We start from the raw sequence: 288,358 nt of genomic DNA, 5'->3' as shown, positions 1-288,358 counted from the left end.
TCACCTCCAGTCCAGTGGAGAAGCAGAACACTTTGTATGCACTTTTAAACAACAGATGCCACTGTCAGATGCTGCTACACTTGCTACACTCACCGCAGCCTCATGCCGCCAGTGGTCTGCAAGTATCGCTTTGCCCCACGCGATCTTGCTCTTTTCATGTTATATGGCAACCTTGAGCGCTGGGAAAGAAGCGTGATCCATGAACGCATTGGCTCTTTTATGTACTTGATTGCGGGTCCCGATGGTTTGCAGCGCCCGCCACCAGAACGAAATTCGTATGTGTCATCTGGTCTTATCTCTTTGAGCTTGTCATTGATGTGCTAGTCAAAGATTTGAAAAAAGAGGCACCTAGGAGCATGATGTTTGCCGATGATGTTGTAATCTGTGAACCCACCCAGGAGACTGTCGGCACCGATGCAGCGCGAATATCAATAGAAGGCGCTGGTTCAAGAGCGCCTACCATGAGAGAAGCCAGAGACATACTGTCAAGCAACACGTCGCCAACGCCCTCTCAGCAGCAATAGAGGAAAGCTCTAGAGGAAAGAGGAATGAGAATTAGCAGAGTGAAAATAGAGTATATGTGTACAAAGGATGCCAAAGATCTATATATTAATGCGCAAGGAGAACACCTGACACTGGTCAAGAAATTTAAATCCCTGGGCTCTTACATGCAAAGTGATGGAGGACTGCAGGCCGAAATACAGCACAGGATAAATAGTGGATGGATGAACTGGAGAAAACTGGAGTACTTTGTGATAAGAAAGTTAGCAGAATGAAAGGAAAGCTTTACAAGTCTGTGCTGAGGCCTGTGATGCTGTATAGTGCAGAAACTGGGCCAATTACAAAAGCCTAAGAGAAAAAGATGGAAGTGGCAGAAATGAGAATGTTAAGGTGGATGAGTGGGGTGACATGAAGGGATAGACTAAGGAATGAGTACATCTGGGGAACAGTGAAAGTGGAGCCTATAGGGAAGAAGATCCAAGAAAGCAGTTTAAGATGGTATGTACATGTGCAGAGAAGAGGGGAGTACTACGTTGGGAGGAGAATTGAAGACCTAGAATCGAAGGACCCAGGAGAAGAGGAAGACCGAAACTGAGATGGAAAGATAAGGTAGCAGGGGACCTATGGGAGAAAGGATGGCTCAGAGAAGAAGCGCTGGATAGGCATTTATGGAAGAGAAGGATGCAGCAAGGCAACGCTGACCCCACATGACGTGGGAAAAGGCTGAGATGATGATGATGATGATGATTTGCACCATGATTCTGCTGCTTTTCTTCCCCCAGATTCACAGGCTCATGGGACTGCATGGTCTTTGCAGCTGCCCACTGGTGCCTCCAGGGCACCCTAGGAGGAACAGATGGATGATGCACCCCTACCCCTGCCATCCCTGCACGCTGACTGGATGGACATCGATCTGCCATTGCCATTGCCGTCATCGACTCAGGACACGCCCTCAGACCTGGATGTGTGCCCTGGCAGCAGTTTCCAGGAGGATGTTCCTAGCCTCCCTCCCCATTGTCGTACTTATCTTCTCTACACGAGTACAGTGTGGCATTTCGGTCGGGGGAGGGGGGGGGGGGTGGGATGTGGTGTGTGGCGGTGTAAGCTGTTGCCAGCACACTGTTGGCAACGATGTAGTGCGAAGATCGATAGGAAGCACTGGATCAAGTGCGCCAACCATGAGAGAGGTCAGAGACACACTGACAAGGAACAGGCCTACAACGCCCTCTCGACAGCAACTATTTAGGCCGCCGCCACTGATTGGAAGGCCTCATTGACTCACTAACTCACACTCCAATTTGGCATCTGTCAGTTAGTTGCCGTGCAGGCTCTCTTCACAGCACTGACTCACTCAGGCTACGACAGTACGTAGCGACCAGATTAGTGGGGCTAAAGTTTGTAATAGCAAGATAAGCGATATTTTTCGCAAGAGGATTATTATTGATGAGCTTGTATCACAACACACGGGCTCTTTTAAAGTTAAGTATCCTGGTCATGAAAGTAAAGAACCGTATTAATCCATGTGCGCATTTGTGTTGTAAAATGAGGATACCGGCCACCCATAACATCACTTCCTTGCTCTCAAAACTCAACAGTGGCGACAAGGATACTACAGGATCTACTGGATCAGTGTACTCTGAAAGGAAAATAATTGGTGTACAGTCTGGAGCGAAAGACTTGCTTTTATTAAGTGATTTAAGTTTCTTCACTACTACTGAGGATAAATACTTCTAAATTACTCATGCTGGCAGTCGTTCTGGATTCGAAATCTGGAATATTTACTTCTTCTTCTTTGGTGAAGGAATTTTAGAAGGCTGTGTATAGTAACTCTACTTTGACAGCACTATCATCGGTAGTATTTCCATTGCTATCACGCAGAAATGACATTGACTGTGTCTTGCCGCTAGCATACTTTACGTACGACCAGAATCTCTTTGGAATTTCTGCCTGGTTTCGAGACAAAGTAACGTCGCGGAAACTATTGTAAGCTAAATTTCGAGCTTCTGTAAAAGATCGCCAATCTTGGCGATTTTGCGTTCGTTTAAATTTGGCATGTGCTTTTCGTTGTTTCCGCAACGGTGTTCTGGCCCGTTTTGTGTACCAAGTGGGATCAATTCCGTCATTTGTTAATTTACTTGGTATAAATCTCTCAGTTACTGTCGACACTATTTCTTTGAATCCAAGCCACATCTGGTTCGCACCTACAGTATTAATTTGAAAGAAGTGGAGATTGTCTCTAAGGAAGACATCAACCGAATTTTTATCTGCTTTTTTGAATAGGTATATTTTTCCTCTATTTTTTTGAGGTTTTGGGAGTTACGGTATTCAGTCTCTCTGTGACAACCCTGTGTTCACTAATCCCTGCATCAGTTTTTATGCTCGTTATTAACTGAGGATTATTTGTTGATAAGAGGTCAAGTGTGTTCTCTCAACCGTTTACTACTCGAATGGGCTCAAAATGGCTCTGAGCACTATGGGACTCAACATCTGTGGTCATCAGTCCCGTAGAACTTAGAACTACTTAAACATAACTAACCTAAGAACATCACAAACATCCATGCCCGAGGCAGGATTCGAACCTGCGACCGTAGCAGTCCCGCGGTTCCGGACTGAATGCCTGGAACCGCTAGACCACCGCGGCCGGCTATTCGAATGGGCTCATGAATAAATGCTGAAACTAATTTTCAGAGAATGCGTTTAGCACAATTTCGGATGATCTTTTCTGTGTACCTCACGATTTAAACATGTATTTTCGCCAGCATACTGAAGGTAAGCTGAGGTCGCCACCAACCATATTTGTATGTGTTTGAAATTAGTCTCAAGTTTTCTTTGAACCTTTCTGCAATGGTACCATGTGAGTTGGCAGGTCGGTAAAAGGATTCAATTATTATTTTATTCCGTTTGTCAAGAAACTGCTTACTTCAATACCACTAAAAGTTTAACTACTTCTAACAGTAAAAAAACACTCCACCACCAACTGTGTCTAGCCTATCCTTTCTTAAGCCCATTAGGTCTTCCGCAAAAATTTCGGCTGAACTTATCTCTGGCTTTAGCCTGCTTTCATTGCCTATAACGACCTGAGCATCAGTGCTTTCAATTAGCGCTTGGAGCTCTGGTTCTTTCCCAACACAGCTACAACAATTTACAACTGTTATACCGTTGGTTCCTAGATCCAAGTTCTTTCTTTGTTCGATCTGCACTCTTTGAGACTAAGACCTTTTTCGTGCTTCCCCGAGACCCTCTAAGCTAAAAAACCGCCCAGTCCACACCACACAGCACTTGATACCTGTCAGCCTCCTCTTGCATGTAATGGACTCTTCACCAATTTAGTAGAACCTGAAATCCCACCACCCTATCGCGCAAGTCGAGGAATCTGCAGCCTATACGGTCTCAGAACTGTCTGAGCCTCTGATTTAGACCCTCCACTCGGCTCTGTTACAGAGGTCGGCAATCGGTCCTGTCGACTATGCTGCAAATATTGAGTTCTCCTTTCATCTCGCAAGCAAGGCCAACAGCCTTTACCACTTCTAATAGCCGCTAAAAACCAGAGAGAATCTCTTAAGATTCAAAGCGATACACATCACTGGCACCAATATGAGCCACTCCCCGCAGTTGGCTGCACCCTGCACTCTTCAAGGCATCCAGAAGGACCTGTTCCACATCTGGAATGACTCCACCCAGTATGCACATGGAGTGCATATTGGCTTTCTACCCATCCTTGGCAGCCATGTCCCTAAGGGGCCCCATAACATACCTAACGTTGGAGCTCCCAACTACCAGCAAACCCACCCCCCTTTGATTGCATGGATCTTGCAGGTTTCCTCTGAAACAGGACAAGCGATTGTATCCGGTTGAGGGGCAGTGTCAGCCACAGACAGTACCTGGAACCTGTCTGTCAGACTATCTGTGGAGGCATCAAGTTTGCCCCCCTGGGAAGTCTTTCTCCGCCTGCCACGCTCTGAGAGACGTCCCACTTGATCACAGGTGATAGGTCAACCTCAGTGAGAGCAATAACTGGGCCGGCCACTGGTGCAGTCCGATCGGCGGACTTATGAGTCGTGCTGGACGTCAGTTGGATTCCCACGGCTGGCCAACTATATTGATGCCCATCCACTGCAGCTTCAGGCTGTGTAACTGAAGCCATTTCAGCCTGGAACTGAGAGTGAAGCGTGCATCTGAACACAGCAATCACAGTCCCTATTCATACTAAAGACTGTGGAGAACTACACTACACTGACAAAGGACAACTCTACTGTAAAAACTCACGAAAACGCATGAACTGGGCCTAGTAAATGAGGTTAACACGTAGAGATTCAAAAACTAAACTACCAAAGTCTCAAGTGAAGCCAAATAATTCACTCCTGTTGTGAACTTGTAATATGTGACAAAATCGGTTTACTTTCCGACGCAAACGAAAACTATGTCTTTTAAATGTTAAATTAACATGCAAAAATTCAAGAAACTATATTACCAAAGCAAACAGGTGAAGCTGTATAATTCGCTCCTGGTTAGGTACTCACAAAATGTCACAAAATCAGTTACTTCCCTGTTGCTGCTTGTGTCTCCACCGTCTGCTGCTGCGTGACTGTCTGCTTCTTCTTCCCCCAGAAGATTGCACTTACTTTTGATTACGAATTGTCGCCTCTAATGTGTCTCTAATCGCTGTGCTGTCTTTTTGTGAAGGATATTCTTTCCTCTCACTTCTTGGAAATGTTGCTCATTGCCGCCCATTATTTCATTCTGGTAGTTCATTTCTTCCTGGGCAGTTCTTTTATTGGTTTTACTGCTTTCCGACTCGCCTCTATAGTTGGTGCTGGCGCCCTCTGAGTCGAAAGATTACTCATATCGTTTTGTCTTGTGATGTTGAAAACGTCTTATTTCTAGAATGCTCTATTTCCTGCAGCCGTCTTGTTCCATTTTACGTTCCTCTCGTCTTTTGGGTGTTCTGTCTTCGGTAGGTGTAGGCTGGTTGAACTTCTTCAAGTAGGTCCTGTGTAGTCCTTTGAGTATGGTTCAAATGGCTCTGAGCACTATGGGACTCAACTGCTGTGGTCATAAGTCCCCTAGAACTTAGAACTACTTAAACCTAACTAACCTAAGGACAGCACACAACACCCAGCCATCACGAGGCAGAGAAAATCCCTGACCCCGCCGGGAATCGAACCCGGGAACCCGGGCGTGGGAAGCGAGAACGCTACCGCACGACCACGAGATGCGGGCAGTCCTTTGAGTAGACTGCGCGTGGTCATCCATGTTTACAAATGGGAGGAGGGGGGGGGGGGGGGACACAGGTGACATGCTCGCGGTGACCAGTATTGGCTAAGCTGGTACTGTCCTCACAGGTTGCGGGTTGGGCCCTGGACCTGAAATTCTAGATATCCAGCTAGTCCGGATATCTCACCGATTAAGGCGTGTGTCCACTAGCAAGTAACTTCCGCAAGAAATTTCTGCAAGCGCTTGCTGAGGTGCTTATATCAGGAAAAAAACTTGTGTTAGTTCACTTCTCCACGTCGCTTCGGCATGCTAATTTCAGGAACTTACTCACAAGCACTTGCACAAGTGTTTCCACTCGATTTACGGCGTGAGATAGACAAGTGAAAGTTTCCAATGTTGTGGTTAAAAACTCAGCAGTCGCCACTGCTTCATCACTATTACTGAAAAAAACTACTAATGAAACATAAAGCTAAGAAAAAAAGAAATGTTTCGCTATAGAAGTGGATACAGAGGCGTAGATATTTAAGTTATTTAAACACATTATTTAATGAAATAAAATCAGAGGACTTCACTCAGATTAAACACTTCCTAAGATAGTCGTATGCTAGTTTCGAACGTCTCTTTTCTGTTCAAAAAATGGTTCAAATGGCTCTGAGCACTATGGGACTTAACTTCTGAGGTTATCAGTCCCCTAGAACTTAGAACTACTTAAACCTAACTAACGTAAGGACATCACACACATCCATGCCCGAGGCAGGATTCGAACCTGCGACCGTAGCGGTCAAGCGGTTCCAGACTGTAGCGCCTAGAACCGCTCGGCCACCCTGGCCGGCTCTCTTTTCTGTTGTACAAACAAATATTCCAAAATAGCATACAAAAATGCTGTCAACTATATCAATGACCTTTCCAATACTCTTCGACTTTTGCAAACAGTATTTGTCAATTTTATTACAAATGTAATGCATTTATGTTCCATGCTAACATTGAAGACGCCTGTACTGCCATTCTGATTTCCCTTCTGGTGAAGAAAAGTAAACGGCAATTTCATTTCGTATTTTCTTGTCTGCAGTAGCCAATAATACACATATTTATTTATTTATTTAATAGTGTCAGAAGCATCGTACATAAAATCAGAATGATTAACACATACGTATCAAGTATAAACAAATACAGAAAGAGTATAAAAGTATACAAATATATAAGCAGGGTCAAGTAGTTTTTTATTTTATGAAGTGTTGGACCAGAACCTGTCCACGTCCAGCGCTTCCGGGGTGGCATTCATCAAATCCTTCATGGTGCAGGTGCTTGGGCACAGCACACACTGCGTGAGGTGGGTGGTGTTTGAGTGTGTCCACAGTCACACAGCGCCGGTTCATTTGAGAGGCCCCATTTGCGCATATTCTCTTTGGATCGTGTGACACCAGAGCGCAGCCTATTAAGATATTTCCATGTCGTCCATCCTTCCATATGGCCGGGAGGGAGTTCTTCGTTTGGGACTAACCATTCCCCGAGGTGCACGTTTTCTTCTCGCCACGTTGCCAGCCTCACTTGCTGCGGTGTCCCGACGATGTTTACTGCAGTGTGCAGGAAGCTTTTTCTAGATTTTAGTCGACGGCGGGCTGGCTGGTGTTCGTACAGCGGGTGGGCAGGTGAGGTCAACGCCTTTGTCTTTTCCTTCCTGGCCGCTACTTTCCTTCTAATATCTGGTGGGGCCACGCCTGCCAGGCAGTACAATTTACCAGTCGGGGTTGGTCTCAGACAGCCTGTGATGATGCGGCAGGATTCCTTAAGCGGTATGTCCACTTGCTTGGCGTGGCTAGAATTGTACCACACTAGGCACGCGTATTCCGCTGTTGAAAGCACAAAGCAAGAGCTGTGGTTCTCACTATTCCAGGCTGTGCCCTCCATGCAGTGCCCGTTAGTTTGCGCACAATGTTGTTTCTCGCGGCTACTTTGTGTTTAGTGTTCATGCAGCGCTTTTTATAGGTGAGTGCTCTATCCAAAGTGACGCCTAAGTATTTTGGTGTTTCGCAATGTTCCAGGGGCACTCCTTTCCAGTTAAGTTGTAGCCTTTTGCAGATTGTCTGTTCTTTAGGTGGAAGACGCAGGTTTGGGTTTTCCCTGGGTTGGGTTTGAGATAGTTCCCCTTATAGTAGGTGGCAAGCTGTTCGAGGGCTTCTGACAGATTCTGTTCAACAGTTTCAAAGCTGTCTGCTTGAGCGGTAATGGTTCAAATGGCTCTGAGCACTATGGGACTCAACTGCTGTGGTCATAAGTCCCCTAGAACTTAGAACTACTTAAACCTAACTAACCTAAGGACAGCACACAACACCCAGCCATCACGAGGCAGAGAAAATCCCTGACCCCGCCGGGAATCGAACCCGGGAACCCGGGCGTGGGAAGCGAGAACGCTACCGCACGACCACGAGATGTGGGCTTGAGCGGTAATGGCGCAATCATCTGCATATATGAAGCTTTCGGTGCCTTGGGGGAGGGGTTGGTCACTAGTATATATATTAAAAAGTGTTGGGGCCAGTACGCTTCCTTGGGGGGGGGGGGGGGGGGCATTTTTCTGTATCCTCCACCGGCTTCTCTGTCCCTGAAAATAATACACTGAGGTTACGTAAGTCATGGGATAGCGATATGCACAAATACAGAAGACGACAGTACTGGATGCAGAAGGTATAAAAGGGCATTGCATTGGTGGCGCTGTCATTTGCACTGAGGTGATTCATGTGAAAATAGGTCCGACGTGATTATGGCCACACGACGAGTATTAACAGATTATGAAAGCGGAATGGTAGTTGGAGCTATACGCAAGGGGTATTCCATTTCGGAAATCGTTAGGGAGTTCAGTATTCCGAGATCCACAGTGTCAAGAGTGTGTCGAGAATACCAAATTCTCACCACAGAAAACTCAGTGGCCGTGCAGTGAAATTTAGCGTTAACGGGCTATAGCAGCAGACGACCGACGCGAGTGCTTTGCTAACACGTGACACCGCCTGCATTGTCCCCTCGGGGCTCGTAACCCAATCCGTTAGACCCTAGACGACTGGAAAACCATGGCCTGCTCAGATGAGTCTCTATTTCAGTGGGTATGAACTGATGGTAGGGCTCGAGTGTGACGCAGACCACACGAAGCCATGGACCCAAGTTGTCAACAAGGCACTGTGCAAGCCGGTTGTGGCTCCATAAAAGTGAGGACTGTGTTTACATGAAATGTGCTGATAACCTCGGTGTTGAGCGCCCGTAAGCTCCTTGCTATATGGAATTGACTGGCTGCTCTGGACGTTCGGCTACTTGGATACCATTTGCAGCCATTCATGGATTTCATTTTCCCAATCGACGGTAAAAAATTTAGGGATGACAACGCGCCATTTCACCGGGCGCGTTTGGTTTGAAGAACATTCTGGACGATTCGAGCTAATGATTTGACCACACAGAACGCCTGACATGAATACCACCGACCATTTACGGGACATAATCGAGGGCTCAGTTCGTGCCCAAAATGCTGCACTGGCAACATATTCGCAGTTATGGACGGCTATAAAGGCAGCGCGGCCGAATATCTCTCTAGGTGAATTGCACTAAGCCGGACAGAAGGAGGTACGACACGATATACGGACGTATTTCATGAGTTTCGTCACCTCAGTGTATGTGTTTAGGGATTACGACGGAACATTTGTTTCAGCCCATTTGTCTCTGCGCCATTCTCCTTTTCCACAAATACATTTTCGCACCGGTATAGAACAGACACAACGTCTGCAAGGTTGAGGGCACATTCCAGAAATTGGCAGGTTCGACAGGTACTTGCAACAATATGTAAGAAACTGTTTCCACTAACTTGCGGAAGTTACTTGTGAAAGCCGACTTGCTGGAGGTATTTCTACATTTAAAAACGTGCAGAAACAGCTTCTTCAAAGGAGTCGCGGATGTTTGATTGCTAATGGATACATGTTAGCGGCTTAAAATTTAACACGGCAAAGTTGTGCAATGAGCAGCACGATAGTTTCGAGACTGTAGCAAGGCAATTCAGCTTTGCTACATTGCAACGACAGTCGCTGCGTCGGCACCAACCATGAATACGGGGATTGTAGCACGTTTCCTTAATCTGTTACTGTGTGTAACGGTTCAGTTACATGCGTTTTCTTTATTTCTCACTAAAATATTAATTTCAAATGTATGGAGAGGATGATGAATTTTTAAACAGTTGCTGAGTCATGTGAGGAGGGCAACAAGTGAGGAAAAATCATTTTATTAACAGTTTTGGAAAAAAATTGTTTCAGGAAATCGGCACAGAACTTTTCAGCCACTGACAGCGAGGAATGCAGTGTCTCAGGAACTGATGAGAATGCGGTGCAAGCGCGGGACAGTGACTGGATTGGATTGGATTGGATTGTTTGGGTGAAGAGACCAAACAGCGAGGTCATCGGTCTCATCGGATTAGGAAAGGACGGGGAAGGAAGTCGGCCGTGCCCTTTCAAAGGAACCATCCCGGCATTTGCCTGGAGCGATTCAGGGAAATCACGGAAATCCTAAATCAGGATGACCGGGACAGTGATCTGACAGGGAAATGTCGACAACTCGACCTCATATTGTAAGGAGAATAAAGCACAGGTGAAAGACACCAGGTCCAGCAATCGATCCCGTGCGAACATTAGAGCCACAATTCTGACAGTACGCAGCTAAGACTTTCTGAATGTAAATCTTTCAAATTTCGCGCGCATCGGTTGTTTGCAGCCTAATGCCCAAATTCCAAGTAGTGTGCAGCGAAGCGACAAGCAGAGCCTACCTATTACAGGTATGTTGCAGACGAGGGAAGAAGAAGGGGGAAAAGGACAAATTTGCCAAATGCATTGCGATATCTTGTTCTAGGACACATGTTATTCTAAGTGAAAAGTAGGTAAATAACACAGGCCAAGCAAAATTCTGGGTTTTTTTCATGCCCTAAGAACTTTGTAACGACTTGCTTTAATGATACCCATGCTTCTTTCTCATTTTTTTAAAACTTTTTTTTACTTTGATAGCTGATTTTTATGAGCTGAATCCAAGTCTGGCGTTAGGTTTTTTGTATCACCCATAGTTTTAGAGCAATATGCTTTTTATTATATAGTATAAAAATCCTATGCTATACGGTAAACGGGGAAATTAATGAAACGTGTTGTTACAACATAAGCTTAGTTTGTATTTAAGTAAGCAAGTATATGTTAATAGAGGTTTCACTTGTCATATGGAATTGGTTTGTATTTTCTTTCCTTTTTTCTTCAAAGCTTCTTGTGTAGCTTTTCCTACGATGAGTCGCTTGCTAAACTTCTCGCTGAAGTGACCAACAGTAGTCCCCCATCATGTTGGTGTTCCAGCAGCCTTGGAAGTATTTTTCCATCACTTTAATGTCCTGGTGAAAACGCTCTGCTTGCTGCTCAAAAACATCTTCCATATTGTCCGGGAAGTAATCAAGGTGACTGTTAAAAAAGTGTTCTTTCAGGTTCATTAAACATCCTAAAGTTTTAAGCTTCTTTAACATTATAGCTATAACAGAAACATTTTCTGGGGTTTTTTCATGTCCTAAGAACTTTGTAACGACTTTCTTTAATGATACCCATGCTTCTCTCTCATTTAAGGTCGTTGTGGATTCAAAGTTAACACAAACATCCGTTTTCCAATGTCAGGTCCGACAAACACGCCTTCTTTTAGTTTAGCTTCTGAAAGGTGTAGAAACTTTTGGCAGAGATACTTAAAACATGGTCCATCTTTAGGCAAAGCCTTTACAATGTGTTTCATTAGGTTTAACTTTATGTCTAGAGGTGGTAGGCGTACGTTTTTTGGATCTACAAAGTTTTTGCGTAGAATGTTCTTCTCACCTGGTTTTAAAGACTCCCTCACAGGCCAGTTCTTTCTGCACCAGTGTTGATCAGTTGAGCCCTAGCCCTACTGTCCCATTCACACAAGAAACATGGAAATTTGGTAAAGCCACCTTGTTGACCAAGGAGCAGCCACATATCCTCCAACCATGAACAGAATAGCCTATTTTATTTAGCACTATTTCTAGATTTCCATAGATTTCTTTCATATGTACAGAATGTCCAACAGGTGTAGATGCGTACATGTTACCATTGTGCAATAAAACAGCCTTTAAACTAGTTTGGGATGAATCTATAAACAGCCTCCAGTCTTCCTTTTGTATTCAATACCAAACTCATTGCCGGCCGGAGTAGCCGGCCGGTTCTAGGCGCTATAGTCTGGAACCGCGCGACCGCAACGGTCGCAGGTTCGAATCCTGCCTCGGGCATGGATGTCTGTGATGTCCTTAGGTTAGTCAGGTTTAAGTAGCTCTGAGTTCTAGGGGACTGATGACCACAGGAGTTAAGTCCCATAATGCTCAGAGCCATTTGAACCAACCAAACTCATTCATCAGATCAGACTGGGAATGTCTGAGCAATACACTAAATCACTTCCTTGTCGAAAAATCTTGGAAAATTGCTGCTCTCTATTTCTATACATGTATAAGCTGGTTCCAACTGCCAATAAGTTCTTTTCTTTTAGTCCAGAGCCAAGCAATTCAGTTTTTTTCTTTAGTTAAGCCCAGATTCCTAACCAAATCATTAAGCTTGGTCTGAGTAAACAATTTGGGCTCTAGACTTTCTATATCACAATGGAATCCATCATCTTCTGGTTCATCTAAATCACATTGTACATCAGAATATATTTCTGTTGGAATAGAATTTAAATCATCTGGTGGTTCAGGAACTGGTAAAGCTATACCATGCCCTACTGGCCGGATGGCAGACGGAAGGTTAGGGTAGCTTCTTACACTCTTGTTTTTCGAATTATGACCAGTAATACCAACACTGTAAAAGTAGCAATCATCAGAATGATTTCTTGGCTCCCTCCATATCGTAAGAACAGCAAATCTAAAGGCTTTTTTTTCTCCTTTTTGGACCGTTTTGCCGAAGTGGCCGTGCGGTTAAAGGCGCTGCAGTTTGGAACCGCAAGACCGCTACGGTCGCAGATTCGAATCCTTCCTCGGGCATGGACGTTTGTGATGTCCTTAGGTTAGTTAGGTTTAACTAGTTCTAAGTTCTAGGGGACTAATGACCTCAGCAGTTGAGTCCCATAGTGCTCAGAGCCATTTGAACCATTTTTTGGACCGTTTTCTCAGATCTTCAACACACACGTAACACACCTTGTGCGGCGTCCAGGATTTATCTTAATCACAAAGTTTAGATCCAAAGTATGATAGATAAACCTTTTTCACAAAGTCTGTATTGTTTGATTGGTATTTTTTAATTACAAATTCATCACAAATATAACAAAAACTGTCAGCAGAGTTTGTACAACTACGATTAGACGTTGTACTAAGCACATGTACAGGAAACGGGAAGTGAGGTTAGGTTGACAGTAAACAAAACATCACCTGTTAACACAAAACTAGAATCGATCTTTTTTGCCAGCAAATGTTTTCAGCAGTGTTACCAACGTCATCTACATTAATTACAACTCCTTTTTAAATAATTTTAACTTTATAAGAGCTGTTAAATTCTTTAAAAAATCGCTTAACGTAATAAATTAACTGTAAAACGTGAAGAAATTTTGAATGATACAGTTTTTTTAAGTATCACATTTGGATTTCCCACCCTAAAAAACATAAGAATAAGGTATTTTCAGCAAACATTTTTTCCATCGTTGGCCTGTGTAATCTGAGTATGGTACATAATAGCATGTCAACCTCAGGGACATATACATTCAATACTATTTCACAGTATTCTCGTATTGATAGATAAGTTTTTGGATAGGGTCCGCCTATAGCTATCCAAAAACATATGTATTGTTAAAGCAAACACGGAAAAAAGAGCTTCAACCCCAAGATGATTGTCTCGTATTGATATTCTCCAGCTATACGGGATGGTCAGAAGCATTCTGAAAAGCTTACGAGGGAGTTTCAAGGTAGATTGTGCTGAAAAATAACTGTTAAGAAAAACATTCGATATGTTGGGCTGTTTACGAATTGATTAGCACTGAAGTTAGCCAATCAGGCCGTTGCGGGCATAAATTCGAGCGGTGCGCCAGAGTCGCGGTCGTCAAACGTGTGCGTCGTTTGGTTTCCTAAAACTAAACAAGAGAGCGATAGAAGAATTTGACATGGGACAGCAGTAAGGATCAAACCCGGCCCAAAGGCTGAGCAAACTCGTGCGCTATCATCTACACTGTGAGAACAACTGACACTACTTGTATCTGACTGGCCGCGTGAATTTGCGCGTGCAACGGCCTATTTTGCTCACTTCAGCCCTAATTAACTCGGAAACGGCGCAACATATCGATTTTTTTTCTTAAGAGTAATATCTCAGCACGACCTACCTCGCAAGACCCGTACAAGCCTTTCGGACTGCTTCTAACAAAGTAAAATGAGTAAACCTCAGCAACTGAAGAACTATTATGAAATGAAGTTGACGCTTTTCGATTTACAGTTTAGTCATATCACTCACGTTCTTTAAAATCTTAGCAAAATAACGCCAACTGTAGTGTTAATAATGAAACAGAGCTCTGCTACTTCTTTAACGATACACTCATTCGTTTCATTCATTTACGCTGCGTCTGTGAACCACAACATAGAAACGTTCAAAGCCAAGATATCTCTGGCACTAGCTAAAGATTAGAAACCACGCACTTTGGCACAATGAACGAAGAATGATACAAATGCTAAAACGGTGTTTCACAAACCTCTTACCCACTCCACTCTACAGTATTTCGCGCTCTAGTATTAGGCGGCCACAGTGGAGCGGAGCAAGCGACTAACAACAGGAAAGCGTGAAATTTAAAAGCCCTACATTCGGAAGGTCATAGATGCGTACTCTCAGAACAACGGTGAAAATTTTCGCGTAATGTCTTAAGCTGGGGCCAGTCGCGAACTAAGCCCACCGGAAAACGGAGGCGGCGAAACTAAGTGAAGCCCCTCGGCCTGCTTAGAAACTGATGAATTTGTAGTGCACATTTCGTAAAAAAATCAATAATATAGTTATAATGACTGACAAAAAAAGTCAAGTATTTATAGCGTGTGTCGTCTACGCTCTAGCAATTGTAATACACGCACTTAAAAATAGAGGTGAAAAACTTACAAGGAACCCCTTGAGTGCGAAGTCGCAAATTCCATCTTTAGTAAGGATCATTTGAAAGTGTCCTGTTAACAATTGTGGCAAGAAAAATGTTAGCTGCTAATGACTCACCATGTGCATCTGAAGGACGACAGAAAATGAATGTCCAGGAGGTTCATAAATCAACCTTCCATGCCCTATAGAGTGTTGTTGTTGTTGTGGTGTTCAGTCCTGAGACTGGTTTGATGCAGCTCTCCATGATACTCTATCCTGTGCAAGCTTCTTCATCTCCCAGTACCTACTGCAACCTACATTCTTCTGAATCTGCTTAGTGTATTCATCTCTTGGTCTCCCTCTACGATTTTTACCCTCCACGCTGCCCTCCAATACTAAACTGGTGATCCCTTGATGCCTCAGAACATGCGCTACCAACCGATCCCTTCTTCTAGTCAAGTTGTGCCACAAACTTCTCTTCTCCCCAACCCTATTCAATACCTCCTCATTAGTTATGTGATCTACCCATCTAATCTTCAGCATTCTTCTGTAACACCACATTTCGAAAGCTTCTATTCTCTCCTTGTCCAAACTATTTATCGTCCATGTTTCACTTCCATACATCGCTACACTCCATACAAGTACTTTCAGAAACGACTTCCTGACACTTAAATCTATACTCGATGTTAACATATTTCTCTTCTTCAGAAACGCTTTCCTTGCCATTGCCAGTCTACATTTTATATCCTCTCTACTTCGACCATCATCAGTTATTTCGCTCCCCAAATAGCAAAACTCCTTTACTACTTTAAGTGTCTCATTTCCTAATCTAATTCCCTCAGCATCACCCGACTTAATTCGACTACATTCCATTATCCTTGTTTTACTTTTGTTGATGTTCATCTTATATCCTCCTTTCAAGACGCTATCCATTCCGTTCAACTGCTCTTCCAAGTCCATTGCTGTCTCTGACAGAATTACAATGTCATCGGCGAACCTTAAAGTTTTTATTTCTTCTCCATGGATTTTAATACCTACTCCGAATTTTTCTTTTGTTTCCTTTACTGCTTGCTCAATATACAGATTGAACAACATCGGGGAGAGGCTACAACCCTGTCTCACTCCCTTCCCAACCACTGCTTCCCTTTGTGTCCCTCGACTCTTATAACTGCCATTTGGTTTCTGTACAAATTGTAAATAGCTTTTCGCTCCCTGTATTTTACCCCTGCCACCTTCAGAATTTGAAAGAGAGTATTCCAGTCAACATTGTCAAAAGCTTTCTCTAAGTCTACAAATGCTAGGAACGTAGGTTTGCCTTTCCTTAATCTAGCTTCTAAGATAAGTCGTAGGGTCAGTATTGCCTCACGTGTTCCAATATTCCTACGGAATCCAAACTGATCTTCCCCGAGGTCGGATTCTACTAGTTTTTCCATTCGTCTATAAAGAATTCGTGTTAGTATTTTGCAGCCGTGACTTATTAAACTGATAGTTCGGTAATTTTCACATCTGTCAACGCCTGCTTTCTTTGGGATTGGGATTGTTATATTCTTCTTGAAGTCTGAGGGTATTTCGCCTGTCTCATACATCTTGCTCACCAGATGGTAGAGTTTTGTCAGGACTGGCTCTCCCAAAGCCGTCAGTATTTCTAATGGCATGTTGTCTACTCCTGGGGCCTTGCTTCGACTCAGGTCTTTCAGTGCTCTGTCAAACTCTTCACGCAGTATCGTATCTCCCATTTCATCTTCATCTACATCCTCTTCCATTTCCATAATATTGTCCTCAAGAACATCGCCCTTGTATAGACCCTCTGTATACTCCTTCTACCTTTCTGCTTTCCCTTCTTTGCTTAGAACTGGGTTTCCATCTGAGCTCTTGATGTTCATACAAGTGGCTCTCTTTTCTCCAAAGGTCTCTTTAATTTTCCTGTAGGCAGTATCTATCTTACCCCTAGTGAGGTAAGCCTCTACATCCTTCCATTTGTCCTCTAGCCATCCCTGCTTAGCCGTTTTGCACTTCCTGTCGATCTCATTTTTGAGACGTTTGTATTCCTTTTTGCCTGCTTCATTTACTGAATTTTTATATTTTCTCCTTTCATCAATTAAATTCAATATTTCTTCTGTTACCCAAGGATTTCTACTAGCCCTCGTCTTTTTACCTACTTGATCCTCTGCTGCCTTCACTACTTCATCGCTCAAAGCTACCCATTCTTCTTCTACTACCTACTACGTTTCCTCCTCTCCCTTTTTCTACTGACGATTTCCAGTCACCCATGACTATTAAATTTTCATCTCCCTTCACTGCCTGAATAATTTCTTTTATTTCATCATACATTTCTTCAATTTCTTCGTCAACTGCAGAGCTAGTTGGCATATAAACTTCTACTACAGTGGTAGGCGTGGGCTTCGTATCTATCTTGGCCACAATAATGGGTTCACTATACTGTTTGTAGTAGCTTACCCGCATTCCTATTTTCCTATTCATTATTAAACCTACTCATGCATTACCCCTATTTCATTTTGTGTTTATAACCCTTTAGTCACCTGACCAAAAGTCTTGTTGCTCCTGCCACCGAACTTCACTAATTCCCACTATATCTAACTTTAACCTATCCATTTCCCTTTTTAAATTTTCTAACCTACCTGCCCGATTAAGGGATCTGACATTCCACGCTCCGATCCGTAGAACGCGTTTTCTTTCTCCTGATAACGACATCCTCTCGAGTAGTTCCCGCCCGGAGATCCGAATGGGGGACTATTTTACCTCCGGAATATTTTACCCAAGAGAACTCCATCATCATTTAACCATACAGTAAAGCTGCATGCCCTCGGGAAAAATTACGGCCGTAGTTTCCCCTTGCTTTCAGCCGTTCGCAGTACCAGCACAGCAAGGCCGTTTTGGTTAGTATTACAAGGCCAGATCACTCAATCATCCAGACTGTTGCCCCTGCAACTACTGAAAAGGCTGCTGCCCCTCTTCAGGAATGTGATGGCATGCAACCGAATGCGAAATAGTCAGTCGTGGATCTTATCGTGAAACTGGCTATCTTTTATGATGTAGTTGCAGATGGTATGATAATATGTTTCATAGGCACGAAAAAAGCAAACATCTAGAGGCTGGATTTGTTCATTGGTTCCAGGCAGTATGAACTGCAATGTACACACTTTTCAGGAGCGATAGTTCTCCCTAAAGGTGTTTAATTTTTGTACGCAAACAAAAAATCAAGCACAGCTATGTTATTTTGACCAGCTATTGGCCAAAAGCAGCGCAAATACTATTTTCCAACTCTTGCTTGCTGTAAATATTCCCTAATGCCCTGGCAAGATCATGTACACGAGAAAGAATCGAATGGAGCAGAGCACCTTCAACTTCACGCAGCACAATAGGTAACTTTCCAACCAATTTACCATCCATATTAACAGTTGATATAATTGTTTTCAAATGCGTTGAGACATTGATATTAGCTACTCTTGACACAAGTTTCTTTGTACTTCCAGTTCGCAGTGTTCATTTAATATGCACTGCCCCTTCAAGTTCTGAATGGTGGGAGTAGAAAGCAAATTACTTACAGAACGATGGGATATGTTTCCTTATCTCGTCCACAAATTTTCGGGGCGATTCCGCACTTAACTGCGCATCGTCAATTTGACGCTTTGTTTGAAATGTTGTTAAGTCTTCCAATTCCTTAATACTGTTTCATGTTCTGCAACCACCCACTGCTTCCCTTGAAATCATTGCAATCTATGTCGAGCACAATTTCAAGTGCATAACGTAGCAGGCCACTATCACGCACATCCTGTAGATTGTATCGAACATCCTTGAAACGCGCAAACGCCAGTTTTTGTAACCAGCGCGCCTTGTTTTTCTTACACACTGCAAGGTCATATTTCTGCGGACCTACTGTTCAAATGTGTGTGGAATCTTATGGGACTTGACTGCTAAGGTCATCAGTCCCTAAGCTTACACACTACTTAACCTAAATTATCCTAAGGACAAACACACACACCCATGCCCGAGGGAGGACTCGAACCTCCGCCGGGACCAGCCGCACAGTCCATGACTGCAGCGGACTTATTCAAATATGTTCGAAATTGTTTTTTTCCTACACTGCAGATGACCTTCCATGTACGTAATTATGTTTAGTCCTGCTTCTTGGACAACGATTGTCCTTTACTACATTTAACTGTAGACAGGAGTTACGGCCCCTGCCCAACAAGGATGATGAACTACATGGCTCGACACCTGTTTCAGTATTACATTCACTTGTTAAGCACGTATCGCCACCATTCTACTCCTCATGTACAGTACACTGTCCGCACAGTCGAGCGTGTACGGCCTTACACATTCCACTGACTCATATTGCAGAAACGCTAATATTTCATCTGCCACTTCTTTGTCACTCTGTGAAATTTCTTAGGTTCCTTTCTGATGAAATATCAACTTCGCCAACTGATGTTGTAGATATAATGCAATGTTTGCTTTGTTTATTGTTGCCATTGCTCTGCTTCGAATCAACATCACTAGCACTGCAGAACTGTTGTGAATTACTCGTCAACTAAGCAGTTCAACTATGCTCCCTATCTTCATGCTGTGCTCATCACTGAATCCCTCTATTATCGCCGCGTGGGATAACCGCGCGATCTATGGCGTCTTGCCACGGTTCGCGCGGCTCCCTTCGTTGGAGGTTCGAGTCCTCCCTTGGGCATGGGTGTGTGTGTTGTGCTTAGCATAAGTTAGTTTCAGTCAGAGTAAGTAGTGTGTAAGGCTAGGGATCGATGCCCTCAACAGTTTGGTCATATAGGAACTTAACACAAATTTTCAGTTTTACCTCCATTATCGCTCCTGTTGCCATTAGCAGTCAATATTGCGGCTGCATGGTAGAAAATATGTGGGGTGCCGAGTGTCGTCAGCGTCATTGGCCTTTCGCTACCTCGCACTCAAGGGGTTCCTTTGTTAGAATACGAATCAGCATTTAGCACGGCGGAAATAAGGTGCAGTGCAAATAAATGATGGTGGAAAGATTAAGGAAATTACCTTTTATTTTATATGTCTGGTAATAAAGATTTTACATTTTACAAGCAGTCATTTCCAGTAGCTGCACTGTAATATTTATTTGCTTGTATGTAGAAATTTATTTGCTTGTGTAGATATTCCTGCAGAAAAATTTAAATTCAGGCAAATGAATGGTACATTGCAGCTACTGGAATTAACTTCTCGTAACCTGTTCAAATGGTTCAAATGGCTCTGAGCACTATGCGACTTAACTTCTGAGGTCATCAGTCGCCTAGAACTTAGAACTAATTAAACCTAACTAACCTAAGGATATCACACACATCCATGCCCGAGACAGGATTCGAACCTGCGGCCACAGCGGTTGCTCGGTTCCAGACTGCAGCGCCTAGAACCGCACGGCCACACCGGCAGGCTCGTAACCTGTACTTCGACGTAGTTCATGCTGTAGCACCTACTGAAAAAATGATTGTGCAGTTATAATATCACTTACTTTCCTAATCGTAACACGATATAGTAATTATTATTGATATTATTCTAGTAAATGTTCCGTACCTTTATCTTACTGAATTTCTCAGTAACTGAATAGCACGAAATTTAGCGCGAACTTCAGTGCAAGATGCTTTTAGCAGTTTCCACGACGAAACTCTGTGCGAAATCTGGCAGAAAATTCAAAGAGAGCAGAAAGACAGAGTCGATACCTTCACTGCGCGACAGAAACTGTTAAGTTACTGATGGCAGTGCCGCTAAAACAGAGTTACTAAACATGGTTTTCCGAAATTCCTTCGCCAAAGAAAACGAAGTAAATTTTCCAGAATTCGAATCAAGAACTACTGCCAACATGAATAACTTAGATATCCTTCGTGTAGCGAAGCAACTTAAATCACTTAATAAAGAGAAGGTCTCCGGCCCAGACTGTATACTAGTCAGGTTCCTTTCACAGTATGTTGATACAATAGCTCCGTACTTAGCAATCACATACAACAACTGACCCGTCGGAAGATCCATTCCTAAAGACTGGAAAGTTGCACAAGTCACACCAATAGGATAGGAAATAGGATGGTTCAAATGGCTCTGAGCACTATGGGACTTAACTGCTGAGGTCATCTGTCCCCTAGAACTTAGAACCACTTAAACCTAACTAACCTAAGGACATCACACACGTCCATGCCCGAAGCAGGATTCGAAACTGCGACCGTAGCGGCAGCGCGGTTCCAGACTGTAGCGCCTAGAACCGTTCGTCCACGCTGGCCGGCAAGGAAATAGGAGTAATCCGCTGAATTACAAACCCATCTCACTAACGTCGATTTGCAGCAGTTTTGTGGAGCATATAAAGCGTTCGAACATTATGAATCACCTAGGAAAAAAAAAAAGATTTATTGACAAATGGTTCAAATGGCTCTGACAAGGGAACCTCCCCATCGCACCCCCCTCAGATTTAGTTATAAGTTGGCACAGTGGATAGGCCTTGAAAAACTGAACACAGATCAATTGAGAAAACAGGAAGAAGTTGTGTGGAACTGTGAAAAAATAAGCAAAATATACAAACTGAGTGGTTCATGGGAAGATAGGCAATATCAAGGACACTAAGGGATCAGGAGCGCCGTGGTCTCATGGTAACGTGAGCAGCTGCGGAACGAGAGGTCCTTGGTTCAAATTTTGCATCGAGTGAAAAGTTTAGTTTTTTTATTTTCAGTTTATGTGACAAACTCTTATGTTTTCATCACTTTTTTGGGAGTGATTATCAAATCCACAAGAAAACCTAAATCGGGCAAGGTAGAAGAATCTTTTTACCCATTCGCCAAGTGTACAAGTTAGGTGAATCGACAACATATTCCTGTCATGTGACGCACATGTCGTATAGAATATATCAGATGTGTTTTCCTGTGGAGGAATCGGTTGACCTATGACCTTGCGATCAAATGTTTTCGGTTCCCATTGGAGAGGCACGTCCTTTCGTCTACTAATCGCACGGTTTTGCGATGCGGTCGCAAAACACAGACACTAAACGTATTACAGTGAACAGAGACGTCAGTGAACGAACGACAGATAACTAGGCAAAAGTAAAGAAAGTAAAATTCTCGGTAGAGGGAAGACTTGAACCAAGGACCTCCCGTTCTGTAGTCGATCACGCTACCACGAGACCACGGCGCTCTTGAACTCACAATGTCCATGATGTTGCCCATGTAGCCCATGGACTACTCAGTTCGTATATTTTGCTTATTTTTTCACAGTTCCACACAACTTCTTCCTGTTTTCTCGATTGATCTGTGTTCAGTTTATCAAGGCCTATCCACTGTGCCAACTTATAACTAAATCTGAGGGGGGTGCGATGGGAAGGTTCCCTTGTGAGCACTATGCGACTTAACTGCTGAGGTCATCAGTCGCCTAGAACTTAGAACTAATTAAACCTAACTAACGTAAGGACGTCACACACATCCCTGCCCGAGACAGGATTCGAACCTGCGACCGTAGCGGTCGCTCGGCTCCAGACTGCAGCGCCTAGAACCGCACGGCCACTCCGGCCGGCCATTTCTTGACAAACAACCAACACTGACTCAGGATATATCGTTCTTTTGAAACACAACTAGCTCTTTATTCTAACGAAGCAGTGAATGTTATCGACAGGAGAATTAACATTGATTCCATATTTTTTAGGCGTCCAGAAGGCTTTTGACACAGTTGCTTACAAGCGACTTCTAATCAAATTACGTACCAACCGAGTATCATATCAGTTGTGCTACTGGATTTGTGATTTCCTGCCAGAAAGATCACGGTTTGTATAACAAACGGACAGTCGTCGAGTAAAGCGGAAGTAACATCTGGCGTTCCCCAAGAAACTGTTATTGGCCCTCTGCTGTTCCTGATCTACATAAACGACATAGAAGACAACCTGAGCAGCCCTCTTTGATTGTTTACAGATGATACGGTCATTTACCGTCTTGTAAAGTTACCAGATGATCAAAACCAATTTTCAGTGATTTAGACAAGATATCCGATTGGTGCGGAAAGTGGCAATTGACTCTAAAAAAATGAAGAGTGTGAAGTCATCTGCATGAGTACTAAAAGGATTGCGGTAAATTTCGGTTACACGATAAATCACACAAATCTAACTACATTGAAGAACCAAAGAAACTGGTACACCTACCTCATATCGTGCAGGGCCTCCGCGAGCTCGCGGAAGTGCCACAACACTACATGGCATGGACTCGACTAATGTCTGAAGTAGTGCTGGAGGCAATTGACACCATGAAGCTTGCAGGGCTGTCCATAAATCCGTAAGAGTATGAGGGAGTGAAGGTCTCTTCTGAACAGCACGTTGCAAGGCATTCCAAATATGCTCAAAAATCTTCATGTCTGGGACGTTTGCTAGCTAGCGGAAGTGTTTAAACTCAGAAGAGTGTTCCTGGAGCCACTCTGTAGCAATTCTGGACGTATGGGGCGTCACATTGTCCTGCAGGATTGTCCAAGTCCGCCAGAATGCGCAATGGACATGAATGGATGCAGGTGATCAGACAGGCTGCTTACGTACGTGTGACCTGTCAGAGTCGTTTCTAAGCCGCACACGCCCCACACCGTTACAGAGCCTCCACCAGCTTGAGCCGTCCCCTGCTGACATGCAGAGTCCATGGATTCATGATTTTGTCTCCGTACCCGTACACGTCCATTCGCTCGATACAATTTGAAATGAGACTCGTCCGACCAGGCAACATGTTTCTAGTCATCAACAGTCCAGTATCGGTGTTGACGGGCCCAGGCGATGTCATCAAGAGTACGCGAGTGGGCCTTCGGCTCCGAAAGCTCTTATCGGTGATGTTTCGTTGCATGGTTCGCTCGCTGACTCTTGCTGATGGCCCAGCATTGAAATCTGCAACAATTTGCGGAAGGGTTGAACTTCTGTCACGTTGAACAATTCTCTTCAGTCGTCGTTGGTCCTGTTCTTGCAGGATCTTTTTCCGGCCGCAGCGACGTCGGAGATTTGATGTTTTACCGGATTCCTGATATTCACGGTACACTCGTGAAATGATCGTACGGGAAAATCCCCACTTCATTGCTACCTCGGAGATGATGTGTGCCATTCATCCAGGGTTTTGAAGTCGGCGAATCCTTTACCCAGAGTCATTTTTAGAGGCTGTAGACATTGTTGGACTAAATTTACTGCCGCTCGTATCGTATGCTAATAGCTGATGTAGGTCAAAAAGGCAAAATCGCGTATACGTGGAAAGAGCAAGCTTGCGGCAGATCTAGTATCAAAGTTTACCTTGGATGGATCGTACATATCTTCTATAGTGCTCACACATGTTTACACGTTTCCTTTTATGATTTTAACTGAATTGTGATGCGCACTCCAGCGAGTATCAGACAATCGTTTCAACTTTTTTCCTGTTTTTTTTTTTTCTACAAGTAATTCCCGTCTGCATCTGAAAGAAGAGAAGAATGAATATAACTTCTCTACAGTTACCAATACAGTAACGGCACAAGGAACACAGGAGAATGCATGAACTCCACAAAGATTTAAGGACTGATTAGCACAGGGACTGAAAATAGCTTTTGGACTGACTTCCCAAATTTCTCATCGGCACTGACGCGACACAGTCATAACCGTGAGCACTGCACGACGCAATATCCAGCCCATCTTTTTCCAGCTGCTGTTGAATATCTTTCACATATACCCTGCTGTATTTCCCGACATAAAAACACCTAATAAGGATTCTCGAACTTCCAAAATGTAGTCTTCTATAAAAACGTACCTAATCATTTGACTCATTCGGTCAGTTTGTTTAATTGAGAGTGCTGTCAAAAGTTATTCAGTAACATTTAGCCTCTTTCCTATATGCAGTAATTCTTTCTTTGACATGTTCACCCAAAATAAAAATAAATTAATTTTATATCCCTTTAGGGACAAAAAGAAGTTTTACGCTCTTTCAGTACTTGATCATATTTCACCAGCGAGTGCACCAATTCTAAAAAATTTCCTCTGTTTTCGGACGAAATATCTTCACGATGACCGCAGAAAGCAAGGTTCCTGGCCTAAAAAAAGTGTGATATGTAAAAGGCAATGTAAAATGTTTTTCCACTTCTTGGTCGCATCGTTAACAAATTTCAGAATACCTCTGTCAATGGTTTTATTAAGTTTCAAGCCCATGGAGAGTAATTAAGCTGTGACTCACTGAAAGATTCTCTCCGCTCATAGAGAGTGTTTTCCATTTTTACTCATTTGATGGATGTTCAGGCGATGATTCATGCTTTGATATCTTTGGTTTGTGTTGCCACCACCGACAGAATCGAGCGATAAATTTATTTTTGTTGGTGTCGCCCTTAGAAGCAAATAATCGGCAGCAAAAACCAGACAGTGTCTTTCTTGGTGGTCAGTACGGCATCTATTTCCTGAAGCATGTAGCCTCGTTCGGGTGTAAGTAAAACCACGACGAAGTTAAATCAACGATGGATTTCTTTAGTGCGTTCACATGGTCTTTTCTGTTTCGCACCGGAGCCGCCACAGAGAGATTGGGATGCACCCCTATAAGGCGCTGAGGGTTGGGGTGGGTTGTTTGGGGGAAGAGACCAAACAGCGAGGTCATCGGTCTCATCGGATAAGGGAAGGATGGGGAAGGAAGTCGGCCGTGCTCTTTCAAAGGAACCATCCCAGCATTTGCCTGGACCGATTTAGGGAAATCACGGAAAACCTAAATCAGGATGGCCGGACGCGGGATTGAACCGTCGTCCTCCCGAAGGCGAGTCCAGTGTTAAGGCGCTGACTATAACTAGATAAAGATTTATGCAATACTGGGTGTGTTCAGCAGAAAAAAAGTTACAAAACGTTTTTCTACTGTTTGTTATGGTGTATAAAGTCTAGATGTCTCTTGTGTTGATTTTGATGTTTAGAGTTGGTAAGAACCGTTTCTTGTCTAAATGATTCTACTCTTGTTCATCTAATTTGATTTCTTATTCATAAAACTGGTACAGATATCAATAAACGTTTCATGTAGAATAATTGCAGCTAGCAGAGGAATGTTTATCATTCTACATTTTTAAAGTTTCTTGCAATGTTTTACAAAAATTCTAAAAATTTTGTACGCATCATTGACAATTGCCACGGCCTGATAATAGGTAAGTAGGTACATAAGTATGGAGCTTCAAACTCCATACTGTCTGCTATTTACTAAAAATATTTTGGCCTTGTTTGGGAACTGATTAAAATTGACCTGGTCCTTGCGGGGGGGGGGGGGGGGGGACATAACCGCCATTAAACAGTTCAGAATTTTATTGATTCCTAATGATAAAAATCCGTAAGAAGCAGCTCGGACCGAGGTTCAAGCGGAACTGTTCATTAGACGCTGATGACAATCAGTATTCTCCTCTTTTGGTTTTATTCAGTTCGCACAACACACAATAAAAACAGTGAAAACAGATGAAATATTAACTCCGTAACTACAAGAAATGAAAACAAACAAAATCTCAGCGCGTAACGAACAGTCCCAGAGGAGAGCAAACTGCTTGAAGCACAGTGCAAGTGGCAAGAGTTGTCGTCGTTGTTGGGGCTAGGGTTCTCGTGGCATTGGTTTACCGTGCGCCGCTGTTGAATGGCAATGAATGAATGATGAGGTATTATTATGAACACTCTAAGACAAATAGTGACGCACCATGAAGTAGTATAATAACCAGCCAGACAATGGAAAACAAAACGGTTGCGTTCTTCAATAAACAATGGGACTGATCCAGGAAAAGATATAGTGACAAAGTATAGTTCAGTTTAGTGCACAGAGCAGGGAACCGTTAAAAGAAAATTTAATCGTAAATTGAAAACAGCATGTGCCCCTATTGCCAGGAGGATAGTTCGCACAAAAGTCATCATTTCTGACCATAGTCTACCTCTGACGTGAGGAACACTTTAACACACAGCGAGACTAATTCTAAAGACCAAAGTAGTGATAAGTGGTTGGAAAGAATAAGACTAGACATAGCGAGAGAGAGAATTCATATAGAAAACTGAATCCTCTTACTTGGCTTGGTTACGAAGTCTGGAGAGCAGACGGCAGCATCTAGCGTTGCGGAAGCTACGGCGGCGGCGAGTTACTATAAAATAGCGATGCATTAAAAATGAACCTGTATATCATGACTTATTGCGCAGAGGAACTCCTGATTTCGTCTGCTCGTCAGCAATTGCTAAACGTGTGAAACAGTCTGCACCGGAAAACAGACCAAGATGGACGACCTAGGCTACTTCTTTGTCCTATACAGCATGACTAGTCTTCACCAATATTTAATCCGAACGCGGTGCAGGCACAGAGTGAGAGTGAAGCAAGGTGCGGTCGCAGTGCTATTAGCTCAGTTAAAAAAAAAAAAAATTACACCCCAATTCTCCAGCGCCAACGGCGCTTGCACTTACACGCCTACGTCGGATCCGTGAAGGATAGTTGGAACTACATCCGTTTGGCATTCACTGTTAGTGTGGGAAGGAAGCCCCAAGGAAGAGGCCGTTCTCAAACGAGCATCGACTGCTTCTCATCAGTCGCAGTTTTGCGTATTTCAACTAGCGGATTAACGACTAATGCCATCAAGCTAAAACTCTGGGGACAGCGACTCCCGTACATGGACATGTTACGGAACGTTTTATGACTCAATGCAACAGAATTAAGAATGCAATACTCGACCATTAAGTTTCATTGAATCAAAATTAATTAACATACGAGGGTGAGTCAAATGATAACCTTAAATATTTTTTAAAATATTATTTATTGTGCAGAAGTGATACAAAGCTGTATCACTTTTCAACATAATCTCCCCCACGCTCAATGTGAGTCCTCCAGCGTTTACAAAGTGCGTAAATTCCTTTAGAAAAAATTCTTTTGGTAGTCCGTGCAACCACTCATGCAACGCGTGGTGTACCTCTTCATCAGAACGGAACGTCTTTCCTCCCATTGGTTCTTAGAGTGGTCCAAACACATGGAAATCACTTGGGGCAAGGTCTGGTGGGTATGGTGGATGAGGAAGACACTCAAAATGCAGGTCTGTGATTGTTGCAACTGTTGTACGGGCAGTGTGGGGCCTTGCACTGTCACGTTGCAAAAGGATATCTGCTAACAGCAATCCTCGTCGCTTTGGTTTGATTGCAGGCGCAGATGATTTTATAGTTTTTAGGAGATCTGTGTATGATGCACTGGTGGCAATGGTCTCTCTAGGCACGTAATGCTCCAAAATGACACCTTTTTCGTCCCAAAAGAGAGTCAGCATAACCTTCCCTGTTGATGGTTCTGTTCGAAACTTCTTGGGTTTTGGTGATGAGGAACGGCGCCATTCCTTGCTCGCTCTCTTTGATTCCAGTTGGTGGATGTGAACCCAGGTTTCGTCCGCAATACCGATTCTTGAAAGGGAGCCATCACCTTCTCGTTCAAAGCGCCGAAGAAGTTCTTCACACGCATCAACACGTCGTTCTCTCATTTCAGGAGTCAGCTGCTGTGGCACCCATCTTGCAGACACTTTGTGAAATTGGAGCACCTCATGCACAATGTGGTGTGCCGATCCATGACTAATCTGTAAACATGCTGCAATGTCATTCAGTGTCACTCGACGGTTTTCCTTCACTATGGCTTCAACTGCTGCAATGTTCTATGGAATCACAACTCGTTGTGCCTGACCTGGACGAGGAGCATCTTCCACTGAAGTCACACAATTTGTTAACTTCCTACTCCATTCGTAGACTTGCTGCTGTGACAAACATGTGTCATCCTACTGAACCTTCATTCGCCGATGAATTTCAATAGGTTTCACACATTCACTACGCAAAAACCGAATAACAGAACGCTGTTCTTCCCTGGTGCAAGTCGCAAGTGGGGTGGCCATTTTATACTGATATTGCGACGGTATGTGTGCATCTGCACTATGCTGCCACCTACAGGCCATTCTGCACGCTGTTTGAAACACGCTTACCAACTTACAGGATAACGGCGTGGAATTTCGACTTGTTATTACAAATTTAAGGTTTTCATTTGACTCACCCTCGTATTAGAATTTAAATTATATGTCTACCTCGTTCTAATTCTTTGTTGATTAAATGATATTATTGTTTAAGGGAAAGATACCAATATTAGGCAAGCTGCACTGGGTCTCCAGCGTGAGCCTCCTCCCACTACCTATTTTTTAGCTTTCAGTCCTACAATACTTTTGAACGAAGTGTAGCGATCCAACAGCGGATAACCCAAATTCAAGGTAACAGCTTGGCTCGGCTGGTATGTCTGAATTTCCTGTCTTTTCTAACGTTTTCTTAGAGAGTTTGTTAGTTGTATCGTCCATATTGTTTTATTCCTTATTTGCTAAATATACCGACAGAAAAAAAATCCTTCACTAAGAAGGAGATGTGAGAGATAAACGAAAGTTGGCAGGCGTGTTTCTGCATCTGAAAGATGATGACGCCTGTTCAAATTACGCGTCACGTCGCATAAGAGAGGCGCTAGTAGCGCCTCTATGAGGGTGCAAATCAGGTTTGCTTTAAATACACGCTGTAACAGTCGTGAGTCTTTGTTGCGTTTGAGACTGGACAAAGCCAGTTGATGTCGTATGTATTGTATTGTATTTTCAAAAAAAAATGGTTCAAATGGCTCTGAGCACCCGGGTGTGGGAAGCGAGAACGCTACCGCACGACCACGAGCTGCGGACGTGCTGCAGTTCATGAACAGCATTTCAGGGGGTGTTTTTCAACAGGATAACGCTCGCCCACATATGGGTGTTGTAACCGAACATGCTCTACAGAGTGTCGCCATGTTGCATTGGCGTGCTCGATCAGCAGATTTGTCTCCAATTGAGTGCGTATGGGACATCATCGGATGGCAATTCCAGTGTCATCCACAACCAATGTTAACTCTCCCTTATGACTGACCAAGTGCAACAGGCATAGAACTCCATCCCACAAACTGACATCTGGAGCCTGTAAGACACATTACATGCGCGTTTTCATGCTTGCATTCAATATTCTGACGGTTACACTGGTTATTAACGTACCAGAATTTCAAATTTGCACTAACTTTTTTTGCGCTTACATTAGCCTGTGATTTGGCAACGTTTATCACTTAAATATGTTACCTAGATAAATGGTATTCCGAAATTTCATTACTGTACATTAATCATTTCTTGGTGTTGAGATTTTTTTGTCAGTGTATATTAGTAGACAGTTCTACGCGTTCTTGCTGCGAAATACGAGTGAATAAATGGCTCACGAGTGAGAGATTGAGATTTTAGCGTGTTCGATCATTGCCAGCAGTGCCTGAGCGATGGCGCTCCGTCAGCTGTCTGCCGTACCCATAGCGCTCCCCACCCCCTTCCCCGCCCCCACCACCCACCCCCACCCTCGTTCGCCACCCAGGCGTGGTGTGGCGTGGCCTGTCCAGCCTTTTGTTATTCGCCCCCCACAGCCAGATAACAGCTTCCGGCGCGACGACATCGCGTCGAACGCCCCGGTTAAAACGGGCCACAGGGCTGCTCGCTTCGATCAGGGATGCTCTTCTCTGCTGCTTCTGAACGTAGGGCACATCCAAAGTCTGTCATCAGTTTGTGTGTTTAAGAGGGAGCTACTTACATAGTGTTTCTTCTTCTTCTTTTTTTATTTCATCATCAGCCTCCTGAATAGTTTGATGCGGCCTCTCACGAATTCCTCCCGCGTACCAACCTCTTCATCTCAGAATAGCACTTACCCAAAAGTCGTACTGAGGTGAGCCTGCGCCCACGCAGAATTGCTAAACCTGCCCGCCTCCCATATAACTTCTGCACTTTTCCTGCGAAAAGTAACGGATTTTATAAGAAGGTTTAACAAAAATGAAGCATTATTGAAAACACTGGACTCGCATTCGGGAGGACGACGGTTCAAACCCGTGTCGAGCCATCCTGATTTAAATTTTCCGAGATTTCCCTAAATCGCTGCGGGCAGATGCCGGAATGATTCCTTTGAAAGGGCACGGCCGATTTCCTCCCCCATCCTTCCCTAATCTGATGGGACCAATGACCTAGCTATTTGGTCCCTCCTACCAAATCAACAATTATTGAAAAATAACTAAATTGACGAAAAATGTTGTACAACACAACACGCAAGTATTACGGAGATTCTTTGGGAACTCAAATGGGAATCCCTGGAGGGTAGACGACGTTCTTTTCGAGAAATGCTGTTGAGAAAATTTAGAAAAATGGCATCTGAAACTCATTGCAAGGGGATTCTACTGCTGCCAACGTACATTTCACATCAGGAGCACAAAGGAAAAATAAGAGAAATTAGGGCTGGTACGGAGGTACATAGACTGCCTTTTTTCCTCGTTCTGTTTGTGACTTGAACAGGAAAGGAAGTGACTAACAGTGGTGCAAGGTACTCTCCTCCATGGACCGTACGGTGGCTTGCGTGGAATGTAAGTAGATGTATATGTAGAAATGCATCATTACGGTAAATAAAATACAAATTGTATAAACTTTCTAAAACAACTAAAAGTAAAACAAAATTTGTACTTTATTCTCTGTGGTAGCTTCCGTACATTGCTTTTAGTAAGATGTCCAGTAAAGAACAGATTTTACCTGCCCTTCATAAATTATTGATAGGGTGTAAATCATTAATTATAAATACAATCAAAAGGCCTACGAGTTTAGAAAATGTCCCCTTCCAGAAACTGTGTTTTCATTATAATTCTACTTCATATTTCCCTGCATTGTGCGAAGCGAGTTCGCTGATTATGATCGCGGTCGGTTGGAAAATATATTTCAAAATGCTTCAAAAGGCTCTGAGCACTATGGGACTTAACTTCTGAGGTCATCAGTCCCCTAGAACTTAGAACTACTTAAACCTAACTAACCTAAGGACATCACACACATCCATGCCCGAGGCAGGATTCGAACCTGCGACCGTAGCGGTCACGCGGTTTCAGACTGTAGCGCCTAGAACGCTCGGCCACCTCGGCCGGCGATTTCCACAAAAGCGACTTTTCACGCCGCGCCACCCCCCTCCTTCCCTCCATTCCCTCGCACCGTTCCACCCGTGTCAGTTTTCAACACTTACTGTGTCACTTTCTATATACAAATCAGGCACTTGAGCGTATCTAACGCGCTTCACAGCTTGGTGCCCCAAACGGCCGCTACGCCTGTTCAGAATCTTGCAGCCGTGGCGCACCAAGCGACAACTTGTGACACTCATGTCTAAAACCAACCCTGATTTTGTCGTTGAAGGCAACTTAGCAGCTGCGTCGTGTGGTGTCTGTCGACAAAATTGCTAAATTTGACTGTCTGCTTTCATTTGTGATTGTACATTTGGGGGAACGTTATTGGAACGTTTCGCTTAGTGTCTATAGTTCTTGGGTCTGCGGGTGGCGATCAAAGTGAAAACCGACGATTGAGCGTGAATACTGGAGTCCTGGGTGTGAACTTACAGATTCTTCGCACTGCTGAGAGGAGCGTTCAGCCATGAGGGGCGGCTGTCTGTGGTGAGCATTTTTGCAGCTACGACACATAGGGAATTTACTTTGCACCCTGAGTGGAATGTCCTATCAACTTGAACAAGTTATTCAACTTCAGTAAGTTATTCAATTAATGCACGTTGAAGAGCTTTTCACTTTAGCAGTTCACAATCACTGGCATGTTAGATACACTGAAGAGCCAAAGAAACTAGTACACCTGCCTAACATCGTGTAGGGCCCCTGCGAGCACGCAGAAGTCCCGCAACACGACGTGGCATGCACTCGACTGATGTCTGAAGCAGTGCTGGAGGGAACTGACACCATGAATCTTGCAGGGCTGTCCATAAATCCGTAAGAGTACGAGGGAGTGGAAATCTCATCTGAACAGCACGTTGCAAGGCATACCAGACATGCTCAATAATGTTCATATCCTGGGAGTTTGGCAGTCAATGGAAGAGTTTAATCTCAGAAGAGTGTTCCTGGAGCCACCCTGTAGCAATTCTGGACGTGTGTGGTGTCGCATCGTCCTGCTGGAATTGCCCAACTCCTTCGGAATGCTCAATGGACATGAATGGATGCAGGTGCTCAGACAGGATGCTTACGTACGTGTCACCTGTCAGAGTCGTGTCTAGACGCATCAGGGGTCACACATCACTCCAACTGCACTCCCCCCACACTATTACAGAGCCTCCACCAGCTTGAGCAGAACCCTGCTGACATGCAAGGTCCATGGATTCATGAGGTTGTCTCCATATCTGTAGACGTCCATCCGCCCAATACAATTTGAAACGAAACTGGTCCAACCAGGCAACACGTTTCCAGTCAACAACAGTCCAACGTTAGTGTTGATGGGTGTAGGTGAGTCGTAAAGCTTTGTGTCGTGCAGTCATCAAGGATACACGGTACCGGAAGCCAATATCGATGTTGTTTCGTTGAACAGTTCACACGCTAACACTTGTTGATGGCTCAGCAATGAAATCTGTAGCAATTTGCGAAAGGGTTGCACTTCTGTCACGTTGAACGATTGTCTTCAGTCGTCGTTGGTCCCGTTCTTGCAGCATCTTTTTCCGGCCGCAGTGATGTCGGAGATTTGATTTTTGCTGAGTTCCTGATATTCACGATACACTCGCGAAACGGTCGTACGGGAAAATCTCTACTTCATCGCTACCTCGGAGATGCTGTGTCCAATCGCTCGTACGCCCACTATAACACAACGTTCAAACTCACTTAAATCTTGAAAACCTGTCATTGTAGCAGCAGTACCCGATCTAACAACTGTGCCAGACACTTGTCTTTTTTAGGCGTTGCCGACCGCAGCGCCGCGTTCTGCCTGTTTGCATATCCCTGTATTTGAATACGCATGCCTATACCAGTTTCTTTGGCGCTTCAGTGTAGAATCAGCCAGTGTTAACCGTTGTTGCACAGGGAGAGTGGCGTCACATAGAGAATCCCACCCCTTCGTGCAACTTTGCCAACCGAGCATTGTTATTGAGACGATTGTGATCTACATGTGTTTCGTAGGATTTGTTTATTGTATTGATTACTTTGAGCATCACATTTCGTACACGATTCTGTTGTAATAAATTAGTCATTTCCGTGAGTGGGTTTTCTTATTTCAATCGATAATATCCTAAATTTGATTTCTTTTTGTGGAACGTTACATGTTAGTTATTGCTTTAACACAAGTTGGCAACTTAGGTTTCCCTACTAGAGCCAGGAAACATTAATAAGCGTTCAGATGATCAGCTGCGCACAGATTTCAGCTCTGTTTGTTAAGAGTGCTCCTATGTCGACAATCATACCAAGTCAGAAATTAATCTCAGGTAATTCCCACTTTATCAAATCCACTGTCGTGGATTTGGGCTTCGTAAGAAGATTTTGATGCGCTATCGAGCACTTTCTCCAGTTCACAATCGGAACGTTCAGGTCCACAAACAGATAAAACTTTTGCCACAGGATCCATGTTTCATTTACATTCACAGTAGTTGTAGTATGATCGCTGGCGCCTTGTAACTATTACATGCCTTTATTTCAGCATTTGTTCTCTCATTTTGTAGATTCCTTTCCACATCTGTTTGATATAACAGCATCACTATCAGTGTTGTAAAATTCTTGGAAGGCATACTTGTATATGTGTATATTGTATTAATCGTAGTTTGGGGAAATGATTTCGTTTAAATGTTGATATGTTACACAGTTCAGCGATAGGGTTGTTCTTATCACAATCGATAGCAAACCAACACCAACAACGATAGTTCACTTATACAGGGTGTGTCACTAACTATTGGCACCACGATTAACTCCGAAAGTATGAAGGCGCTGAAAAGTCTGTAGGAAAAAAAGTTAAATGGGACAACGGGGGCCATAACATCGGCGTTGCTTTTTTGTTGCTAGGTGGGGTCGCTTCAGAGATATGAAGGTCAACTTGTTTTTTTTCTTTTTTTTTAATGGGATGCTATAGTTTGGTACTTATTTTCTGATAGCGGCTATCGAGACAAATCCAATGACGTGTAGCAGTAAGGTCTTTGAAGGTCAACGAAGATCAACAAGGTGGCATGAACGTCCCTTTCTAACCTTCTGCGTGGTGTCTGTTTGCTCTATATCATGTCTCCCTACCACTTTCGCGCAACGACGCTCTGAGTGTGTTTTTTAGGGAATTGACTAGTTTGAACCTGGGACCTGTTGCTGGTAAGGAGACGCCAGACCACACATGACATGTAGAATTCCGAAGAGTTCAGTGAGACTAGCGATGATATAACCAAATACTTAATGATTTCAGCGTCAGCTCCACTGCACTCCCTGTAAAAGAATCTTAATACTAACTAAATTTAGTGGAAGGGGTTCAAGGCTTTCCTATTTTTAGTTAGCTGGTAAAATAACGTCGAAAAATCAGTTAAGTTTACCATTGGAAATTTTATTCTACTCACAAAACATTGTTTATAAATTGCACTATTGATAAAAGGAAATGTTTTAATACAGGATGGTAAAAACTGACTCCGTTCAACAAAAATGTGAACGAATATTCCCTGAATGGGTTTCCAAGTTCTACAATGGATCGAAGGATGACCTATGCCATATCACATCTATAATCTAGGTTTAAATTAAGTTTCACAAAAGAGAAAACTATCAAAATGGTCTACAGTTACCCTCAGTTATCTTTAATTACTTATCTAACTTGTCGTAAATTACAGTGGCTGATGTGGCTTCTCAATAACTATATAACAGAAAAATCATCGCGTTTCAGATTTTTACTTCAAGTGGCAAATGTGAACACCATGAGCTTTAATTGACGATCGACACTAGTATTACGCAAAAAGGGGATGTAACAGATGAGACTTCTGCAGTTCTGAGTGAAGCCTTATGCGCTCAAAAATGTGGCATCGCGTGCGTTCATTACCTTGTCGGTGTTCGTCAGGGGGCAGCGGACAGCGCAGCTCCGCTCACCTCGCCGTCTCGGAAGCAACTCTCTCCTAACTTCTCCTTACTACAATTTACCGAAGTTGGTTTAAAAAAACGATCTGGCTGTGTTTTCATCTGACCAATCAGGGTCTCAATCTTAACCTTAAGCTCCGCCTACAAAAATTCTGTCTATCCAATGAGAAACGATGTACTTTTCGTGGTGGGGCAATGTTTTTTAAAGTTTGCAACGTAACAGAGACGCGAAAAAGTCTCATGCTAAAACTTGCAGCTGGTGTGGTCCTTATAGCGTTATCGTAAGATCTATACTGTTCTTCTGGAGGGCTCTATCTTTTAACATGGGCTGGTGGGTGGTCCTGACGTAACAGAAACGCGAAAAAGTCTCACGCTAAAACTTGCGGGAGGTGTAGCCCTTTTTGTGTTATCGTAAGATCTATACTGTTCTTCTGGAGGGCTCTAGCTTTTAACATTGGCTGGGGGGTGGTCCTGACGTAACAGAGACGCGAAAAAGTCTCACGCTAAAACTTGCGGGTGGTGTGGTCCTAGCGGTTAGCTGGCGACGTGGGTGTCTGTCCGTCCCTTATCGTAGGGCCTTCCAGCTTAACACGGTTCTGCTCTCGGCTTCTGTTCTCGTTTCTGCCCTCGGAACTGCGTCTGTTTCACGGTGGGAAGGTATGACATGCATTTAGGCATTCTTGTGTTAGTCTGTGGTATTCCATTTGCTCACTCGTTACTCGTATTACTTTGGTTAATTTAATGTCACGATTTATTCGGAGCTATGTGACATACTACTGGATCTGCTTATCATGTCAGGGTTTTCATGGAAGGTGTTGGATTTGCCTGACACCTTACACCTTTACAGAAGGTGTTCGAACTAATGACCATTGGTATCAATGCAGTGCTGCAATCTTCTTATCATGGATTGAGTGGTATTCCTTATCACATCGGCACTTATCGAAGAACATGCTCTGACAATTCTCTCTCGCATATCTTCAGGCGTAATTGGAACATCTCTATAAACAATGTCGTTTACGAATCGCCACAAGAAAAAATCCAAAGGCGTCAAGACTGGCGAACGAGCCGGCCACGACACATCTCTACCGCATCCAATCCAACGATTTGGGAATTGCCTCTGCAACTCATTTCTAGCCATCAGCGAAAAATGTGCCGGGCATCCATCGTGTTGATACCACATTCTGTTCCTTCATCCTAAAGGCATTTCTTTCAGTAACAGACCTAATGTTTCTTGCAGGAATCTGGTGTACTTCCTATCATTAAGATTTCCTTCGATGAAATAGGGGCCTATTATTCTGTCCAGAATCCCAAACCATACATTCACCGACCAGGTTTTTCGTGTGCAACTTGCCGCAGCCAACATGGATTTTCAGTTGCCCAATAATGCGTGTTATGCAAATTAACATTTCCGTGGTTCGTGAATGTAGCCTTGTCAGTAAATAAAATCAAATTAATAAATGTGTCACCCCTCTGAATCCCAAGCTGAGCCCATCAGCAGAATTCAATGCCACGCATGCAATCCGTACCAGTTAATTCCTGGTGGAGACTGATATGGTTAGGATGATATTCATAGCGATGGAGAACACGAACAAAACTACTCTGGCTCATGCCAGATTCCCTTGCGATTTCACGCGAACTAACACAAGGATCTCGAACCACAATGGTAAGAGTACCAATTTCGTTTCCTTGTTAGTAACTTTCCTTTGCCGGCTGTTTCCGATGCGTCAATGATCCAGTTGTTCTCATTTCATCATACACATATTTAAATGAACGACGTGTGCGGTGAGCACGTTGAGGATATCTTTCAGCTTATAAGTCTCTAGCTCTCACTGAATTTCGTTGGCATTATTTGTAAATGAGAAGCATATCGACTTGTTCTTCGAAGGAATACATCATTCACATTCGCTTGATTCGACGATACTAATCTTACCGTTCCTATTATTGTTGTATTGCGAAACCGTCGAACGGTGTTTACATGTCAATGGCACGTTAGATGGATACGCCGTATTCGGCGAATATTTACTATTTGCACGATATACGAGAGAGAATTGTCAGAGCATATGCTTCGATAAGTGCCTAAGTGATAAGGAATACCACTCAATCCACGATAAGTAGATTGCACCACTGCATTGATACCAATGTCATTAAACACATTCTGTAAAGGGACGTTCATGCCACCTTTTTGACCTTCAAAGACTTTACTGTTATACATTCTTGGATTCGTCTCGATAGCCGCTATCAGAAAATAAGTACCAAACTATAGCATCCCATTAAAAAAAAGAAAAAAAAAACAAGTTGACCTTCATATCTCTGAAGCGACACCACCTGGCAACAAACAACCAACGCCATATTATGGCCCCCGTTGTCCCATGCAACATTTGTCGCACAAAATTTTGAGCTACTATCATATTTTCGGAGTTATTCTAGGTGGCAATAATTAGAGACTTACACTGTATATGCCGACGTCGCAAGCTGAAGATGAAGAGACAGAGAAAGTATCTGAGGATAATGAAATGGTAATACAGTACGTAAAGGGAGATGAAAATCTAATAGTCATGGGGGACTGGAATGCAGCTGGAGGGGAAGAAAAGCTTACAGGAGAATACGGGCTTGAGACAAGAAATGAGAGGGAGAAAGACTAATTGAGTTCAGTAATAAATTACAGATAGTAGTAGTGAACACTCTGTTCAAGAATCACAAGAGGAGAAGGTATAGTTGGAAAAGGCCGGGTGATACGGGAAGATTTCAGTTAGATTACATCACGGTCAGATAGACATTACGATTCAGATATTGGATTGTAAGGCTTACCCAGGAACAGATATAGACACAGATCACAATGATAGTGATGAAGAGAAGGCTGAAGTATAAGAGATTAGTCAGGAAGATTCAATACACAAAGAAGTGGGATAAGGAAATAGTGAGGAATGACGAATGACGAGATAGGCTTGAAGTTCTCTAGGGCTATAGATACAACAATAAGGAATAGCTCAGTAGGCAGTTCAGTTGAAGACGAATGGAAATCTCTCAGAAGGGCAATCACAGAAGTTGGAAAGAAAAATTTACTTACAAAGAAGGTACCTGCGAAGAAACCACGGGTAATACAAGAAATACTTCAGTTGATGGATGAAAGAAGAAAGTACAAAGAAGTTCAGGGAAATTCAGGAATACAGAAAAACAAGTCACTGAGGAATGAAATAAATAGGAAGTGCAGGGAAGCTAAGACGAAATGATTGCATGAAAAATGTGAAGAGATCGAAAAAAAAAAATGATTGTAGGAAGGACTGACTCAGCATATAGGAAAGTCGAAACAAACTTCGATGAAATTAAAAGCAAGGTTGGTAGCATTAAGAGTGCAACGGAAATTCCACTGTTAAATGCAGAGGGAGAGCAGATACGTGGAAAGAGTCTATGAGGGGGAAGATTTGTATGATGTGATAGAAGAAGAAACAGGAGTCGATTTAGAAGAGACAGGAGATCCAGTATTAGAATCAGAATTTAAGAGAGTTTTGGAGGACTTAAGATCAGATCAGACAGAAGTGATAGATAACATTCCATCAGAATTTCTAAAATCATTGGATGAAGTGGCAACAAAACGACTGTTCAAGCTGATATGTAGGATGTATGAGCCTGGCGATATATCATCTGAGTTTCGGAAAAATATCATCCACACAATTCTGGAGACTGCTAGAACTATCAAGTGCGAGAATTATCGCACAATCACCTTAAAAACTCAGGCATCCAAGTTGCTGACAACAATAATATACAGAAGAATGGAAAAGAAAATTGAGGATGTGTTAGATGACGATCAGTATGTCTTTAGGAAAGGTAAAGGCACCAGAGAGGCAATTCTGACATTGCGGTTGATGATGGAAGCAAGGCTAACGAAAAATCAAGACACGTTCATAGGATTTGTCGATCTGGAAAAAGCGTTCGACAATGTAAAATGGTGCAAGAAGTCCGAAATTCTGAGAAAAATAGGGGTAAGCTATAGGGAGACACGGATAATATACACTATGTACAAGAGCCAAGAGTGGACAACCAAGAACGAAGTGCTCAGATTAAAAAGGGTGGAAGACAGGGTTGTAGTCTTTCGCCCCTGCTGTTCAATCTGTGCATCGAAGAAGCAATGGTGGAATGAAAAGAAAGGCTCAGGAGTGGAATTAAAATTCAAATGAAAGGATATCAATGATACGATTTGCTTTTCTGAGTGAAAGTGAAAAAGAATTACATAATCTGCTTAAGGGGCTCCGGAACGCTCTATACTTGCAATGTTAAAATAACGCTTATAATTTACATCTTTCCTCACAAACTATTTGAGGTTGGAAGTTGAACTTTTTACAGATTATTTATTGGAATATGGGTTACAACTTAACACAGGGATTTTACAAAATTTTAGTTCAGTTATTAAAGATGATTTTTTTTCAATTGTAATGAAAATTCACAACATTTTTTTGCAATTTTTTATTTATATATTCAAAAATATACAGTTTTTTGGAAAAAGGCTGTGTTAAATTATGCAGAAGGTACTGTGTAACATTTACTGAAAGTTTGAAACAAATATGTTTGGAAGATCCTTAGAAAACATGTAATTAGTATGAGAAAATAAAAGTTTTGGGAATCGAGCGACAAAGATTGGATTAACTTTTTAGTGCATTCCAGGTCCATAGGATGGATTATCTTCATCCTCTGCAAACTCCTCCTCCAGCTTCCTCTTGTTCCTCCTCCTGTTTACTCTTGCTTGTATTTCTAGACTCTTTACAGCCCTGTCTGCAGCCCGAAAGCGTTCCTTGTCTAAAGCAAGCATCGCTCGTTGTTGTGTTCGTAGATTTTGCTACCATTTTCTTCAGTTGCAGTTACTGCAACACTGTTCCAAAAGGTGGTCATGTATGAACACTTATCACATTTCAGTTGTATTTCACTAGCAAGTCCTACGTGCTTTATTATGGAGAGTTCCAGACCAACTTCACTACAATGAATACATCTTACACAATTTTAAAAAAATTCCTTTGAGAACCGACATATCAAATATTTCATTCACATCCGATTCGCCCATAAAACATTCATATTTTTCACTCATTGAACCAAGCTTCTTCTGTGAAGTATTTTCTTTCCCACTTTGACTGCTATGGGCAGGTGTACTTGAGAGGTTAGGTTCACTCACTTGGTTATCGTCTTTATTGTTTACAGTAATAACACATACCTTTGGCTTTCCAACATTTCTCCTTTTCTTAAAAGCCTTCAGAGGATTTCTAATAACTTTACTTTTACTCATTATTATACTTCAACAAAACAGAGACTCAAGAAACAGAATTAATTACGGATATTTTCGAGATAACGACAGAGTAAATAAACATGAAACAATCGACAATCACACCAGCGATATATATTGAACCATCACAGGTTAGCCACAACACATAATTTATCTCACATCACTAAAATGTACCTGATGAACACGGACGTTAATAATAACACCATTTGACAGCAGTTTAACAGCGTCACAGTGGGTCACGCCCATGTAGAACACATTTCAAAAAAAATTTAAAAATAGTTGTAGTCTTCGGAATTGAATAAATTATATATCCATTAAAAGGTAATAGTCTGCAGATTCAGAAAACGCAAAAAAGTAAAAATTGAATTTTTCATGATTTTGAGCCTTTTCGGAGCCCCTTAACGGAATGAACAGTCTAATGAGTACAGAATACGGAATGAGAGTAAATCGAAGAAAGACGAAAATAATGAGAAGTAGCAGAAATGAGAACAGCGAAAAACTTTACACCAGTTTTGATGGTCACGTAGTAAATGAAGTTAAGGAATTCTACCTAGGCAGCAGCATAATCAACGACGTATGGAACAAGTAGGACATAAAAAGCAGACTAGCAATGGCAAAAAGAGCATTCCTGGCCAAGAGAAGTCTACTAGTATCAACAAACATTGGCCTTACTTTGAAGAAGAAATTTCTGAGAATGTACGTTTGAAGCACAGCATTCTTTGGTAGTAAAACATGGAATATGGGAAAACTGAAACAGAAGAGAATCGAAGTATTTGAGATGTGGTGCTACAGGCGAATGTTGAAAATTAGATGGACTGATAAGGTAAGGAATTCTGCGTAGGTGTCTCTGCACAGAACTGAAGAGAAAAGGAATATGTGGAAAACACTGACTAAACAGGATGGTAGGACATCTGTTAAGACGTCAGGGAATGACTTTATGGTACCAGAGGGTGCCTTGGAGGGCATAAACCCTAGACGGAGACAGAGATTGGAATACATCCAGCAAATAATGAGGTGAGGTTGGCACAGGAGAGGAATTCGTGGCGGGCTGCATCAAACCAGTCAGACGACTGATGACTCAAAAGAAAGTTACAAATGACATGGAAGTTTGGAAATTTGTGGTAAGGTCTTATGGGACCAAATTGCTAAGGTCATCGGTCCCTAAGCCTACACCACACTACTTAATCTAACTTAAACTGACTTACGCTGAGTACAACACCAACACAACACACACCCGTGCACGAGAGAGGACTCGAACCACCGACATGGGGGGGGGGGGGGGGAGGGGGGGGAGCCGCACGGACTGTGGACTGTGACGTGACAAGACGCCGCAGACCGCGCGGCTACCACGCGTGGCTTAACGACAAGGAGCAGAGTCCTAATAGAGATGAAGACGCGTCTGGTTGAGGAGGTGGGAGGTGGTTAATTTTTCCATGGAACAGTCAGGGACAAGCATAGACAATGTGGAAAAAGCAGCAGCAGATTACACGGAATTAGCTCAACTTAGGAATGTAAATGGGGATGAAGATTTAGTTGATTTTTGACACGTTGATGCAGTAGTAAAGATACGAAACGTTCCACTCCAATAGTGAATTATAATAGGCCAGTCACAGCACTGCACTGCCGTTCCACAGAGCATTCGAGCGCATTAACACCAGGATCTGTGACGGAAGAAATACTCAAATGGATACTTGGATACTGTACTAGAATTTCTAAAGTAATCAAAGTAGAGAGGAGGCAGAGGGAAGCTAAGCCGTCACAAAAGAGGAGACAGAAACAAACTAAGGATTTAGAAACGAGGTTGAAAGGATACTTGAACAAAATCAAAGATGAGGTGAGGATATTAGGCAGACGTCAGATGAGTCGAAGCAAGTAGCGACTGAAGCTAAGAAAGATGCGCAAGTAGAATGGATGCAGGCAATCAGAGCCAAAAAGTGGAGCTAGTAGGCAAGAAACGTGTAAGTCTGGCTAGGTACGTAGTGAGTCGAAATATGACAGTTCTGGACACATTGCAAACTCAAGGTCAAAACGTTGTAGAGGAAACTTGGTAATTAATATCCAAGAATACAAAGAGAATAGACGAAATAGATACAGAACAAACAGAAATGTGCAAAGACATTAACGAAACGAGGAGTCGAGTAGAACAGGTGGAAATCAAGTTGGCAAAAAGTTCAAAGAGAACCACAAGCATGTGAAACGTGTGGAGCAGGAAATGAGAAGGGATGATCACGATCTGACATAACAGAACTGGTGTGTACAATACAATCCCCAGTAGGTCGATCTGAACATGTCTGTCACGCATAAGTCAGCGGACCGCAAGCCGTGAACCACGACGCGGAGAGCAATCTGTCCCACAGTTGTGTCCCACTCAGAAGGTGCAACATTCACATTAAGTATGAAATCCAGGACAAAGTAGCAGCCACTTACATCAAGAGGTTCACATCATACGGAGGAAATGATAATAGCAGAAGCGGAGACAAGAACGAACCGAAGAGGGAAATGTTTTCGACTACATACACTTTATGTCAGTACAGAACTTCCAGAACTATCGGGATAGTGGAAACGAGCTACACCCAAAGGCTTGGATCGCCCAATTTTGTAGATCAATACCACCATCCTGGAGGGTTTACTTGCGGACACGTGGAAAAGCCGGTAGCCGAGAAAACGCGAGGAATTGCGGCCATCAGAAAGTCATACAAGGAGTTCAGAGAAGCTTCGCTTGCCAGCTATTGATCACTCGAGATGCATGGCCAAAACAAATAAGAGATAAATACGTGTAAAGATTTGGAACCGTTAGGATTCAGAAGCCCAGTGAAACTCTCTGAGTCATTAGTTAAGAAAAATTAGTTCCCGAATAAGCAGTATAGCACAAGTGAAATAATCAGGTTCTGCTTTATGAAGCTACCCATTAACTATCAGTTGATCCTTGCCAGGTGATGCGGAGATAATTTGGAAGCTTTCAAGAGCATTCCTCATTAGTTAAAGATCGCATACGAGACACATAATGCGAGTGAGAAGAGAAGAAATTACGAAGGAAACTACTGTGCGCTTTCATGCAGAAATAATGATAGGGGGAATGATAGGAAGGGGATATCGGCAGGACACGGTCATGACCGACCACAACCAAAGCAAATAAGTAATTGGAACCGTTTTAATTGGGGAAGCAGCAGTCGTCGATTTGAGCAGAAATGGCGTGAACATGAGAGGAATTGCCAGTCATCAGAAATCGTGGAGAAGCGACCACCAAATCTGACGAACGAGCACCGAATGGTGGCCCCCTCTCACTATTGACATAATGTAGATAGAGGAAAGGCCAATACACCTATAGCAGTAATCGGAATTAGTTGATCAGCATGCTGGGTTGCAACGAATGGAGTGGAACTGGATTGGATTTCATCAAAACTAAGAAATCAATAGGAGTACATAACATGTCACATTAAACCATGTGTTGAGTAAAATATTGATCCGTGCTCATACAGGCTACGAATATGTGGTTACCATCTACTGTAGTAATAGTGAACCATCTGAGTGATGTTGGTATTGATTGGTCATAGTGTCATACAGTTTGTAAGAACTGTGATGTGATGTGCGTACCTATCCATTTACTCCATTACGTTAATGAAAAGGGAGTAATGACTGTGCTGCAAATTCTATGTAATTATATTGCAAATAATACTTACGTGATATGATCACCTAGAACTAAGCCCCATGTTTCTGTGGATCGGATTGGCTGTTGGTTGGTTGGTTGGTTTTGGGGAAAGAGACCAAACAGCGAGGTCATCGGTCTCATCGGATTAGGGAAGGACAGGGAAGGAAGTCGGCCGTGCCCTTTCAGAGGAACCATCCCGGCATTTGCCTGGAGCGATTTAGGGAAATCACGGAAAACCTAAATCAGGACGGCCGGACGCGGGATTGAACCGTCGTCCTCCCGAATGCGAGTCCAGTGTGCTAACCACTGCGCCACCTCGCTCGGTGGATTGGCTGTGACGTGGGAGAAGATGGATGGCTACTACAGGTTGTAGACATCTGGTCTGTCAATCGTTATAAGGCTTGGTCGTCTTTGATCTCGTTGCTAGCGCTGTTTGCGTTTTGCTTTGCTGTTGTGTTCGACCATGCGTGAGATGCGTTTTGACTGTGTTGCTTTCTCGAGGGAGTTAGGGTTGTGTCCACACCGCAGATGCATGTTTATGTTTGGCACATCTTGAGCCATTGAGTTATATTCCTGCTAGAGCGGTGATAGGACCACGTTCGTAGACATCAAGAGGTATTTGCCAGTGCCTGATGTTACAAAGTGTGTGCATCATGTTCGGTATTATTTCTCTGTCTCAGATGTTAGCAGTATGTCACATGGGCAATGTGAGGCACTGAGACTAGCGACTCTGTCTCTAGTGTCATAGAGAATGTAGAGCCGAGCATAGGATATACACAGACCATACTTTCTGGACAAAAGTTATCTTGCCAGTCCACAGACAGTCAGGAATGATATGAGTGTGCACCGTCTCACTTTATTCAGTGGATAATTTCCAAAGTATAATTAATAAATATGCGTGAGTTACAGGTACCCAAAGATCTAAGGAAGAAATATGAATGGAATTTAAACCTGTTCCCTGTGACAGCATGATATTAAACCAGGAAATACTGCAACTGCACGAAGTGTTAGGTGGTGAAAAGAAACCACCAAGTCGGTAGTTGTGAGTATACAGTCACAAAGGTACTTAGCATTTGAGCTGACATCAATAGAGCGGTGGGGACAAAATAATCCACACTTTGTGCCGGTTGGTATGATGTTTTGTCTTTTTTCGTCCTTGTTTGGGTTGTCAAAATTATATTCACATGCTACACAGTCGCCACATTATAACATGCCCTTTGTCATGTACAACATGCGACCAGTGAAAAGAGATGGTAATCACAGCTATAACTGGTTTGATGCAGCCTGTTGTAGGTAGTTAATTCTTATAAATTCTTTGAATAGTACTTTAGCATAGTAAGATAAGCCATTTTAGTGTACTGGTGAAGGATAATGTGAGGGTTTTTCTTTGTGACGGTAATTATGATGAAGTATAACGTATTGTAGATGCATGTATGTATGCTACTACAAAATAATGATAGACAGGTCCCATCTGATCAGTTGCGCATACAAATCTCGGAATTTACACTTATGGACGTCACCCTCTTACCACCATGCTTAATGCATACTCTTTCTACTTGCAGCCACAACTTTATACGTCACAATCAATACATTAAGTATAAGAAATAAATTCTTTGTACAGTCACTTGCACCTTAGCATATTATCAAATATGTTACTGTTTATATTGATTTAGTATCATTACATTGAATGGATATCATACTTTTTGTGTACAAAAAAACTGTGAGTCGATTGCTGATTTGACATGTATGAGTCATGTGCAGATCCAGATCAGAAATGAGGCAACACAAGTACACATCCTTATATGGTTGCCAGAGAATGCAGACAGGCAGGCATATGCTCAGTGGAGACAATGACGTGGGCACTGTTGCAACTTATGGAGGGCCGATGACCCACATTCTAGTCAGGTCGCGGCAGCTGACGCAGCAGCTCGCCAGTTCCACAGAGGGATGCCCGAAGGATGAAAGGTACCCTGGTGAGACAAGCTGTTGGTTGTAAACGTGAGTGAAGCAGCCAGTCTGGCACCCGGGCAGGTGCTGACCCAGGATGCTACTCAATGCTTCAACAGTAACCATGAGGCTTCTCAGTTCTTCTGATAGGATGATAATGGTTCACTGTAGCAACATTTCCTACAGCAACAATCTGCAGTCCATAAGAATGCATTCTTAATCTTTGAGTTTTATTATTCAACCATTTGGACAGATTGTAGCCATCCACAGTTCCTTGCTGTGAAATAGTTTACCAAAATATGAGTACTTTTCTTCTCGTGAGAATACCAATCTGCTAACATCCATAATCATGGTGCCAATCAGCACTATGTCGTGTTCACTTAACCTGTAGATAGTATTGACATGTCAGTTGTGCTATTCAATTTTCCACCTCCATCTTGCTCTAGCAAGAGATTCAAACAGCCTAATATGATCTGACAGCTGAACAACAATGTTGTAACCTAAAACCATTTCCAAGGAGGTCCAAATCAAGAACGACAACCATGAAGTGTCACTGTCAATGAGACTATACATTAAGTCATATCTGCTGTCCACCAGATCATCAATATTGTTTCTCGATGATGTCACGTTCTGCTGTTTTGTCTTTGAGGTTTCTTTGCTCCAGACCATGCTGCCATAAAGACGAAGGAAGGATGCCCTGTATTGCAACTCATACTCACCACTGTCCATGAGATCCACATTCTCCAATCGCCACTTGACTCTAGCATGGCTTCGTCACTCAGTTTGTGTATAAGTGAGGTCCAGTGTGGCAAGTGATAGTGCTTTTGCTCTGTGTACTCACGTGTTATAATACACATGCTACAGTCGCTAGACCTATTGTCTTTGTTATGAGCTATATCAATCACTTGTCATACGTGATCAGCAAGTCAGACATGAGATTTGTGTAATCCTCATTGAAACTATGTAACATTTTTACTTATACACTGTACTCTTTCTATATGAATCATTTTAGGCTTAATATTTGATAACTTCTATGAAATATGATATTTAATGCTCGCATTTGTCCACAAAGTATCAGTTTACATGGTCTTACGTTAAATCAGTAAGTGGCTCGAAACAGCATATCCAGACACTCCGGGATAATGATGGCATTGAAACAGAGGATGACAAGCGTAAAGCTGAAATACTAAACACCTTTTTCCAAAGCTGTTTCAGAGAGGAAGACCGCACAGCAGTTCCTTCTCTAAATCCTCGCACAAACAAAAAAATGGCTATCGAAATAAGTGTCCAAGGAATAGAAAAGCATCTGGAATCACTCAACAGAGGAAAGTCCACTGGACCTGACGGTATACCAATTCGATTCTACACAGAGTACGCGAATGAAGTGGCCCCCCTTCTAGCAGCCGTGTACCGCAAGTCTATAGAGGAACGGAGGGTTCCAAATGATTGGAAAAGAGCACAGATAGTCCCAGTCTTCAAGAAGGGTCGTCGAGCAGATGCGCAAAACTATAGACCTATATCTCTGACGTCGATCTGTTGTAGAATTTTAGAACATGTTTTTTGCTCGAGTATCATGTCGTTTTTGGAAACCCAGAATCTACTATGTAGGAATCAACATGGATTCCGGAAACAGCGATCGGTGAGACCCAACTCGCTTTATTTGTTCATGAGACCCAGAAAATATTAGATACAGGCTCCCAGGTAGATGCTATTTTTCTTGACTTCCGGAAGGCGTTCGATACAGTTCCGCACTGTCGCCTGATAAACAAAGTAAGAGCCTAAGGAATGTCAGACCAGCTGTGTGGCTGGATTAAAGAGTTTTTAACAAACAGAACACAGCATGTTGTTATCAATGGAGAGACGTCTACAGACGTTAAAGTAACCTCTGGCGTGCCACAGGGGAGCGTTATGGGACCGTTACTTTTCACGATATATATAAATGACCTAGTAGATAGTGTCGGAAGTTCCATGCGGCTTTTCGCGGATGATGCTGTAGTATACAGAGAAGTTGCAGCATTAGAAAATTGTAGCGAAATGCAGGAATATCTGCAGCGGATAGGCACTTGGTGCAGGGAGTGGCAACTGTCCCTTAACATAGACAAATCTAATGTATTGCGAATACATAGAAAGAAGGATCCTTTATTGTATGATTATATGATAGCAGAACAAACACTGGTAGCAGTTACTTCTGTAAAATATCTGGGAGTATGCGTGCGGAACGATTTGAAGTGGAATGATCATATAAAATTAATTGTTGGTAAGGCGGGTACCAGGTTGAGATTCATTGGGAGAGTGCTTAGAAAATGTAGTCCATCAACAAAGGAGGTGGCTTACAAAACACTCGTTCGACCTATACTTGAGTATTGCTCATCAGTGTGGGATCCGTACCAGATCGGGTTGACGGAGGAGATAGAGAAGATCAGAAGAAGAGCGGCGCGTTTCGTCACAGGGTTATTTGGTAACCGTGATAGCGTTACGGAGATGTTTAATAAACTTAAGTGGCAGACTCTGCAAGAGAGGCGCTCTGCATCGCGGTGTAGCTTGCACGCCAGGTTTCGAGAGGGTGCGTTTCTGGATGAGGTATCGAATATATTGCTTCCCCTACTTATACCTCCCGAGGAGATCACGAATGTAAAATCAGAGAGATTAGAGCGCGCACGGAGGCTTTCAGACAGTCGTTCTTCCCGCGAACCATACGCGACTGGAACAGGAAAGGGAGGTAATGACAGTGGCACGTAAAGTGCCCTCCGCCACACACCGTTGGGTGGCTTGCGGAGTATAAATGTAGATGTAGATGTAGACACATTTGTGACAAACTGGGTACAAATAGGCAGAGCATTAATAATTTCATATCTTGCCACTTTTGTTACATAATAAAATTTAGGTTTTGTTCTGTTGACACTATATATCTTTACACAAGTAACATATGTTTTTGTATGGGGTCAGCTATTTGTTAATTTCATATCTTGTCTCTGATGTCACACAATTAAGTTTATTATTTTGTTCTGTTGACACAATCCATCTTTATGCATGTAACACCTGTTTTTGTGTCTATGGTCAATTGTTCGTTAATCTCATACTTTGTCTCTTTTGTCGCAAATTAAATTTGTTATTTTGTTCTCTTGACAAAATGTGTCTTTATTCATGTAACATGAATTGTGATGAAGTTATTTTATTCTTATATTCATTACTGAGCCACCACACACCTTGACTCATATTGTTCATGCAACTTGTTCACTTGAGTTTTATTGTTTTTGTACATGTCGCATTTCATTTAACAGAGATTTGTGTCATCATGTACCCCTTGTATGTATGAATGTTGTGAGAGTGCTACAGTTAAACATGTTTGTTTGGCGAATGTTGACTGTGAGGACCTTCAGTCAAACTAAACTTTAGTGCCCATTTTTGTTTTTGTTCAGGACAGCAGATGTTGAAGAGGTGCAGTGATTCCATTTCAGATTCTTCATTCCATCTAATTCTGACCACAGTAAATGAGAGTGAATGTTCTCATGCTGGGTGCAATTTGTTTTTGTTTTTGACACTCTAAATTATGTCTGGGATGATTGCAGAGATCAGGAGGTCTTGTGTTAAATGACTGTAGCATCCAACATTGCCGTAAGGCTTCTATCCAGCAGTAATGTGACTGTGTGGGTAACTGCGTTGGTATTCCTGAGTATGTTGGCTGCTGAAGTACTATGTATTACTCATGTCGAGATCGGCAAGGTTGACCCCCAGTTATCATGAGTGTATAAAATAATTCGAGTATAATATTTACGTTGTATTATTCTATAATTTTTGCTTGCTCTTGACATACCGCATGATTTTAAGTGTGATACTCCTTACATAAAATTTTATTGTGAACGGATGATAATGAAATACAGTAAGTTCTTAGCGATTGCCTCCCAGTCATTTTTATTATTATGATGTTTAATGAGATTGGACTACAGAGACTGCATACTATATGCCTTGGCATTTAGTTGCATTTGGCAGAAGTGATGGGTCATGAACTGTGTTGTCTGTGTTCTGGTTGTGCTGCTATTCCATAGAGAGGAACATGCTGCTCAGAATCCTGCCAAAGGGCCACCTTAATGATTCGAATATTCAGGGAAGGTAGACGTGGCTAGCCACAGGTATAATGGCAAAGAGCAGCATGCGAGGACTCATGGCTGTTTTGACGTTATGGTAGGTGGCGCAATGCCAGGTGGAGAGACCACATGGACTCATTAAGTGACCAGCAGTGGCCTGAGTGGCCTGCAGCTAACACCAGCATGATGTATTGTCCTCAATGCTGACTGAAGTGTTTTAACGACTTTCAGGCAGGCCCTCTGGCAAAATGTGCCAACACTCTTGAAATTGTTCTGGATAGAAGAGTAAACTTTTAAGAATCTGCAGGTATCTGCAGACCATGTAGCCAAGGACCATTTTCTGAGCTGCTAAAATAGTAAAACATTGTTCTCTGATCTGAGATAGTCCCATGCTGCCGGATGTCTGACAGACTGTCACCGACACAGCCAGTGTATTGTTTGCAAAGTGGTTTCCCACTCCAAGTAAAATGAAATGTCGCGTGGCTAGGGTAGATCGATCACCTGGTGCAAGTCCTTTTAGTTCACGCCACTTCGGTGACTTGCGTGTCGATGGGAATAAGACGATGACGAAGACGACACAAACACCCAGTCCCTGAGCGGGGAAAATTTCCGGCCCAACCGGGAATCGAACCCGGGCCCCCTGGCAAGGCATTCTGCCGCACTGACCACTCAGCTACCAAGGCGGTCCCCACTCCAAGTGAGTTCCCATAAAATAGGTGCCATGATTGGAAATCAGACAGAGATGTCAGAGATATAACGGTGGCATCAGTACCTTTTGGTGGCAACCATTTCTATCGGGGGAGCGTCTTTTGCATGTCTCATGGAGGGAGAGAGTGTGGGTACTCTTGATCATTCAACTAGCGTAGAGGAATCAAGCCACATGCAATTGGTAGGATGAGTATCAGAGATGCTCCATGTGGAGTAACATTTTATGGAAGTGGGGATTATCGAGGATGATTGGGAGAGTTTTTTCTGGAGCACGTGAGAGAACATCCTTCAGGGATGATGTGGTGTAGACATCACAGAGCTGGGTCCATGGGTGGCGACTGAGGTGAGGTCCAACGTTCAAGCTTGAGCACAGGCATCTTGTGTACAGACTTGCAGATTTTTCACTCCAGTGAGCACAATGGGGTTCACCCATGATGGGCACCAGTCTATAGTGAGCATCTTTGGGGTCCTCCCACATAGGGAATTTTCCATATCATGGCATGATATTCAGCAGCGGGAAAATATAAAAATATAGATATATTCCATGTTCGATCGCATCAGGTGGCATTCAGATGTAGCAGGGAGTCATTTGCTGCACGAATTGCAAGATGTCCTGCAAAGAAGCGCAGGTCAGAGGGAGGTTATCAGTGTCGAGTTGCTGGCAAAGGAGACAAAGAGGGGAACCTGACAAACCGACGTTGTACAGTCGCAGTTATGTCGTAAATTTCATGTTGACTAGGTGATATCACATCGCGCAGGTATCGGTAGTGAAGAGTGGCTAGTGGTTGGTACTCCACACTATGAGTCACCAAACAGAGGGATATTTGGTGTTCAGTACATTATGGGGAACGCAGCGCAATAGTAGGGTGTAAAAATCCTTGGGCCTGGGAGGATGCGTGTCTGGGAGGCCGATGTAACTGTAGTCGACAAAGAAGGCCGGTGTGCAGATAGACACAGGCAGGAAGACCTCAAGCAAACAGTGTATTAGGAAGTGCTCTGTCCTGCCCATCGTTCTCTCTTAGTACTCACATACAAGGTCGCAGCTCGCATCTGGATGTTGATGAGTCTGTCACCATCCTGTGGCGTCAGGGTAAGAGTCTCGTAATGGACTTTTAACATGGAGCCAGCCATAAGACAATAGCCAAGATTCGCCTAAAGATTGCGCCCAGTCACAACTTGCAGAGAGAGTACATGCGTGGTCGGGATCAATTTGATGCTAAACAACGATTAAGGAACTTGTAAGTAGGCTGTTTAGGTTTTTTATATTGGTAACGCCACGTAGTGCTCTGATGAAAATCACTGGCTGTGCTGTGTGCAGTCAGTGACTGGTTGGCATTGTTGTAGTACTCGCCATTGTAGTGTTGGGCAGCTGGATGTTAACAGCGCGTAGCGTTGCGCAGTTGGAGGTGAGCCGCCAGCAGTGGTGGATGTGGGGAGAGAGATGGCGGAGTTTTGAAATTTGTAAGACTGGATGTCATGAACTGCTGTATACATTTTGACTTTTGAACACTATTGAGGTAAATACATTGTTTATTCTCTATCAAAATCTTTCATTTGCTAACTATGCCTATTAGTAGTTAATGCCTTCAGAAGTTTGAATCTTTTATTTAGCTGGCAGTAGTGGCGCTCGCTGTGTTGCAGTAGTTCGAGTAACGAAGATTTTTGGTAAGTGATTTGTGAAAGGTATAGGTTAATGTTAGTCAGGGCCATTCTTTTGTAGGGATTTTTGAAAGTCAGATTGCGTTGCGCTAAAAATATTGTGTGTCAGTTTAAGCAGTCATGTATAATTTTTCTAAAGGGACGTTTCAAACTCAACACATTGAAGGGTATCCTAGTGGGACAGGTGGTTCTGGTGGACGTCGTCATGGAGGATAGTAACAGGCGACGGTAATTTGTCACCGCTGTGTGTGTGTGTGTGTGTGTGTGTGTGTGTGTGTGTGTGTGGGGGGGGCGGGGGGGAGGGGGGAGGGGGGAAAGGTAACGCCCAGGTACCAGAAAGTCCACACTAGCGGCAGGGGTGCCATCTCATCTTCCTTGAGACTCCATCTGATGTCCATCAAAGAAGATTTGGCCACATTCATTGCATTGATTGAGGCAGCCCCATAATGTGTAATTTATTGGTGGGCTGCTCGAATCTCAGAGCTGGAACGGACAAGGAGTACCAGGTCGACAGCATATGTTTGATGACGAAAGGTGTGTTGGCTTGTTCGACAGGCCCTCAGGAGGGGTTCTAGGGGAATAGCATACAGGAGGGTAGAGAGAGGACATCCTTGATAACAGAGTGGCAGATGGGTACTGGCCCTGCCAAATGTCTGCTGATATGGACTCGGGAACTGACAGCACCGTAAAGGGCTGGAGGACGTCGATGAAGGGAGGTTGGATGCCAATTTGGGCTGCCTCTGAATGCAGGAAACGGTGGCAAAATTTATCAAAGTCGCTATCTAAATCTAGTGACATGACCTGCCCATGCAAGCCGCTTGGTACTCATTAGGCCAATCATACTTGGTCTGTTGCAGATTTGCCGCAACTCACTATGAGACGGATCCTCCATCCCCAGTGATTTCACCACATACTGGACCACAAAGCTTCCTTAAGACTTTCGGATAAAAACGAGGAGACTAAGTCTTTCTGCTGTACATTCCTAATTTCGCAACCACACAGCCCTATGGGTTGGATTAGTATTTTGTACAGCTGGAGTATGAAATGCCTTGAGGGACTGCGCAATTTAAGAAGATGAACATGATGTGTTTGAAGCTTGGGTCTTTTAAGAAGATGAACATGATGTGTTTGAAGCTTGGGTCCTCGCTTTGATTACTGCCTTACATGATGAGTCCTCTGTAAAGATTACCTTGCTTAAAATTATGAATCCTTCTGTAGGAGCTGTTTCCCGCTGTCAGTGGCTGGAGAGGGTACCTTGAATAAGCATGAGTCGTGTTCATCACCAGTACTCGATCTTCGATTCATTCACAAGGAGACTAATTTTGCTCACTGCCGCCTCCATGCTATCATCTGCATCAGTTCTTCCTTAGATCTGGACAAGAGGGCCACCTTGTCAGTAATGGCGAGATGTGTGATTTTCTCACCTTCTGCCTCAGTCCCTTCGCAATTACTATAGAAAGCTTACGTCATTATCTTTTCGAGCGCCGGTTTGAACAATATCGGTTACATACAATCCACTTCTCTCAGTCCAGAAATAATATCAGAGCTCTCTATTCAACGATAAATCCCCTTATGGGGTCTCAGTCTCTTCCCTACAGCTTGAATGATTTCTGCCTGGTTCCATCTTCTTCTGTTCTTTTCAACTCAGTATCTTGTTCTTCATTTCCTTTATTGTAAATAGCAGATAATTTAAATCTGCAATGTGAGAAGATTTGAATTCATAATTATTTGAATTGTGATTTTTATTAAAGTTATGGAAACATTAGTTACTCGTCATCGCAAAATTTAACTATAAAGTAAATATTACATCAACCTGAAGGTTATTTTGACATTAATAGGATTTATTATGTATGGTCTACGACATGTCACTGTCCGACATCTTCCTCCGACTTCCAACCACACTTACCCAATCAGTTATACTGGGAACCACAGTTGAACACGAATTGCAAACCAAGTAAATATGTTGCTTGTAGTCTGATAGATTTTTGCCGCGGAGGGTCTCTTGAATAAGCAGTCCTGCTCAACACTAGGAACTTGATCTTCGATTCATTCCCAAGAAGAACTATTTTGCTTACTGCGGCCTCCACGCTATCATTCATGTGTATCAGTTCTTCCTCAGGTATGGACAACATGCCACCTTGCCAGAAACGGTGAGACATGTGGTTTTCTCACCTCCTGCTTCAGTTTCTTCGAAACCGTTATGGAAAGCTTACGTCATTATCTTTTCGAGCACCTAATTGAACAATATTGGTGACATGCGATCTGCTTGTCTCAGTCCTGTGATTATATCAGAGTTCCCCATGAGTTGGTTCTAAGCTTTACTTTGTCTCTTCAATCAGTGAAAACACAGCAGAGTTTAGAAATATTCATATCACTAACTTCCTAATGGAGTTGGAACTGCGACAGAATCCTGAAATAGTGTATTATTAAACTAGTAACTGAGTGCAAGTCAGGGCAATAGTTTATGAAACAGGCCATTGTCAGTATAAAAATAAATGCGTCGCTCTTTTACTTATACTGTTGCAAAACCCACAGCAATTCTCGTTTCACCAGCTATCGATGGCTATAAGTAATAACATTAAGTCACTGAAAAAATCTGTAGTCGCCTGAATATTGCGTTAGATGTGGAAGTTTCGCATATTAATCATATGGCGAAACACTCTCGTCTTTGCTCGCTATCATTTGCCAAAGTCTTGGTTCGATATCTCAAACCATTTATGAGATGCGAAAAATTTGCGAATATTTCATTCTACTTTTTTCATCTGCGCATGAGTTCGTGACGGAGCGCTTTACATACATTGCATTTCCAGGCAGTTACCCTTCAAAACTTAAGGAATAATTCAATATATTGTCTACATTTAATACGCAGCAACATGCAACCTAACATGCACAAAACACAAATTCATTGCGACACCTGTTTTTCACTATAAACTAAGAATTTCTTGTGGTTGTTTACCTACTATGGATGTATCGCAATAACTATGACCATTAACGAAATGATAAGGGGTTCATCATGAAGCTGATGAATTAAACCATAAGATGTGCGAGAATCAGAGCTTTTTACAGAATAGTTTCTTTAAAGTCGTTTTAGAAAAATCGCAGATCCGTCGGCTTTCTGTTCACGCAGTCAAGCGAGCCTGCCAGGTTCCGCGCCGAGTAGGCCTGACATTATGCTGTGGTCCACCTGCTGAAGCGTTCAGCTCACGCTAGCAAACCACGCTGCCCTCCACTCGCTCCGTACTCAACTGTCAAAAGTCGCAACTTATTTTAAAAGCACTATAAGTAGAGCGCAAAAAATTGTACAAGCTAGCTTAGTTTCATGATTTAAAAAAAATACCCATGGAGATATAAGGTCTCAAAGTTGGTCAAATTTTAGTGTTGTACTGAACACAGTCAGGGTACGGCGCTAAACAAACGGCTGTATCTCAACAAGTATTCAACCGGAGCATCTAAAACATAACTATAGATCGTTTGAAACTTGTGGTACTCTACATACAAAATTTCAGCAAAATCCAAGATGTCGAGTGGGTAGCCCTAGAACACTTGACATGGAATGATAAAACATAGACGTCATCTTTATTACGGAAACTCATCTTCGATCAACTCAAACCTTCAGAATTCGAAACATGACAGGATACCGAACGGACAGAGACAACAGACGAGGCGGCGGAACAGAGATTTTTGTTAGGAACAACTTGACCCACTCCTAGGGTAACCAGATGCAATTGTTTAAAAAAGAGGACAAACAGCTTCAACAAGGAGGACAAAGGAAGAAAAAAGAGGACACACCAAACGGGTCAACTGCAGACGAGGATACCACCCGTTAGCTTTGGACAAGTCACGTGACTGCCGGGAATTACCGGTAAAATTAGTAGTTAATTGTTACTGATGGTCAGGTGGTGGTTAACTGAGCAATATAAAAAAATAAAAACATTGATTGTGGCGTTAATTGTTTTGTTATATCAACAACACGGAATTGTTTACAAAGCGAAAAACGTAAGACCATTCACCTCTCTTCATTCGACGCACCGCTACCAACATCTACAATTCAAGCAGCAGCTGACGACATGTAAGCTGCACTTGAACCTTCCGAATGCAAATAAATTGAATGACTATGAAACAATGAAATAAAACAATGACAGTTAATCTGTCGAGTTAAGACGTTATTGGCCACTTGAGACGTACGTTCCATCTCCACATACCTTACATTCCGCTTCAAATTCATTTCTCCCTTTCTTGAAAGCTGGATATTTGCAGGAAAGGAGATCAGAAAATGTACACTTTCGTTTAGGCATAGCCAAATATTTTACATAACATACAAATCACACGTGCACTACAGGAAGCCAAGCCAATATAAAGGGAAGATACGAAACGAAAATTTTAAATAATCGATATTTGCATTCGCTTATAGGTCGAGCATCGATAACATCGACGATCCTGGTGCCACCTACTAACACCACCTTCGTGCGTGTTTATCACGAAGGCTGTGCCAATATTTAAAGTATTTAAGAAAAGAACAATAGAACGGGACGAATTGTAAATTTAACTGTATTACCCTCAACTTCGCGAAAATGCCAGACAATGTAAAAATCAGCCCGGACCCGGGACAAAGAGCTAATAAGGAGGGCATGTCCGGATTAATCCGGACGTCTGGTCACCCTACCCACTCCGCAGAAGACCTGCCTCCCATGAATTGCTTGGAGGCAGCGGCGGTTACAGGGGCCACGGCGTATGGGAGCATGACGATAGTCGCTGCTTACTCGCTTCCAAGTGACGACTTAGACCAGTGGTCGTCAAACTTTTTTGCTCCAGGGCCAAAACTAACAATATGATGTGGCACCTCGGGCTGCAGACTTCCAGGTCTTTTTATTAACTGGCAAACCACGTAAATGGTGTGTTATGAACCTCAAATAGACTAGCTATAGTAAAGAAGCGATATGTTTAGCACTGACTTTCTAGCACTTATCGTTAAAGCCAATACCGTTCGGACCACTACGTGTAGAATGTTCTCTGTTTCATATTGTTACCATCCTCAATGACACGTAAATTGTAACACTGTAATTGCCCAACGAAATGTTGCTGCGTTGTCTTGGTGAACAGATGGTTAATAACAGCAGATGGACTTATACTTAAATGTACGAGGTGCGGCTAGAAAAAAACCGGACTGATTCTGGAAAAAACATTTATTTACAATTATTTACAATTTCATGTTATCTCCTTCAATGTACTCTCCTCCTCGGTCTCTACACCGCTCCATACGAATTTTCCACTGTTCATAACAATGCTGCAGATCATTTTCGGTAAGTCCATACATCACTTCCGTCGCTTTTTATTTTACTGCTTCAACAGTCTCAAATCTAGTTCCTTTCAAAGCTGACTTGACTTTAGGGAAAAGAGAAAAGTCACAGGGGGCCAAATCAGGTGAGTAGGGTGGATGATCTAAGATGGGAATGTTGTGTTTTGCCAAAAACGTCTTCACTGACAACGCACTGTGAGCTGGGGCATTGTCTTGGTGAAGGATCCATGACTTTTTTCTCCACAAATCGTTCCGTTTTCTCCGTACTCGCTCACGTAGGGTAGCCAGGACGCTAATGTAGTAATGCTGATTCACTGTTTGTCCCTCTGGTACCCAATCAATGTACACAATCCCTTTGATGTCAAAAAAAAACAATCATCATTGCCTTGAATTTCGATTTTGACATTCGTGCTTTTTTTTGTCGTGGAGAACCAGGAGTTTTCCAATGCATCGATTGGCGTTTAGTTTCGGGATCGTAAGTAAAAAACCACGATTCATCGCAAGTAATAACATTTTGTAAGAAGGTGGGATCACTTTCAATGTTTTCCAGGATGTCAGAACAAATCATTCTTCGGCGTTCCTTCTGTTCAATTGTGAGACACTTTGGAACCATTTTTGAACACACTTTGTTCATGTTGAAACTTTCATGAAGAATCTGCCTAACACTTTCCTTGTCAACTCCTGTTAACTCAGACACTGCTCTGATTGTTAAACGGCGATCTTGTCGAACAAGTTTATCGATTTTTTCAATGTTTGCATCAGTTTTTGCTGACAATGGTCTGCCAGTGCGAGTGTCGTCACTGGTGTCTTCGCGGCCATCTTTAAATCGTTTAAACCACTCAAACACTTGTGTTCGCGATAAACAATCATCGCCGTACACTTGTTGTAACATTACAAACGTTTCACTTGCAAATTTTCCTAGTTTGAAACAAAATTTGATGTTAACACGCTTTTCTTTCTGTACGCTCAACATTTTCCGACGCACAGACAAAACGTCAACTACTTAAAACAGACGCCACGGGCAGACTGAGTGCAGGAGGCAGATGAAACTCGAGCAGGAGGCGGAGCGAGAGTCACGTGACAGGCCACTCGTTTTATTGTTTCACCAGTACCAGTCCGGTTTTTTTCTAGCCACACCTCGTATTATGTAACATGAGACACGATCACAACTGTTTTCTACATGTTTTGAAAGTCATTTTTCTTCGGCTCACTTGACTGAACTACAACAGCCTTAATTTTATTTCATACTAGATGAGATATATGGCATTGGATAGATATGTACTTATTCCAATCTTATGTTTTTCTGTCTCGTCGTTTCCTCACTATCTGTCGTCCATCTCGACTTTCCCCTCACTCACCATCTCTTCACCCCTTTATCTGTCCATTTCGCACTCCCTCTGTATGTGTCCATGTCCTCCTCCCCATTCTCCCCCCACATTACCATCCCCCGCCCCAATAAGACGTTGTCTTTTCTTACCCCACAATATTTCTTTACGTATTCAAAATAATGTGTGTATCAGTGTGGTTGAAATCGATCCGAGGGTTGGGAAGAGAAGTAGAGGATAAACACACACACACACACACACACACACACACACACACACACACACACATATACATTTTTAAGAGCTAACACCTATTTCTTTTAACTAATATGTACCGTATATGACCGTCTCTATAATGCGTATTCTTGAATCCAACGCACTTTCATTTAAGATTGATACAATAGCAGATAAATGGTACGAGGCACACGCACTCATTTGTTGTCAGCACAGAGGAACAAACAAGAAAACATTTCCATTATTACGTCCCTTCCCACCACAACGACAAATCTATCTGTCCCTGTACCAGGAAGGCATTTGATACGGTTCCGCACTTACGTTTAGTGAAAAAAATACGAGCTTACGGAATATCGGACCAGGTTTGTGATTGGATTCAGGATTTCCTAGAAGAAAGAACACAACATGTCATTCTTAACGGTTCAAAATCTGCAGATGTAGAGGTAATTTCGGGAGTACCGCAGGGAAGCGTGATAGGACCTTTATTGTTTACAATATACATAAATGACTTAGTTGACAACATCGGTAGCTCCGTGAGGCTATTTGCAGATGACACGGTTGTCTACAAGAAAGTAGCAACATCAGAAGACTCGTACGTACTCCAGGAGGACCTGCAGAGGATTAATGCATGGTGCGACAGCTGGCAGCTTTCCCTAAACGTAGATAAATGTAATATAATGCGCATACATAGGGGCAGAAATCCATTCCAGTACGATTATGCCATAGGTGGCAAATCATTGGAAGTGGTAACGACCGTAAAATACTTAGGAGTTACTATCCGGAGCGATCTGAAGTGGAATGATCACATAAAACAAATAGTGGGAAAAGCAGGCGCCAGGTTGAGATTCATAGGAAGAATTCTAAGAAAATGTGACTCATCGACGAAAGAAGTAGCTTACAAAACGCTTGTTCGTCCGATTCTTGAGTATTGCTCATCAGTATGGGACCCTTACCAGGTTGGATTAATAGAAGAGATAGACATGATCCAGCGAAAAGCAGCGCGATTCGTCATGGGGACATTTAGTCAGCGCGAGAGCGTTACGGAGATGCTGAACAAGCTCCAGTGGCGGACACTTCAAGAAAGGCGTTACGCAATACGGAGAGGTTTATTGTCGAAATTACGAGAGAGCACATTCCGGGAAGAGATGGGCAACATATTACTACCGCCCACATATATCTCGCGTAATGATCACAACGAAAAGATCCGAGAAATTAGAGCAAATACGGAGACTTACAAGCAGTCGTTCTTCCCACGCACAATTCGTGAATGGAACAGGGAAGGGGGAATCAGATAGTGGTACAATTAGTACCCTCCGCCACACACCGTAAGGTGGCTCGCGGAGTATAGATGTAGATGTAGAAGTGATAGAACAACTTAACGCGCTCCTACTTGTAATTCTTCAAGTATATCTTTCATTTGACGAAGGAGACAGGTACAGCCGACAGCTGCAAACCATTTATTCTTTACCGAATTTGGATATATATCATTTATCGTTCTTCAGAAGCTGTAAACATTAGCGCCTGTTAAAATGAAATAGTACTTTCGGAAACAAACCACTCGCAACTGTTGGATGTATGTGACTCATCCGCCAAATAACATTGCTGTGCTGTTGCTGACAACAATAATCCATGTTTATGGATTGTATTAGATTGTATTGTTTGGGGGAAGAGGCCAAACAGCGAGGTCATCGGTCTCATCGGATTTAGGGAAGGACGGGGAAGGAAGTCGCCCGGTCCGTTTCAGAGGCCATCCCGGCATTTGCCTGGAGCGATTTGGGAAATCACGGAAAATCTAAATCAGGATGCCCAGACGCGGGATTGAACCGTCGTCCTCCCGAATGCGAGTCCAGTGTGCTAACCACTGCGCCACCTCGCTTGGTCCATGTTTATGACACCGAAATGCTGCTATACAGGGAAAAAAAATTTAAATACCCATCCGCCGGTTTGACAATTATTAGATTATGAGGGATATATTCGTAGGAGACATACGAGTAGATGTGTCACGTTGTCAACAGTTACATTTTTAGTCATTCTTCACAGGAGTCGAGTGTTGAGACCGACTGGAATAATCGTTGTGGTAGCATGAGTCAATGATGATATGCGCCATTCACAGACTTTCACAGAATGACTGTCACCATGTTTACGAGTGTTGAAAACTGCATAAAATGCTCACAAATTTCAATAAACTGAAAAAAACATACAGTGCATCTGACTAATTCATTCCAGTTTAATTATCTCCGTGAAAATAAAATTCACATGACTTGCATAATCTTACAGTATTCACGTAGGTAGACGGGAGCATATGAAGGGTGAAGGGAAGGAAGGGAATCATTAGTGATTATGAGCCACTACCAAAAATAAATCTGGGATCAGTGTATCTTGGTCCTGAAATCTATTTTAAAGTATTTTCATGCAAGATGAGATAGATGTATTATTAAAATATTATATTACATTATGCAAATGGCCACAAAAACTTCGTTATAACTGCATTAATCTCAAACTTTCAAAAATGTAGAAATAAATAAGAAATTTAAAAAATAAGAAAAGGACAGATGCACTGCACATGCAGCAGGCTACATAAGAAAGCTACAGGTCTCTTATTGAATCTGGTTTTTATTCATTATAATTGCAAAACAAACGTAAGTACAAATATATAATTTTTCATTAATGTAACTTGCGATGTTGAACTTTTTTGGCTATGTTGTCTATATCTGTGTCGTTTGGGCTGTATGCAATCCTCATTGTGCCTTCTAAATGACTGGACAACTGATTACGATATTTGTTTTTCAGGTACTTCATTTTTGAAAATGAAGCTTCACAAAGGTAAGTTGAAGAAACTAGTGTTAAAATGAACTGTGCGCAGTCTCGTAAATTTTTATGATTGTTAGGCACACATTTACAAAATTCGGTGTACTGTTGTGTTTCACGATGTTCTATAAACAAAGCTTTAAGCTGTGTGTCATGCTGTAGTTCGACTATTTCATTTAGCAAATTAGTTTTATGAAATCCAAGTTGGAAGAATAATTTGAGATCATCATGTACAACATGCCAAGGGTTCTCTACGAGAATGAAACAGCTTCGAATATTTCTAACATCTGCAAATCTGTTTTTTATTTTTTCCAAATATTATTTCATGTTTTGGTAAATAGTTTCGGCGATAGTTAAGCCAGATTGGAGCATAGCAACAGTTGGAAAATTAGACAAATCTTTTACTTCGAGTTCATTTATATATAATTGCAGTTTGGATTCAAATGCTAATATTTTGTTAGTCATTTCCCCTTTTATCTTGTTTGGTCCTTGTAATTCCAAGTTAAGTGTGTTGAATTTTTGTATAATATCAGTCAAAAAAGCAGTAAGTATGCACCATTCATCCTCATCAAGTTCAGGATAATTTTTGCCACTTTGTTGTAAGAATAAAATAATTTCAGATTTCAAATTGACAAACCGTTCCAGCACTTTTCCTTTGCTAAGCCATCTGAAAGCAGTATGCAGGAGAACATCACTGTAACAAGCCTGCATTTCCTGCAGAAGTTCTTTAAATTTTCGGTGATTAAGTTCACAGGCACGAATGAAATTTATAACCCTTATAACTGTTTGCATAACATTCTTCAATTTGGTATTTGAAATTTGACATGCCAAACTTTCTTGATGCAGTAAGCAGTGATTGGAGAGTAAATTTGGCAAATTCCATTCCTTCTTAATCAGTGCTATCAAACCACTGTTGACGTCCGTCATTGACAGACAACCATCTGTACATACTGATATTAATTTACTCACAGATAAGTCATTTCTTTACAAATTCTTTACTTGCATCCACAAAATCACATCCTTTTGTGTGACCTTTGATGGATATAATTGATAAAAAATCTTCCTCTATTACCCCATCATTTGTGCAGTATCGCACAAATAATGAAAACTGAGCCATCGAGGCTAAATCTGTACTGGAATCACATGCAAGACTGAAGTATTTGCATAGTCTGACTTTATTAATTACTGCCTCAAACATATATTTTGAAATATCTTCTATACGACGTCGACAGGTAGATTCTGAAAGTGTGAGCTTATTTATTTCAGCTGATATTTGTTTACTGTTGAAGAAATTTTGAAACAAAGTTTCAGAAACAGTCATCATACATTGCTTCGATAATTCAGCATCAGTGAAAGCTTTCATATTTTTTGCCAGAATATTACATACTTGGCATGATACTCTTGTGTCCGCAGCTCGTGGTCGTGCGGTAGCGTTCTCGCTTCCCGCGCCCGGATTCGATTCTCGGCGGGGTCAGGGATGTCCTTAGGTTAGCTAGGTTTAAGTAGTTCTAAGTTCTAGGGGATTGATGACCATAGCTGTTAAGTCCCATAGTGCTCAGAGCCATTTGAACCATTTTTGATACTCTTGTGACAGCCTCACTTTGCCCAACTGCTGCTAACATAACGTTTTGTTGACGACGAATGGTAGATTTTAGACGAGCAATTTTTTCCTTTTTTCATTTAAATTCAAAGGAAAAGCTACTGTAAATGAATTGTGCTTACTTGTGTAGTGGCGAAATAAATTCTATCTCTTCAGTCCCACAATCGTATCCAGGCATATTAAGCAAGAAGCAGTACCTTCTTAGTGTCCACTTATAAAGCAAAACTCTTCTTCCCATATTTCTTGGAAACTTCTTTTCTCGTCACTTATTTTGCTCTTAGTCACTGTTCTTGAGGGTACATCAGACATTATATATTCTCCTAATAATTGTATCACCTAATATGAGCACAAAGACTCAATACGCGACGAACGCTCAGGGTCACCGAAGCTTAGTTCACGACTGACACACTGACACGACAAAGCTAACAATGGGACGGCTGCGGGACAAGCCCGCCGCCGACAAACGAAAGACCAAAGGCACGCGGCGCGTTGATGCACGGCTCACATTGTTGGCTAGCAGGCAGCTCACGCACTTCGCGCTGCGGAACACCGGCAAGTGACGCGTTAAATGAAAGTGGTGGATGGTTTTCAGTTACTTAATTACTTCCCCGACTTTAATCACAATTCTACGCAGTTTCCGTAAACAAAACACCGCTACGCCAGACAAGTAGATAATTAATGCTACCCATGCGAAGCCGACGAGGGTCGCGGGCCGCACGAAAACGTGATCTGGGCCGCATGCGGCCCGCGGACAGCAGTTTGACGACCACTGACTTAGACGGTCTCAATGCAGTTTTTGATATTTTTGACAAGGTCATCCTACCTGCCAACTTGAATGCTAAGTATTTCACATGGTATTCTAGGCGAAATAACCTTAAGGGTGCCAAACTATATGAACTCGAGGAGAGACTCGGCATAATAGCATATGGTCTGGAAGAACCCAACAACATACCGAGGAACGCCAACCACCGAACAGAGGCATTAGATATTACACTCATGAAAAACAAAAGATTTAACCTGTGCTCAAAGGCGACAGAAAACCTCACATCAGACAATAGCCCAGTCATTGGGCGGATCACAATCCCAATATAACCACCAATCCCACCGCTGAAATACGTAACAAACTTGAGGCAGTTTGCACCATAACTGAGCCATCATATCAATTCCACGACGAGGGTCGGTACGATAGCAGAAACTGACGATACGATCTCGCAGTTGACAACACAGATTAAACGGTCATGTAACAGGTCACAATTACAACATATTATGACACACCTTACCATGAAGAATCCTCTCCACTGCTGCAGGAGTTGAATTCACTGAAAACCCCAGCCCGCGGGAGATGGAAGAGATTACGGGATCCGTACGACAAGACAGAACTCCGACGTCTAACAAGGGAAGTGCATAGGCGCGCGTAGGAATGGAGAACGAAATTTTGGGAAGACCACATGGAAGCATTCTCATTAAACACACGGAAAGACTGGGGGCCAGAAATAACGCTTAGGGACCCTGCACCACCTAAGACTGCAATACTCGTAGAAGGCCTGCTAGGTCTTACGTTCGACTCATTCCATAAGGCACAACTATTCGCAACCACTTACGATGGGCAGAACACTTTACATTGTCACAATTACAACATATTATGACACAGCTTAGCATGAAGAATCCTCTCCACTGCTGCAGGAGTTGAATTCACTGGAAACCCCAGCCCACAGGAGATGGAGAGATTACGGGATCCGCACGACAAGAGAGAACCCCGACGTCTAACAAGTGAAGTGCACAGGCGCGCGTACGAATGGAGAACGAAATTTTGGAAAGACCACATGGAAGCGTTCTCATTAAACACACAGAAAGACTGGAGGCCAGTAAAAACACTTAGGGACTCTGCACCACCTAAGACTGCAATACTCGTAGAAGGCCTGCTAGGTCTTACGTTCGACTCATTCCATAAGGCACAACTATTCGCAACCACTTACGATGGGCAGAACACTTTACATGGTCACAATTACAACATATTATGACACAGCTTAGCATGAAGAATCCTCTCCACTGCTGCAGGAGTTGAATTCACTGGAAACCCCAGCCCGCAGGAGATGGAAGAGATTGTGGGATCCATACGACAAGAGAGAACTCCGACGTCTAACAAGGGAAGTGCGTAGGTGTGCGTAGGAATAAAGAACGAAATTTTGGGAAAACCACATGGAAGCGTTCTCATTAAACACACGGAAAGATTGGAGGCCAGTAAAAACGCTTAGGGACTCTGCACCACCTAAGACTGCAATACTCGCAGAAGGCGTGCTAGGTCTTACGTACGACTCATTCGATAAGGCACAACTATTCGCAACCACTTACGATGGGCTGAACACTTTACATGGTTACAATTACAACATATTATGACACACCTTACCATGAAGAATCCTCTCCACTGCTGCATGAGTTGACTTCACTGAAAACCCCAGCCCGCAGGAGATGGAAGAGATTATGGGATCCGTACGACAAGAGAGAACTCCGACGTCTAACAAGGGAAGTGCATAGGCGCGCGTAGGAATGGAGAACGAAATTATGAGAAGACCATCTGGAAGCGTTCTCATTAAACACACGGAAAAATTGAAGGCCAGTAAAAACACTTAGGGACCCTGCACCACCTAAGACTGCAATACTCGTAGAAGGCCTGCTAGGTCTTACGTTCGACTCATTCCATAAGGCACAACTATCTGCAACCACTTACGATGGGCAGAACACTTTACATAGTCACAATTACAACATATTATGACACACCTTAGCATGAAGAATCCTCTCCACTGCTGCAGGAGTTGAGTTCACTGTAAACCCCAGCCCGCAGGAGATGGAAGAGATTATGGGATCCGTACGACTAGAGAGAACTCCGACGTCTAACAAGGGGAGTGCGTAGGCGCGCGTAGGAATGGAGAACGAAATTTTGGGAAGACCACATGGAAGCGTTCTCATTAAACACACGGAAAGTTTGGAGGCCAGTAAAAACGCTTAGGGACCCTGCACCACCTAAGATTGCAATATTCGTAGAAGGCCTGCTAGGTCTTACGTTCGACTCATTCCATAAGGCACAACTATTCGCAACCACTTACGATGGGCAGAACACTTTACATTGTCACAATTACAACATATTATGACACACCTTAGCATGAAGAATCCTCTCCACTGCTGCAGGAGTTGAATTCACTGAAAACCCCAGCCCGCAGGAGATGGAAGAGATTACGGGATCCGTACGACAAGAGAGAACCCCGACGTCTAACAAGGGAAGTGCATAGGCGCGCTTAGGAATGGAGAACGAAATTTTGGGAAGGCCACATGGAAGTGTTCTCATTAAACACACGGAAAGATTGGAGGCCAGTAAAAACGCTTAGGAACCCTGCACCACCTAAGACTGCAATACTCGTAGAAGGCCTGCCAGGTCTTACGTTTGACTCAGTCGATAATGCACAACTATTCGCAACCACTTACGATGGGCAGAACACTTTACATGGTCACAATTACAACATATTATGACACACCTTAGCATGAAGAATCCTCTCCACTGCTGCAGGAGTTGAATTCACTGAAAACCCCAGCCCGCGGGAGATGGAAGAGATTACGGGATCCGTACGACAAGAGAGAACTCCGACGTCTAACAAGGGAAGTTTGTAGGCGCGCGTAGGAATGGAGAACGAAATTTTGGGAAGACCACATGGAAGCGTTCTCATTAAACACACGGAAAAATTGAAGGCCAGTAAAAACGCTTAGGAACCCTGCACCACCTAAGACTGCAATACTGATAGAAGGCCTCCTAGGTCTTACGTTCGACTCATTCCATAAGGCACAACTATTCGCAACCACTTACGATGGGCAGAACACTTTACATGGTCACAATTACAACATATTATGACACACCTTACCATGAAGAATCCTCTCCACTGCTGCAGGAGTTGAGTTCACTGAAAACCCCAGCCCGCAGGAGATGGAAGAGATTACGGGATCCGTACGACTAGAGAGAACTGCGACGTCTGACAAGGGAAGTGCACAGGCGCGTGTAGGAATGGAGAACGAAATTTTGGGAAGACCACATGGAAGCGTTCTCATTAAACACACGGAAAGATTTTAGGCCAGTAAAAACGCTTATGAACCCTGCACCACCTAAGACTGCAATACTGATAGAAGGCCTCCTAGGTCTTACGTTCGACTCATTCCATAAGGCACAACTATTCACAACCATTTAGGATGGGCAGAACACTTTACATGGTCACAATTACAACATATTATGACACACCTTACCATGAAGAATCCTCTCGACTGCTGCAGGAGTTGAATTCACTGAAAACCCCAGCCCGCAGGAGATGGAAGAGATTACGGGATCCGTACGAAAAGGGAGATTTCTGACGTCTAACAGGGGAAGTGCATAGGCGCGCGTAGGAATGGAGAACGAAATTTTGGGAAGACCACTTGAAAGCGTTCTCATTAAACATACGGAAAGATTGGAGGCCAGTAAAAACGCTTAGGGACCCTGCACCACCTAAGACTGCAATACTCGTAGAAGGCCTGCTAGGTCTTACGTTCGACTCATTCCATAAGGCACAACTATTCGCAACCACTTACGATGGGCAGAACACTTTACATCTCCAGTATTTCGGCCTTGACGAGAAAGATATCATACGTATCCCAACAAATCTGTCAAGTGGACAGACTCATTCACCCGCAACTCACCACGCTGACGTAAGTACGGAAAATAATTCCAAGTCTGGGTATAAACTCTGTGCTTGGCCCTGAAATAATTTCAAACCAACAGCTACAGAACACATCTATAAAACCCCTCGTGCTACGTAGGAGGATATACAACTGCTTCCTCAACAACTAGTTCCCACCCAACTGGAAAATTTCAACAGTATTGCCGATCATAACTGGGAAAAAACAAAAACAGCCAGTCAACCACAGACAGATAAGCCTGTTATCCATATTATCGAAAGTGTTTAAAATAGTCATCTTACACAGACTGAAACAACCTCTTCTCGAAAATCACGTTGGAAGACCGGTCCAATTCACCTATCCAACCCAAACTATTCTTTGAATTAAAACTTACCATCTTACAATGGGTGTAAAATGGACAGAGCGTACTTATACATCGGCAATATTCCTCGATGTAGAAAAGGCGTATGATAAGGTCCGGAAAGGCAGACTTATACAAAAAAAAAAAATGGACGCAATAGGGGTTATACCAGATTATATAACAAGACTCATTGATAGTTTGTTAACGGACAAACTCGATGACCGACGCTCATTCATAAAACAGCTTGACGAAGGCATTCCTCAAGGATCAGTACAGTAACCTGCCCAATTCATTTTATATGTTAATGATTTGCCTACCATACTACAGATAGTGGTTGCCCAATTTGCTGATGACACTTCTGTCCTCTCAAGCAGTTGCAGAGTAAACGCCGTAATAATAACACTCCAACGACAGCTAACACTAGTGGAACACTGGGCGACAACTAACATTATTAAATTAAATGCTGACAAAACACAGGCTGTAACGTCTACACGCGGAAAACGGGACCTAAGTGACAGACTAGTTCTGCATGGTGTCGAAGTAAACTTGACACAAGTGCGTTAACTCCGCGTTATCCTCGATAACAAACTAATCTTCAAACACTACTTATAAACAAAAAACGAAGATCTCATTCAGACACTCCACGCCATACACCCGCTTCTGATCAGCACTAATATGAACCCCATCACTAAACTCAGATTGTGCAAGGCCATAATCTTACGATCATCCATCTACCCGAGTTCATCCCGGGTCACGACCAAAGCGTCAAACATACTAACATTCCACGTGATACAAAATAGATGCTTCCGACAAATCCTCAGAGCTCCAAAATGGGCGGGAATCAGAGACATGCACCAGGAACTGGACATGACAACACTAAAACAGATGATATAAGAACACTCTAGAAAACTATTACAAAAGGCCAACGACACGCCATCTAGAATGTACAGGTGCTGTTAATCACGAACCATGGCACCAAATCAGGATCCCAAGAGCAATTATAGAAAACCCTATAAAGACTGATAAAGGAACAATGGAACCACCAAATTAACTGGGCAAAAATGCTATTGCTGAACTGGATTGATAAACTGAACCAGTCAACATCATCAACGACCAGTGTTAGCAAAGTATCAGATGGAAAAGTACCGGTACTGTAAATGTTTAACATTCTACTTCCGGAGCACAGTTTGTTAATTAGTGCATCGAGTGACGCATTAATAGTCAATGACAATTGTGAATTACCAAGCACTTCTGTGGCAAAGGATTGTATCAATTTAAGGAAACATTTATATCATTCACGTAATAAAGTGAACTAACGTTTCATCTTTTGTAGTCATCTCCCAGAGCAATCAAAGAACGCACAGTTAGGACCAGACGATTGTAGTTTCGTCTGGTTATAACAATGTGAACGGTGTTTTTCTTGCAATTAAGTATACTTCATAGTACTAATGACAGAGTACGTGAATATTATGCCAGCTACTATTATGCAGCAAAAATATTCTGCAACGAAGTGCACATTTATACTTACGATTGTGTGCATGTTTGAATGTACTTTCACCATACTGAATACTTCTGGATTTAGTTAACTCTACGTGTTCGGAATTGACTGTGACTAGTAGATCCAATGATGGAAGCACGACAGTGTGTTCATTTTGCTTTTAAATTTTCAGTGGATGGGGAGGATGACTGTAAAACATTGATTGCTCTTAAAATGTATTTTTGTAGTACATGTTTATTATGTTTGAACACATTTGGGAACTAATGTTGCAGTTTTAGCAGTTGCAAGGGAAAATGCCTTTGTAACTAAGGTTGCAAACTGTACCGGTACTCAGTTTAAGAAGCAACGCAATTTGAAGCAGAAATACATAGGTCCTAATCATTCCAGACAAGATGTAATATAGTTGAATACCAGTTCTGTCAATATGCGAGAAAGTACGAAAATCGAATGCGAACTAATATGAAGTAGTATACAACGATATAGAGGGCTATTACAAATGATTGAAGCGATTTCATAAATTCACTGTAGCTCCATTCATTGACATATGGTCACGACACATTACAGATACGTAGAAAAACTCATAAAGTTTTGTTCGGCTGAAGCCGCATTTCAGGTTTCTGCCGCCAGAGCGCTCGAGAGCGCAGTGAGACAAAATGGCGACAGGAGCCGAGAAAGCGTATGTCGTACTTGAAATGCATTCACATCAGTCAGTCATAACAGTGCAACGACACTTCAGGACGAAGTTCAAAAAAGATCCACCAACTGTTGACTCCATTCGGCGATGGTATGCGCCGTTTAAAGCTTCTGGATGCCTCTGTAAGGGGAAATCAACGGGTCAGCCTGCAGTGAGCGAAGAAACGGTTGAACGCGTGCGGGCAAGTTTCATGCGTAGCCCGCGGAAGTCGACGAATAAAGCAAGCAGGGAGCTAAACGTACCACAGGATGGTGCTCCACCGCACTTCCATCATGATGTTCAGCATTTCTTAAACAGGAGATTGGAAAACAGATGGATTGGTCGTGGTGGAGATCATGATCAGCAATTCATGTCATGGCCTCCACGCTCTCCCGACTTAACCCCATGCAATTTCTCTCTGTGGGGTTATGTGAAAGATTCAGTGTTTAAACCTCCTCTACCAAGAAACATGCCAGAACTGCGAGCTCGCATCAATGATGCTTTCGAACTCATTGATGGGGACACGCTGCGCCTAGTGTGGGAGGAATTTGATTATCGGCTTGATGTTTGCCGAATCACTAAAGGGGCACATATCGATCATTTGTGAATGCCTAAACAAACTTTTTGAGTTTTTGTATGTGTGTGCAAAGCATTGTGAAAATATCTCAAATAATAAAGTTATTGTAGAGCTGTGAAATCGCTTCAATCATTTGTAATAACCCTATACTTCTAACGCATTTAAAACGAGCAGTTCACAAACTCATTCGTAGGCAAGAATAAACGTCCACAGTACAGTAAGGGACAGAACCAACGTCTGTTTTATATTAAACAAAATGAATTCATCTACTCCACCCCGTTTTATGGGGGCGTAAAGTATAATGCGAGCAACATATTTACAATGCAAATCGAAGATTACAATACATACAAGAAAACGTGATCAGGAAGGCACTGCAATGAAATCGGCGTTTGTGTTACTTAATTTCAGATAATTTTTACTTTTTGACCTGTGCTTAGGCTCTATTATTTTGAACTGATAAAGGCCTCAAAACCTAAGGAATTATTTGTTATCTTACGATTACAATGTATACACAAGTCGATTGCTGTGGTGTAATATTGTGTTTGTGCATTTTATAACTGTTGTATTGTGTTGTAGTTTGTTTCCTCCTCCATCAGCCGTGAGTATAACCTGCGTTGATTGTAATTCCCCTCTAATTAATCGTCTATTACTAGAAGCTTTTAATGAGCATAACCTCGATAAAACAAAAGTTCCAGACATAAAACGACCGAATAGTCTAAGGAAGCCAGTAAATTTTATCCCATGTTTTCCTCTCATTACAAATTAAACCACCTTCTTGTTGCTTCAACTCGAAAGGGAACTTGTAGTGTTAAAGATCTTGAAATTAAAAAAGAATCAGCAAGATTAGTTTCAAATTAGGCCCAAGTTGCTAGCCGCTCAAAAGTATATCGAACCAGTGAGAATGCAGCGCCATTGGGAATGTTCTCTGTCACAGAACTGTTAGTCACTGTCTGTAGGCTGCTGGAAATCGTTCTGACCGCTGTCATGGGATTGGAAGCTATTTCTACAGTAATGGTTGTGTGAGCGAACTACCAAGAGTCACATATCACATACATCAATGTTACCTCTAGTAACATCCTTCTGTGGAGACTGCCTCCTCTCCAGGGCGTACTGTATCTGTATCGACAAATCCATTTCATAGAGATTGACTCCGCACTTTGAACTCATATTCTCCTTACATTCCTTCTTCTGCGTGAGTAAATCCATAGATTTCTAAGGCCATCTAAATGACTTGACCTGCCCATGCAAGCCACTTGGTTCTCATCAGGCCAACAACATTTAGTCTGTTATAGATCTCATCCAGGTCACTGTTATGTCAGATTCTCCATTCCCCAGTCATTTCACCTTGCATTAGATCATAAGCATCCTTAAGACTTTCGCTTGAAAACAAGAAGAACATTTCTTTTTTCTGCTAAGCATCACACAGCCCTGTGCATTAGCTCAGTGTTTAGTACAGCTGGAGTGTAAAAGCCCTTAAGAGACTGCACAATTTAAAGAGATGAGTATGATAGATTTGAAGCTTGGATCCTCACTTTGAATTGTGCCTCATATAATGTGCCCTCTGTAGGGGCAGGTTCCCACTACTAGTGGCTAGAGTGGGTCTCTTCAATAAGCATGTGTCCTAATTAGCACCAGGTACTCGATCTTTGACTCATTCACAAGAGACTGATTTTGTTCACTGCCCCTGCAAACTTCACACAGTCACTCATCTGTATGAGTTCTTCCTTACATCTCAACAACATGCCACCTTGCCAGCAATGGCTTGACATGTGAATTTCGCAACTTCTGTTGCAGTCTCTTGGAAATAATTATAGAAAGCTCAGGTCATTATCTTTTGGAGTACTGGTTTTAACAATATTGGTGACATGTGTTGGAATGTAACAATATTATGAAAAGGATAATTGCTACACACCATTTAGCGGAGATGCTGAGCACAGGTAAACACAACAGAAACTGTCAGAAAGTAAAGCAGTCTATCTGGCTGGCCGCAGTAGCCTCAGACTGCGGTTATGTGTGTGTGTGTGTGTGTGTGGGTGTTTTTTTTCCCATCAGAGGCCCTTGTTGGCCAAGGGCAAAAGCTTACTTTCTGACAGTCTTTTTTTTGTTGTGCCTATCTGCAACTCGGCATCTCCACTGTATGGTATCCTTTTCTACGAGATGCTCATGAGGATCTTCACCATATACCAACATCATCTCGGTGAGCTGTCACAGCACATAGGTCTTGCCCATGTTGTCTACATTCAAACAGCCCTTTCTGAAATCACTCTGATAACTACCAGTTAATCCTGCAAACGGCTGGACTCTATCCAGTAGACAGCTGGACAAGATCTTGTAGTAGAATCTCAGGAGGGTGATTCTTCTATGGTTGGTGCAGCCCATTTTGACACCTTTCTTGTGTATAATGCAGACAATCACAGTTTTCCATTCTTCTGGAATCTCCTCCACAATTCAGACCCCCTTGATTAGTTGGTGAATTCCCTTGTGGAGTCAGAGTCTCAGTCTCTTTCCTCCAGCCTTCATTCTCTGTTCTTTATTTCTTCTAGTGTAAGTGTCAGATAATTTAAATCTACAGTGTCAGAAGGTTTGAGTTCACAATAATTTCAATTATAAATACTCCCTTGATTTTTATTAAAGTTGCAGACTCAGTTGTTTTAACACTTAATTGTAAGCTAAATCTGTCATCAGCTTGAAGGTTGGTGTGAACACCACACTGGTTTACTAAGTATGGTCTATGCTGTTGTCGTGCTCCGATGGTCTCCTCAGATCTTCCAACTAACTTACCCAATTAGTTATGCTGAGACCTACAGTTTGACATGAATTCCCAACTGCAGTGCAACTCAGCACTCTTCAGGTCAGCTACCTTTGGAGAGGTGAAAGAACTGATGAAGGACAGGTAACAATTCTAGAACTGACTAGGCTCAAACTGCAAATCTTTGAATCTGTAGTTTGGCACTTTACCATTGAGTTACTGAGTCATGCAGTAAAGTATAAACAATATATGATATGACTAGTAACAAAAATTCCATCTTACAATGAAACAATATGTCTACAGGAAAAGACACCCTTGAGCAGTGGCAAAGCTAATGTGGGTAAGCTTACCTTACATATACAGGAGATCCGCATGATGATTCTTCGTGGCAGCAAAGTTACCAATCATATTATCTTTAAATTTCTGATCGCTAGTAAGTTGTTTAGCCAGCTTTATTTTTTTTGTATGGGAATTATTCAGAGAACTTTATCCATCATTTGATAGGCTTTTCTACTTTGCTATAAATATTTTGACTTTCTGGTGGTAAATATTTATTTCAGTCAATATAAATGTTTCCCAACTCATTCTGCAGTTGTTATTTGTTGAAGAATGAGTTAGTTGTGAGAAGGATGCTCGGTTTCATTGTTTGATACTTCTATTTGCCATTTCCAAACTGGTTCTGATCAAGCAACTCTAGAAACTGAATATTCAGATCTCCAAAACACATTTCCATTTGTACTATCATGTTACCTAAAATCTCATAGCATCTTAAGGGACTAAAAGTCACACTCACTAACTCTTATTTCATTGTTAAATTTGTTGTTGTAACTTTCAATACATGAGGTCACAGATTCTTTTTTTCCCCCAAATCTCATATCCTTTAAGAAACTGAGAGTGGTGGTGATTTCAGCGTCACACATACAAATATCATACGCAATTTCGTGTTGAAGAAGTGCATAGAAATGGTCACCATATACAATTATTTCTGTGTAAAGGCAAAGCAGGAAAAGGAATTAAGTTTATTAAGAATGCTAAGAAAACAAGAAGCACTGTTGAACAACTATGTATCCCAATATTTATTTTCTGTGGTTACATTTTGGAAAACATTTTTTAACTCATGGTATTTAAGATATATTATCTGAACAGCTTGTAAATTTAAATTCCAATGTGTAGTACATGTCTGAGACAGTCTGAGTCCTTTAAGAGTTGTGTTCTCGATGAGGTCTTTCTAAAAAATAAATGGAGTGTGGCAAGATAGTAAATGAATCCCTAACTGATTTCATGTTTTTAGAACAATGTTACAGCACTAGATTACATTTACGAGCTTAACAGTGCAAAAATATAGCTCATGAACATTTTTGTTTAACATAATTTTGGACCCCTCCATGTTTACCTGCCATTACTGAGGCTCCACCTTATGTTTGGATCAAATCCATTGAGTACAATTTCTGATACACCCTTAGCAGTTTTTTAACTAGAAACATTGTGAAAACAAATAAATCTTTCTCCTACAGTCATCAGGGGAGAGCAGAGTGAAATGTGGTGGTGAAGACCTAGTTATGCTTGAGAGTGCCAAGAAAACATCATTGACAATCATGTATTTATTAGGTACTAATACAGGACTGTCTTCGAAAGTGCCATGCCATAGTCAGGCTGGCTGAGCAGTACCTTTTCAGCACCACCAGTACAGCAAAGCATCAGGTGGCGGCTGTTACATCACGAGGCAGCCATTGACATGCAGACCGTGGCAGCCTCCAGCTCTACATATCAATCTCCAAAATGCTCTCAATGATGTAAAAGATTTGCACACAAGTTTCTCACCCCAAGTCCAACTGAAGTACTCACTCGTATGAAGGGGCCAGTTCTTAGCCCCCATTTAGGAGACAGAAGCCACCAGCATTGGTGTCTCCCACAGGATCAGGATGTGCAGCTGCAATGGCCCCTCTTCCCCACCCCCCACCCCTCCCTCCTCCTCCTCTCTGGAAGGCAGATGATGGACAGTGTCCAGGTCACACAGGTCAAGCCTCCAGCAGTCCAGAAGGATGATGGCAGCCTCTGCACCCCATCAAAAGTTGACAGTACCAGCGTCCTTCCAGCCAGACTCGTGGTTCCACCGGGTTGACCCCTATAGCCTCCCCTCTCACTGGATAGCTGCAACTGAAACTAGGGCTGAAACTATGCACTGGTCAGTTGGCAATCAGTGTTCAGCAATCACACATTTGTAAAGAAGCGTGGGATATTTATGGTGGTGCTTCCAGTGCACTCTGTGGTGTTGGGGGCAGCTATCATATTATGTGTCCAGGTTCTTCCTCGCTGTTGACACTCCTAGTGACTTCAGACTTTCATAGCTTCACCTTTCAGAGGCTCTTTTCTGCTAGCCCGACACCCGAATACTTAGTGTTGCATTATACGCAGCCTTCCATATGAAGCTCTGCTTTGTCACTAGTATGACGGTATCTCTTGGCTTCCATGGTGTTATGATGCTTCGCTTCCAGACTTGGCACTCAATCATTCCCCCATTGTGTGATAGTCTCCATGTTTGCCAAAACTCATTCAACACTTCGCCCTTACCGGCAGTCTACTGGTTATTGACACGGGCTTCGGGGAGACAGTGGAACTTCGATGAACTTTTAGAGTTTGCCTGAGGCGTAACTGTGTGATCATTAATGACATTGGTAACTGAATCTAACCCCCCCTCCCCAAGATCCAGGGTCATATTATTTCAGAACAACCGAGAGGTTTGGTTTGGGAGAGAGGATTATTCATGCTGAAACATGCAGAGAAACATAGACAAGGGTGTGATTGATTTTATTACATTGGAGGTGCACAGCAAGTCTTCTGCTGTACTCAGCGATGATGCTGTGCAGCGTGCGTAGGTCAGCACTAGTCTCAAATGCCAGAATCTGCAGTGTCAGCGCCCGGTACCCCAGCCTTGCAGAAATAGCGCTCCTATTCATGCCATGGCTAAGTGGCTGCCGCTTGTGTTAGCTGTGCCCAATAGGCCGGAACATGGCTGACTGCTCCATCAAACACAACTCATTGACTCCATATAGAGTGCTGAAGGGAAGCAGCCGACCTCCGCCATCGTAACGAGCCTTAGCAGCTCCAGCCCATCTGCCCAGAGCAGCTCATTCAGTGTGTGTGCCTGAAACTTGAACAGTTGCCACTTTCTCCAGTTCTAGATGCAGACAGAGTGGCCACATGAATGTCCCTTTGAGCCTCTGGGCTTGCTTAGTTATATGTCTTTTCCTTACATCTCTGATGTAGTTCCCTTGGAGGGGACAAGTGGGATTCTCTTCCATAATTACATCATCAGCTTTTCTCAGTCCGCTGTGGCCTGTACACACAGGTCACCAGGCGCTGTTGTAGCTGCAATGTATGGGTTCTTCAAAGCACTTCAGTGCCCTGTGCTCCTCTGATTACTTCACATTTCTATACAGTGTCTGCCAGGCAATGCCTTCTGGCAAGTGGGTGGTAGCATAACCTGCCTTGCAGAATCGTTTGCAAAATATCAGTATTGCCCATGCCTGCCATCCGATGTGCCAGTTGGTCCCCATACTACTGCTACCAGCCATAGCTGTACGAGATTTACAAGAATCTCCCAAACCCACACCTCTTCTTATTTGTTGCACACCAGTTTGTTTTGAATTGTGCTTGTAGTTCCTTTGAACAAAGAAGTTCTGTGCAAGTGATCATGAATAAACTGTTCTGTTGCAGACAAAAGTTCCAGTAATTCAACTTAATTCTCTGTGTTGGAACTTTCATCTGAAAAGTGCTATTGGAATTCAAGTTCTTGCTTGCCCAAGAAACAGACATCATCGATGAGTCTCTTGGTTATGAGTCTATTTTGTTTCACAATCTCTTTACGTTTTATGGCTAGAAGTTTGGATGTTCAATTTGTTCATGACCTAACAACTGAAAAACCTTGATTCAGAAGGTCCTTGTTTAATTCTGATGTCCCCTGACTTTTCTGTAAAAACTTTATGTCCCACATAGTGTAACAATAGAGTTTATTTTCACAGAGCAGCCTGTATGCCAAACATACTTTGTACACCAAGAAAATTGAAACTGAAATATCTTTACTTTCCCATAAACTATTTTAATGTAAGTGTAGTGTGAATTGCTTACCTTTATAAGCATGCTTTTTTGTAAGTCCAGCTTGAAAAATGTTTTTTCATCTAATTAGTGAAATAGAGATACAAGGGTTCTCTCTGCACAAATCATAATACACTCCTGGAAATTGAAATAAGAACACCGTGAATTCATTGTCCCAGGAAGGGGAAACTTTATTGACACAGTCCTGTGGTCAGATACATCACATGATCACACTGACAGAACCACAGGCACATAGACACAGGCAACAGAGCATGCACAATGTCGGCACTAGTACAGTGTATATCCACCTTTCGCAGCAATGCAGGCTGCTATTCTCCCATGGAGACGATCGTAGAGATGCTGGATGTAGTCCTGTGGAACGGCTTGCCATGCCATTTCCACCTGGTGCCTCATTTGTACCAGTGTTCGTGCTGGACGTGCAGACCGCGTGAGATGACGCTTCATCCAGTCCCAAACATGCTCAATGGGGGACAGATCTGGAGATCTTGCTGGCCAGGGTAGTTGACTTACACCTTCTAGAGCACGTTGGGTGGCACGGGATACATGCGGACGTGCATTGTCCTGTTGGAACAGCAAGTTCCCTTGCCGGTCTAGGAATGATAGAACGATGGGTTCGATGACAGTTTGGATGTACCGTGCACTATTCAGTGTCCCCTCGACGATCACCAGTAGTGTACGGCCAGTGTAGGAGACCGCTCCCCACACCATGATGCCGGGCGTTGGCCCTGTGTGCCTCGGTCGAATGCAGTCCTGATTGTGGCGCTCACCTGCACGGCACCAAACACGCATACAACCATCATTGGCACCAAGGCAGAAGCGACTCTCATCGCTGAAGACGACACATCTCCATTCGTCCCTCCATTCATGCCTGTCGTGACACCACTGGAGGCGGGCTGCACGATGTTGGGGCGTGAGCGGAAGACGGCCTAACGGTGTGCGGGACCGTAGCCCAGCTTCATGGAGACGGTTGCGAATGGTCCTCGCTGATACCCCAGGAGCAACAGTGTCCCTAATTTGCTGGGAAGTGGCGGTGCGGTCCCCTACGGCACTGCGTAGGATCCTACGGTCTTGGCGTGCATCCGTGCGTCGCTGCGGTCCGGTCCCAGGTCGACGGGCACGTGCACCTTCTGCCGACCACTGGCGACAACATCGATGTACTGTGGAGACCTCACGCCCCACGTGTTGAGCAATTCGGCGGTACGTCCACCCGGCCTCCCGCATGCCCACTATACGCCCTCGCTCAAAGTCCGTCAACTGCACATACGGTTCACGTCCACGCTGTCGCGGCATGCTACCAGTGTTAAAGACTGCGATGGAGCTCCGTATGCCACGGCAAACTGGCTGACACTGACGGCGGCGGTGCACAAATGCTGCACAGCTAGCGCCATTCGACAGCCAACACCGCGGTTCCTGGTGTGTCCACTGTGCCATGCGTGTGATCATTGCTTGTACAGCCCTCTCGCAGTGTCCAGAGCAAGTATGGTGGGTCTGACACACCGGTGTCAATGTGTTCTTTTTTCCATTTCCAGGAGTGTCTAATGAGTTAATCATGTAAGCCCATGAATTATACTACTAAAACAGGTTTTGTTAATCAAGGAGTGAACAGCACATGAAATGACAGAGAATTTCACAGATGAGGCAAGCCTCAGTCTCCTGCTCCTGCAATGTGTGTGACTACCTGCCATTCTGCCAGCTGCCATGTGAAAACAAGAGGCTATTTGTAGAAGCCTCCAGTGAACTGTTAAACTGTATAGCATGCAAAATGTGGAGAACTTTCAACTTATGGTTGGTTTGAATGAAGCTGCAATAACATACAAAACATTTACACTGTTTTCAATGCATTGTTAGCTTCTAACTCTTAGGTTTTTTTCAAATCTTTGTGTAGGGTAAGCTTCAACAGCCTCTGAAGAGCTTCTCCGCTGCTTATGAGTAACTGAACCCAAGACAGAGAGAGAAAGCACTTCTGTCCAACAACTACAATATTTCAGCATGTCACAAGACTAGGATAGCTTCAAATCATCTACTGACTATTGATGTGACAAATGATTACAAGTTGGAAAATACAGCTGATATCAGCCCATCTGATTGTGGCTAATTGTGAGCATCTGTCTCGTCAATGAATGCACACAGGCACGCACTGGGCTTCTTACATGTCACAAAATGGTTTTCTGAGAGTTCTCTAATTATGGGGAAACTGTTGGCATCAGACTCAACTGCTGTAGGCAACATATTTCTGTACAGAATTTACTCTTCAATCATATGCATCCATTTGTTTTGCCTGCAACATTATGGAAAATACCTGTAGCGTCAGCAAGACATTACATAACTTCATCACTCTTTTGAGAATGATCTACAGACTTGAACATGTTTGTGTCATCCCCCAGGGAGCTTGAGTTAATTCCTATTGAAAACATTTGTAACACCACTGAATGTGATATTCATCCTCTGGATACAACTCTTAAAATGTCTATGAGGTACTTTAGCAGATATGAAAAAGGATAGCTCCATAAACAGGTTTGGAGTCTCAAGGAGTCCCACATAGTGAAGTGTATAAACTATCAAAGAGATGGAAGTCAATGCCATATACTACTAGATAGATGTGTGTACTTCACTTGCTCGTGAGATGAATTGAATTGAATTTTATTTGATCCTGTAGGATTATGTGGTGTCTAGTGAATGTACATGTAATATAGGACATGAAAATTCATTGCCACATACTTCCTAAGCATTTTTCTTACTTTCTAACACCATTATAAGTAACAAGATATACAGATTTAATATGATAAGTACTCTTCAACACTGTAAAATTCCTTTTCTGCAAGATAGTCTTTGAAGTTCTTTGAAAACTTAGTCACGTACATTGTCACATAATTTTGTAGGCAGACTTATTAGTAGTTTGATACCTGAGTACCAGGGACCTTTCTCAAGCATTGTCAGTTGGTGGGATATACTTCATATGTCATTCTTCCTCCGTGTGTTGTTGGTGTGTACACTAGCATTTGTAGTCCACGTTGTACTATCTTTTGTGGCATATATTTCAGTTATGCACAAGGATGTAAAAGTTAAGATGCCTAGTCCTTTGAAGCAGTTTTTGCATGTTTCAGAACTCTTTCTTCTTAATATGACCCTGATTGCTTGTTTGTAATGTGAACACCCTTTTTATTTCTTGAATGTCTGAGTTTCCCCACACTATCATTTCATAGTGCAGGTGTGGTTGGGTCCGTGATATACTGTGCACAGATTTGTACATAATTTGTAACATGTATTCAAAAATAAAATTAATCATAAAAAGAAAGCAGAGGGAGACCAAGGAGTGCTTCTACACAAACAACAAAAATGAGGTAGAACAGAAAGCAAAATTTAACAGAAATTATTTTCTTTTGTATGTGATACTTAAATTTGCAGCCACCTCAGTACAATAAAGAAAACACAAGAGAGTAGGGACTAATTCAAACCTATGAATGAAGGAACAGACATCATTGGATGTTATGCTGTTTCACTACATTCTACAGGCTAGTGAAAGAAGTACAGCAACTAGCAGAAATGAAATAAATAAGAAAAGCTGGCATGGTCATGAAGATTGTTCAGAAGCCATCTGTTCACCAATCGTAGCTGTCAAGACAAATCATTTACGAACTAAATGTAGCATGTGCTAACGCCTTAATCTGATAACATAATGTCCCTGGAATCCATATAACAACATTTTACATTTAACATGACCTCATATGATGTCATACAAACTACAGAGTTACTCTGGTTTAATAACATTTTATAATGAACGGCTTAATAACGTTTTATAATGATCACTTTTCCAGAGCAAATACGAGATGTCTTTTACAGTCTTTACCCCTAGCGATCATCCCTTGATGTCATTTACGAGGGCTATCCACAAAGTACACTACATTTTCGTTTGTGTCCATTAGGGGCTGGGCTAGTGCGGCCATCTTGGTGTCATGGCATTCCGCCGCTCAGTCGGCATCCTGCTGTGCTAGTGAGAGGTTCGTGCTGTACTCTGTTGAGTTACTGTGACAGTTTGAAATGTCAGCGTTAATTGAAAATGCCGCAAAGTGTGAAGTGCGTGCTGTAATAAGGTTTCTGACTGCAAAAAACTGTACACTGATAGAAATATATCGGCAGCTTTGTGAAGTGTATGGGAACAACATAATCACTGAAGGTGGAGTGCGTCAATGGGTCATAAAATTTAAAAATGGCCGAACTAATGTTCATGACGAAGAGCGAAGTGGAAGACCCAGCATAGTGACTGCCGAACTTGTCGAAAAAGTCAATGCCGCGGTCCGTGAAAACCGTAATTTCACAATAACGGAACTCTCTATGAGTTTTCCACAAATTTCACGAAGTTTGTTGCACGAAATAATTACCAAAAAGCTTGGTTACCACAAGTTTTGTGCAAGATGGATACCGAAAATCTTGACAGAGATTCACAAAAATCAGCGAGTGGCTGCAGCGTTAACGTTTTTGTACGCTTACGAGAAAGATGGCGACTTGTTACTCGATTGCATCGTTACTGGTGGCGAAACATTGGTTAAGCATGTGAACTGTGAGACAAAATTGCAGTCAATGCAGTGGGGGCACACAAATTCCCCCCAAAAACCCAAGAAATGCATGCAGACAATGTCGGCAAGGAAGGTGATGGCGACTGTCTTTTGGGACAGAAAAGGTGTGATTTTTGTGGATTTCCTGGAAAGAGGCACTACAATAAACTCTCAAAGGTATTGCCAAACTCTGCACAACCTCAGAAGAGCAATACAAAACAAGCGCGGGGGAAAGTTGGGCTCAAAGATCTTGCTGATTCACGACAACGCCTGTGCCCACACAGCGAATGCCACTCGTGAAGTTCTTGAATCTTTTAAGTGGGAGTCGTTTCCTCATCTGCCGTATAGTCCTGACCTGGCACCGAGCGACTTCCACTTATTCCCAGCAATGAAGAAGTGTTTGGCTATGCAGCATTTTGATGACGACACACAGCTTCAAGAAGAGGTAACCACGTGGTTGAAGGTGCAGGCGGCCGAATTTTACGACGAAGGAATTTCCAAGCTCATCCATCGCTACGATAAGTGCCTTAATTTAAATGGCAACTATGTAGAAAAGTGGTATTTAAGTGTCGCTTTCATGTGTATATAATAAAAAAAAATTTCCAATACTTTATTTATTTTTAATTCCAAAACATAATATACTTTGTGGATAGCCCTCATATATTCCCTTTCCCTCCCTGTAGCTACATCTCATTCCTAATGATTCCCTGCTCCTGCCTACATCAATTCAGAAAAGCACCCCTTTCACTAGCAAAGACAAAGCCTCAAGCAACATACTGATTGGATGTTTATTGCAATAAAATGTGCTGCTACAAATTTATTGTCTTGCTCGTAGAGAATGATACCAGTTTCTCCACTTGACAATATGTGGTACTTCCATTCTCACATCCATCACAATTCAATTATGAATCATTGTACAGTGTATTAAGTGTTTCTCCAGAGGAAGGCACTGAACCACGATGAAATTTTCAACTTTGGATAACATGCATCATTGTCAGCTGCAACTTTTGCACAGGCTTTTATGTAGCTATGACTACCAACCAGCTTTCAGCTTGAACGGATGGCTACCACCAAATTGTGGCCAAGAGCGTAGTTGGCCATACAGGAGCAATGGCTGACTCTCAGCTGGTGGTATCTGGATATTGACCTCCCTCCATCCATACCAACTTTTCTGAATTGTATGAATGGAAAATATCCCTCCAGCACATTCTTTAGTTCCACAACTCATAATCTCCATTATCTCCACCTACACCAGGTTTGGTTCCACACCCACCCTCTATCCCAGTTTCCTCTTCTCCCTGCCAACAGCTTTTTGCCATTTTACCTATGTTTCAGTTATCTACCTATTAATGAACGTCCTTATCTTTCTCTGTTTTCTATCAAACTCTTCTCCATGTTACTCGACTATTGCATCCATTTTCTTCATTTGCCACATAACTGCAATTTTGCTAGCAGCAGTGCAAGCCATTTGTTTCATGCTTCTACTGCATTGTCTTATTGCCTCTCCCTTCCTTAGCTGTCACCACCCCTTCCCTTCAACTCTCCCTTCCTCTGCCATTCTTCCTCTCCTAACCGACTCCACAATTTCTGTCTCTGGATGTGCTGCAGTGCTGGCTGAATGAACCACATGTGTTTCGTGGTAACTCAAAGCAGGGTATTGTCCAAAAACTTTGTTAGAAAAGTAGCTTTATTTACATGCTTGTCTACAATTTGATATCCAAGGATAAAGGGAGTGGTTCATTTTTTTTTTATTTTAAATGCATCTGTTAACCACAGAAAAAGTTTATACAAGATACATTTTCTAGTGTAGACTTTTCATTGCCATCACAAGAGCAGGTTTTGATTGTATTAATGATAAAGAGAATAATATTTTAGGCAAAAAGTAATAAAGCAAGTATTTATTTCCATTAATTTTACATCTCTCTATAATTACAAATATACACAATTAATTTTTTGTGGTTGATATGACATTTCTTTTCATATTCAACAATATGTTCTTATATACCATAAAACAATTTTTCAGATCCCTCAACAATGATTAATACAAGTCAATAAGAATGTTTTCTTACATGTTCTGTGAATAACACAGCTTTTTTTCCACTTCTGAGGCACTGTTGATTGTTTTGATGTCCTAATAAAATTAAAAACCCACTAGAAGGAAAAAATATATTTACAGTGTAACTCATGGCTAATATACCCTTCTGTTATTTATTGTGAAACAAATGAATTTTTGTCCTGTATTATATATGGAACTCTATCTTCTTCAATATGTGCCATAATATTTCAGTTGTTATTTAAAGATCTGTAGACAGATACTAAAAATCGTAAGTGACATTTAACCATTCAGGTCATATTGCCCCATACTGAACTACTCTGTTTTACTGTTTCTAAAAAGACGATATTTATTGTGCTTCTGACAAAATGAAACAGTGAAATGAGAAATGTGATTCAAAATTCATTTTTATTTCTCTCTTTTATTGCCACCACACAACAGAGCAATGAGACCAACATATTTACTAAAATAATTGGTGGTATGAGAGTAGTATTCAAATTCATGGATTAACTACCTGTTCTAATGATAATATATTAACTTTCACTTTGCACGCAAAGCACTGGATTGATCTACATAACATACTGAACATCAGTTGTAAGACTTCAGCACCCAATAACTTGATTTTGTAAACTAATCAAAACTTAAGTCTTTGAAGACTGGCTGAACTGTTCCAAATAATGCTTTGTCCTAGAACACCTCATATGGTGATGACCCCAGCATACGTAATTTGTAGTTATTTGTAGAATGAGGTCTTATAGTATTCTTGGCGTATAGGAGACCAGTTCAGTTGATAGTGTTTAATTTTATCGTCAATGTTCCTAAAACTATCAGGAAGGTGTGAGAGTTATAGCACCAGAAATACAGAAAAGTGGTTTTGTAAATTGTCATCTTCCAATTATGGACTAACTGCAATCCTCAAAATTAAAGAATGAGAAGTAAACATCCTGAAGCTCATTATCTGGCTAAGGATGGTCAAGACTAAGATTTAACAACCACACTTTTCTACATAGAGAATGGTTATATGTGCAAGTTACCGTGATATCTTTAAAGGGTTCCTCACATTCCCCGAAGCTGAGGCTGATGAAACTCTGAATGCTGTTGCATTCCAATTGAACATTCTCCTTTATACTTTACTGTCACTGTTTATGATTATCTCCACTGTGAGTTACTGGGATGGTGGGTCAGTAGAGGCTCATTGCATTTGTGGAATATGATACCGAATGACCTTTTTCCTTAGATTTACTTTTGTGGGATTATGTCAAGTTCCTAGTTTAGGATGAAAATCACAAGTGTGCATCAATTGCATAAAATAATGATTAAAGTGCACAGTAGTGTCATAATTGTTACTCAGCAGACAGTTTTTTGCACTCTGGCAGAAGTTTTTTCTTTGTAGACCAGAAGAATGATCATATTGAACTTGATTGACTTATATACAACAAATATTACTTCTTTTTTTTATTTTTGCGCACACACTGTATTGCCCAATCCTTGAAGTAATAGTTAATCATAGAAACTACCAGGAAATGTTTACATTACACCATGCTATCTTTGCATACTGAGTACCAGCTCTCCATTCTTGCCCTTTATTACTAACACATTTGCTCAATGTATGATCTATGACAACACACTGATTTCTGGCTGTTAATCAGTCCATCACACAGACATATTTCTCAGGAGCTCATTCTCAAAATTACATTTTATATGTACTAAGAATTGATTTCAGAAAAAAGTTAAATTTTAAAGAAATGAGTGCAAGCACTATATCTGCAGAATCCATTTCTTACGTGTGCAACTGCATCAAACTTGATTGTAAATTTAATTTTAATTAAATATTGAGGAGAGCAAACATAGCTCATAGTTTAGAAAAATGCATATCGTCCCTTGTTGAAAAAAAAAAAAAAAAAATAATAATAATAAAATAAAATATCAACAGAATCGTAAGGTAGCAACTGTTAACAAGAGTCCAATGCTAAAGAAATGAAAACAGTGATATAACAGTTGATCTTCTTGTAGAAGGATTCAGTGACAGGCACCTTGTGCAGTAACTCTTGCAGAATTATGTCAGTTCAAATAATGGATCTATGAAAGTGAACTGAGGTGCCAACTGACATTTTGTTGGAACTCTTCCCTTCCCCCCCCCCCCCCCCCCCCCACTGAGCCTGTCAAAACATCTCCAAACAATAATGTGTACTACTAAACATGAGGAAAGATAAAAGATAAAGCCCGTAGATATTAAGGAAGTGTGGTTGAAAAGTGAGCAAAAGATAACAGTAAGTAAGCTGAATTCCATAATTAAAACTGTTTAGGATCATTATTTTTGTGTATTCAGAGATCTTTTTCATCTCTTATTAATTTTTTTAAAATGTAGTCACCGAACATAGTCCACAGTTAAATATACCAGCATTTTAAATTATTATAAAATATAATAGTAACACAGGTTTAAAATTTTTCATATTAGTCCATGTAAACCAATAACTATATCAAATATCATGTATATGAGACTCATGAAAACTTTTCTACTAATAAAAATTGTGCACTAAATGCACAGCTTTTTACTGTAATACCAATAAAATTTATGCTGTGAAAACAGTGACGACATACGAAGGAAAAAAATATGGAACAAAAAAGGAAAGGATCATCTTATTAAAGTACTATAGCATTATCCTGTAGGTAAACAAATTCAACATGAATTAAACAAGGTAATTACTGATAAAAGTTAATACCCAAGCATACAAACTTCCAGGATGATAAAATCTTGCTTACACAGGTTATGTCCTTTAGTCAAAATATGTTGCTGGATAAAGTATTAAAATGTTAAAACTAAACTAAATTTTGTTATAGTAAGAACAGCTTATGGCATGTTCTGCTTTCTTCATATGATAGTAAGGAAGCAGAACCACTAGAGCCAATTGGAGCTAATTATTTCTGTTGTATCAGACTCCAAAATATTCTCTCGTTAGGTAGATATTTCAGGCATTTTGTTCTCCTGATTGTCACTGAAACTGCTTGTGTATTAATACCATTTTTAATCTATACAGAATATCACACCTTCACAAGAAGTGTATCTAAGTACACAGAGCAAAAATCCTTGCCATGTCACTGAAGTGGGTGCAAAATATATTGTCTTTTTTAGATAAAATGGTTCACATTTGACTCACTTCTCATTCCTCTTCAGTCCCTTTTTTGAAATCCATTTACCCTGATGTGAAACTCATCTCCTCACTAGTGATTCTTGATTATTTAAACATTGCACATTTGACAGATGATTGTGTAAGCAGTGTCTTTTCTTGTTTCTCCAAAATATTTTCCTTGGTTTTGTCCATAAGAAGAGTTCTGTCAGCTGTGCTAACATCAATGGCATGCAACACAGTCTTTCACAGTATTAAATGTTATGAAAATATGCCTTTGTTACAACACTCTGAATTCTCATTTGACCCCTTGTCTTGTCATAAAATTATAAACATCGTAAAAGTGGTCTGAGGAACAACTCTCCAATTGTGACAACGCTGTTGAGTGTAGCACTGAATTTCACATGGAAATGTTGTAGCTGCTTTGGGTGTCTGCTCAAGAGATAACATGCTGACTTTTCTGGACCTCATTCAGAGAGTTGATCATTGTAGAAAATGCTGCATCAGCAATTTTCTCCCATGCTTTGATGCACTCTGGAGTCATCTTTGCACTGAGTTTCTCTAGCAGAAATTGAAAGAAATCCTTCTTCAATGCCTGTAACATATGCCAAAAATTACAAATTAATTTTCCTGTATTTGAAATTCAATACTTTGCAAAAATAACATTCATAATAACACAGCTACAAGGAGAAAAAAGGCAGAGTTCACCACTATTTTATTCTACAGAGATTTTACAGGGTGTTCAGAAATTTCCATTACAAACTTCTCGTAGAAGTGAGTCAGTACATAATATTGCAAATAGGAACCAAGACCAGAAAAGTACTGTTTGGATCGGCATATAGTGCCTATTCTACCTCTCTGACATGGGTTTTGCCTAAAAAGTTACTTGTAAAAGTGGTTGCGTTACCAACATGTTTTCAAATGGTTGTAGTACAGAAACAGTACATGTCTGGACATGAATTCCAGTTCAAAATATTATCTACCCATTCCCCTCTATGAGTCCTAAAAGTTCAGGACACCCTGAATAATTTTTTTGTGTCTTGAGTTGTCTTGACCAAAAGGTGAAATCAATATGGACAAATCTTTGCAGCATGTTTTTTAAGCAGTTAATTTTTATTATTAATTAGGACAACAAGTGAAATTATCTGATGCTCATCTGAAGGGAATTAAGGCCAAGACAAATTCACAGTCCCTAGTTCTAACTAACATACAGTGACTCAGCACATACAGCCTACATACAGCACCTATTTCTGTTGCTCGGCCGTAAGTGTCATGCATAAAAATATTTTTTAACGTACCATGTATAAGGTTTCTAAGGTGCCAGATGATATTTGTGAAGCTGATAGTGTGACATATTTGAGTGAAAATGTTTCTACAATAATTAACTAAATTTTAGATTAGTATGACATTATAGATGTTTGAAACACATACATTTACATTAGCAAAATGTAGCTGCTGATCAGGAATCTCACTTCTGACTCCATATTTAACTTTTAACTTTCAGTGGTAGAAGCTTTTCTAACAGCATCAAACATTTTTACACAGACTGAGTAGTATGAAAAAACTGAAAACATTATTGTGGAGTTTCAGCATGCTCCATTGTTGTCAGGCTTGTATTGCTGCCAGGGGTGCTCACATACCAAACTGAATACATTAACCAGTTGTTGCAATGTGTGTGCAAATCTGTTAAGTTGGAAAAAATGAAGAATATTTTTGCCTACTTTTATGTATGTTGTAGTTTTGTATGCTTTAGGTTGTTTCTACTTTGCTATCTGCTATTTATATTGTTTTGTTGCAAAATAAATGCTACATTGTAAAATTTCCATTTGTTGCTTCACTTTTGGACACCAGTGTGCATGTATACTCTGCATACCACTGTGAAGTGTATGGCAGAGGGTACGAGAGTGGTTTGAAAAGTTCTCAGAATGGAAAAAAGTACTTACATCACTGAAAATTTTTTATTATTCAATCTAGTCTCCTTGTAGAATTATGCACTTGGTCCAACAATGCCCCAGTGCGTTGATCCCATCTTGAAAATGAGTTTCCTCCAGGCCTGAAAAATAGTTGCCAACTCCAGCTATCAATTCTTTGTTTGAAGTGAATCTTCATCCACCAAGACAAATTTTCAGTTTTGGGAAGAGATGGAAGTCTGACGGAGCCATATCAGGCGAATACGGTGGGTGTGGCAACAATTCATACCTTAGTTCATGTAATTTTGCCGTGGCAATGGCACATATGTGCAGGCGCACATTGTCTCAATGGAAGATGACTTTCTGCCTTGCTAAACTTGGCCTTTTTCTCATATCTTTTGTTGCAATTTCTCCTGGATGTTAGCATAGTATTCTACAGTAATTGTTTGGCCAATGGGGAAATAATCTACAAACAGAATCCCCTTTGCATCACAGAACACTGATGGCATGACCTTTCCCACCAAAGGAATTGTCTTTGCTTTCTTTGATGGTGGAGAATCAGCATGTTTCCACTGCTTTGACTGTTGTTTTGTCTCTGGGGTATATTAGTGCACCCAAGTTTCATCTGTGGTCACAAACCGGTGCAAAAGAGCTTGTTTGTTTCTCCTAAAACGGGCCAATCATTGTTCCGATACGTCCATTCTCTTGCGTTTTTGATCCAGCATCAAGAGTCGTGGCACCCATCTTGCAGATATTTTTTTCATTTCTAATTATTCAGTTAAAATGTGATATGCCCTTTTAGATGACATCTGGCAAGCATGAGCAATTTCAGGCGCTTTCATTCGGCGATCCTCCAGGAACATTTTGTGCACTTTTGCAATGATTTCACAAATTGTTACACATCTTGGCTGACCATTGTGTGGACTATCATGTAAGCTCCCCCAACCAAATTTAAATTCATTTGTCTGTTTGGCAACAGCTGAATATGAAGGAGCAGAGTCCCCTTGTGTATTCTGGAAATTGTCATGAATGTTCTTTGCTTTCATACATTTCTTTACAAAATACTTAATCACTGATCGAATCTCGATTTTTTTCCACCTTTGCAAATAAATATGCAGGAACAACAACAGGGTTAAGTCACCACCACAGCTTTCTTTCAAGAGCACTGATGTGGCACGTGTCTACAGGCAGTAGTCCAATGAATATTACATGAACAACTTGTTGTGCTAGCGCTAACCTCTCATGGTGATTCCAAGAACTTTTCAAACCACCTTCGTACATCTAATTGTACCATTTATTATGGTTTCTTCCTGTTACGATCACATATAGAGCACAGAAAGAATGATTGTTTGAATGCCTTTGTGCATATAATTACTCTGATCTTATCCTCATAATCCCTATGTGAATAATATGAAGGGGGTTGTTGTATTTTCATAGAGTCATCATTTAAAGTTGGTTCTTGAAATTTTGTTGGTAGACTTTCTCAGGATAGTTTACGTCTGTCTTCAGGAGTCTGCCAGATCAGTTTCTTCAGTATCTCTGTGACACTTTTCCATTGGCCATACAAACCTGTGACCATTCATGCTGCCCTTCTCTGTATGTGTTCAATATGGCCTGTTAATCCTATCTGGTATTGGTCCCACACAATTGAGCAATATTCTACAACTGTTCATATGAGTGATGTGTAAGCAATCTCCTTTGTAGACTGATTACACTTCCCTGGTACTCTACCAACAAACTGAAGTCCACCACCTGCTTCGCCCATGAGTGAGTCTATAATACAATTTAAATGATGCTCTTATTCTCTGATGTGTTGATGCCGGTGACTGTGCTGTGATGTTATTTTTCAACAGGATAATGAGTGAACATGTGTTGCTCATACAGATACCTGTGTGTCATGATTGTATAGGCTCAGTTGCAGGTGAAGTGGTAGTAGACTTTGTCTCACTGATAGGATATTGGAAAAACTTATTTACAATGTAGATTGCTTACAAAACACATGTGCAATCTATCACAGATAATGCTCAAGAGCCTGTGACTCAGCTCATACCATATAGGGTAATGGAGAGGTTGCTGAATGTATAGAAAGACAGCATGAATGGTCACATGTTTGTTCTATACACAGTGCAGCCTGACAGAGGAGCTGAAAAACCTGTACTGGCAGATTTGAAGATAGGCACCACCTATCCCATGAAAGCTTACTTACAAAGTTTGAAAACAACAGTATTAAATCATAAATATAGGAATTTACTACAGCCCAATATATATCTCTTTCTTAGGCTCTACAAAGATAAGATTAAATTAATTACAGCACGCAGTGAAGCATATAAGTAGTCATTCTTCTCACACCATATATGTTTATGGAATGGAAAGAAATTCTAATACGTGGAATAATGCCATGCAATTCACAGTAGTTTGCCGTGCATGAATATAGTTGTAGATGATACTGTTATATCGGCAAGTGCACGTCTTGCAGTGTATGTTGTGAAGTTGTTGCAATAGGTATTTTTCCACTGTGAAGATGAATGCATATCATGCCAAGTATACCAATGCTGTTGAAAAAAAAATTGTTTCATTGTAATTGTATCCAACCATTTCATTAACTAAAGAAGAGCTTTTGTATGAACTGTCCAATGTGGCACTCCATTTTGAAAAATTACAATGAATAGCATATTTGGAAAACACAAGTGCCTTCTTTAGAATTATATTTTTTCAGCTGCCACACACAATGCTGCTTATTGTTCTTTATGTGGATATTTTGCAAGATAGCTGTAGCAGTTATATATAATTTTATATTGCCCACTGACAAGCAACTAACTGGGCGAATCAGTATTGGTTTTAGAGTTCAATGGAATGAAACTGAACTTCCACTTTCCTCTCTTGACTTGCAAAAGACTCTACTACTAAGCAATTCCAGTGTCTACATGTAGCATATCTTTAAGTCACATATGCAAGCTAGATAACTAGCAAGGTATTTTGCTTAAGTTTGCTGTAACGTTTACACTTTGATTGTAAGAGAAAAATAAAAAAAAAAAAACATACCACAAAGCAATTATCCAAATGGGATAGAAATCTGTAGATGTGATTTACATCTACAGACAAACAAATAATTACAGTTTCAGAAGAACTGGATATTTATTCCAGAGAAAGAGCTTCACACACTGAGCAAGTCAATAATACTTTGGTCCATCGCTGGCCCTTGTGCAAGCAGTTATTTGGCCTGACAGTGATTGATAGAGTTTTTGGTGTCCTCATGAGAGATGTCATGCTAAATTCTGTTCACTTTATGTGTTAGATCATCAAGATCCCAAGCTGGCTGGAGGCCCCAACCCATAATGCTTCAAATGTCCTCAACTGCGGAGAGATCTGGTAACCTAGCTGGCCATGGTAGGATTTGGAAACCATGACAACAAGCAGTGCAAACTGTCACCATATGTATTCGGGGATTATCTTGCTGAAATGTAAGCCACAGATGACTTTCCATGAAGGACAACAAAACGGGACATAGAATATTGTTAACAATTATTAATGAAGGTACAAGCATATGCAGTAGGTTCCCAGGTATGTGAGTGGCTCAAAGACTTCATAAGTAACAGAACCCACTGTGTTGTCCTCAACGGTGAGTATCCATCATAGACAAGGGTACCATCAGGAATGCCCCAGGGAAATGTCAGAGGACTGCTGTTACTTTCTATATACATAAGTGATCTTGCAGATAGGGTAAGCAGCTATCTGTGGCTGTTTGCTGCTGATGCTGTGGTGTATGGGAAGGAGTCATTGTTAAGTGACTGTAGAAGGATGCAGATGATGTAGATAAAATTTCTAGTTGGTGCGATGAATGGCAGCTAGCTCTAAATGTAGAAAAATGTAAGTTACTGCAGATTAGAAGAAAAAACAAACCCATAATGTTCAAATATGGTATTAATAGTGTGCTGCTTGACTCAGTCACATCAATTAAATATCTAGGCATAATGTTCCAAAGCAATATGAAACGGATTGAGTGTGTCAAGACAGTGCTAGGGAAGGCAAATGGTGGACATCAGTTTATTGGAATAACTTTGGTAAAATGTGGTTACTTGTAAAGGAGACCACACATAGGACTCTAGTGTGACCTATCACTGAGTACTGCTCAAGTGTTTGAGATCTGCACCAGCTCATATTAAAGGAAGATACTTAAGCAATTCGGAGGCATGCTGCTAGATTTGTTACCGGTAGGTTCGAACAACCTGCAAGTATTATGGAGATACTTTGGGAACTCAAATGGCAATCCCTGGAGGTAAGGCAGCATTCTTATTTACGAGTACTACTGAGAAAATACAGGGTACTCTCCACCACACAACATATTTTGGCTTGCGGAGTGTGACTGTAGATGTAGATTAGATGCCGACGTACCGCTATGCTGTAAGGGTGTCAGGGATGACAATCAAGTAAGTCCTATTTTTGAAAAGAAATGACAACCCAGACCATTATTTATAGTTGTTAAGCCTTATGACAGGCAACTGTCAGGTTGGTATCCCATACCTGTCTTGGATATCTCTAGACACGCCTCCACTGGGCATCAGGGCTCAATTCGACTCATCACTAAAGACAATTCTATTCCACTCAATGAGATCTGAGGCCAAAGACATGTCTGGAGATGCCCTGGACAGCAACAGAATACCGACCTCACAGTCGCCTGCATTACAGCCTGACAAGCAGAAGCGGTGGTCTGCTCTGCCATTTCATTTCATAGCAGAACATCTTTGTGTGCCATCTGTGGCATCCTTACAGCACAGTGGTATGTCAAGGATATTCTACGAGTGCATCGCTGTCTCTTGCCCTTCATGGGAAGCCATCCTGGGCTTACATTTCACCAAGATAATGCCTGCCTGCACATGACAAGAATTTCTACTGCTTGTCTTCATGCTTGCAAATCCCTACCTTGGCCAGCAAGGTAACCAGATCTCTCCCCAGTTGAGAATGTTTGGAGCATTATCAGCAGGGCTGTCCAGCCAGCTTGGAATTTTGATGATCTGGGTACAGAATTTGGCACGATATTCCTCAGGAGGACATCTAGCAACTCGATCAATCAATGCCAAGCCGAATAACTGATTGCTTAGGGGCCAGAGGTGGATGAATGCATTATTGACTCACTCAATTTGTGAAACTCTTTCACTTGAACAAATCAACCAATTTTTTCTGAAATTGTCATCATTTGTTTGTCTGTACATATAAATCACATCTACTCATTTCAGATCCATTCGGATAATTCCATCATGAGGCATCTTTTTCTTGTTTTAGAGTGTACAAGAGATATCATGATTGATTAAAACAAATCACTTTGCAGCATGGTCAGCAACATTCATTTTTACTAAAGGTATAATGTTGGCTATACGCAGATGGGTAAGAACAGTAACATAAATCCCTCACTTGTAGAGAAACCAATGTGAGATAGTGAACCAAAGACACTAGATAGCAAGTAAGTAATTATAACCTACTGGCGACAAGACAAGATCCAATATTGTTCTCTTGGCAGTACTACAGTAGTGGTGCTCAGTTGTTTTTTTACATGTAAAATGTATAATTACATATTATGACTGCCTTAAACGAATATACTGAAGAAGGAAAAATATGTTTGATGAATATAATATAATGAATGCCTGAATAAGAGAACATTCAATGTCTAGAGCAATTATGCAGATGTTAAAACTGCTATGAGCAGAGGCACCTGCCATCAACTCGCTCATCCCGTCGTCCCAAATTCCTCTAAAACCACCTTCATAAACCAAATTTAAGTCCTGCTCAGCCAAACAGATAAAACATGTCAGTTCAGTGGAAATTTCAAGAAAGTGACACCATGTAATGAATACTGAGTAATAAAAAGTGGAATCAAGTATCATTGGCTGTGAAATCTCAACACTATATTCTGATTTACAGCTAAACTAACAAACTGCAACAGCTAACCTGCTCCATCAGGTCCACTCTTGGAACCAGTACAATAAAAACATCAGGTATGGCCCACAGTGAACATTTTACACTTTTCTGGTTCAACTGAGATAGTACTGTATTTTTAAAAAGTCTCTTATTAATTGTGAAACACCAATTAACTAAACGTATTTTTAGAACATAAAATCTTTTGGTAATAAATGAATGAGAAAAGAGAATTGAGTTTAGTTAAACTTCTTGTCAGTGCCAAAGTTGCCATAACGTAGAACACAAGCACAAAGAGAAAGGAAAGGGGGTATGGACTTTTTTTGGGTACCATCCACTGAATCACTCCAAGGCACCTGTAGACAATATTGATAACATAAATTGGGATGCTGGAAGTGAAATTTGAGGCCTGATCGTCCAAAAAATGAGATCATGTTGCTAGATGAAGGAAAGGAGGGAAAAATGAGACATGTACGGAGTCTTAAGGTGAAGTTTATTTGGAATTGTTGAGTCCGAGACCTGAAAGCAAAAGCAATGCATTAGTCGTTTGTTTTGAGGCAGGCATCTGGAGATAGAAGGAGAAAAGACATACAAATTTGGCAGCTGTCACCATTTGCAAATAATGTTCTTTGGTAGATGAAACTTTATGCATTGTGATGTTTTGCAGTCTGTGGGCTACTAACCAAGAACTCTGCTTCTGTAATCTTCCTTCGGCCGTGGTTCTCGCCCTGCTTGCGCAGCATCTCAATCATGACCTCAGGGTCATCCAAGTGGTCCACAACAGCAGTCAGTGCATACATGACGCTGTTAGCATGCGCGTGGAACTTGGGGTTGGTGCGCAGGTCTGATATGGGCACGTCCTTGAAGCTGGTGAACCTCTTCTTCGCCTCAGGATTGTTGGTAAAGAACCTGTGGAAGACAACCGTATTGGTAACTGCAGAGATATGGTCCCTGTCGCCTTCAGCAATGTAACAAAGTTACTTTCACTCCCACAGATTTAATCAGAGGGCAAGATAAAATCGTCTCAATGAATGTACGCATTTTAGTCAAATTGAGTGACGTCTCAATCATTAAATCTAAAGTATCTCAACATTTTGAGGAACAAAAAGCACATCCCTCACAAGAACAGCGACAAACAGTGAAAGGTAGATAATTTCTGAATCGTCAATTGCTACCATCAAAGAAACATGTGATAAATGTGTTTCACATTCTTCGCGAACTAGGGAGAACTTTTTAAATTATTTAACGTTTTTATTTTAGAATGTGTTGCAAAAAACTGTTGGAACGTTCGAGTCATCGAAAAGGCTCCAGAAATGGAAGTTCACTAATACAGACTTCTAGTTCAAGTCTGACAACATTGTTTCTGAATAGTAAACGTCTGGAGAGTAATCGATTGTTATCCAACTGCACTACACTCTTAACTACAGGAAACTGATTGTGTCACGCAAACATAATCGTACCATGGATAATGGAAACTACTGAACCTAAGGAACAATGGCAGAGTTGAAGTGTCACTGACGTCAAAAATATTATGAGCAGCGTTGTAATTATGAGCTGTAGGAGACGCTGGCTCTTATGCTTGATCTTCCAGAGTTGATATGCTTCAAATTCACCGATTTGTGTGCACCATACCGCTGCGTCAGGCCGAGGAAATATACGTGGAAATTGTGTTAAAGCGATCCATGAGCAAAATTCACATGTGGAATCGAAATCATTGTGTGTACCCGATGAAAGCAAAACGCAAGAAATAACTATTAGTAAGCGTTTACAACGTGGCGAAACTAAGAAGGTATACCGCGCACAACAGATGCCTGTTCAGTAAAATCTTCCATCGTCACTCAAAAGTACCACTATAGCTGGAGTCACGGACGATAGCGGGCGAGATCGGGCTTGTTCTGCGAACCGACGATGCGCACCGTGTTGCTGTATCAGCTTTTTTAGAGCTAGTCCTGGAATCTTTTTATGACATTTATCTGGTACATGATTTAGCTACAGTCCGAAAGTATGACTTTTTTCACAATCATTTGCCCTTTTTCTGGCTTTCTCCCCCATGATTATAGGAAAGCATACACATCCTTGTTTGTGAAAGGAAAATTATGGTCATTGAACTAAGCTTTCAATATATGCTTTAATGTCCCATGAAAACGTACTATTAGACTTAATTAAATGCAGAACAAACTAAAGGTCAGTTCCAAGCTCATCAGCATACACATACACAAGGCTAAAACCATAAATGCGAAATATAAGCATTGAGAGTGTTGCTGAAAATGCTGCTGCAGCATAGCTTACAACGTCATAATAATGAAGGAAGCTGTTCTAAGCAAAGCTCGACAATTGCAACAAACAATGTGCCAACGGCTGAACTGAGAAGAAGAAAAGTGAGCTTCTATTCGGTGTAGTTGTTTGCTAGGTATAAGGAATAATATATTACAGTGCAGGTATTTGAAGTTTGTCCTGTAAGTACTTAGCAGAAACTTTATTTATATTTTTACTGCGAGAAAAAGACAAACTGACACGAAGATGTTCATTTGAATTCTTGCATCAAAATATCGAGGTTTTAAAAATTCATATAATGTTTATACATTCACAGTTAATCATCTGTTTTACTGTAGTGTCCAGCAGATTCCAAATCAATAAAATAAACACAAATTGATGCTAGTTTATTATACAGTATAATCACTGCAAAAATAAAACTGATCAGCTTTTTTCTGGCTTTTCTTTGTAGACGCATTTAGGTTATTTTGAATTGGAAAGTTGGCGACACTGTTCCCGCATTCTCCGACAACCTATGAGCGTTCAGTAGCGATTTTAGCGCTCTGTTGTGAATGTTGGGCACATTAAACGTGATCGTAATGAGTTATTTACTGAATTTTTACTTCATTTGTTGCGAGTTGCCATCGCTGACGGTGGTAGTTAGCGACCAATTCTACATAAGCAAGCGAGAGGCGTAACTTGCACCACACACGCCTTCTTCACGGCGAAGCACGTTGTATGCGCTTTCCGCAGCTTCACTTGGAACCGGCAACAGTGGGAATCCCGTCCCTGCCTAGACCTGCGTGAACGGCCATCGTTCATGAATAGGACTATAGTACAAGCTCTCCAACTCGCTAGAGGAGAACATTGGAGAAAAAAATCTCGCCTTCTAACTCTGGATGTGTTATGGGGGTTGCGAACTTACGTGCAGGAATTGATATTCCTATTCAGCCTAAGACAATACGTTCCCGCAACAGACACTGATCCACAGATAGGACAGTCTTAGTGGAGAGAGACGCAGCCGTCTTCACACAAGTTAAGAGCCGTGAAAGTGGTAATGCCGTGTAGCCGGCCTACTACCGATATACAGGATTGTCCTAAATGATGGACTCATTTTCAAAAATTTGTATCTGTTCAAGTACAAATCCAAAATCAACTAACTTTTTAGCAATAAAAAGAGGTAGTTTCAAAGTTTTTGGCGGGGGGTGGTGGATTTGAGAAGCGGTCGGTAGAGTGCGCTCGGCAATAGGGCCACCATTCCGTTTCACTGTCAGTTAAGTGAGATGGCGAATGTGAAGCACAAGGTTTTCGGCATTCTTGAGTTCGCGAAAAGTGAGTCGCAAATTGCACTGTAGCGGGCATTTCGTACAACATTTGGTATTCAACCACCAACTCGCAAAAGCATTAGCCGTTGGTTTAAGAAATTTAAACAGACTGGGAGTGTGTGCAAAGGAAAAAGCACAGGCCGACCGCGTGTGTCAAGGATGATGTCTTACGGATTCACGAAAGTTTTAAATTGATATCAAACATTATGTAAAAAACCTTTCAAACTTCCTTTTTTTCATTGGTATAAAGCTTGTTCACTTTGGATTTGTACTTGAATAAGTACGAAGTTTTGAAAATGGGTCCATCATTTAGAATAACGTTGTAGTACTGTGTTCTGGGAAATAATCGCGCACGTTTTGACATAAGTTGTTGAGACATGTGCACTGTATAGCAGAAAAATTATGCCCAAAGACAAGACCGCTAAACTGTCGGAAAAGTCTATTTTTCTTACTGACATCTTATTATTACAGAAAAGATATTTGAAGATAATGTATGAAGCCACATAATAAAAAACAGACGTAATATGTTACTTGAAAGTGGAGTGTTATTTGTGGTAAACGTGTGTTTTTTAAGTAATTAAATAACATTTTTCAGATGCCAGGAGAACACTGTTCCTCAGGTTGCAAAGCAGTTATCATTACAGTGGTGCAAGGACTACACCACGGTATTGTAATATAAAGGATTCATTCTGTTGTTTATTTCTCCGGGGATCATTTCTCAGTGATACATGATTTGTCATCATAATACAGTGAAAAAACATAGCTCAAGATATACCTAAGCATGGAAAATATAGATATGTTTTTACGAGGATATGACAGGCGGTCAGTCGTAGCCTTGCTGAAGCACCCAGCCTGTCAATTGCCTGAAATGATTCAAGGAAACCACGGAATACTTAAATCTGGATAGACGGACAAACTTCCGATTATGAGGTCAATGTCATAACTGCACCGATTCATTCGGTTGGTCTGTACCGTGCGATGTTCCTTCGATCATGTGGAGTTTTCAACAGACAACATACAATACAGCACCTACGTAATCACTGTACAGACTATGGACACGCGCTGGTGATATATACCACGAACATGCTAATATGCGCTTCATATTCTCGTCAATCAGTTGGAAAACAGACTGCAGGCCCTTAAAAATGCAAATACGCCCCATGCATGTCTTCATCCTCTGCTTTCAGTCAAACTGAAAAACTAACTCAGCAATCCTTCATGATGGCTATGGAACTTAACATCTGAGGGTCATCAGTCCCCTAGAACTTTAGAACCACTTAAACCTAACTAACCTAAGGACATCACACACATCCATGCCCGAGGCAGGATTCGAAACTGCGACCGAAGCAGTCGCGCGGTTCCAGACTGAAGCGCCTAGAACCGCTCGGCCACTCCGGCTGGCTAGTGTAATATGAGTTAGTGTAATATGTATTACTTATCAAGTATTTTTAGCTGCCTTTTTAAATACACGTGTTTTAGTAATCTTTGTCATTTCTTCGGCAGTTTATTATGTAATTTTATTGCATCGTGGAGAAATGGTTTTTTTATTGGTATATAGAGGCACATACCTTCTCTTGTTCCATTATTACCGGTATGTACCGAAGTACTAGTGAAATACTGAAAACGGTAATGTGCAATTTAAATTGTGTTTTATGTAGTAATAAGTGCAAGAAGTATTAAAAAAAGTCTGTTGGCTTCTGTATCGGGTTCCACGGCACACGTTTGTTAATTTTTCTGTCGCTTCACCAGCACGAGTGGCTGGCACTGTCAAATCTTCAGCCTCTACTGCCGGTGGTGGACTGGAGTCGAGGTCGCGACCGCGGATTTTATGTATTTGGCACGCCAACGTCCAAGGGCTTTTCTGTGGCCATCGCCGCTGTTGCTGTTCTCCTCTTGCTTCTAGCAACGGTCGTTCTTTGCAGCACGGGAATCCAGGGTCCTTTCATCTGGAGGCTTTCTTCTTTCTTCTTGTAGCTATTGTCACGTATGTGTATTTCTATAGCTACTCTGAACAAGCAGGTGTAATAGCTCTTCTGTATAGCATGTCGGCGAATTTCGCTCTGCGGTCAGTCTCACACACCACGTGCTCCGCCACCGTCGGTTTTTCTACCTGCCACAACCTGCAAAGCCGCTTACCATATGTTCGGTGCTGCTTGTGTTCATAGAGGGCCCACTCACTCCAATATAGACTTCTCACAAGAGCATGGTATTCTGTATCTTATCGACATTTCAGGTGAGTCACTTTTCTCCTTTGCCGATCTGAGACACTATTTGATCTTCTTTGTCGGTTTATAAATAGTCGTTATGCCGTATTTGCGCAATATACGGCCGATTCTGTCCGTCGCTCTACGAGTGTATTTCAGAAACGCCGTACCCGACATTTCTCTTTCCAAAGTGTCACTTCTCTGAGTGTTTAGTTCTGCGACACTTCTTACGTAACTGGTGGAGTACCCGTTGCTCCACAGAAAGCTTTTCAGTATTGCATCTCTCGTCTGAGGTGCTACGGCTCACATATTCGTCTTGCTCGCGTTACGAGCGTGTTAATCGTGCCACTTTTGGGTTCGGGTGATGATTTGATAGTTTGTGCACGAATCGCTCCGTGTGTGTCGGTTTTCGATACGCACTGTGCCCCAGGTCTTCAAAAATGGTTCAAATGGGTCTGAGCACTATGGGACTCAACTTCTGAGGTCATTAGTCCCCTAGAACTTAGAACTAGTTAAACCTAACTAACCTAAGGACATCACACACATCCATGCCTGAGGCAGGATTCGAACCTGCGACCGTAGCGGTCTCGCGCTTCCAGACTGCAGCGCCTAGAACCGCACGGCCACTTCGGCCGGCTGTCCCACGTCTTACCATAGCTCGTGACCAGCACATCTAGGAACGGTAGCTGTTGGTCATTCTCTACCTCCATGGTAAATTTTATGTTGGCATAGAGACTGTTCAGGTGTCCTAGGAAATCGCCGAGCTGTACCTTACCATGGTTCCACACGATTAAGATATCGTCGACGTATTTGTACCACACCTTAGGTTTACAAGGTGCCTAGTCCAGCGTCTGGACTTCGAAATCTTCTATGAAGAAGTTGGCCGCCATTGGACTAAGTGGACTAGCCATGGCGACGCCTTCCAGCTGTTTGTAGAAGTTGCTATTCCACATGAAATAGCTCTTGGTGAGACATTCATAAAAGACCTTGGTGATGTTTTGCAGGATAATGAAACCGATATCCTCCAGAGAACCGCTGAGTGTTACTTTGGTAAACAAGGAAACAATGTCAAATGTGATGATGTCTTTTGATTACACTTTTAGTTTCTCCACCTTCTCAGTGAAATGTCCTGAGTCCTTTACAGTATGTATGTGTCAACCTTTCCCACGTGCGGCTGGAGTAGAGAGCCCGGAGCAGAGAGGCCAAGTATTTCACCAGTTTATATATCGGTGAGCCAAGAGCGATAACAATTGGTCTTAACGGATCTTTGGTCATTCATATAGCCAAGGTGGTAGGGTTTCTATGTAGCGCAGGTTCCTCTGTATGTCCACCAAGAGAGAAGACGCCTGGATTCGTATTCCGCGTGATCCGCTGAGTCGGATCTGTGCTAGTTTTCGGTACGCCGTCGGATTTAATAGGTCCCGGATTTTGTGCTCATAACCTTCGGTCTTCATTGCGTCGGTGACATTTCCCTTATCGGCGGGCAGCACCAGTATACTCTCGTCGGCGTTAAGGCTCTTTATAGCTTTTACTACTTCTTTCTTCAGGTTGAAACCTGGTGGTTTCGCTCGGCGCAGTATCCTGGCTGTTCCAGTGCGTATTTCAACAGGTCTTTCACAAGGAAAGGTCCGAACAGCCGCCTCTGTATTAGCAATGATATCCTGCATAGGTATAGTTCACGGGATGATAGTTCGTTTCGATGCCTGCTGCTACATAGTAGAGAGAAAATGACCAAAAATTCTTCATCCGTTGTTGCTAAATATCTGCTTGTTACATGAATTCGCTCACGAAGAAAAACAAGACATGACCAAGCTCTTTCGCCCACGTCTCTCCACGAGCTGTTTCAGGTGGAATGGCAACTTTTAGCAACGGCTAGAAGGCGCCGCCATGGGTGGCCCACATAGTGCAGTGGTGGCCAACTTCCTCATGTAACACAGCTAATCCCAAGTGCTGGATTTGATACCTTGTAAACCTGAGATGTGGTACAAAATGTCGACGATACTTTCATTTTGTGAGGAACAGCTTGGTTACTTCCTAAAACACCTGAACAGCCTCTATGCCAACATAAAATTTAGCATGGAGGTAAAAAAAAAAAAAAAAAAAGGGAATAGCTACCCTCCTAAACGTGCTGGTCACGAGAGATGGTGAAAACCTGACACAAAGCGTGTATCAAAAATCGACACCCACGGATCAGTACCTGCAAAAGCTCTCCAATCGCCAAACGAGCCAAAAAATAGGCATGATTAATACTCTCGTAACGCGAGCGAGACGAATGTGTGAGACCCAGAACCTCACACGCGAGATGCATAACCTGACAAGCGTTTTGAAGAGCAATGGGTACTCCACCAGATACGTAAGAAGTGTCAGAGAGTAAAACGCCGGCGAAGTGGGTCATCGGGAAAGGAAATGTCGGGCGCAGCCTTTCTGTCATGCATTCCCAGAGTGACTGACAGAGTCGACCATATATCGCGCAAACACGGCATAAAGACTATTCATAAGCCGACAAAGCAGAGAAGGGACCCACTTGCAATGTCATGAATATACCGCATGCCACGTACATATGGAAAAGTCTATGTTGGAATGCCTGGACGAGCACTCAACACCAGGACCACCGAACATAAGCGGCATTGCAGGTAGCGGCAGGTGGAGAAATCGGCCGTGGCGGAGCACGTGCTGTGTGAGACAGACCATATAGTGAAATTCGCCGGCATGGAAGTTCTTGCTGTAGATAGCTATGACACCGGCTTGTTCAGGGCAACTATAGAAATATACAAACACGACAATAGCTTCAACAAGAAAGAAGAAGGTCTCAAGGTGAACGGATGGTAGGTACCCGTGCTGCAGAGAACGGCCGTTGCAGGTAGCAAGGGGAGAACCACAGCGGTAATGACCACGGAAAAACACCTGGACGTTGGCGTACCAGGTACATGTAATCCGCGGCCTCGAGATCGACTCCAGGCCATCATTAGCAATGGAGGCTGAAGCTTTTAAATCTCAGCAGCGTGGCATTATCTTACTTTTAATCAAATTATAAGTGCTACACTTAGCTGAAGATCACAAAAAAGAATGAATGTACTATTACAGAAAATATGTGTGTTTGGACAATAAATATACAAGCACACGATCTAAAAGCGGCAAGAGTCTTGAGAAGAGGAACAAAATAGTTGTTACAGCTGACGGCCACGGTCATGAATTTGCTCCTTTTGTTAACGAACAATCGACGGTAAATGCGAGTGTCCTCATAAAGCCTGGCTCTTCTCTACCCGAAGTGTGAAGACGTGCAGTCCACAGACGCAATAAGTTTGTCCTCAGAAGACAATGTAGAGCTGTACGGAGGGGCAAATGATGTAAACAAAAAAGAAGCTTATAAAGCAAACCGGAAATAAAAAACTTCAGGACTGCCGACACACACTAATGTTTTAGTGCTGAATATCCGACGCCGACGCGATTTATCATAGTGGTCCTGAGTAGACAAGGCACTTACTGCCGACAAAAAACAAACGTCATTGTTAAGTAAAGATTTAAAAAATGTAAGAATCTTGGGTGTTAGCAACAACGGCCGCACATTCTACACTTTATACGGGATACACCTTAATAGCCCAGGGGAAGAAAAGCAGCTCGTTAAAAATCTAAATGATAATAACAATTTCAAGATTTTAAACATGGCTGAAACAGCAACTGTTGAAATTCTTCACGGTAAATGATGACAGCCAAAACAGTTGCAGGATAAAGATTTATTAAAATTCTTGACCACGGTTTCGGTATATCTAAATATACCTTCATCAGAAGTAACATACACCTATTTTAAAGATTTTCCTGAAAACAGGTGTATTTTACTTCTGATAAAGGTGTATTTAGATATACCGAAACTGTGGTCAAGAATTTTAATAAATCTTTATCCTGCAACTGTTTTGGCTGTCATCATTTACCGTCAAGATAATAACAATGGTCATCAAACATCCAAAAGCGAAATAATTTTAAACTGTCAGTTCTAATCTAATCTAAATGATAATATCAACAATGGACGTCAAAAACCCAAAAGCGAAATCATTTTAAACTGGCAATTCCACAGTACAGCAGAGACAACACCACTTCCATCATCAACATTGCCAGCAGAAGAACACCTCGTCTCACTTGCGCTAGGACGGAACCTCAGGGTTTTTTATGGGAGTCATCCGATGCATTTTACCTAGCGCAGCCAGGTGAAAGTAGACCAGAATTTTGTGTATGTCCAACCTGACTAACAGGCTGAGACCAAACATCAAGGCAAAACGTGTGTTTGTCTTGCATATAAATGTACAGTCACTTAAAAATAAACTTACAGAAATGGAATACTGGTTGGAAGAACTAAATTGTGATGTTTTGCTAGCAAATGAACAGTGGCTAACTCACAGTGAACTTGAATTATGAGTACCTTATCGATACCAATTAGCAACCTATTACTGTAGAACAGATTTGAAGCATGATGGTGTTAGGATCTTCGTCAAAGAAATAAATAAGTGTATGAAGTGATAATGTTATTGCATAGTAACCATTGTAAACAGCCTTGAGAGTTACATTTGCAGTCTCTAATACGGATTCTGGCGTTTTGCCAGTGACAATGGCGTTGCTGTCTTCAGCAGAGAACTTTTTCTCGAAATGTTATCTTGTTTGGAAAGTCATTGACATAAAGGGTGGTCAGAAACAGTTTGAAAAGCTTGTTAGCTTGTTGCAGCGTGGGTTCCGCTGGGAAACAATTGCTAAAAAAATAACTGCTAAAAAACTGTTTCTGAATTAATTAGGATTGAACTTAGTCGATCGGGCCATTGCGCGCGCAAGGTCAAGTTAGTGTCAGTTGATAGCGTACGAGACTGCTCAGCCTTTGGCTCGGGTTCGATCGTTACTACCATCCTATGACAAACTGTTGTAGCCGGCCGTTGTGGCCGACCGGTTCTAGGCGCTTCAGTCTGGAACCGCGCGACCGCTACGGTCGCAGGTTCGAATCCTGCCTCGGGCATGGATGTGTGTGATGTCTTTAGGTTACTTAGGTTTAAGTAGTTCTAAGTTCTATGGGACTGATGACCTCAGATGTTAAGCCCCATAGTGTTCAGAGCCATTTGAACCATCTGAACGAACTGTTGTATCGCTATCCTGTTCGGTTTTAGAAAAGCAAGCGAAGCACACGTTTGGCGAAACCGTCTCTGGCGAGCCACTTGTATCTGCGCGCGCAGTGGCCTGATACGCTAAAGTTTAATGTTTATTAACTCGGAAACCGCTCAACGCCTCGAAGCTTTTTCTAAATAACTAATCATCTGCACAACCTACCTTGCAACACAATTACGAGCTTTTCAGACTGTTTCTGACCACCCTGTATATTAAGAGCACAACTGGATCCAATACACTTCGGTTGTCTGATAACTGTTTTACTTAACATTTATTATCAGCTGACATGTGAACTATCACTGCATTTTGTATCCTGTGAGATTGGAGCCACTTGTGTGCTATACCTAAACAAGCTTCTGGCTTATTTAGTAGGGTCAGAAACTTATGAACAAAAATAAGAATACATCTGTAACACAGTCACCCTCGTCAAGAGCTTCCAATATCACTTTCGTTAGCTCTGTAATGGCCGAGATTGTACTTCTCCCACTTCGAAAACCACACTGTGCTTCGCTAAAAGAGGTTGTATCTGTTCGTGTAATTCATTATTCTTTCATGACTGAGTCAATTATTTTTGAGAACGAATGCAGTAGTGAAACAGGCCTGCAGAGGAGGAGTAGGAGAAGAGTGTTTAACGTCCCGTCGACAACTAGGTCATTAGAGACGGAGCACAAGCTCGGATTAAGGAAGGACAGTGAGAGAAAGCTGCCGTGCCCTTTCGAATAACCATCTTGGCATTTTCTTTAAGGAAATCACGGAAAACCGAAATCAAGATGGCCGGAGGCGGGTTTGAACCGTCGTCCTCCTTGATGCGAGGAGTCCAATGTGCTGACTACTGCGCTACCCCGCTGGGTAACTGGCCTGCAGTTTTCTTTATTCACCACATTAGCTTTCTTTAGTAAAGGAACACATCATGTGTGCTTTATGTGCCTTGGAAAAATAGTTTAATTGTAGGGCCCTTCATTATGCTTATTGATGGCGTTTGTATGTTGCCAATACACACCTTGGGAACAGACATTAGCACATTATCTGTGCCTGCCGACTTCCTTTTTAACAACTGTATTGTCTTCCTGACTTCAAGCTCCATTGGGAGAAACAACTGACTTATTATTGTCGTGTAACTCATTGTGGGTGTTACAAGTGTTTTAGGAATATTTTGTCGCAACTACTCTGCAACACCAAGGGAATAATCGCTTACAAAATTTGCTATTCCTGAAGATTGTGTTGATCTACTCCATTTTTGATGTGTATATTATTATACTTTTCTCTCTTTTTCCCACTTCCATATTCTATGACATCCAAAACTACTTTGCTTTTATTTTCTGCACTATATATTATTGTCATTGAATGATTTCTTTTTGCAGTAATCAATATCCTTCTGTATACCTTTTTGTACTTGCGTTAGTAATCAAGGAACTCTGAGTTGTGTTCTGAATTTGCAAAACACTGAGAAACTTAAGTGGGAGGACTTTCTAATACCCACAGTTACTTAGCTGCTGCTGCTTAAGTTACTATTTTTCGAAGATTTACCTCGAAAATTAATTTAAACGATGTGCAGAACGTAGAGAACTTGGCATCTACATCCCACGTTTGATCTGTCAATGTCTGAGAAGATCCATTCATAGGCCTGCAGTTTTTTTTAATTTTTTTAATTTTTTTTTAAAGCCTGTCTCTAGCTTTATTATGTGGCAATAATGATCAGATAGGCCAAGATTTCTTGTAAGTACTTCGCAACTTTTCCTATCAATATCTGTAACTTTATAGTGCATTCATAGCATGTTCACCATTTGTGCGACACCAATAGTGTTCACCCTCAACACCTGCTTTAAGGTTCATGTCTCCACATATTACTATGTTAGTTCTGGGGGAAGTCAAGGACTTCAGTTAATTAACTGAAGAAAGTGTACACATTACGACTAGATACATGTACAGAATGATTAACTTGTTATGGATGTATAACTTTGCTAGTTAACAGCTGCCAATTCAGCAGGTTTATCTGCACTAATTGTGATAAGATCTTTGCTAGTGTTTACTGTGCATCACCTTTGGTGTAAACACCCCTTAAGGTAGTTCTACAGTAGCAACTAGCACACACATGACTATAGTACTATATGTCATATTTCAGTGCATACTTCCCATTGTACCACAGTTTATTTTGTCCCTCTCTCTTCGAGTATGGACTGCGAGAAAAATAACACTCTAATTGCCCATGTCCGTGCTGTAATTAATCTGATTTTGCCTCTGCGATCCCTAAGGGAACAATGAGCAAGAGACTATTGTATATTCCTAGCTTGATCATTTCTATTGATGGAATTGAAGAAAAAAGAAATTTATATCGCTTCTTGCATAAAAGAAGGGATCAGGAAATGGAGGGAGGGGGGGGGGGAGTAAAAACTGTAGGGGGAGACCATGGCTTGACTACTACGGTAGGCAGGTTGCCGTAGTTATGGTGAGATGAAAAGGTTTACACAGGATAGACTAGCGTAGAGCGCTACATCGAACTAGTCTTCGGACTGAAGTCCACAACCACAGTAAAAGCGTATGCTGCAGTCATTCCACCGCTAATACACCGCTCTCTAGGCAGCAAAAATAAGACGAATTATATACAGAATCAAGATTAAGTACGGGAACAAACTTTATAGGTGATTTCTGACAGCTAAAGTTCATATCAGTATACGAGGGGCATTCAGTACGTAATGCGACATATTTTGTTTCTGAAAGTAGGTTGGTTTTATTCAGGACTCCAATAAACTATATTATTCTCCGATCTTTTGGCTACGAAACTCTATTTTTCAGCATAAACTCCGTTCAATGCGACGGCGTTACGCCACTTTACTGGGAGAGCCTGTATATACACATAGTAACGCTCTACTCGTCGACATCAGGGCAAACGTCATGCTGCATCAACAATCTCTCCATCATCCACCTACTGCTTTCTGCGGAGTGCATCCTTCACTGGGCCAAACAGATGGAAGTAAGAAGGTGAGAGATCTAGGTTGTTGGGTGGATGAGGAAGAACAGTCCAATGAAGTTTTGTGAGTTCCTCTTGGGTGTGCAGACTGGTGAGGCCTTGCGTTGTCATGGAGAAGGAGAAGTTCGTTTGCATTTTTGAGGCGACGAACACGCTGAAGACATTTCTTCAGTTCCCTGAGGGCAGCACAATACACTTCAGAATTAATCGTTGCACCATGAGGGAGGACATCAAAAAGAGTAACCTCTTCGGAGTCCCTGAAGACTGTTGCCATGACTCTACCGGCTGAGGGTGCAGCTCAAATGGTTCAAATGGCTCTAAGCACTATGGGACTCAACATCGGCGGTCATCAGTCCCCTAGAATTTAGAACTAATTAAACCTAACTAACCTAAGGACATCACACACATCCATGCCCGAGGCAGGATTCGAATCTGCGACCGCAGAGGTTGCGCGGTTCAGACTGTAGCGCCTAGAACCGCTCGGCCACTTCGGCCGGCTGAGGGTGCGGCTTTGAACTTCTGAGGAGAGGTAGTGTGGCGCCACTCCATGGATTGGCGTTTTGTTTCCGATTCGAGGTGATGAACCTATGTTTCATCGCCTGTGACGATGATCGACAAAAATTGTCACATCAGCCTCGTAACGTGCAAGCATTTCGCACATATGGTCCTTCGTTGCTCCTTATGGTCTTCTGTTAGGCAGCTATGAACCCAGCGGGCACACACGTTTTTAATACCCCAACTGGTGGACGAGTGCGTCGGCGCTACCAACAGAGACGTCCAGTTGAGCAGCGAGATATTTCATTGTGATCCGTCGATCACCTCGACCTCGAATGAGTGTGTTCTCACGTTCCAACACTGCAGACGACACAGCTGTGTCCGGCCGACCGGCACGCGGGAAATCGGATAGGTTTGTGCGACCTTGTTGCGATAATGGCAGACGCCTCGCTCTACGGCTAACAGTGCTTTTGTTCATTGCCAGGTATTCATAGCTACTTTGCACGCGCCTGTGAATTTCTTCGATGCTCTGGTTTTCCTCCAGAAGAAACCCAATAACAGCTCTCTGCTTAAAACGCACTTCCGTTACAGACGCCATTTTGAGGGCTACGTATAGCGCCGCTACCTATCGGAACTTCATGAAACTGTAGGGCCCCAAGCGGGAATATTCCAGTACGTCCCATAACGAACATCGCATTTTTTTAGCAGTATATGGGCAACGGATGATAAGTCTGCGATAACGCAGTTATTACTCGTGCATTACATTAGCCCTTACGTGATATACTTTCAAAATTAACCCAGTACGTGAAATAGTTCAGTAATCTTTTCGCTACAGGCAAGGAAGCGGTCAAGTATCAACCTACAAATAGGAATTCCAAGTAGTGCCTGAAAACGGGTCACAGTGTTCGAAATTCATTGCGAGGCATCGTATTTGATCAATGTATGTTTTGACATTCATGATTACAGACCATTCTCTTACTAATCAAATGAAGGAAAAGATTCATAGTTTGTACAATTTTGGTAAACATTTTTGGAAAACAGTGATCTATTAATTATTATATTTTGACTAAAGTTCAGTCTTGATCACACCATTTATGTTTTAATGATATAGGTAACCGGTTTCGGTTCTTTTTACAAAACCATCATCAGACCTGTGGATAAATTTTAGGAAATACTAGAAACCAACCTTTAAATAGAATGAAAGTGTCTAATGATGTCAAAATAAAATTAATTATACCCATGGCTCCCTTAGGATGGTAGGCGGAGCTCTCCTCGCTGCTACGCAGTCAACTGATGGTTATGAGAGCTGAGCACGAGCTTAAATATGCAGAGGCTCCGCCTACTTCTTGTCGCACTACTCCACAGCTGCCAATCAGCGTTCATAATATGACGCCATCGTCAAAGTATAAAAGTAAGAAATACACTAATAACATAAAATTGATTCATTTAAATGTCTGATTAACAGATAGTATGTGTACAGCTTATTTATATTTTAGATAAAAACAGTAAACTACGATGTGTAATAGTTGTGTCCTCTATGGGCAACCTTAATGCTATTACAGTGTCAGTTACATCAAAGATGTGAAAGTCCTTGGAGTTGTGGCGTATATCGATTATACCGAGTCGCCTACATCACAACTGCATCTTTGTTGGATGCTGCAGAATCGTCTTACTTTAACTGTAGATTTCATAGCAATATTCTTTATAGCAGTAGGGTAGCAGCCAAGAGTACGTTCCGCATTATGTATGTCTGAATAACTGATGAGACCGCTGATTAAATTTTTAAAACTCATCAATCTAATAGTTTTTATAATAATCAATGTCAATTTAATAAATTTTTATATGTTGTACAGCATATTTTACATACATAGCTTTTGCCATGGGTATAACTAGTCTTATATTTTAAAAACAAAAGAGTAGATGCTTTTATTATAAAATTTCGTCAAAAAGGTCGTAATAATATTTTTCGCGAAAATCTAACTTCATTGAGCAGCATTGATGATTTGGTTTTCAAATGAGCAAATGTCTCGATTTCTTCTAGGATATTCATAAGTAAGCCTTTATTTGCATAATGAAGAACTTGTAAATTCTGCCCTTCTGTCCCCTCAGCATGATTATTGAATGCTATATGATGGCCAAATACAGACTTTGTTCGTGAGGTACCCGACGTATGTTCTTTGTACCTTATTGCAAAATTTCGACCTGTTTGGCCGATATATATTTTCTCACAGTCTCTACATTGGATCTTGTACATTCCTGATCTGGTAGATTTTCCATTATCTTTACTTACGGCATGTCTTAATTTTTGTTGTAAAGTATTGTCAGTTGTAAATGCTATTGTTATTCCAGAAGTTTTGAATAAATTAGTAATTCTATCTGATATGTTTCCCATATATGTCATCTTCATATATTTTGAATTATCTATTAGTGGAGTACTTTGTGATTGTTGCACTTTATTAAAAATGATATCTACCTGTCATGTGTCGAAAGAGTTGGTTTCTGCAATTTGTTTTAAGATGGTCATTTCTTTTTTGATCTCATTAGCTTCTAGCGGTAATTTTAGTATTCGGTGTATCAGAGACTTAAAAAATGCTTTTTTATACTTGTCAGGATGACATGATGTGGCATTAATAATAACATCAGTGGTTGTAGGCTTCCCGTATATGGTGAAGAAATGTTTCCCATTGTTATTAGTTATAGTGAGATCTAGGAAGTTAACAGATTTTCTATTTTCATGCTCAACCGTAAATTGTAACTTTGGATGCATAGAGTTTAATTTTATAGCAAGTTTCTCAATTTCATCTTTTGAACCATTATAAAGTAGTAATGTATCATCTACATATCGCTTGTAATATATGATTTTATTTGCGATATCAGGGTTATTTTTCAGGAATTGCGTCTCAATGTGGTTCACGAAAATGTCTGAAACTGTCCCAGCCAAAGAGTTGCCCATTGCTAAGCCATCTTTCTGACAATAGATTTTAGTATTAAATGAGAAATAATTATAATCTAAAGTGCATTCAAGCAGTTCTATAAATTCGATTATTTCGTCTTTAGTCATATTTTTGTATTGTACTAAGTTATCCCTAATTATATTAATGGTCTCATTAATAGGTATATTTGTATACAAATGTTTAATATCTAATGAGGCGAAACTTGCACTAGTTGGAATGTCTATATTGTGGATTTGTTGCGCTAGTTCGTAACCGTCTTTGATACTGAAATTACTGTCATATATATAGAATGCTTTCAAAATTTTATTAAGTTTCATATTTAGTTTATATGAAGGACTACTTTTGTAGTTGACAATAGGTCGTATAGATTTCTCTTTTTTATGCAGTTTAATCTGTGATCTTAATTTAGGTATTTGGGATTCATATTTTTCATCATATTCTTTTCTTCAATCATATTCTTTTCTTCAGGGATCAAGAGGTGAATATTTTCATCGAGTAATTACTTGATCTTTATCTGGAACTTTGGAGTGGGGTCTTTAGTTACTTCAACGATCCCATTTTCATTAAAAATGAGTGTTTTAAATATATAATCGTCTTCTTTAATAATAACAAGGGTATTTCCTTTATCGGCCTTTACCACAATTGCTTTCTCTGCTAGTAGTTTATTATTGATATTTTTAAGTGTTTTATCTTCAGTTTTTCTATGCAGTTTATTTTTCTCTTTTAGAATTAAATCTTTCGTTTTTAGGGCTATCTTACATGCTTCGGGTTTATTTATTTCCAATATTTTGCTTGTTGCTATAACATCAGCAATTATGTGTTTAACATTCGTATTATTTAGTGGGGGAGTTAAGTTATATTTTAAGCCTTTGCCAAGCAGCGACATTTCGGACTTTGTGAACTGAATATCTGTAAGATTCATTGTCCTTGGATAAAATTGATGTATATTGTTGACCTTTTCTAAAAGCTTATTTTGTTATTTAGCTACGAGTAAATCAAATTTTCTCTGATGTGTTTGGGTAATCGCTTTACACAAAAAGTATATTTTCTCATCAACTGGAATCACTCAACAGTGGAAAGTCCACTGGACCTGACGGGATACCAATTCGATTCTACACAGAGTACGCGAAAGAACGTGCCCCCCTTCTAACAGCCGTGTACCGCAAGTCTCTAGAGGAACGGAAGGTTCCAAATGATTGGAAAAGAGCACAGGTAGTCCCAGTCTTCAAGAAGGGTCGTCGAGCAGATGCGCAAAACTATAGACCTATATCTCTGACGTCGATATGTTGTAGAATTTTAGAACATGTTTTTTGCTCGAGTATCATGTCGTTTTTGGAAACCCAGAATCTACTATGTAGGAATCAACATGGATTCCGGAAACAGCGATCGTGTGAGACCCAACTCGCTTTATTTGTTGATGAGACCCAGAAAATATTAGATACAGGCTCCCAGGTAGATGCTATTTTTCTTGACTTCCGGAAGGCGTTCGATACAGTTCCGCACTGTAACCTGATAAAGTAAGAGCCTACGGAATATCAGACCAGCTGTGTGGCTGGATTCAAGAGTTTTTAACAAACAGAACACAGCATGTTGTTATCAATGGAGAGACGTCTACAGACGTTAAAGTAACCTCTGGCGTGCCACAGGGGAGTGTTATGGGACCATTGCTTTTCACAATATATATAAATGACCTAGTAGATAGTGTCGGAAGTCCCATGCGGCTTTTCGCGGAAGATGCTGTAGTATACAGAGAAGTTGCAGCATTAGAAAATTGTAGCGAAATGCAGGAAGATCTGCAGCGGATTGGCACTTGGTGCAGGGAGTGGCAACTGTCCCTTTTCATAGACAAATGTAATGTATTGCGAATACATAGAAAGAAGGATCCTTTATTGTATGATTATATGATAGCGGAACAAACACTGGTAGCAGTTACTTCTGTAAAATATTTGGGAGTATGCGTGCGGAACGATTTGAAGTGGAATGATCATATAAAATTAATTGTTGGTAAGGCGGGTACCAGGTTGAGATTCATTGGGAGAGTGCTTAGAAAATGTAGTCCATCAACAGAGGAGGTGGCTTACAAAACACTCGTTCGACCTATACTTGAGTATTGCTCATCAGTGTGGGATCCGTACCAGATCGGGTTGACGGAGGAGATAGAGAAGATCCAAAGAAGAGCGACGCGTTTCGTCACAGGGTTATTTGCTAACCGTGATAGCGTTACGGAGATGTTTAACAAACTCAAGTGGCAGACTCTGCATGAGAGGCGCTCTGCATCGCGGTGTAGCTTGCTCGCCAGGTTTGAGAGGGTGCGTTTCTCGATGAGGTATCGAATATATTGCTTCCCCCTACTTATACCTCCCGAGGAGATCACGAATGTAAAATTAGAGAGATTAGAGCGCGTACGGAGGCTTTCAGACAGTCGTTCTTCCCGCGAACCATACGCGACTGGAACAGAAAAGGGAAGTAATGACAGTGGCGCGTAAAGTGCCCTCCGCCACACACCGTCGGGTGGCTTGCGGAGTATAAATGTAGATGTAGAATGCTGCTTAGTAAAATAGAAAAAAATCAAAGGTGGGAGTTCATTACTTAGCAATAAATGTAGACTATACATTTCGACATTTAAAATATCTTTTATCTTAAAAGCTTCTCTAATTTCAGATTTAATCCATAAGATACTACTCTTTTGTTGTACATATGTTACATTACTAGATTTGGATTGGATATTGATTATAGCATATTTTGGTATGATGTGTTCCATGAGGCAAGTTTTATTAAATTTAATTTTCATACCAAGTTTCATAATTCATAAATGGTGTGATCAAGACTGAACTTTAGTCAAAATATATAAAAAAAGATTCATAGTTTATTGTAGTATGAATGCATCCTTCAGCTTCGTTTAGAGGTGTTGTTTTATGCACTGTTTTCGGTGCTACAATGCTCCATCTTCAGACCTTTGTAAGATACTAAATCAACCAATCATGGGAGTACCCGGGTAGCCACCATAATAGTCACCGATGTACGGTGGTGATGAATTCCTTCCTTCCTGCTGCTGGCATCTAGTTGATGTGCTGATTCTGTCACTACAAAAAACAGGAAGGAAGGAATTCATCATCGTGGAGATAGATTTGATTGTGCCCTCCACTGAGGTGCATTATGGCTCTTACCCGGTCGTCAGCATGTTACTCAGTTTATCGTAGAGGGACCAAGAGATGGTGCACTGTAGTGGCGAAATCGACTGTAAATAAAGTAATACTTTTAGACACAGCTGAAAGATTCACCCTAAAGAAAATGTAATTCATCTTCTTCATTTGATCAAGATCAGAATGATCTGCAGTCATGACTGTCAGAAAATTCGTCTATGAAAAACTTCGCTTTTCTTGCTGTTGACAATCTGAATTTTATATCCGCTCTTTTTCAGCCATCGTCATCTATTTTGCTGCCCAAATATCAAAACTTATCCATTGCTGTTAGTTTCTCATTTCGTAATCTACTTCCCTCTAATGTAATTCCATTACATTTCATTACCGTTGTTTTACTAGTGCTGATTTTCTCATAATTTTGAGCATGTGATTTTGGATTGCGGCAACCGCAGCTAAACTTCCACATCTTGAAGGAAATAAACCACACTGGCTGTAGAACAATTTTCATTACAAGTTAAGACCGGTTTCGCCCCACTAAAAGACGCATCCTCAAGTGGTAAAGATTCAATATGTAAGTTGAATGGGGATCTCTGCTATCAGCTGCAGCGGGACATTAAGCGGAATCAGCGGCGACTAGCGAAAATGCGCACCGGACCGAGATTCGAACCCGGGATCTCCTGCTTACCTGCCGACCTCCTGTGGGAATATCTAAATAGCGAACAGGAGTATAATTAACAGGGACTGCGGATAGGTGGCGCTCTTTGGGCTGAATCACATCCCTAGGCAGATTGGCGGAGAGATTGCTCTCTATGAGGACGACACCGCCATATACAGAAGCAGTCGCAGCCTCCACCTCATACACTGCTACCTTCAGCAACATCTCAACAAAATAACCCAGTGGTGCAACCGCTTGAAAATTAAAATCAATCCTGCAAAGTGCCAAGCGATCTGTTTCACCCCTAAAATCAAACTCCCGGATCGCCAAGTCACAATTGAGGCCGAGAGCTAACTTGGAAAAACTCAATCATATACCTGAGGGTCGAAATAGATCGCCGCCTAACATGGAACAGCTACCTCACTACCGCTGCAAACAAGAGCTGCGCCCTCTTCTGTAGGCTATATCCACTCCTGAAAGGCGATGGTATTACCATCCAATGCGAACTGCTCCTCTGGCGCCAGCTTATACTTTCAGTCATCCCGTATGGCTTGGAAGTGTGGTCTATGGCGTCAGACATAGCACTTTCCCGACTGCAACATCTCCAGAACAAAGTTTTCCGTGTCATTCTGGCGCGGGTAGATACGTCCCTAACACACACATAAGTGACCTCCTAGGCCAACTCACTATCTACACATTTATTCAAGAAAAAATCCACAAAATTTTACGAAAGAACACAAACTTCGCCCCACTTTCTCATACAAAATTTAGGAAACGAACCACCAGAAGCTTCTCATAAACGCCCAAAATTAACCCTTACACGCCTCTTTAGAGACCAATAACACATACATAAAACACCAAACATAAGCCTTCACACAGAAAACATGCACACAATCGCAATCCCTCATTTCAATCCCTAGCGCATTTCGAAGCCAGAAGGGCACTTCGAGTACAACCACAACACACACAGCCTCGTAGTCACTGGATGGGGGTGTGCATAAGCCGTGAATGTGTCGAGACAGTCCGTGCAGTTGTGGATGACGTTATGTCCCGGATGGAGCAGTGTTTACCGCACCTGTCTAGTAAGCAGGAGATCCCGTATTCGAATGCCGGTCCGGTACACATTTTCGCTCGTCGCCCCTGATTTCGCGTAATGTCCCGTTGCAGATGATAGCAGTGATCCCCCTTTAATTTACATTTAGTGTTTCACAGCTGATGGATCTGCGTGGTGTCTGTTCTTTCGAAGGAACTGACACTGTGCCTTCAAATAAGGGTAAAGATTCTTTTTAACAAGTCATCACCGAAAGGTAACTGCCTTAGAGCCACTACCTATCACTCACGTCAAGTTGTAAACAAATAGCACGATAAAAGCGGTAGTCCATATTTAAAACGACGAGGGTAGCAGAACCGCACCACAGGCAGGAAGGTGGCAGAGTAGCAGCAGGCAAAGCATACTCAACCACCTTCCTGCTTAAAATGGTTCAAATGGCTCTGAGCACTATGGGACTTAACATCTGAGGTCACCAGTCCCCTAGAACGTAGAACTACTTAAACATAACTAACCTAAGGACATAACACACACATCCATGCCTCAGGCAGGATTCGAACCTGCGGTCGTAGCGGTCACGCGGTTCCAGACTGAAGCGCCTAGAACCGCACGGCCACACCGACCGGCACTTTTTTAATAAAAAGTATCCTACAGCGCGGATTATTTCTTTCAAAACATTATATCTGTTTCCACGACACTATCCAGTCCGTTCAACTGCTACTCCAAATCCTTTGCCTCTACCAGAATTGCAAAGTCGTTGGCAGAGCTCAAAGCTTTTTAATTTTTTTTTCAATTTCTTGTTCATGAACTTTAATTCCCTTTTCCAAATCTCCTTGGTTTTCTCGACTGCTTATTCGGTTAGAGATTGAACAAGACAGGTGATAGGATGTAAACCTGCCTCGACAGCTGCTTTGATTGATGACTGCACTAGCAAACGAGAATGGCGTGGGTGGTACTCACAGCAGCAGCAGCTCGGTGCCGTTGCCCTTGGCGTCCTGGCGCACGATGTCCCAGCAGTCGGTGACCATGCGCTTCTCGCGCGGCGTCACGCCCAGCACCGGGTCCGGCACGTCGAGCGCCGGGTCGTCGTCGTCGGCCGCCGCCGCCGCGGATCCGCCCCACAGGTAGCTCATCAGGCCGCCCATGACCTGCACAGCGACATTGTCAGCAGTGAGACACTACCACAAACAACTGGCACCAGCGAGTCACTCTGGGACTAGGTCCCACTGACATCACATTTGTTGCGGCGCAGGTAACAATGTACAAGAAATTACGGGTTTCAGAATAACTAATAAGTCAGCGCTTTTGGGACTGAACACTAGACGAGTGGCAGCGGGACTGGGACAGAGGAAATTTCGGACGCCAGGTATACATTCTCCTTTCGAGCGTCAGAGACGACAAACGAACTGCATCGCCCTCATTGTCCTCAGCAAAGGCATTGCTCATTTTGACACAACACGGCCTTTACTCCCAATACTCCTTAGAATAGGAATGAGACCATCAGCATTGTCTGAATGTGGTGTTTAGGATCCCCTGAGCTTGTGGTGTTCACATGCCATGTGGAAGCTAGTAGAGATGAACCCCTCAAGGTGAAATGCAGTTAGGATCCCCTAAGCTTGTGGTGTTCACATGCCAAGTGGAAGCTAGGAGAGATGAAACCATCAAGGTGAAATGCAGTTAGGACCCCCGGAGCTTGTGGCGTTCACATGCCAAGTGGAAGCTAGGAGAGATGAAACCATCAAGGTGAAATGCAGTTAGGACCCCCGGAGCTTGTGGCGTTCACATGCCAAGAGGAAGCTAGGAGAGATGAACCCCTCAAGGTGAAATGCAGTTAGGATCCCCTGAGCTTGTGGTGTTCACATGCCAAGTGGAAGCTAGGAGAGGTGAACCCCTCAAGGCGAAATGCAGTTAGGATAGATGAACTCCTCAAGGTGAAATGCAGTTAGGATCCATGGAGCTTGTGGCGTTCACATGCCATGTGGAAGCTAGGAGAGACAAGGTGAAATGCAGTTAGATTCCCTGGAGCTTGTGGCGTTCACATGCCATGTGGAAGCTAGTAGAGATGAACCCCTCAAGGTGAAATGCAGTTAGGATCCCCTAAGCTTGTGGTGTTCACATGCCATGTGGAAGCTGTGAGAGATGAACCCCTCAAGGTGAAATGCAGTTAGTATCCCCGGAGCTTGTGGCTTTCACATGCCAAGAGGAACCTAGGAGAGATGAGCTTCTCAAGGTGAAATGCAGTTCCTAATTAGGAGGGAGGAACAACCACAGCTATACAAAGACCAGACAGCCATCATATACTGTTAAACAGAGACCATGAACATTGCGGTTAGGCCGGCCGGTGTGGCCGTGCGGTTAAAGGCGCTTCAGTCTGGAACCGCGTGACCGCTACGGTCGCAGGTTCGAATCCTGCCTCGGGCATGGATGTGTGTGATGTCCTTAGGTTAGTTAGGTTTAAGTAGTTCTAAGTTCTAGGGGACTTATGACCACAGATGTTGAGTCCCATAGTGCTCAGAGCCAGTTGAACCATTGCGGTAGGTGGTTGAAAAAAGCACATGAAATCAGCAGAAGAAATCACTTATGAGCTCCAAAGTGCTACCAGTAGTCCAGACAGCTCTAGCACAATGCCTGTGCTTAGGCAGATAAAATGGATGGGATACAACGATCGAACAGATCATAAGGCACACATTTCAGCAGTCAATGCTAAGCAACGCCTGAGGTGGTCTAAAATGTGACGCCAATGGATACGGATGATTGGAAACGAGCTGTTTGGCGCGATGAATCACCCTGTGGCTATGAGAAGGAAAAAGTTGGGTTTGGCGAATGCCTGGACCTTCATCATGTGTATCGTCAACCGTAAATTGGTCAGGGTGTGGTCCACTTATTGCGCTTAAAAAAAGGCTAAAATCGGAACGATATGAACACATTTTACAGCATCGTGTGCTGCCTACAGTGGCGGAACAGTTCGAAGACGCTGACTGATTGTTGTGTCAACATGACAGTGCATTCTGCAAAAAGCAGCTTCTGTGGGGCACCGGTCTCTGTACAGTAACAGTCCAGAAATCGAACCCAGTGGAACACATCAGTGATGAGTTAGAACGTCCACCATCACTACCTTCTATGCTTTCGATTCTTGAGGAAGAAGGGCTGAAAAGGGGTTCCATTCCTCCACAGACACTCAGATACATTTGAACTGTCTGCAGAAGAATTCAAACCGTCATAAATGCAAAGGTTCGCACACCTCGTATTATCAACTGCTGATAGGTGTCAAAATACTTTTAATCTGGTTGTGTAATAAAGGAATGAACCGCTTGTTAATGCTGCAGTGAAAAACTGTTGACTGTGGTGACTCAACGGAAAAGACATTCAGATCGCTTTGAATAACAACGGACCTGAAGTACACGTTTTACTCAGTAAAGCGAACCTGGCAGTTAAAATAATGCGCATTGCTACCCGACAGCGCAAGCTGCTTGTTAACGAAGTTGAATGTTATCGGTGATCAGAAGGAGAAAGCAGTGACAGCGCAGACGGTAAACGTGTCGAAACATGCAAGAAAAACATTAAAGCTGAGCGCGTCATTGGTCTGCAAATAGCGACAGACGGGACACAGTCTGTGGAATTTGAAAATTTACTGCAAAGAAATAGTAAAATGTCCACAGTAAATATAAATAAATGTGTTGTTAGGAAAATGTTCCTGCGATGTTATGGACCATACAAGGAAATACCAACTATGCGAGAACTTTATAGCTTATGCCATGCAGAACAAGATTCGAGGCTACGAGGAAACTAACAAATGGGAGGTTTGAGGTCGGAAAATTGAGTGAATGGTGATGTGGTATTACATGCCCGGTGTCTGGCTTTAACACCGTTCACCCCGATGAACCTCCCTGAAGCCTATATCTAAGAGATGAATATAGTTACCATTTATTAAAAAAAATCGCGTTTTACTAAACAGCGCGATGATGTAGTCTGTAAGTTTCAATCTGATACTCTGTGGGGGCGCGCTTTCGATACTAAATTTGAATTTTGCTTTGGGAATTGAAAATACGTCCTAACCTTCTTCACCGCCTGTCTCTCTCTCTCCCTCTCTCTCTCTCTCTCTCTCTCTCTCTCTCTCCCCTCCTACCCCATTTCTCCATCTCCTCCTTCCCGTCTGTCTGTCCATCTCTCCACTTTCTACATCCACTTCCAATCACCCCTCTGTCTGTCTCCCCTTTCTCCCTCTCTCTTAGCTTGAACCTTGTTTACTGTTATTGCAATGTCAGATTCTGTAGTCGTGTCCTAATCATAAGTCAATAAGCCGTAAATACAACTTTCCATAAATACAACTTTCCATAAATACAACTTTCCATAAATACAACTTTCTTATTTGTTAACAACGTTTCACTATTTTATATTTTACATATACATTATATACCATATATCAAAAATACACAGCCTATATGTGTCCAACCGTTTATCACAATAATGTGTAAAAATTTCAAGTGAATCAGTTGAGTACTTCGAGAATTTTGATAAGTTTCCCCTTTATATATTACATATTTATTTATATATCAAATATTTTAAGGAAGATGTATATAAAAACACGTGCGTATTCGAATGCAACACTGTGTCAAAATTTCAAAGCAATTGGTGAAGAACTTTCGTGGATTCAAAATTTTGAACAAACGAACATTTACATTTTTATTTAGGTAAATGTTGCGATTTATAATTTTTGACCGACAGTCGTCATAGAAATATTTGTAACAAGTATTACTCTCACACTACAAACATTGTATGAAAGACATCTTGCCACAGCTGCATTACATTTTGTATAAATTTAAGGGGAAATTTACGTCATTAAAATAGTGCAGAATTGGTTTTCCGTATGTTATTTTTGCAGCTATAAACCAACATCTAACTGAAATTCGGATTCGTTCTGGATGTATTAATTTTGCAGCCATCAACAAGTGTATTTGAAGTTCCGTAGTCTTCTCCCTCATTTTTGGTCATATACATCAATCCATTTCGACGCTGACAAAAATAAGGAACTCATCGTTCCACTTACATCAAACTAATGACTTACAGCGTGCAAATGTGACTCTATACACGCTCAGCTATCTCGCCATATTTAGTGCATGCATAATTTTAACGTATGGCGAGTAAACTGCTGTCGTACGGTTACCGAAGATGGTATCTCCTGTACGAAGGCTCACTGTGAGATAGCTGGCACTTTAACCTACATCCCATTCGACACGTTTTCCGATCATCGCCCCCCATTCGCCTCCCCCTCTTGTGAAAAGTATTCTTGCCTGAATTCAAGGTATTGCATCGTTTCTTTCGCCAAGGTACTAGACGGGAAAGGGTGGCGGACCCATTGTTCTGGCCGTCTGTTACCCCCCGGAGAAGATCCCCAGTACTCACGTTGCAGTAGGGTGAGTGGACCTGAGGCCAATCTGGAGGAACTGGAATGAGGGAAATTCCGTCCTTCTATCTGGGATTGAAACAAGGACTTTCAGGGGCTGGAGTCCAGCGCTCTGCCAGCTAGACAGCCAAGCCCACCTACTCTGTAGGAATTCGTTTCTCAGATCTGCCAGAATTAACGAATTATCAAGTAAGAGCGGGATGACAGTTGCAAAAAACGACGAACGTCATTAAGTTATTACGAAAATATGAGGCAAAAAATGTAAGTGGCCTGCGCCTTATTTAGACGAAAAATAGATTCATATTTATTAATTCTGTGAATAAATGCTAGGAAAGAGATAATATCTGACGAGTGTTGCCAATGAAGAGTGCCGCTCTATGTTTAATTGTGTTGCGCAGATTCACTTATAGGCTCTAGCGTGTGGCAGCTTTATACTTTTAAGAATACTGGGGTATACGTTGCCACTATCTCCCCTCCCTGTCTCTCGAGAGTATGCACGACAGTGCTGCCACCCTGGCGAGGTTTTTGGGGTCGCTTTTCCTGGTATTAACTGCCAAAGGAGTTTCCCAAGAACATTCTATGGCCGCGTAACTGACACATCGAAGTTCTCAGCATTAAATCAATCACGCCCGGTGTCGGCTGTTGGTTACTGTCCAGTGGAACAATGTGAAAGACTCGACACAGGCTGCGCGTATCTGTCCACCTCGGCCAATATGACAACTGCTTTGGCAGTTAATAGCAAGAAAAGCGACCCGAAAACAGCGCCGTCTATATCAGCTCACGGGGAAATTCAAGTTTGATTAAATGGTGTCGTGCCTGTCTCAGCATACAATCATAGAAAAAAATTGGGAACGGAGGTTTTGGTTGCAGCAAGGCAAGCTCTTCATGCTCAGTAGCCAATAATGTCAACTGTTGTTATTAAGACTGGCATTTGTATCCCGAAATCCAGGGTATGGTGTCTGATGGAGAGTAAATATGGAACAAAAGTTCTCCTTGACTCTGGAACCGAAACCCTGGGGGGGGGGGGGGGGGGGGGATTTGTAGGATGATACACTGCCACCTTCTTGTTACTAGCGTAAGACAGAGCTACTGCAACACCACAAAAGACACAAAAGATGACACGCAGTTAAAGGGGAGATATCACCACTCTTCGTAGGCTGAGAAGATAATTCAGACGGCCCGCAGTGCCTACTATTACCATTAGAGAACCATTAAGAAGTGCCTTGTCTGAACCATAAGGATCACACAGATGAGCCCATTTAATTCAAAATTCGCTCGTCAATTGTCGCACGGCGCCGGCACTAACATAGCTCGCTATCAGCGAGTCGCTTTGTCACGGCCTGTAGTCAATCTTTGCTTACTTGAAACAGTGGAATACTCGCGAGTGAAGAATTTCAGATGACACCCAGCTTAACCAGCGTCACGTAGGATGGCGCTTCCGCGCATAGAGGCGGAGCGGCAGGGTAGCGTGGGAGGGGATAAGATCTGCCCATGCGCGGCAGCACAGAGCGGGAAAACAGAAGTCCACGTCGCCGAACCGTGATGCTGCGGACAATAATCAGGTTCATTTGCCTGCGGTACATCATAAGATACGTTCAGATCTGTGAGGGGAATAGCACATTTTAAAAACGACTTCTATCAATCGTCACGAGAAAAACCTTACTCTACGTCTTGACGTTGCGTCCACTGCTTTTTTCTAATACATTGTTGAACTACCTCCTCCTCTTGTATCGTGCATCTTTAAGAGGGATGTGATTCCTAATGCGCCTATGGCATTTGTTTCAACAATAAACGCTCTTCTTATCATATTTGAAGCCACTGTCTTTTAAAATTTCTTTACACTGACGTAATGCTGCCTTAGAAGCCCATTCTCTCATTGATAACTGAAAGACGTTTTTGTGATGTCAGGTATTCACCATTTAAACGGAGCACATTAAGAAATCATTGTCAAAATCATCCACTTGTGTTACAACAATTAAGCTGTCGTCTATTAAGTTCGAACTCTTCTCTGGAGACACTGAGAGCTGGCCCAGTTTTTGTGAACAGTTTGAAAGATGTACTAGCTACTATTAATAAGTACAAAGTATCGAGACGGCGAAGGCATAATACAGCTCACTTAAGACTACGGTACTTAGAAGCACTGCAACCCATTCCACTTTAATTAATACAACATTCATAGAATGCAGTAGATATGTCCCAGCTCTGAAATCCTTGGGTGAGGATGTAAATGCCTATGGCAAGGCTCTCACACGAAAACTTTTGCACGATTTCTCCACAGACATTTGACGATGCTGGATGGTCTACGACAAGAGGGAGACCTATCATTAAAACCTTTCTGCAGCTCTCTCTACACGCTGACGATAGAGTCTTACTGGATTCTTCTGATAAAAGATCAACGTTAACAATGTAGAAGATCACATTAATGCAAGACAAAGGACAATTTATCCATTCTCACGCCAAAGAAATGTTATACCTGCCTAATACCGTGTAGGGCTCCCGCGAGCTCGCAGAAGTGTCGCAGCACGACGTGGTATGGACTCGACTAATTTCTTGAGCGAATTGACAACACGAATCCTGCAGGGATGTCCATAAATCCATAAGATTACGAGGCGGTGGAAGCTTTTCTGAACAGCACGTTGCAAAGCACCCAGATATGCTCAATAATGTCCGTGTCTGGGGAGTTTGGTAGCTCAGAAGAGCGTTCCTGTAGCAATTTTGGACGTGTTGGGTATCGCATTGTCCTGCTGGAATTGTTCAAGTCCATCGGAATGCGCAGTGGACATGAATGGATGCAGGTGACCAGACAGGATGCTTACGTACGTGTCACCCGTCATAATCTTTTCTAGACATATCAGGGGTCCCCTGCTGACATGCAGGGTCCATGGATTCATGAGGTTGTCTTCATACCCGTACATGTCCATCCGCTCGACACAATTTGAAAGGAGAGTCGTCCGAAGAGGAAATATGTTTCCAGTCATCAACAGTCCAATGTCGGTGTTGACAGGCCCACGTGAGGCGTGAAGCTTTGTGTCGTGCAGTTGTCAAGGGTACATGAGTGGGCCTTCGGCTTCGAAAACCCATATCGATGGTGTTTCGTTGAATGGTTCGCACGCTGACACTTGTCGATCGCCCAGAAATGAAATCTGCAGCAATTTGTTGAAGGGTTGCACTTCTGCCACGCTGAACGATACCTTCAGCCGTCGTTGGTCACGTTCTTGCAGGATCTTTTTCCGGCCGCAGCGATGCCGGAGATTTGATGTTTTACCGGATTCCTGATATTCACGGTACATTCGTGAAATGGTCGTATTTCATCGCTACCTCGGAGAAGCTGTGTCCGATGGCTCGTGCGCCGACTATAAACACCACGTCCAAACTCACTTAAATCTTGATAACCTGGCATTGTAGCAGCAGTAACCGATCAAACAACTGCGACAGACACTTGTTGTCTTACACAGTCGTTGCCGACCACATCGTCGTATTCTGCCTGTTTACGTATCTCTGTATTTGAATACGCATGTCTATACCAGTTTCTTTCACTCTTCAGTGTATAAGCGTAGGGCGAGATGGTAGAAGGGTGACAGACTGAAAAATAAAAATGTATGATATTTTCGGTCGTAGTATGATATTTGTGTCATGGGTTGCATGACTCATTTGCAATGACTTCCTAACAACACTGATTTGAACATCACAAAGGTCCAGAATGAGATTTTCACTCTGCAGCGGCGTGTGCGCTGATATGAAACTTCCTGACAGATTAAAACTGTGTGCCAGACCGAGACTCGAACTCGGGGACTCCCGAGTTCGAGTCTCGGTCCGGCACACATTTTTAATCTGCCAGGAAGTTTCATCACAAAGGTCGTCGCTCGCTAGGTTCTGCTGATGTTCACACGCGTTCTAAAAGCCCACCGAACTGAGGCTGCAGGGGAAATGTTGCAGCTGTGTCATAACGATCTAGGTGTGCTAGCCACCTAATCCCCATGGTCGACAGCTCTATGTATCACTGACGTATTAGGATGACAAGACGGCTGTTCGAAACTTGAGTAGTAGTCTACAGAACACCTTAGCTCCAAGCATTACACGGCTATACAGAAAATGATTAGATGAAGTAATAAACAAATGCAACAATAGCAGAACATTAAGGAAGAATGGAAAAAATAGTAAGAATAATACATATAGCTGCTGGTGAAGTTTTAGGGAAACAGATGAAAATCTATTAAAAAGAGGACTAGCAAACATCATAAAATGTAAGATACAGGCCTACCTGAGATATTCATAATCAAAGAAACAAGAAGACTACGTGGAGTATAAGCGACACAAGCAGCCGTCAAAAAGCAGACAAGAAAAATAAAACAAAGCTGGGATATTTTTCTGAGTGAAATGCAATGTGATGTACATACGAAACAGACTAAAGCCTTTAGGATGCTGAGACAACTTCATAAAGATGAAAGAGAGATGGTTCAAGTTACCCCATTTCGGAAAATGAGTGTCTGGATTACTTTCAAAATCTATGAACAGGTGATGAGGAAAATGCGAAAATTGCAGTTACTGACGAGAATGTTGTTCTTATATCAGTGTAAGAACTAAAGGTTGCTTTAACAACATCTATGAATAGAAAATCCCCACGAGAAGAAAAACGAAACGTTGAATTTTTTAAATATGCTTCGGAATCATTTTTCGTAAAACTATTGAATTTCGGAATTACTTGTTGGAAACAGCAACATACCAGAGCACTGGCAAACAGCAGTATTATTTTAAAAAATGGGATCGCACGTAAGTGACAGTTGTTAAGGTATAATTTTGCTGAACTCTGGATACAAGATGTATGCGAAACTAATAACAAATAGACTAAAGCTACTTTCGGGAACATTTCTTGCTGAAGAATAGAATCGGTTTCGGATGGAAAGATCTTTCTTACACAGTTTTTTGCAGTTTGCCAAATTATTGAAAAACGCAGAGAATACCATCATCTCACATAATAGAGTTAAATTATGGGACATTTTAAAAAAGAATGGTATACCCCAGCAACTAATGGTTCAAATTGCTCTGAGCTCTATGGGACTCAACATCTGAGGTTATCAGTCCCCTAGAACTTAGAACTGCTTAAACCTAACTAACCTAAGGACGTCACACACATCCATGCCCGAGGCAGGATTCGAACCTGCGACCGTGGCAGTCACGCGGTTCCGGACTGAAGTGCTTAGAACCGGACGGCCACCGCGGCCGGCCCCAGCAACTAATAAGGTTAATTCAATGTACATACACACCGAAATCAAAGTACAAGAACGAGGTCCATTTGGAAGAAACATCTCTCAATGAGAGAGACCCTACATTTTTTAATATATACATAGACGACGCCATAAAGACATGGCAGAATAAAGCCGTGCACCATTATAAGCTTAATAATAAACTTATAAATACGCTCCTGTTTACAGATGATAGAAAAATCTTTGTCAACTGAGAAGATAAACTACACAGAACAATTCCGCCCTTGCACAAGATAGCAAATGATTATAATACGACAGTATCTAAAGGGAAAACTAAGAAAATGGTATTCCATGATAAGGAGCATTTGTGAGCACAAATAATAATTCACAATAAACCGCTAGAACAAACGAATACTTTCAAATACCTGGTATCATATTACAAACAATGACGAAGAATACGCACTGGAAAAATTACGGCAGTTGGTAGGTACACACTCCTCAAAAAACGCTAACCGTCATTCAAAGGAGGAGGACTGAAGCAGAAGAGATGAGACTCCCAAGGTATTTAACTGGTTACAAACTCATGGATCGGATAAAAATAGTGAAATAAGAAATGAAATGAGTGTGAAAAACATACTTCAGAAAATAGAGGAATACAGAAAGAAATGAGAAACACATGCGAAGGATGTCAGAAGAACGAATATCTAAATTAATATAAAAATATGCATCTGAAGGGCAAAGAAAGTTGGGTGTCCTGAGAGAAGATGGAAAGATCAGCTGCATTCCACTTGAAATTGGAACAGGCAAGGATGCCTAAACTAAAACTGAATATTATGATGATGGTATGATGATGGCTGTTCGTGAGCGACAACTGCACGTACCAAACGCTTAGTCGTATGTGAACAACTGCTAGTAGAAAAGCCTGTGAGGGCGTTGTCATACTTGTAGTGTAATATGTGGCTACACATGACTGTATATCTGTAATGCTGATGCATGTGGCTGCGTTTTGTGGTAACTGTGAGCGGTGCACACCTGCTGCTGCACATAAGACTTTTAACTGCTTTGACCGAGCGAAAAGAGGCAATAGTAAGGGCCTTGGACATCGGAGTCGCATCGGTGCGGCATGAATCGGGACGCCTAGGGAGGGGGGGCGCCCATTAAGATTCAAGTTTTCCGTTGATTCCCCAAATCACGTAAGGTAACCGCCGGCTCCTCTGAAAAGAATGAGGCCTATTTCGCTCTCTATTCTCCGCTTCTCGAGGCCTCCCCGTCGATGGGATTGACTAACTTCTTCCTGTCCTTGTGTTGTGCAGATGAGCTTAGCGAGGCAGCGCACGTCGGGAACATTAGAAGCTATGCAGTGGTGTTTATTTTACAAGCGTAGCGACCTCTGTCACACTACAAAAGTGCTTAAGAGTGTGTGAGAAGCGGGAGCCTGTGTTTATGTTTCCTGCCAAGGCTTCGTCGTAGTCGTAAGCAGCCCACTCAACGACAAAGTGTCTGTGGGTGCGGATGTGATCAAGCTTCCTTCATACATTTTGGTTTATTTTTACCAAAATATACTGGCATTTTTTGAGATATCGCTGTTTTACGACTATTAATTACGGAAACGGTGTGTATGAAGAGGCGTAACGACACTGAAGAGGATGATGTACAATAAATGAAAATATACGACAGTATGAGATGAAGTGGAAATTGTGTGAATCAGTTACCAATGGCCTAACCAAAATCTTAAAAAGTAATTCAGTAGGAGAGCAGTGAAATGCTTTTGATGGAGACGGAAATAACTAAGACAGGACAAGAAAACATATGTAGTCAAAGAAAGGCAAAGAAGCGCCGGCCGCGGTGGTCTCGCGGTTCTAGGCGCGCAGTCCGGAACCGTGTGACTGCTACGGTCGCAGGTTCGAATCCTGCCTCGGGCATGGATGTGTGTGATGTCCTTAGGTTAGTTAGGTTTAAGTAGTTCTAAGTTCTAGGGGACTGATGACCACAGCAGTTGAGTCCCATAGTGCTCAGAGCCAGCCAAAGGCAAAGAAGCCGTGGATAGCTGATGTTGATGGGTAAAAGAACAAAATGAAAGACTCTTACAATATGAAAATAATTTATGTATTGCAGTCAATTTTAACTAATATTTATTAGCATGCCCTGTTTTGGCAGCATGCTGCCATCATCAGGTGCTTTACAGTTAGACGTACACTAATTTTTAATTACAGATTCCTTTAGAAAGTGGTACATTAAAAAATTAATTTTTAATTGTAATAAACTATTCAATTATAATTACGTAGTTGTTTATTACTGATTCTTTTGGATTGTGGTATGTTAAAAATAGTGATGCTCACCTAATTGAAGTACCAGAAAGTGGCAGCCTGCTGCCAAAACACGGCGTGCTTATAAATATAGGTGTAAACTTATTGCAGCACACAAATTTTTTTTATAAATTTCATAATACTTTCGCTGACCACAAAATGTAGATAACGTGCGTAAATTTGAATCCTACAACTGACAAAGCAGCAGTATGGTTGTTGGGAATGAAATTAACACAAAGCGTAAAACAGACTAAATTCGAACGGAAGCCACAGATAAGACTGCCTGGAAAGTCGCCACACTTGCTGAAAGATAAAGATAACTAGTCAGAGTTAAAATGTAAAGGTATTAACTTAGGGGGACCATATGCAGAAGGAAGGGCAGGCAGACGGCTGGAGTTGATCTCTGTGGTGGAGAAAAAATGTCCCAAAATTGAGACAGAAGAGGTAGTTCATGCGGAAGAAATCGGTAATCCAGTAATGTGGCCGTAGTTTGATAGAGCACTGAGCCATATGGGAAGTGTAGGAACTACGAGGTCATTTGAGTCGGTGCAAAAAAAATTATGAAAAGAGTGGCTTACCAACAGATTTCCAGGTAAGTATCATCATCACATTACCACAACAGTAACTCGAGGACGAATGTGGAAACATAATTAATCCGACAATCATATTTGTCAAATGCTTACTAGTAACCCATAGAAGACTGTAAAGAAACACTGAAGACGTTTTGGCCGAAGGTCAGTTTTGTTGCAAAAAGGGAAAGGGCACCAAAGTATCAATAATTCTGAGATTGATTTTGGAAAGGAACCTTACGATGCGATGCACTTGTATTTACATAATTCTTATACGATTTGAATTTCAGTGCCCAAACATCAATTTCCTGAATAAATGCGACAGAATGATAAAAAACTCTCGAAAAAAAAAATTACCTTTGAAGATTAAACTTACGAAACATTTTTAACTTATTAACGTACTCGGCGGCAGCTATGTGTGTAGTGTAATAGTTTTTTAATCGTGAAGTTGCTCACTACTTTTATCTCAATTCCATATTTATTAACAAATCTAAGGTTAATTAACAAATATTGAATCAAAATTTTTCAAGAAATTGATACATTTTCCATTTTAATTACTGATCTTATGAAAACAAAATTTGTTTGTAAGGATAAGGATCCCATTGTTCCTTCCAGGCAGTAGTATCCTTCGGAGACTAACTATGAATAGAGGGGGACCAGTCGATATACTAGTCAAAAGAGAACGCAGGATATTAAGAAAGATTTCAGGCTACTGACGGATTAATGGGCACAAATGTTTGAGATCAACTGGGGAACTATACAGAAACATAGGACTGTACCATTGTGGATTAAAAAGAAAGGGTTTTTGTTTCGTGAACGCATTTTCAGAATGTCCTAGGGTCATCCAACAAAATCTGTAATTTCGTAAGACTGGGATAGTTCTGAGAGTGTGATAAAGATCTTAAATGAGAATCCTAAAGAACAGAAGTCTTGGATAGCAGTTAATTTAGACAAATGGTGAAAACTACCGGGGTTTTAAATTGGCAGTAAAACTCAAAAGACGAAGTTAGCCTCTGTCAGACGACGAAAGAAGGAATTGACTGATGGAGATATTGGCAAGACATCAAAGGTGACAGACCAATAACAGCGAAAAATGGAAAATTAAATTGATTGTTAACTTGTAGTCCATAGTATCCCAGTTCGAAGGAAAAAAATTGATACAGACATGATCAATGGCTTTTTATTAAATGAAGAAAAATATATATATAAAAGTCGGGGGACCTGAAAGGCCATGGTACAGGCGAGCCATGTTCGATTCGTTTGTTGTCGAAACGCTCTTTACCAATAATTTCGAGGCACTCTTACGTATCGGAAACGATGATAAAATCAAACGAGGGCTTCTTGTCGCTTTGTAATATATGCCTCACTTCGCGTTGTATCGAAATAAGTGTAGCCCTAGATATTAACGGTGTTGAAAATTTGACATCACTGTATCTGCGCATACTTTGTGTCACGGAAATGAGTGGTTTCCAGGCACACGTTTAGAGGGATTATTGACTTGTTTCACTGTTCTCTGCTTGCCCGTTTCTTTTGTACCGGTAACAGTCGCCATGTCCATGAGATTACGTACACCACCTTCCTCAGCCGTCGACTGCTCGTAAACTCAACACGACTAATCAAATCTTTACGACGCTTTGCAAAGGTACTTTACTAGGAAAAGTCTTCAACTTAAAAGACATTAGACATTACACAGGATGGTACTTACAAAGTATTTATAGAGACCACAGCTTTTACTGCAGGTTTCTGACGATGAATAATAAGCGGTGAAACTATATCCGCAGCAGGAAAAACTTTCTTAACAACTCTGTGCGGCAGTGTAATTACAGACTTCCATAGTCTTCCAACGGGCGTCGTGCCATAACAAGTATGACGCAGGATAAAGTATGCAGCCATAATACACTGACGAAAAAAATCGCAACACCAAAAAGTAATTAATGTACAGTAATTAAGTTCCGGGAATATATTTGTCGAGGTGACATATTTAGGTGATTAACACTGCAATATCGAAGGTTAATGTAAGTGCGAGATAAATCATTGCAAATACGAAATCCTAGTACATTAATAACCGTTGCAATCGCCAGTATGTTGCAAACGTGTATGTGTTCTGTTGCACAGGTGCCGGATGTTAGTTTGTGGGATGGAGTTCCATGAATGTTGCACTTGGTCAGTACAGGAACGGTCACTGCTGTTTGTAGATGACGCTGGAGTTGTCTAATGAACGAGCTCGACTGGAGACAGATCTAATGACCAAGAAGGCCAAGGCAACATGTTGGCGCTCTGCAGAATATGTTGGTTACAACTACGGTATGTAGGCGAGCGTCATCTACATCTACATTTATACTCCGCAAGCCACCCAACGGTGTGTGGCGGGGGGCACTTTACGTGCCACTGTTATTACCTCCCTTTTCTGTTCCAGTCGCGTATGGTTCGCGGGAAGAGCGACTGCCGGAAAGCCTCCGTGTGCGCTCGAATCTCTCTAATTTTACATTCGTGATCTCCTCGGGAGGTATAAGTAGGGGGAAGCAATATATTCGATATCTCATCCAGAAACGCACCGTCTCGAAACCTGGACAGCAAGCTACACCGCGATGCAGAGCGCCTCTCTTGCAGAGTCTGCCGCTTGAGTTTGTTAAACATCTCCGTAACGCTATCACGCTTACCAAATAACCCTGTGACGAAACTCGCCGCTCTTCTTTGGATCTTATCTATCACCTCTGTCAACCCGACCTGGTACGGATCCCACACTGATGAGCAATACTCAAGTACAGGTCGAACGAGTGTTTTGTAATCCACCTCCTCTGTTGATGGACTACATTTTCTAAGGACTCTCCCAATGAATCTCAACCTGGTACCCGCCTTACCAACAATTAATTTTATATGATCATTCCACTTCAAATCGTTCCGCACGCATACTCCCAGATATTTTACAGAAGTAACTGCTACCAGTGTTTGTTCCACTATCATATATCATACAATGAAGGATCTTTCTTTCTATGTATTCGCAATACATTACATGTTTCTGTGTTAAGGGTCAGTTGCCACTCCCTGCACCAAGTGCCTATCCGCTGCAGATCTTCCTGCATTTCGCTACAATTTTTTAATGCCGCAACTTCTCTGTATACTACAGCATCATTCGCGAAAAGCCGCATGGAAGTTCCGACACTATCTACTAGGTCATATATATATATATATATATATATATATATATATATATATATATATATATATATAGTGAAAAGCAATGGTCCCATAACATTCCCCTGTGGCAGGCCAGAGGTTACTTTAACGTCTGTAGACGTCTCTCCATTGAGAACAACATGCTGTGTTCTGTTTGCTAAAAACTCTTCAATCCAGTCACACAGCTGGTGTGATATTCCGTAGGCTCTTACTTTGTTTATCAGGCGACAGTGCGGATCTGTATCGAACGCCTACCTGAAGTCCAGGAAAATAGCATCTACCTGGGAGCCTGTATCTAATATTTTTTGGGTCTCATGAACAAATAAAGCGAGTTGAATCTCACACGATCGCTGTTTCCGGTATCCATGTTGATTACTACAGAGTAGATTCTGGGTTTCCAGAAACAACATGATACGCGAGCAAAAAACATGTTCTAAAATTCTACAACAGATCGACGTCAGAGATATAGGTCTATAGTTTTGCGCATCTGCTCGACGACCCTTCTTGAAGACTGGGCCTACCTGTGTTCTTTGCCAATCATTTGGAACCTTCCGTTCCTCTAGAGACTTGCGGTACACGGCTGTTAGAACGGGGGCAAGTTCTTTCGCGTACTCTGTGTAGAATCGAATTGGCATCCCTTCAGGTCCAGTGGACTTCCCTCTGTTGAGTGATTCCAGTTGCTTTTCTATTCCTTGGACCCTTATTTCGATGTCAGCCATTTTTTCCGTTTGTGCGTGGATTTAGAGAAGGAACTGCAGTGCGGTCTTCCTCTGTGAAACAGCTTTGGAAAAAGGTGTTTAGTATTTCAGCTTTACGCGTGTCATCCTCTGTTTCAATGCCATCATCATCCCGGAGTGTCTGTATATGCTGTTTCGAGCTACTTACTGATTTAACGTAAGACCAGAACTTCCTAGGATTTTCTGTTGGGAAACACCCCCTGGCATGCTGTTCACGAATAGCAGCACAACAGGTCGAATCACCAGACTGACGTACGAATTTGCAGTCAGGGTACGTGAGATAGCCATGAGAGTGCTCGCGCTGTCATATGAAATTGCACCCCAGACCGTAACTCCAGATATAGGCCCAGTGTGTGTAGCTCGCGGACAGGTTGGTTGCAGGCCTTCAGCTAGTCTCCCTCTCGCCATCACACAGCCATCACTGGCACCGAGGAAGAACCAGCCTTCATCAGAAAACACAGCAGACCTCTACCGTCCATCCAGTAAGCTCTCATTTGACGCCACTGAAGTCGCAAATGGCGGTGGTTTGAGGTCAGTGGAATGTGCGTTACAGGGCATCTGGCTCGGAGCTGTCCTTGAATTAACCGACTAGGAACAGTTCGTTGTGTCACTGTGGTACCAGCTGCCGCTCAAACTGCTCCTGCAGATGCAGTACGATGCGCCGGAGCCATAAGCCGAACACGGTGCTCTTCCCCTTCCATAGTGCCACGTGGCCGTCCGTAGCCCAGTCTTCTTGCGACTGTATGTTCTCGTTACCACGGCTGCCAGCATGCATGTACAGTGTGTAAGTAGGCTGTTTAGGTTTTTTGAATGGTAACGCCACGTAGCGCTCTGTATGAAAATCACTGGCTGTGCTGTGTGCAGTCTGTGGCTGGGTGGCATTGTTGGAATTTGCCATTGTAGTGTTGGGCAGTTGGCTGTTAACAGCGCTTAGCGTTGCACAGTTGGAGATGAGCCGCCAGCAGTGGTGGATGTGGGGAGAGAGATGGCGGAGTTTTGAAATTTGTAAGACTGGATGTCATGAACTGCTATATACATTAGACTTTTGAACACTATTGAGGTAAATACATTGTTTGTTCTCTATCAAAATCTTTCATTTGCTAACTATGCCTATTAGTAGTTAGTGGCTTCAGTAGTTTGAATCTTTTATTTAGCTGGCAATACTGGCGCTCGCTGTATTGCAGTAGTTCGAGTAACAAAGATTTTTGGTGAGGTAAGTGATTTGTGAAAGGTATAGGTTAATGTTAGTCAGGGCCATTCTTTTGTAGGGATTTTTGAAAGGCAGATTGCGTTGCGCTAAAAATATTGTGTGTCACTTTAGTGAATGTTTGAGTACGTTCAGTTTTGCTCAGCTGTTTGAAAAGCAAATAATGTAAGAGGTTTATCAGCACAGTAATTCATAAAATTTTTCTAAGGGGACGTTTCATATGTCGACCCTTAGCCTAGGATACCTCACTGGAATCTTCTGATTTTTTCTTGTAGTTTGTGCAATTAGTGCAGCCTTTGTTTATTGCTAGCACGTAATTGTAGAGAGAATTTCCTTTGTAGTTGTAGTTTTTCATTCTTGTACAGTAAAACAGTTGTGGCATGCATGTAGATTTGCACCAAGTATTTCGCAGCTGCGCTTGCAATTAACGAGATATTATTTTCAATGCTATGTTAATGTGTTTTCTTATCTTGCTCTTCAAATTGTGCTTTACTGTGTTATCGTGTGAAATATTGTGACAATAATGGCGTGTGAAAAACGTAATACTAGGCTCCAAAGTAAACTGAGAAATGACAGTGAAAACGAAAGCAGTGTGTTAGCGCCACCGTGTAATGAATTAACTTATGTTCAAAGTAGTAATTTGGTAATTGTGCATAGGGAAGGAGTGTTACACTGTTTCAATATGCAGTTTATTTCAGGAACATTTGCTTTATATCTCTTCGCAAATTTGAGAACACTGCACACAGCACAGCCAGTGATTTTCATACAGAGCGCTACGTGGCGTTACCAATCAAAAAACCTAAACAGCCTACTTACAAGTGGCTACATTACTGCCAAGTCTATCTGCAATATCGCGGAAGGAACATCCAGCTTTTCGTAGTCCTATTAAACACGACCTCGTTCAAACTCAGTGAGGCGTTGACAACGGGTTCTTTGTCGCCTTGAAGGCACTCTTGACTAATGTCAACTCACCTCGTCCAATCTCAAAGGCAAGTAACGCTCCCGATCTTTACAGTGTGTATTTGAAGCAAACCCGATTTCGATGTGGCGCGAAATGTGAACGGATGTCACCTTTCAGATGTACACTCCTGGAAATTGAAATAAGAACACCATGAATTCATTGTCCCAGGAAGGGGAAACTTTATTGACACATTCCTGGGGTCAGATACATCACATGATCACACTGACAGAACCACAGGCACATAGACACAGGCAACAGAGCATGCACAATGTCGGCACTAGTACAGTGTATATCCACCTTTCGCAGCAATGCAGGCTGCTATTCTCCCATGGAGACGATCGTAGAGATGCTGGATGTAGTCCTGTGGAACGGCTTGCCATGCCATTTCCACCTGGCGCCTCAGTTGGACCAGCGTTCGTGCTGGACGTGCAGACCGCGTGAGACGACGCTTCATCCAGTCCCAAACATGCTCAATGGGGGACAGATCCGGAGATCTTGCTGGCCAGGGTAGTTGACTTACACCTTCTAGAGCACGTTGGGTGGCACGGGATACATGCGGACGTGCATTGTCCTGTTGGAACAGCAAGTTCCCTTGCCGGTCTAGGAATGGTAGAACGATGGGTTCGATGACGGTTTGGATGTACCGTGCACTATTCAGTGTCCCCTCGACGATCACCAGTGGTGTACGGCCAGGGTAGGAGATCGCTCCCCACACCATGATGCCGGGTGTTGGCCCTGTGTGCCTCGGTCGTATGCAGTCCTGATTGTGGCGCTCACCTGCACGGCGCCAAACACGCATACGACCATCATTGGCACCAAGGCAGAAGCGACTCTCATCGCTGAAGACGACACGTCTCCATTCGTCCCTCCATTCACGCCTGTCGCGACACCACTGGAGGCGGGCTGCACGATGTTGGGGCGTGAGCGGAAGACGGCCTAACGGTGTGCGGGACCGTAGCCCAGGTTCATGGAGACGGTTGCGAATGGTCCTCGCCGATACCCCAGGAGCAACAGTGTCCCTAATTTGCTGGGAAGTGGCGGTGCGGTCCCCTACGGCACTGCGTAGGATCCTACGGTCTTGGCGTGCATCCGTGCGTCGCTGCGGTCCGGTCCCAGGTCGACGGGCACGTGCACCTTCCGCCGACCACTGGCGACAACATCGATGTACTGTGGAGACCTCACGCCCCACGTGTTGAGCAATTCGGCGGTACGTCCACCCGGCCTCCCGCATGCCCACTATACGCCCTCGCTCAAAGTCCGTCAACTGCACATACGGTTCATGTCCACGCTGTCGCGGCATGCTACCAGTGTTAAAGACTGCGATGGAGCTCCGTATGCCACGGGAAACTGGCTGACACTGACGGCGGCGGTGCACTAATGCTGCGCAGCTAGCGCCATTCGACGGCCAACACCGCGGTTCCTGGTGTGTCCGCTGTGCCGTGCGTGTGATCATTGCTTGTACAGCCCTCTCGCAGTGTCCGGAGCAAGTATGGTGGGTCTGACACACCGGTGTCAATGTGTTCTTTTTTCCATTTCCAGGAGTGTAGAAACACGCCTACCAACTTCTGTTTACGTCACACAACTCCTCGTGTTGCGATTTTTTTTCCATCAGTGTATGAGCTATTGGCGAAAGGAATGGCAAACAAAAACCGTGTAATAAAATAAACCCTGCTACACCGTATTTCTTTTGAAGTAAGGAATAAGAACATTTCCTATTACTAGTAAATTATACGACAGCAATTTTATGAAACATGCCATTATCAGACCAATTGTGTGTGACTGCATTGAAGAGTTCCTAGATAGCAGAACGCAGCATGTCATTCTCAATGGAGAGAAGTCTTCCGAAGTAAGAGTGATTTCAGGTGTGCCGCAGGGGAGTGTCGTAGGACCGTTGCTATTCACAATATACATAAATGACCTTGTGGATGGCATCGGAAGTTCACTGAGGCTTTTTGTGGATGACGTTGTGGCATAACGAGAGGTTGTAACAATGGAAAATTGTACTGAAATGCAGGAGGATCTGCAACGAATTGACGCATGGTGCAGGGAATGGCAATTGAATCTCAATGTAGACAAGTGTAATGTGCTGCGAATACATAGAAAGAAAGTTCCTTTATCATTTAGCTACAATATAGCATGTCAGCAACTGGAAGCAGTTAATTCCATAAATTATCTGGGAGTAGGCATTAGGAGTGATCATATAAAGGATGATCGTCGGTAAAGCAGATGCCAGACTGAGATTCATTGGAAGAATCCTAAGGAAATGCAATCCGAAAACAAAGGAAGTAGGTTACAGTACACTTGTTCGTCCACTGCTTGAGTATCGCTCACCAGTGTGGGATCCGTGCCAGATAGGGTTGATAGAAGAGAGAGAGAGAAGATCCAACGGAGAGTAGCGCGCTTCGTTACAGGTTCATTTAGTAATAGCGAAAGCGTTACGGAGATGATAGATAAACTCCAGTGGAAGACTGCAGGAGAGACGCTCAGTAGCTCGATACGGGTTTTTGTTGAAGTTTCGAGAACATACCTTCACCGATGAGTCAATTAGTATATTGCTCCCTCCTACGTATAAATCGCGAAGAGACCATGAGGATAAAATCAGAGGGATTAGAGCCCACACAGAGGCATACCGACAATCTTTCTTTCCACGAACAATACGAGACTGGAATAGAAGGGAGAACCGATAGAGGTACTCAAAAATGGCTCTGAGCACTATGCGGCTTAACATCTGAGGTCATCAGTCGCCTAGAACTTAGAACTAATTAAACCTAACTAACCTAAGGACATCACACACTTCCATGCCCGAGGCAGGATTCAGACTGTAGCGCCTAGAACCGCACAGCCACTCCGGCCGGCCAGGTACTCAAAGTACCCTCCGCCACACACCATCTTGTGGTTTGCGGAGTATGGATGTAGATGTAGATTATTGCACAGTGTGATCACACACAGTATCCTTCCTTTGTATACGTCGCTTAAGCACAAATACTGCATGTTATGAAAGGTTAATGAAGTGCAACACAATAAACAAGTCGCGCAGGAGTACGTTTAGAGCTTGGTGACCACTACCGTTGGAATCATTCACGAAAAATTTCAGGGAGATTTCACAGTACGCGATTACCACGTTACGATGGTCGAACGGTGGTAGCCGCGGAAAATACCTAAGAATTCATAACAACAGTCGTAAAAAGCATGTGTGAATTGCCAAACATACTACACAGCTGTCAATCAGTCTACTTTCTGTAGTCTATTGTTTAACAGTACATGGATGATATTCCAACTTAACAGTTTTCTCTCTTTACTTATAGAGAATTTGTACATTTGTGTTTGGAGTGTAGTGCGGTCTCTCTATTGTAGATAAAAACAATAAGCAACTGAGAGGGCCAAATGCAGTGCCCGCACAATTCCTAGTTACCTGTGTGGTAGGAGTCCAGTTTCCGTCCTACATTCCTTCCAATAATATCATCTGTCCTAACCCCATCAAACAATGTTGAGTGGTTTGTAATTCAATGCAGGACATACCTTCACAGTCTTTTTAATCAGGGACTGTATACCCTACAACTTCATTTGTAGGTCAAATAACAGTAATGAAATTTTTTCGCTGGCGATGATTCGAACTGGCTACATGTGGGTCGAGGGTCACCGTGCTAGCGTTTGCAGCCTCTCGTCTTGGAAGTAAGGTTTTCTGATGGAAAATAAAAATTCGATGTCCCATCAACGACAGGATCATTAGACATGGGTAACAGGTGTGACAGCAGTTTCGGAAGAACTACCCCGTCAATCGTTTACATCCGTTGGGAGGGTCTCGCGAGACTGCAACACACAGCTTCTTGCTTCCATGAGAGAAGGAAGAGAGGGAGATTTGGGGACGCCGTTATATTTTAACGTCGCGTCTACATAGCGGTCACTGCAGAAAGTGAATTTTCTCAGTTCGACCATGAAATTGGTGGATAATAATTACACTCCCCCACTCCTCCAACTCCCATATGAAGTCACTACCAGCCCTTCTAGACAGACACTTGGCCTAGAAGGCAGAAGTTTCTCTGTTCACATGACGTCGTGTGGCGTCATGTTTAATAATGCTATCGCAATGACGTCGAAGTATCTCGTAGCGATGGGACGTGGAGCGGCAGCGAACAACAACAACGAACAACAACAACAACAACAACAACAACAACAACACAACAACAGCAAATATAGCCCATTAACTGTAGAATTTTCACTAAGCAATTTAAACAAGTGCAGCGTCCACCTCACTAAAACAACTGGAGCAACTGAGCGATTAACACAGCGTACGCGCGCATGTTGACGGGCGACCGATGAAGATAGCGGCTGTCACATAATTATACTTCTGGAATTTAAACAATTAGAGTTGTGCATGGCAGAGCTAGCATTGCATCACACACATATGGCTGACATCGATTCTCTGGCCGGCGCGATGCTATATAATACGGTTGGAATCACGAAAGAAGGCGGTTGAGTTTATGCTTGTACTGTGCACCAACGTCACGCATTCTCCGAAAGCCAATGAGTGTTCAGTTGTATTGTGAGCGCTCTGCTGTTAATGCCGCAGCTAATGCGAGCATTAAACGTCATCGTAGGGAACTGTTTAGTAAATTTCTATCACTTTTGTTGCGAACTGTCATCGCTGATGGTGGTGGTAGGTGATAGATTCTGCAGAAGAAAGCCAGAGACATAATTTGTAGGATATACGCTTTCTTCAAGCAGAAAGCTCGCACATGCACTTACTGCAACTGTCGTTTAGAATTGTCAACAGTGCAATCTCCACCTGTGTCTCGACATGCGAGAACTGCGATCCTTTGTAGAACCTCACCAGGCCGTTGTTGTTGAGACACACAGCGGTCAGCTCCACAGCGAGTAAAGACGATAATTACGGAGAGTTTATGATTCTACAACCAGCTCGAAAAGCAAGCGTCTGCTTTATATGTACTTCGTTGACTGAAAGAGCGATGGATAATGCTTAACAAATTGCGGGAACCATAGGCCAAGTACGAAAAATGTACGTATTTTGTCGGCAATTTTTGCTACTGAAAAAGAAAAACTTATTCATTGTACAGTTACTCGCATATTTGGCTGCAGATACATCTTCTGAAAAACATTATTTGTGTCCTTCAAACGACTTTGCTGTATTGAACAAACCGATGTACAACGAAATGCACAGAACAAAAGGGAGGTGAAATCGAACTCTGATTGCATCGACCTGGACCGTTCCTCAGCTACGGCTATCACTTTAACAAAGATATACAGAAAAAAGGAGGGTGTATTTGATGTTTCATAGAGTTTGAGCTGCCACAATGTTTGACACATTCAGAGATGTCAGGATTCAGATCACTGTCGTTTAAGTTTACTTCACGATACTGACAAATGTTTCATTTGAATACTGAACACATCAAACTCGCTAGTGTTTGGCAGAAACAAAGAAAAATAACCAGCCAACACCACAAAAAATTGGTAATAAGTATAAACTCGTTACAAAGTTCAGTATTGCGAGAATTCCTACCACAGATCCGTAAAGACATGGTTCGTGACGTGATGATAGTGTGTATTACTACTTAAACGATTTACAGTGAATGTTTCCCACTGGTGAGTCTAGTGGTTCCAAGATGGCTATAAACAATTTAGCACTTGTATGAGCAAGTCGCACTTATTGTCATTTAAACAATATTTATGGAGTGACCTTGCATTTGTTTGTATCCCATATGAACGTCACTAGCATATAACTAACATGGCAACCAACACCCAAGTTCAGGCAGCATGCTCCTACACAACAAAACATTGTGTTTGGTAAATAAACCAGAAACGAAGATATACACTATGCGATCAAAAGTATACGGACACCTCGCTGAAAATGACTTACAAGTTCGTGGCGTCCTCCAACGGTAATGCTGGAATTCTGTATGTTGTTGGCCCACCCTTAGCCTTGATGACAGCTTCCACTCTCGCAGGCATACGTTCAAGGAGGTGCTGGAAGGTTTCTTGGGGAATGCCATCCTTCACGGAATGCTGCACTGATGAGAGGTATCGATGTCGGTCGGTGAGGCGTGGCACGATATAGGCGTTCTAAAATATCCCAGAGGTGTTCTATAGGATTCAGGTCAGGACTCTGTGCAGGCCAGTCCATTACAAGGATGTTATTGTCGTGGATCCTGTTGCAGTTTGGAATTCCTTTGTGATGGTCTGGATAGATGTCTGCCTATTACAATTTACGACCCTCTTCAACTGTCGGCGGTCTGTGTCATTCAACAGACGAGGTCAGCCTGTACGCTTTTGTGCTATACATGTCCCTTCACGTTTCCACTACATTATCACATCGGAAACAATGGACCTACGGATGTTTGGGAGCGTGGAAATCTCGCGTACAGACGTATGACACAAGTGACAGCCAATCACCTGACCACGTTCGAAGTCCGTGAGTTTCGCGGAGCGCCGCATTCTGCTCTCTCACGAAGTCTAATAGCTACTGAGGTCGCTGATATGGAGTACCTGGCAGTAGGTGACAGAATAATGCACCTAATATGAAAAACATATGTTTTTGGGGGTGTCCGGATACTTTTGATCACATAGTGTAGATAAAGTGGAAGTGTCTTAGGCCTATGCGAGAACACGTATTTATTGCTCCAGCGTGATGTGGTGTGGGATGATGTTAGAAGGCATACGCATATCTTAATCTACATCTATATCATACTCCGTAAGCCACCTAATGGTGTGTGGCGGAGGGTACCTTCAGTACCACTATCTGCTTACTCGAACCCTGTTCCACTCTCGTTTAGTGCGTGGGAAGAATGATTATCGGCAAGCATCTGTATTGGTTCTAATTTCTCGAATTTTCTCCTCGTGGTCAATACGCGAGTTGTATGTTGGGGGAAGTAATATGTTGTCCGACTCCTCCTGAAAAGTGCTGTCCCGAAATTTCAATAGTACTCGTAAATCTCTCTGTGATGCATAACGCCTCCCTTGTAACGTCTGCCAGATTAGTTTGTTTAGCATCTCCGTAACGCTCTCTCGCCAGCTAAACGATCCCGTGACGGAACTCGCCGCTCTTCGTTGGATCTTCTCTATCTCCTCTATCTCCTCTATCAGTCTTACCTGATAGAGATCCCAGATAGATGAACGATACTCAAGAATCGGGCAAACAAGCGCATTATAAGCCACTTCTTTCGTGAATGAGTTACATTTCCTTAAGATTCTTCCGATGCATCTGAGTCTGATGTCTGCTTTTTATGTGGTCATCCACTTGGGGTTTATGTTCAGGGTCAACTGCCAGAGCCTGCACCATTTATCAATTATCTGCGAGTCGTTCTGCAAATTCTTGGTATCTTCTGGCGTTGCTACTTTGATACAGACAACTGCATCGTCTGCAAATAGCCTTAAAGAGCATCCGGCGCTTTCTACCAGATCATTTATATATATACTGTAAACAACAACGGTCCTATCACGCTTTCTTGTGGTACTCCGGATACTACCTTTACACCTGTCGTGTTGAGTTCTATCTGCAAGAAAGTCTTGAATCCAGTCGCAAGTCTGTTCCGATACTACGTAAGCTCATATTTTTTTCATTAAACGGCAATGCGGGACGGTGTCAAATGCCGTACTGAAATCAAGGAACACCGCATCAACCTGATCGCTGCTGTCTACTGCGCCGAGGATCTCATGGAGGAACAGAGCGAGATGAGTTTCGCAGGATCTCTGTCTGCAGAATACATGTTGGTTTTTCCAAAACCGTCATAATTCTTGATAGTAAAACATGTTACATAATTCTATAACAGATTGACGTCAACGATATAGGTCTATAATTCTGTGGATCTATCTTACGGCCTTTCTTAAAAACGGAAATGACCTGCGCATTTTTCCAGTCGTACGGTACCGTTCGTTGTTCAGGCGATCTACGATAAATTACTCCTAGAAGAGGAGCAAGTTCTTTCGCATAATCTTTATAGAATCTCATCTCGTGCTGACGCCTTTCTACTACTAAGCGATTGTAGCTGCTTTTCAATTCCGCGATCGGTTATATCAGTATCTGCCATTTCGACGTTCGTACGACGATTGAAAGAAGGGACAGTGTTACTATCTTCCGCGGTGAAACAACTTCGGAAGACCGAATTCAGTATCTCGGCCTTCTCTCTGTTATCTTCCGTTTCGGTGCAGGTGTGGTCGCTGAGAGAATGAATAGATGATTTTGACCCATTTACTGATTTCACATACGACCAAAATCTCTTAGGGTTTTTACTCAGGTCGTCTGACAACGTCTTACTTTCAAAATGATTGAACGCTTCTCTCATTGCTCTCCTTACGCTCATTTTCGCTCCGTTCAGCTTTTGTTTGTCAGCTACGTTTATACTTCTCTTGAATCTGAGATGAAGTGCTCTTTGTTTATGTAGCGCTTTTCTAACACGGCTATTAAACCATGATGAATCTTTCCCGTCCCTTAAAATCTTACTCGGAACATTCTTGTCTAGGGCATATTGAACGATGCCTTTGAATTTTTTCCATTTGTTCTCCACATCTTCGTCCTCAACAACGAATATTTTATGCTGACTGCTGAGATATTATGAAAAATTTGTATCCTGTCACCCTTGGTGAGCAAATATAACTTCCTACCTTTCTTAAAATTCCTTGTACGACCCGTCGTTATAGAGGCTGTCACGGCCTCATATCGCTGGTAACTTCCTCTATGTTAACTGATTCGATAAGTTCAGGTCTGATTGTTGCCAGGACGTCTAAGACGTTACCCTAACGAGTTGGTTCTCTGTCTGCTCAAGGGAATTTTCGGACAAGACATCCAGAACAGTGCCACATGGATCCCTGTCTCTGGCACCAGTTTTTATGGCATCATACTCCCAATCTGTAAATGGCAACTTGAAGTCACCCCCTACTACAACTGCATGATCAGGAAAATTGCTAATGATATTCTGCAAGTACTGTCTGAAGAGCTCTACAACAACAGATCCTGACCGAGGTGGTCTATAAAATCATACGATCACCATTTTTGACTGTTCTTTGATACTCAGTATCACCCAGATTAATTCACATTCGGAATCCGTGATAACCTCTCTAGATTTTATCGAATTTTTTACCGCAGTAAACACGCCGCCACCATTGGCGACTAACCTATCCTTACGATAAACATTCCAATCTGAACTTTAGATTTCATTGTCATTGGCATCTGTTTTCAACCGGCTTTATGTTCCCAATTGTATCTGTGCGTTATAACCTTCAATAATACAGAGAGCGAAAGGCTATTTACAATTTGTACAGAAACCAGATGGCAGCTGTAAGAGTCGAGGGGCATGAAAGGGAAACAGTGGTTGGGAAGGGAGTGAGACAGGGTTTTAGCCTCTCCCGATGTTATTCAGTCTGTATATTGAGCAAGCGGTAAAGGAAACAAAAGAAAAATTCGGAGTAGGTATTAAAATCCACGGAGAAGAAATAAAAACTTTGAAGTTCGCCGATGACTTTGTAATTCTGTCAGAGACAGCAAAGGACTTGGAAGAGCAGTTGAACGGAATGGACAGCGTCTTGAAAGGAGGATACAAGATGAACATCAACAAAAGCAAAAAGAGGATAATGGAATGTAGTCGAATTAAGTCGGGTGATGCTGAGGGAATTAGATTAGGAAATGAGACACTTAAAGTAGTAAAGGAGTTTTGCTATTTGGGGAGCAAAATAACTGATGACGGTTGAAGTAGAGAGGATATAAAATGTAGACTGGCAATGGCAAGGAAAGCGTTTCTGAAGAAAAGAAATTTGTTAACATCGAGTATAGATTTAGGTGTCAGGAAGTCGTTTATGAAAGTATTTGTATGGAGTGTAGCCATGTATGGAAGTGAAACATGGACGATAAATAGTTTGGACAAGAAGAGAATATAAGCTTTCGAAATGTAGTGCTACAGAAGAATGCTGAAGATTAGATGGGTAGATCACATAACTAATGAGGAGGTATCGAATAGAATTGGAGAGAAGAGGAGTTTGTGGCACAACTTGACAAGAAGAAGGGACCAGTTGGTAGGACATGTTCTGAGGCATCAAGGGATCACAAATTTAGCTTTGGAGGGCAGCGTGGAGGGTAAAAATCGTAGAGGGAGACCAAAAGATGAATACACTAAACAGATTCAGAAGGATGTAGGTTGCAGTAAGTACTGGGAGATGAAGCTTGCACAGGGTAGCATGGAGAGCTGCATCAAACCAGTCTCAGGACTGAAGACAACAACAACAACAACAACAACAACAACAACAAGCGATACTAATCGTGGGACCTTTTCTTAGATGCTCCTGCAGTTTACTAAAATTATATTAATCGAATCTCTTATCTACGAGGACCAAGATTTTCTGTGGTCGCTGTGGCTCATTTAACAGGCAAATAGTCTTTGATCCCTAGGGAGGGGTTCTTTAACCTAAAAAAAAAAAAAAAAAAAAAAAAAAAAAAAAAACATGTGCACGCTACACGCACTCCGCTGCCCTAGTAGCCGCTTCCAGCGTATAGTGTACGCCTGACCTATCAGGGGAACCCTACATTCTGCACCCGATAGCGGAGGTCGGGAAATTCACATCCTGTCCCGTCGCAGAGTCAGGTTTAGACCTTCCACTCTGCTCCAAATAAGAGTACTGCGATCAACCATGGGCACGATACTATAAATATACAGCTTAGCCTGCATCCCGTGTGCGTTGCTAGTTGCCTTCAATAAATCAGCCAATCGCCGAAAGGAGCCGAGGATGGCCTCAGAACCCAAGCGGCAGGCGCCATTCGTGCCGACATGTACTACTTCATTCAGCCGATTGCACTCAGTGCGCTCGATAGCCGCCGACAGGGCCTCCTCGACATCACGGATGAGACCTCCCGGCAAACATACCGAATGCACGCTAGTATTCTTTCACGCCTTGCCTGCTGTCTCCCTGAGGGGCTCCGCCTGATATTGGAGCTCCCTGTGACAAGCATACCCACCCTCTGTACTTGTCCGGACTGGGCAGGAAAATCGACCGCTGGCTTAACAGGAGAGGCATCCCGTGCTGGCTCAGAGTTATCATCAACACTGAGTAGCACCTCGTACCTGTTGCTAATACGTAGGGAGCCAGGCGCACGGCCCGCTCCCTCTTTCGCCCTCCGCCCAGTGACACGCGAACCCTTCACTGTCTGCCACCCAATCTGGAGTGAGGACCGACCGGTAACACGTTGCGTATCGCAAACCGCAGGGACGTCCGGGTCACCAGCGGATTCCAGTGGCACCAAAGGTATCGCAGGTCTCCTCATTGGCGCCGCGATGTCACCGCAACTTTGAGCATTAGCTAGAAGCTTGTCGACGGTAGCCACCGCAGCTTCCAGCTGTTTACGGACAGCAGCCAACTCTGCTTGTCTCCGCTCACAACAAGCACAGTTCAAAAATGGTTCAAATGGCTCTGAGCACTATGGGACTTAACATCTGAGGTCATCAGTCCCCTAGAACTACTTAAACCTAACTAACCTAAGGACATCACACACATCCATGCCTGGGGCAGGATTCGAACCTGCGACCGTAGCGGTCGCGCGGTTCCAGACTGAAGCGCCCAGAACCGCTCGGTCACACTGGCCGGCACAAGCACAGCCCCTAGCCATATCGTACTGTGTATAAAATAGATGTAAGGTCTCAAATGGCGCTACTGAGATTGAAATGTATATAAAATATACCAACGGAGAGTAAAGTGACACTAAAAGTTGCTGTGCAGATTTCTCTCTGCAATCTGAGACCGCAAGCTATTAAACAGAAATAAATCTGTCTCTTGAAGCTGATGTATTTACAGATACCTGTTATAAGAAATCCTGTTTACCGAAACGTTGCTGCGCGAGATAAATATTCAAAATAGAATGCACTGATCTAAACTGTGTGCTCTCTACTAGCATAAAATCAAAGCTTACTGGCATGACGGAGTTTCTTGCGACGGTAAAATTTAAACTAGGAAGCCGCCCTACGTAAGGATATTCACAAGACTCACGCAAAAACAAAAAAAAAATGATATTATAACCACAAGTCTGCACAGTAAAATACACACGTATAGTTCTCTTCTTTGCAGAAGCAAGCGAAAAAAGAAAAAGAGTAAATTAAACTACTGGCCATTAAAATTGCTGGATACAGATGATAAACGGGTATTCATTGGACAAATATACTATACTACAACTGACATGTGATTACATTTTCAGGCAATTTGGGTGCATAGATCCTGAGAAATCAGTACCCAGAACAACCACCTCTGGCCGTAATAACGGCCTTGATACGCCTGGGCATTGAGTCAAACAGAGCTTGTATGGTGTGTACAGGTACAGCTGCCCATGCAGCTTCAACACGATACCACAGTTCATCAAGTGTAGTGACTGGCGTATTGTGACGAGCCAGTTGCTCGGCCACCATTGACCACACGTTTTCAATTGGTGAGAGATCTGGAGAATGTGCTGGCCAGGGCAGCAGTCGAACATTTTCTGTATCCAGAAAGGCCCGTACAGGACTTGCAACATGCGGTCGTGCATTATCCTGCTGAAATGTAGGAGTGCCGTCAATGCGAACAAGAGGTGACCGAGACGTGTAACCAATGGCACCCCGTACCATCACGCCGGGTGATACGCCAGTATCAGTAACAGTTTAGATCAGTGCATTCTATTTTGAATATTTATCTCGCGCAGCAACGTTTCGGTAAACAGGATTTCTTATAACAGGTATCTGTAAATACATCAACTTAAGGAGACAGATTTATTTCTGTTTAATAGCTTGCGGTCTCAGATTGCAGAGAAAAATTTGCACAGCAACTTTTAGTGTCACTTTACTCTCCGTTGGTATATTTTATATACATTTCAATCTCAGTAGCGCCATTTGAGACCTTACATCTATTTTATACACAGTACGATATGGCTAGGGGCTGTGCTTGTGCCGGCCAGTGTGACGAATACACGCTTCCAATGTGCGTTCACCGCGATGTCGCCAGACACGGATGCGACCATCATGATGCTGTAAACGGAACCTGGATTCGTCCGAAAAAATGACGTTTTGCATTCGCGCACCCAGGTTCGTCGTCGAGTACACCATCGTAGGTGCTCGTGTCTGTGATGCAGAGTGAAGGGTAACAGCAGCCATGGTCTCTGAGCTGATAGTCCACGCTGCTGCAAACGCCGTCGAATTGTTCGTGAAGATGGTTGTCGTCTTGCAAACATCCTCATCTGTTGACTCAGGAATCGAGACGTGGCTGCACGATCCGTTACAGTCATGCGGATAAGATGCCTGTCATCTCGACTGCTAGTGACACGAGGCCGTTGGGATCCAGCACGGCTTTCCGTACTACCCTCCTGAAGCCACCAATTCCATATTCTGCTAACAGTCATTGGATCTCGACCAACGCGAGCAGCAATGTCGCGATACGATAAACCGCAATCGCGATAGGCTACAATCCGATCTCTATCAAAGTCGGAAACGTGATGGTACGCATTTCTCCTCCTTACACGAAGCATCACAACAACGTTTCACCAGGCAACGCCGGTCAACTGCTGTTTGTGTTTGAGAAATCGGTTGGAAACTTTCCTCATGTCAGCACGCTGTACGTGTCGTCACCGTTGTCAACATTGTGTGAATGCTCTGAAAAGCTGATCATTTGCATATCACAGCATCTTTTTCCTGTCGGTTAAATTTCGCGTCTGTAGCACGTCATCTTCGTGGTGCAGCAATTTTAATGGCCAGAAGTGTAATTTACTGTTTATCAGACAAGTACTGCTGCTGGTGCTGCTGCTGCTGCGCGTCCTCTCCGCTCGGCGGCTGCCGCTGCTCAGGAGGAGATTAGTGTTTAACGTCCCGTCGACAACGAGGTCATTAGAGATGGAGCACAAGCTCGGGTTAGGAAACGATGGGGAAAGAAATTGTCAGTGCCCTTGCAAAGGAACCATCCCGGCATTTGCCTGAAGTGATCTAGGGAAATCACAGAAAACCTAAATCAGGATGGCTGGACGCGGGATTGAAGCGACGACCTCCCGAATGCCCTGCTCTGGAGTGAGAGTATGAGGAGGGGGTGGGTGTTCATGTACTTGAGCTCTCTGCTGCGCTGTGGACATTACCGGACTTCGCGAGCCATATATGATCTCCCAGTCGATGATAATAAGTACTGCACAGGTCTTGCTACAGAAGAGAATATGTCAGGGTGACAGCTGGAGGGAGAAAGCCTGTCTAGAGATGTTATTTAGAAGACGGAACACATTAAGCAATGCCGAAACGTTTCTGTTTATTCATGATTTGATTCTTAGATGACATATTACATCAAAATATCTCGAAATGAAACGCCAGGCATTGTGAGTCCCATGTGCACGTCTCAAACCTGCCAACCACGATTTTCTTTTTAAATATGGCATGCGATTCGACCAGCAGACAATTCTTATATCAATGCCCATTAGAAGGCGTTCAGATAAAATGGGAGCAAATTCTGTAACACGCACTGATAAGCATTACCTCTGAGGGTTAGCTTTTGTATGAAGACTGCTGGTCTCTGCGGCAGACAGTGCCTGTCCAATGACAAGTATCGGCAGTACATACAACGGGCACTCAGACTAACGGCCAACGCCTTCTCCCTCCTGTGCAAGCATTTCCTCACCCAGTGTCTCACTATTAAAATCGTCTCGAAGATTCTGGTTGCATCTTTAGATGTGAAGAAACTGTAGGAGCGATCTGCCACGTGTATCGGCGGAGCCAGTGGTGGACTGGGCCTTTAAGAAGTGTGAGCCGTATTGTGGGCACAGAAGCTGTCCACTGTTGCTATCCAACAAGAGAGTTTGTGGACAGCTAGAGAAGTCCTCCCTCAGGTTTTGCTTGTTTTTAAATGAAGTGCATAGTTCTCCTAGTTCTTATCCTCAGAGGTTGTTACGAAAAATTGTTTGAACTGCAGAAACATTCCAGCTGATGTGATTCTTCAGTTTCTCCTGGCGTATTTCTTGCTCGAACAGTTCACGACTGTATTGCCGGTCCATAGTGTCCAACACGCACAATATTTCGGCCATCAGACATGTCGCCATCGTCAGGTGTTCTGATGGTTGGTTGGTTGGTTGGTTGGTTGTTTTGGGGAAGGAGACCAGACAGCGTGGTCATCGGTCTCATCGGATCAGGGAAGGATGGGGAAGGAAGTCGGCCGTGCCCTTTCAGAGGAACCATCCCGGCATTTACCTGGAGTGATTTAGGGAAATCACGGAAAACCTAAATCAGGATGGCCGGACGCGGGATTGAACCGTCGTCCTCCCGAATGCGAGTCCAGTGTCTAACCACTGCGCCACCTCGCTCGGTATTGTTCTGATGAACTGAGCTCCTGAGGGCAGGCGGCCGTCTTGAGGAAACACCGTGTAGGAACTGTCTTTTGCCCACCCTATAAAACACGAGCATTACTGGGAAAGCGGCAAAGACGATCTCGATTTGCGGAAGGCCGGCATATACCAGAGTGTTACAGTGTGAGAAGACTTATATTGGACAGACAGTGCGCACCATCGAAGATCGTTGCCGAGAACATGAGAGGCACACTCGACTTAGGTACCCCAACAAGTCAGCGGTCGCAGAGCACTGTTTGTCCGAAAATCACGAAATGGACTACCAAGATACCAGGGTCTTGGCACAGACGTCTAAATACTGGAACAGCGTCGTTAGAGATGCTATTGAAATTCGTACCAGGGACGGACTCATTAACCGAGATTGCGACTGTAACCTCAGCAAGGTATGGGAACCAGCATTGAGTCTAATTAAAAAGAGATTCAACAATGAAAACTAATGGGCGACCAGGACGGACGAGGCAGCTACACCGACGCCACCACTGACGCCGACGCCAGCGTCTCAGCGACCGCCGACGCGCGGCCGCGGCCGCGGACCGCGGAGAGAACGCCCCGCAGGGAGAGGGGATTCATGACGGCCGCCCGCCCTCAGGAGCTCAGTTCGTCAGCGCACCTGACGATGGCGACATGTCTGATCGCCGAAATATTGTGCCCGTTGGACACTGTGGACCGGCAGTACACCTGTGGACTGTTCGAGCATTCCTGCTGATAATTACCATAATCTTTCAATGTCAAACACATCTTATGCAGCCATTGTTTTTTAACATAGGGATAAATTCCTTACAGTGAAATGTGAACGTGGTTTGTAGAAAGAATATATTTATTACATTGTTCTAACTGTTTAACATTTACCGCCCCATATTTACGTGCGTCTTGTAGAAAAGAAGGTGTTTGCGGAATACTGGGAGAAAATCGACAAAATCGTAACGAATTGTCCGCGAATTCTAAACAGCAACAGAAACAGGGTGCTTGCATAAAATGCTATTGCGTGCAATACTCGGATACAAATTGCAAAAACAAAACTGAAAGTATGAATGGCCTCCTGCTGCTGGTGCTGCTGTTTGACTGACATAAAGGGCATGAAACTAAGTCCACCTGATGAAGCTTGGTACCCTGAGGAGTGGTGGTGGACGGAAGAGAGGGGGTTGGCGTTGGGATCTGACTGTCCATGAAATGTCGCTGTGCCGTTAGTTCCCTCTGTCACCATCAATTACATTGAAGTCACACCTGATGGCTCCAACACTACGACGTCAGGAATAACACAGCTGTACCTTTCCAAAGACATGGCAGGAATGGCGCTTCTCCCCGGGCCACCACTATTGTCACCAACGGTGGCCATCCAAGGCATGCAGAACACCGATTCGTAGCTTAACTCGCTGCCACCCATTCATCAGCAATCTATGATTCTCAGTGGCGGCACCACTCTAGACGCAACCCTTTGTGTTGTAGTAGTGACAATAGCCTCCATATGTGCTGGTGCTAGTGTCTTAGCAATGGTGAGGTCGACGCAGAGTTTTACAGGGGTCCATTATTTTATATGGGATGACAGATGCAGAAAAAGGGGCTACAATGTTGTTGGTGCAGAATATTATGCTCCTCCTACTTGGTGGTCAGGCACGGTCGATCGGAACCTTGACGATGAGCAAGCCTGCCTTCACGTTCCCATGCCATTCAACATCCGATTACTGTCATATCCAAACGCCCACAAATCGAGATACTGCACGACAGTTGCAGATATAAATTTTTGTGCCGATTACCACGGCGGTATAATTGGATAATTACATGAATTTTACTCACAAGTTTCTCTGGCATGTCGTAAAAAAGAAAATGTAAGTCAATTCGAATTATGCTGTCAAAAATAAGAGATATATACAGGGTGTACCAGAAATATTGCGATAAAATTAAAGGGTTGTTGATGGTGGCTTGAGAAACAAATTGAGAACAGGCTGAAGACGGTTTCGAACACAGGTCTCCATCTACAGTTTATTTTTCTCCCGTATACAGAAAAACAATCGAGATTTTTACAGGGTTCCACGACAAAAATGAACTGCGGATGGAAACCTGTGTCCGAAACCGTCATCCACTGAGGCAACAGAGCATCGTAGTCTTAGCAGACAAGGCCTTTCTACGCAACAGCTAGCTCTACCAGCAGAGAAAGGCGCGCGAAGAATATTGCTTTACCATTGGTCGGTTTACTCAAGAGCCAATAGCAAAACAACATTCTCCCTCGTCAATCTGCGCTTTTCAGCAATAACCAATCGCAAAATAGTAAACCTAACGACTGCACTTTTTACTGACGGAATTATCTAATATGCTGAAGTTTTGCTTATGCATAAAGTTATTTACTATTGTGGTTTATACCTGAATTAACTTTCCCTTTACCATAAACTTACTTTACAAATCTATTCCACAAAAATCCCCTTTGTCCATATCCATACTTCTTCGAAATGTTCCCACACTAAATACCACTACATAATTCGTTAAACAATTATCTTCATATTAACCTTAAATCACACTCACGCATCATTCATACTGCTAAAACACATTTATAGCATTTTACATACACATAAAGACATAACAACACATTATGAAAAGACTAGAACAGTTTATGAAAAACATTCTATTTCTTTAGTGCACTCTAGTGGGCAGAATCGAAACTAAAATCACAGTCCCCCTATCCAATATTGTCCTCTATCGGCTGATACATAAACTACGTGCGTTTTTTTTTTTTTGTGGTTTTAGGGCGCACAACTTCAATGGTCATTAGCGCCCTGACTACTCTAAGAATGCACCGCGAGGCACAAGTTGACCACAACAACTAAAAGGGAAAACACGATAAAAGACAGACGGACAGGCATAGGATTAAAAAACAGCATCATCAAATGTCCTTAGCGAGGTGTGTCAAATTGATAAAACGAAGAACACGAGCAGCTGCTCGTGGGTCATCCGCTAAAATGGCATCGAAAGTATTTGGCAGGTTAAGATCGAGGCGCAGTGTGTTAAGATCTGGACAGGACATTAAAATGTGTCTTACCGTCAGCAAGTGCCCACATGGGCAGAACGGCGCCGGCGCAGCCGTCAGCAGATGGCGATGGCTGAACCGGCAGTGTCCAATTCTTAACCGGGCTAAAACGACCTCCTCCCGCCGAGAAGGGCGTGAGGAGGACGTCCAAGCCACGGGAAGAGGTTTTAAGGCCCGAAGCTTGTTGTCGGTAAGTGCAGCCCAATCGGCATGCCACAGAGATAAGATGCGCCGACAAATCACCCTGCTAAAATCGGACGAAGGGACGCAACAAGAAGCTGTTCGAGGCTGGAGGACCGCAGCCTTGGCCGCGGCATCTGCAGCTTCGTTCCCAGGGATACCGACATGGCCCGGAACCCACATAAAGCTAACTGGAGAACCGACGTCCACCAGCTGCTGAAGAGAGCGTTGGATCCGGTGTACGAAAGGGTGAACCGGGTACGGATCACTGAGGCTCTGGATGGCGCTCAGGGAATCTGAGCAGATGACATAAGCAGAATGTCGGTGGCGGCAGATGTAAAGAACAGCCTGGTAGAGGGCAAAGAGCTCAGCTGTGAAGACCGAACAATGGCCGTGGAGCCGGTATTTGAAACTTTGTGCCTCGACAATAAAGGAACACCCAACCCCGTCATTGGTCTTAGAGCCATCTGTATAAATTAAAGTCATGTCGATGAACTTCGAACGAAGTTCCAAAAAACGGGAGTGGTAGACCGAACCGGGAGTGACCTCTTTTGGGAGCGAGCTGAGGTCAAGGTGAACGCGGACCTGAGCCTGGAGCCAAGGTGGCGTGCGGCTCTCGCCCACTCGAAAGGTTGCAGGGAGGGAAAAAGTTAGGTGTTGAAGGAGGCGACGAAAGCGAACGCCAGGGGGTAGCAGGGCAGAGACATACAACCCGTATTGACGGTCAAGAGAGTCGTCAAAAAAGGAACGATAAGACGGATGGTCGGGCATTGACAGTAGCCGACAGGCATACCGACAAAGCAGTATATCGCGCCGGTAGGTGAGTGGCAATTCGCCAGCGTCAGCATGAAGACTCTCTACGGGACTGGTATAAAATGCTCCGATCGCAAGTCGTAAACCCCGATGTTGTATGGAGTTGAGGCGGCGTAAGATGGATGGCCGTGCAGAGGAGTATACGAAGCTCCCATAATCCAGCTTGGAGCGGACGATCGACCGATATAGACGAAGTAGGACGGTTCGATCCGCTCCCCACGACAGACCACTGAGAACACGGAGGACATTTAAAGAACGGGTACAACGGGCGGCCAAATATGACACATGTGGAGACCAGCTAAGTTTCCTGTCAAATGTAAGGCCTAAAAATTTGGTTGTCTCCACGATTGGGAGAGCAACGGGACCGAGTCTTAAGGACGGTGGGAGAAACTCTTTGTATCGCCAGAAGTTAATACAGACCGTCTTCTCGGCAGAAAAACGGAAGCCATTGGCGACACTCCAGGAGTAAAGACGGTCAAGAGAACGCTGAAGACAGCGCTCCAGGACACGTGTACACTGCGCGCTGCAATAGATGGTAAAATCGTCCACGAAAAGGGAGCCTGATACATCAGCTGGGAGGCAATCCATTATTGGATTGATCGCGATGGCGAAGAGAGCGACGCTCAAAACTGAGCCCTGTGGCACCCCATTCTCCTGGCGAAAGGTGTCGGACAGGACAGAACCCACACGTACCCTGAACTGTCGATCCATTAAAAAGGAACGAATAAAAAGAGGGAGGCGACCGCGAAGGCCCCATGTATGCATGGTGCGGAGGATGCCCGCCTTCCAACAGGTGTCGTAAGCCTTCTCCAAATCAAAGAACACAGCCGCGGTCGGGCGCTTCCGCAAGAAGTTATTCATAATGAAGGTCGACAAGGTAACCAGATGGTCAACAGCAGAGCGGCGCCTACGAAATCCACATTGTACATTGGTAAGTAGGCGTCGAGACTCGAGCAGCCAAACCAATCGAGAGTTAACCATTCGCTCCATCACTTTACAGACACAGCTGGTAAGCGAGATAGGTCGATAACTGGAAGGCAAGTGCTTGTCCTTCCCCGGCTTAGGAATCGGGACAACAATAGACTCGCGCCAGCATGCGGGAACATGTCCCTCAATCCAGATGCGATTGTATGTACGAAGAAGAAAACGTTTACCCGCAGGAGAAAGGTTCTTCAGCATCTGAATATGAATAGAATCTGGCCCTGGAGCAGAGGACCGTGATCGGCCAAGTGCGTTTTCGAGTTCCCGCATGGTGAATGGGGCATTATAACTTTCACAATTCGAGGAGCGGAAGTTAAGTGGCCTAGCCTCCTCTGCCTGTTTGCGGGGGAGGAAGGCAGGGTGGTAATGAGCGGAGCTCGAAACCTCTGCGAAAAAGCGGCCGAAGGCATTGGAGACAGCCTCAGGGGCCACAAGGACGTCATTCGCGACCTTCAAGCCAGAAACTGGTGAGTGGACCTTAGTGCCAGATAGCCGGCGCAGGCTACCCCAGACAACAGAAGAAGGAGTAAAACTGTTGAAGGTGCTTGTGAAAGCAGCCCAGCTGGCTTTCTTGCTTTCTTTGATAATACGACGACACTGAGCACGTAATCGTTTATAATTGATACAATTCGCCACTGTAGGGTGGCGTTTAAAAGTGCGTAAAGCACGTCGACGAGCACGTAAAGCGTCTCTACATGCTGCGGTCCACCAGGGGACCGGTACGCGACGTGGAGAAGAAGGAGGGTGAGGGATGGAATATTCAGCAGCAGCGAGAATGACTTCCGTGAGGTGTGCGACCTGACGATCGCAGCTTGTAAAGGTTTGATCCTGAAAGGTCGCCCTGGAAGAGAAGAGCCCCCAGTCTGCCTTGGAGATGGTCCAATTAGAGAAGCACGGAGAGGGGGTATGCTGCAGGAGATGGATAACACACGGAAAGTGGTCGCTCGAATATGTATCAGAAAGTGCATACCACTCAAACCGGCGTGCAAGTTGGGGAGTACATATAGAGAGGTCTAAATGGGAATAGGTGTGAGATGTGTCCGAAAGAAAAGTAGGGGCGCCAGTATTGAGGCAGACAAGATTGAGCTGGTTGAAAAGATCTGCTAACAAGGAGCCCCTCGGGCAGGATGCTGGAGAGCCCCAAAGAGGATGGTGGGCATTGAAGTCTCCAGTTAACAAAAATGGTGCAGGTAGCTGAGCAATAAGTTGCATCACGTCTGCCCTGGCAACGGCAGATGACGATGGAGTGTAAACGGTACAAAAGGAAAACGTAAAAGTGGGGAGAGTAATGCGGATGGCAACTGCCTGCAGGCCGGTGTGCAACGTGATGGGATCGTAGTAAATATCATCCCGGACCAGCAACATAACCCCTCCATGAGCTGGGATACCTACCACAGGGGGTAGGTCAAAACGCACAGAGGTGTAGTGTGCCAAGGCAATTTGATCGCATGGGCGTAGCTTCGTTTCCTGGAGGGCTACGACAAGCGGACGGTGCAAGCGGAGAAGCAACTTCAAGTCCTCTCGGTTGGAGCGAATGCTGCGAATATTCCAGTGAATAAGTGCCATTGTAAGAAAAGAAAGATGAGAGAAGTGGTCACCTCGAAGGCCGCTTAGGGCCTGGCTTCGAGCGAGCACTGCCGCCGCTATCAGTAGGCGGACAGTCATCGTCCATTGGGTCTATAGGGTCATCGGCCATCTCGGGAGGATGGCCGGGAGGGGGAGCTTCCTCCGCCAGTGAACGGCCAGATGTACGGCGACCAGCGGTGCGGCCAGGCGAAACGGATGACGGCCTGGGGCGGCAGCCGCTGGGTGGCGCAAGAGAAGAAATGCGCCGTGGCGGGGAAGGAGAACTGTGCTTCCTATGCGCCTTTTTGGAAGGACGTGTAGTGGAAGTACCGGTCGAAGGCTGTGAGGTCGAGGTACGGAGGAAGTCTGCACGGGATGGTTCCTTCTTGAAGGCCCGTGCATCTGACTTCGGTGTCTTCGTCTTAGCAGAAGCTGAAGAAGGTGCTCGTGTCTGTGGGGTGATGGGAGGAAGAGGAGACGTCGACCGCGCGATCTTAGCACTGGCCGAACGGACGACCGTGGTGCTGAAGGTCAGATCGCATGTCTGGGTTGCTACCTCCCGGGTAGTCCGAGGAGAGGCGAGGACAGTACTGTATTTCCCCGCTGGGAGCAGCGTGGGCTTCCTACTAGCCAATAGCTTGCGAGCAGCCGAGGTGGACACTTTCTCTTTGACCCGAATTTCCTGGATACAGCGTTCTTCCTTATAGACAGGACAGTCGCGGGAGGATGCGGCATGGTCACCCTGACAGTTCACACAACGAGGAGACGGAGGTGGACAGTCACCCTCATGGGCATCCCTGCCACAGGTGACACATTTAGCCGCATTGGAACAAGACTGTCGAGTGTGATTGAAACGCTGACACTGGTAGCAGCGCGTAGGTGTCGGGATATAGGGGCGAACAGAAATAACCTCGTAGCCCGCCTTGATGCGCGATGGCAGCTTAACACTATCGAAGGTCAAGAAAATTGTCCGGGTCGGTACAAGGTCATTGTTGACCTTTTTCATGACCCTATGGACAGCCGTCACGCCCTGCTCAGCGAGGAATGATTGAAGCTCCTCGTCAGTCAATCCGTCGAGGGAGCCAGTATAGACCACACCACGAGACGAATTCAAAGTTCGGTGGGCCTCCACCCGGACAGGGAACGTGTACAGGAGGGTGGCCCGAAGCAGTTTTTGTGCCTGAAAGGCATTCTCAGTTTCTAGTAAGAAGGTGCCGTTACGCAACCTGGTACAGGATTTGACAGATCCGGCTATGGCATCTACGCCCTTCTGAATAACGAAAGGGTTGACAGAGGAAAAATCCTTTCCGTCCTCAGTTCGAGAAACTACGAGGAACTGTGGGGCAGGCGGTAGTACTTTTGTCACTGTTGGCTGGTCACGTTTCCGTTTTTGGGTCGAAGTCGAAAGAGATGGAGTAGAATCCATTGCGGAGGAATCCCCCATGATTGCCAGCGTCTCCGATGGCGCGCTCCTTCCTTGTGGGGACCCTCTCAGAGGGCACTCCCGCCTTAGGTGAATGTTTACACCTCAGGTCACACCTCCCGAGAAACAGACGGAGGGACCAATCGGCATGGTCAGAAGGTATCAGCTCAGGCAATCACCCCTCCCCGGGCCTGGCCTTTACCAGGGGGTACGCGCGTGCCTTACATGTCTACCCAGGGCGGGGACTTACGCGTTACCCCGTCACCGGCTACGCGTGCGAACGCGTGGGTCGGCCTTCAGGCACGCACAGGGAGGAAGGAAGAAGAGGAAAAAGAAGAGAGAGAGGGAGAAAGAGGACAGACTGTCTCAAACGCCGAGGCGGAGACCAGAGAAGGCAAGGAGAAGAAGGCAATGAGAAAGCAAGGAGAAGAAGGCAATGAGAAGGCAAGGAGAAGAAGGCAATGAGAAAGCAAGGGGAAGAAGGCAATGAAAAGGCAAGGAGAAGAAGGCAATGAGAAGGCAAGGAGAAAAAGGCAATGAGAAGGCAAGGAGAAAAAGGCAATGAGAAGGCAAGGAGAAAAAGGCAATGAGAAGGCAAGGAGAAAAAGGCAATGAGAAGGCAAGGAGAAGGCAAGGGAAAGAGTAAGGAAGACAGTGAGGTGGAGAAGAGCAAAGAAAGGAACCAACAAAAGGAAGGAAGAAACGAGAAGTGAAAAAACCAAAAGGACCACGATGATAGGTCGTGGAACCGTCCGTCTCCGGACGCAGGCGCGAACTACCCCCGTGAGGGGGATGGACTCCTTTTAGTCGCCTCTTACGACAGGCAGGAATACCGCGGGCCTATTCTAATCCCCGGACCCGCAGGGGGGAAACTACGTGCGTGTCCAGTCTCGCGTCACCATCTGTCACTCACCAGCTCTGAGACATCTCCCACTTAACCGCCTCCAAGGCAGGTTCGGTATACGGCGCTTCGCCTCATAGTGTTTACAGATGTGTCAGATCATAAAATATAAATATAGTCAGTTTGTTCAGGAGGAACAAACGGCCTCGTCTTGCAAAGCATAGATACGTCATGATACACTTTCAATTTTTGTAAGATCTAGAGCAATGTATCCTTTTTTTCATTTTTGTTTGTGTCTGTCAGTTGTAATAAACGCTACGTTTTTAACACACCATAAATGCGTCTTAGGCTTAAAAAGTCTACCGGGCGTCTTTCGTTCGGAAAAGATGGGTGTGAAGTAGCAGCTTAAGCACAGCACGTGGGAGCAGTATATAGGGAGCGGAAGGATGTCTTGTGTGGCGAGGGTAACGTCGCGGCTCGCATTAGAGATAAGCTGGGGTCGTCCTGTTTGGGAAGCTCAAGAGCGCGTCCGCCATCAGCTGTCCAAATACGCCGGCTCACCTGGAGGTGCTGCGCGCCCCTCTATGGCTTCCTTTCGCTTCGCCGCCGACAGCCGCAACTCCGCTCTGGCGGTGGTCGCTTTGACAGAAGCCAGCCGTACTCTCACCTTGTATGTAGGCTGTTTAGGTTTTTCTCTTGGTAACGCCACGTAGCGCTCTGTATGAAAATCACTGACTGTGCTGTGTGCAGTCTGTGGCTGGTTGGCGTTGTTGGAATATTCTCGACTGTAGTGTTGGGCAGTTGGATGTGAACAGCGCGTAGCGTTGCGCAGTTGGAGGTGAGCCGCCAGAAGTGGTGGATGTGGGGGGGGGGGAGGGGGGGAGGAGGGAGGGGGGGAGGGGGGGAGGAGGGAGGGGGGGAGGGGGGGAGGAGGGAGGGGGGAGGGGGGAGGGGGGAGGGGGGAGGGGGCGAGGGGTGGAGGGAGGGAGGGAGGGAGATGGCAGCATTTTGAGAGCGGACGATCTGCACATGTGTCCGTCAGAAAAAAGAAATTTGTAAGACTGGATGTCAGTTGTTGTTGTTGTTGTTGTGGTCTTCAGTCCTGAGACTGGTTTGATGCAGCTCTCCATGCCACTCTATCCTGTGCAAGCTTCTTCATCTTCCGGTACTTACTGCAACCTACACCCTTCTGAATCTGCTTAGTGTACTCATCTCTTGGTCTCCCTCTACGATTTTTACCCCCCACACTGCCCTCCAATGCTAAATTTGTGATCCCATGATGCCTCAGAACGTGTCCTACCAACCGGTCCCTTCTTCTTGTCAGGTTGTGCCACAAACTCCTCTTCTCCCCAGTTCTATTCAATACCTCCTCATTAGTTATGTGATTCACCCATCTAATCTTCAGCATTCTTCTATAGCACCACATTTCGAAAGCTTCTATTCTCTTCTTGTCCAAACTATTTATCATCCATGTTTCGCTTCCATACATGGCTACACTCCATACAAATACTTTCAGAAACGACTTCCTGACACTTAAATCTATACTCGATGTTAACAAATTTCTCTTCTTCAAAAACGCTTTCCTTGCCATTGCCAGTCTACATTTTATATCCTCTCTACTTCGACCATCCTGTTATTTTGCTCCCCAAATAGCAAAACTCCTCTACTACTTTTAGTGTCTCATTTCCTAATCTAATTCCCTCAGCATCACCCGACTTAATTCGACTACATTCCATTATCCTCGTTTTACTCTTGTTGATGTTCATCTTGTATCCTCCTTTCAAGACGCTGTCCATTCCGTTCAACTGCTCTTCCAAGTTCTTTGCTGTCTCTGACAGAATTACAATGTCATTGGCGAACCTCAAAGTTTTTATTTCTTCTCCATGGATTTTAATACCTACTCCGAATTTTTCTTTTGTTTCCTTTACTGCTTGCTCAATATACAGACTGAATAACTGATTATATATATAAACTTTTGAACACTATTAAGGTAAATACATTGTTTGTTCTCTACCATAATCTTTCATTTGCCAGCTATTCCTAACAGTAGTTAGTGCCTTCAGTAGTTAGAATCTTTTATTTAGCTGGCAGTATTGGCGCTCGCTATATTGCAGTAGTTCCAGTAACGAAGATTTTTGTGAGGTAAGTGAAATGAAAGAGGTATAGGTTATTATTCTTAGTCAGGACCGTTCTATTGTAGAGATTACTGAAAGTCAGATTGCGTTGCGCTAAAAATATTGTGTGTCAGTTTAGTGTTGATCAAAACAAGTAAAGAGAGAAATGTCTGAGCACGTTCAATTTTGCTCAACTGTTTGAAAATCTAATAACGGAAGAGGTTTACCAGCACAGTCATTCATAATTTTTCTAAGGGGACGTTACAACCTTCGCGTCAGTCTCGCTGCTTAGAGCAACCACTGCGTCACGATACTCATACACCTGGAAACAGCCATCTCATCAATTATAATCTTCCAACAAACTGGACTTTTACATAGTGGATCCTATTGACACTAAAGGAGGGTGTCCGGCCTAGAGGTACACACAAACATATGGTGATAACGTAAGAACTCGAGATTTTTTTTGTTGTTGGATGAATACGCAATCGACAGAGACACTCTAAGATGCGATCCTCACATTTCATGAACAACGCTGAGTCGTATACCGCATGTGCGAGCATGCGCACAAATGTCTACTTTGAGCAGGCAGAGCGCTCCTGACAGTCAGTACTTGAACGCCACAACGAAAGGTGCTGTGTTTGCTATGATTAGCTGAGTTACAATCTGAAACACATGCTATAAGCTTTATAGCTTCTTTTTTGCATTCAAGAAACTTTATGTAAGCTCTGTTTAATACGATGTATCATTTCATAGCTGTATATTGGATATTTTTCAAACTGAAGTTTGCAGCAGTCGATTTCTTGCAGCACAGGGGGTCTAAGCAATGTGATCTCTGGTTGCTAGTAGCATTCCGTGAGAGGCTAGTTAGTCGAGTGTTGGTCACACTGCTGAGCGGTCTGGAAATATACTGAAGAGCCAAACAAACTGGTACACCTGCCTCATATCTTGTGTGGCCCCCGATAGCACTCAGAAGTGCAGCAACACGACGTGGCGTGGACTCGACTAATGTCTGAAGTACTGGTGGAGAAAACTGACATCATGAATCCTGCAGGGCTGTTCATAAATCCGTAAGACTACGAGGCGATGGAGATTTCCTGAACAGCGCGTTGCAAGGCATTCCAGATATGCTCATTAATGTTCATGTGTGGAGACTTTAGTGGCCATCGGAAGTGTCTGAACTCAGAAGAGTGTTCCCGGAGCCACTGTGTAGCAATTCTGGACGTGTGGGATGTTGCATTGTCCTGCTGGAATTGCCCAAGTCTGACGGAATGCACAATGGACATGAATGTATACAGGTGATCAGACAGGATGGTTACGAACTTGTCATCTGACAATGTTGTATCTAGATGTATAAGAGGTCCCATACCACTCCAATTGCACAAGCCCCACACCATTACAGAGCCTCCACCAGCTTGAACAGTCTCCTGCTGACATGCAGTGTCCATGGATTCATGAGGTTGTCCCCATACCAGTTCACGTCCATCCGCTCGATACAATCTGAAACGAGACTCGTCCGACCAGGCAACATGTTTCCAGTCGTCCACAGCCCATTGTCGGTGTTGGCGGGCCCAGGCAAGGCGTGAAGCTTTGTGTCGTGCAGTCATCAAGGGTACACGAGTGGGCCTTCGGCTCAGAAAGCCAATACTGATGATGTTTCGTTGAATAGTTCGCACGGTGACACTTATTAATGGCCCAGCATTGAAATTTGCTTCAGTACTGCACTTCCGTCGCGTTGAACGATTCTCTTGAGTCATCGTTGGTCACGTTCTTGCAGGATCTTTTTCCGGTCGCAGCGTGTCCGAGATTTGATGTTTTACCGGATTCCTGCTATTCATGGTACACTCGTGAAATGGTCGTACGGGAAAATCATCTCCACTTCATCGCTACCTCGGAGATGCTGTGTCCCATCGATCGTTCGCCGACTATAAGATCACGTTCAAAATCATTTAAATCTTGATAAGCTGCCATTGTAGCAGCAGTAAGAGATATCTAAGAACTGCGCCAGACACTTGTCTTATGTAGGCGTTGCCGACTGCAGCGTCATGTCCTGCCTGTTTACATATCTCTGTATTTTGAATACGCATGCCTATATCAGCTTCTTTGGCACTTCAGTGTAGTTCGCAGAGCACTGAGAGATACAGAGGGTGCTGGAAGTTTGCAAATATTATTTGGTACAGATCAACTTGATAAGTGAAGATTCTCATGTAAGATTGCTGGACTGTTTGCCTGCTCATAACTAATGATGTATTTGGAAAACGGAAAGTATTTTTTCTGTATTAGTTCAGATTTGTTAGTTTCATTGTTCAGACGTAATTCGTGAAAGTTACTTCACGTGGCTTGCACTCAGAAGCTATAAGTTTTACTGCTCCTTTACCAGTCTATCAATTAATTACTTGACAGAGTCACTTTTAATAAAAAATACTTCTTGCGAAGATGTTTGTAACTGTTGAACGATTTTCAGTATTCACAATGTAGTATTTTAAAACTTCGTCTTCTTTCAGTCATTTAGCAAGTCTATATATATCCTCCACCGTCTCCTCACAAAAATATTGGATTTTCTATTGTGCGTCGCTGCATTGCACTCTGCAGAACGTAGTGGCTGAAGTCAAAAATTAATCTGCTTGGAATAGTTGCACGTTCTTGCACTGCACTGCGAATAGTTTTCTTCTATTTAGCTGGTTTGCTGCTGCGCAGTATTTTTATGTTCACCGTTTTGAGCGGCACCAAACTTCCGTTGCCACATGCAAGCCAAGAAAATTTGTTGGGCACCCTTTTACATAACAGTCGGAACATGGTAAGATCATTCACGGAGTAGCATTGCACTTCAAAATTATGATCACGATTAGGAAATTTCAGTTCTAATTACATTTCCTTGTCAAACAGTCTTTATTACAGTGTGGTGTTACGTTTGCGTATCTGTTATCTAATGTTTGGTACGGTCTTGGTCAGTTTGCGCATGTAAATTTACAGGGAATTGTAATAGAAACAATTTGGTTATTTATTCTTTTAAAATACGATCTGTAATTTTATGTAGCATTTTTCATTCTGTTAGTTTTGAAAGTCATGTATTGTGACGTCAACGTTGTAGCACTGTTCGCAACACAGAGTTTGACAGGACAGCTTATACAATTTCCAGCTTTAGGTTTTCTAAATAATTTGGTTGAAGCTAATTGCAATAGAAGTACACAATTATACGGTCTCAGTTATTTGGAAACTCATCAGATAGCGTTTCGTAATTACATCCATTGTATTGTTCAGGACAACACAGACACACGAAACGTAAGACTAGGAAACAGTCCAGGCTTAGTTAACAACAAACATTTTCATTCAGAGAAGTTACAGTGTTCAGCGACGTGAAAAAAGTGAATGGAACGTGGATCTTCCGACACGTAAATCATTTATCAGTGGGACAGAACAGTTAGAGCAACGGGAAGCTTGGTTTCAAATGCTTCAAAACATCCTAGATCACGTGTGAATGGAGAGTTTACAGAACGTATACTCGAAGCATTCGCTAGGGGCCCCTGTAAATTTATTCGACAGTCTAATAGGGGATTAGCCGTCTCCTCCAACCCGACGGTGTATGACACAAACGTCTCCGGTTGCTTGCTTACAAGCTTCTACTTTTGCATCATCTTAAGACTGAGGATCAGCGCTGACGATGTGATTTTGTTGTTGAAACGTTGCATCGGGGGTATAGACGGAAACAGCGACTACCTCAATGCTGTGCTGTTCAGTGATTAATCTACCTTCCATGTCAGTGGCAAAGTTAACCGATGTACGAGGCGCGTTTTTTAAGTACCGTTTTGAAATTAAAAAAAGACGTGCTAAGATATCTCAATTTTATTTTTACGTGAAAGCCTGTACCTTAATCTACGCACGGACGCCATTATAGTCTGATTCTTCCTTGTTTACGTTGTGTACTGAGTGTTTAAGATGCCTCCGATAGAGTCCCGCCAACTGTGAAGTACGGGCTGTTAAGTGCTAAAGGCCTAAAAGCGATCGATATTCATCGTGAGATCTGTGCAGTTTACGGAGAAAACATTATGAGTGATGGAATGGTAAGAAAGTGGGTGAGAGCAATTAAAGATGGCCGCACAAATGTGCATGATGAACAACGGAGTGGGCGTCCTTCGGTCGTTAATGAAAGTTTGGTGCAGGAAGTGGACAATAAGGTGAGAGAAAACAGACGATTTACGACTTCCTCCTTGCGGGATGACTTTCCTAATGTTTCTCGTAGTGTTTTGTATGGCATTGTAACCGAGCACTTGAATTGTGCGCATGTTGGATGCCGAAAATGTTGAGAGATGTGCAGAAAACCAAACGTTTAGACAGTGCGTTGACTTTCCTTGAGCGGAACCACAACGACGGTGATTATTTCTTAAGCCAAATTGTTACGGACGATGAAACATGGGTGGCCTACGTTGCATCAGAATCAAAGGAACGGTCCATGGAAGTTGAGCAAGGGCATCGTTTCGCTGCAAGACAATGCCCGCCCGCATGTGGCGAACCAGACCGAAGATCTCATCACATCTTTTCGATGGGAAATTCTAGATCATCCTCCGTACAGCCCCAATCTTGCGCCCAGTGACTACCATCTGTTCCTGCACTTGAAGAAACACCTGGGCGGTCAGCGTCTTCAAGACGATGAGGAAGTCAAAACAGTGGTGATGCAGTGGTTAAGTCAGGCGGCAGACTTCTATGAGGAGGGTATTCAAAAACTGGTACAATGTTATGACAAGTGCGTCAATATTGACGGAAATTATGTAGAAAAGTAGAGTAAGATACAGGCATTCATGTGAAAATAAAATTATTGAGATATCTTTGCACGTCTTTTTTAAATTTCCAAACGGCACTTACTTAAAAAAAAAGCGCCTCGTAATTGTCGAATATGGAGAAGTGAGACTGCAGGAGAATCGATTGAGTACGAAAGAGACACACCAAAAGTTAATGTGTGGTTGCGATTAAATGAACATGGCGTGATCGTTCTTTTTTTTTTGTTTTGTTTTTTGTTCTGAGTGTACAGTGAACAGTAACAGAGCACATCTATCTCGACATGTTCGCGAACTGTGAAGTTCCACAGATACCTCCCGATGTCACTTTCGAACAGGATGGTGCCCTCCCCACTATCGTATGGATGTTACCACATGTGCCCAATGAGACGTTTCCTGAACGTTAGATCTTAAGAGTGGGTCCCACTGCCTGGCCCCTCAGTGTCTCGATCTGACTCCGCTGCATTTCAGTCCAAGAAGGACGTTGTTTACAGAACAAAGATTTGAGATCTGTTGATTTGAGACACCGGATCTACGCCACAGTAGAGACCATAACACTTGTCATGCCAATGAACGTGTGACGGGAAGTGGGGTGCCGTTTCGATATCTGTCGAGCTGCAAATGGTGCCCACATTGAAGCGTACCATCATGCATAAAAGTATTTGAGCTCCAGTGTACATCGTTGGACAAGTAAAGTTATAAACATTAATAAGTACTGAAATGTGAACAAATGAGTCTGTATACTTCGCCCGGAAAGCCTGTAAAATGTGAACATAAATTTTTGAGACGCACGCTTATATAGGATGAAGCAACTAAGCACAAGCCATCCCAAATATATTCACATCGAGTAAATATATCGAACTGCGGTTTTCGTTGAGTTGTACCGGACGATGTAGTGTATGTATTGACGTACATAAGTACTTTTAAACCGTTATGGTTGCCAACTTTTGACGCCGACTTTTTTAATGGAACCATATAATTTTTTATTGTAGCATTGGAAACAGCCTTCGAAGAGAACTTCAACGACTTAACGTATGTGGAGTTTCATCGCCGGTCGCTGTGGCCGAGCGGTTTTAGGCGCTTCAGTCCGGAACCGCGCTGCTGCTACGGTCGCAGGTTCGAATCCTCCCTCGGGCATGGATGTGTGTGATGTCCTTGGGTTGGTTAGGTTCAAGTAGTTCTAAGTCTAAGGGATTGATGACCTCAGATGTTAAGTCCCATAGTGCTTAGAGCCATGAATAATTTTTTTAAAATTTCATCAAATAGTAACAAGAGAACAGCATCGCAAGAACCACTGCCTCCACAATCAAGAGAATAGTGCCCACAAACGTCGGCACTACTTGTTCAAATATACGCAAACACGCAACTTCCTGACTGAACTGTTCCTGTGTTTATTATTTTGGTAGTCCTACCATGCACTCAGAATTCTGGCTTTGAGCAATGCTAGATGACGTAAGGCGAATCCAGACAGACAATGCTGCCCTTTGAATTTCATCTGGACTTAACCGCTACATAGGAAAGTCATATAAGGCATTTCCTTGTCCTCTTGTTTCAATTTTCCGCACAAATATAAGTCCATAGCGAAATGTGTACGCCATTGTGAGTTTCCCGAACGACCGATCCAAGAAAAAATAATCGTTACCTATGCTTGATGGGGTGTCAGCCGTCGTGTTGACGCCACACTTAAACTGCTTTAAATCCAGTAGGATGTCTTCCAATAGCTGCGGCAACGCATCTGTCAAGAACTGTAGATAGGCCTGCTTATGGGTATTTAGTGTTCCAGCAACAAAACAGGACCGGTAATACTGTTCTCGAAAAGCGTGCACCACAGTTAACATACCAACATCGTTGTTTGCCTAACGGTTCAATAGTGCTACTTGCGTTGACTGATTTTCCCATGATTGTACGGGGTCTTGGGGTATAAGTGCAGACATTTCGGTTGACGACTGAGGACAGTGTACTGGACTACATTGAAATGAAATGATCGTATGGTATTGTTGGCCGGGAGGCCCGATGCGGGGGGAGTTCGGCCGCCGTATTGCAAGTCCTTTTTAGTTGACGCCACTTCGGCGAGTCAATGATGATGATATGATAATGAAAGACACGCAACTCCCAGTCATCTCGAGGCAGAGAAAAATCAGTCACCCCGTCAGGAATCGAACCCGGACCCCGTGCGCGGGAAGCGAAAACGCTACCGTAAGACTATGAGCTGCGGACACTGAACAACAATAAATCGGCATTTACTTCTTATGCAGACAAATAATTGTAGCTGTTGTGGGTAGCATGTTTTTAGGTTGGTTAATACCTCCAAGTATGCGTGGCACAAGCAAGCCGTTAACTTTTATTTTACTCTGGGCAGCAGGTCAAGTATTGTAGTGTCGACGCGAAATTGATAGTCGGCACTGACATGCATAGTCCACATCGTGGTGTAGTTACGACCACGCAGAAAACGTCAGGTACTAAATTATGTGCTGTGTTTGCAGGAAGACTCTCAGACGCAGAGAAAAAGGAACTAACACACTGAAGTGGGCACATCCTATCACAAAATCGGTACGTATACCCCTAACACCTTGTATAGTAAACGATGCGTCATCTGTAAACAATATCTTGCATAGAGACGCCGCATCCCTTTGCATTCGGAGAACCGGAGCAGATTTTAAGTCACTGGAAAATTTGTTTATAAAACTGCGATGGAATGTTGTACTCGCAGGACACTCCTTTGGTTGATTCCAGTCGTACATTCAAGATGCCTCGTGATGAAACTTAGTCCCATTTCTTTCATCACTTCCTGTTCTTTTTATTGGCGCATTTTACCGTTCACACTGCTTTAACAATTTGGAGAAATTTGCCATACATTATTTAAATCGTATTAATTTTTTCGACTACCTTATACATTGTGAAAGTGTGGCAAGCTTTACGTGGAAGCAGGCAGCAGAACCGAATGATGCGCCCAGGTGAATAGAAAAACCGTACCTTGCCCGCAAGTACACTTGCAATCGCTTGCCCCTCCCCTCCCCGCCCCACCCTCCCCCCCCCCCCCCCCGCGCGCTCGCTTGCGCGCGCGCACACACACACACACACACACACACACACACACACACACACAAAAGCGCGTGCCTCGCTGAGTCGCAGATAACTTGTGTGGCGCCGTTGTCGTTCAGCTAACTATAGGGATACGGATGGTTGTCGGCTGAGACAATAGCGGGGAGCTGCCAATAGCGCGAAGCGAGCAGTTTAGAAGTGGAGTATCGCGGGTTCGAACCCGCCCGCGGTGGTCAGCAGCCTCCTCCTCTGGCGGCGGCATTTTGCGTGGCAGGCAGGCGAGGCCATTGTGCCCTTCTGCCTCGCAATCAGACAGCCCATTCAGCCGCCGCGCTGCCGGCTTGTGCCAGCACAGCACTGCCTGTTGCGGTTGGCCTGTTACACTACTGCACCCAAGCTACTAACAGCGAAAGCGCAGCCATTGTGACAACACCCGGCCAGTATTTATCGTTTGTTCATTCTCTCTCTCTCTCTCTCTCTCTCTCTCTCTCTCTCTGTGTGTGTGTGTGTGTGTGTGTGTGTGTGTGTGTGTGTGTGTGTGTGTTTTTGAGCTAGGGGGGAGGGGGAAAGAGGGGGGGAGTGAGAGATTGATTTTTTTGGGGGGAGGGAGGGGGAGTGAATGAGGAGAAGACGACTCATATTTAACTTCCTGTCGGCCATGAGATCATTAGCAACGGAGCAAAAGCTTGGGCTGGGGAACGTCGGGCTGCGTTCACTGCAGTACTGACAACGACTGCCAGACACCTTCGCCTGAGGTTGCCCGACTGCTTGATCACCGAGCGTCCTATCTCCTGTGGCAGATCGAAGTGGTGAGCTTCGTTTACGTTACTGTGTGAATCTCTTCTATCAAGGAGGTTACACTGAGGTGACAGATGTCATCAGATAGCGATATAAACATAGACAGATAGCGATAGTACTGCGCATCCAAGATATAAAAGGGCAATTCATGGGCGGAGCTGCCATTTGCACTCAGGTGAGTAATGTGAAAAGTTTTGCGACGTGGTTATGGCGGCATGACGGGAATTAACAAACTTTGATGAACGCGGAATGGTACTGGGAGCCAGATCCATGGGACATTCCATTTCGGAAATCGTTAGGGAATTCAACATTTCGAGAATCACAATGTCGAAGAGATTGTGAGAACACCAAATCTCAGGCATTACGTCTCACCATGAACAACGCAGTGGCCGATGGTCTTTACGACCGAGAGCAGCGGCGTTTGCTAGTTGTCAGTGCTAACAGACTAGCAACACTGTGTGAAATAAGTGCAGAAATCAATGTGGGACGTATGACTGACGTTTCCATTAGGACAGTGTGGCGAATTTTGGCTTTAATGTGCTTTGGCAGCGGACGACCGACGCGACTGCCTTTGCTAACAGCAAGACATCGCCTGCAGCGCCTCTCCTAGGCTCGTGACCATATGAATTGGACCTTAAACGACCGGAAAATAGTGTCCTGGTCAGATAAGTCCCGATTTCACCAGGTAAGAGGTGATGGTAGGGTTCGAATGTGGTATAGACCCCACGAAGCCATTGATCCAGGTTGTCAAGAAGACACTGTGCAAGCTTATGGTGGCTCCATAATGGTGTGGGCTGTGTTTACATGGAGTAGAATGGGTCCTCTAGTCCAACTGAACCGATCATTGACTCGAAATGGTTACATTCGGCTACTTGGTGACCAGTTGCAGCCAGTCATGCACTTTATGTTCCCATACAAAGATGGAATTTTTGTGGGTGACAATGCGCCATGTTATCGGGCCGGAGTTGTTCGTGACTGGTTTTGAATAACATTCTGGACAATTAGAGCGAATGGTTTGGCCAACCAGATCGCCCGACAAGAGTCCCACAGAACATCTGTGGGACATGAGGAATATACACTGAGGTGATAAAAGTCGGATATATGAAAACTGCATCCAGTGAAATTTGCACCCAGCCACGAATCTGCGACATCTGCACCCTGTTTACCTGGAAACTATCTGCTCACTACGTCGCAGCCTACCTGCACCATGGGTCCTTGCTCGCCTGCTCCCTCCGGCCACAGTGGGGAGCTGCGCGGCCCTATCCGAGCAGCGTCGACGCCTCTATGCAAATGACCGACGTGAATAAAATATCCTCCTGTCGGAAGAAGAGCCAGAGCGCCACCAATTGTCTACATAACGCTCTACGACTACATTGGCATATGACACTGGTTCTATTTGTTTTAACATTTGTATCCTACTTTTCCTTCTTTTATATCTGCATTTATATTTACATCTACATAACTACCCTGCAGGCAATGTAAGTGGGCTGCTGAGATTGTCTCCTAAATCAGAACCTACCAGAACTTTTGTTTTACTCAATGATTCCCCGTCAGTTACTACGAACTGTGACCTCTCTGACAGGAAATCATTAATCCAGTCGCACAATTGAGACGATACTCAATAAGCCCGCAGTTTCATTGTAAGTCGCTTGTGACGAACGGTGGCAAAAGCCTTCTTGAAATATAAAAATATGGAATCTATTTGAGATCCCCTGTCGATAGCACTCATTACTTAGCGTGAATAAGGAGCTAGTTGTATTTTACAAGACCGATTAGGCTGAATCCGTGCTGTGTGTCAACAGATACTTTTCTTGGAGGTGATTCATCCAAAATCCTACTGGAACTCGACGTCCGTGACATGGGTCTGTAAGGCAGCGGATTACTCCTGTTTCCTTTCTTCAGTGTTGGTGTGACCCGAGCAGCTTTCCGGTTTTTTTTTTTTTATATGGATCCTTCGTCGAGCGAGCGGTTGTATACAATCGCTAAATATGGAGGTATTACATCAGCATACTTTGAAAGGAACCTACTTAGCATGCAATCTGGACCAGAAGACATTCTTTTATTAATTGATTTGTTTCGCTGCATTAAACATACCTACTAAGTTACTCATGTTGACAGCAGTTCTTGATTTGAAGTCTGGAATATTTACTTCGACTTCTTTGGTGAAGGAATTTCGAAAAACCGGATTTAGTAGCTCCGTTTTAGGGCAATTTCGATCACATTACCGTGCATAGATACTCTGTCCTATTATGAAAAATCGTTATGCGTTGTCCCCTTAAAATTTTGTTGTTTTGTTATTTAAGTTTTGATATACGGGGGGGAGGGGGGGAAGGGGGGGAGGGGGAGGGATGAGTGTTTGAAAAGTCCGTGCAAAGTCCGAGAATGGCACCACCGGCGCCTATCGAGGTCATGTTAGTAGCATCTTTGGAAAGAACACACACCAAGTTTCAGCCATATTGGTCTATTTCTTTGTGTTTGGCATTCGTGTGAATCAAGGAAGTCGAGTGATTGTCAAAATATGGACAAAAAAGAATTTCGTGTGGTGATTAAACATCACTTTATGAAAGGCAAAACGCCTCAGGAGACTGAAGAGAAGCCTGACAAACGTTACGGTGACTCTGAACCTTAGATTAGAACAGTTTATAAGTGGTTTCAAAATTTTCGGAGTGGTCATATGGGCACAAGTGATGCTGAACGTTCTGGACGTCCTGAGAAGGTTACGACTTCAGAAATCATTGATAAAATCCATGATATGGTGATGGATGACAGAAGAGTTAAGGTGCTTGAGATTGCTAGTGCTGTGGGCATCTCGAATGAACGGGTACATAACATTTTGCATAAACATTTGGACATGAGAAAGCTATCCGCAAGATGGGTTCCGCGATTGCTCACGCTTGAGCAAAAACAGAATCGTGCGAAGTTTGCAAGGATGGTTTGCTGCTGTTCAGGAAGAATCCGCAGGACTTTAAGCGTTGTTTCGTCTCTGTGGATGAAACATGGATACATTACTATACTCCTGAGACCAAACAACAATCTAAATAATGGGTTACCAAGGGAGTATCTGCATCAAAAACGGCGAAGACCATTCCTTCGGCCGGAAAGGTTATGGCGACTGTCTTTTGGGATTCCCAAGGGATAATCTTCATCGACTATCTGGGGAAAGGGTAAAACGATTACAGGATTACAGGTGAATATTATTCATCGTTACTGGACCGTTTGAAAACCGAGCTGCAAGAAAAACGCCGGCGATTGGACCGCAAAAAAGTCCTTTTCCATCACGACAATGCACCAGCACACATCTCAGCAGTTGTGGTCGCAAAATTAATGGAAATAGGATTCCAACTAGTTTCACATCCCCGCTATTCTCCAGACTTGGCTCCCTTGGTCTCCTATTTGTTCCCCAATTTGAAGAGATGGCTGGCGGGACAAAGATTTTATTCAAACGAGGAAGTGATTGCAGCAACTAATAGCTATTTTGCAGACTTGGACAATTTCTTCAACAAATTAGAACAGCGTTGGACGAAGTGTGTAAGTCTAAAAGTCGAAAAATTAAAAAAAGGTTTACCCCAAACACTTAAGTCGGTTTTTATTTTTGCACGAACTTTTCAAACGCCCCTCGTAATGTCTATGCATCTTCAACTAAGTAATCATCATCATCATCATCATCATCATCATCATCATCATCATCATCAGCCAATTCAATCATTAGATGATGTGGCCTCTTCGAGTCGTGGATTCAGGTAGGCTTTCAGAAGTCTTCTCCAAGTGGGACGGTCTTGGGCAGTTCTGTGCCAGGTGTTACCAGCGATCTTCTTGATGTCTTTGTCCCATCTGTCTGGTGGTCTTCCTCTAGGCCTTCGGTGCTCTCTCGGACTCCACTCCAGTACTAGCTTCGTCCATCTGTTGTCTTTTCTTCTTGCAACGTGGCCAGCCCACTGCCATTTCAAGGAACCTACTCTAAGATGTCATTAACCTTTGTCACAGACCGGATGTCATGTGCCCTTTTCCTGTCCTTTCTTGTATAGCCCAGCATTGATCTCTCCATGGCTCTCTGTGCTGTCCTAAGTTTCCCTTTTGTGAATGAGTTCAGTGTCCATGTCTCGCAGCCATACGTCATCACAGGAAGAATGCATTGATCAAATATTGCTTTCTTCAGATTTACTGGCATTTTTGATCTTAATACTTTCTTCCCAAATGCTTGCCAGCCAAGCTTGATGCGTCGATAGATTTCTGGCCTTATGTCTCCCTTCATATTTATAATCTGGCCAAGGTAGATATATTCACTGACCTCTTCTAGTAGACTGTCCTTGACTTTCACATCTCCAGCTGGGACCCATTTGTTGGATATTACTTTTGTTTTGGAAAGGTTCATGTTCAAGCCAACCAGCTGACATTCCGTTGCAAGATCTGTAACTAAGTTTTGGAGCTCTGCGAAGTCTTTGGCCAGTAAGGCAATATCATCAGCAAATCTCAAGTTGGTAAGCCTTCTTCCATTAATTCTAATTCCCTTACCTTCCCAGCTCAGCTTTGACATAGCCATTTCCAATACAGCAGAGAACAGTTTTGGGGAGATGGGATCGCCTTGCTTGACACGCCTCATGATGCGGAATTCTTGAGTTGATTCGCCGATGTTAACATAAGCTGAAGAATTCTCGTAGATTTTCCTGAGCACTTCAATGTATGCTGCTCCCACTCCTTGCTCACTCAAAGCTTGGAGGACAGCTACGTGGCTAACGGAGTCAAATGCCTTTTAAAAGTCAACAAAGGCAATGCAGAGAGGCAGTTGGTATTCATTCGGTCTGCTTATCACTTCACTAACGGTCAGAATGTGGTCAATAGTGCTAAAATTGCTTCGGAATCCAGCTTGTTCTATAGGTTGGGCTGAGTCTAGGGTGGAACTAATTCGGTTTAGCAAGATCTTTGTGAAAATTTTGTACAAAATTGAGAGCAAGCTGACAGGATTTGGCGGAAATGATTGTTTCAAGTGCACAAGAAGTCGGTGGCCTATGCCAAAAAAATAAACAACCAAAGAAATTCAGTGCCAAAACTGAAACCCTTTTACAACAGAGGAGAGAAATGAAAATCCAAACCGATTGTGACATGGTTGCGTATTCCGAACTATGTAAGACAGTGCGAAGAGAAATGAAAACTGACATACACAAATTCACTGAAGACACCTTACGAGCAAGCTTGGAGAACAAGACAAGTTTAAAGTCAGCCAAACGCAAACTCACAATCGGTAAAAAGCAGATTATCGCACTCGATGGAAATGACAGTCGGATCACTGAAAAGGAGGCGGTTTTGAAGTTCATCAGAGACTTTTATAGCAATTTGTATAGCAATCCAGGGGAAAATTTGAGTATATCTAATTTAAATGATATACATAGTGTTCCAGATATACTCCCATCGGAAGTCAAGTGTGCTCTAGATAGCATGAAGAAGGGAACAGTGCCGGGTGATGATGAGCTCAGCGTTGACATCCTCAAACTGGCAGGAGAGGTAACAATAAATCACTTGGCAAAAGTATTTACCTCCTGCCTGCACTATGTTTCAATCCCACTATCGTGGAACAAGGCTAAGATTATTTTGATACACAACTAAGTAATAACGACAATGATATGCAGAATTATCCAGGAATGTCACTCCTACTTAATTCTCGCACGATTTCAAAGAGAAGTGATGTAGGTATTAATGTTAGTGGTGTTGAGAAACAGCTGAAACCGCTAAAATTTAACAAAGCTGCTGCAGAACCCAAAGGAATTCCTCTCATATTCAATACCGGAGCTCCGTCTGAGTTACCCCTTTTAACCACAACTTACCATAGATCCATCGAACATAAAACGGTGCCCAGTGGTTCGAAGAATGCGCTGGCCACACCCATACACAAAAAGCATATAAGAAGTGAACCACGGAACTAACGTCTAGTATCACTGAGATCCATTTGTTGTTGAATTGTAGAACATATTTTGAGCTCAAACGTAAACATCGACCATATGAAACCCAACGCGCAGTTTTTTCACACGATATCCTGAAATATCTAATAGTCAGGTGGATGCAGTATTTCTCCATTTCCGAAAAGTATTTGATTCCGTACCACATCTCCGCGTACTATCAAAAGTACGATCGTACGGGGTACCAAGAGAAATTTGTGACTGGATTTTTTGGTAGGGAGGGCCCAGGAAGTGATCTTGGGCGGAGAGTCTTCAACAACTTCGATAGATGTAAGAATAACTCCGAGTTTGCCCCCCCCCCCCCCCCTCCCCTCACATAATTGTGATGGGACCCCTGTTGTTAATGTTGTACGGTAATAACCTTGCTGACAATATGTTAGCAACGTCAGACTTTTCACGATTGATATTATCTATAAAGAGATATTGTCTGAAAGAAAACTGCACAAATATGCAGTCAGATCTTCCATAAGATTTCTAAGTGGTGAAAAGCTTGATAACTTGTTTTAAATGTTCAGAAATGCAAAATTATGCCCTCCACAAAACGATAACAACTTGGTGTCCTATGAGTACAATATCTACGAGTAACAGCTGAAATCGGTCAACTCATACGAATACCTGACGTAACAGATTTTAGAGGTATCAAATGGAAGGATCACATAGGCTCAGTGGCTGGTAAAGCAGGGGCAGACATCAGTTCATTGGTAGGATGTTAAGGAAAGGCAGTCACTACGCAGAGGAGACTGCATACAATACATTCGTGGGACCAATCCTAGAATATTGCTCAAGTGTGCGGGACCAGTACTAAATAGGACTAGCATGGGATATTCAACGGGCAAGAGAAAGGCAACACGAAAGGTCAGAGGTTTGTTTGACCAGTGGGAGAGAGTCACGGAGATGCTAATTAAACTGAACTGGCAGACGCATGAATGTGGAGGGTAACCATCTCGCGAATGCCTAGTCAGTTTCAAGTACCAGCATTAAAATATGGATCTAGGAATGTAGGACAACCACCTACGTATCGATCCCATAGGGACACTGAGACCAGTTTAGACTAATTACAGCACCCACTGAGGGGTTTAAGTAATGTCTCTTTCTGCACTCCATATGTGAACGGAACGATAAGAAACCTTAGCAATGAAAGTACCCCTGCCATGTACGTCACAGTGGGGTGCACAGTATAGATGCTGATGTAGACTTATTGTTATAAAGAACTGTTCTCACGCTTTATGTCACATATAGAGGACGGGCACACGTAACGCTAGGAGTGGGAGAGGAAGATACGTACAATACCTATCACCTATAATGCAAGATGAGCTAGAACTCCACAGAAAAAATTCCAGTGTGTTCAGGCACCCTTGTGCCAAAATACTCGAAAAATATCCTTGGACAATTTCCGAACATTTGTCGGTGGAGTTCTGATTCACCTTGTATCCATGCGAAATGCCTTTTTGTTGGAATGGTAACGCATCTTATGCACATTACATGTATCATATGTTGATTCGCGAATATAGGTCACATTATACGGACCAGTCCGTTGACTCTTACTCCACATACAGGCGAGGGGGTCTATTCCTGGGGCCTTGTTTCGACTTCGCTATATCTCCTTACTTCTCTTTACACTTAAATCACTGGCTTGCAACGGCCTTTAGTTGTGTGTTCTTTACTTACCCGCCGTAAAGCCTAGCAAAAGCCGGACATTTGCATATTTGACCAGACACGACCGTAAAATGCCGGACACGGCCGGCTATAGCCTGACCCCTGGTAACTCTAGCTGCTCACATAAATATCTGTCATCCCTCTGTCTCAAGTAGGTAAACCACATTTCTCTGCCAGCAAAGACCGTAGCTCTCGAAAAGTTTGCTATATTCTTTACGCCAGGGAACAACACAGGTCTGAGCTCGCGGGCAGGCCACGTTATACTTCACGACGGAAATCTGTGAGCAACTGCATGTAACATTACGTAAGTGCGTAGCATATTTTTCTGCGTTATTAAAACCATCCACACAGCATACTACGCTAATCAGCTAATACAGTGCAGATGCGGACGACTTGCTGCTGGCGAACGTACAGGGTGTTTCAAAAATGACCGGTATATTTGAAACGGCAGTAAAAACTAAACGAGCAGCGATAGAAATACACCGTTTGTTGCAATATGCTTGGGACAACAGTACATTTTCAGGCAGACAAACTTTCGAAATTACAGTAGTTACAATTTTCAACAACAGATGGCGCTGCGGTCTGGGAAACTCTATAGTACGATATTTTCCACATATCCACCATGCGTAGCAATAATATGGCGTAGTCTTTGAATGAAATTACCCATAACCTTTGACAACGTGTCTGGCGGAATGGCTTCAGATGCAGATGAGATGTACTGCTTCAGCTGTTCAATTGTTTCTGGATTCTGGCGGTACACCTGGTCTTTCAAGTGTCCCCACAGAAAGAAGTCACAGGGGTTCATGTCTGGCGAATAGGGAGGCCAATCCACGCCGCCTCCTCTATGTTTCGGATAGCCCAAAGCAATCACACGATCATCGAAATATTCATTCAGGAAATTAAAGACGTCGGCCGTGCGATGTGGCCGGGCACCATCTTGCATAAACCACGAGGTGTTCGCAGTGTCGTCTAAGGCAGTTTGTAGCGCCACAAATTCACGAAGAATGTCCAGATAGCGTGATGCAGTAATCGTTTCGGATCTGAAAAATGGGCCAATGATTCCTTTGGAAGAAATGGCGGCCCAGACCAGTACTTTTTGAGGATGCAGGGATGATGGGACTGCAACATGGGGCTTTTTGGTTCCCCATATGCGCCAGTTCTGTTTATTGACGAAGCCGTCCAGGTAAAAATAAGCTTCGTCAGTAAACCAAATGCTGCCACCTGCATATCGCCGTCATCAATCCTGTGCACTATATCGTTAGCGAATGTCTCTCGTGCAGCAATGGTAGCGGCGCTGAGGGGTTGCCGCGTTTGAATTTTGTATGGATAGAGGTGTAAACTCTGGCGCATGAGACGATACATGGACATTGGCGTCATTTGGACCGCAGCTGCAACACGGCGAACGGAAACCCGAGGCCGCTGTTGGATCACCTGCTGCACTAGCTGTGCGTTGCCCTCTGTGGTTGCCGTACGCGGTCGCCCTACCTTTCCAGCACGTTCATCCGTCACGTTCCCAGTCCGTTGAAATTTTTCAAACAGATCCTTTACTGTATCGCTTTTCGGTCCTTTGGTTACATTAAACCTCCGTTGAAAACTTCGTCTTGTTGCAACAACACTGTGTTCTAGGCGGTGGAATTCCAACACCAGAAAAAGCCTCTGTTCTAAGGAATAAACCATGTTGTCCACAGCACACTTGCACGTTGTGAACAGCACACGCTTACAGCAGAAAGACGACGTACAGAATGGCGCACCCACAGACTGCGTTGTCCTCTGTATCTTTCACATCGCTTGCAGCGCCATCTGTTGTTGAAAATTGTAACTACTGTAATTTCGAAAGTTTGTCCGCCTGAAAATTTACTGTTGTCCCAAGCATATTGCAACAAACGGTGTATTTCTATCGCTGCTCGTTTAGTTTTTATTGCCATTTCAAATATACCGGTCATATTTGAAACACCCTGTATTACAAGTGTAGTCATCTGAAGATAAGGATCATAGCCCAAAATCGGCAATGGCAATAAAAGCTTTTTAAGGAGTGTTTGTGGCTGGTTCATTTTCCATCAACAATCCTTATGTGAATTAACGGCCACCGAGTTCAACAAGATCCATCATTCATAAAATAACAATAAGAATCTTTCATTATCTATTGCTTAGTGTATGCAATATTTTCGCCGTGTTCTATAAAGTTTTAAATGAATTCTATTGTAGTGACTTTTCTTCTTAGATGTAGTGTTTTCTAAATAAACGACTGGATGATCTCAAGAACGTCAGCAGTTTTCTGACAACTTCTCAAACGCATTCGCTGTTTAACGTCGCACGAATTGCACTGTACAACGGTGGTATTTTTGGCAGCCAAGCTTTACTTAGCGTTGGAATAAAGCAGCTTTTATGGCCCATCACGATAATTTAGCGCCTACCATCAGGGCCCAAGAGGGAACGCAAAATAGCTCCTTCCGTTGTAAACTAACGTCGAATTACTGTGTTCAGGTTTAATAGTGGTTCTGTCACTTCTATGAATAAAAGATACACTATTACCTTTTGGAGTTCTTATGTGATATTACGTTCGTGTAATGTCATAATTTGTGAAGGAAGGAGACCTATTTGTAATCCCGTTTCCAGAGACATAAAAATTACGTAACATTATGTGATAATTTTAGTACCATTGGAATTAACGCAACAATGAAGGCTATTCTGTGTCGTATGCATTACGAAGTGTTGAAACTACGTAACATGAATAAATCTACAGCAAACTGTGCGATGAGATGTAATATACAGTATCAGCAAGAGTGTATTAACAATTCTAAATCGTTTGGGCGGTAAGATGGGCCCGTTTCCCAAACGAATAGAAAAATAAACGAAAAACCTTTTGAAAGGAAGGGGGTTAGAAAATGGATGTGGAACGAATAGTTACACTAATCACTCTATGATATAAACAGAACACAGGAAATAAATGTCAATATGAAAAAAAAGTCTGTGAAACTCGGCATTAAAGTTGCTAAGTGATGAAACCTGAGTTCTCGGGAGAAAATTAAATTTAAGGAAAAACAATTTATGAACTTTTGCGACCCATTATTTAGTCCAGTTGGCAATAAAAATGTGTAGATTTAAGATGTTCTGTCTTGTAATATTCTTCTTCAATTTCCGATAATAATTTGCATTAGTATTGAAAAATTTAGCTAAACATGATCGTAGCCTCAGACTTTTCTAAACTTCACGTAATTATCACACGTCTCCAGTTCTTCCCACACGGACTGTTCCATTTTATTCCTCAAATTTTTCCCGTGTTTTTTTTTATTTTGTGATTTTATATGTTCTCCACATATACTGCTGTTTTATAATATGTACATCTATCCTAGAGTAACAGAAATTCTGGTGTACAATTTAGCTTACGTACAGCCTGTTATAATCGTCTTTCACTCTGTTCTTGCACCACCTTCCATGTGTAATAACTCGTCAAGCTGTTTTCCAGTATTCTTGCCTTGTATTAACGTTATTTTATTGTGACTGTTAATTTAATTTGTATTGTTATACGGACTGTAAAGTTGTTTTATCGTATTTACATCGTTTCATCTGTAGAGTGCTGCCCTCGCACGCATGGTTGTTCGTATTCCAAAGTTTCCCTTTCGATCAGTTTTAGTGAGTGACGCAAACTGTTGGTAACAAAATTTAACTGCGAGAAAGCATCGATAAAATAACTGAGAGAATCTTGAGAAAATCATGCCCCATCTGAAACTTACTGCAGTCATACCTGTAAAGTCTGACCATGAACTAAGATTAAAGAAAATTGATTACTTTAGAAGTAAAGTTAGTGCCTGTGAAATTTACTTACGGAAAGAATCTGTTCTCTACACAATTTGTCCTACCTGGGTGCAAACTGCTCTCGTAGCTACAGCGCATCTCGATTAACAGAGCTGCAAAACCTAACTACAGAGGTACGCAGAGGTGCAACGCGTACTCACAAAACATTGCTATCGTTCTGGGTTCATAATTTTTTGATAATGGTTTCTAAATAATTGAAAATTAATTTACTCTTAGGATTTGGACAATAACTTGGTTTAAATGAACTCAATTCCTATTTAATTTCCTTGGACTTAATAACATTTAATGAAACTTCCAAAATCCTTAAGATTTCTCTGAAGTCAGGGTAACAATAATCCAACAACTACAAATATTGAACTTACAAAAACTGAACTTCACATGTATAATCACTCCTTAAACTAAATTCCAAAATCTAATTTTTAAATCCATTTCTCTCTCAATTATCATTAATGCTAATAAAAAACGAAAAATATTTGTGATCAGGATGTCTAACGAACCAACATCATCAAAACGCTACCACAAATAAAACTAACTTAACCATTACCTGTAATGCATTCCTCACAAATATTGTCGTACCAATGTAAAAATCAATACTTTTTCTCTTAAGTCTTCTACTGATTCATAACAGAATTCCAAAAATATCCATGGTTTCTCCCTTGCTACTACTAAACAAAAACTAGACTTCACATTTCATGTATTTCACAGAAGGAACACCGCAACGTTATTCTTAAAAAAAATACTGTATTTCTCACATGTGGCGGATTCTGGATGAAAAGGGGGCAAAACTGATGCATCATAACATCTTCACAGACATCATATAACTGCACCAATATTTTGTCTAATACCACCCATGTGGTGGTATTAGACATGTTGCGGTGAAACCCATTACAGCAGCCAGAGGTAAAAATGCACAGAATTAACGGCGGTTACATACAGACGCCCTCATACCACTAGTACTTAACTGTCGTATACTGACAAACCAATTTCCCTCGTATCTAACAGCGTACACGTGTTCAGTAACTCACACTGTCATTTGATTTTAATTTTCTTTTACCACAGTACGAAAAACTACTGAATAGCTCCACACAAAATACAGGACAAATTGTCTCGTTTCTCAATGAACGACAGTTAAGAATACTTGCACCAGAACGTCTATACACCTGCATATTTTTATCTTACTGCTGATAGCTTATCCTGAAATATGTCCAGGTGCCAATAAGTAAAATACTGGTGGAGCTGTATTGCGCCTGAGAAGATTGTTATTCAAGAAATGTTTGTGGGCTGCCAGGCCTGATGCCCAGTAAATATGTCGTAGTTAGAAAGTTTGAAACTCACAAAAACTCCGCCCGAACAAGCCCTGGAAGGCCTAACGGTACCGACCGACCGCAGTGTTATCCTCAGCCCACAGGCGTCACTGGATGCGGATATGGAGAGGTATGTGGTCAGCACACCGCTCTCCCAGCCGTATGTCAGTTTACGAGACCGGAGCCGCTACTTCTCAATCGAGTAGCTCCTCAGTTTGCCTCAAAAGGGCTGAATGCACCCCGCTTGCCAACAGCGCTCGGCAGACCGGATTGTGCTAGAGCTCTGCCCGACACCGCATAACTTCGGTGAAGACGGAAACCTGTGTTACCAGTGCGGCAACGTCGATGGCGAAATTTGTGAGTGCAAAGCACAATATTGTGGACGTTCTAAAGTGGTAATTTATTTCGTTAATCAGTTTTTGGTTTACAAGGCCATCATCAGATTTTATCTGATTATCGTCATGCATTACCAGAACAAGCTACTAAACACTAACTCCAAATTTGAAAAAATAGTGTGTGTGTGTGTGGGGGGAGGGGGGGGGGGGGGCGAGCGCGCGCGCTCACTCATGCATGCATGTTTGAAGGGACATTGCAGCCTCCTAATGCAATACAGGCACTGCAGTATCGTATTTATCCGCCGATACCACGCAGCGACTTTCAATCTAAGTGTCCTCCCCTGCACGGGAATTACTTAATGTGTGAACGAGTACAGATTGTGACGCAGGGACGACGACATACGAGAAGCCCATTTCCAAAAAGTACAAAACTCATAAAACATATTAAAACTGTGTGTCGAACCGAGACTCGAACTCGGGACCTTTGCCTTTTCGCGGGCAAGTGCTCTACCAACTGAGCTACCCAAGCACGACTCACGTCCCGTGCTCACAGCTTTACTTCTGCCAGTATCTCATCTCCTACCTTCCAAGCTTTACAGAGGAGAGCCTCTCTTTAATCTGCCAGGAAGTTTCATATCAGCGCAACTCCGCTGCAGAGTGAAAATCTCATTCTGGTCTCATAAAACATAATTTAACACTAGAGAAAAAAAAAAGAAGTTTCACAACCACAGTAGCATCGGAATATGTTTTGTAACTTCGCTGTTACATTCAGGCAGATGTTGAGAAACATTACGCCAAGTATTTCTGTTAAATGTTTGTTTGTTTAATTACTACTGCATAAAGAAAAATTGATTTGGTACCTCTTGGCAGGAAATTGTGTTAACTGGTAACTGTTGTTCTGGAGTTTCTGTTGGTGATTCACAGAATTTGTCTCATACATATGACTCTATAATTTAAAACTCACACTGTGCACGAAAAAACGTCAGTCATGTTCTTACAAAGGACGGCGTCATGTAAACAAATGCAGACCATTTTGTTTGTGACATCATTACCAAGACGAGCAACAACTGGCTGTCGGGATCTCGTATTTCTTGGAAACGAAATAAGACTGGATTTGGTACTCTTCGCCATGAACCGCAAGTCTTACGGTGAAATATATACCGGATCCGGTACGTTTTTTGGCATACGTAGCAGTTATCATTACATACATACCGTAATGGTTCTAAAATTCAAATGGCTGTGAGCACTATGCGACTTAACATCTGAGGTCATCAGTCCCCTAGAAATTAAAACAACTTAAACCTAACTAACCTAAGGACATCACATACATCCATGCCCGAGGCAGGATTCGAACCTGCGACCGTAGCAGTCGCGCGGTTCCGGACTGAATGATGGTTCTAAGTAGTGCTGCCACCTGTTATCCCGTTTTTCAATTTTTCGGATGTGGTACCTTTCGGAAATGAGTTTCTCATATGGAAGTTTTGTCTGGTCGCGACTCGTGTACGGATGCCAAAGCGCTTAAGGCGACCGCTCGCATGAAGCGGGAAATCCGGGTTGGAGTACCGGTCCGGAACGTATTTTCACTGTCGTCATACCCTTATACAGCTAATGGGTGTTTGTATTCGCAAGCACGAATACATTTCATATATTTTACATGTAAGAAAAGTTATGGTTATTCTGAGTAGAACGCCAAAAATTTCCCCAGTGTCGCGGAAGAAGGTACAGTGGTAGTGAACTTTTTGCACGTGCTCACCAAATCGCCGGTGCCTACAGACGGTCCTCTGGAGCGCACTCATCACGGTCATTAGTCCAGCCGTCCTCCAACAATCTGACCCACTTACGCACATCGCTGTCACTCATGGCATCGAGGCCGTGAATCTCATACACACGGCGAAGTATATGGATTGGTTTCACAGTTCCTAGTGCAAAAAGCCAAGTGGCATTATTTTATCCATAATGGTTTTCGTATATATCACTGAATTAAGAAAACTTGCAATAAGGTACACTTTTTTAACGAATAATTTATTTCGCCGTGGGCCCAATATCAGACTACAGGGCGAATTTCTCGCACAAATTTCACATATTTGACCGGTAATATGACAGAACATTCTTGATTTTGTTTCCAAAACGTTTTGCATTACATACGAGTTCTTTACATTTCACTTACTTGATGAAAGGTTTCGCTTTATACATTACAGCATAGGGATCTGCATCATTGACGTATGACACGCTGAAGATGAGCTAGGTTCAAATGGCTCTGAGCACTATGGGACTTAACTTCTGAGGTCATCAGTCCCCTAGAACTTTGAACTACTTAAACCTAATTAACCTAAGGATATCACACACATCCATGCCCGAGGCAGGATTCGAACATGCGACCGTAGCGGTCGCGCGGATCCAGACTGTAGCGCCTAGAACCGACCGGCCACTCCGGCCGGCGAGGATGAGCTAGACTTAACTTACGATGCCCGACACGTGTTTGCATCTGACGTGACGTCAGCTAGTCATTGGCTGCACCAGAGAAGATCGTACAGCAATGAAATACGTCTACAGATGTTATACATACTATTGCTGAGATTATTTTAAAAATAGTGGCAATATGCAATGAATGTTTTTTCCCCTCAGTGAAGTATGGCTTTTCTTTTTGAATAACTAAGGTAACTATGGAAGTGGACACATTCCCTTTATCAATACACATTGTTCCCTCCAACTTCTATTATGTTGTACTGATGGACGGAGTATGTTCTGCTAGGTTAGCACCCGCTGCTAGACTGTATGGCCCACAGAGATTTTTCTGTTTTTATTTAATATAATTATTATATTCACAAGTTGCAACACCTCCTAAGCTTTTCACGCTAATTAAGGCCATATAAGCATAGTCTTTTCCAAATGTACTTCTGTCCAAGAAGCTATTCTGCTAGATGGAGTCCAAAGTTTTTGCGTTGTTGTGGAGGTATTTCTATAGCAACTTCCATCCCCTAACGAATATTTCTTTACATCTGACCGGCAAGTGAAATACCAAGTTTCATAAACTTGGCTTCAAAAGTTTTCTAATGTAACGAAATAATTTCTTAAAAATTTTTGTCCTCTATTGCACCCCCTTAGGGGTTGAATTTCCAGAAACAGTGAAAAACTCTTTTTTTATTTCTAACCTAGAAGAAATACTATTTGTCGTATATGTTGTCGTAAAAACCCTCTAATAGTTCTTAAGTAATTATTTTCCAAAAAGCTTTCACCCTCTATTTTACCCCATTAGTGGTTGAAACATGTATGTTTTATTTTCTGACTGAGAAACCAAGCACCAGTTTTCGTAGTTCTAGCGTCAAAATTACGTTAATAGCGACATACTTTCAAAAAAGTCTTTCACCTCCTATTTCACCCCCTTACGAGTGGAATTTTGGACAATCCCTTGTTAAAAGATGCCTACAGTATGGGATCCATACCCTCCCCAAACTTCAAGTTTCTATCCTTAGCGGTGTGGGCTGGGTGGTGGTGGTGGTGGTTCAGTCAGGACATTGCCTTTATATATAAGAGATTGACACGAAGTGTAGTTCTTCCGAGGTTGTCTTGGCGTTCTTTTATGTGGGCGACATTATTCACAATCCGAACGATCAATTCGTCTCTTATCTTGACTTTTTCTTTGTAGAATTTGACTTTAAACCAACGCAGCATACAAAAGTATAAACGGGTAAGGTTCTTGGTAGCAACGATACGTGACAATTTCTGCCGATTCGTCTTCCAGGGGATGTTAGGTTTCGATTATGTGTCGCCTAACGACTAGAATGAGTAGACACCCTGTCACGCTAAAAGATTGAACTTATCCTTGCAGCCACGGAAGATCGTTTTCTAGAATGTCTAGATAACCGGACGCGGTAACACAACTCGCCCAATCAACAATCAAACGGCAACAAACAATTGCAGAGAAGTGTTCGTGAAAATATGCGTTTACAAGGGCATGTGTGTTTTCGTCGGACTGCTTCTGAGGCCGCCACGAATGATAGTGGGTTCATCATTAAACAGTGTTAAAGAGTTTACCCGGTGATTTGCAATTAGCCACTAACAAAAATCCAATTGTCTATTTCATGTCCTCATCGAAGGTGTTGGATCCGCTGTAAATGTTAAGGATAGAGGCCGTACATACGTTAATGTCCGCCATATTCTTAAACGCCGAACACTGACACGTGCGCTACTTTTAGGGCTACGTTCTATCGGCAGGAAAATGTCTTCTATTTCATTCACACATTGTTCATTTGTACGTTCGGATGTAAAATGACTGCCGCGCACTGCACTCGTCTCCCGTAGTTTAATGAAAACACGAGGAAACACTATTGATTTTGGTACTCCGAGGTTAAGAAACCGTTTTCTCTACAAACAGCAGCAATGTTTCCACTAAAAAACAAGTACACGAATCCATATCGGCTTACTCAGCATTTGTAAATACGTCTGGCGTGCTTAACCCTTTGACTCCCAACAATATGAAAAATATTTTATAATTTTTCACAAAATTAACTTTTATTAGCATAGTAAGCAACGAATACAAGAAGAAATTGGCAAAAATGAACAGTAAATTGTTTTAAGGAGGTGAGTTGACTTTGGAACCACTCTGTTACAGTCTTAATCATTTCATGTGATGTAGTTGAAGTAATTTCGCCTTTTTCCTAGCCAGTCCCACATCTAGGAACTCATAATACCTTAAACAAATTGTAGTCCTAAATAACAAGAAATATCTGCCTAAAATGTAATGAATTTATATTAGAAGTACATACTACACAAGTGGTTTCATTTCAAATTTATGTTACAGTAACTCTTTATATACTTCCTTTTATTGTGAATGTTCTCAGTATGATCACTACTAAAAAAAAAAGTCACAATTTCCTACTATAAAGCAGCACCGACTGTTGCTTTGAACGTTGTAAATGACTGCTACAATACACTACCTTCGTAGAAGTACCTCATTGTGCCACTATATGCATTTGTTGTGGAGTAGGACCGGTGCTTTCATGCGAAATGGTGGTCTGAGGCGGAAATCACTGGTACTAAAAAGAGCTAAACGATGCAGTAGAATCGGCTAGAAACGTTTCGAAGCTCAGTTACGTAAACTCAAGCACAACTCAATAGCTTGAATTCCGGAACAAAACTGATAATCGATAAGTAAATCAAGAAGGAACTGGAGTGCCAACACGCGAAACTAAAACTTACCAATGTAACCAGCTGTATCTCCATAATGAACAACAACTGGACACAAGTAATGTGGTATGTCTTACTCTAATCTACATCTGTACTCTGTAAGCTACCTTACGGTGAGTGGCAGAAGATACCCCTGGTACCACTATTATTGTCTGCCTTCTCTGTTCCCTTCGCGAATGGTGTGTGAAAGGAGAGATTGATATACAGGATATACAATCCCGCCTGAGGCCTGCGATCATTTTTATGTTGATAATTGGCAACCTATGCTCTACAATCGCAATAAAGTCGTGAGATATTCAATTGACTTTGTTATTAGAACATGTTACGCGTTTCGGGATTACACCTATTGTCAGACATTACAAACTTCAACTCCTTCCTAACCAAGCAGGCGTACAGCTTTGACAACTCAAAGTGTTGAACAATATATGACATATACGCTCTGCTTCAGACTGCTTGTGTCGCAGTCACATGTTATTCCACACTTTCTTTGAGTTGTCAAGGCTGTACGCTTGGTTGGTTAGGAAGGAGCTGAAGTTTGTGACGCCTGAAGATGGGTGTAATCCCGAAACGCGTAACATGTTCTAATATAAAAGTCAATTCAACATCTTATGACTTTATTGCGATTGTACAGCATTGATTGCCAATTATTACAGGAGAGATTGTCGCGAACTTCCGTATGAGATCGAATTTCTCGGATTTTTCGTCGTATCATTTCGCGAGATATATGTGGGAGCAAGTCAGTTGTATTTCAACCATAACCTTACCCTTCACACCCAACGTGCCTGCCACTGGCGTTAGTTGAGCATCTCTACAACTGTCTCGCGTTTACCGAACGAGCCAGTGACGAAACTTGGCGCTCTTCATCCTCTTTTGTTGTCTCTCTGTCCTGTTAATCCTTCTTGGTAAGGATCCCAGACTGCTGAAGACTCATGAATCCACCAAATGAGTGTTTTGTAAACCATTCCTTTCGTGGATTAATTCCATCTTCTTAAGAACCTTGCAGTGTAACTCAAACGCTATACTGCTTTTCCTACAATTTCTTTTATGTGGCCATTCACTTTAAGTCACTTTGGACTGTCACTCCTTGATATTTTACGGTTGTTACTGCTCAACTGATTTTTCTCCAATAGCGCAAATCGAACAGTGATGGACTTCTTCACCTATTTATGTACAATGTGTTACATTTATTTACGTTCGAGATCAAATGCCAGTTCCTCTGCTAGTCATCGATCCTCTGCGGGTAGTCAGTGTTCCAGCGTTGCAATTTCTCCACAGACAACAGCATCGACCGAAATATCTCCTGGACGTATGACAATGAAACTTTGTGAAAACATTAGTAAGGAAATAACGAAAAAATGGCTCTGAGCACTGTGGGACTCACCATCTGAGGTCATCAGTCCCCTAGAACTTAGAACTACTTAACCCTAACTAACCTAAGGGCATCACACACATGCCCGAGGCAGGATTCGAACCTGCGACCGTAGCGGTCGCGCGGTTCCAAACTGAAGCGCCTAGAACCGCTCGGCCACTACGACCGGCCAAGGAAATAACGAATAAACAATTGAAAGATACATTTTAATTTCCACGTGAGATTGCAACATGTTACCTGCATACCATTTTTTATATTCCAGGTTACAGATGCTCCTAAATGTGATGACCGTCTGCATACAAGATAGCCTGAAACTGCACTAGAGATTTCTCTAATGCTGCCCGGAACAACGGTGTACCGTGGAACGTTCAGGTTTCTTGACACAGCGCGTCCACTGCTTGAAGATCACACATTGCCTCTAGCATCGCAATATCGGGGCAACATCAATTTTTTCAAAAATCTGTGGCACAATTGCCCGACGGTCTCTGCCAGCAGTAGTTCACAAATCGCCAGTTAATTCCGAATCATGTTCTTCAACTTAGGTGCGGAAAGAAGACCTCTCCGTATTCCGTTAATGCGCCTATACTCGGGAGAAGCTGCAGCATTATTGCTGCTGTTTTCATAAAGCAGCTTTACGAGTAAAGCCCTGCTCACCTCGTCCAGACCCATGTTGACTGTAACTGTACTGGACAAAGATGCTTGTGTTTCATCCCTGCGTCGCCATACCATTACCGGCGCCTAAGGGAAGACATGGCACTGACTCTACTAAGAACGCAAATCCTGCTACGTATAATCTGAACATGAACATCACTGCAATAAAGCTAGGTACTCATACGGTAAATAATTTTCCGTTTACACCGATTCAAGTAGCAAAAGTTTAATTATAACCACTCTGTATATTGTAAGCAGTAAGGCCACTACAACACTCCGTTGGGGTACTTCAGTAATTATCTCAACTTCCGTCCATTTCATATAATTAAAAATAACGTATTGAGTTGTGTGTAGTAGATGGTCCTGAATCCAGTTACAGCTCTGGGCCAATAAACGATAAAGTCTTATTTTCATCACTAAAATTAGTCTGTACTACCACCTCCTAAAATATTTACTATTCTTCACTAAATACGACACAGGAAGGCTGAATGGCTCTAAGCACTATGGGACTTAACATCTGAGGTCATCAGTCCCCTAAACTGCTTAAACCTAACTAACCTGAGGACATCACACATATCCAAGCCCGAGGCAGGATTCGAACCTGCGGCCGTAGCAGCAGCGCGGTTCCGGACTGAAGCGCCTAGAATCGCTCGGCCACAGCAGCCCGCACAGGAAGTCTGACGAACTGTACTCGTAGGGAACTACTTTTCGAGCGGCCACTGTCGCTAACCGTTGGGGCAGAGCTGAGAGGAGGGATAGTTTTCCTCAAAGAGATACCATAGAGGGGCAACAGCGCGACAACAATGAAGCGAATTTAGCAGCCTGCTGCCATTTTGTATGTAGTCAAAACAAATGGGCAAGGTACAGGATAGTGGTAGATGTGCGAAGTAACTACGAAAAACATCGAGCTATCAGTATTCAACAATTATAGCGAGAAAGGAAACTGCGCTTGATTACAAGGGACGAATACTTGATATATATCGTCTTTCAGCAATGGATGTAACACATTCATAAAATTACTTTTGTCCCAAACGACCGATTGCGTCACGTTCAGAACGATAAGACACTGTCTCTAAAACTTAGTTTATGGTCATAATAGTGGTGGTTTAATACGCGCTTTACTATACATAAGTTATATCCAACGGAGAAAAATTGCAAAATCAGCAGGTGTGTGTAGTCCACAGTTTTGGAGAACACAGTTCAGGGAGAAACATTACAGGAAAAGTTTGCTTTCCCATGAATTGTAAGTAGCGTGTGATTAAATTTGTGTTTGTATTTAAAATAAGTCAGGTAAACGGTTTTTTTTTTACATGGGTCAAATAAGGAAATTCCAAGTCACGGATCAGGTACAACGCGACCTAAGCCACCCAGTCAGTCGAATACGCAACGTTGTTGTTGGCTGATAGTAAGTTTATAAAATTAATAGTGAAGCCACGACCTAGCCAAGCTGTCTTTCTCCTTAATCGAGTCATCCTATACTCATTACACAAATCCAAGTTTTGCAAAATGACGGCCCATGTTCAAAAGACCAACTAGATTAGATTTACTTCCATTCCAATTGATCCGTAGTGAGGAGGTCCTCCAGGATATAGAACATGTCATAAAAACAACAATACATGACAAATATTTATAACTAAAACAAATAAGCTAACGTATCTTTCCACAGGTCCCAAGTGGAATGATCGTCATTTTTATGAACGCTATATGAAATGGTCATTTTACAAATATTAATGCACTGAATTTAAAATAAAAAAAGTTACTTATTTATTAAGTAATAAACGTGTAATACAACTACTATAATACTTATTTAGAATGAATACATAACTGCACTGAAATTGTGCAGATGTTATTTTGTACTTATATAAAATATATACACACAAATCAGTTGGTTCTACTGAGAAAAATTGAAAATATGTGTTCCTGAATTATGCACACCTTTTTGTACAAGACTAAGTGACTTTAAATCCTTGTGAAGATTATTCTTATTTCTAGTATTGATTCCATGAATTGAGTTGTTGGTTTGAAAATGTGATATAATTTCATTAAACAATAAATATATTGGGAAGCAGTAGTTAGTACCTCTAGTTCCCTAAACAGGCTTCTGGAGGATGTTCACACCACATATAACTCTTACTGCACGTTTTTGTGCCCGGAAAACTTTAGCTTGGATTGATGAATTACCCCCAAAAAATAATCCCATATGACATTATGGAATGAAAGTAAGCATAGTATGCCAGCTTTTTCATTTTTATATCCACTATGTCCTACATAGATTATTTCATACAGTAATTTACAGTCTACACTTTTTACTTTGCTCACAAAGAGCTCCCATTATAATTTGAAGTTATAATTTAAATTTGCTGTCTGCGAAAAGGAAATTACAGGCTTTTGTTGCTGTACTCTGTATTTTCTAGCGTGAAGGTATACTTCATTTAAAATTTAACAGAAAATAGAAAAAAAAACAATTATCGGGCAGCTGCCTGTTGCGACCGTCAAAAACTGAAATAATTACTGCATAACACACACAGGAAATGAATTAATTCATCACACTTTCCATCCATCAACAAAGTTTTCAATAACAACTTATGACCTTACGGTCCCGCAGTTCCAAAAATGTTACGAAGTATACTGCTAGCCTTTGACGTCAAAAAATTCTGTGAAAGCCATATGACAAGGAGAAAATTGAGGAAACAAGCTTTGCTCCACAAAAATGTTTAAATGTGTTGAGATCTTATGGGACTTAACTGCTAAGGTCATCAGGCCCTAAGCTTACACACTACTTAACCTAAAATATCCTAAGGAAAAAGACACACTCCCATTCCCGAGGGGGGACTCGAACCTCCGCCGGGACCAGCTGCACAGCCCATGACTGCAGCACCCAAGACCGCTCGGCTAATCCCGCGCGGCTTTACTCCACAAGTAAACTAATGCGAAAATGTACACGAAATACAACACGTTGCAGAACACATGTAAAAGTACACATGTAAAAGTACACACGTCAGTCTTCAGCCTTTTTTCCAGATATGTTAGTGACCTGAGCATATGACGAGCTCGACTCAAGAAAGAAAATGAAGAAGAAAAAAGGTCACAACTACTGCAGAATGACCACATAAAATATGACTTAACTGTAGGGCGTGGCACTGCAGGAAGCCGCTAAATAACATGCAACAGCCTCTGAACTTATTCTCTATATACAGGAAATGTATTCGCAATGGTGGATATGAACGACCTTCAGCTATGCATTGGAATGACAACGAAAATTTGTGCCGGACTGGGACTCGAACAGGATTTACGTGAACGGTCGCCTTAATAGCTTCGGTCATCCGAACACGAATTACAGTCAGACCTAAACTTCCATATGTCATCGTTCAAGTGTCACAACCCGCACGCGCACGTATATTCCCGTCCAGGAAGAACATACCCTTTTAGAGTCGAGGGCCTGATATTGGAGGACAAATACGAAATATCAGTGTCTAGGCACTGCTGTTTCCTATGTTTTCTCTGCGTTTAGTTTCCCCAATACCCGGCGTCATAGGCATTCTTCTGAGTGGCCTGCTGTACGGTAGACTCTCGCGTCGCGATATCGCCGCAGTGCGATGCTGGAATCAATTGTAGGGAGCCGAGAATGGGCAAACGCCGTGCGTGGAGGAGGAGGCTGGGGAAGGGGGCGCGAGCGCTGGAGTGGGTCCAGACAGGAAGCGCTAATGGCCGCCGGCCGGCGCTGCCCACTTGCGGCAGAAGGTCGCCGCAGCTGGCCAAAACAACTGCCCGCTGCCCGCCGCAGCAGTGGCCGGTGTGGCGGCCGCCGAGCCAGGGCGTGTGCGTGGGTCACGTCCCAGACCAAGCTGCCCGGACCTCGACGTGGACAAGACATTTAACATTTGTGGCATCACCTGCCAATATATTAATACCGGAAGTGGCGGATTTTCCCGGCGTGTTTTCTTTCTTTCGCTTACGCCATAGTCCCGCAGCGATAGCAGGTTCGGCGTGGTTACAACGGATTTGGCAGTGTTAATGTTAGGGATGGCCGGATGCCCGCATTATGCTCAGACATGGCAAAGTCATTCAGCTTCATGACAATGCCAAACTGTAAGCTACGACCCCTCCCCCTCTCAACATTATCATCAGATATCGCCCCCCTTCCAGTTACCATTTGTTTCGGTCTATGCACCATGGCCTTTCTTACCCGAAAAGTGGGACTGGTTGTTGCTGCCGAAGAACACCACCTTCAGTAAATTATCTTCTATACTTGCATTAAAATAAACGTCTTTGTCCAACAAACATAGAGCATTAATTCAAATGCTCAGCAGAAAAATTCCTGTAGTTTGTAATTATTTCTTTCCAGTAGTAATCTAGTGGTGTAAGAATGGTGAATCCTGTCACCAAAATCGCACGTTGCTTTGTTTATTTATTTCATCCCGACAGGGGAAGGAATTATTAGACTGTGATACGTAAGATGTGTAAATTCTAATTTATATAATTGTTGTAAATGTATATTTTCTGCTGTATGAGTCCAATGCTCAGAGGGTATGGTGTATGCGTACAATCTGAGAAACTGACGGTTTAAAAGACGATGGGACAGGGGGAGAGGAGGAGAGGGGGAGTGCGTTCTGTTCGACTGGTTGGTGGAGCATGTGCAGAAGGTACACTTAAAATTTTCTCGTAAGATGTTTGTCTGGGGTTCAGTGAGGGTTCTGAAATGTCGGTAAGTATATTGTCCAAAGAGCACAACAGAAGGATCAGGCTAGAAGAAAAGAGCTACTTGAAGGCCAAAACATCCAAATGTATGGTTACAGCCGACATTAAGGTACTTCTTCCTGGCATAAACATTAGTAAATTTTTTTTTCATTTTCCACAAGTATCATTTTTCAGTGTATAAGGAACATTTTCTACTAAGCCATTGCAGATAAAAAAGCGAAATTTGCCACAGACTTTGTACATATCATAACACAACTTCCTCAGCTGCAAAACTGTTTCAAAATTCATTACTGTCAAATTTATTTAAATTGTTGTTAAGTAAAAATTGCTTCGTATCACACGTAAATTAAAAAAAAATTGTTGCGAGAGTTCTGAGACTGACATTAAAAACTGGTACTCATATTTGTTTGTTTAGTTACTAAGAATAACGTGCCACATTCTGAAATAGATACGTCAGGTAACCATTGAGAAAATGTTCCTCTTGTCACAGTATGTGTTCTAAAAGTATAGCACTGTCCTAATCAAGTTATTTGACAAAAAATTCATATTACAGCCAATAACATAATAACATGTACAAAATCTGATTCAGTTCTCTCTCATACAGTAAAAGCTACATTAGCTTGTGTGTACCTGTGCATTTTCTCATACTTTCCCCATTAACCGCTTTGGCTATCCGCGCACGATACACTGTCAGACGCAGAATTTCCATATGTCGTCTTTCCGGTATCACAACGTCTACTCGTACTCAGATGTCGAAGGAACTTGTATCGTTCTTATTGACAACACAAGCGCTGCAATTGTGGTGTCACCGCCAGACACCACACTTGCTAGGTGGTAGCCTTTAAATCGGCCGCGGTCCGTTGGTATACGTCGGACCCGCGTGTCGCCCCCATCAGTGATTGCAGACCGAGCGCCGCCACACGGCAGGTCTAGTCTAGAGAGACTTCCTAGCACTCCCCCAGTTGTACAGCCGACTTTGCTAGCGATGGTTCACTGACTACATACGCTCTCATTTGCAGAGACGACAGTTTAGCATAGTCTTCAGCTACGTCATTTGCTACGACCTAGCAAGGCGCCATATTCAGTTACTATGTCTTCTGAACAGATATTGTGACTCATGTACCGTCAAGAGCGACGTTCATCATTAATGGATTAAAGTTAAGTATCAAACTAATTACGTCCGCCTTCTCAATTCTAATTCCTTGTCATGTTCCAGACCTCACGTCAGTATAGTTCTTCCCTCCTCACGCCAGCCTGCGTGAGCTAAAACGCGTGCATTTCTGCCTCCACTAGTAACACGGTGTTGGCTCTTCTGCCAACACAACAGCAATATCATACTCGGCCTTGTACTACTCACTATCCATTCCGTTCAGCCGATCTTCGAAGTTCCCATCCATTTATCAGAGTTACGATGGCAATTGTGGTCGTATATCTCTTCAGCATTATCAAGGTGCCCACTGGCCTTCACCGCCTCGCGCGGCAGTAGCACGGACTGAGTACTCGTCGGATTCCTCGGGTGGAAGAGACCTGGTTAAGGAATGCAGTATGCGGCCCGCCCGCCGAGGAGGCCGGGCAACCAGCGCGCAAAGGAAGGAAGAAGCCCGTCGGGAAGCTATCGACTGGCGCAGCGTCGCGATGGCTCGCTAGCCGTGACAGCGCAGGAAGCAGCCGCCAGCAGACTCTTATCGCATTCCTTCTGACTGGCGCCAGCGGCTTCTACAGAGCCGTACTACCCCTTGTCGCGGTGCGCCTAGTTCTCTGGGAGGCGTATCGGAGGTGTGCAGTAATTCGGAAGTGGCTAGAGCGCGCCATGCTCTAGTCTATTTAATATCATTATTTAAAAAAAATATATATTTACGTCTGTACATGTTGTATGGTAGTAGCTGAAGTCAGCGGCAATTTTACAAATTTAGGAAGTAATTTTCACCGCTCCAGTCGTATTTTACTAATATTTATTAGCACGAAGCGTTTCGGTAGCATACTCTTATCAAGTGCATTACAGATATATGTACTTTAATCTGAATTGTGATGTTTATTTGCTGTGACAGTGACGTTCTTTACTGAAATTTAGCCCTGTACAGAAACATTTACTTCATTGTATACCTTGACTTAGCTGTACGTTTAAACCAACTCTCACTCATGTCTTTACTTACATCTTTGCTGAATATGTATTTGTCTGTCACACAGAGCGCAGTAACAAATACAACATCATCAGTTAACACTTTCACATTCAGATGTTTACATTCCAGACAGTTAACTGGTAAGATAAACTTATTTCAGTTTGTAAGTACAAAAATCAAAATATCTTTTTACATAATAATAAACTAACAGCTACCAAAAAATAATAAGTAAGCCTACTGATTGGATAACATTCACGAATAAATTGTCCCATTAAATACCAGATATTTTCAGACCTCAGAACATTAACATCTGCTTTTCAAAACACACACACACACACACACACACACACACACACACACACACACACACACACACACATACAAGCGCGCGCGCGCGCGCGTCCGCGCGCGCGCGCCCATGACGCACGAGGAAATAGTGTAGTATCTTTAAAGCCGTCTATTTAGGCTAAGCTGACAGATTTCGAAAAGAGATGCAGTGAACACACAAATGCCTACCCCACAGACAGTTATACTAAATCAGCACAGCCACACTGGCCAGCCATACCAGGAAATCGCAAATAAACCGCAAAATGAACATATATTACCATGAAAATAGACTTTTATAAGAAACTAGAAATTTCTGTAACTGTTTATAGTACATGTTAACAACAGGTTGCTACATGATAAACTAGAAAGTAACGATGTAAATTTATTCAAAGACGTCACCATCATGGATTGCTTGTTGTATTAATATTAGGAGTAAACTGAAAAAAAGGTCTGAATATTACTGAATAATCAAGAAATATTAACTCTCAGTATTTAAGATGTATCATGACACAATTCAGCTTATATAAAAAAGTTGGTATTTTCATAGTTTGTACTACCTTAGCAACTGAAATAAGTCATTTTTGCACCTAATCTCTGGAATGTACACAACAGAATGTTAAAGTCTATAGTGATGGTGTCGTGTTTACTACTGAAGTCAGACAAATACATATCCAGAAAAAAACGCAAGTAAATACTTATGCATACAATTCACAGACGGTACACGCATAAAGATAAAGAAATATTTATTTCTACATCAGTCAGGAAGTTTTATTTGATCCACTGTAGGTTTAGATGGTTGACCATCATCAAAAGGTGGAAGGCGTCATATATGCGTGTATTGAGAGGTAAGGATTGGGGATTTCACGCAACAGTATGTGAGGTGCCCAGCAGATTAAGTTGTGGCTTGCACAATTTTAATAATATAATGACCATTAGCCACATGACTTATAGATGAGATGTAGTAGGTGGCTTAAAGAAATTATAGTTACAGTGCAAGAAAGCAGTGCAGTTCCTGAATCCTCCTGCTGCAATTCACTGTGTGTTTCTCACTGTACACCAGTCACACAATATTGTTTTTATGTGGCAAAGAAGTTACATTTTTAGCCGAAGAGTTTACGTAACAGTATCATAGCAAGCTGAAGACATGAATGTTCATTTCATGTGTTATTTTGGTACAGTGACGAGGAGAATTTTTTGTATAGATCTAACAGTGGGAACTGATTGAACTACTCCTGAATGTAGCACAATTCGTTTGTTAGAAAGTTCTGTTTAACATCACAATGAAAATAAAATGTAACTATTAAATCGTGGAAGTGTGCAAATAAATGAAAAAGACTCTAAACGTATTGTCTGGATTGTAATGTTTAAGAATGTAAGCTAATAGTCTATAAGATAGTTATTTTAATATGTACAGAATTATACAGTTATTGTCTACTTGGTAACATTTATGGCTTCATTGGGAGGTAAGATATGTTTGAGGAAATAATTACACTCACGATAGACCTAAGGGGGTCAGTTAAATACCTTAAAATCCATCAAATATTGTGTATAAACTTTTATAGAAATTGTTTTCTTTGCTTTCAGAATGGTCATGAAGTAAAGTTTGGCCTGCTTTCTTCCTAACGATGTAAATTTGAAGATTTTCAGGAAGATTCATTTTATGACTTTATTTATAGTGTGCAGTATCTCGAGGTCATCACTAACGTTTTCAAAGTCGTGACCTATGTCTTTGATATGTGTGGTATAATATATTATTAAAATAAAATTGACGACCAAACAAGGACAAGATATTCATACATATATATAAGTAAATTATGTTAGTGCTAATAATATAAATGTTCATAATTTTATGTAAAATTACGAGGCGATATTGCGTCACCTATCTCGAGACACTCTGCACACCGGTTCGTTGACGCACCCACACTATCCAACGTTCGCAAATTCAAATGTTATAAAGTTCGACCTTTACCATTAGCCTTCTTGTGTTTCCTTGTGTGGTTTATTATGTCGCCATTTGTTACACTATTACTCTCGTGTTGCCCATAAGGGAGGCGCATCGGACATCTTCGTTGCTAAGTCATCTTAGCTTAAAACTGGCTTGGATTATTGTATGTAATGATATGTAATGATTGATTAACATTCAAACATTTGCGTACCTCACACATCTTGCTATCATTTTATATAAACTGTTTCATTTTGACACACAAATCAACAGTTTTGTTCAGCTCACGCAAGCAGAACGAGCAGAACAAGCGAGAAGACCATCTCAAGAAGACAGTAACAAAACACGATCGTAAAGCCTCACTTTTTCTTTTACGTCAACGATTCTTTGACAACTTCCATGATTATACCGTTGCAGTTACGTTTCTCCAATAAATACATACTTCCTTTTTCAGATTTTTCGGATGATATTTTCCTTTACAATATTTTTATGAGCTAGCAATATCACAGCGGCTATCGCATATTTTCCTGATGTTTCATATCGGCATGCTTTTTCAAGTGTGAAAGTTACGATCAGAAATAATACTTCGTGACTGACACATAAATATCCATTTATTTCATTCTGGTTGACAGTTGCAGTCCTCCATAATGGATGTAACTGATTAATAATATATGTTTATCGTGCAGACAAGAACAGACATTACCCGTCTTTTTTGTAAATGAATGTGAACTTTGTTTTTATCCAGACATGTTTCACTTATTTGTATTACGCATCATCGATGCTCTAAGAAGTGAAAGATGACTACTTTCCTGGCAGCACATTTACGTTAACTTACTATTGACAGTTATAGGGTTGGCATTTACCACATCTGTATTTCCTATTCCTTTCGTGGGTCCAACTGCTAGAAGAAAATGACCACTATACTACGCTATTAACAGACAGGGGAAAAAAGTTAAAAATCAATCTCTCTCTCTCTCTCTCTCTCACACACACACACACACACACACACACACACACACACACACACACACACTCTGCACCTAATACCACAACCACTTCCCCATACCTCGCCAACACCCCTCTCTATTGTCACCCTATGTAGCTCCAGCAATTCCCCAGTTACCCACACACCAAAGTCAAGTACAGCTGCAGCAAAAGAAGTTGTGTACAATGAAATGCACATCTGTGACATACAGTCAATTGGAAACTTGTACTGTGCACCTCTAGTGCCTATACAAGAATGGACACACGAAAAGAGCAGGAAACCTAACACGATGTCGACTATTTGACGAACATACTTCTGATACTGTTGAGTATCACAGAACAAATAAAACAGCTCGTGCAACCGTGAGAAATGAAAAACAAAATCACGAAGTGCAACGAACGACCGCAGAGAACTAAGCTGCCTCAACATGAAGCATAGTGCAGGCGGAATATGTTACAGTGATGGCGGTGGAAGTTTGGTAATTGCAGCGGCTGTCGCTGCGTACCGGTCAATCTTGAAGTAATTTTGAACAGAGTATAGTTCCTGAGGAAACATGACCGACTGTCAGATCCAGTAGGTGAGCCTCTGGCGTTTTAAGCGGAAACTCGTGCTGCCACATTGCAGTTGGCCTTGGAGCTCCGACACCGGTTCCTTGGGAGCAACGCTACGTCCGTTAACCCGATGGGAAAGTGACGCGCAACAGCATTGTGGTTTCGACTCACACTTCTAGATTCCTAAGGAGCAACGTCACTTGGCTTCTGTAGAAAAATGCTGCATCACCTCGCATCTGCATGCACCCAAAGTACCCATCTCTCAGTGATCCAAAGATTATGTCTGGGCATAGCCTCCTTTTCCTGACATAGCTGTAAGGGTCAGTCGAATGGAAACGTGAAAGCTTGGAAAAAAAAAGAAGCAAACTTTGTTACTTATAAAGTAATCGCAATAACTGTTAACACAGTTATCCTCCAGTGAGATAGGACAGTCAGTGCCTTCATGGAAAAATTTTTGTGGTTGCCTACGGAAATATGATTGTACTCGGGTTTCCTAATTAAACTTCGGCAGCGTACTCTAAACAACCTTGGCAATATGTGGCTTGGACCACATGTCATTTCCCTGAAGGAAAAACATTCGTGACCCTAGATTTGCTTCGAACGAAAATGTGCAGTCACGGTTTCGTACGCAATGGCAAACATTGTTCCCTGAAGACACTGACCGTATTGTCTTAGAGTGGAATAAATGTAGTAACAATTATGGCGATTAGTTTTGAAATAATAAACAGCCTTTTCTGTCTATATCGTTTTCGTTTGGCTGCCCTTTATACACCCAACGTAATTTCTTCTCTTTCTTTTTGCTTTCCTACTGCCTGTTTTGTAACGTAAAGGAAACTAATTACGAAAAAATATTCCGAGATATTATAAATAACATTAGGTTTTTTCTTCGATGTGTGACTACATGGGCACGAATTTCCAAAAGATGTATTAGAAGATGGAGTCGCACTCTATGGACAATGTGGCGAGAAATTAATAACTGTCAGCAGAGAGCAGAAGCGGACAAGAGAATGTTACAGGCGGAATTCTCCAGTTCAAACCAAACAACGTCGAACTCGTGGAAATTTTATAACCGAGATACTTTTTAGCTGTAGGACAGGACTGGCTTTTTTTAGAAATATTGTGAAAAACTTAAACGAGGAATGGGAACAAATCTAATGGGTAACGTGTTGGAAAACGTGAAAATTGTATTCTCTTTTTACGTATCTTCTTCCATGTGAATGTTTCAAAAAAGCGATATTTCTTTTTGCTAAAAATGTTAAATGATATGCATTCATTTTAATACAGGTCCATCTAGTAATGAAGGTATCAAGCAAACTGCCAATAGTGTTAGCTGAGCGTCTGCGTAACAGTCTTATGCCGATTAAACTATCTCGTGACGAAACGCGCCTTTCGTTGGATCTTCTCTCTCTCTTCCATCAGTCCTACTTGTTAAGGATTCCACATGGATTATCAGTAGTCAAGCGTATGTCGAACAAGCGGCTTTTAAGCCACTTCCTTCGTGGATGAGTTACATTTCCTTAAGATCCTTCCTGTGAATCCCAGTATGGCGTCTGCTTTTCCTACTATTTGTTGTATGTAGTCGTTCCACTTAATGTTGCTCTCGATAGCTACTCCTAGATATTTTACGGTAGATACTATTATATAGCAGTTTGTCATCGACAGTGTAGTTTTACAGTAGTGGCTTTCTTTTCCTATGGATGCGCTATGTGTTATATTTATTTACGTTCATACTCAACTGCCAGAGCCTGTACCATTCATCAATCCTCTGCAGGTCATTCTGCAAACCGGTACTGTCTTCTGGCGTTGCTATTTGCTTACAGAAAACCACATCTGCTAACAGCCTTTAAGATCATCCGACGCTTTCCACTACAGCATTTATATACATAGTAAACATTAACACTCCCATCACGCTTCCTTGGGATACTCCAGAAATTAACTTTATATCTGGCGACTTTGTTCCGTTAAGAGCAACGTGTTGAGTTCTGTCTGCAAAGAAATTTTCAATTCAATCACAAATCTGATCCGATAATCGACAAGCTCGTATTTTTTCACTGAACGATAGTGTGGGACGGTGTCAAACGCCTTCCTGAAGTAAAGGTTCAGAATAATTCAAATAGCTCTAAGCACTATGGGACTTAACATCTGAGCTCATCAGTCCCCTAGACTTAGAACCATTAAACCTAACTAACCTAAGGACGTCACACACATCCATACCCGTGGCAGGATTCGAACCTGCGACCGTAGCAGCAGCGCGGTTCCAGACTGAAGCGCCTAGAACCGCTCGGCCACAACAGCCGGCCTGAGGTCAAGGAACACGGCATCAACCTGAGCGCCATTGTCTTCAGCGCTATGGGTCTCTTGGAGGAACAGAATGAGTTGAGTTTCGCAAGATCTCTGTTTGCGGATTCCACGTTGGTTTTTATTGAGGAGTTTTTCATTCTCCAAAAACATAATTCTTGATCAAAAAGCATGTTCCATAATTTTACAAGAGATTGACGTGAATGATATAAGTCTGTATTTGTGTGCAGCTGTCCTATGGTCCTTCTTAAAAACGGAAAAGGCCTGCGCTTTTTTTCAGTCTTTAGGTATCCTTCGTTACTCCAGCGATCTACAATAAACTGTTCCTAGAATGGGCGCAAGATCTTTCGCATACTCTTTGTAGAATCTGACAGGCATCTGATCTGGTATCGATTCCTTTCCACTACTAAGCGATTGTAGTTGCTTTTCTATTCCGTGATCGCTTGTTTCGATATCTGCCATTTCGACGATCATATGATGATTGAAAGGAGGCACTATGTTATAATCATCGGCGTTGAAACAATTACGGAAGACCGAACTCTCTATTTCGGTCCTCTCTCTTATTTTCTGTTTCGGAGCCAGTGTGGTCTTAGCGAATGAACAGATGATTTCGAACCGCTTGCTGTTTTTATGTAAGACAAAAACCTCTTAGGGTTTTTACTCAGATCGGTTGACAAAATTTTACTTTCAAAGCCAATGAGCGCTTCTCTCCTTACGATCATTTTCCTTTCATTCAGTTTTTGTTCATCAGCTAAGTTTTAACTTTTTTTTAGTTTGAGTTGAAGCTTGCTTTGTTTACGGAGCAGCTTTCCAACATGGCTGTTTAACTGCGGCGGATCAATCCAAAGCGTTAAGAACTTGATAGTAACATATTTGTCTACGGCGTATTGAACGATGCTTTCGATTTTTTTCTATTTTTGTTCCACATCTTCGTTCTTATCGCGGAATATTTGATGCTGACTAGTCAGACATCAGTCGTCAGCCATTACGTCTTTGGTTTTTCTTTGTATCCTTCTGTCTATTATTAAGGCCAATACATTACAAGGGTTCCTTGTCAGAACAACTATCCGATATTTTCACATTTATTAGTATGTGCCTTCTTTAGTAATAAGCCGGCAAGGAGTGGAAAGAATTAATTAGTATTGAACTTCTCGTACGTAAAAATTTTGATATTGTAATGCTTTATGGCCCATCAGTGACAACACTATTTACAGTAAATATTATCCCAAGTCAACATCTTTTTCCCAATACTATGCTGCATAATTATATGCTACATACTGTAACATGTCTTCACCACACGGGGCCAAATCAACAGGCAGATTCGTCTTATTGTGCTACTAATAGCTCCTAACCAGTTATCTCGATCGCGATAACAGTTTCTCAACTTCCCGTTGATACGTCCCCTTAGAAAAATTAGTGAGTTACTGTGTTGGTAAACCCCTTACGTTATTTGATTTTCAAACAGCTGAGCAAAACTGAACGTACTCAGACATTTCGCTCTTTACTTATTCTGATCAGCACTAAACTGACACACAATATTTTTAGCGCAACGCAATCTGACTTTCAAAAATCCCTACAAAAGAATGGCCCTGACTAACAATAACCTATACCTTTCACAAATCACTTACCTCACAAAAATCTTCGTTACTCGAACTACTGCAATACAGCGAGCGCCACTACTGCCAGCTAAATAAAAGATTCAAACTACTGAAGGCACTAACTACTGATAGGCATAGTTAGCAAACGAAAGATTTCGATAGAGAACAAACAATGTACTTACCTTAATAGTGTTCAAAGGTCATAATATATAGCAGTTCATGACATCCAGTCTTGCAAATTTACTGTCTCTGATGGACACACGTCCAGATCATCCGCTCTCAAAACTCCGCCATCTCTCTCCCCACATCCACCACTGCTGGCGGCTCACCTCCAACTGCGCAACGCTACGCGCTGTGAACACCCGACTGCCCAACACTACAATAGCAAAATCCAACAATACCACCCAGCCACAGACTGCACACAGCACAGCCAGTGATTTTCATACAGAGCGCTACGTGGCGGTGGCGTTACCAATATAAGAACCTAAACAGCCTACTTACACCGTTTCCCGCTCGGTTTAAGTGGCAGGTGTTTTATGGACTGACAGAAAAAACATAACACTAAAATATAATTAATATAGAGTAATGGAATTTCGGAAATATATTTGTCTTGGTAACATGTGTAAGTGATTAACATTGCAAGATCACAGGTTAATGTAAGCGCGAGGTAAGTCTTTGCAAATTTGGAATGGTGGTACATTAATAAGCGGTATAACCGCTTTAATGCTGAACGCAAGCATGCAAACGTTGATGCATTGTGTGGTACAGGTGACAGATGACAGATGTCAGCTGTCTGTTGCATTTGGTAGGTCAATACAAGGACGGTTAATCCTGTTGGAGGATGAGCTGGAGTTGTCCGATGATGCCCCATACGTGCTCGACTGGAGACAAATCTGGTGATCGAGCAGGCCAAGGCAACATGTCGACACTCTGTAAAGCAAGTTGGGTTACGACAGCTATGTGGGCGAGCGTTATCCTATTGAAAAATACACCCTGGGGTGAGGTTCGCGAAAGGCAGCAACAGCAGGCCGAATTCCCAGACTGACGTATAAATTTGCAGTCAGGGTGCGTGGGATAGCCGCAAGAGTATTCCTGTTGTCATACGCGATCGCATCCCAGATCATAACTCCAAGTTTGGGATCAATGTGTCCAGCATGCAGGCCTCTTCCTAACCAACACACGGACATCACTTGCGCCGTGGCAGAACCAACTTTCGCCAGAAAACACAACAGACTTCCATCCTGCCCTCCAATGAGCTCTCGCTTGACAGTCCTGAAGTCGCAAATGGCGATGGTTTGGGGTCTGCATCTACATACATACTCCGCAGTCCACCATACAATGCAGGGCGGAGGGTACCTCGTACCACAACTAGCATCTTCTCTCCCTGTTCTACCCCAAACAGAACGAGGGAAAAATGACTACCTATATGCCTCTGTACGAGCCCAAATCTTTCTTATCTTTGTGGTCTTTCCACGAAATGTAAGTTTTGACGGCAGTAAAATTTTACTGCGGTCAGCGTCAAATGCTGGTTCTCTGAATTTCCTCAGTAGCGATTCACGAAAAGAACGCCTCCTTTCCTCCAGAGCCTCCCACCCGAGTACCTGAAGCATTTCCGTAACACTCGCGTGATGATCAAACCTACCAGTAACAAATATAGCAGCCCGCCTCTGAATTGCTTCTATGTCCTCCCTCAATCCGACCTGATAGGGATCCCAAACGCTCGAGCAGTACTAAAGAGTAGGTGGTATTAGTGTTTTATAAGCGGTCTCCTTCACAGATGAATCACATCTTCCCAAAATTCTACCATGCGATGCACGCTACAAGATGTCTGGCCCGAAGCTGTCCTTGAAGTGTCCGATTTGTAAAAGTTCGTTGTGTCTCTGTAGTGCCAAGTGCTGCTCAAATCGCTGCTGCAGACGCAGTACGACGCGTCATAGCCACGTGCAGAACACGATGGCCTTCCCTTTCGGTACTGCCCCGTTGCCATGCGACCGTGCATTCTGGTAACAACCGCTGCCAGCAATTTGTACAGTGGCTACATTTCTGCCAAGTCTTTTTGCAATAGTGCACAAGGAACATCCAGCTTCTCATAGCATACTGCACGACCTCGTTCAAACTCAGTGAGACAGATAATGGTGTCATTGTCACTTTAAAGGCATTCTAGATTAACATCAACTCACCACGTCCAATCTCAAAGGTAACTAACGCTCACGACCGGCATAGCGCGTATTTATAGCAAACCTGATTTGCATCCTCATAGCGGCACTAGTAGCGCCACTCTTACCCGACAGGTGCGGAATTTCAATAGACATCATCTTTCAGATTTAGAAACACGCCTACTAAATTTAGTTTGTCTCGCTCAACTCCTCCTTGGTGATGGTATTTTTTCCGTCAGTCTTTTATACTATGCGTTATCTCGCCGCCCGCTTCCGCGAAGTGATCACCGTCGCGTAATTCTTAGAGGTCAGCTGTACCGGTTGTGGTCGCTAGTGTAGACGGCAAGGTAGGAAATGCCAGGACGACGCAGCGAATAGGCGGGTCTGTGGCAGGAGACACTTCCTTTCGGACAACAGGCGGCGCTTTCCCTTACCTCCTGCTGGTACTTCCGCTTGCTCACCGCTTCCCGATTATGCGAATTCCGTGGATGTGTCATGCGGCTTGGTTCGAGTGCAGCGGAACCCTTAGCGCTGGCGAGTAAGTCAAGACCTCCATTAAAAAATACGTCCGTCTTCTCCTGTATAAGCTACATAATTCTGTACGAAGTGTCAGTCACAACTACCAAGTCCGTTTGTTACTCCACAACCGGTTTCGTTCTAAATGAACATCTTCAGGGGGCTTCGAAAATCCACCGACAGTCTCCACAATTGATTCTCTTAAAGTGGCTGTAACGTGCCGTTGTCTCGATTCAAAAATGACTAATGGTCACAAGTAACGCTAAAAGGCACATTCTGAAACATGACGTGCACACCGAATCACTACGCCAACCGCCTGCCACAGTCACATTCATGGAAAATAACATACTGCGCTTACTGGAGTCCTCCACTACAGAGCAACTACCTGATGTCACAAGAAATTCAGCCAATGAGGCGGCATATTTCCATTGATCAACTATGACGTTGGGTCAGCATGGGAATATGTAGGGGTCTTCTTTTGCAGAGTCCCATGTTAAAAAATGTGCGCTAAATGGTGTACTCCGGAAAGCTAATGCCTGCATCAGCACCGTACTCCATCAGCACCGCTTGGCCACACTGGCCGGCTACGCCAGTTTTATATTTGTGATATTTTCCTGTTTAGGTGTACTTACTTTCTACTCTGCTTATTGTTTTTCCGTTTTTTTTTCATTTATCGATGTGCCACAGGCATTTTGCACATAAACTGTCCAGTATCCACCACGCTGCCGACAGACATCTTCATTTACATCCGAAAAATACATATAGTCGAAGATTATATCTTGCTCACAGGTTCTGTATGGCTAAACAGAACTGAAATTGTTTTGCATGAATGGTTGTTAAATAAGGGCAGTAGTGACTGTTTAATTATATGGAATACTATGAGAATAAAAATATAGTACATTTTATATAGAAAAATTAAGTAATTCGTCTATATAAAATGTACTATATTATTTTTATAATATTCCATATAATCTAATTAAACAGGCACGAATGCGCGCATTTAACAACCATATAGAGTACTCAGCGCATTCATGCTAAACAATTTCAGTTACTTTTTAGTCATGCAGAACCTGCAAGAAATGTGTAGTTATGACCATAGCAGAAACTGTAAGCAAAATATAATATTTGACCATATGTATTTTTCAGATGTAAACTAATATGTCTGTCGGCAACATGACGGATACTGGGCTGTTTTTGCGCAAAACAGAAGTAAAGCAAGTGTTTGTGCCACACTCACAAACGGAAAAATCTGAAAAACAATGAACAAAGTAGAAAGTAAGTACACCTAAAAAGCAATATATCGTAAACATGAAATTCGCGAAGTGTAGTAACTAAACAAAATTGTTATTTTTCACAGTCAGCTGTAGCAACCACGATGCTGTCGATATTTTAACTATCTTTATTAAATGAAAAAATTAAAGTAAAATTTTTTAATGCCTAAACTGCAATCTTCCTATCACAAAGTTTCGGTTGCTATATACAACTACCTTCAGATCCTTCAAAATATGCTGTAGTCATGCAATGACATGCATTCGTAAGTACCAGAACAGCAGCAGTACGTTGTTGAAAACGTCGCCGTGAGCAAGCCAGGTTCATAAACCACATTAAGACTGCCGGTCTTTCCCCCCTGACCATGTCAGGCTTCACTTGTAACTATGTACTGATTGAAGAGTCAAATATGTATTACGATAACCGAAGATGGATGAAAGCCCGAAACGCGCACTAACTAAAAAAATAGATAAAATGGCTGGTTGCTGTATTTATTAAAATAACATAATCTACATCCATCGTCTACTCGTGGTTTCGACATCCTTCGAACACTTTCCACATGCACGAGTAAGAACTCCCAGCCGGCCGCGGTGGCCGTGCGGTTCTAGGCGCTCCAGTCCGGAGCCGCGCTGCTGCTACGGTCGCAGGTTCGAATCCTGCCTCGGGCATGGGTGTGTGTGATGTCCTTAGGTTAGTTAGGTTTAAGTAGTTCTAAGTTCTAGGGGACTGATGACCACAGCAGTTGAGTCCCATAGTGCTCAGAGCCATTTTTTAAGAACTCCCAACTTCGCAGTTTCCGTATGTTCGTTCCCAGGACCATGACAGTCTGCCCTCAAAGTCGCTTATGTCAGTGGACTTCCTTGTTTACGGCTGGTATCGTCGCTAGAGTACTAAGCAAAGAAGGGAAAGCAGAAAGTTGGAAGAATATACAAAAGGGCTATACAAGGAAAATGAACGTCTAGGCAATATTAAAGAAAGTTCAGAGGACGTAGTTTAAGGTGAGAGGGGAGATACGATACTGCAAGGAGAATCTGATAGAGTACTGGAAGACTTAAGTCGAAATAAGGCCTCTAGAGTACATGGAATTCCCTTAGAATTAGTGAGGTCCTTGGGAGAGGCCGCCATGACAAAATTATTCCAGCTGGTGTGCAGGATGAGACTGGTGAAATACCTTCAGATTTCGAAAAAAATTTAATAATACCAATGCCAAAGAAGGCAGGTGTTGATAGGCTTGAACATTAGGAGCTATCAGTTTCGTAAGCCATAACCCATGGCTGCGAAATACCGCCAAAAATTATTTACAGAAGAATGGAATAAATTGTAGAAACCGACCTCGGGGAAGATCACTCCGCAGTCCAGAAATATGTGGCAATACGCGAGGCCACATAGATCATGTGGGTTACCTTAGATGATATATTGAAGAAAGGCAAACCCATGTTTATAGCATTTGGAGATTTAGAGATTTTTGTTGTTCATTCAGTAGTTTATCTTGGTGAATATGATTTTAAATTATAGATTGAAAATTTATTTCTTAGCTCTCACCCACTGGATATACGAGTATTACCAGTGCGGAACGTGAATTTTGTATATTTAATACAAGTTATTTTTTGTGGATGACTAAAATAGAGAGCAAAGCTTGATGGATTGTTTGTGTTGTCTATTAACAGTGAAAAAAAGGGAAGTGTGAAAAACAGCGCTCGAGGCAGGGTCCTTAGCGATTTGCGTGCTTATCCGAGGAACGGATCAACAGTATTTTGTGCCACTTTCCTGTGGCTTCCTTTCATGCAAATGTTGGGATGGTCCCTTAAACAACATCCCTTCCCAGTTCAGCTGAGTCAGCGATCCGACTTTGACCACCTAGATCGAGGGGGCGTTTATAGTAAGTTTAAAATTGCTTCTGCCATTTCTGTTGGTATAACCAGAACGTCGACGTGATGATGATGTTTGGTTTGTGGGGCGCTCAACTGTGCGGTCATCAGCGCACGTACGAAGTCCCAATTTTTACACAGTCCATATTCTTTTCCCACAGTCCAATCTAGTCACTGTCACAAATGATGATGAAATGATAAGGACAACACGAACACCCAATCCCCAACCCAGCCGGGAATCGATTCCGGGACCCTATGATCCAGAGGCAGCAACGCTAGCCACTAGACCACGAGAACGTCGACGTAATATTATGTATTCGCTGGAGCCAAAGATATGGGTAGCATTAACTCGTATCTGTGTTAGACACGAACACATTCAAACATGTACCAGTTAAGTTTAAAAGATAAGAATGAGGCGTGGATTTCTCGTGTGTGGTTACGACCCTTAAGTTCCAAAATAGTAGTTAGGTAAATACGCAGTATGATCTTTCTCGTATGTTTCATTGATCTGCTGGGCCTCTACGTACATTTCACTTCGGAACTACTGCTCTGCTCTTACACATTATTTACCAGCGGTAATTTTCTTTCCTTTGAGATACACTAAACCCAAAAGGTGTCAAAATTATTGTTTACGAAGTACAGGCGCTGGTGAAAGGTAATTGTATTTCAAATGTAGTGAGTTTATTTAAAATTTTATAACGAGCTAGTTTTCAATGAGTGATACGGAAATTATGGGCACGCCGCTGAAAAGGTAATCCAAAAGTACAACAGTAAAAAGTTTTGTGAGCTGTAGATTTATGCTACGGTAATTAAATTTCGAGTGCTCGTTCACTATTTTAGTTTCTCCTTACACTTCCAGGAGTGATAAGCCAGCTTTGTTTCGTTATCTTTATTATTCTCTTACGGAAGTGACGCCGTCATATCTCACAGCACAGGTACCGCTGTAATAAGGTCGGTCATGTCTTACTGTTCTCAGAAAATCTTGAAATACTGCGTGTATAAGACAGAGGTTGCGACGTTCTACGGCAATGATTTCTACACATTGTGCACATGGCAGTGCGCCACGTATCCGGGGATCTACAGCCACCATTCTACGAAGATACAAAAATCACATCTGCTGACTGTCTGAAGTTGAAGCTCTCCGAAACAAGGGTCATGCAATGCTCCGTATTACGTTTTCTGCTAAAGTTTCGTGTATCATTTCCGCGAACCATCTGTCATTAGTCGTGTGTGAGCAAGCAGAGAAATGTTCCTACTTACAGTATAGATGGTTTCGAAAGACAAAACTATGAATCATCGAACCTGCGGTATTTCCACGCATACAGTATGCACTTCCTGTAAACTTTGCAGCCATATGATGGGCACAGGCGTGCTGAGTTTGCAACGAACATGCTGGAACGAATGGATGCAGACAATGACTACCTTAATAAAGTAGTATTTTTTCAACAAAGCGACTTTCCACATTTTCCTGGAACGTAAAAAATGTCCGGATCTGGGAGTCAGAGGACCCACATATTGCGGTACACCAGATATCGGACAGCACGAAAGGTGTGGCGTGGCTTAATGCACAACAAAAAGATAAGGGACAGCGCTTAATGCACAACAAAATTACTGGAACGTTCTTTTTCAATCGGCCTACAATGACGGCAAGACTTTCTTTGGACTTTATTACGTTTCTCCTCAGTTGGTTGGTTGGTTGGTTGGTTGGTTGGTTGTGTGGGGTTTAAGGGACAAAACAGCAAGGTCATCAGTCCCTTGTTTCAAATGTGGTCCATTCGGCTAGTGTGACATCTCAGGAAAGTCAGAACAATAAAAGGGAAAAGGCTAAAAACGTAAAAGGGCAGTCATGTTGTCAATGGTAAAAACAAAATGAGGGAAGTCGGCAAGAGAACGAACCTAACACTACGCTGAAGCAGCATAGGCAAGACCACCTGTGACTTAAAAGGTACAACTGCTATAATGTAGAAAGTACGTATGGGAATAGAAAGACTAACCAAGCCTTAAAAAAAGGGTAAAAACAGAGTAAATGGGGAAGAAAAGAGGATCTCGGTCACGGAGGTGAGTCGGGAATCTCCAAACACGGCTTACAGCGGGAGATACCCAAACACTCACCGCCCTGCCCCAACCCCAGAGAGAGATTAAAAACCTTAAAACTGAGAATAAAAACCACTTTTCCAGAGGAAACCGTGAACCAGAGAGACCATCCGGGAATCGTCAGCCAACATCAAAGGTAAAGTGTGGGGGAGTCTGTACTTAGCACGCAGAGCCAAAAGAAGGGGGCATTCAACCAAAATGTGGGCTACTGACTGGAAGGCTCCACAACCCCAAAGTGGGGGTGGCTCATCACGCAAAAGAAAACCATGGGTCAGCCTGGTATGGCCAATGCGGAGGCGAAACACTGTGGTCGAGTCCTTTCGGGAGAGGCGAAAGGAACAACGCCACGGGCCTGGTGTCACCTTAATCGCACGAAGTTTATTAGACAGGGGAGTAGCCTCCCAAGAGTTGGCCCATGACTGTGCGAAGTGGGATTTGATGTGAAGCCGTAAATCCGCTGCAGGAGGGTTTACAGAAAACGGGGGGTAAGTGACTGTTCCCCCAGCCAAACGATCAGCGAGCTCATTACCCGGGATACCCACATGGCCAGGGACCCAAAGGAGGTCAATGGAACAAGCAGCACGGTGAATATCAGCAAGATGGTCATGGATGGCAGAGACCAAAGGATGGCGCGAAAAACACCGGTCAATAGCAAGAAGGCCACTCATTGAGTCCGTACATAACAAAACGCGGTTGTGTTGGGACTGTTTAATAAAGGTAAGGGCCTGAGAAATAGCCATCAAATCCTCAGTAAACACCCCACATGTAGGTGGCAGCAGATGATTTTCCGTTCCAACAGAGGACGTGAAGGCATACCCCACATGATCAGCAGATTTAGAGCTATCAGAGTAAAAAAACAGCATCCCGAAACTCCCATAAAATTTGGCGGAAAAAGGAACTGAACACCATCGGGGGAATGGAATCTTTCGGACCTCGGCGGAGATCCATCCGAATTCGAGGCCGAGGAACTAACCAAGGGGTTGGTGGAGGGAAGGGAGCGAGGAAGACAGGACAAAGAAGGAATCTGAAAATCACGGCAAAGAGACGCAAGGCGGAGCCCAACCGGTAAACCCGCCCGAGGGCGGGAATCGGGTGGCCGACGTCCATGGTCTGGGAACAGGATAGAATAGGAAGGATGAGTGGGAGAGGAACGGATAGCGAGTGCATAAGACACCAGAAGCTGGGACCGCCGAACAGAAAGGGGAGGGATCCCAGCTTCAACCAGGAGACTATCAACAGGGCTAGTAGGGAAGGCACCGGTGGCCAAACGGATACCACGATGGTAGACTGGATCCAGCACGTGCAGTGTGGAACGAGCAGCTGAACCATAAACTTGACAACCATAGTCCAAGCGAGACAGAACTAGAGCACGATAAAGACGGAGAAGGAGGGAATGGTCCGCACCCCAAGAGGAGTGGGCAAGGAAGCGAAGGACACTGAGTTTACAGAAACATCCTACCTTCAGAAGTCTGATATGGGGCATCCAAGTGAGCTTGTTGTCGAAAAGAAGACCCCAGGCAATCGTTGTGCATCGAGATAGAGCTCTGGATCAGGGTGGATCGTAGTATGGCGACAGAAGTGAATCACCCGCGATTTTAGAGGAGAGAATTGAAACCCGTGGGAGAGGGCCTATGCAGAGGCACGCCGTATAGCTCCCTGGAGCTGCCACTCTGCAGATGCCATCGAAGAGGAACTAACCCAAATGCAGAAATCATCCACATACAGGGCAGGGGCGACCAAAGGACCGACAGAGGCCAGAAGTCCATCGATAGCAATGAGGAAAAGAAGGACACTCAAGACAGAAGCCTGTGGGATGCCTGTCTCCTGGGTCCGTGGAGAACTAAAAACAGTACCAACTCGAACCCTGAATAACCGATGGAACAGGAACTGGCGGATAAAAATCGGGAGTGGGCCCTGAAGACCCCACTGACGAAGGGTAAGTAAGGTGAGATGGCGCCAGGCCGTATCATAGGCCTTGCAAAGGTCAAAAAACACTGCAACCAAATGGCGGCGCTGGGAAAAAGCCTGCCGAACTGCGGATTCCAAGCGAAGTAAATGATCGATTGGAGACCGTCCCTCTCGGAAGCCACACTGGTAAGGGGACAATAGATCCCGAGATTCGAGGACCCAATTGAGCTGACAGGCTACTATCCGTTCAAGTAACTTACAAACAACATTGGTCAGACTAATTGGCCGATAGCTGTCAACAGATAAGGGGTTCTGACCAGGCTTAAGAACAGGAACCACGATGCTATCCCTCCGCTGAGAAGGGAAGTCACCCTGGAGCCAGATACGCTTAAACACCCGAAGATGATGATGCCATTGTGGAGCACTGAGATGTTGAAGCAGTTGGTTATGAATGGAATCTGGGCCAGGGGCCGTATCATGAGAAGAAGATAGAGCAGAAGGAAATTACCATTCAGTAAAAGTAAGATTCTGACTCACAAGGGGTAAAACATAAGGTGGAAGCTTCAGCCCGCTGTTTCTGGTGAAGGAAAGCAGCTGGATAGGAGGCTGATGCTGGTGCCACTGCAAAATGGGTCGCGAGATTTTCTGCAAGAACTAATGGGTCCGTACAAAGGCCATCTGGGAGGTGAAGGCCTGGGAGGGTGGACTGCCGATGGCAACCTTGGAGAGAGCGAAGTGTAGCCCATACCCGTGACAGAGGGACAGTAGAACTTGCACTGTTTGATTAAATAACGGGCTTTGGCGTGGAGGCGTTTAAATGTAGTAAGGCTGGCTATGGATGGGTGCCTCTTAAAGTGTTGCAAAGCTCGACGGCGATAACAGATGGCAATGTGCAATGGCCGTACGGGACTTGCCGGCGACGAAATGGTCCAGATGAGCGCGGGACAGCAAGGCTAGCAGCGCGAACAATCGCGTCAGGCACGTCACGTAGGACATCATCAATACAACCAGACAAAGAGGAAGAAAACACGACCTGTGCAGTCTATAGAGGCCAATCGGCGCGTTGAAAAGACCAACGAGGTAACCTGTTGATCGGGGAGCGGCAAGGGAAAGAGAGAATCAACGGGAAATGGTCACTATCACAAAGGTCGTTGTGTGGCGACCAGTGTAATGAAGGGAGGAGAGAGGGAGAAGAAAGAGAAAGATCAGTGGCAGAAAAGGTACCATGAGTGGCACTAAAATGAGTGTGGGAGCCATCATTAAGAAGGCACAAGTCGTGGTCTGCAATAAACTGGTCTATGAGAAGACCTCGTCTAGATGGAAAGGCACTGCCCCACAAGGGATGATGAGCATTAAAATCCCCAAGGAGAAGAAAAGGAGGAGGAAGTTGCTGAAGAAGGGCAGTTAAGGCAGCATGTGTAAGAGTCCTGTCAGGAAGGAGATAAAGATCGCAAACTGCGACTGCAGAGTCCAGGTGGACCCTAACAGCAACCGCTTCCAATGTAGTTTGAAGAGGAATCCATGTGCTAGCAATGTCTGTACGGACCAACGTACAAACGCCACCAGAAGCCCGCAGGGGTCCGACCAGATTTAGACAGAAAACACGGAACCCACGGAGGGTCGGTGAGTGAGCATCATAAAATGAGATTCCTGTAGAACCACACAAGCTGCAGAGTAAGACGAAATAAGGGATTTCAGTTCCGGAAGGTGACAATGGAAATGAGCGTTTGGCGTCATTGGCCGGGAGGCCCCTCGCGGGGCAGGTCCGGCCGCCATATCGCAGGTCTTATTACATTCGGCGCCACATTGGGCGACCTGCACGCCGGATGGGGATGAAATGATGATGAACACAACACAACACCCAGTCCCTGAGCGGAGAAAATCTCCGACCCAGCCGGGAATCGAACCCGGGCCCAGAGGACGGCAATCCGTCACGCTGACCACTCAGCTACTGGGGCGGACTCCGGAAGGTGACGATAGTATCCATTACAATTCCATTGGAGACCACAGAACGATGATTTAAATGGGGGCTGAACACACTAAAGCCAGTCGTACTGCAGGGTCCCCACTCGTCACCGACAAGGAGGGGGAGACATCCATGAACGACAGGTCAGAATCCGGTTGTGAAGTCGGGGATGGGACCTCCGGTGACACCAGAGGCTCTTTGTCCCGAGACTTATGTTTCTTCTTCTTTTCAGGCTGAGATCTAGGAGGGCTGTGTGGCATAAAGGAGCCAGCTGCAGCAAGATCGGGAACAGAAAGAGACCGGGCGACCTGGGGGCCGACAGACCGCGGCTCTCGCGGTCGTCGCGTGGCAGCAAACCCTTGGCCTGGAAGGTGCCGGGAAGGGGTATACCGGGAGGGACGCCCTTGACCGGTAGACACTTCTCCGGCTGGGGAGGGGTAGCAGCGCCCGGAGGAGAAGGTGTGGGAGCTGCAGGGGAGGGGGGGAGGAGAGGGGTCTGGGACTGGGGTAAGGAAGGGAGAGGAAGGGGTGAAGATGTAACTAAAGCATAACTAGACGTCATGGACACAGGGTGAAGACGTGCATACTTCTTACGAGCCTCAGTGTAGGTTGAACAATCAAAGGACTTATACTCCTGTATTTTCTTTTCCTTCTTATATATTGGGCTATCTGGTGAACGTGGAGAATGACTGACATGACAATTTACACACACAGGAGGGGGAACACAGGGACTCCCTTCATGGAGTGGACGCCCACAGTCACCACAGAGAGGTGCCTGGGAAAAGTGGGAAAACATGTGTCCAAAACTCAAGCACTTAGAACACCTCATAGGAGGTGGGACGTACGGCTTCACATCACATCGATAAACCATAATCTTAACTTTCTCAGGGAGGGTATCCCCTTCAAAGGCCAGGATAAAGGCACCAGTATCAATGCGATTGTCCTTAGGACCCTTCTGAACACGCCGAACAAAGTGAACAATCCGCCGTCCGAGATTGTGCCGAAGTTCCTCATCAGTTTGAAGGATGAGGTCCCTGTGAAAAATCACACCTTGAACCATATTTACAGACTGGTGGGGGGTAATGGACACAGGAATTGTGCCAAGATGGGTACAGGCACGAAGGGCCGCAGATTGGGCAGCTGAAGCAGTTTTCATCAGCAACGAACCCGACCGCATCTTGCTAAGGGAGTCCACTTCGCCAAACTTGTCTTCAATGTGTTCCACAAAGAATAAAGATTTGGTATTGTTGAAAGTATCCCCATCAGTCGTGGTGCAAACTAGATAACGGGGGAAAGGTTTCGCCCCTAGCCGACGGCCCTGACCCTCTTCCCAGGGGGTAGCCGTGGAAGGGAAGGCCAAAGGGGCATGAGAAGCAGCACTCGAAGAGTCAGTTCCACGCAGAGAGACGGCCGCAGAAGAACGACCAGAGTTCTGGACCCGTATGCGTTTCATTTGCATAGCGTCAGCCCTGATACCACCCACTCTGATCAGGGGCTCTCCTCACGGGCGCCACCCAGCCACAGCAAGGCCGGTCTGGCACAGCGGCCATTGCCGGGAGTTCCGATGCTCCAGGATGACGAGCAACAACTCAGAGGCTTGCATGAGGAGGTCGCAGCTCAGGTATCAGAAGTGTGATCCCTGTGTGTTCAGGGGGCTCAACCAAAAGGGTACATAGGGACCCCACCACACGGGCTGGCTACCGTGCTGGCTATGCACCCTAGCATCAGACAACGACGTGAAAGAAAAGGTGGAATGTACTAGGAGGGTACACGTCGGAGACACTAGGTAAGGTGCTCTTCCCCAAATGGCTCACACTTCGGAAGAGAAGTTTAGTAATGGAGGTCAAACCCCAGAGGGGGACCAGGGAATGTCAAAAGGAGGAGGTGATTACACAGCAAAGCCAAACTGTAAAACCAATAGAAACAGGAGGATAGCAGGGGCCAACATAAGCAAGGACACCAGGAGAGGGAGAGGAGAGGGCGAGGGGAAAGGAGCAAGGAGGGGAAGGGGAAGGAAATGCAGCCCTGGAGAGAAAGAAGGCTGCAATAGCTCAGGGCCCCATGTTCGCCATGCAAGTATCCACAAAAGAGTTGTGGACCCCCTAGGGGGTGCTCCTCAGTTACAAGAATTTCAACCATAGGAAGCGTTTCAACAAAATGGTGGACCGCCACACTGAGGGTTATTTGTTCGCCAGTTTCTGGATGAAACCTCTCCGGACAGATGGATCGGTAGAGATGGTCCACCACCACCACCACCACAAATGACCTTTCTCGACCTTTTTTGTAGAGGTACGCTAAGGATAAACGCTCAGTTCCACAATCCCTGACGTGCAGATTCTTACGATATGCTGTACGGTTGATGACGGAAGACATGGTGGCAAGGACATGAAGAGAGGCTGAGTATCGCTTACAAGGAGAGGTCTACAGCGATGCAATTGACTTTTTGAAACTAACTATGCGGTGACGTAGATTAAGAACCCACGTATCACACACTGCACCCATTCATCCTGCTAGTACCTCGTTTGCGAGCAACGGACGAAAAAAAATTCTGAATTTTGCGTGACATTCAATAGCGTTAAAAAAAGTTCCATTATATACTGGCTGGTTGTGTGATGTAGCGGACAGGATAGCCGCTTCAAGTGCAGGAGGTTGTGGGCTCGACTCTCGTGAGGTGCAAAGAAATCTATCGAAGTCACTTTGATCATTATTTTTATTCAATTAATTGATTTAAACGTAATTTTTTAATTCTATTCCTTTGTCACATTATTTCAATCATAATGCTAACTATTTCATTTGCTCTCAGTTTTCTTCCCGTTATTCTTTCTCCACCTGAAATCGCTGTTTAGGCGTTGTTAATTTTATGTATTAATTTTAATTTAATTTCTTTTGTTTTATCACCCTGTTTTTCGTCCACGTTATTGCGTTCATTATAGCTACTTCTTATTTTGCTTGAATTTCGTTTTACCGTCTTCAATTTAAATTTTCACCTGAATTGTTTTGTCCATAGCGCAATAGGTATTAAGGTTGTATTTGAAATGTTTGTGTGACGATCACCGTGCAAAAAAAATTGCACATCTGTTAACAAAAATACACCTTCCTCACCATTGCACAAATAAAAATAGATTGTTCCATCTTTTGTTTTCTTAACTGGTAGATCAGAACTTGAAAATAACTGAATATTATAGCAGATAAATATAATTAACTTTATATTCACAAAAATTTCGATTGGAAAAAGAATGATATAAAGAAAAAATGAAACAAATGAAAAAGTTCATACTGTGATTAAAATGTGACAGAGGAATAGAAATAAAAAAAAAATACGTTTAAAGTAAGTAACTGAATAAAAAATGTCATTTCGAAGAGATTTAAAAATAAAAAAGTCCGCATCTCACGAGAATCGAACCCGCAACCTCCTGCACGTGAAGCTGCATTCCTATCCACTATACCACACAACCATGCGACATATGATGCAACTTTTTTAACGCTATTGAGTGACACATAAAATTCCGAATTTTTTTCGTCAATTACTCGCAAAGGAAGACCCACCAGGGTGAATGGCTGCAGTGCGTGATACCTAGGGTCTTAACCTGCATGACCGTATAGATAGCGTCAAGAAGTCTATCGCACCGCTGCGGACCTCTCCTTGTTAGAGGTATCAATCAGGCTCACACGACGCCGCGATGTCGTCTGACCGCTGTCAGTCTCTGCTACATGGTGTCATTCGGATGGAGGGATGTCAGGTCAGCACACAGCTCCCCAGCCGTTGTTGGGTTTCCTGATCTTGGAACTGCTGCTTCTCATTCAAGTAACACCACAGCTGGCATCACGAGACTGAGCCGTTCCCATTCCAAACCACCCAGCAAGAAAAAATTCCTAGCAGTATCGAGTCCTCCACAAGAGTTTTTATCGGGGTGCATTTTGGAGGACTGTGGGATACAAAAGATCGAGTTGGAAAGAGAAAGCAGGAAAGTGATGAGAAGTTATTCGCTGACTTGGAGAAGTAAGGGTATTCTGTTAAGGCTACAAGGATGTGTACATCTGTAGCCGGATTTCGTCATCAGGTAGGGGGAGGTTGCTAAAATTTCATTAGGATAGGATGCGTACAGACTGTAAATGTAAGGTTGGGGGATTGTGTAGGATCAAGCATAGCTAAGTACGAGTGTTAATAATCTGTAATGAAATTAAGTGGTTTGTGCCAGGTTTTGTGAGAAATGTAGGGTAACGGAAGGGAAAAAGAGGCAACATTAACATGTTCATACATAAATCGTCCTTTGTGGTGTGTAGATCTACATCTACATGCTTACTCTGCAATTCACACGTAAGTGCCTGGCAGAGGGTTCATCGAACCATTTTCATACTACTTCTCTACCATTCCACTCCCGAATGGTGAGTGGGGAAAAAGGAACACCTAAATCTTTCCGTTCGAGCTCTGATTTCTCTCATTTTATTATGATGATCATTTCTCCCCACGTAGCTGGGTGTCGACAAAATATTGCATTCGGAAGAGTAAGTTGGTGATTGAAATTTCGTCAATAGATCTCGCCGCAAAGAAAACCGCCTTTGTTTCAGTGACTGCCACCCCAACTATCAGTGATACACTCACCCCTATTGCCCGATAACACGAAACGAGCTGCCCTTCTTTGCACTTTTTCGAAGTCCCCCGTCAATCCTACCTGGTAAGGATCCCATACCGCGCAGCAATATTCCAGCAGAGGACGGACAGGTGTAATGCAGGCTGTCTCTTTAGTGGGTTTGTCGCATCTTCTAAGTGTTCTGCCAACAAAACGCAGTCTTTGTTTCGCCTTCCCCACAATATTATCTATTTAGTCTTTCCAATTTAAGTTGCTCGTAATGGTAATTCCAAGGTATCTAGTCGAATTGACAGCCCTTGGATTTGTCCGATTTATCGTATACCCAAAATTTATCGGATTTCTTTTAGTACCCATCTGGATGACCTCGCACTTTTCTTTGTTTAGTGCTAATTGCCACTTTTCGCACCATACAGAAATTCTCTCTAGATCATTTTGTAATTGGAATTGATCGTCTGATTATTTTACTAGACAGTAAATTACAGCGTCATCCGCAAACAAACTAAGGGGCTGCTCAGATTATCATCTAGATCATTTATATAAAACAGGAACAGCAGAGGGCCTACGACACATTCTTGCGGAACGCCAGATATCACTTCCGTTCTACTCGATGATTTACCGTCTATGACTACTAACTGTGACCTCTCTGAGAGGATATCACGAATCCAGTCACACAACTGATACTCCATATGCACTCAATTTGATTAATAGTCTCTTGTGAGGAACGGTATCAAAAGCCTTTTGGAAATCTAGGAATATGGAATCGATCTGAGATCCCTTATCGACAGCACTCATCACTTCATGGGAATAAAGGCCAGCTGTGTTGCACAAGAACGATATTTTCTGAATCCGTGTTGGTTATGTATCAAAAAGTTATTTTCTTCACGGTGATTCATAATGATCGAGTACAGTGTATGCTCCAAAATCCTACTGCAAATTGAGGTCAGTGATATGGGTCTGTAATTCAATGGGTTACTCCTATTTCCTTTCTTGAATATTGGTGTGACCTGTGCTACTTTCCAGTCAGACGTACACTATCTGATCAGGAGTACCCGGACGTCCCTATGTAACGCTATATTGACGACCAGATGTTACGAGAGGCGGCAATGCCTTTATAAAAGGAGGTGGGGTGTGTTGTGGTGTCAGTAGAGAAGCAGGAATAGCAGAAGGGGTCGGTCAGGAGGTCTCAGTGATTTCGAAAGTGGAGCACCTGTTGGATGTCACTTGAGCAACAGATCCATCAGTGACATTTCATCCATTCTAAATATAGCTGCCCAAGTCGGCTGCTGTTGATGCGACTGAAGTGGAAACGTGAAGGGACGACCGCAGCTGAACCAAGACCAGGTAGACCTCATGTACTGAGGACAGCGACTGCCCAGTGCTGCCGGGGAGGTGGTAAAAAAATTGCATCAAACCATGGAAAGGAATCATTCGTGAGTTCCGGAGTGCTACCAGCACCCTAGCTTGCACAATGATTGTGCGTACGGAGTTAGAAAGGGATAGGATGTAACCGTTGAACAGCTTCTCATAAACCACACAATGCTAAGCGACGTCCGAGGCGGTGTACAGGTTGATGTTGAATGACTGGAAACGAGTTATTTGGAGTGGTTAATCACGATAGACCCTATGGTAGTGGTGGTGGTGATGGTTAGTGTTTAACGTCCCGTCGACAACGAGGTCATTAGAGACGGAGCGCATGCTCGGGTTAGGGAAGGATTGGGAAGGAAATCGGCCGTGCCCTTTCAAAGGAACCATCCCGGCATTTGCCTGAAACGATTTAGGGAAATCACGGAAAACCTAAATCAGGATGGCTGGAGACGGGATTGAACCGTCGTCCTCCCGAATGCGAGTCCAGTGTGCTAACCACTGCGCCCCTATGGCAGTCCAATGGGCAACGGCCTTGCCGCAGTGGATACACCGGTTCCCGTGAGATCACCGAAGTTAAGCGCTGTCGGGCGTGGTCGGCACTTTGATGGGTGACCATCCAGGTCGCCATGCGCTGTTGCCAATTGAGGTGCTGCTCGACTGAATACTAGCGGCTTCGGTCAAGAATACCATCATGACGACTGGCAGAGTGGTGGGCTGACCCCACGCCCCTCCTGTGCTCATCCTCCGCCGAGGATGACACGGCGGTCGGATGGTCTCGGTAGGCCACTCGTGGCCTGAAGACGGAGTGCTATGGCAGTCCAATGGAAGGGTTTTGGTTTGACGAACGCCAGAAGAACGTTACCTGCCAACTTGTGAAGTGTCAACATGAAGTACGCAGGTGGTGTTGCGGTAAGGGCACGTTTTTTGTGGTTAGGGCGTGGTCCCATTACTGTGCTCGATGAAATGCTAAAAACGGAAGAACGTGAGCACATCTGACAGTACTGTGTACTAAATACAGTAAAGGAACAGAGAGGAGACTATAGATCTTTTTATCAGAATGACAAAGCAGCATCTGTGACAATAGTTTATGGAAAATGGTCTGCCAAGAGTCCTGATCTGAACCCGAAGGAACACTCCTGGGATGAGTCAAAATGTCGATTTCGCTCCAGAGCCCACTGTCCAACAACACTACCTTCTCTTGTTCCGGGTATTGAGGGAGATTGGGCTGCCCTTCCTCTGAAGTCACTCAGACGCATCCTTCAAAGTATTCCCAGCAGAGTTCAAGCCGCCAAGAAGGTGACAGGTGAACACAGCTCACACTAATGTCCTGATCAGATAGTGTATACGGAAGACGAGATGGGGTGCGTGGCGTTCTCGGACATGGAGGGAATGGTAAATGTTGTGGCGTAACAAGACAGTTACGCCACACTGAAGTAGCCGAAAGGCACGCGTTAATCTCACGTAGGCTAGAGAGAGGTCTGAAACAGGATACGTAATGAATGGTAGCAAGAAAAGTACGTAGCTGCTATAATACTTAACTTTTAATCCATCATTTGTATACAGCATTCCTTGATGATACAAGTGAGACTCTATCTTAAAATGGTTAATGGCGCCTTGCTAGGTCGTAGCCATTGACTTAGCTGAAGGCTATTCTAACTGTCTCTCGGCAAATGAGAGAAAGGCTTCGTCAGTGTAGTCGCTAGCAAAGTCGTCGTACAACTGGGGCGAGTGCTCGTCCGTATCTCGAGACCTGCCTTGTGGTGGCGCTCGGTCTGCGATCACACAGTGGCGACACGCGGGTCCGACATGTACTAATGGACCGCGGCCGATTTAAAGCTACCACCTAGCAAGTTTGGTGTCTGGCGGTGACACCACAGTAAAGATTTGATGGAGCCGAAACGCGTATAGTCATAAAGTTTAACGAAGGAGTATGGAAGACGCACCTTTCACAGATGGAGAACAGTTTTTATGAGATCTACAGGGTATGTCGTTACTGGAGTGTCTTAGCCAACAAGTGAGGTAAGATAGCCCTCCGATCCCGCCCAGGGGGCCACGTGCCGCTGCTGCACGACCTCTGTTTCCTCCCAGTGCCATACACGCGCAGAGGCAATTCCCAAGCAAAACGCCTGTGGGTTGGTCCTTGAGGATTTTCCCAACCGCACTTGCTCGCAGTCAGCGCAAGATTTCTTTAAGATTTTCTTCAGGCTGTGAGTTGTAAATCGCCAAGTAGGTTGAGACATTCTAGCCGATGTTGGCTATTCGTTTGCGGCGTGCATGTAGATGTACGCTCTAGAGGAAACGCTAATGATAGGCTATAATGGATGATCCAAAGTATGCCTGTTGAAGAGAAGAAAATCCAACCCTACTAAACTTAGCTAAGAATTTAGAACATCCCAAAATATACATTTAACTACCCATGTTTCTGGATGGTGATGCTCTTAGTTTCCGCGCTTGCTTAGAAAAACTACTGTGATACTCCGCGTTGTGCACGACTGTTTTTCTTTATCCAACCATTTTCAGCATTTATTGCGCTATTTCAAGTGGAATTTTTTTATTCTTCAGTGTTACATAATGCTAACCTGTTATTTCTACGCCCACAGTTGTAAAGTTACAGGCATAAAAATAACTTGTTAGTCTCTTGTAAGACTAAACAACAAAAAATATCCGACTGTAAACAGCACAAGAAGTGCTGAAAAATGGTTTGGTAAAGAAAACCGAAGTGTCTTGCAGGGTGCGCAGTGTCTGTTCTGTATCTTTTCAATAGCCGCGTGGTCTGGGGCGCCTTGCCACGGTTCGCGCGGCTCCCCCCGTCGGAGGATCGAATCCTCCCTCGGGAGCGAGCGCGCGTGCACGCGCGCGCGTGTTTGTGTTTGTGTGTGTATTTTGTTGTCCTTAGCTTAAGTTAGATTAAGTAGTGTGTAAGCCTAGGGACCGAAGATCTCAGCAGTTTGGTCCCATAGGAACTTACCACAAATTTCCAATTTTTTTTCCGATATATATTTACATTATTAATGTTCAGTCATAAAATAATTATTAATAGATATAAAATAAAAATCGAGGCAATATTATTCTATTTCAAAATCGCAGGTAATTCGAACGTCGTCATTAAATAATTAATCACTTACTGTTGTCAAAACTCGATGTTAAAACCCATTGGTTAGAGTATAGAATCAAGATCTGATTCGATTGATACTGCTTGTGAATTTGTGAACGTATTGGGAATGGCTTGAAAGGTTGCTGCGTAGACAAATATAGGAGACTTCAGTACATCACATGCTAGTCAGGTGTTCATTTTTACTTTTTTGGAAGTTTTATTCGAATACAAATTGGTACCCCCCCCCCCCCCCCCCCCCCCAATGAACCATGGACCTTGCCGTTGGTGGGGAGGCTTGCGTGCCTCAACGATACAGATAGCCGTGCCGTAGGTGCAACCACAACGGAGGGGTATCTGTTGAGAGGCCAGACAAACGTGTGGTTCCTGAAGAGGGGCAGCAGCCTTTTCAATAGTTGCAGGGGCAACAGTCTGGATGATTGACTGATCTGGTCTTGTAACGTTAACCAAAACGGCCTTGCTGTTGTGGTACTGCGAACGGCTGAAAGCAAGGGGAAACTACAGCCGTAATTCTTCCCGAGGGCATGCAGCTTTACTGTATGCTTAAATGATGATGGCGTCCTCTTGGGTAAAATATTCCGGAGGTAAAATAGTCCCCCATTCGGATCTCCGGGCGGGGACCACTCAAGAGGACGTCGTTATCAGGAGAAAGAAAACTGGCATTCTACGGATCGGAGCGTGGAATGTCAGATCTCTTAATCGGGCAGGTAGGTTAGAAAATTTAAAAAGGGAAATGGATAGGTTAACGTTAGATATAGTGGGAATTAGTGAAGTTCGGTGGCAGGGGGAACACGACTTCTGGTCAGGTGAATACAGGGTTATAAATATAAAATCAAATAGGGGTAATGCAGGAGTAGGTTTAATAATGAATAAAAAAATAGGAGTGCGGGTAGGCTACTACAAACAGCATAGTGAACGTATTATAGGGCCAAGATAGATACGAAGCCCATGCCTACTACAGTAGTACAAGTTTATATGCCAACTAGCTCTGCGGATGACGAAGAAATGTATGATGAGATAAAGGAAATTATTCAGGTAGTGAAGGGAGACGAAAATTTAATAGTCATGGGTGACGAATTCGACAGTAGGAAAAGGGAGAGAAGGCAACATAGTAGATGAATATGGATTGGGGCTAAGAAATTAAAGAGGAAGCCGCCGGGTAGAATTTTGCACAGAGCATAACTTAATCATAGCTAACACTTGGTTCAAGAGTCATAAAAGAAGGTTGTATACATGGAAGAATCCTGGAGATACTAAAAGGTATCAGATAGATTATATAATGGTAAGACAGAGATTTAGGAACCAGGTTTTAAATTGTAGGGCATTTCTAGGGGCAGATGTGGACTCTGACCACAATCTATTGGTTATGACCTGTAGATTAAAACTGAAGAAATTGCAAAAAGGTGGGAATTTAAGGAGATGGGACCTGGATAAACTGACTAAACCAGAGGTTGTACAGAGTTTCAGGGACAGCATAAGGGAACAATTGACAGGAATGGGGGACAGAAATCCAGTAGAAGACGAATGGGTAGCCCTGAGGGATGAAGTAGTGAAAGCAGCAGAGGATCAAGTAGGTAAAAAGACGAGGGCTAGTAGATATCCTTGGTTAAGGGCTAGTAGATATCCTTGGTTAACAGAAGAAATATTGAATTTAATTGAGCCGGCCGCGGTGGTCTCGCGGTTCTAGGCGCGCAGTCCGGAAGCGCGCGACTGCTACGGTAGCAGGTTCGAATCCTGCCTCGGGCATGGACGTGTGTGATGTCCTTAGGTTGGTTAGGTTTAAGTAGTTCTAAGTTCTAGGGGACTGATGACCACAGCTGTTAAGTCCCATAGTGCTCAGAGCCATTTGAACCATTTGAATTTAATCGATGAAAGGAGAAAATACAAAAATGCAGTAAACGAGGCCTGCAAAAAGGACTACAAACGTCTCAAAAATGAGATCGACAGGAAGTGCAAAATGGCTAAGCAGGGATGGCTAGAGGACAAATGTAAGGATGTAGAGGCTTATCTCACTAGGGGTAGGACAGATACAGCCTACAAGAAAATTAAAGAGACCTTTGGAGAATAGAGAGCCACTTGTATGAATATCAAGAGCAAAGAGGGGAAAGCAGAAAGGTGGAAGGAGTATATAGAGGGTCTATACAAGGGCGATGTACATGAAGACAATATTATGGAAATGGAAGAGGATGTAGATGCAGATGAAATGGGAGATACGATACTGCGTGAAGAGTTTGACAGAGCACTGAAAGACCCGAGTCGAAACAAGGCCCCGGGAGTAGACAACATTCCATTATAACTACTGACGGCTTTGGGAGAGCCAGTCCTGACAAAACTCTACCATCTGATAAGCAAGATATACGATACAGGCGAAATACCCTCAGACTTCAAGAAGAATATAATAATTCCAATCCCAAAGAAAGCAGGTGTTGACAGATGTGAAAATTACCGAACTATCTGTTTAATAAGTCACAGCTGCAAAATACTAACGCGAATTATTTACAGACGAATGGCAAAACTTGTAGAAGCCGACCTTGGGGAAGATCAGTTTGGATTCCGTAGTAGTGTTGGAACACGTGAGGCAATAATGACCTTACGACTTATCTTAGAAGAAAGATTAAGGAAAGGAAAACCTACGTTTCTAGCATTTGTAGAGAGAAAGCTTTTGACAATGTTGACTGGAATACTCTCTTACAAATTCTAAAGTTGGCAGGGGTAAAATACAAGGAGCGAAAGGCTATTTACAATTTGTACAGAAACCAGATGGCAGTTATAAGAGTCGAGGGGCATGAAAAGGGAAGCAGTGGTTGGGAAGGGAGTGAGACAGGGTTGTAGCCTGTCCCCGATGTTATTCAATCTGTATATTGACCAAGCAGTAAAGGAAACAAAAGAAAAATTTGGAGTAGGTATTAAAATCCAGGGAGAAGAAATAAAAACTTTGAGGTTCGCCGATGACACTGTAATTCTGTCAGAGACAGCAAAGGACTTTAAAGAGCAGTTGAACGGAATGAGCAGTGTCTTGAAAGGAGGATATAAGGTGAACAACAAAATCAAAACGAGGATAATGGAATGTAGTCGAATTAAGCCGGAGGATGCTGAGGGAGTTAGATTAGGAAATGAGACACTTAAAGTAGTAAAGGAGTTTTGCTATTTGGGGAGCAAAATAATCCACGATGGTCGAAGTAGAGAGGATATAAAATGTAGACTGGCAATGGCAAGGAAAGCGTTTCTGAAGAAGAGAAATTTGTTAACATCGAGTATAGATTTAAGTGTCAGGAAGTCGTTTCTGAAAGTATTTGTATGGAGTATAGCCATGTATGGAAGTGAAACATGGACAATAAATAGTTTGCACAAGAAGAGAATAGAAGCTTTCGAAATGTGGTGCTACAGAAAAATGTTGAAGATTAGGTGGGTAGATCACGTAACTAATGAGGAGGTACTGAATAGGATTGGGGAGAAGAGAAGTTTGTGGCACAACTTGACTAGAAGAAGGGATCGGTTGGTAGGACATGTTTTGAGGCATCAAGGGATCGCAAATTTAGCATTGGAGGGCAGCGTGGAGGGTAAAAATCGTAGAGGGAGACCAAGAGATGAATATACTGAGCAGATTCAGAAGGATGTAGGTTGCAGTAGGTACTGGGAGATGAAGGAGCTTGCACAGGATAGAGTAGCATGGAGAGCTGCATCAAACCAGTCTCAGGACTGAAGAACACAACAACAACAACAACAAAACAAATTGGTACCTGTATCACTTTTTATTTGCCGCATCGATTGTGGCGTTTTAATTAGATCATCCGCTATGGCGTTTCAAAACACTTGAAAACGGCTACAAACTGTCATCAGAGGTGGAATAAATTGATTATCGCAACGCAAGACCTTGCAAAAAGCATATCATTTGAATAATACATTGCAACTGTGGCTCCAGTAAAAGTGAAAAAATTGTATCTGGAGAATCTTCTCCTTCCATGGTCATAGTATTTTGATGACACACCAAATTTAGATACAAAATATCTTGATAAATATGTCCAAATGCACAGCAGTAGTTGGCAATGGAGGACATATCTTTTGTGGTCGGGCTGCAGCAGCAGCAGCAGCAGCAGCTGCTGCCGCTATTTCAAATCGGAAAAAAATGCACATAAAAATCCATCCATTTCGATTCTATGGCTGGCAGCAACTTAATAGCAGGCGGAGCTTGCGAATGGCAATCTTCCAGTGGCTTATAATGACCGTACATTGTTGAAACTTGCAACTGTAGACTGGAAAGATGCAGCCTTGATGTGACCGAGCGGTTCTAGGCGCTTCAGTCTGGAACCGCGCGACCTCTATGGTCGCAGGTTCGAATCTTGCCTCGGGCATGGATGTGTGTGATGTTTTTAGGTTAGTTATGTGTAAGTAGTTCTACGTTCTAGGGGACTGATGACCTTAGATGTTAAGTCCCATAGTGCTCAGAGCCATTTGAACCTGTTGCCGGTCCTTGAGTGATTTACGAACGCTTGATGAGCGACAAGTCTTCCTGTAATCGGCACCAAGTGGATACCGTATCGCGTCGCTAAGTAACATTACACATTCAGTGACATGAAAACTGTTGTTCATAATATAAAGCACGATATCTAACCTGGACTACGTCTCATCCAGTCTGTAGCAGAATAGGGAACGTCTTCGCGGAGAAAAGTACACTTATGTTGTCATACAAAAGTTGCGAGGTCTAAATACACTTAACAGCCCAATTTACTCCCTTTCGCAACGAAAGCAGCTGCCTTCTGTGCTGAAAAATATTACAGACAATGCCTTCAAATTGTTCAGGCCATCCTGTTATGCGCAGCTGTTTGACCCACTACTGTTATGTCGGAGATGATATCCGCAACATCCGTTAAACATTAAGTATGCCCAATACTCTCTGTCATATTTCCGGGCCATGCTTAGTTGGTAACAATGGTTTCGAAACGATTAGACACAACAGGAAGATTACGTAAAGGTCTCCAGGTCTGACAACTAACAACTCACTGACACCTTCGCCGGAGCACTTTGATGTATGCAGCTTTTCAAACAAGATACAATTGAATTTTATATTTTTGAAAGAGCATCTAGTATGTAATTTGATTTCGAATTTGCTGTTGCTACAGATATTACATACGTAATGGCACAAACTACATTAAAGGACTATCAGTCCGTCAGCGTACATATTACAGGATTCCGAAAAACAATACTTTTATAGGGGCATTGGTCAATGACTCATGCCTATTTAAAAGTAAAGAGGCATCAGACGTTACTTGTGCCCCTTTGGGACTAAAGCTTACATAGCGTGCTGAAGATATTATGTAATACATTCCACATGCTCCCCTGCCAGTGTATTTTGCATACACAATATAAAGATTGTTACACATAAGGAATATGTCTACCATGAGGGTGAAGGCAAGAAGACTCCAACTCAAATGACATTTATAAACGATTTATATGAAAGATATACCACAAGAATACAGTAAACTTCACCTATTCTCAGACGACTCCTAAGGTGAGAATAAGAATCACTCTTAGTAGATCTTTGGTGCACCTAACCGATACCGCGAGATTCAATAGGCTTCAACATTAATTTTCACTGAGTGGATAGTTTTTCACCCTGCGGAAGCAAATTCGGCATTATCAAAAGGAAAGTAAAAAAAAGATTGTTTACAGTGCATAACGTCGCAGAGGTGAATCTTACAAGTTCGAAGCCAGGTAAATTTTTTGTTAGAGGGGTTTGATGCTACAGAAATACTAGGCTTCAGGTCGAGGTGGCAGGTGTACTGCAAGAAGACAGGATTATCTGAAGAAACTCAAAGTACTGGAAGACGGGAGGTGACATTCTCTATCAACACTTTTTCATATTTTGTTTCTGATAATGCAAGAAATGGTTATATTAAAGCTTCTACAACAATGAATGGAATGGTTGCCACATTTTTCTTCCTGACCTTGAAAGCTGTCCACTGACTGCGCTAGCGAAACTAGCTCATCCACCCGAAAAGATTCCAGTTAAGTCCAATACAAACAAGGACGTGGAAAAACCCCAACATTCTCTGCCATATTAAGTGTACTGTAAAGAATAGCCAACGACTAATGAATGGACCGTCAAACACAGATTAGCGTTGTAGAATGGTGCGTTAGTATTGCGAAATGTAGAACTGTACGTCTTACATTGTATCCAATCTAGATTTTAATATGAACAAAAAAGAGTGCGCGATTTCGATATTTTTACATGTATTTTTTAAAAAAGCTTTTAATGCTTAAGTTTCTTATATTTTGGTAATGTAATTAGCCTCTTGTCTGACTGTCATATCTGCAGCATACAAGATACCAATGCCAATAAAGATGCCCATAGCTGCAATGCAATTTAGACAGTTTTTCTCAGTTTCCCACAAATATGTGGGAATGAATATTGAATGGAATACCCTCTTTCAATTTCTGAAGGCGGCAGGGGTAAAATACAGGGAGCGAAAGGCTATTTACAATTTGTACACAAAGCAGATGACAGTTGTAAGAGTCAAGGGACATGAAAGGGAAGCAGTGGTTGGGAAGGGAGTGAGACAGGGTTGTAGCTTCTCCCCGATGCTATTCAATCTGTATGAGCAAGCAGTAAAGGAAACAAAAGAAAAGTTCAGAGTAGGTATTAAAATCCATGGAGAAGAAATAAAAACTTTGAGGTTCGCCGATGACATTGTAATTCTGTCAGAGTCAGCAAAGGACTTGGAAGAGCAGTTGAACGGAATGGGCAGTGCTTTGAAAGGAGGGTATAAGATGAACATCAACAAAAGCAAAACGAGGATAATGGAATGTAGTCGAATTAAGTCGGGTGATGCTGAGGGAATTAGATTAGGAAATGAGACAAAGTAGTAAAGGAGTTTTGCTATTTGGGGAACAAAATAACTGATGATGGTCGAAGTAGAGAGGATATCAAATGTAGACTGGCAATGGCAAGGAAAGCGTTTCTGAAGAAGAGAAATTTGTTAACATCGAGTATAGATTTAAGTGTCAGGAAGTCGTTCCTGAAAGTATTTGTATGGAGTGTAGCCATGTATGGAAGTGAAACGTGGACGATAAATAGTTTATACAAGAAGAGAATAGAAGCTTTCGAAATGTGGTGCTACAGAAGATCACCAATTTGCTACTGGAGGGCAGCGTGGAGGGTAAAAATCGTAGAGGGAGACCAAGAGATGAATACACTAAGCAGATTCAGAAAGATGTAGGCTGCAATAGGTACTGGGAGATGAAGAAGCTTGCACAGGATAGAGTAGCATGGAGAGCTGCATCAAACCAGTCTCAGGACTGAAGACCACAACAGCAACAGCGACAACATGTTTCGGTTGACACATACGATTAATTATAGTATGCTTTGATATTTTAAATGACTAATATCAGCTCACATCAACCACACTTAGATCTGCAGATAAAAAATAACGTAATTAATCTGCAGTATAGAACGTTGCCATCTTGTACCAGAGCGTACCTGATTGTATCGGTTATGAGAGTAACCAGTCCAATTCATCAGCAAAATTTAGATGCTACGTCGGTTTCGGTCAACTGGAACACGTGCACTGTGACAGAAAATCAGTGAGGGATGCCTTTAGGCGCGGCCCCTTTGTCCACGGCGGCGTTTACCGGACGACTGTTCGGGTCACGGGGCAACACCGAAGCAGCGACCACCAGAGGGAGCGCCCCGCGGCAGAGACAGGCCTGCGGCTACGCCATAGACACGGACGCCGTCTCCCATTTACATTACATACAGGGTGAAGAAAAAAATGTCACAGTTTGAGGACGGCATGCGATTCCTTATCCAGATTGCAGACAAACATTCGTCTAGCAAAATTAGATTGGGCGCATTTTGTAAAGACATGTATGAAACGTGTACCACATGTATAACCACAGCTGTCATAGCTCACAGAATACACTGCAGGAACATGAAACTCACGTCTACCATCGAGCTAGGGCTTGAATCCTCCTCAGGTTCCTTATTTTTTTTTTAATTTTTTTTTTTATTTCTTAGACATCCGTTCCCTAGTTCTCGTCGTTTATAAGCAGGACATCACATTGTCACACGACAATAGGCTGTCATGTGACAGAGGGAGTAGGGGGACAAAGTACGTTTAGAAGCAGTTTATAAGTGCGGGTTGCCTACCTCAGGGGCAGCTGTGCACTCAAGGGCAAACCTATTGTTCTCCTTTGATTGACAGGTCACTAATTATTGTTCTGCTAAGAGGATTAAGTCCCCCTGGGGATAATCCAGCCTTTTGATTGATAGGTCTTTAACCTATTGTTCCGCCCCCTCCCCCTCAGGAAACCTCCAACCCACCCCCTCCCTCTCGCTGGTACAGGCACACTTTCTGGTCTGAGTTATTCGAATAGCCCCCTCTCACTCTTATCAATTTGACTGACTATATTGAATTGATCAATTAATTAACGCCTCCCCCTCTGGTAAATCCCCTATCTATCTACATCCCCTCTCCCCCTCCCTTCCCCTACCCCAAATTGGCGGCTCTGGGGTGGAGAGGAAGGATCTCACGACAGGAAATTCAAGGGTGTATTGTTTATTTATAAAAAATTCAGTTGTAGAGGCACCATCCTGATTAGAATATTTTTCGTCGTCTGTAGCAACGCCTTAGGGAAACCGGTAATCTCCGATTCTTGAAACCATTCACCAATCACCTCGGTGAAGTACCCGTGATATTGCAAGGCAGTTCCAAATATCTCAAACACTGGTTGTTGAAGTGTTGTAAGATGAACTGCATCCATACGATCAAAGGGTTAACTCAACACTAGCAGCCAGAAGACCGCATTGGAAGAGCACACCTGAATGAATGGCTTTTGCACCAAGTAGAACAAACATTTTATAACTGACGTGATATGGACTGGGGAATCTAGCTTCACTCGTGGAGGTATTTTCAACCTCCACAACCGCTATCATTGGTCGAGACACAACCCACATGTCACCAGTGAGCGTGGCTTTCAGGCACCCTTTGGCATAAACCTGTGGGCTGACAAGTTGATGGCGTTCCTACATCGTACGTTTCTTTACAATAATTTGTCAGGCGCATTAGAAGACGTTCTGCTTACGTTAGTGTTCGGGGACGTTTATGTTTTCAGCATGATAGTGCACCGCCTCACTTTGGAATGAATGTGCCTTACTATGATATTTAAACGAAGCGTTTTCAGGGAAATGGGTTAGTCGTGGAGGTCCAGTGTTCTGATCTCCACGTTCCACGGACCTTAATCCACTAGATTTTTATTTTTGGGGACATTTAAAGGAACAGTTTCATAGTACGCGGTCTGACAGCTCGTGTGTGTGACGCTTCGGCAATGGTGGAAGCAGATATGTTATTAAGGTCCATCAAAGTAAGGTCTAGCGAGTAGCGAAGTGCTTGCAAATGCAAGGTGGTCGCTTTGAAATCTTCTCTAAAATGAATGTTGCTTGTACATGTTCGTACCGGCGCTGTGGGGTACGTCAAATGGAATTACTGTGTTTAGAAAATGTGCAATACAGTGTAGCCTACCTATTGTATTTTTTGTGCTGCATTGGATGCAGACGATGTGACTTTATCCACTATTATTTTTTGTTGGCTTGATTTGTGTCATGGGCGAAATAAAGTGGTCGTTTACATCTGTAAGAAGTTCATGTTATGTCTTAATGTTTAAGCAAAGGTATCAGTAGCAGAAAGAAATACACAAGATACTGCAATTGTGTACATGTAAACTGGGTACAATCTGATCATTTAAGTGGAAAAAGAAAATGTGTAGCGCGAACGCGATTCGAACTTCGTCGATCTCCATATCCGTTCCCCACGGTATTGCCTCGTCTCACTCAGCTAATGGGACAACTATAGCAGAGCGCAGGGTTCGCGCTTTCTGTTTTCTCCACGCTGCACGCAGTTAGGCCGTTGTCGGAGCCTCGTTTTTTAAATCACTTTTCTGTTAAACCTAATGGCGGGAGCAGATTTTGCTAGACACACATTTGTCTTGAATTAGGATGAGGAATCGCATGCCTACCGCGAAGTGCGGCATTTTTTTCTTGACCCATAATTTTTTTTTTTTACTTTTTCTACTATTTTAACCCTGAAAACCAGAAAGTGTAATCAATTTTTTTTTCTAGAACAGTTTTCTCAACAAGCCATTTAAAAGTTCTCAATTCAGTATAGAGATGTATTTTTCATTAATATGTGACACCTGTTGCCTTGCGGGCTATCTGAACAACGTGTGGAAGGTGGCACGCTTGGTGGTATATTAAAAATGTTAATTAATTCCAACTTATTATAAGCGTAAAGGGAAGACTACTTTTCTATGAATGAAACGTAGATCTGAAGGATTGTAATTTGTATCGGTAGGATGTTAGCGTCAATTTACTTGAGTGTTGAGTGCATAGGTGCCACGCTATTAGTTAGGGCAGCCTGCGTGTCAACGAAAATCTTACTGGTTGTAAGACGCCGTGAGCGCCTCAAACCCAGACACGTTAGCGTCTGGTCTATTCTGCACTCGAGGATAATTCCGCTTTTGTTACTACACACTATCGTGAAGAAATCTTACTAAAATGAGGTGGCATGGAAACTAGGAGATCAGCCACAAATAAAAAGATCGAAACTAAAATGAACGATCAATTTTAATTAAGAGACGCCCTGTCGTCAGTTAATCCCCCTGCATGTCACATTAGCAAGGGACTGATAATTATTACTGGCGTGTTTGTCAGATACTGTTTTCGACTAGAGTTCACGAAAGACATCTGTGTCTGGCGAACGCCTTCCCCTGTGCGCCGTTAACGATGTTTCCGTCAGTCGTGTTTATCATTAACTCTTCCACGAAACAGGTACTACCGCAAGAAAATATCCATACGTTAGTACTTAAAGCACAGCGGTACTTGGACGGAATTTGCCCGATACCCTTCAGGAGGACATTCAACAACTCTTATCAGTCAACGCCAAGCATAAGAACCAGAAGTGGACCAACGCGTTACTGACTTGCTCCATTTTTTGAAGTTCTTTTTCTTAAGTAAATCATTCAATTTTTTCTGACATTGTAATCATTTACAGGGTTATTACAAATGATTGAAGCGATTTCACAGCTCTACAATAACTTTATTATTTGAGATATTTTCACAATGCTTTGCACACACATACAAAAACTCAAAAAGTTTTTTTAGGCATTCACAAATGTTCGATATGTGCCCCTTTAGTGATTCGGCAGACATCACGCCGATAATCAAGTTCCTCCCACACTCGGCGCAGCATGTCCCCATCAATGAGTTCGAAAGCATCGTTGATGCGAGCTCGCAGTTCTGGCACGTTTCTTGGTAGAGGAGGTTTAAACACTGAATCTTTCACATAACCCCACAGAAAGAAATCGCATGGGGTTAATTCGGGAGAGCGTGGAGGCCATGACATGAATTGTTGATCATGATCTCCACCACGACCGATCCATCGGTTTTCCAATCTCCTGTTTAAGAAATGCTTCTGCTTTAGCCTTTTCCGCAAGATTTTCCAAACCGTCGGCTGTGGTACGTTTAGCTCCCTGCTTGCTTTATTCGTCGACTTCCGCGGCTACGCGTGAAACTTGCCTGCACGCGTTCAACCGTTTCTTCGCTCACTGCAGGCCGACCCGTTGATTTCCCCTTACAGAGGCATCCAGAAGCTTTAAACTGCGCATGCCATCGCCGAATGGAGTTAGCAGTTGGTGGATCTTTGTTGAACTTCGTCCTGAAGTGTCGTTGCACTGTTATGACTGACTGATGTGAGTGCATTTCAAGCACGACATACGCTTTCTCGGCTCCTGTTGCCATTTTGTCTCACTGCGCTCTCGAGCGCTCTGGCGGCAGAAACCTGAAGTGCGGCTTCAGCCGAACAAAACTTTATGAGTTTTTCTACGTATCTGTAGTGTGTCGTGACCATATGTCAATGAATGGAGCTACAGTGAATTTATGAAACCGCTTCAATCATTTGTAATAGCCCTGTATTTGTCTGTGTATGGTCATCATAGCGATTTCCGTCTCATTCGGATAGTTTCTTCGTGGTGCGTCGTTTCTTTTTTCTTTTCTTTTATTCTTTTTTTTTTTTTTTTAGATTCTACGTATACAGAGATCCTTCTTCGTAGAGCTGCACTCAGTCATTGCCAAATATTTTGAGTAATGGACTAGTTATCAACATATCTGCTTACATGCCCATGACGCAGAATGTTTTGCTCGAGCCCGTATCTTCCGCGTAGTTCACGACCCTTCCGTCGCTATCGCTCACATGGTACATGACTCGACATTCTGTGTCCAAATGGGATCAGCTGTTTTGAGGATACGTAATAGCATTGCTAGAACCAGCTGAGCAATTTTACAGTTTTACTATCAGCTTTTGGGAATGATTCAGTTTCAACAACTTTTGAGACGTTGCCGCCTGAGTGTCATGATTAAGCTATATTTTACTCGTGCACAGACGGAGTGCTAATGTGAAATTATGATATCTTGAAAGCTATGAGACAACAGGGTTCTCATCTGTTGCCGCATTCCCAGGACAGACACGTAGTAGCGGTATCCTGTCCACTCTACCGTTGGTCGTTCGTTTCGACATTGCGCGTGGAAGTTTGCCTATGCCATGCTACGCACGGTATTCAGTTTTTACCAGGCAGACAATCGAAACGGAGTGATTCCTATGTAGCGATTTTTTCCTTTCTAAAAGTGGTTTAAGTGTCCGAATCAGTCGTACCTTCATCGACTCCCTCAAGAGCGTGGTCAGAAACAAAGAATGCAACACTCTCAAGGACTGAGTCCACTGACACTTGGGTGTAATATGAAGGATATACTGAGGGGTTGCAGTGTTAGTGCTTTATTCGTCACGGTCTTCGACGATCAGATGGCACTCAGAACGCCAGTCGGCGCGTCCTCGGTTTTGAGTCTGTAGGAAATAGCTGTGCGGAGTTTAGAGCTGAACAGTACTTGCCCCACCGACAAGTACATACTCTTTTTGAACAGCTTTGGCCTTTGAATGGGACCACACTGGGGGCCTGCAGGTAGCTGGATGGACGAGTCGAAGGATTGCTGCAAATGTTGGGCAAAATGTGTCGGTGGTATGTAGCTGTTTTCAGTACTGGTCTGTGAAGGATTCCCACACCCTCAGAGCAGGTTCTGGACATCCGCCTAGTAGGGACACACATCAAGATCGACACATTGTGTGGACAGCGGTGGACGACTAAACATCATCCAGCAACGAAATCTGGCACATGTTGCACTTCCTGCGTCATCAGAGAGCATTGGGAACCGTCTGCTTGGAGCGGAACCAAGATCACGTGTGCCTTTGGCCAGTGTGACACCACGACACCAGTTAGCATGGTTACTCCCGTGTCATGGACGTGTCCACTGGAGAGTGGAATGGCGTTCTATTGTCGTTAGTGATGAGAGGTGGTACTGTCTATTAGCGAGTGCGGGGCGTACACGTGTATGGCGTAGACCTGCTGTGCCTATTCAGGCGTGCATTCGGCGACACATAGGCTCCGTCGCAGACTTCAAGGTGTGGAAGGCCGTCAGTTACAGTTCGCGGACACGTTTGGTGTTTCTGCAGGGTGCAGTAACCAATGAACAGTGTGAAAGAAAAAGTTCAGAATATAAAAATGTGCTTACGTTTCGAAAATGAAGTGGTACTGTGACTTCCAGACCAGATGAGAGGAAACGCAGATGCCAACAAACTGTAATTCGTTATTCACAGAAAAAGTGCGACGTGAACTGTTTGATAATCTAAAAATAGCGCATATCAAAACAAAACTGTATCGTTCTAGATCCCACTGAAGAAGTCTTGGGGTAAAACAAAGCGAAACGTGTCTCGGAGAAATAAATTACAGCTGTAGGAAGAAAAGGCTGTTTTATTTACAAAACAAATATTTCTGTGTTTGCCGCGGAGGATGGCCATGCAAACAAACTTGTCTCACGAGAAAGACTACGTACAACGTTTTAGGGACCGGCTTTATATGATGACTCTGAAATATACTACAACCCCCCCCCCCCCCCCCAAGAAGCCCTCTTGTGGGGATCGTGAGGACAAGATTAGATTAATTACAGCACGCATAAAGGCAAAAAATTTAGTCATTCTTTGTGCGCTCTATACGTGAATGCAACGGGTAGAAGAACTAATAACTTGTACAATGGAAAGTACCCTATGCTATCACTTCACAGTTGCACATACATGCCCTTGGAAGTAACTAAGTGTTGTCATTCTGAACTACTGGATGAATAAGGTGTGAGTAATTTGCGCGCCGTGGGTTAATTGCGTCAAGATACATAAACAGTTTCTAACTATTAATACTTTATTTATTGTGTTAAACCTTTAACGTAAATGCAGATCTCTTAATCAGTAGGTTATGGCAGCATATTAAATTTTTAAACTCGGTCAGTAACCACATGAAATACTGAAAATCAGATTTTTGCTGCCTTGGAAGCCGTTAGATAAACTACTTGCAACTGGGATCGGATGACTTTCAGCCGTTTAGTATATAGCTTATTATAACTACTTTTATTAGTTTATATTCAGTAACTATACCGTATATAGTAATTACACTGCTATTATTTCATGTATTCACAGCCTGCGAGGAATTCACACGTCAGAGAGTTGTTAGAATACAGAGGATCTGCGAATTGACGGAAAATGTTAAAGCTTGGCTCTGGTTGCAACGATGCATACTATAGGTAAGTGAGCGCCATAATTCTAAACTGGCTGTGGCTCACGTTTAGGTGTGCCCTGCAGCGCGCTTGTTACCAATAGCGAGATCTGCGTTAACATCGTGCTTGTATTAGAATTGTGCAGCAAAACTATGATGAATGTAGTTAGAATGAACGTCTTCTTTTCTTTCAAACGAAATTTAAAGCATTTTTTACACTGTCTGACAAAAGAAAGCGATGCACCCAAAGTAGGAGCGGGAAACGAAATGAAACTTCACGGGTTCACCTCATTTCAGTGATTACAATATCGAGCCAACTTTACAACGAACTTCGCAGTATCATCTCATCTGCAGAATGACGTTGCACCCCTTCTGGCCTGGATAAATGCACTAGTTCTGCTTGGAAGGGTGTCATAAAGCAGTTGTATCACCTCCTGGGTCAAGCTGCCACTCAACTGCTGTCTGGTCCTCGATATCCTGGACACTAGTTCGCACTGCGACGGAGTTGACGACTCCACACATGTTTTTTCGGCCACATATCTGGGAATCTACATGGCCACCGGAGTACTTCAACATTACACAGACAGTTCAAAAAACAGTGCGCTTGCAGATGTTTTGCTGAGTTGTGATTTTCATTTTATGCACAATATTTCGACGACCGACCCAGCTGTCTCAGGGTGTATACGTGGACAAGGAAAAAAAATTCCTGGATTTTTCCCGGATTTCCCGGTTGAAAATCCATTTTTTCCCGGGTGAAAATACACTTTTTCCCGGGTGAAAATACACCTTTTCCGTGTTAAATGACAGTTTACTTTTCCTCGCCACTGTAAAACTTATATATCCTTAGAATGTTTATGGTTTTCTATACAGACGTAGAATTTGCCGGCACTTTAGAAAACGAAACCCAGGGGAAAAAACACGTTTTGGAAAGATGTCTGATGTGCAGCAACATGTACGCTGCATTTCTTCGTTTTACGGAAGTATAAATTCGAATTCCACCAAACAACGCATGTTACTTTTCGAAGCAATGAAATCGAGACTGCGACGCCCTTTTGTAAGCCAGTCATAGCTCATGTCACGTGATCTCGGCAGCTGATGACAGCACAGGACACGTAGTGTAGTCAACCAATAGCAAGATCACTCTTAAGTAGCGCGAACACACAAAAAGAAAAATTAATGGTTTAAATTAATATACATAGTTTTGCTTGAAGAAAAACAAAGCTTTCACAAATAATATTGGTCTTGAAGATTAATAAGCTGCAAGAGAAGCTAAGCTTCCACATATAATGCTGATCATTTTGGACGTGTTACACTTTAAGATACATCACACAAATGTGCCAGGTCGTCCTTACAGAGTTGATTTTTAAATGAGAGTCAAACGCTCTGTGATTTAAGAAATTCATCGTACATTCTCGCACGTAGTTCATCTTGCGTAAAAGGAAATTTACTTTGAAAGTAACACTTTTCAAACCACCATTCGCAATATTTTCCTGTGACCTGTTAGAAATTGGTTCGTTTCAGCGTTTCCCAGAGAGCGCCAGATAACAGGCGTCACAGCGCCTGCGTAGCTACGATGATGCAGAAAGCCCGCATGTTCGTACGTGTAAAATATTAAAAGATCTTGCATTATGTCATAAAAGAAACAAGACATCAAAGGATACTTCAGGAGCATCGGAATTTCGTGAACCATACTAAAATGCATAATTCGGCTTAAAGTGCACAATCGTATGTCCAGATTCGGATGTAAATTTTCTTGAGTTCCAGAACTGTATTATCTCGTGTTTGGTTCTTTATTATGGCATAACGCCATACGAACTAGAAGATGGAAAACGTGCACTTGAAATGCAGCGAACAGTTGAAACTAGCTAACAGTGTGCTATTAAACACTTCGTTTCAAATAGATTGACTGCCTCAGCGCAAAATATTAATAAAAGCCAAATCTCTTTAGCAAACCGACAAAAATAACTTCACTGTTCTGCAAAGTGATTAATGCTTCACTGTCAGAAAAGTGGGAATAAAACCTGAAACTAACAACATGTTTTAGCCTTCCGTAACTATGCGAACGTATTTTAATTCATTTGGTAGCTCCCGGCTACAGAAATCCGTTTTGTTTTCATTTAATGTGAGAGCAATAAACGAACAGGAAACCGCAAAATCACTAAAGGTAAACACAGGTCATGTGGAGACTACCCACCTCCCCACTACAACTCAGACTGCTCTGTGCATCAGCCCTGGATCTACGATATCTCCGAACCGGAGCAATTTACATAGTGGCGCCCAGTTACACATCTGTAGCAGAAGCGGGAGAAGGTACTACTCATAGGCGACTCAACTGCGCATGCGCAAGAGCCCGCCCGCAACTGCTCAAATGAATCATATGTAAACAGCTGTCATGTCACGCTCATCGGAGGCAATTTGTTGTTAGGAAGCACTGCATATTCTTCCTAAAGCCTTTGATACACTTTGATTGGCAGACGCTTGTATGAGCACTGTGTTTTGTTGTTGAATATAGCGCATCTCCTTTGGGGCTTCAGTTTTATTCTCGTTTTTTTCTCTCTTTTTTTTTTTTTTTTTTTTTTTACTGCAGCATTATTCTGCAGAAGCGGGATACAGTAATATCCTTCGTTAGAGTATTGGTTCTTACCAGTCAAAATCACAAAAATTTAAATGGTTACTAAAACAAGGAAAAGTTCCCGGAATTCTAAAAAATTCCCGGGTTTTTCCCGGTTTTCTCCAGGACGAAAAAATTCCCGGGTTTTTCTCGGATATCCCGGGTCGTATACACCCTATGTCTTCTTCAGGTGCTGTGAGTTTTTCTGGAATCGGAGAGCGGGTACACATATCAGCAAAATTCGCAGCACGTGCAGTGCATCCTGAAACGCGCCGAGAAAAACTGAGAGATCAGAAAGTAAAAAGAAGTTTTTCACTTATTACATTTTCGCTGTTCACGTAGTAAAACTGCAGCATCACACATTAAGTTTTAATGCATTACGTCTTTATTTCTAAATCTATCCTCAAAGATTTAGCAGAAGTATCCTCATATACTACTGAATGTGCCTGCAAAATTGAATCATTGTACGACACACAGCTCAGGAGATATGACGTCATAAGCAATGAGTTGCGTGTCAAACCAGCTTTATGTGGGAGCTCGTTTGTTTAAAGAATCGCTGGAGGGAGGATTAATGGTGTCGACCAAGTGATTATCAGCGATTAAAACCAGTCGTACGTAAACATTACTGGTAACAACAGCCTTGGCAGTGTGAAAACGTCACTCCTCAATCATTTTTAGGGTAAGGAGGCACTTCCTGCAAAAGTAATTAGACTTGTATGGCATAAGTCTTACGTTTTGCTGAAGATCTTTTTTTTTGCGGAATTCGACCTTTATCCGGCAGCATAAAAACATTTAAGAAGAGCGAGGGGAATCAAACAGCGGTGGCGCGGGGCAGGTGGAGGTGGGCTGGCGACGCCACGCCTAATGAAGCACCGGCAGGCGGCGAGGCCGGCCCAGGTGGCCGCGATAAGACCAGACGAGAGGAGAGGGACTCTCCAGCCGACAACATGGCCGCCGCCACCGCCACAGCAGCACCGGCAGTCGATAGGACGCCGCACCTTCAGAAGCGCCTTCCAAACTATTTTAAATTTATAATCGACGCTAACGAGCTTCCCTTTTTCAGAAACGCTGTCCTGAAATTTTGTATCCCCTCTACTATGGCAGCTGTAGAATTTGGTTATACATGACAAATGACAGATAGACTTCATATTAACTCTGCAATTTCAACTATGTTATTAATACACTACTGGCCATTAAAATTGCTGCACCACGAAGATGACGTGCTACAGACGCGAAGTTTAACCAACAGGAAGAAGATGCTGTGATATGCAAATGATTAGCTTTTCAGAGCATTCACACAAGATTGGGGCCGGTGGCGATACCTACAACGTGCTGACATGAGGAAAGTTTCCAACCGATTTCTCATACACAAACAACAGCTGACCGGCGTTGTCTGGTGAAACGTTGTTGTGATGCCTCGTGTAAGGAGGAGAAATGCGTACCATCACGTTTCCGACTTTGATAAAAGTCGGATTGTAGCCTATCGCGATTGCGGTTTATCGTATCCCGACATTCCTGCTCGCGTTGGTGGAGATCCAATGACTCTTAGCAGAATATGGAATCGGTGGGTTCAGGAGGGTAATACGGAACGCCGTAAAGGATCCCCACGGCCTCGTATCACTAGCAGTCGAGATGACAGGCACCTTATCTGCATGGCTGTAACGTATCGTGCAGCCACGTCTCGATCCCTGAGTCAACAGATGGGGACGTTTGCAAGACAACAACCATCTGCACGAATAGTTCGACGACGTTTGCAGCAGCATGGACTATCAGCTCGGAGACCATGGCTGCGGTTACCCTTGACGCTGCATCACAGACAGGAATGCCTGCGATGGTGTACTCAACGACGAAGCTGGGTGCACGAATGGCAAAACGTCATTTTTTCGGATGAATCCAGGTTCTGTTTACAGCATCATGATGGTCGCATCCGTGTTTGGCGACATCGCGGTGAACGCACATTGGAACCGTGTATTCGTCGTCGCCATACTGGCGTATCACCCGGCGTGATGGTATGGGGTCCCATTGGTTACACGTCTCGGTCACCTCTTGTTCGCATTGATGGCACTTTGAACAGTGGACGACACATTTCAGATGTGATACGACCCGTGGCTCTACCCTTCCTTCGATCCCTGCGAAACCCTACATTTCAGCAGGATAATGGATGACCATATTTTGCAGGTCCTGTACGGGCCTTTCTGGATACACAAAATGTTCTACTGCTGCCCTGGCCAGCACATTCTCCAGATCTCTCACCAATTGAAAACGTCTGGTCAATGGTCGCCGAGCAACTGGTTCGTTACAATACGCCAGTCACTACTCTTGATGAACTGTGGTATCGTGCTGAAGTTACATGGGCAGCTGTACCTGTACACGCCATCCAAGCTCTGTTTGACTCAATACCCAGGCGTATCAAGGCCGTTATTACGGCCAGAGCTGATTGTTCTGGGTACTGATTTCTCAGGATCTATGCACCCAAATTGCGTGAAAATGTAATCACATGTCAGTTCTAGTATAATATATTTGTCCAGTGAATACCCGTTTAACATCTGCATTTCTTCTTGGTGTAGCAACTGTAATGGCCAGTAGGGTAGTTTTAGGTTTTGCTTATAACTGATAACAAATTAGCTCTGAAGATGAATGGCGGCGCAGTCCAGATTCTTTAAATTTCGTTTACCACATATTTTCAAGGTTACACGACCATTATCAGGTGGAGAGACTCGAGTTTTATTCTAATTTGACATGACATGAGCACCGAGAACTTTTCTAATAGGATATCGTCGCCAGAAACTTCGTTTCCAACATCAAACTAAGGTAGCCACAGTATTCTTGTACACATACCAGGTCTACCGGTATGAAATGAGCGTTTTTGTGAAAATGAAACACTAATTTTGAATTGAAAAGTAAAAACATTTTATTCAAAGCACTGACCATTGCTTTCTATACATTTTGATCACCTTTCTGGCAATTTGTGGACACGACGCCAAACCAATCAGACACCCAATTTTCGACGTCTTCGTAGGAATCGAAGTGTTCCTCAGCCAATGCGTGTCCCATTGATGAAAACAAATGGTAGTCGGAAGGGGCCAAGTCTGGTGAATACGGCGGGTGGGGTAGCAGCTCCCAGCCAAGTGTTTTGATTGTATTCTGAACCAGTTTTGCTTTGTGTGCAGATGCATTGTCGTGTAAAAAAATTACTTTGCCATGTTTTCTGGCCCATTCTGGTCTTTTTTCGATCAATGCATAGTTCAAATTGATTATTTGTTGTCTGTAGCGATTAGTATTCACAGTTTCACAGGGTGTTAGAAGCTCATGATACACCACACCTTTCTGATCCCACCAAACACAGAGCATTGCCTTCCTGCCGAATCGATCTGGTTTTGCAGTCGATGTTGATGGTTGTCCCGGATTAACCCATGATTTTTCCCGTTTAGGATTCTTAAAATAAATCCATTTTTTCATCGCCAGTAACAATTCGATGCAAAATTGATTTTCTTTCTTGTCTTTGAAGCAAAAGTTGACAAGTGGTTTTTCGGTTTTCCATCTGTCTTTCATTCAATTCATGTGGCACACTTTTTGATCTTTCCCATAGCTTTCAAACGGTCAGAAATTGTTTGTTGTGCAACATTTAGCATTGCTGCCATTTGCTTCTGACTCAAAGTATCATCTTCAACCAATATTGCTTGGAATTAGGCGTCGTCGAACTTTTTTGGTGGTCTTCCACGTTCTTCATTTCTTACGTCAAAATCATTATTCCGGAACCGTTGAAACTATCTTCTGCATGTTGCTCCTGATAGAGCATGATCACCATACGCCACGACAAGCATTCGATACGTCTCTGCACCACTTTTTTTCAAATGAAAACAAAAAATTAATGCTTTCCGCAAATCATCACTTTCTGGTACAAAATTCGACATTGTTAACACGATGAAAACATATGATGTTGTTTGTTCCATGACTTGATGTATACTAAAGATCTTTGACAGATGTCATACCAACCAAACAAAGAAAAGTGAGGCTCGTTCACAACAAATGTTCCCTATCGACACATCTGTATCTTAACGCTCATTTCATACCGGTACACCTGGTAGTTGTACAGATGTAAAAATTACGTTCATCACGCAATTTACTTCATTTGCTACTGCAATAAATCGCCAGTGCTTTCCACTGAGATCGATTATGAACGAGGGTAAGTCAATTATTATCCACAAAGTAGTTATAAAAATTTATTGTAATCAGATAGGAAACTGACAAGAACATCTTTTTCGACAAAGTCTCCTTGCGTTTCAACGCACGTGGTCCATCGCTGTACAAGCTTCCTGATGTCCTCGTAAAAGAAGATCGTCGGCTGAGCTGCGAGCCAGGAATGCATCGCTTCTTTCACTGCTTTGTCCGAGGCAAATCAACGGCCCCTTAATGCCTGTTTGAGTGATAGGCAGAAGGTGCAAGATCGGGACTATATGGAGGATGATCCAGTACTTCAAATTTGCGTTTCTGGAGCGTTTCAGCAGTGTGGGCAGCAGTATGCGGACGGGCAGTGTCGTGCAACAACACAACACCTTTTGACAGCAATCCTCGCCGTTTGCTTCGAATTGCAGGCTTTAGCATCTCACTGTAACGTGCACTGTTTATTGTCATACCCCTTTCCCCATAATGTTCCAGTACTGGACCTTGTGCGTCCCGAAAAACCGTAAGCATCAGTTTTCCTGCGGACGGTTGGGTCTTGAACTTTTTCTTACACGGCGAATTTGGATGTTTCCATTCCATACTCTGCCGTTTACTCTCCGGCTCGTAATGATACATCCATGTTTCGTCACCAGTAATGATCCTGTCTAAGAAGTTGTCCCCTTCGTTACCATAGCGATCCAAATGGTTTTTGCAGATGTCCAAGCGCGTTTGTTTATGCAACTGTGTGAGTTGTTTAGGGGCACATCTTGCACAAACTTTATGAAACCAAAGTCTGTTGTCGATGACTTCGTAGGCAGAACACTGACTGATTTGCAGACGATGCGCCACTTCGTCAATAGTTAATCGTCTGTCGAAGAGAATCGTTTCACGTGAGCGCTCAATGGCTTCTTTAATTTTGGCGGTAACCGTCGTCCGGCTCCGTCATCGTGCGTAACACTTGTGCGACCATTTCGGAATTTTTCAATGCATTCGTAGACACTCCGTTGTGGCACAACACTGTTACCGTACGGTACCGAAAGTCTTCGATGAATTTCAGCCCCTGATACGCCTTTCGACAAAAAAAAAAAAAAAAAAAAAAAAAAAAAAAAAAAAAAAAAAAAAAAAAAAAAAAAGACCCGGATCATTGAACGTTGCTAGTCTTTGGTGCAAATAGACAGAGGAGCAGCCACTATTAAAATCACGTCAGCGATAACGAAACTTAACCTAGCATCTTGAAAATTGCAAATATATAACAACAAATAAGCTAAACATGCGTCATCAACGTAAAACGACATCTCTGCCAAAATAAACAAAAATATAACTAAATTGCGGATAATAATTGACTTACTCTCGTTCAAGAGTCTTTCCACCTGACGATTAAGGGTCGAGAAGCACACTGGGTAAAATAAATGTTAACAAGACTCAAATGAATGAAGGACATTAGCTGGTAATGGGGATTGATTAAATCAGTGGGAAGAATTGAAAATTTGTGCCGGACTGGGGTTCGAACCTGAATCTCCTGCTTACTAGGCAGATGCGCTGACCACTACGCCATCCAGACACAGCCGTCACCACAACCGCACGCACTACCGTAGCACGCCTCCCGTCTGGATACGACACCTCAGCTTATGCCGCACACTGCTGCTGTAGAGCTCCTGCTCATTAGCCTCTCTAGTCGCGGCATCTCGCCAATCCCCGTGAGAGTACGAGCTTGGTATACATCAACACTGAAGGGATCATTGGGGGTTATCGCCTTAATTAATTACACATGTAAAATTAATACAAAACAGTATCGATCGCATAGTCATTTGATATAAATATGACCGGTTTCGGCCTCTAGTAGTAGGCGATCTTCAGATAATGCACCACCCGCCTGACGTAGATGGCACTGTGCTGGCCCATATGCGGTGTCTGTTTTTTCGGACATGTCCGAAAGGACAGACGTCACATACGTAACAAATACACAAAACATGTTAGCTTTGTGACTGAGGGACAGATTTTATTATCATCTAGGATATGTATTAAATGCATAGTCACGGGAAAATACAATAAATGGAACCATTTGTGGTTCAGTGATTATGAGCCAGATGACTAGATCAAAGGTCGGTGGTTCGATACCAGGTAGTTCTACGATTTTTTTCTTCAGTATATCCATTATGGTGATGAACTGCAACTGTAATTTAAACTGGTGGCTTATTTGGGTATAACATACAACAACTTGCTTTTTGAAATTATTAAGATATATTGTGCCAGTAACCAGTTTTCCAGCTACTGCAGGCTCATCATCAGATGCAGCTGTTACAGGACCATTATTTTCTGAACCATGTGCAGCTAGATGCCGAGGTCGTGGTGCTGGCGGAAATGTCGGTAATTTATTTATCGGCAAAGAAAAGTTTATGAAACGAAAAGGTTGTTACGTTTTGGGTACTTAGAGCTCACTGCCTCGTGATATCCATGGAAAAGCCGTTCGCATTATGTATATTTTCAGGTTATACATACACATATACAGTATTAAGGTGCCCTTGGTTTTACACTTATTCACAGTCAGTAAACACTGAATGTAAGTACAAAGAATATGAATGCGATAGATGTCACACTTGGCCACATCATGGTCCTTGGCCCGAGATGCAGTATAGTACAGAATAAATACTTACAAGTATAGATAATAGATACAAGTGAATCTGGGTAGCTGCAGTCGTGTTATTACTCATATATTGGCAACCTACATGTAATATAGATTGAAATGTTGCACGAAAGCTGTTGAACTAGACCGAAATATTTACAGAATAATTAGAGAGTGAATGAGGTACTACGATATGTGACAGAGCTTGTTTCATTGTGGCCAGGATAATATAAGTAGTGAAGAGCAAAACACTTGTGAGTAATATTTCCTCCAGCACCACGATTACAGCGTTTTGTTGCACACAGCCCAGAAAATAACGTTCCTGTCACACCTCCATTTGATGCTGAGCCTGCAGCGGCTCGAAAACTAATTAATGCTACATTAAATCTTATTAATTTCAAAAACCGACTTGCTGAGTATTTATATGTAAATAACTCGTCAAAAAATGTTCAAATGTGTGTGAAATCCTATGGGACTTAACTGCTAAGGTCATCAGTCCCTGAGCTTACACACTACTTAAGCTAAATTATCCTAAGGACAAACACACACATCCATGCCCGAGGGAGGACTCGAACCTCCGCCGGGACCAGCCGCACAGTCCATGACTGCAGCGCCTTAGACCGCTCGGTAAATCGTCAATCTAGCATTTCTGTGTGTGTTATCATTTCTTCCGTCTCAAACTTTATAGATACGAAAACGCCGATTAGCAACGTGGTTTGGAGACCACGTTAAACTGTGGTTCCACTTTCAACCGGCTAGGTAATTTAGCTCAAGCGTCAGAGGAGAGCAACGGCTGTCCACCTCCAAATTTCTGGTAAGTGATGGATCTTATCTTTACTTTAATGCGTTCCTAATTAGGCTCCTGGATACGACATCTTTAGAACTTGGATTCAGCATAGACTGTTGAAATTTTTCTCTTGCTTTTAAAATTGTCTCATTATTGGATGATACCTTCGGGTCGTTGTTAGTTTGATCATTTCTGATTTCCTCCTGGCGATTATAGAAATTGCAGACAGTCGAATGTTCAATCGTAATTTTCACGACAAGGCAAACACGGTAAGATCCGGTAAACTGAAGCAACCGGGTCTTCTCAACGTTATCCACGTAGGAATGGGAAAATGAGCTATATCGGCAAGGAGCCTGGCAAAACTGACCAGCCTTAACTTCACCGAGTTAAACAGGAAGTAATGTCGCCACATAAGAAAACAAAAATGATCTTCAGAATAGAAAGAAGCCACGCCATCAATAACAGACTGCTATAATTTAGTGGAAACTTTTTTCTGCATGCATCGGCCGAAGTCCAACAGTTTGTCCTTCTTTCGCATACAATGTGTGTCTATCCAAGGAAACATTCATTATATCGTGTACTGAATTTTGGCTATGGACGTCCGCAACATTCTCAGCGCCCGTAATCACCACCGTTATACAGAGAACCGGCCGGGGTAGCCGAGGGAATCTAGGCGCTACAGTCTGGAACCGCGTGACCGCTACGATCGCAGGTTCGTATCCTGCCTCGGGCATGGATGTGTGTGATGTCCTTAGGTTAGTTAGGTTTAAGTAGCTCTAAGTTCTAGGGGACAGATGACCTCAGAAGTTAAGTCCCATAGTGCTCAGAGCCATTTTTGTTATACAGAGGATGGATAAACTTATGGAAACCCGCGGGGAATGCATCCTTGAATATAAATGCAGACACTAGCCAACAGCCGCGCGAGGTAGCCGTGCGGTCTAGGGCGAGCATCTTGTCACGGTTCGAGCGGTCTCCCCCCCCCCCCCCCCTCCTCCGTCGGAGTTTCGAGTGCTCCCTCGGGCATGGGTGTGTGTCTTGTCCTTAGCGGAAGTTGGTTTAAGCCAGATTAAGTAGTGTGCAAGCCTAGGGACCCATGACCTCAGCAGTTTGGTACCATAGCAACTTACCACAATTCCCAAAAATATATACGAGTACATTGTGTCAGTCGTGGTCAGAACAGTGATTTGTGAATGTATTATGTCGGCGCACAGTGAATTCGCACATTAGCAAATTTTTAGTGCTTCTAACCAAAACAGACCACTTTTTTTGTGTTTCAAGACGCATTTCATTGAAGATTTATGGATGAACTGATGGGATTAAAGGGACCAAACTACCAGGTCATTGGTCCCTCAATCCTTTGTGTGTCACGTCAGAAATAGTGCGCTGAGTGATCGTGACGGACGGTCATTTAAGAGGACTGTAAAATGCTTTTTTATTTCAGTCTCTGATCACAATATGAATTCTTTAGACGATGACCGGTTTCAATCTGTATTGACCATCCTCAGATTTTTTTTTTTTACACCATGTCCTAAAGTGATACGGCTGTAATGGCATCGTCAAAACATATAAATATAATCAGCATAGCATCGTCACATGGATCTAAAATATGGTGTAGAATAGCCATTTTAGATCTATGTGACGATGCTATGCTGATTATATTTATATGTTTTGCCATTATGGCCGTATCACTTTAGGACATGGTGTAAAAAAGATCTGAGGATGGTCAATACAGACTAAAACCGGTCATCGTCTAATCGACAATCGAAAAATGTTGAAAACAAACCATTAACTTGCCTCAACTTGCACCATGAACACCGAATGAAAACTGGCCCGACACAGTGATCAGCCGGCAGGGTGGCCGTGCGGTTCTAGGCGCTACAGTCTGGAACCGCAGGACCGCTACGGTCGCAGGTTCGAATCCTGCCTCGGGCATGGATGTGTGTTATGTCCTTAGGTTCGTTAGGTTTAAGTAGTTCTAAGTTCTAGGGGACTGATGACCTTAGAAGTTAAGTCCCATAGTGCTCAGAGCCATTTGAGCCACAGTGATCACAAAGTTCCGCACCATCAGGATCGAAGGCGAACTCCTAGGGACACAGAAATCGTGCAGGTTGTTCAGCTAGGTATCCACTGTTAAAGAATGCACATATTGGTGTAACGGTGTGATGAGAACTGATGGATTGTGATGGCATGCAACCGAATGCGAAATAGTCTGTCGTGGAATTTGTAGCGAAACTGGCTATCCTTTAATGTGTAACTGCAGGTAGTGCGATAAGAATGCGTAACTGCAGACAGATGCTTTATAGACACGGAAAAAACAAACATCCAGAGATTGAATTTGTCCAGTGGGTCCGGCTAGTATGATCTGCAATGTCACAACATTTTCAGGACGGATATTTTGCTCTAAAGGAGTACATTTTTATGCGCAGATCAGGAATGAAGCAAAAGGAAGTTATCTTGACCGGCTATTGGCCAAAAGCAGTGCTAACACCATACTTGTAGTTCTCTTATGCCAATTTGCCAACTCTTGCTTGCTGTGACGTAAACATTCCCTCCTGCTGTTGGAAGATAACGCACACGGGAAAGAATCGCAGAAGGCAGAACACCTTCTCCCAGCAAGTAAATAAGTTTCCAGCACATTTACGACCTAGATTAGTGGTCGGCATAATTGTATACGAATGCGTTAAGACGCTGATGATAGTTGATCTTGATACAACTCTCTTGGTACCTCTAATTTCTAGGGTTCCTATCATTTGCATTTCCTCTACAAATCCCGAATGGTTGGAGTCTAAAATAAATTCCTTACTGGACGATGGGATAAGTTTTTTTATCTCGTCGACAAATTTTCGGGCCAATTCCGCAGTTTCCCGTGCATCGTCAAGTTGACGCTTTGTTTGGAATCTTACGTCTTCCAGTTCTGTAGCAAAGTTTGAAGTTATAGGACCACCCACTGCTTCTCTTGAAATCAGCATAATCTATGTCGCGGACAATTGGATATGCATAACGTAGTAAGTCACTACCACGCACATCTTGTAAATTGTATCGAGCGGCCTTGAAACGAACAAATACCAGATTTTGCAGCAACTGTACCTTGTCCTCCCTTGAATATCCATAGTTTTTCTTATACACCATACGGTCATGTATCTGCTGACTTATTCAAAATCTGCTCATAATTGGCTTTTACTATGCTGCGGATGATCTTCCATGTACGTAATTATGTTTAGTACCTGCTCCTTGGACAACGATTGCCCTTTACTCCGTTTCACTGGAGACAGGATTTGTGGCTCCCTGCCCGACAAGGATGATGAACTACATGCCTCGACAACTGTTTCAGAATCACTTTCATTTGTTACGCAAGTATCGTCATCATTGTACTCCTGATCTACATTGTCTGCACAGTCAGGCGTAAAAGACACCGCATATTCCACTGAATCATCTTGCTGAACCGCTAATATTTCATTTGCCACTTCTTTTTCAGTTTGCGAAAGTCCTTCTGTTCGTTTCTGATGAATTGTCAACTTCGGGAATTGTTGTTGTACATAAAACGCAGTGTTTGATTTGATTATCGCTGCCATTGTTCTACTTTGTATAATGACCGCTAGCGCTGGAGCACTGTTGTGAGTAAATTGTCGACTAAGCAGCTCAACTATGCACCGTAGCCTCCACGATGTTACACCATTGGATACATCTAGTCCCACCCCCTGTTGCCATTAGCAGTCGGTATTGTGGTTGTATGGTAGACAATATGTTGGGCGTTGAATGCCGTAAGCTGTATTGGCCTTTTGCTACCTCGCACTCAAGGGATTCATGGTAAGAACCCAGACTTGGATGCTGACAATACCGACGGTGACTGAAAAAGGTTGACAGTGGAAAATGGTTCTGTTGCATAACCTTCGAAGGCATATGTAATTTAACAGACGCTGTGCTGTAATCAACAAATAGGAGACGATTTCCACAGGGTGGACAGGACCAACCTGATAACGCCAGAGCAAGGTACAGGACGTCGAATCCAAACAAACATAGTCGTAGCTGCACTATTGTGGAGCTACCGCTATAAAACGATAGCCTACCAGTGACAGGGCAGCGAAATTGTGTTCATTCAAACTAACATGACCCAGTTACTAATTAACTTTTTACACAAAAGTTTTTGTGCTCGATAACACTTTCTTTTAATTACGTTTTCAGCAGTGTGTCATCAGCAGATCAATAACTTAAAGAATCAGTACAACGTTTAACGGGAAATAGTGCATGATTGTGCCTAGCATACGCTCATACTCGAACTGAGTGTGTGCTTACACTACCTGTATCGAGTAAAAGCGCATACTCGAATGTAGATCGCCTATCGATGTGAACATATGACTCTGTAATGATTGTGAGTTTGCTCTTTTTGACAAGGTAAACTTCATAAATAAATTAACTGGACTCAGTCTTGGAATGTCGGCTATGTCAGGAAATAGACTGTCTGAGCCTAAAGATCCCAGTCACAAATTGTTGAATTCCATTTCAGCCAACAGAATCCGATGAAAATTGTCGTCTCACCTTTCAGTGGACTGGGAAAACTACAGGGCGGGCAAAATAAAACTCGCCCAGAAAATATTTCATGCTTATTAGAAGAAGCAACCGAAGTTACGCTCCTAAGGGGAAAAAAGACCCACCACCAAGGAATTATCCGAATGGGACGGAAATCGGTAGATGTGATGTACGTGTACAGACAAAAAAGCGAATGAAGTTTCAGAAGAATTGGATGATCTATTCAAGAGAAACAGCTCCACAAAATTAGCAAGTCTATGACGCGTTGGTCCACAAAATGGTTCATATGGCTCTGAGCACTATGGGACTTAACATCTGAGGTCATCAGTCCCCTAGACTTAGAACTACTTAAACTTAACTAACCTAAGGACAGCACACACATTCATACCCGAGGCAGGATTCGCACCTGCGACCGTAGCAGCAGCGCGATTCCGGACTGAAGCGCCTAGAACCACTCGGCCACAATGGCCGGCCATTGGTCCATCTCTGGCTCTTTAGTAAGCAGGTATTCGACTTTCCATTGACTGATAGAGTTGCTGAATGTCCTCCTGAAGATTATGTTGCAAAATTTTGTCCAACTGGCGCGTTAGAGCGTCAAAATCCTGAACTAGTTGGAGAGGCCTGTCCATAATGGTCAAAGCGTTCTCAACTGGGGAGAGGTCCGGCAACCTTGCTGATCAAGGTATGGTTTGGCAAGCACGAAGGCAAGCAACAAAAACTCTCCACATGTGTGGAAGAGCATTATAGTGCTGAAATGTAAGCTCAGCATGCCATGTCATAAAGGGCAACAAAACGGGGCGTAGAATAACATCGACATACCACTGTGCTGTTAGGGAGCCGGGGATAACAAGCAAAGGGGCCCTGTTATGAAATAAAATAGCACCCTAGACCGTCAGGCCGTATGGCGGTCGAGAGTCAAGCTGGTATTCCACCGCTGTCCAGGACGTCTTCTCTAGTCATCTGGTACTGGAATCTCACTGGCTGGGGTAGGACTGTCCCCTGTGATGAGGCCCCCTTCGAACTGAGCACCAGTGATCAGCGATGCCGTGTCTGGAGGAGCCCCGGACAGCGGTGGGAAACCAACCAGTCAGCCGCCATACGGTCTGTTAACTAGAAGTGAAGGTCTGTGGTGTCATTCTATTTCATAGCAGGACCCCTTTGGTCATCAAACGCGGCACCCTTGGTATGCCGTTGATATCCTACGCCCCGTTTTGCTGCCCTCCATGGCAAGACAGCCTAGGCTTACATTTCAACAAAATAATGTACGTCCGCACAGAAAAGTATTTCTACTGCTTGTCTCCGTCCATGTCCAGGAAGGTCGTCACATGTCTTTCCAACTGAGAACGTTTGGAGCATTATGGGTAGGGCTATCCAACCAGCTCTGGATATTGACGATCTAACGCGCCAATTGGACAAAATTTGGCATGGTATCCCTCGTCGATCAATGCCAAGTCGAAAAACTGCTTTCTAAAGGGCCAGAGGTGGACCAACACGTCACTGCCTTGCTTAATTTGTGAAGCTGTTTCTCTTGAATGAATCATCCAATTCTTCTGAAACTCCAATCATTTTTTTGTCTGTGCGTGTACATCACACCTATCGATTTCCGTCTCATTCGGATAATTCCTTGATGGTGCGTCGTTTTCCTTGTGTCTTAGAGTGTATTTTCTGGGCCAGTTTTATTTTGATCAGCTTGTACAAGGTGACACACGGGAGACGGACCGTTTTTATTGAAATAATACTCAGCCAACTTTAAAATTAATGCATGTTTATTTACACAAAGTGAAAGCTCATTATTTGCCATTTTAGTTAACAAAGTTATTTGTGAAAAATAATGTCGTCATGGTGATGTCCATCATTTCGAATCCAGGACTGAAGTCTCTTCTCAAAATCCTCCATCACACGGACTAAAACCTCTGCAGGGATGGCAGCAATTTCTTGAATGATTATATTTTTCAACTCGCCCAAATTTCGTGGTTTGTGGTTATAGACACCGTTCTTAAGGTACCCCCAAAGAAAAAGTCACATACTGACAAGTCGGGAGACCTGGGAGGCCAAGGAACATTGCCAAAACGTGAGATAATCCGGCCAGGAAACATGCGTCTAAGAAGTGTCATTGAAGTGTTTGCAGTGTGCGATGTTGCCCCATCCTGCTGGAACCAAACGCGTTTTAAAGGGATTCGTCGTGTTCTTAGTTCTGGTTTCAAGAACGTTTCAAGCATACGAATGTAACGAACCGAATTAACAGTAACTGTGGCCCCATTCTCTTCAAGAAAATAAGGTCCAATAATGCCAACAGAGCCAAGAGCACACCAGACTGTTACTTTTTCTGAGTGTAGAGGACGCTGGTGGATCAAGTGTGGCTGCTCTGGAGCCCAGTAACGTAGGTTCTGCTTATTCACGGTCCCATTTAAATGAAAATGAGCTTCATGACTCATCAATAAAATTTAATTTTCATTCGATCCCAAAATCACTTGCATTCTGTAAGCGAAGTCTTCTCGTACAGCAAAATCAGTTTCCTTAAGTTGTTGGACAATGAGCATTTTGTAGGGATGGAATTTTAATTCTTTATGCAAAATTCGTCTAACCAATTCACGATTGTTTCGTAACTCGCTAGCATTACGTCTAGCTGACCGTCCTGGGCTTCTGACTGCCGTTTGCCTTACCCTTTCAACATTTTCTGATGTCGTTACTCTGATCTCGGCCCAGGATGCTTCTTATCCATTATGTTTCCAGTTATCTGAAGTTTTCCATCCTCCTGAGGATTGTGTTACGGCTCGGAACAGCTCCATGTCGACCGACATTAAACCGCGCACGAAACAATTGCTGTGTAGCAATAATAGACTCACCATTTTTCACGAAACTGTCATTGACGAACACTCGACGTTGCAAGTCCCACTGCTCCATAGTGACTGAGTAAATGAAATGGCGTCTTGTGTGGATCGGAACTATCCCCACCACGACCACCTCCCACCACCGCGCCCTCAGTACTACGCAGTTCAAAACCGTCCGTCTCCCGTGTGTCACCCTGTACTTTGAGCGAATACAGCAGGTCAGTAGATTTTACAGAACTTTGTGATTTTTTCCGGCACGTTTGGATCTAACTGCGACCCCCATATGTACTGCACTTTCAGTATAAATAATGGTATTATTGTAGAGAAAGTAGTAATATCTGCAGGAATAAGGTCATAACATTTAAAATAAAATTGGAGTATTGCGTTTCAAACAGAGGTTTTTACCGTTAACGTGTACTGCCAGTAGAGAAATTAAGGTTGGAAATTGCTAAGAGAATCATAAAAACACAAAGGATCAGAGAACAGACTGAAGTGGAAATGAGAAAGGAAGTGGTTGGGAAAAGTAGCCAGGGGAATGGATGGTAGGTCGAGCGTAGGTGTTGCAGAATTGGAGGAAAAAAAAAAGACGCTTTACGGAAGTGAATAGATGACGCAAGAATAAATGCAGGATGAATATTATTGTGTATGGCATAGATATGCCTGTAGGAGTCCTTTATCCATCATTGACTGCCAAACGGCTTACGACGATGACGATAATGATGATGATTATGACGAATAACTGAGCTTCCGCTGACTATGACTTTCTTGTTTAACTCTTCTTTTGGAAGGGATTGTAAGTAGCTTGTGGTGAAGCAACTCTATCATATGCGCTGTTTGCAAAGCTGGTCGCAGGCGTTTCGCTCTGAGTAAGAAACAGCTTCCAAAAAACATGGCAGACGGTTCCTTTACACTGAAAGCTTTCTGTATGAATCCCAACGGTTGCTCAGCGCGTAATGTGGCATAAAATAAGTAGACTGCCGACTATGTGCTACATCTTGAAAGTGACTTGCTACCTGCTGTAAGGTGAAAGAGACCAAATCTTCGCAACTCATGAGATTTTCTGGTCGTAGTTCTCCAAGACAATGTGACCTGCCATGTGTTGCAGAACATTCTCTGGGAGTTGTTGTGAGGTAGCAGCATCGTTCTCTCTCTCTCTCTCTCTGATCCTGCGCTGTTTTCATGATTGGGTAAAAATTATTTTATTTTAAATATGTCGGCGTGCACCCTTCCTGTCGCCACAGTCGTCAAGTTAACATGTTGTTGTTGTTGTGGTCTTCAGTCCTGAGACTGGTTTGATGCAGCTCTCCATGCTACTCTATCCTGTGCAAGCTTCTTCATTTCCCAGTACCTACTGCAACCTACATCCTTCTGAATCTGCTTAGTGTATTCATCTCTTGGTCTCCCCCTACGATTTTTACCCTCCACGCTGCCCTCCAATACTAAATTGGTGATCCCTTGATGCCTCAGGACATGTCCTACCAACCGATCCCTTCTTCTGGTCGAGTTGTGCCATAAACTCCTCTTCTCCCCAATCCTATTCAGTACCTCTTCATTAGTTATGTGATCTACCCATCTAATCTTCAGCATTCTTCTGTAGCACCACATTTCGAAAGCTTCTATTCTCTTCTTGTCCAAACTATTTACCGTCCATGTTTCACTTCCATACATGGCTACACTCCATACAAATACTTTCAGAAATGACTTCCTGACACTTAAATCTATACTCGATGTTAACAAATTTCTCTTCTCCAGAAACGCTTTCCTTGCCATTGCCAGTCTACATTTTATATCCTCTCTACTTCGACCATCATCAGTTATTTTGCTCCCCAAATAGCAAAACTCCTTTACTACTTTAAGTGCCTCATTTCCTAATCTAATACCCTCAACATCACCCGACTTAATTCGACTACATTCCATTATCCTCGTATTGCTATTGTTGATGTTCATCTTATATCCTCCCTTCAAGACACCATCCATTCCGTTCAACTGCTCTTCCAAGTCCTTTGCTGTCTCTGACAGAATTACAAGGTCATCAGCGAACCTCAAAATTTTTATTTCTTCTCCCTGGATTTTAATACCTACTCCGAATTTTTCTTTCGTTTCCTTTACTGCTTGCTCAATATACAGATTGAATAACATCGGGGAGAGGCTACAACCCTGTCTCACTCCCTTCCCAACCACTGCTTCCCTTTCATACCCATCGACTCTTATAACTGCCATCTGGTTTCTGTACAAATCGTAAATAGCCTTTCGCTCCCTGTATTTTATCCCTGCCACCTTTAGAATTTGAAAGAGAGTATTCCAGTCAACATTGTCAAAAGCTTTCTCTAAGTCTACAAATGCTAGAAACGTAGGTTTGCCTTTCCTTAATCTTTCTTCTAAGATAAGTCGTAGTGTCAGTATTGCCTCACGTGTTCCAGTATTTCTACGGAATCCAAACTGATCTTCCCCGAGGTCGGCTTCTACTAGTTTTTCCATTCGTCTGTAAAGAATTCGTGTTAGTATTTTGCAGCTGTGGCTTATTAAACTGATTGTTCGTTATTTCTCACATCTGTTAATTCCTGCTTTCTTTGGGATTGGAATTATTATATTCTTCTTGAAGTCTGAGGGTATTTCGCCTGTTTCATACATCTTGCTCACCAGATGGTAGAGTTTTGTCAGGACTGGCTCTCCCAAGGCCGTCAGTAGTTCCAATGGAATGTTGTCTACGCCGGGGGCCTTGTTTCGACTCAGGTCCTTCACTGCTCTGTCAAATTCTTCACGCAGTATCGTATCTCCCAATTCATCTTCATCTACATCCTCTTCCATTTCCATAATATTGTCCTCAAGTACATCGCCCTTGTATAGACCCTCTTTATACTCCTTCCACCTTTCTGCTTTCCCTTCTTTGCTTAGAACTGGGTTTCCATCTGAGCTCTTGATGTTCATACAAGTGGTTCTCTTATCTCCAAAGGTCTCTTTAATTTTCCTGTAGGCAGTATCTATCTTACCCCTAGTGAGATAAGCCTCTACATCCTTACATTTGTCCTCTAGCCATCCCCGCTTAGCCATTTTGCACTTCCTGTCGATCTCATTTTTGAGACGTTTGTATTCCTTTTTGGCTGCTTCATTTACTGCATTTTTATATTTTCTCCTTTCATCAATTAAATTCAATATTTCTTCTGTTACCCAAGGATTTCTACTAGCCCTCGTGTTTTTACCTACTTGATCCTCTGCTGCCTTCACTACTACATCCCTCAAAGCTACCCATTCTTCTTCTACTGTATTTCTTTCCCACATTCCTGTCAATTGTTCCCTTATGCTCTCCCTGAAACTCTGTACAACCTCTGGTTCTTTCAGTTTATCCAGGTCCCATCTCCTTAAATTCCCAACTTTTTGCAATTTCTTCAGTTTTAATCTACAGGTCATAACCAATAGATTGTGGCCAGAGTCAGCATCTGCCCCTGGAAATGTCTTACAATTTAAAACCTGGTTCCTAAATCTCTGTCTTACCATTATATAATCTATCTGATACCTTTTAGTATCTCCAGGATTCTTCCATGTATACAACCTTCTATCATGATTCTTAAACCAAGTGTTAGCTATGATTAAGTTGTGCTCTGTGCAAAATTCTACCAGGCGGCTTCCTCTTTCATTTCTTAGCCCCAGTCCATATTCACCTACTACGTTTCCTTCTCTCCCTTTTCCTACACTCGAATTCCAGTCACCCATGACTATTAAATTTTCGTCTCCCTTCACTACCTGAATAATTTCTTCTATTTCATCAGACATTTCTTCAATTTCTTCGTCATCTGCAGAGCTAGTTGGCATATAAACTTGTACTACTGTAGTAGGTGTGGGCTTCGTATCTATCTTGGCCACAATAATGCGTTCACTAAGCTGTTTGTAGTAGCTTACCCGTGTTCCTATTTTCCTATTCATTATTAAACCTACTCCTGCATTACCCCTATTTGACTTTGTGTTTATAACCCTGTAGTCACCTGACCAGAAGTCTTGTTCCTCCTGCCACCGAACTTCACTAATTCCCACTATATCTAACTTTAACATATCCATTTCCCTTTTCAAATTTTCTAACCTACCTGCCCGATTAAGGGACCTGACACTCCACGCTCCGATCCGTAGAACGCCAGTTTTCTTTCTCCTGATAACGACATCCTCTTGAGTAGTCCCCGCCCGGAGATCCGAATGGGGGACTATTTTACCTCCGGAATATTTTACCCAAGAGGACGCCATCATCATTTAATCATACAGTAAAGCTGCATGCCCTCGGGAAAAATTACGGCCGTAGTTTCCCCTTGCTTTCAGCCGTTCGCAGTACCTGGACAGCAAGGCCATTTTGGTTATTGTTACAAGGCCAGATCAGTCAGTCATCCAGACTGTTGCCCTTGCTACTACTGAAAAGGCTTCTGCCCCTCTTCAGGAACCACACGTTTGTCTGGCCTCTCAACAGATACCCCTCCGTTGTGGTTGTACCTACGGTACGGCTATCTGTATCGCTGAGGCACGCAAGCCTCCCCACCAACGTCAAGGTCCATGGTTCATAAGGGACAGAAATGACGTGCGCCATCTATATGTGAATAGTGCTGACTTTGTTCTGTGTGTTATCGCCTATGGGTAACATCATATTTTCTTAGGCGAAGTTTGAGAAGTAGCCCAGCATTTGACTAAACCAGCTTGGAAAACCATCTTTATATCACACTCATGTTTTTTCCTGTGTAAAAGACTAGCAACGGTTAATTCGCCGGTGTTGGCATATCCATGTTATTTTATCCGCCATTTTGCGACTGCTGGCTGTGCCGAATTATCCTTTAGGGAAAAATGGTTCCGTAACATCCCAAGCCTGTTTTTCATTTACATCTACATCTAAGTATACTTCTATATGACTGCTGTGCAATTCACAGTGCCTGGCAAAGGTTTCCTCGTACCACCTTCAGACTATTTCTCTACCGTTCCACTCACGAACGGCGCGAGGGAGAAAGGAAAACTTACATCTCTCCCTACGAGCTCTAATTTCTCTTATTTCATTACGATTATTCTTTCCCCCTAAGCAGGTTGGCGTCAATAAAAATTTTATCATTCTGAGGAGAAAACTGGTGTTTGAAATTTCGTGAAAAAATCTCGCCGAAAGGAATAACGCCTTTGTTTAAATGACGGCCACACCAACTCGCTTATCCTATCCGCGACACTATCGCTCCCCTATTTCGCGATAATACAATCCGAACTGCCCTTCTTTCGACTTTTCCAATGTCCTCCGTTAATTTTTCTTTTCATGTTTCATCGCACAAGTGGCAAAACAGATGTGATTTAAGAGTCTGTGACCATTTTTGTGCGCTTTATTCCAATATACATCTAGACTGCATCTTAGTTAAACACATTTACATAACGTCTTTTGACACGCAGTCATAATCAGACGCAAATCCAAATCAGCACTGAACACCTAGTTTCAAGTCAGAACGGTACCATTCGTGTCACAAACGAGCGATATTATTGGTATAAAAAGTCTAACTGCTTTAGTTCGTGAGCGAGAGAGAGGGAATTCAATTAGTCACTTCGATGTCCCATACACGGAATATTACAGTTGTTGGCCATCGGGCAAAAGCGTGAAAGACATGTTAACTGATACGTCACTGCTTGAAAGTTGACAATCCAGTAATTATTTTCCATTATATTTGATGCTCTTCATCCGGCCGGGTAGCCGTGTGCGTTAGCACGCCGCTTCCGGGACGGGGAGTTGCGCCGGTTCCGGATCGATCGTGCCCGGCGAATGAACGACGAGGGTCGGTGTGCCGGCAAGCCTGGATGTGGATTTCAGGCGGTTTTCCACATTCCACTATGTGAATATTGGTCTGGTACCCAAGACTCACCTCATTTACACGTTTCGCAGACATTTAGAAAACTTTCGCTCACTTGCACACGAACAACACTACATGCAAGCATTCCATTCCAGGAAGTCATAGGAAGGGCGTCCGGCCACCTCTTAAACCATGCAAAATCCGTATATAACCATGCCGACCCTGCGCTGACGTGGGACGAAGCAAAAAAAGACGTTTGTTGCTCTTCGCTGTGAGTGTAAATGAAGACGCAGAAGATTACAACAACTGGACTACTTTTTATTAGGCATAAATGACAGACGTTCCGCTTGAGCGCATAGCTTAAACTTTCGTTACTTACCAGGTTCGTGAAGTCTTTGTGACGAAAGATAAGTAGCGGCGATAAACGAAATGTTCTCGAGGAGACCACTGGGAATCTGAAACGAAAATAACTTCGTGAAAACGTATATAATTACAGGCACTACATAAAAGGGTGACTGAAAACAAAATTTAAGAAGTAGAACATCGGGTGTCAATTAAAGATAATGTTCTTTGTTTCTACGAATCTGGAAGAGGTACAATAACAGGATAATTTGGCACTGTTTTAAAAATTGAGAGGTCCATTAAAATCATTATTTTAAGTACCACAAAGTTTCAATAGTATCTCTCGTCCGGCAGTTCTCAAAGAATTACTACGTGACGCAGTCTGGTACTTTTAAACAGGAGCTGTGCTTCCTGTACTCCCACCATCCGAGTCGCAACTATTCTCTGACTCTTCTGGCAGAGCATCCAAATTCTGACAGTTTCTTTCACTTGGTGCTCACTGTAAGCATGACGAAATTAAAGCAGGATCACCACTTACACTTTCGCGGGCACTTCTTCAGTTACATAAAAACGTCTGAAAAACACGGAGACTGATGGCCACAGCAGTTAAGTCACATAGTGCTCAGAGCCATTTGAACCAAAAACACGGAGGTCACTAGCGATAGAACAATTTCTCAGTTGGAGAAAACTGAAAATGTAACCAGCTATGTCTTACGAAAGCATCCTGCCACCCGTCTAAAGTAATGTAGAAAGACATAAAAATTTAAATTTTCGAAATGGAAATTTGAAACTGGTGCCCTCTGCTACGAAGGAAGTAAGGTTTAGACATTGATTTGAGAGGGAGTATTTGCTCTGTTTAAGGAGAATGAAGGATGAAATTGCCCTTTTTTGAAACAATCATGTAAGCATTCTTCTGGAACGATCTAGGAAACCAAGTAAATCACAGATCTAGATGAGTGGGTGAGTATTTGGACTTCTGCTGTCTGAACGGTCGAGAAAGTATGCAAATACATGTGTCTGCTTGCTAGTTGGTCAATTTTCATGCAACGTAGGCTATTCTATACCAAGCGACTGACTGCTCGTTTGCTTGACGTGTATTTAAAGCTTTAGCCATTATTATAGTTCGCTCGGAGACTGAAGCGCCTAGAACCGCTCAGCCACGCCGGCCGGCTAAGCAGTAGGAGATTTTTTAACTGTTCTGTTACCTCGACCACCTAATTCGCGAGACCCACTGGAGAGTATTATGGTCCACTAAACGACGCTAATGCAACATGAGAAGAAGGCGATCACGACATTCATGAGGCCTTTTCGAAAATCAAATCTACAAAAAATAAAAAATACCAGTTTCAGACCACGACTAAGAGAAATCATTCTAGTCTCGTTCCAAAAACGAAAGACCGTCGAATTGGTACTTCGAACTGTAAACAGCGATTACCCATCTGCTTTTTTGATAATTGTGGTTGCTTGCTTTATTGCAGCTTGAACGTTTTACAAACTCCGCGAATAAATGACACAAACCAAAATATACTATCGAAAGCTGTGCCTCTTTAACCACATTCCCGAATCTTTCATCACTGGCCTACAGAAAACCACTCTACGACCTTATAGCCAATAACAAAAGCTATCCGCCTGCACGAAAGCAATCTCAGGAAGTATCGATTTGCCTATAAATGTCGACAAGGGCGATAACCATTTTCACACGCGCTCGCACACATACACGTGCTGGAGGATGCACGTCGTAAGCTTTCCAGTACGGTGTCATCGCAGGGGCTTCCATGTTATACGGACTCTGTCAAGCGCACGCTCTCATACCATCACACGAGTCCCCTTATTCCAGACGATACCCCAATCGCTTAAGACTCCTTAATATTATTATTGTTAAATGAGACTGTGATCGTTAGTTGAAACGTATATAAGGAACTTCTGTCGTGGAATGCCAGTGAATCGACATGTTGGGTGACAGAGTAGCTACAATCTGCGACACCGCGCTTTGTACTACATCGGGGACGAAGTGGATGCTCTATATTCTTAGGACAATTAGACAGCAAATAAAGTAATTATAAGGCATTTTTGGAAGCCTGTTTTGCAGCTCCAAAGCATTGCGTTATTTCTTTGGCTCTCTGCCTTCTCCCCTCTCTCCAATCGATAATCTGCATCTGTTTATCGTGGAAGCCTTTAAAGGTGTCCATCAGTGATCTGTACTTTGATCGGTTAGAATTGTCTTCCTGATGCAATTCAATACTCAGGAGCCCCTTCCTTACTGCCTTGAGCCACTTATCATAACTTCAGGTCTGCTGTTCAGTACATTAAAAATGTGCTTCATTAGTCGGGTCGCATCTGTCCCGTACGGAAGTACGTAGATTTTTGGTCGTCGTTTCCTTATTGGCTTCATCCCTTGTTCATTACTCGTATGTCACTCTCCTCTTCCTCGTAGTCTATACTGTCCGACTGTTATTTTTTTACTTTGTTTGAATCATCAGTCTTCTGACTAGTTTGATGCTGCCCGCCACGAATTCCTCTCCTGTGTCACTCTTCAACTCAGAGTAGCACTTGCAACCTACGTCCTCAATTATCTGCTGGATGTATTCCAATCTCTGTCTTCATCTACAGTTTCTACCCTCTGCAACTCCCTGTAGTACCATTGAAGTTATTCCCTGATATCGCTTGTATTCTCCTTGTCAGTGTTTTCCACATTCCCTTTCCTCTCCGATTCTGCGCAGAACTTCGTCATTCCTTACCTTATCAGCACAGCTAATTTTCAACATTCGTTTGTAGCACCACATCTCAAATACTTCGATTCTCTTCTGTTCTGATTTTCCCTCAGTCCATGTATCACTAGCATACTTGTTATCAAAGGACAATTATTTTCCGAAGTATTTTTCGCTCAAACTTCTGGGTTTTCTCAATTCAGCATTTCCTGTCCTCCTGGGGCGCTCACTTGCGTACAGACCTTAGGGGGTGATCACCATCTTATAGTGCCTGAGTTTAGCTTTTATTGAGATTTCCTTCGTCCTGTATGGAAGATGCGTTTCACGAAAAGCAGCTGCCATCTTCTCTCTTCCCCTTTCGTTGGCCTTCTTTCACTAGTTTTCATCTGTACTATTGCACCAAGCTATCTCAAACTGTCCAATCTTTTTGTTTTGCCGCAGTCTGTTTTAGGTGATAAGGTGCTGTTCTTTTGTTGTGTATGTGCTTTGTTTTCTCCAAAGAAATAAGTAGGCCAGCTTTTTCTGCTTATCCATTCAGCGTGATGATTCTGTTCCACAGCAGTCTCTTGTGTTCCTTGACTGGATCCCAGGTCATTGGCGAATGCAAGGCAGTTGACCCTTCAGTAGGCCTTTCCCGGCTAATTCCTTTTCCCATTCTCGGATTATCTTCTCTAACATGCAGTTGAAGACAAAAACCGGTTTCAGCTAAAAACTCTTTGAAGATTTCTCTTGAAACTTACTTTTCAATGTGTCCGTGTTGGAATTTGCTTGATAATTCCTAATGTTTTTGAGCCCACTCCAGATTCTATTAATATGTCAAACAATACTCGACCGAATAGTAGCTTAAGTCGACGAAGACCAGTACTAGGTCCCCAGAGCTGCGTATTACAAAAAGTATTAAGTATTTCACGACTTTGAGTCTACGGGGCTCTTCTGCAATCTTTGAAAAATCTTCTGCCGATGTTGCGACAGACATTCGTTGTCCATTCGAAGAAAGTGTTTGACCCATATTCGCTTGTATTCTTCGATTCTAGTACTGAGTAGATACTGAATTCGCTTCTTATGTCTTCATATTGGATGGAATCTAATTTTCTACCACCTTTGATGCAGAAACTTCTTCTCTGTGGCTTGGATTCGGATGCTGTCTTTGGCATTCGGGACCCATATTTCGCAGCTATACTTAAACGCTGGGACTTCCAATATATTTTAAAATTTCATTTGCCTGTTCATGTGACAGGTTTTAGACACTGCTATAAACTATTACACAAAAAAAGGGTTAGCCCTGTGCATGTGTGATAATCTACATCTATATACACAGCCATGTTGTACAAATCACTGTGAAGTGGGTGGCAAGGGTACTTACCACTGCACCAGCTATTAGGGCTGCTTCCCGTTCCAATCACGTACGGAGTGCGCGAAAAATGATTGTTTAAACGCCTCTTTGCGTTCTGCAATTTGTCTAATCTTGTTCTCGAGAACCCTAGGCGACCGATACATGAGTATTAGTGTATTTCTAGATACATAATCAGGAGTCTGCCAGTTCTCCACCAACTCCGTGACATTCTCCCATGGGTCAAACTAGCATGTGGCCATTCGTGGTGCCCCTCTTCGTATACGTTCAACATCCCCTGTTAATCATATTTGGTAGCGGTTCCCTCGGAGTTTTGTTACCAATCTCCTTCATAGACTGCATGCATTTCCCTAGTATTCTACCAATGAAACGAAGTCTGCCACCTGCTTTACCTACGATTAAGCCCATGTGATTGTATTATTTCGTACCCCTGTAAGCTGTTACACTCATGTGATTGTATGAGTTCATCGATTCCAATTCTGATTCTTTGATATTGTAGTCATAGGATGCTACTTTTTTGTGGAGTACACACTTTTATACATCTGCAGATTTAAAGCAAGTTGCCTAACTTTCCACCATTTTGGAATCTTATCCGTATCCAGCATTTTTCAAAAAGTAAATTATAGACACCCAGAATGAGATTTTCACTCTGCAGCGGAGTGTGCGCTGATATGAAACTTCCTGGCAGATTAAAACTGTGTGCCGGACCGAGACTCGAACTCGGGACCTTTGCCTTTCGCGGGCAAGTGCTCTACCAGATCTCGGTCCTGCACACAGTTTTAATCTGTCAGGAAGTTTCATATCAGCGCACACTCAGCTGCAGAATGAAAACCTCATTCTGGAAACATCCCCCAGGCTGTGGCTAAGCCATGTCTCCGCCATATCCTTTCTTTCAGGAGTGCTAGTTCTGCAGTGTTCGCAGGAGAGCTTCTGTAAAGTTTGGAAGGTAGGAGACGAGATACTGGCAGAAGTAAAGCTGTGATGACGGGGCGTGAATCGTGCTTGGGTAGCTCAGTTGGTAGAGCACTTGCCCGCGAAAGGCAAAGGTCCCGAGTTCGAGTCTTGGTCCAGCACACAGTTTTAATCTACCAGGAAGTTTCAAATTATAGATAACTGCATCATCTGTGAAAATTCTGATGTTACTACTGCTACTGCCTCCAAGGTCATAAACATTCAACATGGACAACAAGTGTCACAACATACTCCCCTAGGCACAACTAAAGCTATCTGTACATCTGTGACCGAATCTCCGTTCATGCCTCGTTCTTCCTATCAAGAGATCCTTAATCCAGTCACAAACATGCATGATGCCCCATATGATCGTACTTTCGATAGAAAACGTAGGTGTGTTACTGAGCCAAATGGATTCCGGAAATCAGGAGATACTGTATCTACCTGAGTGCCTTGATCCGTAGCTTTCAGGATGCCATGTGAGAAAAGTGCGAGTTGAATTTCGCAAAGCTTCCCACGAAGAGCGTTAAAGTAGTTACTAAGATCTATGACCATACTCTGTGGATGGATCATCAACGTCAAGAATAATCAGAACTCGCACAGAAAGATTCATGTACTCGCTTTTCCCGCGTGCTCCTAGGGAGTGGAATAATAGAGAAATAACTTGAAGGTGGTCCGGTGAATCCTCTGCCAGGCTCTTAACTGTGAATTGCAGAGTAATCATGTAAATGTACATGTAGGTATAGACATAAATAAGAATAACGAACATACCTATGTTTCACAAGACAGAATTTTATGAGAAGGTAACACTGACCATTCTTACGTTACCGTTTGTTTTTGGGCGAGAGAAGCCTAGTCACATGTACATCAAACGACGAGGTGTTTATGACTGAGCAGTAAGCCAGTCGTAAGAGCGACAAAAATGGAGGCCACTCAATCTTACAGTGGCAGCAAATGGTTGTGGGGCCTTTGGATGGAGCAAGTGAATCAACTACCACCGGAGTGTTGAGGTGAACTGCATATGCAGGGACGAAAGCATACACGACAAGAGGTCATCAACCAAGAATAAACAGGCGCGGAAAGCAACTGTTTTTGAAATCTGAGACTGCTGAATAGAATGAGCGAAAACACCGGTGAGTTAATACCCCACACGTGTCAACATGACTCGATTATCAGCTTCTGCAGTGACAATCCAATGTGAGTTACACTAACTGAAGATTCACAGCTGGGTGGCAAACATGTTATCGCCATTTACAACTTAGTAGCACTACGTAGGGAAGTGTTTAGACGTACTCATCAATAAGGCCAACTGCGATCCCTGCAACACAGCACCGTGGTAGAAGAACGTGAAACGTTGAAGAAGGACACTCCAGAAAATTACCTCTGAAATGACTGTTAGACTCATACTAATACAAATTAACGAGTTGTGACGACAATGCTGTTTCCCGTCGATTCACCCTGTGAGTGATAATGTTAACAGTCCAACCAGAACGAATCTTTCAGTCTGCACGGAAGTGTGCGCTGTTTTGGAACTTCATAGATTATTAGAACTGCGTACTGCACTTGGAATCGAACCTGAAGCCTTGTCTTTCATCGCCAATGTGTTTACCGACTGAGCTATCGCCTTTGTTTATTTCTATTATTTACACAAAGGAAAGAATTAATTAAAAAACTGAAGTTGTAAACAAAGTAGAGACAGTACCAATGTACAGCTATGTATCCCCAAGAATATTGAAAAAAAAAAGACCATATAGATTTTTACTGCTTCTTGCAGAACATTTGCGCTACTCCTTTTTCTTCTGCCCCCGCTCCGCATCTTCGCAGGCTGCGCGCTCTTAAAAAATGGTTCAAATGGCTCTGAGCACTATGGGACTCAACTGCTGTGGTCATAAGTCCCCTAGAACTTAGAACTACTTAAACCTAACTAACCTAAGGACAGCACACAACACCCAGCCATCACGAGGCAGAGAAAATCCCTGACCCCGCCGGGAATCGAACCCGGGAACCCGGGCGTGGGAAGCGAGAACGCTACCGCACGACCACGAGATGCGGGCGCGCGCTCTTATTCACGGATTTAAGGAGGGGGGGGGGGAGGGAGGGGGCGGATTCTGCAGAACATATGAACATATTTTATATGGTGTGTAGTATTGTTGATATATTGTTTCAGCTGCTTTTAAATGTAAATTAGTGAAGTTAAACAGCAGAATTGCAACAGTTGCCACCAAGCACAACTAACGACCAACGTTCACAGATTCACTTTGGCCAACAACACTTTCCCACTTTGCAAACTTCAAAGTTTTCGTGCATACCCAGCGGGTCTAGCGTCCCTAGAAGAACGAATACTGTGCAGTTATTGTTCTGGGTCAGCCTTCTGGTTTGTTTCCGTAAAGAATCTTCCACTCTGCAACGTACTGTGTGCTGTGTTGAAGCTTCCTGTGTACTTAAATCTGCCAGCATTGCACCTCCACACGCTTCACTTGCTATTCCATCTACATTTTTACTAATTCCCTCCACTGAAACACAAAATTCCATTACTCCATAGTAACAGAACTCTCCTCGCCCTCTTCTTGCCATGGCTCACTTTTTCTCACACTTTCCTCCCTCTCTTTCAAACAGCTTCGTTTGGGGTCCTCTTTTCTATACCTTCTACCTGACATTGTTTTCAGAACAATGTCCACCAAAAAAACCCTCGTCATCTAGTACTGACTTCTTTTTCAAAACAAATCCAATTTTTCTTCTATTCCTAATCCCTAGTAGTCCCAAGTCTTGCTCCACCATAATCGCCAACAATGACATACACCAGTGGAAGATATGTTTTATTTACATATTCATAAAAAATATATTTTACGGAAAACTCAAAGATATCGATATACGAGGGTTGGAACTTAAATAGTGGCAACTATTTGTTCACAACCGATACAAAAAAGTTACATGTTTGCACCTTAGAAACCATATATAATTTAACATGTTTTATTGTCTTTAAATTATGTTTATATATTTTAAATCTTGCTGGGGGAAGAGAGGATGTGCTACCGCTAGTAACCCCCCTCCCCAAACACAACTCGGTGTGGTGTCGTTTGGCACACAGATTAGTTCTACAATGGTTGTGAATCACGGTGAATGCGACTTGGATGGTTCAAAAATGGTTCAAATGGCTCTGAGCACTATGGGACTTAACATCTGAGGTCATCAGTCCCCTAGAACTTAGAACTACTTAAACCTAACTAAGGACATCGCACACATCCATGCCCGAAGCAGGATTCGAACCTGCGACCGTAGCAGTCGCGCGGTTCCGGACTGCAGCACCTAGAACCGCGTGACCACCGCGGTCTGCGAAGTGCGACTTGGACTTAGATGTAAATATATGGACTCGGTCTTGGACTTAGTACTGTACTTGCTTCGTAACAGTGGACTATACTGAGGTGACGAAAGTCATCAAATATCTCACGAAATAAGCGTCAAACGAAAAAACTACAAAGAATGAAACTTGTCTAGCTTGAAGGGGGAAACCAGATGGCGCTATGGTTGGCCCGCTAGAAGGCGCTGCCATAGGTCAAACGGATATCAACTGCGTTTTTTATTAGGAATCTTCATTTTTATTACATATTCAGGTAGTACGTAAAGAAATATGAATGTTTTAGTTGGACCACTTTTTTCGCTTTGTGATAGATGGCGCAGTAATAGCCACAAACATATTGCTCACAATTTTAGACGAACAGTTGGTAACAGGTAGGTTTTTTAAATTAAAATACGGAACGTAGGTACGTTTGAACATTTTATTTACGTTGTTCCAATGTGATACATGTACCTTTTGGAACTTATCATGTCCGAGAACGCGCGATGTTACAGCGTGATTACCTGTAAATACCACATTAATGTAATAAATGCTCAAAATGATGTCCGTGAACCTCAATGCATTTGGCAATAAGTGTAACGACATTCCTCTGAACAGCGAGTAGTTCGCCTTCCGTAATGTTCGCACATACATTGACAATGTGCTGACGAATGTTGTCAGGCGTTGTCGGTGGATCACGATAGCAAATATGCTTCAACTTTCCCCACAGAAAGAAATCCGGGGACGTCAGATCCGGTGAACGTGCGGGCCATGGTATGGTGCTCCGACGACCAATCCACCTGTCATGAAATATGCTATTAAATACCGCTTCAACCACACGCGAGCTATGTGCCAGACATCCATCATGTTGAAAGTACATCGCCATTCTGTCATGCAGTGAAACTTCTTGTAGTAACATCGGTAGAACATTACATAGGAAATCAGCATACATTGCACCATTTAGATTGCCATCGATAAAATAGGGGCCAATTATCCTTCCTCCCATAATGCCGCACCATACATTAACCCGCCAAGATCGCTGATGTTCCACTTGTCACAGCCATCGTGGGTTTTCCGTTGCCCAATAGTGCATATTATGCCGGTTTACGTTACCGCTGTTGGTGAATAACGCTTCGTCGCTAAATAGAACGCGTGAAAAAAATCTGTCATCGTCCCGTAATTTCTCTTGTGCCCAGTGGCAGAACTGTACACGACGTTCAAAGTCGTCGCCATGCAATTCCTGGTGTATAGAAATATGGTACTGGTGCAATCGATGTTGATGTAGCATTCTCAACACAGACGTTATTTAGATTCCCGATTCTCGCGGAGTTGGTCTGCTACTGATGTGCGGATTAGCCGCGACAGCAGCTAAAACACCTACTTGGGCATCTTCATTTGTTACAGGTCGTGGTTGACGTTTCACATGTGGTTCAACACTTCCTGTTTCCTTAAATAACATAACTATCCGGCCAACGGTCAGGGCACTTGGATGATGTCGTGCAGGATACCGAGCAGCATAAATAGCACACGCCCGTTGGGCATTTTGATCACAATAGCCATACATCAACACGATATCGACCTTTTCCGCTACTGGTAAACGGTCCATTTTAACACGGGCAATGTATCACGAAGCAAATACCGTTCACACTGGCGGAATGTTACGTGATACCACGTACACTCCTGGAAATGGAAAAAAGAACACATTGACACCGGTGTGTCAGACCCACCATACTTGCTCTGGACACTGCGAGAGGGCTGTACAAGCAATGATCACACGCACGGCACAGCGGACACACCAGGAACCGCGGTGTTGGCCGTTGAATGGCGCTACCTGCGCAGCATTTGTGCACCGCCGCCGCCAGTGTCAGCCAGTTTGCCGTGGCATACGGAGCTCCATCGCAGTCTTTAACACTGGTAGCATGCCGCGACAGCGTGGACGTGAACCGTATGTGCAGTTGACGGACTTTGAGCGAGGGCGTATAGTGGGCATGCGGGAGGCCGGGTGGACGTACCGCCGAATTGCTCAACACGTGGGGCGTGAGGTCTCCACAGTACATCGATGTTGTCGCCAGTGGTCGGCGGAAGGTGCACGTGCCCGTCGACCTGGGACCGGACCGCAGCGACGCACGGATGCACGCCAAGACCGTAGGATCCTACGCAGTGCCGTAGGGGACCGCACCGCCACTTCCCAGCAAATTAGGGACACTGTTGCTCCTGGGGTATCGGCGAGGACCACTCGCAACCGTCTCCATGAAGCTGGGCTACGGTCGCGCACACCGTTAGGCCGTCTTCCGCTCACGCCCCAACATCGTGCAGCCCGCCTCCAGTGGTGTCGCGACAGGCGTGAATGGAGGGACAAATGGAGACGTGTCGTCTTCAGCGATGAGAGTCGCTTCTGCCTTGGTGCCAATGATGGTCGTATGCGTGTTTGGCGCCGTGCAGGTGAGCGCCACAATCAGGACTGCATACGACCGAGGCACACAGGGCCAACACCCGGCATCATGGTGTGGGGAGCGATCTCCTACACTGGCCGTACACCACTGGTGATCGTCGAGGGGACACTGAATAGTGCACGGTACATCCAAACCGTCATCGAACCCATCGTTCTACCATTCCTAGACCGGCAAGGGAACTTGCTGTTCCAACAGGACAATGCACGTCCGCATGTATCCCGTGCCACCCAACGTGCTCTAGAAGGTGTAAGTCAACTACCCTGGCCAGCAAGATCTCCGGATCTGTCCCCATTGAGCATGTTTGGGACTGGATGAAGCGTCGTCTCACGCGGTCTGCACGTCCAGCACGAACGCTGGTCCAGCTGAGGCGCCAGGTGGAAATGGCATGGCAAGCCGTTCCACAGGACTACATCCAGCATCTCTACGATCGTCTCCATGGGAGAATAATAGCCTGCATTGCAGCGAAAGGTGGATATACACTGTACTAGTGCCGCCATTGTGCATGCTCTGTTGCCTGTGTCTATGTGCCTGTGGTTCTGTCAGTGTGATCATGTGATGTATATGACCCCAGGAATGTGTCAATAAAGTTTCCCCTTCGTGGGACAATGAATTCACGGTGTTCTTATTTCAATTTCCAGGAGTGTACTTATACGTTTGTGACTATTACAGCGCCATCTATCACAAAGCGAAAAAAGTGGTCCAACTAAAATATTCATATTTCTTTACGTACTACACGAATATTTAATAAAAAATGGCGGTTCCTATTTTAAAAAAATATCCGTTTGACCTATGGCAGCGCCATCTAGCGGGCCAACCATAGCGCCATCTGGTTTCCCCCTTCAAGGCAGACGAGATTCGTTCTTAGTAGTTTTTTCGTTTGAGGCTTATTTCGTGAGGTATTTGGCCCGGTCACTATCAATGGACCACCCTATATACAGGGTGTTACAAAAAGGTACGGCCAAACTTTCAGGAAACACTGTTCACACACAAATAAAGAAAAGATGTTATGTGGACATGTGTCCGGAAACGCTTAATTTCCATTTTGAGCTTATTTTAGTTTCGTCAGTATGTACTGTACTTCCTCGATTCACCGCCATGATTTCATACGGGATACTCTACCTGTCGCGCTAGAACATGTGCCTTTACAAGTACTACATGTGGTTCATGCACGATGGAGCTCCTGCACATTTCAGTCGAAGTGTTGGTACGCTTCTCAACAACAGATTCGGTGACCGATGGATTAGCAGAGGCGGACCAATTCCATGGCCTCCACGCTCTCCTGACCTCAACCCTCTTGACTTTCATTTATGGGGACATTTGAAAGCTCTTGTCTACGCAACCCCGGTACCAAACGTAGAGACTCTTCGTGCTCGTATTGTGGACGACTGTGATACAATACGCCATTCTCCAGCGCATCAGGGATTCCATGCGACGGAGGGTGGATGCATGTATCCTCGCTAATGGAGGACATTTTGAACATTTCCTGTAACAAAGTGTTTGAAGTCACGCTGATACGTTCTGTTGCTGCGTGTTTCCATTCCATGATTAATGTGATTTTAAGTGAAGTAATGAAATGAGCTCTAACATGGAAAGTAAGCGTTTCCGGACACATGTCCAAATAACATATTTTCTTTCTTTGTGTGTGAGGAATGTTTCCTGAAAGTTTGGCCGTACCTTTTCGTAACACCCTGTATATGGTGGTAGTAAAAGGGCGGTACATTGGCGGAGCCGTCATTTGGGCTCGTGAGATTCATGTGAAAAGGTTTCCGAGGTGATTATGGGCGCACGGCGGTAATAAACAGACTTTGAAAGCGGAATAGTAGTTGTAGCAAGACGCATGGAACATTTCATTTCGGAAATCGTTGGAGAACTGAGTATTCCGAGATCCACAGTGTGAACAGAGTGCCGAGAATATCAAATTTCAGGCATTACCTCTCACCACAGACAACGTAGTGGCCGACGGTCTTCTCTTAACAACCGAGAGCTGCGGCGTATGCGTAGAGTTGTCGGTACTAAGAGACAAGCAGCTTTGCGTAAAATAACAGCAGAAATCAATATTGGACGTGAGACGAACGTATCCTTTACGAGAGTGCGGTGAAATTTGGCGTTAATGGCCTATGGCAGCTACGTCCGTCGCTAGTGCCTTTTCTAACAGCACGGCGTCGCCTGCAGCGTCTCTTGTGGGCTCGTGACCATCTTGGTAGGATCCTAGACGACTAGAAAACCGTAGCCTGGTCAGATGAGTCGCGATTTCAATTGGTTTAAGGTGACGGTAGGATTAGAGTGTTGTGCAGACCCCACGGAGCCATGGAACCAAGTTGTCAACGAGGCATTCTGCAATTTGGTGGTGGTTCCATAATGGTGTGGGCTGTGTTTACATGGAATGGACTTCGTCCTCTGGTCCAACTGAACAGATTATTGACTGTAAATGTTTATGTCCGGCTACTTGGAGACCATTTCCAGCCATTCATGTTCCGAACCAACGATGTCAAGTCACCGGTCCACAAATGTTCGCGATCGGTTTGAAGAAAATGCTGCACAATTCGAGCGATTGATTTGGCCACTTAGATCGCCCGACTTGAATCCCATCGACTATTTATGGAACATAATTGAGAGGTCAGTTCGTGCTCAAAAATCCTGCTCCGGCAACATTTACGCAGTTTGGACGACTGTAGAGGCAGCAAGGCTCATATTTCTGTACGAGACGTCCAATGTCTTGTTAAGTCCCTGCAACGTAGAGTTGTTGCACTACTCCGGGAAAAAGGCTGTCCAACGGGTCAAATTAATATTGGTCTGGTGTTGAGTATATCTCTGGCTTTGCCTGTGATGGTTGCGTTGACAACCTAGGATTGACTGATCACGATCTACTTTATTGCATCACTCTAGCTTGATGTAATCCGCTGTGTTTAATTAATGAATGCAATTAATGAATGCAATACCAAAATTTGCTGTCCCTTACATCCGACTTTGTGAGACATTCGCTCCTCTGATTTCTCTGTACTTTCGCTTTATGGGTGTCTTGTAAAACACATTTATGCAAACCGTAAGTCGAACAGTTAACAAGGCCTTTTTCTGTTCTCAACAAATAATTTGAATTTGACTCACTTTAGAGAAATATTTCTTATAGCTGCACCTTCTTGGAAGCAGTTTATGTGACCAGTTTTTAGGGTTATTCTGAAAAATAACAAGCACCACGTTCCACAAAAATTCGACTGTATCTCAACACTCATCAGCTTCAGTATATGCAATGCCGTGCACACACTTTTCATTACTAGAATGTCACCTTACCAGTTCTTTAAGTAGTAACGGAATGAATGGGAGAAAGAGTAGAGGAGAGAGAGGGACAGGTGTGGGGTGGAGAGAAATGGAGAGAGATAATATTGGTGGTTAATCACTTTTATTTTAACTAATATCTGTTTGACGTTGAGTAAAAAGCTGACAAATACCACCAAGCACGAGAGAATCGATTCCCTTCACAATCCCGTAAGGGAATGCCCTGATCACAAGCAGGAACACAAACAAAGCGCCGTCCTTCCTTCTGCATTTATAATGGATAAACGTATTGAAGTTCTAGGACGTTCTTAGACATGAATAAAAGCATCCTTTATTTAGAATCCGTAAGCCAGAATAACCTGTCCAATACAGAATTTTAAATACACACCTACTCCAATCAGAATGCTGCTATGTACAAAACAATGAATAATATTACTACTGATTCCTGATTTTATTTTTTTATGGACATCGTATTCTTCTCTCTTTGGGATTTTCCTTTATCTTTTTCCGGCCAATGTCATCATTTTGTCGATCTCTGACGCTGTGATGGTCAGTAGACAGCATGAAAGCTACTTGTAGAGATGAATTACCAAAATAGTGAACCCGTGCCATAATAATGATTATAGGACTACCGAACGAAGAGACGCATCACCAAAATAGTCAACACGTTCCATAGCTAATAATTATACGGTATAAAAGTAACTCAGCTGAATCACATAGGGAAGGTAACCAATGCTGAAAGTTCGATAACAGTGCAGTTTTAATTGCATCTTTCTGCTTTTGAAATAAAGGATGCTTCCAATAAGCAGTGGTGTAAGCATTTATGTGGACGACCTCAACAAGATGCTGAGTTCAGTTGCCAGTGCAGAGACTCTGCCCGCATCGAATTAACCATCACATCACGCACAAAATTACTGGAAAGAACCCGCACCACAGCGGAACCTGTTTCTTTTAACACACATAAATTAAGTCCCGATATAAAAATCACTTTAAATAACACAAAAAGTAGACCAACGACGAATAAAACCGCGAACCATTGGAATACAGGCCTGACAGTCAATCGGATGTCCAATACAGAAAACAAGAGCTGCAAATTTCGTTTGACTGTATGTAAACTCTGAGCCAGCCGTAATACCGAAAAAAAATCAGATATAGAAATATACTTTTAATTAGTTTCAGATATACTCTCTGAAGTTGGTTTCGCCCAATACTGACCACACTAAATGTCTATATTTTCAAACCTGAACATTGTGATGCACTTCCACTGGTTTTCTTTAGACCTGCTCAAATTCAGAGGTGGATTCTTGCATCTTTCCTCAGTGCCATGAGTCAAGTGTGAAGCTACATCCTTTCAATTATTGTGTGTGCCTTGGAGGCTAATGTAATGATGTGTCTTTTTTTTGGGGGGGAGGGGGGGAGAGGGGGGCGTCGTTTGGAAACGAAAAACAGAAACAGTGTGAAATCTGGTGCTACCAGATAGGATGCTAGTCTGCAATAGTACCAAGGTGACTGCCGAGCAAGTTTCTCTTCAGTCGGACAGATAGTCATCAAGCATGTGTCAATGAGACCCTCCCTAGTGATTTTGGACCCTGGAGCAAGATATCGATGGTCAGGGACTGTTCCCTTTCGTATCAAACACTTATGATAGAAATTTCTTTCACTATCCACCTACGAGCTGACTGCTTACAAGTCGCTTACCACTGTACCGGCATGCGTTAGTGACTTCCGTTTTGATACTGGATTCCCATGTACCGGAAAATAATAACTCCTTTTCAAAAACAGATGACAATACGGGTCTCCCGAGTGACCCCACTGGTCGTGCTCAGTTTCTAAAGTATACATCGAAGTATTTTCCATATGCTATCAGGACCCAATACAGCCCAGTAAGAACATCGCCATTTCGAAACGCATTATATGGCTCTGAGCACTATGCGACTTAACTTCTGAGGTCATCAGTCGCCTAGAACTTAGAACTAATTAAACCTAACTAACCTAAGGACATCACACACATCCATGCCCGAGGCAGGATTCGAACCTGCGACCGTAGTGGTCGCTCGGTTCCAGACTGTAGCGTCTAGAACCGCACGGCCACTCCGGCCGGCGAAATGCATTATATCGTCTCCCTTCCGGATACTTTGCTTTTAAATGTTTATTACTATTATTATTGATTATTTATTTATTGGCTGAGCATGGGAACTGACAGTAACGTCGTTTTCGTCATATAAGCAAGAAAAGTATCGTATTTGGGGTATCCCTCATCTCGCTGTCACTCTTATGTGTGTAGTGACTGTTCTTTCTCACATGTCCGAAAGAACAAATACCACACATTGATTAGTCTGCGGCCGTTTACATACCTGATGAAAGAGAAAGACCTAAGTCAGCCTCGTAAAGGTATTGAAACATTTCAATGGCGACAAGTGAAAATTTGGGCCGGACCGGGACTCGAATTCGGATTTCTCGCTTTACGCTAGCGGTCGCCTTAGCCACTTCAGCTACCCTAGCATGCTGAAATTCTCAATTTGCTTCCATGTCCACCATCCTCATTGCTCGCAGCATCTCGCATGATTTCCGCAAGAGGTCGGACCTAGGGTGCATCCACACGGAAGGTATATTATGAAACGCCGTCAAGACAAATAGATATTTCTATAACAATGAAGCGACAGAGAAACTGGTATAGGCACGCATTTTCAAATACAGAGGTATGTAACAGGCAGAATACGGCGCTGCGGTCGACAAAGCCTGTAAAAGACAAGTGTCTGGCGCAGTTGTTAGATCACTTACTGCTGCTACAATGGCAGGCAATTAAGATTTAAGTGAGTTTGAGCGTGGTGATATAGTCGGTGCACGAGCGATGGGACACAGCATCTCCAAGGTAGCGATGAAGTGGGGAATTTTCCGTACGACCCTTTCACGAGTGTACCTCGAATATCAGGAATCCGGTAAAACGTCAAATCTCTGACATCGCTGCGACCGGAGAAAGATCCTGCGTGAACGAGACCAACGACGACTGAAGAGAATCGTTCAACGTGTCAGAACTGCAACCCTTCCGTAAATTGCTGCAGATTTCGATGCTGGGCCGTCATCAAGTGTCAGCGTGCGAACCATTCAACGAAACATCATCGATATGGGCTTTCGGAGCCGAAGGCCCTCTCGTGTACCCTTGATGATCGCACGACACAAAGCTTTACGCCTCGCCTGGGCCCGTCAACACCGACGTTCGACTGTAGATGACTGGAAACCTGTTGCCTGGTCTAACAAGTCTCATTTCAAATTGTATCGAGGGGATGGACGAGTACGGGTGTGGAGACAACCTCATGAACCCATGGACCCTGCATGTCAGCAGGGGACTGTTCAGGCTGGTGTAGACTCTGTAATGGTGTGGGGCGTGTGCAGTTGGATTGATGTGGGTCCCCTGATATGTCTAGATACGACTCTGACAGGTGACACGTACGTGAGCATCCTGTCTGATCAGCTGCATCCGCCGGCCCCTGTGGCCGACTGGTTCTAGGCGCTTCAGTCCCGAACCGCGCGACTGCTACGGTCGCAGATTCGAATCCTGCCTTGGGCATGGGTGTGTGTGATGTCCTTAGATTAGTCACGTTTAAGTAGTTCTACGTTCTGATGACCTCAGATCTTAAGTCCCATAGTGCTCAGAGCCATATGAACCATTTTGAATCAGCTGCATCCATTCATGTCCATTGTGCATTCCGACATTTCCAGCAGGACAATGCGACAACTTACACGTCCATAATTGCTACAGAGTCCAGGATTACTGATCTGAGCTTAAACACTTCTGCTGGCCAGCAGACTTCCCAGATATGAACATTATTAAGCATATCTGGGATGGCTTGCAATGTGCATTTCAGAAGAGATCTCCAACTCTTACAGATTTATGGACAGCCCTGCAGCCCTCCAGCACTACTTCAAACTTTAGTCATGTCTATGCCACGTCGTGTTGCGGCACTTCTGCTTGCTTGCGAGGGGGGGGGGGGGGCAGGATATTAGACTGTTGTACCAGTTTATTTGACTCTTCAGTGTCTGGCCTTTCGAAGACGTTGACCGTGAAGCGTGCTTGGATTGCTGACGTGGTAAGGCAACCGCTCATGAACAGCGAGAAACCCTTGTTCGAGTTCTGGTCCGGCACAAGTTTCCACTTGTCGGCACTGAATTATTTCACTACCTTCATGTCTTCATGTGGCTGACATCGGTATTCACCTTTCATCAGATATTTATTTTTGTCCAGAAGCAAAATAAAAAATGCATCATGCAAATGTTGTTTAGCTGCCAGGGGAACATTAACCAACATGGCTGCCTTAGTTGTAACTTCGTTCGTTGTGATGCTATGGAAAGCAGCACGCCTTAATAGCATCATATATTTTTTGGTTCGGCAACCCACTTCCTTTCCCCAAGTCCTGTTCAAAAACGTATCACAGTGTACCATTCACATAAACATGACGATATTAAAACCGCAACCAAAAGTGACTTTGACGTTCCTGTAATAACGCAAGTACCTGGGGTAATGTAACTCATCAGCTTGCTGGAGTTGGCAGTAAACAAACGGAAACACAACGAAAATAAACACCAATAATTTAATCAACCGTACTCAGTTGAAGGTTTGGGTGAGTACAATGCACACGAACGAGGAGAAGATAGAAATGCTACTCATCAATGGCAAATGCAAATGTAAGTTAGCATTTTCCTTGTGTTTCCATCTGTTTACTATCAACTCCAGCAAGTGGATGAGTTACGTTACCTCGGGTGCTTAGAATGAGTGCTAGTATAGGGAAGTTAAAAACGGTTTTGCGATACGCTTTTAATATTGTCGCGTTGTTTGGATGATACACTGCGATGCGTTTTTGAATGGATCTTGATGAGAGGAAGTGGTTCTGTTGTGTCTAGACAAGACAGCCTAGACACAATGAGAGGAAGCCGAAAGGCACGCGTTTAGCTAAAGCAGGATGGCGTGAGGTCTGAAACAGGATACGTAATGAATGCTATAAAGAAAAGTACGTAGCTTCTGGAATACTTAACTTTAATCCATCCTTTTGGTACATCTGGAGATTGTGGCGATACAAGTGAGACTCTTTAGATACATGCAATGTTACTAATGGCGCCTTGCTAGGTCGTAGCCATTGACTTAGCTGAAGGCTATTCAAACTATCTGCTCTGCAAATGAGCGAGGCTTCGACAGTGTGCATCGCTTGCTACGTCGTCCGTACAACTGGGGCGAGTGCTAGTCAGTATCTCGAGACCTGCCTTGTGGTGGCGCTCGGTCTGCGATCACACAGTGGCGACACGCGGGTCCGACATGTACTAATAGACCGCGGTCGATTTAAAGCTACCACCTAGCAAGTGTGGTGTCTGGCGGTGACACCACGGGTTCATCGGACAAAAATTAAAGGTGCTATTTAAAGAACAGCTGTTTAAATCTTGGGTAACGAATAACGAGAAAGGCAATCATTTTCGTTTTAATATTCCCCTGGTAGCTAAACTATATTTGCTTCATACACTTTTTTTATTTTTCTTCTGGACAAAATTTGTTTGAGGAGGATCAAGACTAATAGATACCATGTATACTTCTACAATGCATTTCGCTACAGTGTTACCTGACGCGAAATTGTAACACCTGCATAAATATTTTTTTTCAGTACTTCACTTGTCCATTCCTTAGTCTACATACGGCAGAATACCTTGCTTTTTCCACGGAACATTTATACGCAACTTGCTCTGCTGATAACGTACGGAAGCCTGTAATTTCCTCCAACGATCAAGGAATTGAAACCTACGAGTACAGTCGTAATGGACGATCGTGCAGCAATGTGGCCTTGAAGGGCGTTGTTTCCCAGAAAATGACTCCCGTAATGAGGTTATGCCGTGACGAACCAGAATACTGGTGTTTCGCCTGCATGGAGGGCGTAGGAACATCTTCTACACGTACTCTCTCGCCGTCTTCTCAGTACTTTCCAGACTTTTTCGATAATTCATAACCAGCGATGGCGTGACACCGTTCAGTCAGGTGAGTTCTGTGGCCTGACGAAGCGGCCCGTCGAGAATGCAGACAAGGAAGGCGTTGTGACCAGCCGAAGACTAGAAATCAATGCCGTATCAGATACTTTCCATCTCGACTGCTGCATCGGCTTGCCGGATAACATACGCAAAGATGATACAGTAGAAAAATATGTATTTTTCAAATGAAGGTTCCCATATGTATATACACTGCCGGGAAAAAATGTGTGACGGTACGTCACACAAATATTGACATTTTTAGCGGTTGTAAATCGTAATTTACGTATTTTATGAATATAATTAGTGTAAAAGATATAGTTAATGTTCTTGAAACAACTGATATGCAGCGATAGCATCTTTATTTAATGTCTATGAAAATAAAAAAGGATCGAAAGAGACGCGATTGTGCGGCCGAGGAGGAAGGACGTATTTTGTGGGACACACACTGTTTTGTTTCGCTATACGGAAGGCAGCCATTGAGCGGCTACACATATTTTATGTAAGTTATTCGTATTTCTGCTTAAATAAACTCGTTATTATTATTAAAAAATGAATTTATTTGTAATAGTTGTCATCTCAAATGCTCGCAGTGGCTAACTATTTTTAATAAGCATTTTTTCAATAATTTGCGCTGCGAGAAGCTCATCTTCCTATGCAGCCTCTGGTCGGCCATTACGCGCCGAAGTATTAATTTATTTTTCAATGTTAACAGTAACTGTAAATGCGAGAGATTTCGTTATAAGAACCTTTTTAAATTTCAACAGATAATTAATTTACGTTAAAGTTCATGTTTTTAAACTATACAGATTCCATGAGTTCAGTAAGTTTTATCTTGGCCGCTCCACAGCAACAATCGAAATTCTCTCAAGCCTTGCTTTGTAATCAATAAATAGAAATTAACAAAATTACATTCAATTCAGTTAACGGCAACTGTATTTCAGGCATCACGTTCAAAATCTAAAGTTGGTACATGAATAACTGAGGCCCTTCAAGGACCCGTTTCATATTTACTTATGCGCGTAAGTAAAAGTGATAAGAGAAGACAATATCCCTGAGAGAAAGAATCATGCTGATAGATTAAAAATAAAAGTATATAAAATATATATGTAATAATTTTTTTGTATGTGACGTAACGAATACCAACGGACGTCACAAATGACAACAACAAGAAAGAGCTGTGTCACATAAACAGCATATTTCTACATCTGAAAGATGACGTCTCTTACAATATCGC

At 43.1% G+C, this 288,358-nt stretch overlaps 1 protein-coding gene and 1 pseudogene across 1 annotated transcript; one reads left to right on the top strand and one right to left on the bottom strand.

The window, feature by feature from the left end:
- Nucleotides 1-87,735: 87,735 nt before the first annotated feature.
- Nucleotides 87,736-267,152, bottom strand: LOC124595993 (globin-1). The gene is made up of 4 exons (XM_047134940.1): nucleotides 267,086-267,152; nucleotides 119,613-119,800; nucleotides 97,149-97,374; nucleotides 87,736-89,240 (listed from the first exon to the last, which is right to left on the bottom strand). The coding sequence occupies exons 2-4, from the start codon at nucleotides 119,795-119,797 to the stop codon at nucleotides 89,082-89,084; spliced, it is 570 nt and encodes a 189-aa protein (XP_046990896.1). The 5' UTR covers nucleotides 119,798-119,800; nucleotides 267,086-267,152; the 3' UTR covers nucleotides 87,736-89,081.
- Nucleotides 226,139-226,256, top strand: LOC124597556 (annotated as a pseudogene).
- Nucleotides 267,153-288,358: the final 21,206 nt, after the last annotated feature.

Source organism: Schistocerca americana, chromosome 2 (genome assembly GCF_021461395.2).
Source record: "Schistocerca americana isolate TAMUIC-IGC-003095 chromosome 2, iqSchAmer2.1, whole genome shotgun sequence".
Taxonomy (NCBI): domain Eukaryota; kingdom Metazoa; phylum Arthropoda; class Insecta; order Orthoptera; family Acrididae; genus Schistocerca; species Schistocerca americana.
The sequence above is the reverse complement of the archived record's forward strand: the minus strand, read 5'-3'. Positions and strand labels throughout refer to the sequence as shown.

Excerpts from the sequence above, each read along its gene's own strand:
- LOC124595993 (XM_047134940.1), bottom strand. The coding sequence starts at position 119,797 with ATGGGCGGCCTGATGAGCTACCTGTGGGGCGGATCCGCGGCGGCGGCG. Across the intron at positions 97,375-119,612 it reads GGCACCGAGCTGCTGCTGCT|GTTCTTTACCAACAATCCTG; the intron begins GTGAGTACCACC and ends TGTCTTCCACAG. Across the intron at positions 89,241-97,148 it reads TTACAGAAGCAGAGTTCTTG|GCATTGAAGAAGGATTTCTT; the intron begins GTTAGTAGCCCA and ends CATATGTTACAG.